Genomic DNA, 281,469 nt, shown 5'->3' with positions numbered 1-281,469 from the left:
CGGCACATGAGGGTCAGTACTGTCAGCCCTGCCCCAGCTGCCCAGCAGGAACCCTGTCCTGCCCCATCATCATGGGTGGGCCATGGAGCATCCCCGTCCCTGCTCTGTGTTCCTGCCCCATAGTCATTACAGCTGCTGGCCGGGGATCCGTGTGCTTGCCCCATGGCAGACGTGCACCGTGGCTCCCCGTGCAGGAACTCGTTGCCCCTGAAGCAATGGCCCCCCAGTGCCTGGTCGGGGCTGCAGACACAGGGGTCCACAGCGGGGCAGCCGGCCCCGTGGCCCCCCCCCCTGCCGCCAGCCCCCATGGCCCAGCTCCCCTGGCTGTGCCCGCAGGTGCTGAGCTGGGCCCAGCAGCAGGGTGAGCGGCTGCAGGCGCAGACCGCCAGCCTTGCGGCCGAGCGGGAGGAGATGGCCCAGCTCATCGACTGGATCACGGCCGCCGAGGAGGCACTCAGCCTGCGGGACCAGGAGCCGCTGCCGGAGGAGGCTGAGCAGCTGGAGGAGCTCAATGCCCAGCACACGGTAAGGGACCCTGCGCCCAGCTCCCCACCTCGGCTTGACCCCACCGAGGACTTTTGGACACACCAGGCTGAGGCCGTGGGTGCAGCTCGTGCATGCAGCAGTGACGCAGCAGCTTCTTTCATGCACGGCAGCAGCCACAGCCCAAGCCCACCGGGTCTGTGGCAAGGGCTGCTGATGCAGGAGGGTCGCCGGGAGGGGGGGCAACAGGGCTGGTCCATGGGTGGCTGTACTCCCGGCTTCAGCCCCCTGCCCCAGCTGTGCCGGTGCTCTGCGGCAGGTGTTCATGGAGGAGCTGAACCGCAAGCAGCCCGATGTGGAGAAGGTCACCAAGAGCTGCAAGCGGAAGCTGGCCGCGGAGCTGGGCCCGCCGGCTGCCCGCCGACTAGCCACACGTAAGACCCCCGTTTGCCCCCTGTGCCGCGCGGTGCCGTGCCCCAGGACCGCTGGCTGTGCCCTCACCGCCCATCTCCACCGGCTGCAGGTCGTCGCAGCACGGGGAAGGCGCAGGGCGCGCCGGCGGTGCCGCTCGGGGGGCTGGAGCCCCAGACGCCCCTCATGGCCCAGCTCCTGCACCGCTGGCAGCAGCTCTGGCTTCTGGCCCTGGACCGGCAATACCGGCTGGAGACGGCCCTGCAGCGCCTGCGAGAGGTAGGGGCAGCGCCGGCGGTGCCACGGCCCCGGTGGGTGCCGGCAGCTGGTCTTGTCTTCTGCTGGCCGGAGCCCCTGGCCCTGGGTCGGATGCGGATGGGGTCGGTCCCCAGGGTTGGTGGGATGGAGCAGACAGCACCCAGGAGCCTTCCCAAACTCCGTTCCTGTAGCCAGGAGTCCCTGCGCATCCTTGCGGGCAGGGGTGGGCGCACCCTCAATGGCCAAGAGCCGGCTGCTTCAGCCTGTGGCTCCCCTTTGCAACCCAGAGTTGGGGGTCCTGGGCAGAGACCCCTTTGCCAGCCTCAGCGGGGTCAGGGCTGGGAGCTGGCTGGCTGCACAGCAGCGGGGTTGAGCCCGAACGTGGGGCAAAGCATGGTCACCCAGGCTGATGTGATGGGGGGGCTCGGGGGGGGGGGGGGCTTTCCTGCCAGTGCATTAATTCCCATCTGTGCCTCTCTGAGCTGGAGGAGTTTGCTCACTTTGACTTCGGGGTCTGGAGAAAACGTTACATGCAGTGGATCAGCCAAATGAAGTCCCGTGTCCTGGATGTTTTCCGAGGCATCGACAGGGACCAGGACGGCCGCATCAGCCAGCGGGAGTTCATCGAGAGCGTCCTCTCCTCCAGTGAGTGCCTCCGGGGCTGGGGTGGGCTGGGGCTGGCTCCTGGGGCTGGTGCACCCCACAGGGATTCCCTCCCCCTGAGAACTCAGGAAAGGGCAGTCCCGGGAGAGGTGGGGCAGTGCTATCAGGGATGGGGAGGGACAGGGTCTGCCAGCTGGGATACCCCTTGGAGGGGGGCCAGGGTTCGGTGCTGGTGCCAGCTGGCCTTGGCACAGGGCACGGCAGGCTGAGGGTCCGCTTCCCTCCCCAGAGTTCCCCACCAACGTCTTGGAGATGAACGCCGTGGCGAGCATCTTCGACATGAATGGCGACGGCTTCATCGACTACTACGAGTTTGTCAGCACCCTGCACCCCAACCGGGACCCGCTGCGCCGGACCGCCGATGCCGACCAGATCCAGGACGAGGTACGGCGGGGAGAGCCGCGGTGCCTGGGGCCGGGCACGGTGGGGGGCCCTGCCGTGGGTCTGAGCTGAGCGTGCCGTCCCCAGGTGAACAGGCAGGTGGCCCAGTGCAACTGTGCCAAGCGCTTCCAGGTGGAGCAGATCAGCGCCAACAGGTACCGGGTAAGTGCCAACCAACACCGTTACTGCCTCCTGCCCTGCTGCCGGGTCCCCAGCGGCCCCCCATGGTTCCCCACCCCGTGGTCCCGGGCTTGCTCCAACACCCGTACGCAGCCTGCACCATGCAGAGGTCCTGCAGCCCCCCGTGTGCTGTGGCTCCCTGCCCCAGATGCTTTGCAACAGCAGGGAGAGGGCACATCCCCATGTCCCGTGGGATCCCTGGCCCCAGATGCTGCATGCTGTGGCATTGCAGGGAGGGCAGCGCTGGCGGGGACAGAGGGACTGTGAGGGACCCGACAGCCCGGTGACAGGCAGCTCTGAGCGCTGGTACCTGCACTGGTGCCCTTCTCTGGCTCCCAGCCCTGCCAAACCGCCCCCCCCCAGCCCCCGCCTTGCCCTGACACCCCTCTCCCCCGCAGTTCGGGGAGTCCCAGCAGCTGCGGATGGTGCGGATCCTGCGTAGCACCCTGATGGTGCGGGTCGGCGGGGGCTGGATCGCGCTGGACGAGTTCCTGGTGAAGAACGACCCCTGCAGAGGTGGGTATGGCTGTCCCACGCCGGGTGCCGGGCACGGGGCACCCACAGCTCTGCGGCCAGGAGGATCTGCAGCCGGCTGAGGCTGGGAGAGCCCCGACATCGGCATGGCAGGCGTCCCTGTTCCCCGGGCAGGGTGCCCACAGGGCCGTGCGGGTTGGTGGTGCCTATATGGGATGCAGCCCACCAGCCTCCCCAGGGGGGTTCGCAGGGACCCCCAGCGCCAGCCCCGCTCACCGCCTCTGTTGTCCCCAGTGAAGGGAAGGACCAACCTGAAGATCAACGAGAAGTACCTGTCCCCAGATGCCTTCGGGGCCGCCGCGGCCAAGTGTGCGGGGAACCAGTCGGCCCCCTCCTCCAAAGTGCTGTCCCCCAGCCGCTCCAACTCCAGCCTCAGCCTCTACAGCAGCGCCTCGGCCCCCAGCAGCCCCCTGGCCAGGAAGGTAAGGGCTGGGGAGCCCCCCCAGAAGTCCCGACCTCCCCAGCCCGACGGCTGCGGGTGCTGACCCTCTCTCCCTCCCCAGTCGGTGCTGCGGAGGACGCGCTCCGGAGACCGGTGCCCCCGCTCCCGCGGCTCCCTGCTGCCCGACGGAGCTGAGCTGCAGTTCACCGCGGCCGAGGAGAGCCTGGCCGTGGCACCCCCAGGTGAGGGCTGTGCTGCTGCAGGTGGGGGGGGGGTCCCCTGCCCACCCCAGGCAGCCTGCTGCAGGCTGCACCCTGCCTGCCCCGCAGGGCAGGGGGCTGGGGAAGCAGAGGGGAGCCAGAGTCGATGGGCTGGTATGGGGCAGGGCAGTGGGGATGGCCCCCCGCCCCAGGAGCACCGGTGCAGGGGAGCACACACCGCTCCAGCCCTTCCTTGCCCTTGCAGAGCCACCCGAAGGGTCCCCCCCCGGAGCGCTGCAGCCCCTGCCGCTGAGCACCCCCAGCCGCCCGCCCTGCGCCCAGCACCCTCGGCCGGCCCCACTCAGGACTCTCCTCCCCGGCGGCCGCCCGCCCCGAGGCTGGAGGATGGCGAAGCCGCGGCCGTGCGCCCCGTGGGTCTCCGGCCCGGCGCTGCGGCCCCCCGAGCGGGCGCCCGCCTGCAAGGGCTGAGCTGTCTGTCCATCACCGATCCCGCTGGATCTGGTCCCAGCGTATATGCAAGCATCCCCTGACACACACCAAACCGCCCTCGGGCTCTGGCTGGCATGGCCCCCTGCCCCACCGCTCCGCCAGGCAGCATGGGGGGGGGGACACCGAGCCCCGATGCCCTGCTCGCTCCGAGCGCCCGGGGCAGCTGCAGGCTGCCGGGAGCATCCCGCGGCTGTAGGGTCAGCCAGGGCTGTGGCAGCCCAGACGCCCCTGGGCTGGGCCCTACCCCTCTCCCCCCAGGCTCCCGTGCCATCATCGGGGTGGCTGCTGGTGCCCCCGGGCATTTGGCATTGCTGGTGGGGGGGTCCCCCCGTCCTGCTGCCCCCACGCCGGTGGGAGGTGGCTGAGCTCAGTACCCGGGCACCAGGGCCCCTCGCCGGACGCAGAGCCCCGTTTCTGGTGCTAACCCTCACCCCTTGGGCTTTCGGTGTGTGTGCACGGGGCCCCAGCTACAGCTGCCCCCCCCCCCCCCCCACCCCGGCAGGGCTGGGGCTGCCACGGGCCGGGGGGGGGTCCCTCGCGCCCGTGCCCCCGTCCCGCCTGCAGCACCCGCGGGCGGTGGGACCCCTGCCCTGCTGACGCATGCTCACGTCACCCCGCTAACCGGACAGCAGTAGAGCTGAATGTAACCTTGGCCGGGCACGGCCCTGCCAGCCACAATAAAGAGTAGGTTTCTTTTTCTATGAGCACCCGGGGCTTGCTGCAGTCTGTCTGTCTGCTCACCCCGCTGTTGGAGTGAGGGGCTGCCGCAGCCGGGCGCTGCGGTGCGGTGCGGTGCAGTGCGGCGGGGGGGTGTAGCATCACCAAAGTTGGTGCGCACACGGCTTGGCATGGTGGCCGGGCATGGCTGGGTGTGCCTCCATCTGGGTGCCACTGGCAGAGATGCCCGGCGCCAGAACCGTGGCTGACAAGCCCCGAGGCGTTGCAGTGGGTGCCAGCAGCCAGCGAGCCCTGTTACCTCCTTTCCGAGGAAAGCATTGCTGGGATTCCTGCTGTGCCCCAGTGCCTCCGCCCCGGGGACAGGAGCCCCCACCCATGGCGGGTGGCACTGGGAGATGCCATGTCCCCATCCCCGTGTGCTGGCTGCTCTTCTGCCACCCCACAGCCGTGAAGGCACCAGGAGTGTCCACGCGGTCCCCGGCCCACGTGGTCTCCTGCAGCAGTGCCTCCATCCCTGTCCCATGCTGGGGCAGCTGGGGATCAGTTGGGATGGGGCATGGCTGCAGGTCGGGGTGGGATGGGGCAGCTGGAGACACTGGCTGTGTCCCCACTCCAGGAGGTGGGGACACCTCCTGTACGGGGACTGTTCCGAAGCATCGCAGCAGCACAGCCCTTGCCCAGCACCTCCCTGCCTTAGGGAAGTCCAAGACCCCCACATACCGGGGGTCCCACATACCCCTCCCCAGCAGGGCTGGGGCTTTGCCTAGCTGCCTCCTCCCTTATCTCGGTCCTGTTGGCTGGCCGGCCATGCCATCATAGATTTCAGCCCCATTTCTGCACTGTTGTCCCCTAAAACTGTCTCCACACTCATTTTTTTTCTGAACAAACACTTCTGCATCGGAGAGCAGCCAAAGGCGGCCAGGTCTGGAAACGCATCAGAGAGCCTGTGGCGGGGCATGTCCCCTGTCCACGCACGGAGGAGCCCTGCAACTGCTCTGCGTGCGGGATGGGGTCCTTTGCTGCTGGCACTGCCAGCAGCCCCCGGAGAGCAGGGCCGAGCCCCACCGCTCTCAACGGAGCAGAGCATCCGCCAACACGTCCCGGGATGGTCCGCACAGTGCTGCCGGCGCAGGCTGGGACCAAGACGAGTTGCGTTGCGCATTCCTCTGCCTATGGAAATCTCATCCACCACTCCCAGCTGGAGCAACACGCCCGGCACCACCAGCCTGTGTCAGCTGCATCCAAAGCCCCTGGCAATGACTCCGATCCGGGAAGCAAAGACAACAGGCGCGGGGTGGCCAGCGTGCACACGCAAACTTTTTGCAAAATGCTTGCACAGCCTGGCAATGCAGCCTCCCCAGGGCTGGAGCCGGGGATGGGGGGGTGACACGATGGAGAGACACACAGACCCAGAGCACGTGAATGGAGACACAGGGTCCAGGTGAGACTGCACCATCCTCAGGCTGATGTGGTGCAGAGAGGGGATGCCCTGGGAGAGCGTCCACGTCTCACAGCCTGTGCCAGGACTGGGAGAGGAGCACCACATGGCTGCAAGCACATTGCTTTGCTGCACGAGCGGCTCCCAGGGCCATGAGCAAGCAGGCGGCAGCGGGAGAGCAGGGCTGGAGGCTCGGCCCCAGATGGGCACCATCACGGCTGGGCGCTTGGACCCAAGCCACCACAGCCATGCCATCCGGTGGAGCCGGGTCGCGTGGGGCTCCGGTGACGTGGCGGAGCAGCCCTCCCACCGGCGGGCACCCCACGGAGCCAGCTGGCCCCCGCTGCAGGGAGCGGGAGGCAGGTGCCACCCTGTTGCCCAACCGCCCCGGTGCTTGCCCCAGCTGTGGGAACCCTGGGTGCTCCACCTGACGGGCCGACCCTGCGTGCCCCAGTCCCAGACTGGAGCCATGCACTGGCAGCAGTTGCTTCATCCCACCTGACAGAGCCCAGCCAGGCTTGGGGGGGGGGGTGAATGGCCATGCCTGGGGGCTGGCAGAGGGGAGCGCTCTCAGATGTGTGTCCCCCTCCCAAGATATCTCCCGTCCCCTCTCTGGGGGCAGAGTGGGGTGTGAACCCCGAGGGTCCCAGCCTGCTGAGTGACCCCCAGCCCATGCCACGGCAGCTCCTGCAGCCCTGGGGTGCGGAGCCCCAGCTCCCGCAGCTCTGCTCCTGGCTTTCCTGCTCCCAGCACAGAGGTGTCCCCAGGCTGCTCTGGCTCCCACCTGCAGGCACGGGGCTCTCCTGCCTGCGGTTTGCACCCACATCCCACGTGAAGCCTTTGCTCAGTGCCCAGGGTATGGTGCTGCTGGGCAAGGGGTGAGACCCCACAGCCCAGAGCTCTCCAGGCCCCCCCATCCTGCCCTGTGCAAAGCCACCATCCAAGCATGGGGTCGGGATGCCTGCGGGGCTGGAGGCAACGGCATGGTGGTGATGGAGGCTGGTGGGGCCGGAGGCTTTGGTGTCGCGCAGGTCAGTGTTGGCATGCCTGCTCTGCTCTTGGGCTGGGGCCAGCATACGTACAAGCACACATACGTGAGCGTGCAGAGCCACTCGCACGGCAAATGTGTGTGCACAGCTGTGCCTGTGTGTGAGCACCTGCATTCACCTGTGCAAGAGCGTTTGTGTATGTTGGCGCAGGTATCGGGCAGCAAAACCCCAGCGGGCATCTCCTGGCGCTGAGCTCAGCGTCTGGCCTGAGCCCCAGCACGGTTCGTCCCAGCCAGCGATGGGCTGCGCTCCCGCACCGCCTCGCCCCTTCCTTGGCGCACGCCTGGAGGGACGAGGAGCACGCCGAATCGCGTCCAAGCCGTCCCGTATCCCGCCAGTGCCACCAGCGGTGCTCGGGGCCCCCCCAGAGCCCTTGGAGCCGTGGGGCTGGCCCAGGGCACAGCCGGGCTGGCTGGGGCAGGGGGATGGACCTCAGGGCATCCCTGGGCCCGGACTGCTGATGGCTGGGACAGATGGACACGGGACAGATGGACACGGCACAGCAGGGAGGACGTGCAGCCTGGTGATGCCAGGCAGCGTGGGCGAGCGCAGTGGGCTGCCCCACGCCGGGGTCTGCGCTGGAGGCGTTGGAAGGGAGCCTGGCCAGCGGCGGCGCGGTTTGCAGCGGGGAGAGCGGCAGCTGCTGGGCCCCATGACGGCAGCACGCAGTGGCGGCAGCGAGCCCCCCTGTCTGGGACCCATGGCAGAGCTCTGCTGCCTCAACCCAAGCCCCCGCCGCGGCCAGTCGGGTGCAGTGCCCTTCCCGCAGCCTCCGCCAGCGGCCGGGCACGGCTGGCTCTGGCAGTGCACCCTGTGACGCCTGGCTCAGTGGGCCATCCTCACCGACCCACCCACGTGGGGTTTCCCACTGCGAGACGACTCCTGCAACACTGAGAAACCGTGTCCCAATGCCTGCGCCTCTGGGCTTTCCCCTTTCCCCGCAGCAAATGGCTGCATGGCCCCGTTGGCTCGGCAGCCGGTGCAGCAGGGGTGTCACCGAGGCTCCCGGGAGCCAGCAGCCACCTCCAGCCCGAGCCGTGGCCGCCCACGGGCAAGGGAGACGTGCCCAGGCCGGTCTGCTCCTTGTCTTTGTACGTAGCTGAGATGCTTTGGTTAAGCCGCATACGGTTAGTTCGAGCGCATACCCAGGAATTGCAACCACACATTACTGCTAATTACTGTAACCAGACCCTTTCCTCTGCCTTTGGGCGTTGTGCCCAAGAAACCAAAAGCAAAACAGCGTCGGAAGGCGTAGCACAGAACAACTCAGCACAGCCTAGTATGGCCCAGCGCAGTGCACTGTTTTCCTGCGTGAGCAGCCACATTGCCTGGAGCGGGGGGGGCCTGACGTCCCCCTCCTGCCTATCCCTGCTGCAAGTCAGGGAGACGATGCCCCGTTGGCCACATGTGCCAGGCTCTCTGGTCACTGGCCGGCCGTGCCCATGCCTGGCCCCGCTGCAGCCCCAGGGCCATCCTTGGTCCCAGTGTGGGCTGGCAGGGTCCCCGGGGAGGCTGCAGGGGGGGACTGCTGGCCCAGACCCCGCCGGAGGGTGAGCAGGTCAGCGCCTCCACAGCCTCGCCAGCGGGAAGCTCTGCGGCGATGGCACCGCTCCAGCATGCCGGTGCCGAGCCCTCTGCGGCGGTGGCGAACACTCATCCCTGTTTGCCTTTGGATTAAGGCTCCTCAGCACCTGCCAGGAGCGACACCTCTGTGACAACCATTGACAATGCCTGTGCAGCCATCATGCTGGTTTCTGGGCCACAACCTCCTCTCCATGTGCCACAGGAACAGGTACAGCTACGGTGGCAGCTGCCAGCCCTGCCGGGGCGGTCGCAGCCCCTGCCCCTCTCACCAGCCCTGCTGATGCTGCCCCTGTTCAGACATCACCCCATGGGTCTGGGGCATCGTCCGGGCCAGCCCCTCTCTCGGCCCCCCAGCTGTGGCTGCCGTGGGGCGACAGCATCCCGAGGGACCCTCTGTCCTCCCAGGCTTAGCGATGCCCAAGCGGCGGGCACAGAAGGGGCTCCTGCCTGGGTGTTCCGCCACGCCGTTTCTGGGGGAATGCCTCTCCACATGGGGTGCACCACCACCGCCGGGGTTAGCGGCACCCACAGCAGGCAGCAGGGCTGTGTGCTCGCTGGACCGCACCGTGCCATGCTGCAGGCTTGCCCAGCCAGCCCTGTGCCTGGATACCGGCAGCTCTCCAGACAACACACTCCCACGCACCGTAAACATCTTGCCCAAAAGTGGTGCGCATCCCTGCCTCAGCACATTGCCCTGCAGGGCTGGCACCGGGAGGGGGCTGCGGCACGACCACCGCAGCGCCTGGTGGCCCCAAAGGCGGTCCCCTTCCCCGTGCACGGTGCCCGCTGCTCTTCTGGGGCTCACCGAGCACCCATGGCACCAGGGAGAGGAGAGGGGGTGCTCAGGGTGGAGCGGGGAACTGGGTGTGGGGCTGGTGATGGAGGCAGGGCAGGGGTGTTTGGGTGACTCGGGTGGCTTAGGCACGTTTTGGGCAATTCAGGCTCCACGTGCACATCCAGGGATGTGGGCAAGGTTGTGGGGAGTGGGGAAGGGTCCCCCCTCTCCACCCCAGCTGCCGTGGTGCTGTGGTCAGGCCTGCAGGTGGAAGCCTGGGGTCTGTCAGCCCTGCAGCTGCAGCCTGGGGTGCGGCCAAATAGACACAGCAGCGCAGCCGATTTGATGGGAAACGGACATGCAGCAGGCATGGGTGGCAAGGGCTGCAGGGGCTGCCGTGGGAGCCACCACCAGGACAAGGTGCAGGGGCATTGCTAAAGCTGCTGACATAGGGGGTGGTTATAGGGCAATGGGGAGAAGGGTGAGAGGCTGCTGGGGACGTGAGCAGCGCAGGCACACTGGCCCTGTGGAGGTCTCTCCTTTGCAGAGGGCACTGCCCAAGCAAACGGCTGCCTGCGGGGACAGGGCCACCTGCCCGCGCTGCAGCCACGTCGGGACTGGCGAACCCCTCTCCTGCAGGGGCACGGTGCAGGGAGGGCAGCGATGGGGCGGCAGGGCCAGAGTGCAGCCGGACCCCCTGCAAGAGGGGGGACCCCGGGCAGCCAGAGGGAGCGGGTGGGGAGGGCTGGCCCGCATGTTTCTGGCAGGGCTGGGCCGGTGTGTCATCCCCAGGGGCGGGGAAGGGCAAGGTTTTAAACGTGCTCTGGTCCCAGGCAGGAAGCAGCGGGACTGCGGGCACCTGCCGGGCGACCCCGTCCTGTGACCATCGTGGGCAGGTAGGAGAGGTCGGATGGAGAGGAGCCTGGCTGGGTCTCGTGGGGCTGTGCCGGGGGGGGGGGGGGGTGGTCACGGCGGACAGAAGCGCTTGCGCAGGTTCTGGGTATGCGAGGAATGCGGCATTGCCAGCGCCCGCCGGTCTGGCTGGGCTGCGGCCAGGTGCCAGGGTGGGACAGTGGGCGTAGGGTAAGAGCCGTACGGTGCCGTGGCGTGCTGGGCACTGCCGGCCCTCGTGGCCGAGCACAACGGGAGAATGGTGGTCCCTGACCCCGGCATGCCCCGGGAGTGGGATGAGGAGGGGGCAGGGGGCTGGAAGCACCATTCCATAGTGCCATTCCGTAGTCCACCATACCCAGTGAGGTGGGTACACGGCGCCGTGGGATTTCCCCCCACAGGCAGGGTGCGACCACCTCCCACAGCTGCAGCGGAGGAGCAGCCCTGCGCCAGGCACTTAACGGGGCAGGTCAGCCGGCAGGACCCCATCCACCACGGGCCATCAGTGGGACCCAGGCACTGCATCCCCTGCTCCGTGGCAGCCGGGCAGGCAGCACTGCCCGGGAAGGCGTGCTGGGCTGCCCCCCCAGCCCCTCTCAGAGCAGGGCCCCCCAAAGTACCCCAGCTACCCTCCCTGTCCCTATCACCCTTCCGTCACAGCCCAAGCCAACTTCTCCACTGCTCTCCCTCCTCCTGAAACACCCCCAGCTTCAGCCTGTCCCACCAGAGACCACCCCACAGACTTCACCCGGCCCCCCCAGGCTCCCACCCGCAGCCCCAGCCCCTCCCAAACGCTCTGCTTCCCTTTCCCCGGCAGACACCTCCTCCGCCACCCTCTCCCTGAAACCAGGTCCCCCACTCTGCCAGTAAAACCTGTCCCTTCTCCCAGTCCCTCCCCACAGCCCCCAGCAGCCTCTCCCTCCCCAGCTGGCGCCGGCCTGTTGGTGCACCCTGCGGGTGCAGACGTGCAGGGTCATCCCATGGGATGTGGGGCAGCCGTAGCTGCAATGGTCTCCCATGCGCTGGGTCTACGAGGAAGACCCTCCCGCCGTGACTCACGCGGGGTCACGGCACCGGTGGGTGCGAAGGGGCTGTGCGTGCAGCGCCGTCCGGAGCCGCGGCTTACGCCAGCACGTTTCCTGACACAGCCAGAAGTGAAAGGCGCGGAGCAGCGATTGCCGCTGCCAGGGAGAGCTGCCCGCGTCGGGGAGAGACCGTGGCCCCGGGGAGGGCTGCAGGTGCCAACGCCTGAACCCCTGCCAGGAATCTCCCTGGCTTTGCAGGCAGAGTCGGTTACTAAAAGTTTCCATGGGGCTGACGCCTTCTGACTAAAGGGAGAAGAGTCCTTTCTCTGCCCGCACGCCCGCTGCCTCCTCCCCTGCCCGTGAAGGGCAGGGGGCTCCACCTCAGCCCTGGGGGGGGGGGGTCCTACCCCTGGTCCCCAGCCCCGATGGGAATCGGGCGTTCAAGCTGCCGCAGTGTTACCGGTGGCAGTGCCCAAATGCCCTCTGCACTCCGGTGCCAGTGACCGGCTTAGGTCTGAGACGTGTGGGGATCTGCCCGGGGCTCTCCGGATACCGCAGCCACACCGACACTGCCCACCCCTGTGCCCATGGCATGGCTGGGCTGAGCCCAGCTTCTCCCAAGCGCAGCACAGCCCGTGCCATCTAACCCAGCACCTAACCCATCTAACTCTGCCAGGAAAGGGCTGCGGGGCCGGGAGTAGCTTTCCCAGCCCTGCAAGGCAGCATGGCCCCAGGACCGGGGTGGGTAGAGCTGGTGGTGAGGTGCTGCCAGCCCCGGCATATGTTTTGCATGTGCGTGGTGCCAGGCACAGGGCTGCCCAGGGCAGGGGACCCCCCCTGCCCCCAGCCCCCAGCCCCCAGCACAGGACAGAGCGATTCCCCCTGCTCTCAGCCAGCAAGATGGGCCCCTTGCGTTCCCCCACAGCAGCTCCCCTACCAGGCAGAGATACACCCCCCCCTCCCCGAGTCCCAGCCCTGCTCTCCTCCCCTCACCCAGTGTGGCTCAGGACAGCCCTTCCCAGAGCCCCATGGCCGTCCCGCCCACCGTCCCCACCTCTTGGCACCAGAGCCAGGTGCAATCCTGAACCTGCAAACACAAACAGCATTGCCTGGGCAGATCCAAGCCCGCACGGCCACGCTCGCACTGACATCACGGGGCGAACGGAGCCACCGCCTGTTGGGACCTTTCCCCTGGGATGGGCAGCAAGCCTAGAGCGTGGCTGGGACAGAGGAGCCCTTGGCAAGGAAAAGGTGCTGGACTGGCCTGGGGGGCACAGGACGAGCTGGAGTGGGCACAGGGGGAGAGAGCTGGGTGCACAAAGCCCCAGCTTTGTGGAGAGGCTGGTCCCATGGCGAGCAGGTCCCCGGCACAGCACCCGCCGGCACCGGCATGCTGCTCTTTGCTCCGTGGTGCATTTACGGTGGCGGCGCAGGGAAGGACGTGGGTCTGTGAGCCCCAAGCAGCGAGACAGGGCTGGTCTGCACCATCCCCACTCAGTGCGACCGTCACGGGAGGGTCAGTGTGGCACCGGCTCTCCATGGGACTGCTCTGCCAGCGCCTTTCCATGTACAGCGGTGCATACCATGGAGTAGCCCTGCTCTGGCTGTGTCCTTGTGGCTGGGTCCAGAGATGCCAGCGGACAGGACCACGACCCAGCTCCGCTGCAGAAGCTCAGGCAAGTAGTCTCCTCGGCCTGCCGCAGCACTTTGTGCTCGGTCCCGTGGCTTCACCTGCCTCCACAGGGCCGGTCCAGCCCTGGCACACCCCACTCTGCACTGGTGCCAGGGGCTGTCCATTAGGGGATGGGGCTCACGAGGGAATAAAGAGCCATCTCTGCTGCCCCAGCATAGCAGGGCCAGCCCCCACGCTCCTCAAACCTGTTCCAACCCTGCAGCCTCCTGCTGCAGGACCAGCTTCCAGCCCAAGGACTGAAGGGTGTTGGGCACGGACACCCCACCGTGCAAGGCTGCAGGCAGTGAAGCTCCTCTGCAGTATCGCGTGCCACAGCCATAGCCCACAGGCTGCGGCTGATGACAGCTCCCAGACCTCTGCACAGCCTGTACTCAGCCACAAGTGCCCTCCAGCCTTCTGGTGTGCACAGCCCAGCGTGCGACAGCCTCGTATTCCCCTCTGGCACCATAATTTGACTGTATAATGGCTGCATTGTGGTTGATCCTAGTGTGCCCAGGAGCTGTTCAAACATGAGTGCAGGGATGCAGGTCTGTGTGCAAATAGTGTGGCCTGCTGCACCCACCCGCTTCTCCTTCGTCTGGCCCCACGCTTTCTGAGCAAGGCAAGGAGGGCAGATACCCTGTCTCAGTGCAGCGGTGTCCACCAGGCAAAGAGCCTCCAGGGATTCTTCTGGGTGCCCGGTGGCTCCAGCCCCTGCTGACTGGTGCTGCTGTGGGGAGTGTGCCAGGGGACCAGGCTGAGCCCCTGTCCCTGGCAGAGGGGAGCAGCCTTTCTGTGCTGGCTCAGGGCTTGCTCATCCCTGTGCTGGTGTCAGCAGCAGCCCGAGCAAGTGCTGGTACTCCCTGGGGGTTGCTGCTTTGCCCCAGGCCCTTGAAGCACTCTACAAGGCTTTTGTGCAGAGATGAGCCCTGCACAAACTGGTGGCCAAATGCATGTGATGGCTCGTGGGGGCTTTAACTCCTCACAGGAGCCAGGCCTGCCTCAGCTAAGTGCTCCATGGGTCCCACCAGTGCTTCTGCTCCAGTCTCTCTGTCACACTGAGATGTCCCAGTGCACCCAGCAAGTCTAGCTCAGGAAGCAGAGGGTGCTTGCCTCTGGCAGATCTGGCTCAGCATGTCATGTTCAGGGGCAAGCACAGTGCCCTGAATATGCTCGGCCTTTGGCTGTTACTTCCTCCTGCCTGTGAAGTATTTCTTTTTCTTTTTTTTCCCAGTATTATTTAGCATGCAAACCATAGAAAAGTTGGTTTCTCACTGAGCTTTCCCATTCTCTCCCCTCTCTTCAAAGAGTCTTGACAGCTGTGAAAGGCGTGCAGCGGGAGGATGGAGAGCAAGCCAGCAGTGAATGGTCATGCTGCCCCCAACTCTCACCAGGAAGACATGCCAGGAGCAAACCACTTGAGCCAGGACATATTGCCTTGCAAACAGAAAAAGGCAGCTGACAGGGATGTGGTGATGATGGATGCTTCTAGTGAGCCCTCGCAGGCAGTTGGCAGCATTGCTGGAGTGTATGTAGAGGCTTCAAAGAAGATAATGAGCTTTTATGATGCCACCAGAGAGCACCTCCTGAGTTTGGATTCAGCATTCTGTCTTCTAGAGGCCCAGGCAGCCATGGGCTTCATCACTGACCCAGTGAAGAACAGGCATGTCTCTGTAGCAGAAGCTGTGGAGCTGGGGCTGGTGGGGCTGGAGCTGAAGGAGAGGCTACTCTCTGCAGAGAAAGCTGCTACTGGCTTCGTGGACCCCTACACGGAAGAGAAAATCTCCCTCTACCAGGCGATCCAGAAGGACCTGATCGGGAGGGAGCAAGGTACCCGGCTGCTAGAGGCCCAGATTGCAGCTGGAGGCATCATTGACCCAGCCACTGGCTGCTGGATCCCAGCAGATGTTGCCTGTGAGAGGGGATATTTAGATGAAGAAATGAGCCAGTTCCTTTCTGACCCCAGCAATGAGGACAGCAAAGGGTTCCTCAACCCCAGTACTATGGAGAGGGCCACTTATATGGAGCTTATAAAGAGGTGTGTTGTTGATCCGGCCTCAGGCTTCCTCCTCTTACCCCTGCAAATAACGTTCCCAGGGCTGGGAGGGAGGGTGACCAGCAGGGATCTGCTGGACTCTGGCATCATCAGCCCTGACATGTTCAGAGGTCTTGAGGAGGGAAGAGTTTCTGCCCAGGAGGTAGCAGAGAATGACTCCGTTCAGCAGTTCCTCCATGGGACAAGGAGCGTGGCTGGTGTTGTCCTGCCTTCCAGTGAGCGGAAAAGCCTTTACCAGGCCCTGAGAGAGCATCTCCTCCTGCCTGGTGCTGCTCTGATGCTCCTGCAAGTCCAGGCCTCCACCGGCAGCCTGACAGACCCCGTAAAGAACAAAACCTACTCAGTTGATGAGGCTGTCAGGGTCGGTCTTATTGGCCCAGAGCTTCATGAGAAATTGTCTTCAGCTGAGAGGACCATCACGGGGTACAGGGACCCCTCCACTGGAGAAATGCTCTCTCTATTCCAAGCCATCAGGAAGGGATTCATCCCCAGGGATCATGGCATTTGCCTTCTGGAGGCTCAGATGGCCACAGGGGGTATAATTGCTCCAGGCAGGCACCTCCGTGTCCCCACAGAGACAGCTTGCAAGTGGGGGTACCTGGACGAGGCCACAAGACAGCTCCTCTCCAGTCCTACTGATGACATGAAAGGATTCTTCGACCCCAGCTCCAAGGAGAAGCTGACCTATGCAGACCTGCTCAGGCGCTGTGTCACTGATCCCAACACAGGGCTCCTTCTGCTGCCACTTGGTGGAGACAGCAGAGAAGGATCTGAGGGAACCCCCCTCTTCTTCGACCATAGGACCCAAACAGCTCTGGAAAACACACAAGTACCCATTGCTTTAAGTAAATTCAAGGGAAAGTCAGTGTCTCTCTGGAAACTCCTCTTCTCAGACTACATCCAGAGTGAGCAAAGAGCTGCTCTCACTCAGCAGTACCTTGCAGGAACGCTCTCTATACAAGAATTGGGTAAGGCAGTCAGCGCCACCATTGAGGACGTGGCTTCCACTGCTAATGTCACCTTCAAAGGACTGAGGGACCAGGTGACAGCTGACCAACTCCTGAGCTCTGAAATTATCAGCAAAGATTTGTTTAAGAAACTGAAGGAGGGAGCAACATCAGCCAAAGAAGTTGTCAGCATGGACACTGTCAAGAAGTACCTACAAGGGACAGGTAGCATTGGTGGGCTGCTGCTTCCCGACTCCCAGGAGAAGATCAGCATCTACCAGGCAAAGCGGAAAGGACTTCTAATGCCAGGAACATCGCTGATCCTCCTGGAGGCACAGGCTGCCACTGGATTTATCATTGACCCAGCTGCCAACAAAAGGTATTCTGTGGATGAGGCTTTAAGAGCGAATGTCATTGGCCCAGATGTTTACGACAAGCTACTGACTGCAGAGAAATCGGTCACCGGCTACAGAGATCCTTATTCAGGGAACAAGATCTCCCTCTTCCAGGCCATGAATAAAGAGTTCATTGTGAAGGAGCACGCTATCCGCCTGCTCGAGGCCCAGATCGCCACTGGTGGCATCATCGACCCTGTCAACAGCCACCGCATCCCCGTGGAGGTGGCCTATAAGCGTGGCTACTTCGACAAGAAGATGAACTTAATCCTTTCTGATCCCAGCGATGACACTAAGGGCTTCTTTGACCCCAACACACATGAGAACCTCACCTACCTGCAGCTCAAGGAGAAGTGCATTACAGAGCCATCCACCGGGCTCTGCCTCCTTCCTCTGAACAGCAGGAAGCGCCAGTTCATTGATGATACCACCAGACGGGTGTTCAGGAGCTCCTGGCTGCTGGTCAGGTTTGGGCGGTTACGGGGGGAGAAGGTCTCCATGTGGGACCTGCTGAACTCCGAGTACTTCAGCGAGGGAAGGCGCCGAGAGATATTCAACCACTACCAGCTGAGGAAGCTCACCCTGGAGCAAATTCGAATCATGTTAGAGGAGGAAATGAAAAAATGGGCCCCCATCAAGTTCCCAGCCATGAGAGGCAGCGTCAGCGCTTACCACCTGATGGAAACAGGTGTCATTGACAAGGCCCTGTTTGAGAAGCTATTGGAGGGATCCGTCACACCAGAGGAAGTCTTGCACATGGACTCTGTCAGAAGGTACCTCTATGGCTCTGGCAGCATTGGGGGGATTGTACTCCAGCCATCAAACCAGAGGATAAGCATTTACAAGGCCATGAAGCAAAACATTGTGGTACCAGGAGTAGCCCTCCCACTGCTAGAGGCCCAGGCTGCCACAGGCTTCATCATTGACCCAGTGAACAACCAGAAACTCTGTGTGGATGATGCCATCAAGGAGGGAGTCATTGGGCCAGAAGTCCATGAGAAACTGCAACATGCAGAAGGGGCTGTAACAGGCTATAAAGATCCTTTCACAGGCAAGAAGATACCCCTGTTCCAGGCCATGAAGAAGGGCCTGGTTGCGGACAAACAGGCCATGCAGTTGATGGAGGTGCAGATGGCTACAGGAGGCATTATTGATCCAACATGTGGCCACTATATCCCCATAGAATCTGCCCAGAAGCGAGGGTGCCTGGATGAGGATACAAGCAAGGCCCTTTCTAAGCCCAATGACAACAACAGAGCCTTCTGCATCCCAGACAGCAAAGAGACCGTGACCTATGCTGAGTTAATCAAGCGCTGCCAGAAGGACGAGATCTCTGGCTTCCACTTGCTGCCTCTGCGACAGACAGCGGCTCCTGCCTACACCGACAAACAAATCCAACAGGTTTTCAAGGAAACTGTGGTGAAGGAAAAAGGGGTCTCCCTCTGGGAGCTGATCCACTCTGGGTATTTCACTGGGGAGCAGAGGAGTGACTTCATGGAGAGGTTCCGGTCTGAGGAAATGTCGCTGCAGCAGCTGGTTGCTCTTGTGCTCAGACTGGTTGGGGAGATGGAAATGAAAGCCCGCACCGAGATCACCTTGGACGGCTTGCGGGGCAGTGTCCCTGCAGTCTGGCTGCTGGATGCTGGCATCATTACTGAGAAGACGTTTGAAGAACTGGCTGAGGGCATAAGAACTCCCAAGGAAGTGGCTGCAATGGAGAGTGTGAAGAGGTACTTGCAGGGCACAGGCAGCATCGCCGGCGTATTCATAGAAGCATCCAAAAAGAAGATGAGCTTTTACGATGCCATGAAAAACAATCTCCTCCTCCCTGGGGCTGCTCTGAGGCTGCTAGAAGCTCAAGCAGCCACAGGATACCTAACTGACCCAGCAACAAACCAGAGACTCAGTGTGACGGATGCTGTGAAAGCAGCTGTTGTTGGCGAAGAGCTCACCGAGAAACTCCTTCTAGCTGAGAGGGCAGTGACTGGCTACACAGACCCCTACACAGGGAGCTCCATCTCACTATGTCAGGCACTCAGGAAAGAGCTGATTCCCCTGGGAGATGCTGTTCCCTTGCTAGAGGCCCAGCTGGCCACAGGAGGGGTCATTGATCCCATTCACCACCATCACCTTCCACTCCAGGCTGCATGCAGATATGGCTTCTGCGATGAGGACCTGATCCAAACCCTCTCTCAGCTGAATGACAGGACCAAAATCTTTTTTGACCCAAACACGAAAGAGAACGTGACCTACCAGCAGCTGAAGGACAGGTGCATTCATGAGGCTGAGTCAGGTCTCTGGCTCCTTCCTCTGTCAGAAAATGCGATGTTCTGTGTGGATGAACAAACCATGGAGGTGTTGAAATCTGTGACTGTTTGTGTCAACATAGGGCGGTTCAAAGGACAGACAGTGTCAGTCTGGGACCTTCTCAACTCTGAATACCTCTCAGACAGTAAGAGAAGAGAGCTAGTGCAAAAGTACAAAGATGAGAATACTGAAGTGCTACATGAAATCATAACAATTGTCACCACAATCATCAAAGAGACTGAGACACAAGGCAAGAAGTTTGCATTCAAGGGACTAAGGAAAAGAGTATCCGCCAGTGACCTCTTCCAGTCTCAACTGATAGACAAAAAAACCCTCGATGAGCTCAACCAAGGGAAGAAAACAGTCAAAGAAGTCACTGAAATGGACTCTGTCCGCAGGTACCTGGAGGGCAGCAATTTCATAGCAGGTGTCCTTATACAGCCAAGCAATGAGAAGATGAGCATCTACCAGGCCATGAGGAAGGGCATCCTGAGGCCAGGGACAGCACTGGTGCTGCTGGAAGCACAGGCTGCCACCGGCTACATCATTGACCCAGAGAAAAACAAGAAGTTTTCAGTGGAGGAAGCATTAACTGCAGGTCTAATTGGAGGGGAGATTTTTGAAAAGCTACTCTGTGCAGAAAGAGCCGTAACAGGCTACACCGAGCCCTACACAAAAGCCCCAATGTCCCTGTTTGAAGCTATGAACCAAGGGCTGATTGTGAAGAGCCACGGCATCCGCCTGCTCGAGGCCCAGATTGCCACTGGTGGCATCATTGACCCTGTACACAGCCACCGTATCCCCGTGGAGGTGGCCTACCGGCGCGGCTACTTCGACCAGGAGATGAACCAGATCCTGTCTGACCCCAGTGATGACACCAAGGGCTTCTTTGACCCCAACACCCATGAGAACCTCACCTACATGCAGCTACTGGAGAGATGTGTCCAAGATTCAGAGACTGGGTTGTACATGCTACAAGTTGTACAGAAAGGAGGAATGTACTTCTACATTGATGAACTTACAAAAAAGGTTTTGTGCTCAAAGACCCTTAAAGTGAAAATTGGAAAGTTTAAGGACCAAACAGTTTCCATCTGGGAAATTCTCTGCTCTCATTACATATCTGAGCAGATAAGGAAAGAACTAGTGATGCAGTACAAATGCAAAACCCTAACACTGGAAGACCTTATAGCCGTCATCTTCAAAATAATTGAGGATACAGAGCAAAGAGCAGAAGCCCTCAAGGTTAAAGGACTCCGGGGGGATGTGTCAATATCAGAATTGTTTAACTCTGAGATAATTGACAAGAAAACTCTAGATCAGCTGCAGGATGGAAGTCTCACGCTTGCCAGCCTCACAAAGAGGGACACCATCAAAAGGTACTTGGATGGCACTGGATGCATTGCTGGGGTTCTACTCCCATCGAAGAAAGAGAAGATGAGCATCTACCAGGCCCTGAAGAAGGGCCTCCTCACAGAGCAATGTGCACTGGGACTGCTGGAGGCACAGGCTGCCACTGGTTTTCTCATTGACCCACTAAAAAATAAGAAGCTCTCCGTGGATGAAGCCGTCACGTCCGGGCTAGTGGGGAGCAACTTGCACAAGAATCTCCTGTTGGCAGAGAAAGCTGTGACGGGATACACAGATCCTCATACAGGAAATAAAATATCCCTCTTCCAGGCCATAAGGCAAAAGATAACAGTCAAGGAGCATGGCACCCACCTGCTCGAGGCCCAGCTCGCCACCGGCGGTGTCATTGACCCCATGCACAGCCACCGCCTCCCTGTGGAGGTGGCCTACCGGCGCGGCTACTTAGATGATGATATGTTTCTTCTGCTTTCTGATCCAGATCATGGTAGCAAAGGTTTTATAGATCCAAACACCCGTGAGAAAATCAGTTACAGTCAGCTCCTGCAGAGATGTTACAAAGACAGAGATACTGGATTGTACCTGCTGCAGGTCATGGAAAAAGAAGATGACTATTTCTACATTGATGAGCAAACTAAAAATGCCCTATTATCTACAAAGGTACAAGTGCCTGTTGGAAAATACAAAGGACAAGTATTATCACTGTGGGAACTTCTCTGTACTGAGTATATCACAGAAGAGAAAAGAAAAGAACTGGTGAAAAAATATAAAGAAAAATCCAATCATATTCTACAAGGAATCATTGATACAATACTAAATATCATTAAAGAAAGAGAAGAGGACAGAAGTGATGTCTGGTTCCAAGGAATCAGACAACAAATAACAGCATCAGAACTTGTAAGTGCACAGATAATTACAGAAGAAACAATGGAAAAACTCCATGAAGGAAAAGAGACGGCACAAGAAATAGCACAAATCGATAGTGTGAGAAGATACCTTGAAGGAACTGGAAGTATTGCCGGCGTGCTAGTACCCTCCAAGGCCGACCCCGCCAAGATGGAGAAGATGACCATCTACCAGGCCATGTGGAAGGGCATCCTGAGGCAGGGCACGGCTCTGGTGCTGCTGGAGGCGCAGGCTGCCACCGGCTTCATCATTGACCCACTCAGCAACAGCAAGCTCTCCGTGGACGAGGCCGTCTCGTCCGGGCTGGTGGGCAGCGAGCTACAAAAAAAACTTCTTTGTGCAGAGAGAGCAGTGACAGGCTACACTGACCCCTACACAGGACAAAAGATGTCTCTCTTCCAGGCCATGAAGAAGGAGCTCATCGTCAAGGAGCACGGCATCCGCCTGCTGGAGGCCCAGATCGCCACCGGCGGCATCATCGACCCCGTGCACAGCCACCGCCTCCCCGTGGAGGTGGCCTACCGGCGCGGCTACTTCGACCAGGAGATGAACCAGATCCTCTCCGACCCCAGCGACGACACCAAGGGCTTCTTCGACCCCAACACCCACGAGAACCTCACCTACATGCAGCTCCTCCGCCGCTGCGTACCCGACCCGGACACGGGGCTGCTCATGCTCCAGCTGATGCACAAGGGCTCCGTGCTCTACCAGCTGACCGAGGACGCCCGGCAAGCCCTGCACGCTGCCCGCACCACCCTCAGCGTGGGGCTCTTCCAGGGCCAGAGCGTCACCGTCTGGGAGCTCCTCTTCTCCCGCTACGTCCCTGACCACCGGCGCCAGGACCTCCTCCAGAGGTACAAGGCGGGGACGGTCACCATCTCGGAGATGATCACCCTCCTCACCGCCATCATCACCGGGGCTGAGGGCCAGGGCCACGGCGCTGCCTTGGCCCGCAAGCCGACGCAGCGGGAGGCCCCGCCGTTGGCCGAGAATGGCGAGGCCGCGGGCTCCCAGAGCGGAGCGGGAGCGGAGAGGAGTTGGAGCGGAAGCGGGAGTTGGAGCGGGAGCAGGAGCGGGAGTTGGAGCGGAAGCGGGAGCGGGAGCGGGAGCGGGAGCGGGAGCGGGAGCTGGAGCTGGAGCGGTCCCTGAAGTCGCGCACCGTCGAGGTCTCGGCGGGTGGCTTCCACGGCAGGAAGGTCTCCCTGTGGGAGCTCCTCTTCTCCACGTACGTCTCCGAGGCAAAGAGGCAGGAGCTGCTGGCGCAGGTCCGGGCGGGGAGTCTGGCGCTGGACGAGCTGGCGAGGCGCCTCACCCTCCTCATCGAGGAGGTGGTGGAGCGGAGCAGCAGCATGAAATTCACGGGGTTCAGGAGGCAGGTGACCGCCTCGGACCTGGTGGACTCGGGCATCATCGACAAGGACACGCTGGCCGACCTCGTCCAGGGCTCCAAGACGGTGGAGGAGGTGACGGAAATGGCCTCCGTCAAGCGCTACCTGGACGGCACGGGCTGCATCGCCGGCGTGCTGGTGCCCTGCAAGGCCGACCCCGCCAAGATGGAGAAGATGACCATCTACCAGGCCATGTGGAAGGGGATCCTGAGGCAGGGCACGGCTCTGGTGCTGCTGGAGGCGCAGGCTGCCACCGGCTTCGTCGTTGACCCCCTCAGCAACAAGAAGCTCTCCGTGGACGAGGCCGTCTCGTCCGGGCTGGTGGGCAGCGAGCTGCACGAGAAGCTCCTGTCGGCCGAGAGGGCCGTGACGGGCTACACCGACCCCTACACCGGCGACCAGATCTCTCTCTTCCAGGCCATGAAGAAGGAGCTCATCGTCAAGGAGCACGGCATCCGCCTGCTGGAGGCCCAGATCGCCACCGGCGGCATCATCGACCCCGTGCACAGCCACCGCCTCCCCGTGGAGGTGGCCTACCGGCGCGGCTACTTCGACCAGGAGATGAACCAGATCCTCTCCGACCCCAGCGACGACACCAAGGGCTTCTTCGACCCCAACACCCACGAGAACCTCACCTACATGCAGCTCCTCCGCCGCTGCGTACCCGACCCGGACACGGGGCTGCTCATGCTCCAGCTGATGCACAAGGGCTCCGTGCTCTACCAGCTGACCGAGGACGCCCGGCAAGCCCTGCACGCTGCCCGCACCACCCTCAGCGTGGGGCTCTTCCAGGGCCAGAGCGTCACCGTCTGGGAGCTCCTCTTCTCCCGCTACGTCCCCGACCACCGGCGCCAGGACCTCCTCCGGAGGTACAAGGCGGGGACGGTCACCATCTCGGAGATGATCACCCTCCTCACCGCCATCATCACCGGGGCTGAGGGCCAGGGCCACGGCGCTGCCTTGGCCCGCAAGCCGACGCAGCGGGAGGCCCCGCCGTTGGCCGAGAATGGCGAGGCCGCGGGCTCCCAGCAGGAGCGGGAGCGGGAGCGGGAGCGGGAGCAGGAGTTGGAGCGGAAGCGGGAGTTGGAGCGGGAGCAGGAGCGGGAGTTGGAGCGGAAGCGGGAGCGGGAGCGGGAGCGGGAGCAGGAGCGGGAGTTGGAGCGGAAGCGGGAGCGGGAGCGGGAGCAGGAGCGGGAGCTGGAGCGGAAGCGGGAGCTGGAGCTGGAGCGGTCCCTGAAGTCGCGCACCGTCGAGGTCTCGGCGGGTGGCTTCCACGGCAGGAAGGTCTCCCTGTGGGAGCTCCTCTTCTCCACGTACGTCTCCGAGGCAAAGAGGCAGGAGCTGCTGGCGCAGGTCCGGGCGGGGAGTCTGGCGCTGGACGAGCTGGCGAGGCGCCTCACCCTCCTCATCGAGGAGGTGGTGGAGCGGCGCAGCATGAAATTCACGGGGTTCAGGAGGCAGGTGACCGCCTCGGACCTGGTGGACTCGGGCATCATCGACAAGGACAACGCTGGCCGACCTCGTCCAGGGCTCCAAGACGGTGGAGGAGGTGACGGAAATGGCCTCCGTCAAGCGCTACCTGGACGGCACGGGCTGCATCGCCGGCGTGCTGGTGCCCTGCAAGGCCGACCCCGCCAAGATGGAGAAGATGACCATCTACCAGGCCATGTGGAAGGGGATCCTGAGGCAGGGCACGGCTCTGGTGCTGCTGGAGGCGCAGGCCCACCGGCTTCGTCGTTGACCCGCTCACAACAAGAAGCTCTCCGTGGACGAGGCCGTCTCGTCCGGGCTGGTGGGCAGCGAGCTGCACGAGAAGCTCCTGTCGGCCGAGAGGGCCGTGACGGGCTACACCGACCCCTACACCGGCGACCAGATCTCTCTCTTCCAGGCCATGAAGAAGGAGCTCATCGTCAAGGAGCACGGCATCCGCCTGCTGGAGGCCCAGATCGCCACCGGCGGCATCATCGACCCCGTGCACAGCCACCGCCTCCCCGTGGAGGTGGCCTACCGGCGGGCTACTTCGACCAGGATGAACCAGATCCTCTCCGACCCCAGCGACGACACCAAGGGCTTCTTCGACCCCAACACCCACGAGAACCTCACCTACATGCAGCTCCTCCGCCGCTGCGTACCCGACCCGGACACGGGGCTGCTCATGCTCCAGCTGATGCACAAGGGCTCCGTGCTCTACCAGCTGACCGAGGACGCCCGGCAAGCCCTGCACGCTGCCCGCACCACCCTCAGCGTGGGGCTCTTCCAGGGCCAGAGCGTCACCGTCTGGGAGCTCCTCTTCTCCCGCTACGTCCCCGACCACCGGCGCCAGGACCTCCTCCGGAGGTACAAGGCGGGGACGGTCACCATCTCGGAGATGATCACCCTCCTCACCGCCATCATCACCGGGGCTGAGGGCCAGGGCCACGGCGCTGCCTTGGCCCGCAAGCCGACGCAGCGGGAGGCCCCGCCGTTGGCCGAGAATGGCGAGGCCGCGGGCTCCCAGCAGGAGCGGGAGCGGGAGCGGGAGCGGGAGCAGGAGTTGGAGCGGAAGCGGGAGTTGGAGCGGGAGCAGGAGCGGGAGTTGGAGCGGAAGCGGGGAGCGGGAGCGGGAGCTGGCGAAGCGGGAGCTGGAGCTGGAGCGGTCCCTGAAGTCGCGCACCGTCGAGGTCTCGGCGGTGGCTTCCACGGCAGGAAGGTCTCCCTGTGGGAGCTCCTCTTCTCCACGTACGTCTCCGAGGCAAAGAGGCAGGAGCTGCTGGCGCAGGTCCGGGCGGGGAGTCTGGCGCTGGACGAGCTGGCGAGGCGCCTCACCCTCCTCATCGAGGAGGTGGTGGAGCGGAGCAGCAGCATGAAATTCACGGGGTTCAGGAGGCAGGTGACCGCCTCGGACCTGGTGGACTCGGGCATCATCGACAAGGACACGCTGGCCGACCTCGTCCAGGGCTCCAAGACGGTGGAGGAGGTGACGGAAATGGCCTCCGTCAAGCGCTACCTTGGAGGCACGGGCTGCATCGCCGGCGTGCTGGTGCCCTGCAAGGCCGACCCCGCCAAGATGGAGAAGATGACCATCTACCAGGCCATGTGGAAGGGGATCCTGAGGCAGGGCACGGCTCTGGTGCTGCTGGAGGCGCAGGCTGCCACCGGCTTCGTCGTTGACCCGCTCAGCAACAAGAAGCTCTCCGTGGACGAGGCCGTCTCGTCCGGGCTGGTGGGCAGCGAGCTGCACGAGAAGCTCCTGTCGGCCGAGAGGGCCGTGACGGGCTACACCGACCCCTACACCGGCGACCAGATCTCTCTCTTCCAGGCCATGAAGAAGGAGCTCATCGTCAAGGAGCACGGCATCCGCCTGCTGGAGGCCCAGATCGCCACCGGCGGCATCATCGACCCCGTGCACAGCCACCGCCTCCCCGTGGAGGTGGCCTACCGGCGCGCGGCTACTTCGACCAGGAGATGAACCAGATCCTCTCCGACCCCAGCGACGACACCAAGGGCTTCTTCGACCCCAACACCCACGAGAACCTCACCTACATGCAGCTCCTCCGCCGCTGCGTACCCGACCCGGACACGGGGCTGCTCATGCTGCAGCTGATGCACAAGGGCTCCATGCTCTACCAGCTGACCGAGGACGCCCGGCAAGCCCTGCACGCTGCCCGCACCACCCTCAGCGTGGGGCTCTTCCAGGGCCAGAGCGTCACCGTCTGGGAGCTCCTCTTCTCCCGCTACGTCCCCGACCACCGGCGCCAGGACCTCCTCCGGAGGTACAAGGCGGGGACGGTCACCATCTCGGAGATGATCACCCTCCTCACCGCCATCATCACCGGGGCTGAGGGCCAGGGCCACGGCGCTGCCTTGGCCCGCAAGCCGACGCAGCGGGAGGCCCCGCCGTTGGCGAATGGCGAGGCCGCGGGCTCCCAGCAGGAGCGGGAGCGGGAGCGGGAGCGGGAGCAGGAGTTGGAGCGGAAGCGGGAGTTGGAGCGGGAGCAGGAGCGGGAGTTGGAGCGGAAGCGGGAGCGGGAGCGGGAGCGGGAGCAGGAGCGGGAGCTGGAGCTGGAGCGGTCCCTGAAGTCGCGCACCGTCGAGGTCTCGGCGGGTGGCTTCCACGGCAGGAAGGTCTCCCTGTGGGGAGCTCCTCTTCTCCACGTACGTCTCCGAGGCAAAGAGGCAGGAGCTGCTGGCGCAGGTCCGGGCGGGGAGTCTGGCGCTGGACGAGCTGGCGAGGCGCCTCACCCTCCTCATCGAGGAGGTGGTGGAGCGGAGCAGCAGCATGAAATTCACGGGGTTCAGGAGGCAGGTGACCGCCTCGGACCTGGTGGACTCGGGCATCATCGACAAGGACACGCTGGCCGACCTCGTCCAGGGCTCCAAGACGGTGGAGGAGGTGACGGAAATGGCCTCCGTCAAGCGCTACCTGGACGGCACGGGCTGCATCGCCGGCGTGCTGGTGCCCTGCAAGGCCGACCCCGCCAAGATGGAGAAGACCATCTACCAGGCCATGTGGAAGGGGATCCTGAGGCAGGGCACGGCTCTGGTGCTGCTGGAGGCGCAGGCTGCCACCGGCTTCGTCGTTGACCCGCTCAGCAACAAGAAGCTCTCCGTGGACGAGGCCGTCTCGTCCGGGCTGGTGGGCAGCGAGCTGCACGAGAAGCTCCTGTCGGCCGAGAGGGCCGTGACGGGCTACACCGACCCCTACACCGGCGACCAGATCTCTCTCTTCCAGGCCATGAAGAAGGAGCTCATCGTCAAGGAGCACGGCATCCGCCTGCTGGAGGCCCAGATCGCCACCGGCGGCATCATCGACCCCGTGCACAGCCACCGCCTCCCCGTGGAGGTGGCCTACCGGCGCGGCTACTTCGACCAGGAGATGAACCAGATCCTCTCCGACCCCAGCGACGACACCAAGGGCTTCTTCGACCCCAACACCCACGAGAACCTCACCTACATGCAGCTCCTCCGCCGCTGCGTACCCGACCCGGACACGGGGCTGCTCATGCTCCAGCTGATGCACAAGGGCTCCGTGCTCTACCAGCTGACCGAGGACGCCTGGCAAGCCCTGCACGCTGCCCGCACCACCCTCAGCGTGGGGCTCTTCCAGGGCCAGAGCGTCACCGTCTGGGAGCTCCTCTTCTCCCGCTACGTCCCCGACCACCGGCGCCAGGACCTCCTCCGGAGGTACAAGGGGGGGACGGTCACCATCTCGGAGATGATCACCCTCCTCACCGCCATCATCACCGGGGCTGAGGGCCAGGGCCACGGCGCTGCCTTGGCCCGCAAGCCGACGCAGCGGGAGGCCCCGCCGTTGGCTGAGAATGGCGAGGCCGCGGGCTCCCAGCAGGAGCGGGAGCGGGAGTTGGAGCGGAAGCGGGAGTTGGAGCGGGAGCAGGAGCGGGAGTTGGAGCGGAAGCGGGAGCGGGAGCGGGAGCGGGAGCGGGAGCGGGAGTTGGAGCGGAAGCGGGAGCGGGAGCGGGAGCGGGAGCAGGAGCGGGAGCTGGAGCGGAAGCGGGAGCTGGAGCTGGAGCGGTCCCTGAAGTCGCGCACCGTCAAGGTCTCGGCGGGTGGCTTCCACGGCAGGAAGGTCTCCCTGTGGGAGCTCCTCTTCTCCACGTACGTCTCCGAGGCAAAGAGGCAGGAGCTGCTGCGCGCAGGTCCGGGCGGGGAGTCTGGCACTGGACGCGCTGGCGAGCGCCTCACCCCCTCATCGAGGAGGTGGTGGAGCAGAGCAGCAGCATGAAATTCACGGGGTTCAGGAGGCAGGTGACCGCCTCGGACCTGGTGGACTCGGGCATCATCGACAAGGACACGCTGGCCGACCTCGTCCAGGGCTCCAAGACGTGGAGGAGGTGACGGAATGGCCTCCGTCAAGCGCTACCTGGACGCACGGGCTGCATCGCCGGCGTGCTGGTGCCCTGCAAGGCCGACCCCGCCAAGATGGAGAAGATGACCATCTACCAGGCCATGTGGAAGGGATCCTGGCAGGGCACGGCTCTGGTGCTGCTGAGGCGCAGGCTGCCACCGGCTTCGTCGTTGACCCGCTCAGCAACAAGAAGCTCTCCGTGGACGAGGCCGTCTCGTCCGGGCTGGTGGGCAGCGAGCTGCACGAGAAGCTCCTGTCGGCCGAGAGGGCCGTGACGGGCTACACACCGACCCCTACACCGGCGACCAGATCTCTCTCTTCCAGGCCAGAAGAAGGAGCTCATCGTCAAGGAGCACGGCATCCGCCTGCTGGAGGCCCAGATCGCCACCGGCGGCATCATCGACCCCGTGCACAGCCACCGCCTCCCCGTGGAGGTGGCCTACCGGCGCGGCTACTTCGACCAGGAGATGAACCAGATCCTCTCCGACCCCAGCGACGACACCAAGGGCTTCTTCGACCCCAACACCCACGAGAACCTCACCTACATGCAGCTCCTCCGCCGCTGCGTACCCGACCCGGACACGGGGCTGCTCATGCTGCAGCTGATGCACAAGGGCTCCGTGCTCTACCAGCTGACCGAGGACGCCCGGCAAGCCCTGCACGCTGCCCGCACCACCCTCAGCGTGGGGCTCTTCCAGGGCCAGAGCGTCACCATCTGGGAGCTCCTCTTCTCCCGCTACGTCCCCGACCACCGGCGCCAGGACCTCCTCCGGAGGTACAAGGGGGGGACGGTCACCATCTCGGAGATGATCACCCTCCTCACCGCCATCATCACCGGGGCTGAGGGCCAGGGCCACGGCGCTGCCTTGGCCCGCAAGCCGACGCAGCGGGAGGCCCCGCCGTTGCCGAGAATGGCGAGGCCGCGGGCTCCCAGCAGGAGCGGGAGCGGGAGTTGAGCGGAAGCGGGAGTTGGAGCGGGACAGAGCGGGAGTTGGAGCGGAGCGAGCGGAGCGGGAGGGAGCGGGAGCAGAGCGGTTGGAGCGGAAGCGGGAGCGGAGCGGGAGCGGGAGCAGCGGGAGCTGGAGCGGAAGCGGGAGCTGGAGCTGGAGCGGTCCCTGAAGTCGCGCACCGTCGAGGTCTCGGCGGGTGGCTTCCACGGCAGGAAGGTCTCCCTGTGGGAGCTCCTCTTCTCCACGTACGTCTCCGAGGCAAAGAGGCAGGAGCTGCTGGCGCAGGTCCGGGCGGGGAGTCTGGCGCTGGACGAGCTGGCGAGGCGCCTCACCCTCCTCATCGAGGAGGTGGTGGAGCGGAGCAGCAGCATGAAATTCACGGGTTCAGGAGGCAGGTGACCGCCTCGGACCTGGTGGACTCGGGCATCATCGACAAGGACACGCTGGCCGACCTCGTCCAGGGCTCCAAGACGGTGGAGGAGGTGACGGAAATGGCCTCCGTCAAGCGCTACCTGGACGGCACGGGCTGCATCGCCGGCGTGCTGGTGCCCTGCAAGGCCGACCCCGCCAAGATGGAGAAGATGACCATCTACCAGCCATGTGGAAGGGATCCTGAGGCAGGGCACGGCTCTGGTGCTGCTGGAGGCGCAGGCTGCCACCGGCTTCGTCGTTGACCCGCTCAGCAACAAGAAGCTCTCCGTGGACGAGGCCGTCTCGTCCGGGCTGGTGGGCAGCGAGCTGCACGGAAGCTCCTGTCGGCCGAGAGGGCCGTGACGGGCTACACCGACCCCTACAACCGGCGACCAGATCTCTCTCTTCCAGGCCATGAAGAAGGAGCTCATCGTCAAGGCACGGCATCCGCCTGCTGGAGGCCCAGATCGCCACCGGCGGCATCATCGACCCCGTGCACAGCCACCGCCTCCCCGTGGAGGTGGCCTACCGGCGCTACCGCTACTTCGACCAGGAGATGAACAGATCCTCTCCGACCCCAGCGACGACACCAAGGGCTTCTTCGACCCCACACCCACGAGAACCTCACCTACATGCAGCTCCTCCGCCGCTGCGTACCCGACCCGGACACGGGGCTGCTCATGCTGCAGCTGATGCACAAGGGCTCCGTGCTCTACCAGCTGACCGAGGACGCCCGGCAAGCCCTGCACGCTGCCCGCACCACCCTCAGCGTGGGGCTCTTCCAGGGCCAGAGCGTCACCGTCTGGGAGCTCCTCTTCTCCCGCTACGTCCCCGACCACCGGCGCCAGGACCTCCTCCGGAGGTACAAGGCGGGGACGGTCACCATCTCGGAGATGCTCACCCTCCTCACCGCCATCATCACCGGGGCTGAGGGCCAGGGCCACGGCGCTGCCTTGGCCCGCAAGCCAACGCAGCGGGAGGCCCCGCCGTTGGCCGAGAATGGCGAGGCCGCGGGCTCCCAGCAGGAGCGGGAGCGGGAGCGGGAGCAGGAGTTGGAGCGGAAGCGGGAGTTGGCGGAGGAGCGGGAGTTGGACGGAGCGGAGCGGGACGGCGGGAGCAGGCGGGAGTTGGAGCGGAAGCGGGAGTTGGAGCGGGAGAGGGGAGTTGGGAGCGGGAGCGGGAGCGGAGCGGGAGGAGCGGGAGTTGGAGCTGGGAGCGGAGGGAGGAGCGGGAGCTGGAGCGACGGAGCTGGAGCTGGAGCGGTCCCTGAAGTCGCGCACCGTCGAGGTCTCGGCGGGTGGCTTCCACGGCAGGAAGGTCTCCCTGTGGGAGCTCCTCTTCTCCACGTACGTCTCCGAGGCAAAGAGGCAGGAGCTGCTGGCGCAGGTCCGGGCGGGGAGTCTGGCGCTGGACGAGCTGGCGAGGCGCCTCACCCTCCTCATCGAGGAGGTGGTGGAGCGGAGCAGCAGCATGAAATTCACGGGGTTCAGGAGGCAGGTGACCGCCTCGGACCTGGTGGACTCGGGCATCATCGACAAGGACACGCTGGCCGACCTCGTCCAGGGCTCCAAGACGGTGGAGGAGGTGACGGAAATGGCCTCCGTCAAGCGCTACCTGGACGGCACGGGCTGCATCGCCGGCGTGCTGGTGCCCTGCAAGGCCGACCCCGCCAAGATGGAGAAGATGACCATCTACCAGGCCATGTGGAAGGGGATCCTGAGGCAGGGCACGGCGCTGGTGCTGCTGGAGGCGCAGGCTGCCACCGGCTTCGTCGTTGACCCGCTCAGCAACAAGAAGCTCTCCGTGGACGAGGCCGTCTCGTCCGGGCTGGTGGGCAGCGAGCTGCACGAGAAGCTCCTGTCGGCCGAGAGGGCCGTGACGGGCTACACCGACCCCTACACCGGCGACCAGATCTCTCTCTTCCAGGCCATGAAGAAGGAGCTCATCGTCAAGGAGCACGGCATCCGCCTGCTGGAGGCCCAGATCGCCACCGGCGGCATCATCGACCCCGTGCACAGCCACCGCCTCCCCGTGGAGGTGGCCTACCGGCGCGGCTACTTCGACCAGGAGATGAACCAGATCCTCTCCGACCCCAGCGACGACACCAAGGGCTTCTTCGACCCCAACACCCACGAGAACCTCACCTACATGCAGCTCCTCCGCCGCTGCGTACCCGACCCGGACACTGGTCTTTATTTCCTTAAGATTTTTAGAAAATAATTGTAAAACCTTTTGCAATTTTTTGTTTATTATTGCATTGATGAAGATATTAGCTATTGTGAATATTTCATTTGCTGCTGGCATTTTTCTTTCTTTTTTTAAATCCTATTTTTTAAAATTCTAATTCCATGCTGAAATTTTCCTTATTGTTCTCTTTCCCTTTCAATAACCTATGCACATCAGGTATCGCTTTTAAATGTCTTCCCTGAGCGCTGTGGTATAGCCTATTAAGCCTTTGTCTTCTGTAGTCTTTCAGGAACGCTGGAGTCAGCCTGGGTTATCTCCATTTCTTTTTGTGAAATATATTGTCCTCATTTTCCTACTGCACATTTGAATGGAAGTATGTCTTTTATGGCATATGAGTTGTAGTTAGAGTGGTATTTTTATTCTCCTTCAAGTTGGTTTTCTTATGCATAAAGAACATTTTTTTTCCAGAAGATTTGCAGGCCATTATTTTAGTTGCAGGTTTTCAAATCTGAATTTTACATGGAGACCAGATTTCCAGGTAGGCACTATGTCAGGCTGGTGTTAGGTGTTTACTGCACTGGGGTATATTACCCGCATTTGCTCTTAATGCCTCAGCCTGTCTAGCTTTTCTGGGGGTGTCTGGACTACATACACTCAGCTTAGAGTGGTCTGGTCTCTCACTGATAGGTACACTCAATTCACTCACATGCTTGCTTTCCCTCCCTCCAATTCCCCAGCTCTCCATGGAGCCTCTATAGAGAGCTGTGCTGTGGGATCCACGCGGGTGTTGAGAGCCCATAGTGTACATTGTCGTGCCATATTTCTAGTCTATCTATCCACGGTCAGGGGAGCCAGCAGCGGAGCATCCATTCCCTCTAGCTGGGGCCTCTGCGCATTTCTCAGCTCCTTTTGCCATCCTGTGTCCTGAGATGACTCAGCCCACGTGCCACACTCCTGGATAGGAGGTAGCCCCAGAACCATGCTGCCGTAGAGTAGAATAATTCCACTACTGTTTAATAGGAGGAAACTTACTCTCCTTAAACACATTACCTTAGGCTATTTGCCTTAATTAACCCAGTAGCGTCCTGGAAAATGGAATTTTTGCCACAGCTTTTACAGCTGATAGCTGTAAACAAGCATAGATTAGTTGTGGAACTCCTTACCATAACCTGCTGTGTAGCCTGGAGATTTGCATGGGCCCAAAAAGTGGTGGGACAAATTAATAGGAGGGAAGTCCACTGAGGGCTGTTAAATGCAAAGACACGCTTCTGTCTCAGGAGGTGCCTCAGTCGCAGGTTGCTAGAAGATGGAAGACAGGGTCAGGGAGGTGTTGGTACGGACTTGCACTGCTAGTACATAGTTAGTGCAGACTCTGATAGACTCCACAGAGCTGGCCACAGCATAGTGGAGACACGGCCCTCTGCTTTGGGCTGGTATAACTGCGACTGTCCTACCACCATCTGCATTAAGAACATGGGGAAGCACCAGAAATGCCACAGTTTACTCAAAGTGTCAGAGCATAACGGGAAAGTTTTACAGCTCTCAGGCCTCACCGCACTTTGTACTGGGGTTAGTTCAGCTTCTTCCCGCACCAGCCTGCAGACACTGTAATGCCATCTCCAGAGGGCCTTGATGATTCAGGCTCCCATGTCAACCAAGAGGCTTCGCATTCATCTTGCAGACTTCTGCTCTTTCCTCGAAACGGATTAGAAAATGCTTTAGCCAGATGCAGGGTGAATGTCCAAGTCATGTCTTTCACACACTCTAGCCTTGTGCCATCTCAAGATCTCGGAGCCCTGTGTGCTGCTACAGCGTAAGAGGGCTCGCTGCCGGCTGCTGCACAAGCGAAAGCACCTGGCTGGATGGACTCTTGCCCTGTTGCATCACAGCCATTCTTACATTCCTGCCCATACCCCTTGCCCTCAGACTGTCTTCTCTTATTCAGTCTTTAGTTCTGCATCTTTCAACCTCCACCACACTTTTCACCTGATCTCCCATTTCCCAGCCTTCTTGTCCATTAGCTTGTGCCTTGCTAGCAAAGCCATGGAGACCCAGCAATCCCTGTGGAGCAGGATGGACGCCTGCAGCCCTCCAGCTGTCGTTTAGCCCTTCCCCTTTCCAGGGTCTCTTTTCTGGTGATAAGGTCTTTCTGACAGCTGTCCCATGTTTGTACTAAACCTAGCTGCTATAAGGCCATTTCTTGATAGGATCTTTGGTCTTACACACCTAGCCAAAAGCCATTTAACTAAACCTAACTGAAAGCTAGTGGCTTATTTTTTATATATCCACTAGGATATACAAGAGAAAAGGAACCAAGAGGAAACCTCATAGTATTCTGAAGTTCTCAGTTTCCCAGCCCTGGGCCAGAGTATCATCTGCCAAGGGTCAGCTCCACAAAGCTTGGCTGTTATCACCTCGTGGCACTGGATACAGAAAAAGCCAGTCTCACACAGAGATCAGGAACTGGAGGAGGACTGCACAGGGTGAAAAGCACGCACTAAGGAAAGGAAGGCAGGGTAGGGTCTCATGAAGCTTGGCTGCCGTCCCCACTGTGCTGCTCTGGACCTCCCAAGGACTGCGCGGGGAGCAGCTCACGGCTCTCCTCGGCAGGTTACTGGCAGGCGGCACTGAAGAGTCATCCTGCGGCTGGAGCAGCCTTCCTGGGCAGCATGTTAGCCTGGCCCTGGAGTGGAGGCTACAGCACAGGTGCAGAAGCAGCCTGGTTAAAGACGGTCAGTTCATCCCCGGGCAGGGGATCAGGGACCTCTCTGGCCATATGGAGCATCACGGCTCACCTCAGGAGTCGTGTTGGACAGCCACACACTTGAACAGCCAGGAGCTAGCAGTATCTCTGTGGGAAATTCCTGTCCCAGAGCAGGCAATGATGCCTAACAGGAACGTTGTGGTGGTGACGGTCCTCCCTGATGAGGGACCCAGAGCTGAGGCAAAACAAAATTTGGGGCTTGTGATCCGGAGTCGCATTGTGACTCACCTGCAGGGCAGAGGTTTCTGGAAAGGCTCATAATAAGTGCTGGGGAGGAGACAGTGACCCTGGGCCCCACACAGAAAAAGATGGAGTAAAGAGGTTCTGGCGTTAAAATGTAGGCTTCAGGCAGGAAGGTGAAAGCCAGGCCCTCTATGACAGCATTCCCTGAAACGGTCCAGGTACCACATGGAGGTCAGATAGTAAAGCAGAGACATGAATTCATAAAATGGGGCTGAGAAGCTGAAAAGATGTTGTCATAAAAGTTTTGCATCTCCAAGCAAAGGAGAGGCCAAACTCGCACCATTCAGATGTGGTGAAAACCAGCATGAAGAAAAGGAAAAGGGAAGTGCAGTTTAAAGAAGCAGAATCTTGTTTAAACACAATACAGAAAAAAGTAGAGAACCAGGTATAAATGTAATATATAGGGCTGAGGAACCGGAATGCCTCATCTTCAATGAAACACTGGCATGCCATGGGCTTCTTGGGAGGAGGCTCACCAGGACGCTGTGATGCCAAAGTATAAAAATGCACAGGAGTGGCAGAGGAGGGTGTGCTGGTGGCAGCGTGAGGCTGGTATCAGTGAGCTTAGAGGTGGGTCAAAGTCACAAATACACCAACTGAGAACTCTGGACCGAAATCCCAGCTCCAGGGAGCAGGACAAGAGGAAGGCAAGCAGACAGACTTAAAGGACAGTGGCTATCTGTGCAGAGACTGAGCTAGGTAGATAGTGTCTTCTGCGGTCAGGAGGAAGGGCAGATCCTGAGCAGGGACATAAAAACATAAATGACATGGGCAAGGCAAGCAGGGAACTAATATTTGCTATTTTCCCTATGAACTAGGTTGTGGGGAAACAGCAGGAAAGATTTCTGCACACAGCAGACAGTTAAACTGTGGCAGTTGCTGCTGGGATGTCATGGAGGCAAAAGCTGCAAAGGCTCAAAGGAGAGAAAAGACAAGAAAAAGTGAGCCTTCTTCTCAGAGAGGGAGTCACCAGCGGGGCCCAGAGGGACCCATGCTGAGAGCTGGGCTGTTTAACACGTGCAGACGCGGTCTGTGAAATGGTGTGAACAGTGAAGGAGCAGATGGTATTAAATTATTCAGCTTAGTAAAGAAAAGTGCCAGCTGCAAAAACTGCAGGAAGACCAAGCAACATAGAGTGACTGGAGTAAAAATAGCAGATTACATTCAAGGTAGGTAAAAAGGCACACAAGGGGAGAAGCAATCCTAGTGTCCACATACCCAGCTCTGAGCTGTTGCTGGTCAGCAGCAAGAATTGTAACACATTATTGGATGCGTGCTCGGCAGCAGTCAGAATAAATCAAATGTTAGGATTAGGCAGGGAACATGCCCATGCCAGGATAACACACACAAGCTGTGTCCATCCAAAGGCACCACATAATACCCTGAGAGGAGACCGGGCTCCTTGGTGGGGCTGCAACCAGGATCTCAGCAGTGGCCCAGCTTTGGTGGTCAGCGGGGCTTCGGTGGTGGAAGGTGGTACAGAAGGAGAACACCTGCTCCTTTGAGGGTATCTAGTTAAAGGAGCCATCAACAAGAACATACAGGGGTAAACCTGATCAATAAATGATACAGGAGGCGGTGATGGGAACAAACCTGGCCAGTTGCACCAGTCGGTCAGGACGTGTGAAGCAAGAGGATGCTTATTTTTTCTGTTGAGATGATAAGGAAATGAAAGGAGGCAAATGCGGAGACATAAAACCTGACCAATTAGTGTTAACGAAGACAATTACCAGAAACAAACCTGGTCAGTGGCACTAATTGATGGGCTATCAGGAAACTGCAGGTACACCAGGACTTTGCAGCTGGTATGGATGTAACCCTGAGGGTCTCAGCATTAGCAGCTGGAGGGGCCTCAGCTCTCTGGATCTGGGGAGGGTCCCACAGATTGTGTCCCGAAAACCAGCTGCTGAGGGGGACTGGTGTGAGTGGGTGTCCCCACACTGGTGGCTGGAGCAGGACCATGGGTCACACAGCCTGTGTGCCTGGTACTGGCTGGGGGGGGGGGTGGTGGTGAGCATCTTCCCCAGTCCTGGTGTGGTGGTGGGTGGGGGGGTCACCAGCAACCTTCTAGCTGTGCCAGACCATGAGGACCCATGGGCGAGGGGTGCCAGGCAGACAGAGGGTCTATGCTGGTACTCGGGGGATCTGCAAGCATGCCTGTGCTTGTGAACCCAGAGAGAGTCATGTCTGTGTCTGAACTAGTGACCTCCTGCCTCTGCCAGCCCCAGAGGAGGAGGGGACATGGCTGCCTGTGCTTGTGCATGAAGTAGGTCCTGTGTGTGGGTGCTACTGGTGGCAGTCTGTCTGACCGGCCGTGTCAGTGTCCTCTGTGTGTGTCTGCGGGACTGTGTCTTTGGGATACATGCGTAGCTTTGTTGCTGGTTGAACCTCCAAATGAGAGGACAGCAGCCATGTCCCTCAGCCTGTGCAGAGACCCTGGGTGGGCTCCAGCAGCTGGGCAGGACCATACTGGGTGGTACTGGTCTGTACTGGGCGGTACTGCGCTCCAGTGGCCAGGCTGGAGGTGACGGCTGCTCCAGTCATCCTGTAGCAGGCACTATCCTGCTCTGCAAACAGGGGTTCCAAGCAGATGCTCAGTGGCTGATGGGGAGTTGGCAGGATGGTGCAGGGACGCTGCCAGGGCTGGTGCTGGCAGCGGTGCTGTTTGCATAGCAGTCCTGGCTCTGCTCCTGCTTGTGCTGGGAGCTGCTGCTGGTGCCTTCGGGTCCGCTGGAGAGTGTAGCTGGCAAGGATATAGCACGAGTCATAGCTGTTGTCATGACAGTGCCCAGTATCTCTGCTGAGGGCTTCTTGAAGACCCAGCAGCGATGTTCTTAATGCATTGCAGGACACGCTCCTGCACGGACTGGTGCTAATCCCCTTGGTGCAACGGAGGCCTCAGCCCAGAGCTCCAGAGGGTGGATGCTGCCATCAAGGTCTGGAGCTGCTGAGAGTGCCTGGGGCATCTGAGCAGGCTGTGCACCATTAGGGAAAATGAGGAGGAGATTTACAGGGTCTTCAAAGAGATGGAAGTGGATCTGGGATGCTGCAGAGAGACTGACAAGATTTGTCCAACCCTCAGACTATTAGTTCTTGCTTCCCTTTCATGTAGGCACCAATGATACTGCCAGGAGTGACCTGGAGGATATCAACAGTGGCTACAGAGCACTCTGGGAGCAAGGACTTTGCATTTCCCTTTGCTGAGCTTCAGAAAGCAACCTCATGCAGTTGAACAAAGGGAAATCCTGAGTCCTCCCCTGGGGAGGAACAGCCCCAGGCACCGGTGACAGGGGACTGGCCTGCTGGAAGGCAGTTTTGCAGAAAAAGACTTGGCCATCCTGGTGGACAAGAAGCTAAACATGAGCCAGCAATGCATTCCTGCAGTAGAGAAGGCTGCCAGCTCTCCTGGGCTGCATTAGGCAAAGTATTGCCAGCAGGTCAAGGGAGGTGATCCTTCCCCTCTACTAGGCACTGGTGAGACCACACCTGGAGTACTGGGTCCAGTTCTGAGCTCCCCAGGACAAGACAGATATGGACATACTGGAGGCAGTCCAGCAAATGGTCACAAAGATGTTGAAGGGACTGGAGCTTCTCTGCTATGAGGAAAGGCTGAGAGCTGGGACTGTTCATCCTGGTGAAGAGAAGGCTTAGGGGGATCTCATCAACATAGATAAATCCCTGAAGGGAGGGAGTAAAGAAGATGGAGGCAGGCTCTTGTTAGTGGTGTGCAGTGACAGGACAAGAGGCAAGACAGGACTGCAGGTTCCCTCTGAATATCGGGAAACACGTTTTTTTACTGTGAAGGTGGCCAAACATTGGCAGAGTTGCCCGAAGAGATTGCAGCATCTCTATCCTTGGTAATACTCAAAACCCAACTGGACATAGTCCTGAGCAACCTCAGCACCTCAGCCTGGTTGTGGCTGACCCTGCTTTGAGCAGAGGGGTGGGATCTCCATAGGTCCCTTCCCTCCCCTTGGAGGTGATCAACACTGACTGAACACAGCCCTGAGCAGAGATCTGTTTGGACCTGCTCTGAGTTGGACCAGACAGCCTCTGAACATCCCTTCCAACTTCAATTATTCTATGATCCTGATTTTCTGCTGGGTTTTTTTTTAAGAGAGTAGAATGGACTGTGTGGCCCCAGCAGCTCCATCCCCTACACCTCACCTGCCCATCACTGAGGTCCATGCCTTCCAGCCCAAGCATGGCAGCATTCTTGTCACGCCAGGACAAGCCACAGCCTCATCTGGCCGTCTTCTCCTCCACCTGTGGACCAGTATGGCCCTGGTCACCATGCTGAACCAGTACCTTGCAAAGGACACTCCAGGAACATGCCCAGACAGTAATTAACACTTATGGTGGATAATTAGACACCAAAGCTGTTAAGATGAGCATCACACCCACCTTCCTGCCACATCCCACTCCAGGCTGGAGGGCCCAAAATGTTTTATTTGCGACCATGATGGAAGGTGGGTGGCCTTTCCTGGGAGGCCAGCTCCCACTGGCCTTTTTTCAGCCACCTGTTCAAAGCCTCTCCTCCCTTTTTGTCCATTTTACTCTTCCTGGAAACCTGACTTCTTCTACGACAGTAAACAGGAATAGCCGGTGTCAGGACCCCAGGCGGCCGGCCGCGTGGCTGGGCGTAACATCCGACTACATTGGCAGCAGCACGGTGCCCCTGTGGCTGCCGCCTGCCCTGGACTGGGAGAGCTGCACTGTGCCGTGGTCCGGCAACACCACGCGCCCAGGGCATGGCCGCAGACACGCAGGAACGGTGCACCAGCTACATTGGGCTCCGGCGGCACCAGGAGCTGGCCCCTGGGACCGAAGGGTGCTGAGCTGTGGCCTCCAGGACACCAAAGCACCTGCGAGCAGCCAGGTATGCCTGTCCCCTACCTGCCTCCGAAGCCCGTGTAACTTGCCCTCTGTGGCATGCTGCCTCCTGCCCTGCCTTCCTCCTCACCTTCCTTCCTGGTCTGTGCAGTCCTCTCCCCCTGAGCTCTCAGCTGCCCTCTCGCCCGCCGTCTCACACGTGGTCAGGTCTCCAGTCCTGCAGCATGCACCTCCCCACACACCGACGTATTGGCCACCACCATCGGGCTCCTGGCCCCAGCCCAGGGCTGCACGATTGCTCCACAGCTTTGTGCCTCCTGGAGCTGTCCTCCTCTTGGCCAGGGCAGATCCAGGGATCCTACCCGCTCAGCCATTCGGCTGCCTCCCAAGCCCCTCTGAGCTGCCCCCAACACCATTACAGCGTGAACCTTGGCCTCTTCTGGTGTCACAGCCCCCTGCATGCTCCACGGCCCCTGCGCATAGGAACTGCCTCCATGCCAGGACTTTTCTGGCTCTGGACACCCACCTTGCAGGACAAGAACTGTGTGAGTCAGCTGGGAGCCATCCTGCCTGGCCAGGAGCCGGGAGCCATCCCGTGCCAGCATCCCAGCACCTCTCGCCCATTAGGGACCAGCCTTCCCCACCCAGCTCAGCCACATGCTTGCCGGTGCTGGACCACCCTTGCTTGGCTGGTCCTGGCCACAGCACCGACTGACAGCTCCCTGTCCCCTGCAGTGAGGGTTTGTAGCCCTGATCACCTACATGGAAGCTGCCCATACTGACCCCATGCCACGGTGTGTGGGGGCTGTGCTCACCCCCTTCCACCCTCCCTAAGTTTGCAGCTCTTGCACCTTCACCAGCCAAAGCCAAAAAAACATCAAGCAGCCCTGGGGCTGTTCTGTAACCTCAGTATACCCAACCCAACCAACAGCCCCGACGGTGCCCCATGACACATTCGAAGATCAGCTGCTGGCAAAGCTGAAAGGGGTAAACATGAGAAGTGAAGGCTCTGCTGACGGCATAGATGGGTAGAGACCCACCTCCCTCCCTGCCCGCAGCCAAAAGCGGACCTGCTGGGGAAGCCCTGGGCACCTTCTGATGCAGGGGTGCAGTCAGATCGCCCCGTGCCCCAGCTCTCCACGTCACAGCAAGCCCCATGTCCCAGAGCACCTCCTGGATTTTCAGGGTCCTGGCAGAGGGACATCTGCTTTTGCTCTGTGCGCAGCCGTGGTGGGCGCGTTTCGGGAGTGCTCGGCCGAGCATCGTGAACTGCAGCAATCAGCACGGCGGCTGCAAATCCCCAGAGGCCCGTGTCTGGTCTGGCGGCAGTGGCCGTGTGTGTGTTGCTGTCTTCCCAAAGGTGTTGGTGGGCAGGCATCCCGCTGTGCCGCACAGGTGGTGGTAGGCTGAGCAGGAGGGAGCACGCACAGGCTCAGCCAGCCCAGAGCCAGAGCAGTCATGGTACGGGGGGCCCATTCATCAAGCAATGATCTCTGGAGCAAGATTTTTCCCTCGCTGCTCTCAGCAGGCTGTTCTGCCAGTGACCACCATCCGTCATCTGTGTCGGATGAGCAGGAGGGGAGGACAGATGCTTGACTCTCAGAGAAGGGCAGCAGAGCTGTGTTTTCTGCCAGCTGGGAGATGGACCGAAGGGCAGACCCCACCAGCTACATTCAGTTCTGCACATCCCAACAGTGCCCCGAGGTCAGCTCTGCGGACATCCTGACAGCCGAGGGTCTGCTTTGCACGGGCTGCGGTGTGTCAAGGGGCCTCGTGGGCCCTGCTGGAGCAGGAGCTGCAGGAGCAGAGAGCTGCGCCTGTGCCATCTCCCGATGTGCCCTCGGGGGAAGACGGGAGTGTGGGTGCGGGGACCTGGGCCAGTTCATAAGCATGCATCCTTCCCCTTGCTGTGCCCAGGAGCTGCAGAGGGAAACTCTTTTGCCGGGAAGCTGGGAAACCAAACAATAAGCAGGTTCCCTGGAAAGGGTGGCAGGAAGCAGTTGCAGACATCATACATCCCTGGCACCATCCCAGCACACCGGCTTATCTTCCTCCCTGCCCCTGCCGCGGGCCAGGTGGCCTGAAGCACCAGCAAAAGTCTTGCTGAACCCCATTTCCCAGTAATCACGTGTCAGGGTAGAAGATGCTTGAGAGTTGCTTTCCCACAGAGATCAGAGTTATGCAATCATGTATCTCCAAGCCAGAATAAAATTGGGTTTTTGTCTTTTCTGTTTGTCCATATTTGCCTGCCTGTGCCCATCCCTTGAGTGCTGGGCTTGGCTGGTTCATTGTGGCTTTTGAAGGAGGACATTTTTGTTATTCTTTCCTTCAAAAGTGCATTGCGTTGCATTTCATTTCTCAGGGCAGCTGAGTGAGAGCAGGCAGAGCAGGCATGACAGCGTGAGGTACCTGCAGTCAAGGTGAAGTTCCCCTTGGGCCCAACACCGCTGGCTCACACAGCTCTGCAGGTCCTGAGCCAGCTCCACACCTGCCAGGAGCACCCACACAGCGCATGGGCAGCTCCACGCCCCAGGACACCTCTGCTGCTGGGAATCCCAGTGCACGAGCTCCACACCGTGGGTCACATCAGGCACAGGGGCACTGGGTGCTGCTGATTTTCTCTGGTTAATGTTGTCCCCTGCTGTGTGCAGGGGCTGCCCATGCATGGATGTCCCTGGAGGGCTGCCGGAGCACAGGGGCTGCCCTCTCCATGTCAGGCATGAGGCTATTGCCTGCTGCATGCTTCACCCTCCGCACTGATCCCTGAACCGCTCCGCACCGGCAGCCATACATCCAGCGGTTCAGCTGCGTGGCTGCAGGGACCGACGCTGCTGGGACCGGCTGGAAGGCAGTTGTGTCAGCACCCGAGGTCTGGCAGAGGAGGCTTCCCAAATCAAACGCTGAAGTAAAACAACACTCCCCAAACAGCCCAGTGCTGAAGCATCCTTGAGAAAGCCATCTCCCAGCTCTCTGATGTGGTTCATGGCTGCTTCAGCCAAGGACACCTACACCTTCCGGCAGGTGAGGCTGAGCCACCCGGCTGCAGATACCCGAGCCCAGGCGTCTCCATTCCAGGCTTCCCGGGAAGCTGCAGGACCAGCTGGTGAGTCACTGAGCACAGCAGAGGACAGGGGCATCCCATGGGTCTGCATCCCTGCTTTGCTCTCCTGAGAGCTGTAGTGAGGGGCAGTTAGGGAGGTGGAGGCAGCGTATACTTGCATTTCAGACACCCCCTGAGACCTGCACACTCGCCTGGTTTTCCTTTAACTCTTTTTAGCGTAAAGGCCATCTGCCCTTTTAATACCCGACAGCTTTGAGGCCAGACAGATACGGCTGGCTGCAGCTGGGTGGCAGCCCCGGCAATCCAGTGCCACGTGTACAGATCCTGACACAACACAAACTCTCCCCAGACCGTGATGCTGTCCTCTCCCTGCCTTCTGCTGAGCGCAGGACGTGCAGTCACTCGAAGACCCGCAGAGCCCACCGTGCACGGTGAGTGCCGCAGCAGCTGACTTGGGGTTCCGCAGGCAGCGTAGCTCCGGCTGCTTGGGGGAGACCCCGGCTGAACCAGCTGCTGCACTTCTGCTGCTCCCGGCCTCTCCCACCACTGACTCGCGTACCTGCCAACCACATCCCCTGCATCTGACCGAAGGGGAAGGGCGGCAGCCGGTTGTCAAGTCACTAAATAAGGAGGTGATGTCTCCAGAGATCCCCTACCAGAGCTCACAGTGTGGCGCGGCCAGAAACGCTGGCTGGACGATGGGTCTGTGGGGTGTAAGTGGCAGCGCTGTGAAGCCCTGGGAGGTCCGTACTGCTGGTCAGGGTGTCTGGGAAGGGGGAAGCCAGGGCAATTGCAGGTCAGTTAACTCCCCAGGCCTGAAGCCAAGTGATAAGTCAAGGTTCCTCCCCGAGACACCCTGAGTGCAGTTTCATTTGTGTTCTCACAAATATCCAGCTCCTGGCACTTCAAGAAAAGAGAAATGTGAGGTCATTGTATTTTGGCTTGTAAACCAAAATAGGAACTGTTGCCCAATTCAAAAACCTCTGATCATATTCAAATCACAAGAGGTACAGTGTCAGCTTACAGTGGCAAATCAGCTGTCTTCCAGAGAAAGAAGGTAAAATGGGTAAACAATGGGCATTGCTCAGCAAGGACATCGGTTTCCAAATTACTTGCAGGTATTCCACTAGCACTCTCACAGACTGTGCAGCTAAAGCAAGCACACAGCGTGCACACCACTAAGACAGTCCATGCCATCCACCTGCCAAGGGACTTGGAGCAGCAAGGCTGGGGGTGACCTGAAAGGTCTCCTCTCCAAGTCCTCTGCACCAGGACTTGGTGCAGACTGGGAGCAGGCCTAAGGATCAGCTTCCCCAAGGGACGGACAACTGACATGCCATCTTCCTTATGCTGTTCTGTTTCCAAGTTTGCAGGTCATTTCCAGTTTTGCAGTCAGGACTCCATGGTCAAGAACAAGCCCCTTGTTTGCTTGTGAGGCCTCGTGGTCAGCTGTACTTGGCTGCAACTGCTAACACCAAGTGTCGGAGTTGGGCTGGTGCCTTCCAGTGCCAGGAGAATGGGGAATGGGCCCCATGACATCAGTGTCACTGGCTGTGGTGGGTTGACCCTGGCTGGATGCCAGGTGTCCACAAAAGCCGCTCTATGACTCCCCCTCCTCAACTGGACAGGGGAGAGAAAATATAATGAAAGGCTCATGGGTTGATACGGACAGGGAGATCACTCACCAATTACCATCATGGGCAAAACAGACTCAACTTGGGGAAAATGAATTTACTTTATTACCAATCAAATCAGAGTAGGATAATGAGAAAATAAAAATTAAATCTTAAAATACCTTCCCCCCACCCCTCCCTTCTTACCGGGCTTAACTTAACTCCCGATTTTCTCTACCTCCTCCCTCCCAGCGGCACAGGGGGACGAGGAATGGGGGTTGCAGTCATTTCACCACACGTTCGCTGCCGCTCCTTACTCCTCAGGGGGAGGACTCCTCACTCTGCCCCTGCTCCAGCATGGGGTCCCTCCCATGGGAGACAGTCCTCCACGAACTGCTCCAGCATGGGTCCCTTCCATGGACTGCAGTCCTTCAGGCACAGACTGCTCCAGCATGGGTCCTCCGTGGGGTCACAAGTCCTGCCAGCAAACCTGCTCCAGCGTGGGCTCCTCTCTCCACGGGGCCACAGGTCCTGCCAGGAGCCTGCTCCAGCGCGGGCTTCCCATGGGGTCACAGCCTCCTTTGGGCATCCACCTGCTCCACCATGGACCTCCATGGGCTGCAGGGGGACAGCCTGCCTCACCATGGTCTTCACCACAGGCTGCAGGGGAATGTCTGCTCCGGCACCTGGAGCACCTCCTCCCCTCCTTCTTCACTGACCTTGGTGTCTGCAGGGTTGTTTCTTGCAGATACTTTCACTCCTCTCTTCTGGCTTCTGTGCAGCAGCAGCAGATTTTTTTCCCACTTCTTAAATATGTTATCCCAGAGGCACTGCCACTGTCACTGATGGGCTCAGCCTTGGCCAGCAGTGGGTCCGTCTTGGAGCCGGCTGGCACTGGCTCTGTTGGACATGGGGGAAGCTTCTAGCAGCTTCTCACAGAAGCCAGCCACGCAGACCCCTGCTACCAAAACCTTACCACGCAAACCTGGTACACCAGGTAAGATGCTGGTGATGCTCCCAGGTGGCAGAGAGAGAGAGACGGGAGCCCTCCTTTAAGTCTCAAGCCTAACGATGAGCCCCAGGAGCAGGGGGAAGGGATGGAGGCAGGTCTGGAGGCAGGGTAGTTGCACACACCCAGGCACCAGCTGAGCGACACTCCAGCTAGGCTCTGCCTAGCTGGGCAGGGTCTAGTGTCCCTCTGCCTTTAACACACCAGTGCACAGCGGCTTTGGGATGGAGCTGAGAGGATTTCAGCCCAAGCCACAGAGACAAAGACAAGGGCCAGGAGGAGATACACATCTTGTGTGTCTGACAGCAGCTGGCCAAAGCAGTGAGTAAGCTAGATGGGACCAAGGTCCGGCACGCAGCACACATGCAATCCTGTCCAGGAGGACCAGGTTTCAGCTCTGCAGCGTAGGGATTGGATTTATGAAGCTGAGAAGCTCAGTGCAGTCTCTGCCACACTCCTTTTCCCTGGGAAAGGCGTGCAGGTGCTGGAGTCACCCACGGGACACAGAAACGGGCACCTGCCTGGAGATGCACTTGTGGGCACCCTTGTCCTTCATCAGCCCTTCTCGGCGAGGTTGCAGAGGAGCAGGTGAGCCCCAGGACTGTGGAGGGCCGGCTTGTCCTGTGCCAGTGGGTGCAGCCCCCTTGGTGGCTCCAGGAGCTGGCAGGCACAGGGGCTCATGCACAGGGCTCACCTGCAGCATTGTCCTAATCCCATGGGGAAATACCTCTTGGATACAGTATTGGATATAGAAGAGCTCAGCTCACTTAATCCATCTCCAGAAAACCTTTGACAGTGCCTTAGAGAAGATAGGGAAAGAACTAAGCTGCTTCAGGGTCAGAAAGAAAAGGGTTTGTCACATCCCAGAAACAGGCTAAGAGCTAGGGAGGGAAGTCTAGGATTAAATACTCAGTCCTCGTCAGGGAAGAGGGAGCCCTGTTCTCCACTAAAGAGGGGACAATCTGGGAGCAGTGTCGAGGTGAGGCACCAGCATTTCCATGTAATACAACTCTGTTTAAGCCATCTGGTCCCTGTGAGGGAGGTGGGGCTGGTCAGACACCTGCACGTTCAGGAGGAGGTGATGTTCAGGGCTGATTTACTGCAGGTGATGTTTGTGTGCAGCTTGGGTCACCCAGCTGCCCCGGGCAGCCAAGGGAGAGCAGGCCCATGTGGCCAGTGGTTGCTTTGTGGACATATCCTACAGCAGACATGCAAGTGGTCAGAGGAGTCATGCTCTGGGCTCCAGCGAGCATCCTGATGTGCTCTCCATGGCTATAAAGGGACCTGGGCTGCAGCTCAGCGGGAGGCATCCACTGTGGGGAGATAAATCACAGCCTCTGTTTTGACAAATGCAAAGTAATGCACCTTCAAGGGAAGCCACCAACTAACAGCATGTCAGAGGTGTCTAAATGAGCTGGGCTGGCTCCAGGTAGTGATCCAGTGTCACTGGTACAGCTCAGAGGAGCGTCCTGCTTGGCCATGGTCAGTGCTGTGCTGTGCCTCAGGAGTGCAGGGGGACCAATGCAAAGCAAATCAGCGCTGCCTCATGGGTGCTCATCTGGCCAGGCCTGCATGCAGGGTCTGTGCTGCACAGAGCAGGCTGCTGAGAGAAGAGAGAGATGGGATCCTCCTGCCTGGCCCAGGCCAGGTACCCTTTGCACCCCCCTGCGCTCTGCTCCTGCCAAGGATGCAGCCCAGAACGAAGCTTTTGCGGTAGCCCAGCCGGAATAGCCAAATCTACAGTGAAGTGCAATTAGTGAAGTTGCAATTATGTTGCAATTATGAAGTGCAAATATAAGGCAGGCTGAAAATAGGTGTCAGGCAAGGAAGGACTTCTGAGGACAGAGCAGAGACAACAGAAACAGGTCCTGTGTCCACCTTCACCCCTGTGAACAGAGGGACCTCCTGCCCAGGTGTGTTCCCCACAGCCAAACCGACCTTAGTGAGTCAGAGGGAAAATGTCTCTGTGTGCTGATCATCCAGTCTGGCAAGCACCTACGCAGGCAGGAATGTGCACCCAAAGCAGGACACCCAGGGAAAGAAGGGCAGGGGCAGGCAGCACCTCCTCTGCACAGGGGCACCGAGTCATGCACACCCACACAGGGCCCGAGCCACACCAGCACACACAGTCACACACACCCGTGTATGTGCAGCTGCACATGCAGGCTCCCCCAAGCATATATACTGTCTCTCCCTTGCACATACACTGTCACATATGCACACACTCGCATGGTCGCCCACGCGCAGAGTCACACAAGAGCGTGTACACTCACGCACACACGCCGAGACACAGACACACGTGCAGGTTGATGGGAGCACATACGCAGTCACAAATGCACTCAGCCACAGACACAATCAACACCCAAGCACATACACAGCTACACAAATGACTGCACACCAGAACAATCCAACCAAAACCACCCTTGTTCTGGAAGCGGGCGCCAGGCAAGCCCGTTCACCAGAGCTGTGGCTGCGGTCTGATGGGATGTGGCCCATCCTACGCCGACACAGAAACGGACCCAAACATGGGACTGAGCTTCAGCCCCGCTCAGCCTGAAGCTGGCCAGAGCCATGAGCCTGCCTCTGCCAGCTGGTCAGCCGGTGCAAGCCCTCTGCAAGCAAGTGGTTGACCGTGTGCCCCAAGCTCCTGGGCAGATGCTGGCCACAGCACGGGGCTGGCCCTCCCTGCTCACCAGGAGTGTGAGAGGTTTCCATCCTGGGGCTGCTTTGGCTGGAAGCACTGACAACCCACTCCATGCACTGCAAACAATGCCAGCAGCCACCACAGCTCTGGCACCAGCATGGTCCCAGGCATGGCCACCGTGAGGGACAGGCTCGGTCTCTGTCCTGGCTGGGCAGCAGGGACAGCTGCAGGAGGGGGGCTGCAGCTCCCCAGCCAAGGGACTCAGCCAGAGCAACAGCAGATTGAACAAGCCCAGATCCGTGGAGACCTCCATGGCAGCCAGGACCGCGGGCAGGGCAGTCCACGAGCAGTCGTGCTGGGCATCCGTCAGAAGAAGGTGGTGGCAGAGAGTCCAGAAGCCACACTGTGCCTCTGCACCCTTCACAGCCATCACTCGCCCAAGGTCCAGTGAAAGACATGCCCCACGTCTCACACCGGAGCCGGTCACTGTGCCCCGGCCCCTGCCACCCCACCTGGGCTCCTGGGGCTGGGGCTGCCGTGACACTGTGCTGCGGTGGTCGGATGTCAGTATTTCAGCTGTGCTCCTGTATTTCAGCACAGGGCAGGGCCACCGTGTCATCCCTAGGGGCAGGGAAGGGAAGGATTTAAATTGGGAGCTTGCCTCAGCTGCTCATCCTGGCTGAGAGGCGGCGGGAGGAGGAGGACCAGAGCCTGCTGAGGAGCCAGCCGCTCTGGATACGTGTCCAGCAGGTAGGACAGAGCCCGTCTGGAGGGGGCACCGGGGCCACCACACAGCCCCGCTTCGGCATGGCACCCTCCGTGCAGATACCAGGGGCCTGCAAGGGATGTGGGGACCTTGCCTCTACCCCAAAACCTAGTGTTCAGAGGGCAGCTGCTGAGGCCCAGGGGACTGGTGAGCAGGAGGTCTCCAGGCAGGACTCGGTCTTTTCCAAGAAGGGACAAAGTGACAGAGTGGCACCAGGGCTGGATGGAGCTGCTGCTCCATACGATGCGCTTTGTGTCCTCAACACTTCAGCTGAGCAGATCAGGACATTGGGATACGGGAAGGAAGCAACCAGAGCTATGGGACCTGCCTGAGCCTGCAGGCACCGGAGACAGCAGGCTGCCGATTCGTGCAGTGGGTCTCGGCTGGGAGCCCGGCGGCAGGAGGCTGTGAGGCGAGTGCCAGGCTGGGGGGGCTGATGTGGTTTCACTCCCCGGGGCGCAGGCAGGGCTTGGGACCACGGCACTGCCAGGCCACCCCTGCTCACTCCGGCTGGAAAACCGCTTCCACTGGGGCTTCTTGGGCTGGGCTGCAGCGACAGCTTGAAAGGACAGCCAGCTCCTGCCCCAGGAGCTGCGTGTACAGCCAAGCCCCGGCATCAGGAGGTCTGATTAGAGACCAGCTAATGATAGCTTGCAGTTGGGCAACGTCTTTCCAGTATAGGGTGTTTACACGACATCCATGTCCTACATAGGTGTCGCCTGCTCCAGGGTGTGACCACAGCACTCCGCTTTGTCCGGGACCCAGCACCACCCGAGCAGGCAGCACAACCAGCCCATCACCTCCTGGGAGGTTTCAGCTGCATCAGTGGAGTCAGGCAGGGGAGGGCAGCGAAGCTGCTCTCTAGGGCTGGAGCCACAAGGTGGGACCAGTGCTGCTGGCTGTAGAGAAGAGCCTGAAGCCATGGGCAGGGTCCCCAAAGAGGCAGGGGTTGGTCTGTGACTGCTGGGATAAACCTCTCCCCCATTGTGATCCATCTACACCAGCATCAATCCAATATTTAAATGGATGAAAAGCCATGACTCAGAGACTTCTAGACCAGTTAGGTAAACAGTTGGAGAATTAAGCTGTGACCCTGATAATGAGTTAAACATATCATTAACATCAGTCACTGTAGTTTATGGGAGATGGGTGTTCCCAAGGAAATGTTTTGGGTTTCATTTTTGCTGTTTTTACAAGTCTGTGGCCTCATCACCACGCAATGTTGTAGATGCTGAAAGTTTACAGGGCTTCCAGAACAGACCGGGTGACAGCATGCGAGACATCCCTCAAGGATTACTACACAGACCCAAAATGCATCCAGCTCATGAAATCCACTGAGCTGAAAATAGTCAGAGGTTGACATAGAAACCAGGGAAATATTACACACCTTGCCCCATTCTTCATCCTTCCCCTGTTGTCCACTTATGGCTCAAGATGGAAACAAGACTCTGGACTACACAGACCCTTGGCCTGACTCTGCATGGCTGTTCTGATGTCTGCTCCAGAGCACGGCTGCCTTCCTCTGAAACACTTCAGGCAGTGCAACTGGCATCTTGGTTTATGGTGCTGCATTTTTATGGGTAAGGGGGTGAGGGTACCCGCTGGATTGACTGTGACTGGTCACACTAATTGCAAGGTACATGCCTGAATGGGAGAGACCACTGCAAGCAGCCACTTACAGCAGGCTCCCTGAGGTACCTGCTTTTAGTCCCTCACTACTGTCTAATCTTTATTTATATACATATATATATCTGTAATTTTATCTACCATTTTACCTACATAACAATTAGCTAATAACAAAGACTGACCATTCATGACTGCCTGCAGCACAGGAGCTAGAAGCTCCCAGTGAAAATACTTTCCCTGCAAAGTGTGATTAAATCACAGGTCTTGTTGCCACAGGATGTTGTAGAGGCTGACGCCAGACCTGGACTCACAGACATGACCACAGAGGTCTGTGGAGGACAGCCTGCGGTGGCTACAGACTGTGGTCCAGAGCAAGCCTGGCGCAGGATGTCCAGAGGGCTGTGTGCCAGAGGGCTCAGCCAGAGCATCTCTCTCTACCATCCTGTTCCTAGAGCAGCTTCCCTAAATATCTGGAGAGAGCACCTTGACCCTGCTGCAGAGAGAGCACTCAGTCAGACAAACCCTCCCATTGACTCTGCCCTTGTCCCCAGTTGCTGGAACTGGTTAGAATGGTCCCCAGGATGGTGTCCGGCACCAGCCAACTAGCCCTCCCATGGACAATGCCCATGCACAGTTCAGAAGTCAGCATGGGTCAGGAGCGGTGCCAGCGCACCTGCGGCTATAGACCCCACTTTTGGAGGACAGGAGAGTGTAACAGGATGGGGGCTGGGGGCTCTGCCAACCCAGTGCCCTTAGAACAATCAGAGACCAAGGCACATCTCAACTGCAGCAGAAGCACAGCCTGAGAGAAGGTGTCTGCCAGCTCATCCCCACTGCTGCATGTGGATCTTACCAGCCACTCATCTAAGACCATTTCCATGTCCTGTGTCATGCCAGGGTGGTGTGGGATCACACAGCAGGAAGAAAGATCTCCACGGACAGCCATGAGCCAGGCTGTGCCTGCCACCCTGCTTGGTGCTGGCAGTGTCCCACCATGCTCATAGCCAGCCCGTGACCAGCACGAAGCCAGGCAGCGTGGTCTAAGTGGACAAGAGCAGAAGATGACTTGCAGCACTAGCCAGCACCTCTCTGCAGCTGGATAGTCGCTGGTGGCACTCATATCAGGAAGTCACTGCTGTTTCTTGGCACAACCTGAGCTTGTCAAATGACCCCCAGGTAAATCTGCCAGCCCCAGGGCAGCACAGGAGCCAGTACTGAGAGAACAGGGAGGTGAGCAGTGGCCATGATTCCTGCTGGCACCCTGTGGCATCAGCCCAAAAGCGAGCAGTGGTTGTGTCAGCCAGGAACAGAAGAGGAAGGTCATAGAGGCCACAGGTTTGAGGCAGTGTCAGGCTCTGGGAGAGCATGCAGCTCCCTGGGGGCCCAGAGTGCGGCCAAGTTATCCATGCTGCTGATATAATGCTTCTTTGCGGAGTGCATGTCTCTCACTCTGTGACATGGCCCTCAAACCTCTCCACCTGCCAGTACCTGAGGTGCTGGTCAGCTCCGCTTCCCTTGCCTGCTCCCCCTCATTGCACTATCTGTTTTCCTGCCCTGAGTGCAGGAGCTCTTTGGCATAGGCATCGAGCCTTCTGGTCATGAGAGTGCTGCATCTCTGCGCCATCTGGTCATGAGAGTGCTGCATCTCTGCACCAAGCCTACCAGCTGCACAGAGATGTGTAGAGCCCACCGCTGCAGCTGGGAGGTGCACAGCATGCTGAACAGGCAAACACACCGGCCGGGCTGTCACTGCTGCTTCCAGAGAGCTCTCATCTGCTGTTCGAGAGGCAGCTGGGCAAGGGGTACTCTTGGCCCCGAGACTGCTGCTGAGAGAGGAGGATGGCAGCAAAGCCCCAGGCCCCACTCCCTGCTTCTCTCTGGGCTCCTGCTACCACATCCAGGGAGATGGCTTTCTTCACACACGCCATGAAAACTGTATAAGAACATATGTCTTACCAAGATGTTTCTTTCTCTCTCCTCAGACAAACACAGTGCCCCACAGTAGCAGGACTGTTCCCCAGAGACAATGCAGAGAATGAGTGGACCCCCTCAGAACAACAAGTCAAGCAACATGGGAAGTAACCTGATTGCAGGTGGACACAAAGAGATGAGTGGGGGTGGAAGTAACTTCATAGCTGGAGTCTTCATCCAGGCTATGAATAAGAAGATAAGTATCTATGATGCCATGATGAGGGGGCTCCTGACACCGGGTACGGCCCTGGTGCTGCTGGAGGCACAGGCTGCTTCAGGGTTCCTCACCGACCCCGTGAGGAACGAGAAACTATCGGTGAAAGAGGCACTGACTGCAGGACTCATAGGCAGAGATTTTTATGAGAAGCTGCTGTCAGCAGAGGGAGCTGTGACAGGGTACACAGAGCCGTACACAGGACACAAGATCTCCCTCTTCCAGGCGATGAAGAAAGAGTTCATCGTAAGGGAGCACGCTATCCGCCTGCTCGAGGCCCAGATTGCCACCGGTGGCATCATCGACCCCGTCAACAGCCACCGCCTCCCCGTGGAGGTGGCCTACCAGCGCGGCTACTTTGACCAGGAGATGTGCCAGTTTCTTTCTAACCCCGAGAATCAAACGAGAAGTTGCTTCGACCCCAACACGCATGAAAACCTCACTTATACACAGCTCCTCCGCCGCTGCGTACCTGACCCGGACACAGGGCTGCTTATGCTCCATGTGATGGACAAGGGCTCTGTGCTCTACCAGCTGAACAAGGATGCCCGGAAAGCCCTGCAGGCTGCCCGCACCACCATCAACGTGGGGCTCTTCCAGGGCCAGAGCGTCACCGTCTGGGAGCTCCTCTTCTCCCGCTACATCCCTGATCACCAGAGAGAGGAGCTGCTGAAGAAATACAAGGCAGGGATGGTGACCATCCCAGAGATGATCACCATCCTCACCACCATCATCACCAAGGCAGAAATGGAAAACGGGGATCTGGTCTCATCCACAGTTATACCCAACAATGAGGTGGAAGCATCACAACCAGTTCAGGATATACACTCCCAGGAGCAACAGTTGAGAAAGTCCTTAAAATCTGCAACCATCTATGTCACTGCTGGTGAGTTCCAGGGGCAAAACATTTCCTTGTTGGATCTGCTTTTTTCCAAATACATCCCTCAAGGGAAGCGGCAGGAGCTGCTGGAGCTGTACAGAGCAGGGATACTGACCACAGAGCAGGTGGCTACTGTGGTCACCACCATCATAAACAGAAGAGAAGCTGCAAATGCCGTGCTCATGGCAAATGCCAGAAGTCCACACAAGGCAGTGACAAGGGCAGAGGAAAATGGAGATGATTTTTCAACCCAAGATGCACAACTAGATAACATCTTGAAGTCTACCACCATTGATGTGCCAGCTGGTGAGTTGCAGGGCAGGCAGGTCTCTGTGTGGGACCTGCTCTTCTCTGACTACATCCCTGAGGAGAAAAGACAGGAGCTTCTGGAGCTGTACCGTGAAAGGGTATTAACTCTGGAGCAGATGATAACTGTTGTCACCACTGTCATCAAGAAAAAAGAATCTACAAGCAGGAAATTCCTAATTGCAGTCAAGACTGCTGACAAAGACACTGTGTCAGAAGCAGGAGAGAAGGATGACGACTCCCCCAAGGAAGAACCATGGGAAACAGCCTTGAAAACCACAGCCGTCGACATGGAGGTTGGGGAGTTTCAGGGCCACAAGGTCTCTGTGTGGGACCTGCTCCACTCCAAGTATATCCCAGAGGAGAACAGAAAGGAGCTCCTGGAGCTGTACCAGGCAGGAGAGCTAACCCTTGAGCAGGTGAAAACCGTTGTCAGCACTATCGTAACCAAGACAGAAGCAGCAAAGGCAGAGCAATTGGCAAATGCGAGCAGTCCAAGAGCAGAGTCGACAGTTGCAGAAGCTGAGCACACCTACCTGCAGGAGGACAGGACCTGGGAAGAGACCCTGAAGTCCACCACAGTCGAGATGTCAATGGATGAGTTCCAGGGGAGGCAGGTCTCTGTGTGGGACCTGCTCTTCTCTGACTACATCCCTGAGGAGAAAAGACAGGAGCTCCTGGCGCTGTACTGTGCAGGGACACTGGCCTTGGAGCAGTTAATAATTGTTGTCACCACTCTCATTAAGAAAAAAGAATCTACAAGCAGGAAATTCCTAATTGCAGTCAAGACTGCTGACAAAGACACTGTGTCAGAAGCAGGAGAGAAGGATGACGACTCCCCCAAGGAAGAACCATGGGAAACAGCCTTGAAAACCACAGCCGTCGACATGGAGGTTGGGGAGTTTCAGGGCCACAAGGTCTCTGTGTGGGACCTGCTCCACTCCAAGTATATCCCAGAGGAGAACAGAAAGGAGCTCCTGGAGCTATACCAGGCAGGAGAGTTAACCCTTGAGGAGGTGAAAACCGTTGTCAGCACTATCGTAACCAAGGCAGAAGCAGCAAAGGCAGAGCAATTGGCAAATGCGAGCAGTCCAAGAGCAGAGTCGACAGTTGCAGAAGCTGAGCACACCTACCTGCAGGAGGACAGGACCTGGGAAGAGACCCTGAAGTCCACCACAGTCGAGATGTCAATGGATGAGTTCCAGGGGAGGCAGGTCTCTGTGTGGGACCTGCTCTTCTCTGACTACATCCCTGAGGAGAAAAGGCAGGAGCTCCTGGAGCTGTATCGTGCAGGGACACTCACCGTTGAGGAACTGGTCAGCACCACCAGCAGCATTGTGACAGACAGCAAAGAAAGGCATCTTGCAAGCCTTCCCCAGCAGACAGTGGATCTCCTCCAGTCCGAGGGCTCCTACATTACTTTTGGCCAGTTCCAGGAGCAGAGGGTGTCAGTGTGGGAGCTCCTCTCCACCAAGCAAGTCTCCGAGTACAAACGAGAAGCACATCTTGACACTTACGGCACAGGAGGGCTGACCGTGAACAAGATCACCATCACCACCACCGTCATCACAGGCCCACAGCGTAAGAAGAGACACCACCAGGACCACTAGCACCACCAGAAGAGGAACGAGCTCTGCCTTCTGGGGCAGGCATGGCCTGGGCACTTGTGAGAGTTCGCTCTCCACATAACTCAGTTATGGGCAGGAAAGAGTGGTGACAAACCTGTGTACAGAACAGTGCGGGTGCGTGGTTAAACTCCTTGCTGTCTCAACTACTACTTTGCTGAGATTTCTTTTGCCCAGTGGAGCTTTCCCGGAGGGCTTCTGGGGGAAGGCCCAGGAAGGCTTGTGGCTGCGGCTTTCTGCCGTGCACACACAGGCAGTGACAAAGAACAGGGAAATGGGGAGCCAGCACCCAAGTCAGATGGGTTGGAGACTGCCACGAATGGGAGCAGGCAGAAACCCCAGTGCAGGAGCTGTGGGCAGCACAACTGGCAGCCCCAGAAGAGCCACAGAGGGACAGACAACCTCTGCTCAGGATAGCTGGGACCCTGGCCCTGCTGAACAGCAAGCAGCGGGGACAGCACATGTGGCTGTGGTCGCCCATGGGACATTTAGCCTTGACCTGCCCTTTGGCTCTGCTGCTGCAGGCTGGGGTCATGGGGGTCTGCTGGGCTGCCAGAGCTTGCTGCATGTGAGCATTGTGGGGAGAGGGGTGCTGGTGCCAGGGCTCTGACACCTGCAACGGTGAGAGGCTGCTGGGTGCGCACGCAGGAGCGGCAGTGCTTCCGTGGGGCGAGATGACGCTGCACCCAGGGCGGGAGTGCTCCCATGTATGACCAGGAAACCTCAGGTTCCTGTGCGCATGGAAGTCACTGCCTGTCACGGAGGGAGAAGCACCAACAGGAGCACCCCCACGCCGCTCAGTGCAGTGGGGGGGCCAGGCATGGCTCCCTGTCCCATACCCCTGCGTGCACGCGCAGACCCACGTGCGCAGAGGTGTGCGCCACGGAGCTGTGCACGCGTGCGCTTGCAGAGCCGTGTGCTGCGGAGCCACGTTCTGCGCCCGTGCACGTGTGCCACACAGGTGTGTACTGCAGAGCCGTGCACGCGTGTGCCACAGAGCGTGTGCCCCAGGCTGTGCGCGCCGGTACGGCAGAGCCATGTGCTGCAGTCAGGCACACGCGTGTGTGCAGAGCCACGAGCGGGGCTGGCCGTGCCATGCCGTGGGGAGTCCTGTGCTGCGTGGGGGTGCCAGGGGGTTGGACAGACACATGGCGCAGCCCGCGGTGTGCGTGTCTGTGTCCCTGTTACCGGGCTCTGTGTGCATGTAACACAAGGCTCTCTGGCTGTGACACCCCCGTGTGACACAGCTGCTGTCCTCTGCCAGCATGGTGGGGCCCTCAGGCCGTGGACTCGTGGCCACCCCTTGCCCCTCTCCTGGGCAAAGCTGCCCTCCACCTCTGCACCCCATCCCACCCGGCTTGGCCATGTCGGTCCCGCGTTGGCGGGGGCCTGGCCATCTCACAGCTCGCCCGCAGCCTTGGTCAGGGAAATGGCTCTGCCCAGCCGCCCGCCGGCCAGACCCGCACACCTGCGCCACTCGCTAGCTGCCCCCAGTCTGGGTCCCAGGGCAGGGACCCCCAGCACGGCCCCCCGCAGCTCGGATACCCCTAGTCCAGGCCCCTACAGTGGATCCCCCCAGCCCAGGCACCCCCAGACAGCCCCCCACCCAGTCCAGCCGCCCCAGCCTGGACCCCCCAGCATGGGTTCCCCCCCACCCCGAGGCACCCCAAAGCCCATCAGGGTCCCACAGACAGACTCCCCTGCAGCATGGGGCCTTCAGGACCGCCACAGTCCAAGCTCCAGCCCTGACCAGGGCACCCGGCCTTGGCCTGCCATCCTGTGGGGTCTCATCAAGCCACCCAGCAGGTCCCCATAGTCCCCCTCCTGAGGCACCCCCCAACCAGGGGCTTGGTGCTGGGCATGACATGGCCTCCCTGCTGTGCACCCCAGTGCCAGGGCCTGTCGGGTCTCCCCAAACCCCCTGCCATCCACACAGGGCCATGGTGCTGGGACCAAGGGGCTCCACGGGTCTGTGGTACACGCAGGTATGTGTGCCCCAGCCCTGCCAGCCCTGACTGCAGATGGGGAGCAGCACCCCGCCGCGCGGCAGGGCCCCACTCTGCTCTGGATCTCACGCACCACGCCATGCCCGCCGCCTCCCTCATCAGCTCTCCACTCACAAGGGGACAAGGAAGATGCAAGCCAGTCCTTTAGCCAGGGACAGACTTCCCAGGGATGAGCCCCACCGCCAGGTCGCACCGCCCCAGGGAATGGTGGCACATTTTTTGGGGGGGCCTGCTCAGATCCTGAGAGCTGCAAGGGCTGCGACCTCCCCCAGAGCTGCGGGCAGGTTCAGCCATCCTGCTGGGGACGCTGCCTGTGGCGTGGGTGGCACATGGCCAAAGCCACAGTGAGTATCACCCACAGGGAGAGGCTAAGCAGGGAGCCCTGGATGTGCCCACCACAGCTGTGGGTGCCTATGGGGAGGGTTCCCCACGCACAGTGCTCTGGAGCCACACAAGAAGGGCTGTCCCCGGGGCTGGCTGGACGCTTTCATCCCAGCCACCCTCACGTTACACACATGGACAGTCGTAGGAGCCCTGTGTGCCACACAGAGCCCACCGCCCTGGGGCACGGCCTGCAGCAGAAGCACCCATCCTTGCTGGGGAGGTGTAGGAAGGTGCTGGCAGAGGTTCCCAAGAGACCTGACGCTTCAGTCCCAGGGGCAGCAGAGCCAGTCCATCAGTGGAAGCTTACTAACAAAAGGACTAACACGGGGCTAATTTGGGCATGCAGCAGCACAGGGACTTCCCAGGCTTATCGGCGCCACTGCACAGAGGGAATGGAGTTGCTGGAAATTACTAGGAAGGGAGCAGAATACCATCCCCTGAGGTGTTCGTTGTCCCATCTCATTGTCCCATCTTGTGAGGACTCAGAGAAGCATAAGAATGATGAAACATAGGGAAGGAAAGAGGAAGGACTGAGTAGACTCCACAGATGGAGAGGTGACCAAGGTGGACGGCATAGTAGTTAACAGTGGGGCGATTTGTTCACTGCCTTTTCCAACTCAAGGATTGAGGGTTATTGCAGAATCCAGCATGAGGCCAGTTCAGGTCAAAAGAAGTAATTCTGCATACTCTGGGTAGCTGAGCTGAGCAACTCCCTGCTGTGGGATGTTCTGGGTGCTAAAAGTTTCTATGGATTCAAAAAGTGTTTGGAGTAAGCCATGGAGGAAAATCCATCAAGGGCTACTAAATAACAAAGAGAGAGATCATCGTTTCAGTAGCTCCCAGAGACACAAAGCCCTGGGGCCTGTGAGGACATACCAGAGAAGTGCTGGCATACGCTTGCCTTGTTCTCACACTGCTGCCTACACACTTGCTGTTGGCTGGTGCCAGGTTACAGAGTTGGACAGGCCATGCAGATGCAGCCCCCCCTCTGCGCTCTTGCTTCTTGCAGGCAATTGGCACCAGCTTGTGCCACTGGCTCTGAGGTGGACCGAGGGGCCTGGATTGTGTAGGCAAGTAGAGGACGGTGGGCAGCAGGACTCGAGCAGCCAGGGTGGTGAGGCTTCTGAAAGGAGCCTGTGCCAGCGCCAGCCTGCCCGGGGATCCAAGGCTGGGAGGGTTCCAGATGGCTCCCCGGGACTCAGATTGCACTCCCACAGGAAGTGCTGAATTTCCAAAAAAGAAGCTGAAAGAAAACAGGACATTGTGTAAGGGAAAAGCTGCATACATTTGCATAGTTATAAGCTGGTTGCATAACTGAATGCATCTGAATAGTATCTGAATACTCTTTGGAGGCATGGGGGCAATAGGGGAAAAGAAAGGGCCAGGCAATCTGAGTGTCTGCTGCCCAGTCCCTGCGGGAACATCGCACCACAGTGGATGTGCTGGGTAACTTCTCAGTTTCATGGGAGAAGACGGGTTGAGAGCAAAAGCCCCGGGACCTGACCTGCTGGAAAAGGAATGGGAAACCAGCAAACCCATCGCTGTGCCCACAGGCCAGGCGAAGTCACAGTCATGAGTGGTGAAGCAGGTAGGGTGCCCACAGCACAGCAGCTTTCCCTGCTGAGTGATGGTGTTCCCCACTCATGGGGGCTGTAGACCTCCATGGCAGTGCCCTCAAGCGTAGGGGGACAGAGCCAGCCAGGCCCATTACCCCAGCTCGAGCACACCAACCCAGCCAAACAAAGCAAACGTGGCTGGCAGGGCTCTCCTGGGTCAGCATGCCTGCTCCCTGCTGGGCAGCAGCTTCCCATAGAAATCTTTCTGCAAAATGGGCAGGCTCCCGATACCTCTGCTCCGGGAGCTCGTTCCAGTCTGCCTCCTCCAGCAGCTAGAAACGCCCTCCTAGTTTTCAGCCAGCTCAGACCAATTTCCTCTTATGCAAACCCCATCCATAAGTTTAAGCAGATCTCCTCCTGCTCCAGTGTTTTTCACTGATAAAGCTACTCTGGGCAATCTTATCTCCCCTCAACGGCTGTTTTGACAAGCTATCAAGCTGGGCTGCTCTCATCCCCTCTCTGCATTCCCTCAGTCATCTCGGTTGCTCTTCTCTGCACCTTTTCCACAATGAATTCATGTTTTTTAGCATGGCTGGTGCATGGTCTGTAAATAATGCTCTGTACAACAACACTGGCACTATCTGCCTTTTCTGGAAATACATCCCAATAGAGTTAAGAATGCACCATGTCTTCATGGCTGCATTATGTGGCAGCCTACATTCATCCTGAGGTTGCTGAATGCATGCAGGCCTTTTCCTCTTTAATCACTTCCAAATCGGGGGCGTAATTTATGGCATAAATGTTTGTTCAGTGACTCCAGGGCATGACTTTGCATTCTGTACCATTCAATTTCCTCCCATGACTATTAGTTCAGCCTTCAATGTCACCTGTTACCCCTGAATGCTGTTCCAGCCCTCTGCTCTACCATTTCACTCCCTCACCTGTTAGCTAAGCTGACTGACCCTGTTATTTTATGACCAAGTCATTGATAAAAATATTAATTTGGCTCTTAGAGCCCATTTTCTTGCTTATAATTCCCCTCTCAGCACAATTCAGTCTCCTAGGGGCAGATAGGACATGGGATGTGTCTACATCTATGCAGCAGCAACGCTGCTGCAGGAGACAGAAGTTACTTTTTTGGCTTCACTACTGTTGTGATCTGCCATTGTGTGCAGTTGTCTTGGTTTTGCCTTAGCAGCACAAAGAGGGGGTTTTAGCAACAGACATCTAGGGTGTCTCCACCAAGTTTTTTTCCCAAACCCCAAAGATGACAGCTAACATCATCTTTATGCTCAGCTGAAAGTCTGTTAGGTCCTCCTAACAAAAGTTTTTACCTCAAAGATAAAAAGGAACAAAAGATATTGTTATGATGAAAGCTTTGCTTAATTTCCCACTTAACTGGTTCTACTTCTTTTTCTCAATAAAAGGTCAAAAAAGTGTTAAAGGCTTTTGGAACGGGGAACTCCCCAGCTATAATATGATAGCCCAAGCTACACTTTGCTCCTTGCTGCTGTAGGAGCAAAGATAGGGTTATTTACCTCAAAGCCCTCCAGGCTGGGGCCACCCTTCCTCCTCACCCTGCACAGGCTGCAGGGCTGCATGTAGGCAGGGTGGGGAGAGATTCAAACTGGCTACAGGGCCCCAACAGCTGAAGCTGTTGCTGCATTGCGCTGTTCCCCTACACACCTCGCTGCTGCACAGCCACAGGAGCTGCCTATCCCTGCTCCCCTGCATCCGCCAGCATCCTCCAGGGCCAGGGCCAGCATCCGAAAGCAGGGGCAGGAGAAGAGCCTGGAGCCGGCCAGCTCTGCCCAGGGACAAGGGGCTCCTTCAGGAGGTTCTGGGGAGGCCATGTGTCCTGTGGAGCAGCAGGGCTGCAGAGGGAGGCAAAGCGGGAAGGCACCTAAAGGAACTGGCTGAGATTAACAAAAGGAAACCGTGGCCTGAAGAGCAGGAAATACCCTGGCAGCCAAACACAGGAGGCCAGGACGTGGAAACACCGGGGTTGGGGGCCACCTCAGCCACACACAGCACAGGGTGTGCTGCTGCACCGAACACGCCGTCCTCCGCCGTGAGCACTACCTGTAGCCAGGCTTCCCTCTTGGCAAAAGAGGCCAGGAGTCAGGAAACTCTAATCCGAGTCCCCTGCCAGGGCTGCGGAGCAGCACTGAGCCCTTCCAGCTGCCTGCAGGAGCCTGCCAAGAAAGGGAGAGCAGGCAATGAGGTCTGACATAAACCAGGCGCCCTTTGTGCATGACCAGCTACAAGCAACGAACAAAATAAAATCAGCCTTCTCTGGTGGGAGTACCCGTCAGAGCAGCAGCCTCACCCGCTCTGACAGCTGGCTCTTGCAGGGCAATTACTGATAGTGCTCCCAGGACTTTGACCCCCACCTCCCTCTGTCATCCCTGCCCTTGACCCTGCTCCCCTTCACCTCTGGCTGCCACAGCTCCAGGCTCCCTCCCTCCACCCCTCTGGTCAGACAGGGATGCCTTCCTCCCTCCCAGCGATGCCCCTCTCCCTCTGACCACCGGGTCCAGCTCCTCCATCACCCAGAGCCTGTCCTGCAGCCCATGGCTGTGCTCTCACATCTGCAGATGGTCACACAGCCACTGCCCCCATCCACTGCAAGCAGCCTCTCCCTCTGCTTAGCCCCACACATCGGCCTGGCTGCTGTCCCCTGGGTCGCCCTGCTCCCTCGCAGACGGATGAGCCTTCCCAAGCAGATTCAAACCATCCCATTTTTAGCACTGAGCTGTGACCAGTTACAGCAAATGCCCTCATCCCAGCACACACCCACACACTGCGCCCTGTTCCTGTGGTCAGCTTCACCTCTGTTTATGTGGTGCACTGTTACATACGCTGGCTTTCTTTCCACTTATGGAAGCACTTACGGAAGAGCTGGATACGTGTTTCCTGCACTGTGTGGGAGCTGCCAGTGGGAACACAGGCAGAGCTCAAATGAGCAGGGCTTAGACATTATAAAAGTCTGCAGCCCCTCACCAAGCTCTCTGGCCCGACCTTTGCTCTGAGATGTTTGCAGAAGTATGTGCCATCCCAGGGGTGACAGTGGAGATGCTTTCAACAGTAATAGCTGTAAGAAGTAGTTTCAGGAAACTGCTCTGCATTATTCCCAGGAGAGCCCTGATCCTGCAGCATTAAAGGCATGCTGGCCTGCCCTCCTGTGAATTCACACATCTGAATTACATGCTGACACCAGCAGGTTACACACTTGTGTAGGTCATGCGTTTCTGAAGGACTTATGTGGGGAGCTACAGAACAGGGGAGGTTAGAGCCTGATGCATTAACTCAGTAAACACAAATAGATTCCTGAGAAGCTATGTGCTGGCCACATGTTTGCCCTGCAGAAACCACTAACAAATGTGCTGAAAGAAGACAAAGCAGCAGGGAAGATGTTTTGTCAGCTCCACAGAGTCAGTCTGGCACCTAGACTGAACCTTAAACCGTAACAAAGTGCAAGTTGTACAAAAACATGTGATGTCATTACATCCCAGCTCTATCCATCAAATGCGGATAAAAATAGACGGCAAGCCAAGAGGGGCCTCCTAGCAGGGAGGGGAGGAATCCCAGCCCAGACCTCCATACCATAAACACCAGCACCCTGCAGGAGCCAGCGCTCCCCTGGCTGGAGCACAGGCTTGCTGGGCAGCACAATGTGGGTGCCCTGCTCCTGCAGGGAGGGATGGTCCCAGCTGCACGGCGTCACCTGGGCTTCCCTGCAAAACCCAGATCCTGCAGAGCATTCTGGAATGGAATAAAAGCAAACTAACCCTGAAAGGGGTTCAAAAATCCCCTCAGACTCGGGCAATTTAAAGTCAGAGCACACTCAAAATGATACATAACTGCGACCCGCATTAAATAAAACAAGGAGCTCCTGGCTAGCTGCACGTCACTGCAAGACAAACCCCTCAGGACTGCCACGCTGTAAAGCGGCTTTCAGATCCTCTGCACTCTTCCACTCATACTGTGGCTAAAAGCATAGCAGTGCAGTTCAAGCCACGGTCCTTGAGGTAGCAGTGCCCAGGTCAGCTGGTGAAACTGGGTGAGACCAGAAAGGAGCCCCAGTTCCACATCTCCGAGTGCCCCCTTGCTCAGGGACTGCTGAGCAGAACCGGTCTGTTTGCCCTTCCATGGAAGTGGAAAAAGAGAACTTTACCCGAGCAGTAAATCCTTCCTGCCTCAGCTCCTGCATGCAAGAATCCTGAATGGAAACCAAAGCCTGTACCTTTAGACCCATTAATCTCACTGCCCGAGATCCCTGACCTCCTTAGCCAAGAGCCCCAACGCAAATGGAGGCACTGCAGAGGTGCTCCTTTCCTCAGGACAACCAAAGAGGAGTTTAAGGAAAGAGGGGTTAAAGGCAGCAGCAAGCCACACCAGCCATCCTGCCAGCAGCACTGTGCCGCAGGATGCACACAGACCTTCTTCCCCAGGGTCCGTGACTGCAAACTGGTGGTCGGATGAGGTGAGACAAAGCAGAGGACCAACCTGAGAGAGGCCTGGCAGACAGACAGGACAAAGACTGTGACAAAAGGTCTCTGCAGCATGCCATACACCAGGGGATCCCCAATGGAAACGGCCCCTAAGAGGCCGGTGAAGGAAATGGCAGCCAGCTCTTGGGGCAGGAGAAGGGCCGGGTTATGCTGCAGAGCACCTGGCTCCAGGCAGGCAGAAACCCGGGCTCCAAATGCACGCACAGAGCAGAGCCCTGCCTGCTCTGGTGGAGACAAGGGCCTGTGCGTTACACTTCAACAGCATCCCAGGGGCAGTGTTCGGCAGCAGAAACCCGGGGCTGGGCCACTGCTTTACCACAGCCTGCTTGTCTGAGCCCGAGCGGGACAGCAGAGCTCTGTTCTCACTGCAGAAAAGATGAATTATGGGCACAAGCCTGCAGTTTCCTGGGCACAGGCGGGCTGGGAGGTGCAGCAGCCTGTCTTGCTGAATCTCCCCAGGACAACTGCCTCGGGGAAGGGGTCCGGGCGCAATGCAGGGTGTCTGCGCTGCCCGGCCCATTGGTGAGTGTCGGACTTCACAGCTAAACGGCTAACAGCTTGAACCCCGGAACACAGCCGAGGGCGGACAACTGTTTCAGGTCACATTCAGTACAAAAGCGTGGAGGCCACCAGGAGGGACCAGGTTTTTACTGCTTGTTGGTTATGTGACAGTCAGGACAACCAGCGAATGAAAGACCATACGACTTATGCCTGAAAATGAACAGGCAAGACATATATGCTCTACTATGTATTATCCAGTAAAGAAAAAGGAAGTCATAGAAGGAAGATAAAGAAGTTTACGCTGATAGGACAAGAGGAAACGGCCTCAAGTTGCGCCAGAGGAGGTTTAGGTTGGATACTAGGAAAAATTTCTTCACCGAAACGATTGTCAAGCCCTGGAACAGGCTGCCCAGGGAAGTGGTGGAGTCACCATCCCGGGAGATATTTAAAAGACGTGTAGACATGGTGCTTAGGGATATGGTTTAGTGGTGGACTTGGCAATGCTGGGTTAACAGTTGGACGCAATGATCTTAAAGGTCTTTTCCAACCTCCACGATTCTGTGATTCTATGTGGATGAGGCATTGAGGATGAGGGGGTGAGGAAAGAGGTAGTGGGATACAGGGGCATTGTCCGGATGGGGATGAGGGGGCAGTGCTGATACAGAGGACGATCACTGCTGTGGGACCATCTGCTGATGCTGAATCACCTCTGCCTCCTGTCATTCCTGTAACGTGTCCAAAGAAGTCAAGGGTATCACACACTAAGAACACTGCACTCAAATCGACTGAGTTTGAACAGAGAGCTCTAGGACCTAGCCAATTCATGCTGCTGGATGCAATTTATATACCTCAAAGTACCTTAAAGATTTGTGTATGAGCTGCCTATGCACGGAGTGTGGCCAGTCCAGGGACACAGCAACATCCAGCTAAGAACGTGTCCAGCACATGTGAAATGAAAACAGCAGAGGTCTGCAAAGAACATGTGAAACCCAAAAGTGTTTCCTCCCCAGAAAGCATGGAGCAGCAGACAGTGTGAGAGCAACTCCCCTGGGTCAGATCCAAGCCCTGCATATCCCTGCATCCTATTTTTGCGAGTTGCTAATAGTGGATCCCAAGAGGAAGAGCACAGGAACCAGAGCAGGGACGGAGCAATATTTCATCTGTTGCAGATTCACAGCTTCTGACAATCCGCAGTTTAGAGCCCTCTTGAGCCAGAGGCTACATCTGCGTCTCTGTGTTTAATAGCCCTCAATCAATTTTTCTCCCACAAATTTGCCTAATGGCTTTTAAAATCCTTTTCTACTTTGGCCGCTGTAAACACCCTATGGCAATGAATTCCACAATGTGTCACCCACGAACATTTTAGCCCAAGAAACAATCAGTAAAAAATTACTCCCGTTCATGTGTTTTACAGCTCTTGCCTAGCCTTTTCATTGGGCATCCCAACCACTGCTTTGCGTGAAATGGTGAATAACCATTCCTACGTGCTCTCTCCAAGCCGTTCATGGTGCTCTTAGTCTGCATATCCCCGGCTCAGCTGTTGCTCTCAAAGCTGAGGAGTTAGTTTCATGCGAAAGCTCGTCTGCACTTTTGACGCCCCTTCCTGTGTCACAAGAGTCTCTGCAGCTCTTCACAGCCAGCTTTAGAGCTGACTGTCCTGAATAGTTTGGTGTCATCAGCAAACTCTGCCAACTCATTGTTCATCCCTTTTCTGGATTGTTTATGAATGTGTTGAAAAGCAGTGCCTGGTACTGAGCCTGCCTTAGGTACCACAGAACATACTCTGGCCATTCAACATGTGCATTCCTCCAAACCTCTGGGGCAAATATTTCAGCCTGGCAATTTGTCACCATTCATATTATTGATTTGTTATATAATCTGTTCTTTTGTCACCTCATTTTGAGGCAATTCCTCTGACTGTCCTCCTGTAAAGAAAGGCTTCCTACGGAGTAAATGCTACAGCAGAGAACGAACTTTGCTTTTTTTACTATAGTCCTGTCTCTCCAGTGACCCCATTTAGACCCTCATCATCCTTGTGCTCTACATATCTTCTGCTCAGGTTCTTGCCTTCAGTGTTTCTGAGCACTGCTTTTTACCTTTTGGCCAGTTATTTGTCAAAATCTCTTTTGGGGTACATTTGCCCTGTCTTCCTTGTTTGGACAGAGCTTTTACTTGCAGAGGATGTCTGTTAGAACTGGCAGATCACCCCCAGTACAGGCTATCCCCCCCTCAGGTGCAGCTAAACTGGCAGACAATTGGCAGAGCTGCAAGAGGGAACCAGAGTCTGCAGAAGATGGGCGGCTGTCACAGGAGTGCCACGGGGGGCCTGTGGAGACACAGGCAGATAGGAAAGGTGCCCAGGATGTATTTTATGTTTGGTTCCAGCCTTTTTATTCCTTGTCCTTGTTCCCAGCTGAACTTTAGCCTTCCACTGTGGTAAGACCCAGTGGTTTACTTTCCTGCAAGTCCTGTCTGGTAGGCACAGGAAAAGATCATCGTGGGAGCTTGTGGCACCTGGCTTACAGACTGGCAGCAGGGTGGTGTCACAGGAATGTGCGCCTGGAGGTGGCCGTGGCCAAGGACATGCTTTTGCAGTCCAGGAGGTCGTGACAGGGTCTGCCAGGGTCAGCACGGGGCTCGCACTGACAGCCAGCAGCCTTCCAGCAGGGATTTACCCAGGCGGGCTCAGGCAAGGGTATGCCATGGGGAGGTGGTGGCTGCAGTTCAGGCCCTGTCAGAGGGCCCACGGCAGTGCCACTGGGCTGTAGCTGGTGGCACCAGTTACCCCGGTGCCACGGTCAGAGCAGCACAGTCGGCTGCCAGGCAGGACCTGGTGGTGGCCCACACAAGGGAACGCCTCCCTTTCATTTGTACTGCCTTTCAGGGAACGGGATTTTGTGTACGATACCTGATGTGCACCATCAGTGCCTCCTCCTCGTCCAATAGCCACCCTCACCGTGGTCCCTCTCGGTTAACCACACCAGCTAGCAGGAGTTACGGTCTGGAGGGAGAGAGTGTCTCCCAAAACAGCGAGGAGGCACTGGTGCTTATACGGAAGCAGGGTGGAACAAATAACGAACGTGCTAAAAGAAACCGGAGATGGCCAGAAAGAGAAGAAAAACATCAAACGAGCCAGAAACTTTCCAGAGCAATGAAAACATCTGCGAGACTTCTTGCTCGGAGCTGGCGAAGCAGTTTCTGGGTGCGCAGTGCCTGGGTGAGCCCAGGAGCCCAGCTCACTGCTCCCCCCTGGGGTGCAGCCCCCAGGCACCCAGGATGGAGCAGCGGCTGTTGGGGGAAGATGGCGAGGTGGCAGCGTCCAGGCACCCACCACAGGAATAGAAAGGGCAGGGCTGCTGCCAGGACCGGGGGAACACGGAGACCCCCCCGAGAGGGGACTGGCAAGGGTGGCAGATGCCTGGAGGGAGGCTGGGGCAAGGAGAGGGCCAGCCGGCGGGCGGCCGGCCGGGATGGGACAGGCTCCGAGACGGGTGGCTCGGGCCTGGGAACCGGCGCTCCGAGGCGGGTGGGACAAACCCCGGGAGCCTCCGCCGGGCAGGGGTACGTGCGGGGAGCCACCGGAGGCGGCGGGGCGGGGCGGGGGGTCCCGGGGGTGTGCGGGGCCCCTCCCGGTGGGGCGGGGCGGGGCGGGGCCGTGCGCGGCCGCACGTCCGGAGCGGGGCGGGCTGAGACGGGGACGGCCCCGCGCGGCGCTGTCAGCCCGCGGCTCGGAGCGGATCGGCTCGGCTCGGCTCGGCTCGGCGCGGGGATGGCGGTACCGGAGCCGGACGCGCGGCTGGCGCAGGAGAAGGAGGAGGAGAGCGAGGAGGAGAGCGAGATCCTGGAGGAGAGCCCCTGCGGGCGCTGGCAGAAGCGCCGTGAGCAGGTGGGCGCGGGGCGCTGCGGGACGGATGCTGCTGCCGCCGCCGCCGCCGCCGCCGCTGCCGCCGCCGCTGCTGCCGCCGCCACGGCCGGGCCCTGCGGGGCCCCGGGCTGTGCGGGGCACCGAGCGCTGCCCCGCGCCCGCGGGAGCCCGCTCGGGGGCCGGCGGCGCGGCCAGACCGTGGTCCCGCCGGCCCGGGCAGGGGCTGGGGCTGGGGCTGGGGCTGGGACCGGGGCCGGGGCCGGGGCGGCCGCATACCCCGGGCACGGGCAGCCCGGCCGAGATCCGGTCGGCTCCCCGCAGTTGCCCAGGTTAAGGGCGATGGCCGCGGCCGGAGGGCGATGCGGAGAGCTGCTCCGGGGTGGGGAGCGAGCCGCCCGGGGGGCGGCCGGAGACGCGGGGTGCCCCGGTGCGGGGTGCCCCGGTGCGGGGAACCGGGCTCGCCGTGCCCCGGTGCGGGGAGCCGGGCCGTGCCCCGAGGGAGCGGGACAGTCCCGGGCGTGCATCCCGTAGCGGAGGGCACCGATGCCCGAGGGACCAGCCGTGGGGGGGGCCGCCCGCTCGCAGCCGGCCCGCGGGCCCTGTGGGAGGGAGACCGGGCGCTGCCGGAGCCCGGTCCTGGAGGGTTTTTGCTGGGCTCGGTCTTTGAGCCGTGCCTGGTGGCAGCGGTGCGGGTGGCAGGCCGGTAACCACGGGTCGCCGGCCGGGCAGCTCCTGCGGGAATGAGGACTTGCCGGGTAAATCGTGACGGGCGGCTGGCCCCTGCACCCCTGCCTCCCGGGCTGGAGAACCCAGTTCCTCCTCTCCAGACCGGGGGTTGGGACCATTTCAGCTTATCTTGCCAGGCCAGGGGCTCAGCACAGCCCTCCTGCGACGCATCCGTCACGGTTTTGCAGTGTTACCATCGTCACCCCCTGCCCTCTTTCTTCCAGACGTGTCCCCCATATCAGTGTAATGACCATCTCCCCTGAAAGTGGAGCCTGAGTCTCCCTGCCTCTGTCAGGGCAGCCAGGAACAGGGACCAAAGTCAGTGGGTGAATCCTGACCCCACGCAGGGGTGGGACAGCACTGAGAGACAGCCATCACAGGCAGTCAGCTCCTGGAGGGTAAAAGGGCCCATCCGAGGCCAATCCTGTTCTTTATCTTCCCACCATAACCTGTTAATGACCTGTCTGTAGTCCATAGTGCTCTAGTCTGGCTATATGCTGCCCATGTTTTAGGCTGTTTTCCCTGTCTGGGCTTTGCTGAGATCTTAATAACCTGCTAATGTCAGTGCCATCAGCACCTGCCTTTCTTGTGTCCCTCTCTCTGCTTTCTGGTCCTTCCACACCCACACATCATCCTTCAGTATCTGTTCCTACTACCTTACCACCTCTGCCACACATCTCCTCTACATCAGGGCCTTGCATCAGGGTGTACATGCCGCCTGGCTGGTGCCTAAGCCTTGTCCCATGGTGTGCATGCAGCGGTGTGCATGCCACGTGGTGAGTGCTAGGACCCAACACCACATTCGGAATCCCGTGGCTCCTTCCCCTGCTCATCCTTGGTGCTCTCAAAATATCAAGGTGGCACATCCAAGGTGTCAGAGCCAGCTGTATCTTTGTCTTGTGTGGTTTCCTCTATCTTTTTTGGGACGGGCTTTCCTGGCGCCCATCATCAGCCGTCCCTCTGTCTGTGCCCTGCACCTGACCGAGCTTCAGCTGCTTGTGCAGGCATTGCAGTGCACCCTCCGTGCTGCAGGTGAGGTGTGGGGTAACAGTACAGGCACAGCTGACAGATGGACCCCTGCCTCTCCCGTGGTCCCTCTGCCAGGGTGGCTCTGCAGGACAGCTGAAGAGGTGAGGAAAGCTGTGTGGAAACCAGTTTTTTGGCTGAGGATACCCTGATGCTCCTGTAATTAGACCTACAGACTTAAAATGACCTCCACTGTGTGTTGGAAACAAGCATCAGGGTGGAAATATTTGGTGTAGGTACTGGATAAGGCCCTGTAATTTAATTGCATCTGACCTGTAGTTGCATTATGTTTTTTCACGCATTTCTTGGATGATGTGTGTTAATCTGTGACCCACCAAAACAGCCTGAAACCCCTAGCTGTCCTTGGCAAAGAAATGACTTGGAGGTCATTTCTCATTTGAACAATCTCCATCTATTTTGACCTAATGGTGACATTTAATGATGTGTATTTTAACATTTAATTTTGACGAGGGAGCTTTCTGGAGCAGTGTTGCAGTGGCTGGAACTGGCCCCTGGAGGTTTGTCCCCCGGTGCAGTGCATGGGAGAAGTGGAAATGTGGAGCGCAGCCCTGTCAGTGACAATTCCATGCATACGTTTTGGTAGTTAGTCGCTGTGCCATGCTATCCATCTGCAGGGAGTTTTTCTTGCCAGAGAGGTAGGGAGGGTGGATTGGCCCTTCCAGAGTGTTGCAGGACAGCAGGCAGTGGCAGGAAGGCTCCTGAGTCTTGGTGGTTTGCGATACGGTCGCACATCACAGCGATGAGTTACAGCGCTGCAAGCGCATCATTGGCAACACAAGAAGCCTGCGGGCTGCTCACCAGGCCCGTGTTGCTGTGCCGAGGCAGGGCTGCATGCCCCTCGGCAAGTGACCGTTCGGGTGATGGACCCAAAGGAGAGCGGCCTGTTAAACAAGTGCAGGTTTCAGGATCCAGGATCTGTAAAGCTGCCATGACAAAATGCATGTGAACTAGAACAGGGAAGTGGTAGCACTGCCTAAATTGCAAAGTGAAGGAAGTTTTGTGTAAGAGACTAGTTTATTGCAAATTCATAGATGTTTAGTTACGTACCAGGAAGAAAAAAGTTTGCTGTCTGTAAGCTGTCGACGTGGTATCTTCTAACATCGATGAACAGCCATTCTGTTTAACATACATTGTGATTGCCATAAGCACTTCAAGTATTTTTACCAATATGGATTTTCCCTCACTATCCTGTTGATTCATTGTAATTATTTATTCTTCTTAATTTGCTTTTGCCGGAACAGTCGAGTCTTGTGTGGGATCCACACTGCTGTGCTTGAACTAAGGTCTCGCTGTTTTGAGAATGGGTCCAGAGAGGTGGGAGAGCTGCCTGTGACCTGCCGTCTCTGCGGCAGGCAGGGAGCCCAGGCACCTGGCTTGGAGCAGTGTCTGGAGCCTGGAGAGCTGAAGTGGGCAGAGGCAAGCACCCCATATGGTGTTTTAACGCTTAAACTGTGATGCTCAGTAGTATAGGCTGAGAAGCAGTTACGATAAATTGGTAATGTGTATGTATTAATTACATGTACACAAGGATTAAACCTTTGTTTTTACATGTGGCTGTTGTAGCTGTACTCCACCGGGAGAATGCAGAGCAGAAGCTCACGACCCCACTGTGCATCCTTGCACCACGGTTCAGGTACAGATGCAACAGCTAAAATGTAGCCATGATCTTAATTCTGTGCTGGGTCTGTCCATGCCCACCAAAGAAGAAAACGTTTCCCTTCACAACTTCCTTTGCCTATTTATGATGCATATATTCATGATGGATATGAAGTCACAGATTTCCACCCGCAGTTCAGGAAATAAAAGCACTTACAGTATCTCTGCAACGTATGTGGAGAAACAGTCATGTGAATCCTTCGGTGACTTCATGTTCAGTGTCAGCACAACCCGTGTTAAGAAGCCTCTTTCATTTCTCTCCCTCCTATTAGTGTGAAAGTGCAGCAAAGGAATGCTGCTGTTGTAGACTTTTCCATGTAGGAAGATGCATTTTTTTTCAGCGTTGGTATGATGACTTCATTTACTTTTTCCACCCACCCTGTGGAGTAAGAGTAGTAAGGAAGAAGAAACTTGGTTTACTGCTTATGTTAAGAGTTTTGCAACTTTCCTTGTCTGAATACAGCTTCCTGAATGAACCCTAGCACCTTGTTACTATGATCAAACTGTTTCTACCCATGTTGCTTTGCTTTTGCAAATCCTTTATCCATTTGGAAAGGGGACTGTTATGTCCAGCTGGTATTTGTTGACTCTGCTGTTCACGAGTGCTGGTACCACCACATTAATCTGTAACATAGAGTGGGTTCGGGCCACTATTTCAACAACCTCTCCAGCATCTCTCCCATCCATCTCTGGGTATCCCCACCTGTCGGTTCTGCCTGTTGTGCTCCCTGCAGGAATGTCCTGGACCGAGCGTGCTCTGGGTTGCCTTTGGTCTTCCTCAGGGCCTTTTCTCTTCGGATGAGAGTACATTTGCTGTGGCAAAGCTCAGCTGTGGTTCACGGGACCAAATTTTAGAGTTGCTTCTCTGCTTGTAACTCTGCCATTGCTTCTGACACGGCGTTCTGCTTCGCAGTGCTGGCAGCTCCAGCATAGCTGCTGATGGCTAGGACAGGGCTGGTTGCATTTTCACTTGAAATAGTCCATTGCTCTCCTTTTGGTTGCCTTGTTTAGTAAAAGGGTTAAGAACTGAATGTGTAGTGATTCCTTGAACTATGAGCTTTAAGTTCTAAAACCAGCAAGATGAAAGAAAGGAAAAAGGGAAACAGTTAATAGAAAGAAAGCGAAGAAATGCTGAAGCGGAATTTAAAGAAAATAAAGTGATATTAAAAAACTCTGCAAGAGGGGGAGATTTTGAAGTGTTGCTGTAGGTTCCCACAGATCAGAAAATGAGAACAAAATACCGAAAAAATAATGAGGTGCAAGCGGCTTCCCTTTTTTAACATATTAATTATGTTTGCAGTTTGTAGTGAGGATAACCGGTTCTGTGATAGATTATTTGGAAAGCATCCAACTATTTAATATTTGCCACCAGAGTTATTTTTAAAAGCTGCTTTGTTGCCAGCCCTCCCAGGAGACTGGGACTCGAAGTTGAGTTTTGTTGTGCTTTTCCAGAGCAGAGGGGATCAGCTGAAGGACGTAGCTCTTTATTTTTGTGCCATCTATTTTTTTCTACCCCTTACTGGTTTTACGGCTTTTGTTTGCTGTTGTTTAACTTTCCAGGACGAGTTTACTTGTGAACCTGCTGACCTCAGCTGATCAGACAGGTGAATATCATAAGGCTTTGCTCTGTGCTCCAAATAGGAGGGGGCACCCCAGGTGGTTTTGATTGAGGATATTTGTGAAAGCAAGATGAAGTTGTTTGAACTAAGGTAGCATAACTCACAGATAGATAAACTTTGCTGGAAGCAGACAGTGAAGTCCTATTCTCAGCACGTATTCTGTGGGTCTGGCAACAAACAAGACTTTGCATGCTAGATTTAGTGTCCTCCTCGTTACCCTTCTCGTTTGTGTGGGTGATGTGCGGGGACTGTTTTGCCTTTTGCTTCAAATCTGCTTTCCCTGAGCTACTTTCTCCGTTTCAAGGATCCTTTAATCCTTCATGATCTTACCCGGTCATAACAATCCTCTGCCTTGTTCTCACTGCTGGGAGGGAGGTGACGTCAGCCAAGTGGTAAAGGTTAGTGCAGAAACTTGTCCTTTTTCATGCAGTAACATGCTCTTTTATTTCCATTCATAGTCTCCACAAGAATGCCTTTCTGTTTGCAGCTTATTGCTCCTGGGCTGCTTGGTGTGCTTCTAAGGCACCACCTGTCTGCTCTAGCTTCTCCACCATGTCCCGAACAGATGCAGCCCAGCAGTTCCCAGGATGTTCCTCCTGTGCTCCCTCCAAACTAGACACGAAAGAGAAGTATTACAATTACCGGCATTCTCCATGTTTTGTTCCCTTTCCTGTTCTTACCAAGCTTTTTTTGTCCTTTCATTGGTTTTCCCATGCAGGTATTTTTGTTCACAGTGGCCAGACATTGTATGTGAGTCTTGCAGGCTTGTACACCTTTTATGTCCCTTGTCTCCTTTCTCCTTTCTCTCTGATGTAACCAGAGAACACACACAGTCCCAGAGGCTTTTATATTTTACTTCTGGGAGGTGTCCCATGGTCATGTTACAAAATAGATTAAAGGATGATCAAATGCTCATTGGTTGGCTCTTCCATTTGACAAGTTAGCATTTGACAGTAAACACATGAAAGGCAGTGTTTTAGCATTCCCCCGTAGCAATCAGATACTGGTCAGCAAGGTGTTTTTGTTAGCTTTCATTGAAACTGCACTGCTGACAGCTTAGCTGTTAAGCTTGGGTTCGCTCTGTGCCAACGCAGCAGGAGGGCAAATCCCCCTCCCAGTGCAGTCAACAGGGTAAATCACACCAAATTCCCGTTAAGTGGGCTAATTCGTACTGGTCACTGGTCTCCCGACTGACTCAAAAAGGGTTGCTTGCTGTTTGTTGTTTTCCAGCTGGGCTTGGATGACCAGCCAATGCAGCCCATTGCTTTCTGGATGAGCGCTGCAAAGCCCGACCGTCCCTGGGCATTTGTCTCCAGTTCAGACTGGTGGGTACTGGAGGCCTGCAGCAGTGGGATGGGGTACTGCACACCCAGCCTGTCCTTGGGCACCTCCTGCTCCCACCTCCCACCCCAACCCATCCGGGCTCTGCTCGCCTGCCTGGTGCCCAGGTTTAGGCTGGTGGTGGGGATTCTTTCCCTTTCCTACTGTATTCTGCAGAGCCTTCTCTAACCCCCGCTGCAAACCTGCTGGGCTGCTGGCTGCGTGTCCCCAGTTTCGGCGACGCTGCCAGTGAATTTCCAAGGTGCGGTTTAGCCAGGGAGCAAAGCTGCCTGGGCTGGGCAGTGCTCAGCTTTGGCTGACCACAGACTCGCTGACCCAGGGGCGTGCAGTGTCCTGGGGGTAAAGCAAACAGCTCCCTGCGGTCCGGTGTCCTGCCATGCCGGTTCCTGAGCAGCCCCGTCCATCCGCGGGCCAGGCGTGTGTGCAATGGTACGTCTTCTGCCCAGGAAATAACAACACTCGTCTTGCCTTCAGCACGCAGGATCTCTCCTGGCTCTTATCTGGGCAGTGGAAAAATACTCTTCTGTCCCTTTTTCTCGGCAGTGGAAGGAGAACAGGGATCATAGTGTTTGCTCCAGCAGCTGCTGGGCAAGAGGGAAGGGCAGCCAGGGGTGTGGAGAGAATGGAAAGACTTCCAGCCCTCCCTCCCACAGGCAGAGGGGACAGGCTGGCCGGTGACTGCGTTTCTGAGGAGGCCTGCTCCAGGTCCTGCTGGGAGAGGCTTCCTCTCCCTGGCTACAGGTATTAAACAATGACTTCCCTGCTGTTGCTCACAGGCAGGGGATCTCCTGGGGATGGATAGGGAGAGTTCATGGAGACGGGCTGGATGAAGTGGGTGCCCCTCATGCCCCAGGATGGGAGAGCTCTGCCACTGCACATCCTGCTGTGTTGGCCACGAATCTGTTTCCCTCCCTCCGTCTCCTCTGCCTGCAGTGCAGCGGAGCACCTGGTTATTTTCACTGGTTGATTGGCTGAGTACCACTTCTGCTTTCTGCCCATAGCTCTGCTCCTTCTCTCCTCTTTGAGGTTCACCGCTCCTCCAGCGTTGTCCAGGATGAGTGCCGTTCACCTGCACCTGCCTCACTTCTCTCCATGATTGCACTGACATTAAACCACAGCAGAGCTCACCCTCACCCGTACCATTGCCTCCCAGCTCTGTAAGTGGCACGCCACCATCCCTGCTCGGCTAGAGCTCTCCAGCTGGTAGCGTATTAGCCCTGTATCCACGCTGGTCTGAATTAGTGCTGAGAATATGTTTTTGTGAGAGGTAGGATCAAATGCTTCACTGGAATCAAAATATTTTCCATCTCATCTGTTCCCTTCACCTGCTAATTGTGTAACACGATCACACAGAGAGAACAGGTTTATCTGGCACCGCAGATCCCTCATCCTGCTCCTGCAGAGTCACAGGACGTTGTAGGCTTGATCTGTTGTTCTGCTGTGGGCTGCAGATAGCAGTATGGGTGGATGTCACCCAGCTAGCTCTTCTGTCACAGCCTTTGGCATACCTGCCACAAGGTGAAATCCAGCTAGCAGTCCAGCCAGGCTCAGGAGCAGATTGCTCCATAATTGCTCGGGGCTGCTGCTGGTCCCAGCCTCCTCCCTGGGGACAAAGTGGCTATTAGTGGCAGGTCTCCTGCTTGAAACCAGGCCCTGGAAGCAGAGAGCTCGGAGCCGTGCCACTGAGTCTTGGCTCCTGGGCAGAGTGCTCCCAGCTCAGGAGAGCATCGGCGCTTCACTCAGAGAATCACACGTGCATGGCAGGACTGTGGATGAGCCACCCTTGCCCCCTGGGTGCCCGCTGCCTGCACAGCGCTGCTCCTGTGGGACCTGCTCCAGCTTCTGCTCCTCTCCACAGCGGTGATCACACAGGCTCTGCCTGCCACTGCTGTTTGTTGTCCCTGTCCCTTGGTAAGCTAAAGGAGGCAGCACAGGTGTCAGAGTGGGGCCTCAGCTCTCTCAGCTCTTTTTTTTTGCTTTTACACGTTTTAAAAAATTATTTCTGTGTTCCAACAGTCACCCCTGCCCTGCACATTGCATAGCATGGGGTGGTGGAGAGAGGAGTGCAGCCTCTGTCAGAGCCAGGGAACTCGTCATTTGGAGAAGGCAAGGGGAGCCCAGCTTCAGGCAGCTGGCTGGAAAGGGAGTCCCTGCAGAGACACAGTCCTCCGTCTCTGCTGCTTGCACACACTGCTCTGAGAGGACAGTCTGTGCCACCTAAGGTGCGTCCCCATGCCTTGGCAGCACCTCCTTACTAACTGTAACCTGAACAGAAGTCCCTTGAGAAGCCCAGACACAGCCTCTACTGTCGCCCAGGCTTATGAGATCCTGGAGCGGAGGGCCGGGTTGGGATTTACGCTGCAAAAGTGCTCTTCCAGGCACATTGTGTTCCCTACTCAGCCTTGTGGCCCTAGCAAATCCTGCCAGTTCCCAGCGCCAAAAGGGATAACGTCGCGGTGTCATGAGGAGTCAGGTAAACTGTGCGTGCAATGAGCACTACCTTCTTCGTGTCCTGCTAGCCCTCCTCTCGTTACCAGCAACCAGGGGTTTCTGCTCTGTGGCAGAGCAGTACTGGCACTGCTCCCCTGACAGAGGTGCATGGGGGTTGTGACCTGTAGCATCAACACGTGTCTGCTGTCACTGTATGACCAGGTGGATCCTGGTGCTCTTGCCAGCATGGCACGGCTGGTCTCGGTGAGCCTGGAGAGCCCAGGGCCCTGTAATCCAGGTAGCCGCTCCTCGTTCTTGCTTGGCTCTCCCTTTGGGTGTCTCTTTGGCTTTGCCCTGTGTCCTCCAGACGGTGCCATTTCTTACGTCCTGGCCTTCTGTCCCCAGGGCCGTCCGCAGCACCCGGAGGGGTGGCCGCTGCACCGGGGACGACTCTGCAGCCCACGGGCAGGCGGTGGGACCACGGGTGCTCGCCGGGCTGCTGCCAGCCTGCGGTGGGTGGGGAAGGGCTCCGTCCCGCATGGGCTGTGTGCTGCAGGCAGGCGGGAGCCGGGCAGAAGCTCAGCAAGCGAACTTGTCTCGGCTCTGGTATGGACAGGGCAAGCGTACAGAGTGCAGGCAGCTGCCTTGCTCTCGTGCCCGTTCATGGGCCTTTGGTTCCCAAAACTTCATCTTTCCCCTGGTCTCTGGCTCAGCAGCAGTCCAGAAAATCCCTGAAGAGGTTTGGTCCTCTTCCTTCCAGCCTCAGGATGCACAGGGGCTGTGGGTCAGCCTCGTGGTGTATCCTCCAGCTTGGCTGGGTGTCTCCTGGTGGCCTCTTTAATGGCCCCTCTGTGTTTCTGTTGGTAGTCTTTTTCAGGATGGTTATGTGATGGCGATGCCTAGGCTCAGGGTGTGAGAAGAAAACATGCCGTTTCCCTCCCCTTCCCCACTGCTGCTTTGCATCTCACCCCCTGCCCCGGCACCGACAGCCCTGTGGGGGCAAAGTGACCCTGCAGGAATGGGGGGGTGAGGGTCGCCGTCCCACTGCTCGCCCCTGCAGCCTCCTGCCTGGCACCCCCTTCCCAGCCTGCCTGCTGCCTGCCCCTTTGCTCTGGCCCTCCAGCACATCTCTCCCACAGTGCCTCGGGCAGCCGTCCTCCCTCCCGGCATTCGCCCCAGCCGATGGCACAGCCTGGGCTTGCCTTTCCCCAGCAGCCCCTGCCAAGCCAGGCAAAGGGAGCTTTTTCAGTGCCTTTGCCTCCTTTCTGAGCGACCTCCAGATTATCCTTCCCCTGCACAATAAGGCGCCCGATCCAAACCCAGGTTTTCCAGGCAGGATCTGTGTGTGTTCTGCAGTGGCAAACGGTCCCAGGGGGCCAGGGCTGGTAACGTGACCCTGCCACTGCTCGGCATTAATCGGGGCTGAGGGCTGAGGCTTTGGCTGTTGGGCTGCCTTGGAGACAAAGCGGTAAACTTAACGCCAAACTTTGGAAATTATTTGGGTAAAGTACCTGCAGGCAGGAACCGGCCTCCCTTGCAGAGGGGCTGCCCGTTGGGTTGGAGCCCCACTGGGTGCTTCTCCTGCCTGTGACAGGCAGGATGGCAGAGGGGAGAGCGGGTGCAGGAGAAACACATCTGTGCCAGGGGATGAGGATGCAGGACGGCTGCTCAGGCACGGGCGAGTGCCTGGGTCCGGTGGTCAGTCCCCACGGCTGTGCTGGGGGCTGGACCGCTTCCCTTGCCCAGAAGCTGTCTGACCTGATCCTGCTCCTGTGGCGAGGTCCTGGGAGCGGGGCCACCATGGGAGGAGGCCTCTGGGACTGCTCTGTCTTCAGTGTCCCACAGGCAGCAGGGGTGTGCTGGTCCAGATGGCGTGGAGGGGTGCTCTGGGGTGCAACGGAGGGCAGCAGGATGTCCCTGCCGAGAGATGGGGCCCGAAAGTGCTTGTCCTGAGGATGTGAGTGCAGTGTCTGGGGAGAAGCAGAGGACTGGCACAGTGCCCTCTCCTTCAGGCGCCGTGGCCCTGCCTTTTCCCCAATCTCCTAGAGTGACTCGAGAAAGGTAACAACCCACCTTGTCCTTATTTGCTTCTCCAAATCTGGTCTAAATGCCAGTGGCAGCAGAAATGCCTGTCCATTGCTCTCCAGCCCCATGCCTACCTTGTTTAACAGCTGCCCTCCCAAGGCCCCAGAACTGTATCCCTAAGCCTTTTTCTGTGGACTCTTTCAGTCCTTGTTGACGTGAAAAGCTCAAAAGGGAGTGATTTATTGTAAAATGCAATCTGATCTTTTGTAAACCTTCACTTACTTGTCCCCAGCGATCTCTCCAGGCTGGCCTCAGCCTCTGCCAAAGGCTTTCTGGAAGCAGCCTGAGCAGGGAATTTGCCCAGTCCGGCTCTGGAGTTTTGCCTGTTCCACGTGGTGTCCACCATTAGCAGCACCCGGAGCTGCCGGGAACCCCTGAGAGGCATGGCGTGAGATAATCAAGGTGACCTGTGGCCGGTTCTTTTTGTCCCCAGTCACCTCTGTGATTATAATGCAGCATTTATTTACTTATGCAGTCTCAGAGCTCGATGCGCAAGGCAGCTGTTCAGTATCAGTTTTATTGTCCTTCAGCACAAGACTGAGCACGTTCACGTCTGCACGGAACAGGGAATGTTTCCTCCCCTGTAGGCCAGTCTGATGTTCCTCGCCACGTACCAGAGCCTCCCAGATACCAACAGATCCACTGTCCAGAGCCTTAAGCACCAGGACACCACTTTGGGCTCAGAGAGGAGGTTGTCGAGAGCTGGGAGGCTGTGGCAGAGGGACGACCCTGGGCTTCTGCTGTGGGTCAGTCTCAGACAGGCGGCTGGTCCGATTCAGCCTGGCTGTTCTTATGTCAAGCTCTGAGCAAGCGGGAGGTGGCATTGCCTGCCCAGGGATGGGAGGGGGCTGGCAGCCACCCAGTTCATCCAGGTGTGGGGACGGGAGGCATGGGGTGCAGTGGCCTTGCAGGTTGGGTCTCGCTGTAGGCTCAGTATCTGCCCGCAGGCACATTGTGGCCCCGCAACGAGGCAGATGAGGACGTGGCACCTGAGGTTTTCAGACTTGGCTGTGCCTTCAAGCTGGGCATCAGTAACCTCCATGCAGAGCTCTGTTGCTCCTGCATGTCCTTGTGGCAACCAAAAGGTTGTTCAGGTCTGTGCTCTCCGTTTGACTCCTTGTTCTTGGCCTTGTGGCCACTCACTGGTTTCAGGACAGGATTTTTCTCAAGACCATGACCTGATTTTTCAGTGGCATTTTTGGGGAGAGGCGGAGAGGCAGCTTCACAGAGTGCTCTGTGACCAGCAGACCCTCGTGCTGCGTAAGCACTTGCCCCCAGCCGCCCTCCCTCCCTCCTGGCACAGCCTCCACTGAAACCTGCCCATCCTGGCGCTGGGTGCCGAGAGCTCCTGCTGAGGCTCTTTGATCCCCCTTGGCCAGGCAGTCCCTCCTGTGGCAGCCCACCCTTGCTTTCCACCAGTAGCATCGGCCTCTCCAGAAGGACCACGGCTTGGGGTTCACAGTGGCTGGCGTGACAGCCCCGCTGTGGGGGAAGCCGGGTAAGGGCTGAGCTGTCTCCCCACCACCCCCCGGCCGCGGGTCCCCCAGCAGTGCCCTTGCTGGGCACTCCTGTGCTGGCTGTGTTTGCACCGGGACCCCCGGGGAGGCTGCTGGGACTTGCTGGGAAAGCTGTGGTCAGCGAGGCCAGCTGGCCGCATCGCTGGCTGTCCGTGCTGGGCTTTGTGCGAAGCACGTGGAGCCTGTAAGCGGAGAGAACAAGTAACAGAGGTGCTTTGTGTGTCCGCAGCAGGAACTGGGCCACGAGCTGCCCGTCTGTCCCTTGCTAATGAGCCGGGGGTGCTGCGTGCCTGCGCCTGTGCCCACAGCTGCCCCGTGCTGCAGCGGTCCGAGCCCCGGCGGTGGGATGCTGCGTACCTGCCCCTGGAAGCAGCAGAACAATCCCCCTTTTCATCTGGCTGTCGGCAGCTCCTTGCTGCTCCTGCCGCATGGCAGACGGGAGCAGGCAGCGCTGCCTCTGCCCAAGCTGCCAGGGCTGAAGCGGGGGACGGCCGCGGTCCCAGCCCCGGCCCCAGGCTTCCCCCCGGGTCCGCTGGAGGAGGCGAGGGGCAGGTCGGGGGCTGCAGGCCTGCTCCCATGCAGTGATGCTTTTGTAAGGGGAGAGTGAGAGCAGCAACCGCGCAGAGCCTGGCGCAGAGGGCCTTTTGGGATGCAGCAGGCACTGCTGCTGGGAGGCAGGACCCCCTGGTCCTGGGGCGGGGGTGTCTCTGTGCTGTTGAGCCCCTATCAGAACCAGGTACCTTTTAAGCAGGTTTTACCCGGGCTGGAGCCGGGACCCTGTTGGTCCTGGCTGGCCTGGGGACCAGCGATCTGGTGCTGCCCTCCAGCAGGATCGGCAGAGACCCAACGTTGGGATGGGGCTGCCACGGCTGTGGCATCAGTCTGTAGAGCTGCTCGCCACGGGGTGGGTCCTGGGACGCAGCTCTGTCACCTCTGGGGATGGGAACTCATCACACAGACCCTGGGGCATGGGGAATTGCCCCCAGTCTCCTCTTTATGGCTTTGGTTTGTCTAGACCTTCTAATTTGCCCTGTCCATCATGAGTGTGACCGTGAGCCGTGGGTGTGGGTGGCTCCCCCACAGCTGCTAGGAAGTGGGGTCCACATGGGGGTCCCTGTCTGCATGCGGGAGTGGGGCCAGCAGGTGACCATCACCACCAGCTTCTCACTGGGCTAGAATTGTCGAGAGGGGCTGGCACAGGAACTGCTCCAAATTGCTGGCTCTTTCCTGTCCCCTCATGTCCTGGAGAAACGGTGCCGGCTGCTGTGATGCCTCAGCTCCCAAGCAGACAGGTCCCAAGGGCAGGGCAGAACAGGCAGCGGGCTGGGGGTTTGCTCTGCTCACAGTTTCCTGGCCAGAGCCTCCTGTGGGCTGGAGTCCTCCGCAGGAGCGGTAGCAGAGACCACCCACGTCCACGCAGCATGTTCCTCCGGTGGGGCCAGGAGCCGTGGGGCAGGGCTGCAGCTGGGCTGTCTCACACCTTCCCGTGCCTCGCAGGTGAATCAGGGGAACATGCCGGGCATCCAGAGCACCTTCCTTGCCATGGACACAGAGGAGGGCGTGGAGGTGGTGTGGAACGAGCTGCTCTTCACTGACAAGAAGGCCTTTAAAGCACATGAGGTGAGCCATCCCTCCCCAGCGGGGACTGTGCCCACCTCCCCCGAGACTGCCCGCTGCACCTTCCCGGGCCGCAGTGCCGGTCCCTGCTGTTCGTGGGCACACGTCAGTCAGCAGTGCTAATTGCAGCCTGTCATGCCATGCTCCTGTCTTCGTGGCATTGTGCCTTCCCTTGGCTTCTCTCTCAGAGAGCTCCATGTGTCCCCTGTACCCCAAAACCAGCTTTCCCTGTGACCGGGGGCACAGCCTCCTCTCTAGCCCCAGGTTCCCTTGCTCTCGGAGGTGTCCTGCCACGTCCCAGGACCTGCCACCTCACCTGTCCTCTCTCTGCCTGCAGGAGAAGATCAAGACCATGTTCGAGCAGCTGGTGCTTGTGGATCACCCCAACATCGTAAAGCTTCACAAATACTGGCTGGATGTGAAAGACTTGAAGGCGCGGGTAGGGAGGTCTCAGGGAGGCAAAGTCTCCAGGGGATCCCCGGGTTGCGGGAGGGATGCCAGTGGGAGCCAGGTGGGGATCCCAGTTCTGCTCCTCACCCCGCTCCCCGGGACTCCCCTTCCTTCTCCGTGACTCTGCTGCCGGCAGCCCGCTCTCACCCATGTGCGGGGCCAGCACAGGCTGCGTGCTGCTGGCTGGTGCAGCCCATGGGCTGTGCACAGCACTGGCTGTGCAGGGAGGCTGGGAAGCTGACGCCTCTCTTCCCTGCCAGGTCATCTTCATCACAGAATACGTGTCCTCAGGGAGCCTGAAACAGTTCCTGAAGAAAACTAAGAAAAACCACAAGGCCATGAATGCCAGGGTAGGTTTCCTGGGAGCAAGCACGGGGTGTCCCAGGTGAAGCGGGTAGCTCTGTGTCTGCTGGCACAGAGAGGGTCTCTGGTCTCTGGTCTCTGATAAGGCAGAGCAAGTGTGTATCGTTGCTCCCTGAGTTACCCAGGGACTCCCCGCTGCAGGGAAATGGCATCTTGGTAAGGGCCGGAGCAAGAGCAGAACTTCCCCAGGACAGCCCAGAAACAGATCCCGCTGTCACGATCTGACCCGGAGAGTGGGGAACGTGGTGGAAGCTGCTGCAGTGAGGTTCGGCTGCATCATGCTTCAGGAGGGCTGCGTCTCCATCACCCTCAATGAGGGACAGCGGGCTTGTGGCTAGGTTACTACTTGGGTTGAAGGGACCAGTTTCACCAGCAAACCCACTCAGGATGGGTCTGACCTATGGTTTTGCAGGCAGGTCTCAGCTGGCTGTGACTGAGGAGCTGGGTGACCGTTCTAGGGGCCCCGTGCTTGACCTTGCAAGCCCTGCCATGAAGTTTGAGCTCAGTATCACACCAATGCAGTTAGGTACTCCTAGAGCTGAGACTCACTGTTGGTGTATACAGAGAAAACCATACACATGGACCCCACAACCATAGCTAGCTTTGCCTCCTCTGTGATGTGTCTGTCCATGCTCCCACTGGGGTTTGGGGGCTCAGGGGAGCTCTGTCTGCCCATAAGGATGAGTTCTCAGCTTTGATGGTGTTCTTTGAACAGGGGTTGGAAAGGAGACTGTTGTTGCTGGGACAGCGTGCGGCCCATCTTTGAGTAACAGTCTCAGGCTAGTGGAGGGCAGATTTCCCCAGTCACTGGGTAATAGGTAGGAATGACCTGATCCAGCTGCTGGGCTCTGACGGGTGTCTTGTCTGACGGAGAGCTCTGGTCTCTGCTCTAGGCCTGGAAGCGCTGGTGCACTCAGATCCTGTCTGCTCTCAGGTAAGCTTGCCATCACTTGCACCGTCAGCCGTCCTGCTCCTCGTTGGGCTGGGCACAGGTAACGTGCTCAGGGCAGCCTGGTGCTTCCCCAGCTTCCTGCACTCCTGTGAGCCTCCCATCATCCACGGCAACCTCACCAGCGATACCATCTTCATCCAGCACAACGGGCTCATAAAGATTGGTTCAGGTAGGAAGCTGCTGCCCTCGCTGGCCCGTGGCTCCAAGCGCTGCTGAGAAGAGTCAGCAGGAGTAAGCTGCCTGCCGAGGGGCTGGGGGGGGTCGTGCAGGGTGGTGTGCCGAGGGGGTTCTGGCTGGGCAGAAGGGGCGAGAGCTGCAGGGTCCCTCAGAGGATCACCCATGCAAAGCTTGGAGTTACCTTCTCTTCTGTTTGTGTCCTCTGCTCCATGCCTTCTTACTCATCCGCTTCTGGATCGGCGCTGACCGGCAGTCTGGCACAGGGTGTTTGCAAATGGTGAGTGTCCCTCTGGCACCTCTCCCACCACATCAGTCCCATTACTGGGTCGACCTTTCTCCCCTGTGGGCCCAAGGCATTGTGGCAGAGGAGCAGTCATGGTCTTTGCAGGCAGGGGGGACCTTTGTCCCTCAGGGAATTGCTGTTCCTATCATGGGAGCAGAGAGCTCTCCTGGGGGAGTGAGTGCCCCACGGCTGGTCCACATGGGCAGGACTGCCCACAGAAATCCCAGCTACCTCGGAGCACCCGTCTGTGCTTGCAACCCTAGGGAAACAGCTTAGAAGAGCTGTGATGCAGAACGTTTCTTGTTCCCCAACACAGCCCTCCCGGACGACCTGCGAAGCCCCATCAGGATTGAGAGGGAAGAGCTACGCAACTTGCATTTCTTCCCCCCGGAGTACGGCCGTGAGTGTGGGGTCTGTCTGTTGGGGGGTGTGGGCAGCATGGGTGCCCGGAGGGATTTGGAGGGGGGTTCTGTGTGAGGCGTGGGCTCGGTACGTTTGCAGCAATACAGAATTATTCAGTGCATTCATAACTAAAGCTGTTGGCCATGAGTCACAGAAAATCATGTGATAATAATGACTGTGATAACATTGTAGGTAAAATTTAGTGTTGATCAGTGCAGAGCTATGCAAGTGGGAAAAACACCTGTGCCTACATGGGCATGGGCTGTGCATTAGCAATTACTGGTTAGGAACAAGATCTCAGCATGTCCACAGATAGCTCTGAAAAGGTCAGCTTATGGCTCAGGAACACTCAAAAGCATGTAAAATGTTACAACTATTAGGGAGAAAGGAGTAAAGAATCTTTGTGTCCTGTGGAAACTCATGACGTGATCCCCGCCCTGAGTATTTTGGGGGGCAAATTTGAGGGGAATAAATGGGAAAGCTTTGTGCAGGGAACTGTGAGAAAATGCGTGCTGGGGTGGGGGAAGCAGGCATGAGCAGTGGTGTGGGCAGAGGAAGGTCAGGCTTAGTCGGGGTGAGGGCAGGGGTGTGCGGGGAGACATGCCTGTAGGGATGAGGCAGGGTGCAGGGGGCTGTTCCCAGAGTTAGTGGGTGGTGGCCTGTACCTCTGGCCTGATGTGGTTCTGTCTTGGTTTTGCAGAAAAGGCTGACGGGACTGCTGTGGACATCTTCTCCTTTGGGATGTGTGCACTGGAGGTACGGAGCAGGATGGCTGCAGTGCCTGGGAACCTGCAGTGACCCCTGGTTACAGGGCAGGATTGTTCTTGCTGAGCCTGCTGGGGATCGCAGTGGTCTGGGGAGCTTCCCAAGGAGTCTCCTTGCCCTTTTCCAAATCTCACTGTGAGCTGGGGATCCCTTGCAACAATGGAGGCATCACTGCTGGAGTCAGCAGCACACTTTCTGCTGCTCTGGCCTACCCTGCCCTGGGTGCAGCAATAGGCTTATTAGCTCACCTCTTTTGTGCTCGGCTGGTGCCTCTTGGCCGTCTCTACTGGTGCCTCCTCTTCCTCCTCGGGCTGTGACAGCCCTGGGAGGGGAGGACACGGGGTAGGGACAGACTGTGCTGCTCCAGGAGGACGTGCACTGCCAAGCACAGCTTGCCCGGGCAGACTGTGGGGCTGTTGGTGCTGTCTGCATGGTGCCCAGGGAGCAGCCTCCCATGTCTACCCTGCCGGGAACCTGTGAGCAGCCTGGAGAGCTGCAGTAGGTGAGAAATGGGCCCCGAGGGCAGGGACGCAGTGGCTGGGGAGCACTGGGGAGCCCAGGAGATCCCGAGCCTGGCTGGGCTGTGTGCCCTGGTGAGGAGCTCCACAGCTGCCACCCTGCCGTGGGGTGTCCCTTTGGGAAGCCTTCAAGGACTGACCCAAGGCTTGGCCACGTGCAGACATGGCTGCACTCCTTCTTCCCCAGATGGCAGTGCTGGAGATCCAGACTAATGGGGACACACGGGTCTCGGAGGAGGCAATCATGCGGGCACGACATTCTCTGGACGATCCCAACATGCGGGTGAGTGTACCTGGCTGAGCCTCGGGGACCCATCTGTGGGTCAGGCATCCCTCCTGGGGTGTACATCTCCCCGTGAGCGTCCTTCCCCTCAGCTGGTATCTGGAACATCAGGTAGCCTGGCATTGCTGCGTGCTCCAGGTTACACCAGTGCTGGGAAAAGGGAACAGGGATGACGACCTACTGCAAACCTAAGGGCAGCCAGATCTGGTGGGCTGAAGGACACAGGGATTCCCTCCTTCCTGGGCTGGTTAAGATGAGAGGCTGATCCTCACCTCTCTTTCCCAGTCCTACCAGTGGTAAGGCTGAGTGCGAATTCCCAATAGGTGCATGTGCTCACGCATGTGCACGCACACACGCTCCATACAGACGTGGCCAACCATGAATAGTTCAGCACAGACAGAGGAGTGCTGTGTTCACGAGCACAGACAGCATGAACAGCCAGGTCCTGCTTCTAAGTATCGATGCTCAGGGCAATCCCTTTCACAGGTCACTGGTATCTGGCCCCATCCCACAAGTCTCCGTGTTACTGGTCAGACCCATGGTCTGTCTGGTATCTACACCCCCTCACTTAACAGCTAGTCCAGCTTGACGTTCGCCAGAGGATCACACACACTCACAGGGAATAGAGAACAAACTTACACTGTAAATACTTAGGAATAGAGTTGTATAAGAAGACGGGATAGACTGAGGTGATCAGATGCAGGGCTCAGCAAGACAAGAATACTGACCAGCAGAGTGCTTACAGGCAGCTGGCCCCTTTTGTCGCCCTCCATTTTCCTCCCTGACCCACCTCAACCCCTCTCTTCCTCTTCCTTTGGCCAATCTCCAAAACATCCCATAATAAGTTTGTACAGTCCCCAAATTCTCTTGTTTGATCTCAGAATTCCCCCATGCATCCCATAGTAAATTCCACCCCCTTTGATGCAACAGTCCCCTTGTTTGCACGGTGTCGTAGAGAGAGTTTCTTCCATTGAGCCTTCAGCACCAGGGGGAAACGGTGTCACTGTTCACCTCTGATGGTCTTTGGGGCAGCTGATTTGGAGGGGTTAGGTTGTGTAGGTGCCCACCCTGTCATCCTTGTGATCATTTTTTGGTCTTTGCATCTATTCTGAATAGCCCTGGATACCTGTACAGAAACTGCACAGAGCAGTTCAGGAGGACAGGCCCCAGACTGGAGCATGCAGAAGAGGGAGAGGTTCTTGCTTTTTACTGCGTCAGTGAGCAGAAACAGGCAGATGCATCCCTCCTATCCTGCCGCTGTCAGGAATCCCTCCCACTGGCTCAGTCTATCCTTTCTCCAGCCCTACCACCATCTTTCCTGGTGGATTGCTGCTCTCAGAGCTGATCCTGGCTGGCTGCCGGGATACACCCCTGCCTGTTCTCCTTACAGGCTTTTGCTGGGCTTGCACTGCAGCCTCCTCCCTGGATGAGAGCAAGCAGGGAGCAGAGGTCCTGTGGCCAGGCTGTTGGTGGGTAGCCAGCAGCACGCTGCCTGCCCGGAGCACTGCTGCCTCCCTCAGCTCGGGTGCTCTGTACACTGCCTGCCCTGCCCTGGGGCTGCCTGCTGGCAGAAACAGCCACTCAAATCTGCTTCCTGGGAAATGCAAGTGTGAGAGGGAGCCGGAGCTGGCAGTGGTGGGGATGAAGCAGGGGAATGTCCCGCTTTGCCTCCAGTTTATGCCTTTGCTTTGACCCTCAGGAGTTCATTCTGTCGTGCTTGACCCTCAACCCAGACAAGCGACCAACAGCTAATAATCTGCTCTTCCACCGGGTGCTCTTTGAGGTCCATTCTCTCAAGCTGCTGGCAGCACACTGCTTCATCAACAACCAGTGTGAGTAACCATGAGACCACCCTGCCCCGTTTGAGCTTGTCTTGCTGCCCTAGCAGAGCTGGGGCTGTGGAAGAGCCTGGGGGGAAAGGCAGTGACTCATAGACCTTCCCTGGGGTCTGTGCTGCAGAGTCTACGATACAGGACCTCCCAGCTGACAGCCCCTTTCTGCCTTTGCCCTAGATCTGATGCCAGAGAACGTGGTGGAAGAGAAGATAAAGGAGCTGGACCTGAACATGGTGATGGCAGAGATCCGGAGAGAGGGTCGGCCTGGAGCACAGTGGAGGTGGGGATGAGTGGGGGAGATTTCAGAGCAGCCACAGCTGTGAGCCCAGGGCTTGCATACAGCCTGGTGATCCTGGTGTCAAGGCACAGTAGTCCTTCACATCGCTCTTCTCTCCTGCCTCCTCCAGTAATCTTCCTGTCCCGTTTCTCTCCCAGGTACTCAGAGGTCTCCTTCCTTGAGCTCGACAAATTCTTAGAAGACGTCAGGTAGGTTGAAGGTGGTGCTGGCTGACCTGTAATGTGTCTAGTGTCTCTTTGCCCTCAGTTCCCTGGGCAGCATGGAGCCAGGGGCAGGGGACTGTGCTGCAGCACATGCAGAGCATCCCATTTGCACAGCAGTACTTGGTCATGTGTGATCCCCTCTACGGTTCCCCCCGGGGTGAGCAGACCTGGGCTGCAATGCCAGGGCAAGGGGAGCTCTGTGGCTTGCCACCTCCTCACTGTGCTGCCTGCCTGACTACCAGCACTGCCATTCCATGGGTGCAGGTCCCTGGTCCGGGCCACGGCCTTCCACAGCTGACCTTTGCCAGGGCTGTAAGGGGACAGGGCTTAGCTGTTTGTCCTCCCTCTGTGTCTGTACCAGGAATGGGATTTATCCCCTGATGAACTTCGCTGTTTCCCGACCCCATGCCCTCCCACGTGCACTCTCCCAGCCCCAAGAGGACCCTCAGAAAGCCAAGACTCCCACCCCAGAGCCCTTTGATGTGGAGACCAGGAAGGTAAGGTCCGATCCAGGTGGGGACAGATTCTCTACCGGGAGTAGGTGGATGGTCTCCATTCCCGACACCCTACTGCAGGAACACCTCTCCCTTTAGCCATGCACTGAACTCCAGCCTGGGTGAGAGCTGTTCTCGTTGCATTGGCTGCCCCGGGACTGCAGCAGTCCCTCTGGCTGGAGCTAAGTGAGGTCCATTTCACCTGAGACCTTCTCAAGCAGCCCCACTGCCTCCGATTCTTTGGCTCTGCCTTCCCTTCTCGCATGTCCACCAGCAGCTCTGTGGCATGGCATATTCTGTGCCTCATTGCTGGGGTGTAGGTTTGAAATCCCATCATTGTTTGATACTGACACTGCAGTGGCATGCTGAGATGCCAGCTGAGCTCAGGCACTGTTCTGCCTGGCACTGCACAGGCAAGACTGCACAGGCAAGACTGCACACCCTGACACTGCAGTCATGGGCAGGAAGGTCATTGCAAGTGGATTTATGGACCCCCAAGGGGAGTGGAAGGGGTGCCAGGCAGGGATGGCAGGGAAGGACCAACACAATGCAAGGCTGTTTGAGCAGAAGTGAAGCCTTCCAAAGCCATGGTGTAATCCGTCACTGAACAGAGCAGTTCAATGCTGCAGTGTAACCCCCTCATGGGCTTCGGCAGACTGCCGGTACATCCCTCAAAAGCCTTCCCTTCTCCAGGCTGAACAAGCCCCATTCCCTCAGCCTCTTGGAGAGCAAGCACTCCAGCCCAGGATCATTTTGATGGCCCTCCACTGAGCTTGCTCCAGTTTATCAATGTCTTTCTTGTTTCGGGGGCCCAAAATTAGATGCAGTACTTGGACGTAGTTTAACAAGTGCTAAGTAGAGGGGAATAATTATTTCCCTCAATTTCCTGGCTGTGCCCCAGGACGCTGTTGGCCTTCCTTGCTGCCAGGGCACGTTGCAGCTCATGTCCTGCCTGCTGCCCACCATGACCCCAGAGTCTTTCCAGCAGACCCAGTAAAGCTTTCCTGCCAGCCAGGCCATCCCAGCCTGTGTCCTTGCCAGGGATTATTCCTTCCCAGGGGCAGGACTTGGCATTTGTCCTTTGCTGACATGCATATGGGGAGACAAGGTTGTTGGCCACCGTCATCAGGGCATAGCTCAGGCACAGCACTTCTTACAATGGCTTGTGTCTCCTGAACTGCTGGCCATCGTTGGGAGCAGTCAGAGGAACTCATTGGTCTGTGTGCACCTCTCTCTCTTAAAAACCCATTTGGTACCTGTTACTTCCCTGTGCAGGTATTTCCCTATAATGACACTTCTAGTCATTCATCATTAATCACCTATAGCACTGTCTTTTGTTACCATGGATGATACGAATGCAATTTCATACTTGCATTGAATTAATGTTGAAAATACTATGTAGGACTAAACCTAATTCTTATTCCTGAAAGATCCCGTGAAATGCCTCACTTCAAAAAGTTCATCAGCAGTGGTTTCTTCATATCTGTCTGGCAATCAGCTTTTGGTGCATTTATGCTTTATTCATACTGCTCAGTGCTTATTTTTAGTGAGAGTGCTGTGATGATCAATCAGAAATGTTAGAGAAATGTAAATGTAAACCTATGCAGTTACGTCTTTTCCCCTCTTTGCATTTGTTACATGCTGCTTTTTTACCTAGTGCCCCAATGAAAGTTCTGCAAGTGCATTGTCTGTCTGACGAATGTGTTCAACTAGTTTTTACCCAATTTGACAAAGGACTAGTAATCTCAGAAGCATTGAGTTTCTACAGATTTCATGAAAACTTGCAGCTGGACAAACCTGCAAGTCCCAAATAAGTGTAACTACAATGCAGATTATTTGTCTGTTCTGGGAGGCACTGGAATATGGATGCTGGATGGATCCAAGGTATTTTTTTTCATGGTTAGGGTGGTTAAACAATGGACCAGGGGCTAAAAGAGGTTATGGGATCTCCTTGGATGTTTTCAAAGCCCAATTGGGCACAGCTCTAAACAGCCTGGTCTGAATTCACTGTTTGTCTTGTTTTGAGCAGAGACTTGAACTAGAGACCTCCTGATGTCCCTTCCCATCTAGATGATTCTTTGATCACAGTCATCAGGCAGAGAGAGGCGGGGAGCAGGTGGCAATGATGCACTCAAATGTCATCAGCCTTCTCTCTGATGACGTCTGCAAGATGCTGCACAGTTCAATGTAATTCAGTATATAAAGGAGCATGTAGCCAGACAGTGCGGTGGTGTCACTCGGTGTAAGGAAAGGGCACCCACCTTGGGCATAGAGTCACACTGGTCAGCTCTTCCTGGAGAAATGGATGGCCTGGAGATGATAAAGGTCAGAGGACAGCCAGTTTCCCAGCTGAGCGCGCTAAATGCCCAGGGATGTTTGTCATAGGGAGGAGCTGTAGTAGAGGGGTACTGGGTCAGAGGAAGGAACAAGCATATAACTCACCTCTGAGCATAAGCTTGAAATTGAGGAATATAAATGAAACCCTGTTAAACTCTGCGTAGAACAGGGATATTGATTCCTCACTTGGTTTCCTGTCTTTTGGGCTGACCAATTGCACGGTCTCTCTGGCTTTCCTTTGCCCAGACAACATGACTTCTGGTGTGAACCATTTTCATGGGAACTTGAAGCTGACATATTGAAGCTTGAAGCTGACCCAGTTTCTTCCTAAGAACTCGAAGCTGACATGTTAATAAAATGCCATGTTTATCTAACACATTTGAATATTCTGCGATGCGATGTGGAGTTTCCAAAAGAAAATCCATAAAATATTCAAGATTTCAGTTATGCTCTTCTGTCTCATTTAAGGATTGTTCGCCCCATAAGTACATGAACAAGTACGATATTATAACCAAGAGTTTGAGCAGAGCTTTAGGGGGAAGCCTACCTGTGGCAAATGGAGCAGAAGAATTCATCCTGGTTGTAAAGTTTTCCCAGAACTGCGCCTTGCACAGCGCTCCCTTACCCACCTCTCAGTCAGCTGATGATGGCCATGGTTTGTAGCTGGATACTGGACTAAATTAACCCTCAGTTGTTCCACCTGCACAATTCCTAGAAATGTGGGAAGAAGTGGAAGGTCAGGCTGGCAGTTGGAATCAAGGGGTTTAAGCAGGAATTTGGAAGTCATGCTTGGAGACCAGAAGTAAAGCGGGCCTGGGGGAGTCAGGGGGACTGTGTCCAAGCTGATGTTGATTTTGGCCTCTTCTAGGTGGTGCAAATGCAATGTAACATGGAGCTGAATGAAGACAAGACCCAGTGGCACGTAAGTATTCAGCTCCTATTCTACATGAGGCACTGGGGCAAGATCTGCTCTCTGTACCCATCTCTGGCATCTGACTGGAAAAAAGTTTGGTCTCAGCTAGTTTGCTGCAGTACCCAAAGGACTTACTCTTGTCCCTTTATAATAAAAGAAGCCTGAAGAAGAATGAAGCCACGCCACCAGCCCCTTCTGGCTGCAGAACAGAAAGACCTTGATATCTTTTAACTCTACTTCTTTCTAGTTTAACAGTTGCAGGTGAGCTGTAACTGTTGAGAGAACATTCCTCTAAGACACTCAAACTACCCTGCCAAAGACATCCAACATCTCAGCAGTTACCAACATCTGCCCTGCTCACCACTGCCAGCAATTTCTAGTGCTGATGGAAGAGTCAGCACCTTTCTCTCTTATGGAGAAACTGGTGTTTATAAAGAGCACTCTCTTCTTTCTGCAGCTTACTCTTCTGCTGATCCTGGAAGACAAATTGCATCGACAGTTGAGCTACGACTTGCTGCCCAGTAGGTTTACTTGCAAGCAGATTTTTGTGCATGAATGCAGAAGTATTGCCCAGTGGCCCTGGTCAGGTTTAGGCTCAGATTATGTTAGACACAGATTGTGTTTACAGCCAGCTTTTCTTTCCTTCTTGTGCTGGAAGAGCAGACTAAACCCTAATATCTGTGTGTGGTATCAGTTCCTGTCTAGTTAGACCCTGACCCACAGCCTCTGGCATGTGGTAGTAACCTGCACTCTAAAGTGAATGTTGGGAGTCCAGTGAGTGGCCATCAAGACCTTGCATTTCACCCTGGGACATATGATGTGCAATTCTTGGGGTAACACTAGTGAATTCTTCCCTCATTCCCAACACTGGTGCGGTCTCCCCAATATCTTTCAAAGGAGAAGGTGGACTCTCCTCTGAGGGAGCCCCGTGGCTCTGGGGAAGGGTGCTTCTCCTCAGAGTAGGTCCAGCACAGCAGGCTGCTTCCTAAAACATGCAGGAGCCTTCTGGAGGCCATGCAGCTGGAGTCCCTTGACCGCCTTACTGCCAAAACTAAAGCATAAAGCTTGGAAATTAATGCTTGGGAGTTGCTGCTTCACCAGCTCCTTGTGTTTTTCTGCCTACAGGTAGTGGCCTGCCTGCTTTTCATGCTGAGCCAAAACAAGCAAAAAAAATCTCAAAGAAGTGACACATTGCCAAGACTATTGTGCTTTGTGTGATTTGGGACTGGAACTCATTCCTGCCCAGTACCTTGTTTAACTCCAACTCACTGCCCACCTCTGTGCTCTGCTTGCCCCGGGGTTACTTAGCAGTCACTTAGCCAACCAAAAGTATACAGCATGTGCCCCTAAAGCATAATGAAGCGTAATGCAGGTGTGCTGCCGGTTGGGATAGGGGCACTTTGCTGGTAGAGGAGGAACTAAGAGATGCATCAACTTTCATGTTCTCACTGTTCCTTGTCTCTGCAGCTGATAACTCCAAGGACTTGGCCACAGAGCTGGTGCATTATGGATTCATCCACGAGGTAAGCCTCCTCACCACTCCTTCTCATCTCAGTCATGCATGCACCGTGCTACTGCGGTCCCCAAATCCATGTGACACCTCGTGCCTCAGAGGAGTAAGAGCTCCTCCGTTCCCCATCTGGCAGCCAGAGAGCGGTCACAGGGGCCAGGCCCTTGCAGTGACTGACGCTTCCCTTTTTTGTTTCTTTTGGGTTTTTTTTCTCCATACTTTGCTCATGCCTAACTCCAGGTTGCTGTTTTGAGGGGACAGTCATATTGTGATGGCAGGGTTAATTACATCAACCTTGCAGTGATTCTGAATGTGAGAACCAGAGGAGTGCCAAGGGAAGGAAGCTGAGGCCACCTCCCATCTCCCAGAGGCATTGTCCCGGTGTTGCCTGGACAGCTGCTCTTAATTCACTTTGCAGATTTCTGCCTGCCAGAAGAGATGGCCTACCCCAACATTGAACTTCCAGCCTCTCCCTTAGAGAGTTTGCAGACAGTCCCAAGAAAGAATTCAAAGCATCCCAGTCATTCAGACTACTCAACAGCATAGCCTCAAGGAAAGGTAGCATGGAGAGAATTAAAAATATATTTGTTATTATTTCATACAAGTTAGGAATTATGGGGCTGTAGGCGAAGTTTTGGAGAATTCCTCATTCTGGATGCTGAAATTAGACAAGGAAGGGGTCAGCTTCACTGAATGAAAAATTTATGTGGGTACACCTGGAAAAAAAGTACATTTAGACTTTCTTCCTTTCTTCATCTGAGCGTGGTGACTGTGCAGCTCCGCACTGACACACTGCGGTGCTTTCTCCCATGCTCTGGAAAATACGTGGCATTTGACGCAACCTAGTACTGTAGAATATACCTCACACAGGTCTGTGTACCACGGACTGTAAATTACCTTTCTCTTTCTTTGGCCTAGGAGATAATCTCCTTTTAACACGTCTTCCCCTCTCTAACATCTTTCCTACTCCACCGGTACCAACTACCTTTTCTCTCGGATGGTATAGCTGATTTATACCTTGTTAAACTCCGAGCCTGTATTTAGCTTGGAAGTATGCTGCTTGTTTCTGACCTGACAGACCTGTGTACCCAAATGCTCATCTGGTTTTCCAACTGTAGTGGCTGGTCTAACAAAAGATACCACCTATGCCTTACAAATCTTGTCTTCAAAATCCAAGGTTTTTCTTAAAAGAAAAGTAGTAATTTAGCAGCAGTAGTGACAAAGGGGTGCCTCTAAGCAGCAAGAAAACAACTGATTCTGCATTTTTCATTTGAGTGAGGATTTTGAGTTTGTTTCTGGCAATTCCAAAACCCCTCTATGATACAAGGTGGGGGTGTTTTGCATCCTTTACATATCATTGTGTATTTCAGTAATTTCTTTCTTAAGGAATAAACATTCTAATTGTATTAGAAACCACCTACTCCTGAATGTGTCAGAAAAGAGATTTCTGCACAAAACAGTTGCCAGACCAACAAAAAGTGACATTAATTTTTATTTTTGTTAGCAGTGAGGATATTATAAAAAAGATGGCCAGCAGTTAATTAAATTGAAATGAAACTAAACAAAAGAAGCTGGACTCATTATGTTCCTTCAGATTGGAAGCTCCAAAGAACTGTCTGCTCTTTTGCCTTTATATTGCACCTGACACAAAAAGGCTCTGTTCTTGATGGGTCATTTGACATTATTCAGTAAATATGATAATTATTAGTAGTATGTTCCAGATGTGCTTATGAGTTGTTCTCTTCCCATATCAAAACTTAGATGTGAAATCGGTGGCTTGGGATGGAATCATGTAAGGAAGGAGATGTCCAAGGTAGCCAAGCCAAATTGATCTGTTGGCATGTTTTTTCTTCTATTTTAGGACGACTGTGAAAAGCTGGCTAACTTCCTGGAAAATGCCTTCCACAAATACCGGTCTCCTCCCTTGTGAGTCACCTCACTGCAGTCTGGGACAGAGTGGTCCCCCTGTACCGCAGGGGACGGGAAGTGTACCAGACTGGAAGAAACTGCGGGGCTCCTGACCGAACTTCCTCCAGCAGGACTGACCGGGCCACTCGATCCTGACTGAACCTTTGCAGTCCATGAGAGGTGTGTGCCTGAGCTGCGGTGTGAAAAGGCAACAGCAAGTGGAGGAGTAATCAGCAAACACGAGAAATTACATGTGCATCATGAGAGGTCAGGACCAAGCAGGAGTACATGTTCTGGTCCCCACTCCTGAAGCAGCAAGCCAAAGGGAGTTGTGAGGAGTGGGGTAGCACTCCCTGCAGCCCCTTCCCGATGGTGTCTGTGAAGATGCAAAGCTGCTGCAAGAATCCCCCAAACTGATAAATTTCCCTCTGGGAATGATAAGCTTTTTTCACTGCAGGTCCCAAAGCTATTTTTTGATTCTTTCCCAGCTGGTAATACTTGCAGAAGGGAGGAGAGGAGCAGGCTTGGAAGGCTCTGGCACAGCTTCTGGTCTGCCACATTCCATTCTTTATACCCAGTTTTCTCCTGTTTTGTTAAGCTTTCCCCAGCACAGATGAACCACTGTGATGCCTTGTAATTAGAATTGCACACCTTGGTGTAAGCTGAAGAGAGGACTTTGTGAGCTGGACTTGACATGGCAGGAGAAGAAATTCCAGAAATCCAAACTCACCAGCTGGATCCAAACATGTGGATCAGCAGAAACTTCATTGGTGCTGAACAGAACCTTTGTCATTCCCCAGTCTGTGTTATGGCCTTCCAAAATCTCACGGCATCTTAAGGGGAAAAACCCTGATGTCTCTTCCTTCCATGTTTCTCCTGTGGTGTTTGGAACTTCAGTCATTAGCCTGGAGAAAGGGGCAATCATCTTAACTGCTGCGCATGTCGGGTTCAGTTGGTGAAAAGTGCAAATAGGAATTACTTGTGTCGCAAAAGCCATGCAGTGCTGCTCCATGCTGTTCACATTGTGCCGTGTGGAACCAGCTGTATCATGCTGCGCTGTGCTGGTGTTCTGCGCTGTGCTGGGTCTTCCATGTGGTACTGCCTGCATTACGTTGCCCGCGCTTTGCGGTGTTGCACCAATTGTATCATGCCGGGCTGGGTTTGCCATGCTAGGATGCTATGCTGAGCTGCCAACTTGTGCTGTATTTCCCAGTTGTGCTATGCTGTGCCAACTTTACAAACTGACAAATCAATAAAGCCACTGAAAGTAGCTTATCTCATCAGAGCACTCCACTCAGCAAACCGCTTGATAATTTCTTAGTCAATCTTACAGTTAAACTAAGATGTGAAATAGCTTCCCTGAGTTCAACAGACTTATCCACAAAGTCAGGCAAATTGGGTAGAGAAGGAGTTCAGTGGAGGAACATCATACAGCTGCTTGATTCAGAAATCACTCTTTCTCCAGAACAAGTTTGCACTTGCCTCTGCAAACTGAGAAACTCCTTCATATGCCAACTGCTTCATTTCCCTGATGAGCTAGTTAGCTCTTCTTTAACACATTTCATCCCACTGAATTCATTGTTTGATTTGTCTCAGCTCAGTTTGACCAATGGATTTCCCTGCTACTGGCTGTGCTGCATTCAGCAAGGATGAGTTCATTAACCAGCTACTGCAGGGCGTTTCCAGTACATGACAGGCTGCTCTCAGAATCACAGAACAGTTGAGGTTGGACAGGACCACTGGAGATTTCAAGAGGTCCCTTCCAGTCTCTGCAATCCTCTAGTCCAACACCCCTGCTCAAGCAGGGTCAGCTAAAGCTGACCGTGTCCAGTCAGGTTTGAGTATCTCCACAGATGGGGGTCTCTCTGGGCACAACCTGTTTCCATGTTCAATGACTCTTCACAGAAAAAAAAAAAAAAAGTGTTTTCCTACGTTCAAATGGAATCTCCCATTTTTCAGTTTGTGCCCATTGCCTTTTGTCACTGGGCACCACTGAGGAGAGCCTGGCTCCATCTTCTTTACCCTCTCACCAGATATTTGTACACACTGATGAGATGCCCCCTGAGACTTCTCTTCTCCAGGCTGAACAGCCCCAGCTGTCTCAGCCTCTCCTACAACAGGTGCTCCAATCCCTTCAGCATCTTGGAAGCCCTTCCCTGGCCTCGCTCCAGTAACTCCATGTCTGTCTCATCCTGGGGAGCCCAGCACTGGATCCAGCACTCCAGATGTGGCCTCGCCAGTGCTGAGCAGAGGAAGGATTAGTCCCCTCAAGCAGATGGCAAGGTTTTCCCAGATGTTGACCTTCTCTGCCGCAAGGGCATATTGCTGGCTAACGGTCAGCTTGATGTCCAGCAGGATGCTTATCCTTCTTTGCAAAACTGACACCAGCACAAGAATGGAAATCCTGCCCTCACACTTGCAAGTCAGACATGACTCTCTGGAGTCCTGTCCTACAGGAAAGGGGATGTGTCCTCAGACACCGATAGTCAAGTCTGATCAGCTGCTTAGGATTTTAATTCCTGCCCGTATATTATAGTTGTGGTATGCACACCTTTTAGTAGAGATTGCATAATGTAGGAATCCACTATGTCTCAATAATAATGTTTTCCAGTGGTTAACTGCTGTCACTTAAATTTAGGCTAAAAATAAGGCACACTTGTTTCACATTCCAATTCAGGTATCATACCTTTATCTCCTAGGTGAAAAGAATTTTTGCAGTGCAAGGCTTTGTCATCCTAACGGTAACTAGATGTTGTCTTTTAACTGCTTTTGATAAGCTTTATTGGCCTGAACTTTTGACATATGTTATAAAACAGGCTTTCAGAATCTGTAAACTTATCATAGATTTTCCCTAGTCTTGCATCTCTTCTGTAGCAGGGCCAAGAGGCCACAACATTCTCATGCCAGTTTAACTAATTAAGTGCAAGGTGTGACAGCACGTATCTCTGTCCCTTACTAATGGCATTTTCCCTTTAAAGCAGAACCGCCACCTTGGGAAGTGATGTCTTTTTTGGGGCCCTATTTCAGAGCAGCACTTCCATCCCCTGTGACAGAGATCACCTGTGCCAGGCTGTTTGACCTTGCCCTTCCATTTAAATTTGGATGCAAGAGGTTGGACCCATTTGCAAAGTAAATAAAGAGTAAAAGGGACAGGGTGGGGACAGTCAAGACACCAGGGCGATGTTTCGCTTAAGTTCTCAGCAGACGGGCCCTGGAGCTGCTCTCAAATTGCCTATTCGGCAACTACAGATCTCCGCAACAGGTAACCGGGGCTCTTAGCTCCGGATGCCCACCTAACGACCAAGGACCACCCTGTAACAGTCAGGGCCCTCCGTTTTGAGCGCTTCTAGCGCATCACGGCACGGCCTTTGCCCGCAGGATGGGTCAGCCTTGCAGCTGGCAGCAGCAACAGCTTCTGGAACCCCCGAGAAGCTTCTGCCGGCGGCAGCAGCAGCGCTGCAGGCCCCAACTCCCCAGTCCTCGCTCTTTGCCGCAGCCGGAGGCGACGACCGCGCCGTACAGGCCTGTACGACCCTGGCGCGGCCACGGAACCCCGCCCGGCGCTCACGCCGCGCCCCGGGGCTGGGGCAGACAGACCCACGGGGCACTCGCAGATAGGGAGCCGAGGTCCTCCGCCCCCGACCCCCCCGTCTGGGCCCCGCCGACCGGCGCCATCCCGGCGCGGCGAGGCGAGCGCCAACCAGACCGCCCGACCCTCCGTCACGTGACGCCCCACGGCGTTCTCGCGAGACGTTCTCTCCGCCGCCGCCGCCGGAGGGCTCGCGAGAGTTTCCCGTGTCGCGCGCGCCACCGAGCTCTCGCGAGAGTCCCGCGCCGACAGCCGACGGGGTGGACAAGATGGCGGCTACAACCACCATCTCCCTGGTGAGCAGGGCGGCCGCCGCCCTCCCGCGGGCGAGCTGGGGCGGCGGGTCCAGGCAGACCCGCTCTGCGCAGCGCCGGCCGGGCTGGAGGAGGTGGCGGGGGAGGCGGCGGCGGCGGCTCGCCGCGGCTGCGGGGCGTCGTGCACGTTCGGCCCCGCCGGGCCCGCCTGCGGCCCCGCCGGCGACCGGTGCGGCGGGCTCGGGGTCCCGTCGGGGCCTCCGCTCCGCTGGGCGAGGGCGGGGGGCGGCTGCCGCGGGGTGGCTGCGGGCCCTCCGCCGCCTTCGGGCGGCCTTTCCGCCTGCGCCGCCCCCGTTCCCGGGGCCCGCCGGTAAGGGGGATCGCGGCTTTCCGCCCGCGGCGGAAGGTCCCGCGGGTGCAGCGGACGGGGTTTCTGCCCCGCCTTCGCGGCGGCTTCCCTGCCGGGAAGGCGGCCCGTTCCCCCTCCGCGCCGCCGGCGGTGACGGGCTGGAACCGGGGGCCCCGGGAGGGGGGATCCTCGGGGCGGCCGCTGGCGCTTAACCGTCGTCGGGGTCGCGTTTTCCAGGCGCCGTCGGTAACTAGTGTGTGCTTTATCCCGGCTCTGGTGTTTAGGAAATAGGTGTTCACTGAGCTGGGGTACACGGGTGTTACTTCCTTTGGTCTTGTTTGCTGCTTTCAGAAATTTGCTTCTTTAAAAAGATCTGGGTAGGTGCTAGGGCCATTTAAAAAAAGTATTTAGCAGAGGCTTTTCTCTCCCAGAGCCTTGTAGCCTGAGGTGGAAATGTGAGCTGCTGGTCACCTTTCCTGACAAAACGGGTTAGGTGCCCAGTGGGGGGTGGTTATTTTTATATTTCCTATTGTTCCTTTTGTGCATTCGTGAAAGGATCCCAACAGTATTGATTTTTATGAGTTCTTTGTGTTTTCAGGAACATTCTTTAGAGCTTTCCTGAACGGACTGCTAATGTTGTAAAAAAGTAGAACACTCTAATTTCAGAGGCTTGTTTGTTTTCTTTGTGAGTTAGCCTTAAATAGAAGAAATTGAAGTGCTTCCCTGGGGCACTATTCAGCCTTCCTTGGACCAGTCCTTTTATTTTTGGCTAACTATGGAATTGTGTAAAATGGAAATACAAAACCTCTTAGGTGTCAAGCCTCTAGAGAAGGTAGCCTGTAATACAGTTGTGGATGCTGGGGAACTACGAGGGGGGTGGCCAGGCTCTTGAGCATCTGATGGTATTTGGAGGGAGCACATAGAATCACAGAATCATTTAGGTTGGAAAAGACCGCTAAGATCGAGTCCAACCGTCAACCCAACACCACCATGCCACTAAACTAAACCATGTCCTGAAGTGCCTTGCCTACATGTTTTTTGAATACTTCTGGGGATGGTGACACCACCACTTCCCTGGGCAGCCTCTTCCAATGCCTGACAATCCTTTTGGTGAAGAAATTTTTCCTAATATCCAATCTAAACCTCTCCTGGCACAGCTTGAGGCCATTTCCTCTCGTCCTATCACTAGTTACTTGATAGAAGAGTACCCACCTCACCACAGCCTTCTTTCAGGTAGTTGTAGAAAGCGATAAGGTCTCCCCTCAGCCTTCTTTTCTCCAGACTAAACAACCCCAGTTCCCTCAGCTGCTCCTCATCAGACTTGTGCTCCAGGCCCTTCACCAGCTTCATTGCCCTTCTCTGGACAAGCTCCAGCACCTCAGTGTCTTTCCTGTAGTGAGGGGCCCAAAACTGAACACAGTGTTTGAGGTGCGACCTCACCAGTGCTGAGTACAGGGGAACAATCACTTCCCTGCTCCTGCTGGCTACACTGTTTCTGATACAGGCCAGGATGCCCTTGGCCTTGTTGGCCACTTGGGCACACTGCTGGCTCATACTCAGCTGGCTGCCAACCAGCACCCCCAGGTCTTTTTCTGCCAGGCATCTTTCCAGCCACGCTTCCCCAAGCCTGTAACATTCCATGGGGTTGTTGTGACCAAAGTGCAGGACCAGGCACTTGTCCTTGTTGAACCTCATACAATTGGCCTTGGCCCATTGATCCAGCCTGTCCAGATCCCTCTGTAGACCCTTCCTAGCCTCGAGCAGATCAACACTCCTGCCCAGCTTGGTGTCATCCGCAAACTTACTGAGGGTGCACTCGATCCCCTTGTCCAGATCATTGATAAAGATATTAAAGAGAACTGGCCCCAATACTGAGTGCTGGGGAACACCACTTGTGACCGACCGCCAACTGGATTTAACTCATTTACCACAACCCTCTGGGCTTGTCCATTCAGCCAGTTTTTTACCCAGTGAAGGGTACGCTTGTCTAAGCCATGAGCTGCCAGCTTCTCAAGGAGTATGCTGTGAGAGCCAGTGTCAAAGGCCTTACTGAAGTCCAGGTAGACTGGAGTCTTACATGGACTACTGGGTTGGATAGACCATTGGTGTGACACAGTAGGATATTTCTTAATGGTTTTGTGTTTTCTGCTTTGCTTTTTTTTTTTTCCCCCATCATTGTTTTCATAGGAAATACTGGATTTCTCTCATGAATAGGTCTAATTCTAAAGCTGCTCTGTTTTTCTTTAAGGGTCTGCCTTTGAACCCTGAAGGAGTTGTCGTTCATGGTTTTCCCCTTTTGGATTCACAATATTGGTGCTCATAATTGGGAGCAAATGTGAACAGCTCTCACTTTGTTTCCCATCTCATCTTTGCTTAATTAAGACTTCATTAGGTTAGGAGGTTTGCCAGGTTAACGCTGGGAATGAGTGTTCAAGTCTTGAGCATGTGAGGTTAAATACAATTCCAAAGATGATCAAAACCCAAGGAATGTTATATTGCTTAGGATGTGTGAGGACATTGGATTTTGTTTTTCCTCAAAGCTAAGGTAGTGACTGTCCTTTATTTCACAGCGCACAGCTTCAGCTGGTTCGTTGGGTGTCACTGTATAGTTTGGTGTATGCATATTTTAAAATGACAATACATATGTTTCAAAGGCAAAATAATTAGCCAACTCTATAACTCTCAGCCACTGCATGGTTTTGCTGCATGGAAGTGAAATGATGTGGTGGCTAGTCAAACAGAAGACTGTCAGAGTTGCAAGTCTGTTTACAGCAAATTGTCAGGGCCTTGCAACATAAACAGAAAAATAAAGACCTTGCTTCAGAGTTTCTATTTATCTATGTACATTAGCTATTACAAACTAGTTTAATCAGTGCTGTAAAGGAAACCGTTGTGTTACTTTTCTACAAGTCTGGCATTCAGATTGAGTATTAAGAGCTGAGCGGAGTACAGTAAGTGTAAGGAGCTTGATTGTTTTTGTTTAATTGACTTCAAACACCAAGCATTCAAGCTTCAACCCTGTTACCTTACGCTATCAGGTTAAAATGGACATTTGCATTCAGAGAGTTATAATCCTGTTACAGATGAAGCATTGCGTGGAGTCCAGGCAAGTCTTGATGAACATGTGATTATTCTTGTGGCTAGAAGCAAGAGTGTTACAGGCCCCAGGAACTTAAAATTTAGTTTCAGAGCTGGTGCTGCTGTAGTGGGTGGCTGTATCAGCAGGAGCAAGGAGGTAACAATGGCCTGTAGATGAGTGCAAGAAATTGGCAGCAGCAGTCCTATGACTGAAAGAAGTGCGCAAGTACTGTGACAGATGTGGGAGGTGAAGAACAAGATGCATGTTTTGAATATGCTGATATTGTTCAGCAGTTTGGCTACAGAACAATTCAGAGTAGCCGATGTAAACTATGTCTCTGCTGGTACATGTGTCACTTCCAGCGTGTTTTGACAAGAGGCAGTAGTTATCAGGGGTGAAGAAAATGAAAAGGATTAGTTAGACAAAAGATCGTGTGGCATACAAGCCTTGAGATGGAAGGAAGTGTGGTTTTGGGGGGTTTTGTTTGTTTGTTTTGCTTGCTCTCTGACTAGATGGTATCTCTGTGTTTAAATGACATGGTGTAAGAGACAGCCTTCCAGGAACAAGAATTCCAGCTTGACTGACTATTGCATGCTTTTATTCAGTATGGGCTTTTGTAGTATGACTGGAAGATATTTATTTTAAACTTCAGGACTGTTAAACATCTTAAGTAGAGCATTCATTCTGACCAGCTTCACACAGTGAGTTAAAACCCCTTTTTTAGAGTAGGCTCTTTCATAAACTCTGTGTTCGTTATGTGAGTTTAGTTCTCATCTTGCTGGAAATGAGGTGAATCTGACCATTCAATATCACGTGTTAATTCATCAGCATTTTTGCCACTATGTGTTTTACCTTGCTGTGCTTGAAAAACTGACACATGGTCTTGGTGTTAATGGTCCTTAAAATGAAGACCCAATTCAGATGTCCCCACAAGCACCTTTTGCGTGATCCCTGGCTTCTTTCTTTTCAAGTCCAACACAAGTGCCTCTATCTGTTTTAAAACTCCTTTCCATGCTGGAAGGAAAATTAGCTGCTCTATGATGTGACCAGGAAGTTGGTCTAAATAAAGTCCAGTGCTTCTGCAGTCTTATCAGAACTGCTGCAACATTTACTTTGTTCTGGGACAATTTAAATCATGAAGGCTGGCTAGAAAAGCTTGAGAATTAAGGACAAAGTAACATCAGTTAAGAGGAGCTCAGTTCTGGAATTTGGTAGACTTCGGTTTTGCTTTCAGCTAACTTTCTGAAAGTAGATTTGCAGTACAGGCTCTGCTGTTTTACTGGGAACAGTTAAATGGGAAAAATAACTAAAATAGAAAGCAGAGGGCTTTTGTCAAAAGGAATGCATCTTGTAAGGAGGCTGTGTTGGGTCTTATGAATTATAACTTAAAATTTCCAAAATGTTTGATGCTTTTCAAGTGCAGTGTATGCTTATCAGATGTCATAAATCTACCTTACATTGAGCCCATCAGTAAACATTTATTGAATGTATCTTATATGAAAGCCATGCAGTTTGGTTAGAATGTAAGATGGGAATCACCACTTCTTTACCTGTCCTGTCCTTTTTCTAGTCCTTCTGCTACTGAGGAAAAAGTGTCCCTATTTCTCATTTGAATTTTAGGTAGAATTATACTGAAGTAGTTTTGCAACTATCATTTTACTTGGTGCCAAATGCTATTGATTACAATAACAGGTCTGTACTACTGTGTTTTGTTACCCAGAATATTACTGTTGTGACACACTCTATTGCTGTCCTGGATTAGCTCTACTGGCTGTATCTGTTCTTTCACCTGCATATTTTTTTCAACACTTGCTTTTGAATCCATTATCCCTGCACTGTTGCCATAGGCTGTGCCCCTCAGCTTGCAATACAGGCAGATTTCCCGTATGGCAAGCTCTCTTCCTCCTGATGTCAGAGCCGTAACAGTTTTTTTCCTCTCTTCATGTGGTCTGCATGTTTGCCCAGTCAGTCAGCCTAAGCAGTATATATGCATGTAAAGTGAAGAAGGTGTGCAATGCCCAATACCTTCCATCCCCCTCCCAGGTATTCTTTAAAACCTGGACAACTTCAGGTGCATCTGATGCAGTGTTCAGTGGTTTGGTTTACTTAAAAGAAGGATAGGAGGAAGAGAAGCAAGTTGCTGAGCTGTTTCATAATACTGGCTCCCTCCTGGACCTACAGCTACCTCATGAAAAATCTATGGGATGTGCTGCTGCCTGTTGGTACCCTGTGCCCCTAGCATCCAAGTAATCGTCAACCATGGGTGTATTTGGGGAGGGTGCCAGGCTGTGCAGAGGTAGGGCTGGGAAGCTGGAGTGGCACTCTCCACAACCTTTTTTCCCAGCACAATCCTGAAGTGGCACTTAAACTGTGATCATGATGATAAAGTTTACCTCTTGGGGACACACACACACAAATTCAATAATTCCAAGGGGTCTTTTTCTTTGTTTTGTTTAATGGAGTATTTTTTTGTTTTTAATTTACAGCCACTCACTCAGGACTGCCCAATTGTCAGTGGGAGTATGTGGGTTAATTCACAGAGCAAAAGAAGTACCTTCCCATGAGGGATGTAGTTAAAGACTGCCATATGCTACTCCTGGTACAAACTTTTATCTTCCCAACAAATAAGCATTTTATCTGGTTCTCATCAGAAACTGTGGGAGTCAGTTAAAATGGTATTGTACTTCTAGGACAAACCTAGCAGACGTTTAATTTAGCTGCTGAAGGAAGCTTTAAGATAGAGGGTGTCTGGGAAAAGATTTGACTGGGGTAGAGTTAAGGTTCAACTTTTTTTCCTTCCCCTAACATTACTGAAATTACTTCACCTTTGCATTGTTAGATTGCTCTTGCTGCTGCCTTTGGTATAAGGAACATGTAGTCTGCAGGCAACACAAGTAATTTTTTGAAACATCTGCAGGAATGTCTGCTGTAGTAAGTCTACTGTATTGAGAGCAGTCAGAATCACTGCAGGGCAATCCTGCACAGATATTTCCAGCACTTAACATTTTGTGGATTAACATACCTGCAGTTTACTAATTGTATGTGAATTTGGAGGTTTTTTGAAGAACACCAACATTGCACATGTGCATTGCTCAGCAGGAGGGCAATTAGCAGCAGCAAGCAGCTCCAACAAAGATGTTAGTAGCAATAGGTCCTCCTCAAATACTTTTAACTGTAGAAGGTAAACTAACCATTCTTAATTTTGACTGTAAGGCCATGTGTTACAGGAAGTAGCTGTGTATCTGCATGTGAGATCTAAAATTCAGCTAGGGTATTGCCGTGGTTTAATCCCAGCCAGCAACCAAGCACCACGCAGGCGCTCACTGACTCCCCCCCCCACACCCAGTGGGATGGGGGAGAGAATCAGGGAAAAAAAGTAAAACTCATGGGTTGAGATAAGAACAGTTCAACAGAACAGAAAGGAAGAACCTAATAATGATAACAATAATAAAATTACAATAATAATAATAAAAGAGTTGGAATATACAAGTGGCACACAATGCAATTGCTCACCACCCGCTGACCGATGCCCGGTTAGTTCCTAAGTGGTGGCTTCCCCCAGTTTATATGCTAGGCATGATGTCACCTGCTGTGGAATATCCCTTTGGCCAGTTTGGGTCAGCTGCCCTGGCTGTGTCCCCTCCCAACTTCTTGTGCCCCTCCAGCCTTCTTGCTGGCTGGGCGTGAGAAGCTGAAAAATCCTTGACTTTAGACTAAATGCTACTGAGCAACAACTGAAAACACCAGTGTTATCAACATTGTTCTCATACTGAACCCAAAACATAGCACTATACCAGCTACTAGGAAGACAATTAACTCTTATCCCAGCCAAAACCAGGACAGTATTTATGGGATAAATTTTCTTAGCCTGGAAGAGTTAATTAAGTTCCCCATGAAGCTTATGAGGACCAGTACAAGTTACTTGGAAGACTGCATATATTTCTTCTTTTCTTTTGACCCGAAGTAGTTCTTAAATCTCTTTTGCATGTTTGAAATAGTTCATAGTTTCTGTAGTACTGCCACAAGCAAGATCTGTTTGTAATGTGCAGTGGACTATTTATGTATGCTGCTTGTTGTGACAGAGTGGGCAACAGTACAAAATTCTTATAGTTAATTATTGATGTAATTTTGATGAAAATTCTCACTAAGATGGTTGGTACCTTTTAGTGTTAGAAATTAAATCATCTATTATAACTGATCAAATCGTTAAAGTCTTGCTAAAGAAACTTAAATAGTCGGAGACATTTGGTGCCACTGCTTTTGATACCAGTACTGTGAAAGTGGTGTATGTCACAGCTTAAGGCACTGGTCCTTGATATACTTCCATTGTAAATGCTCCTTTAATGCGCCGTAGCCTCCTCACCCTCAGTGACAGTACTTCAGAATGATGTGCGGTGCTTCTCCTGTAGGTATTTACCTGTTTTCATGGTCTTGTGCATTTTTTTGCATCACTTCTGTGTTTTTCCTAAGCTCTTTCCAGACTCTTAACATTCTTTAAAATATATCTCTGTACACCAAAAACGGATACAGTATGTCTCTATTTGTCTCACCAGTTCCATTTATAAGGAGACAGTTATTTCTGTGCATTCAGTAATACTATTAACCCTTTTTGCCATACGTAATATACTCATGTGCAATTGCTTGCCTGTCTTTCTTTTTGCATTCTTAAAATCACAGCTGAGTTAGATCATTTGTCCTTTCCTGCAGGGGGGATGCATGTTCTCTGTTGGTGCCTTCAGTGACAGCAAGTTTTGTCAAACAAAATTAAGTTCACTTAGCTGTTAAGTGCAGTTCTGGAGCACTGATGTAACTGCAGGATTCCCTTAACTGATTTGGGAAGAGTGATCTGTCAACTGAATGTGTTTGTATTTTAATGAGGCTAAGGTGAAATTGCTGTGAATATTCCTTGTCAGGATAGTTAATTTTTAAACAGAGCTGAGAAGTAATTGAGGGGGGGGTGAATTTTGTAGGTGTGAAGTGCTTGCTGGCTCAGCTTGGTGTTACAGATGGCTGGAGCTTTCACTGGAGGGTGAGGGGGAGCGGGGAGCAGCCTGCAGTCAGTCTGCCCCAGGAGTTTCTCCCTTTGCGTGTTCAGGCCTTCTCCTTGCCCTCACCTCCCGGGGGTTCTGCCCTTGCTTGTGGTGGGTTCTGGACCAGCTGTTTGTGAGGCTTTAACTTAGCACCGTTTACAAGGTTCTCATCCGAAAAGGATTAATTGTGGAAATGGTTACTGGATACTGCTTAATGGGCTTTTTGCATACAGCATCACCGGTACTGTGGCAATCCCAAGTGTTTTTAAACAATCCAGTTCCCTCAGCCTCTCCTTACAGGGCAGGTGCTTCAGCCCCTCCACACTCTTGGTGGACCTTTGCTGGACTTGCTCCAGTGGATCAGTATTTTGTGTTGGGGGGGGTCCAGAAGTGATGCAGTGTCCAGATGTGGTCTAAGGAATGCTGAGTGGAGGGGGGATCACTGCTCTACCTGTGGGCTCCATTCCTGTTGGTGCAGCTCAGGGTGCTGCTGTTAGTGCACTCTGGCAGCAAGGAAGGTTGGCTCATGTTCAGCCTACTGACCACTGGGACCCCTATTTCCTTCTCCACAGGCTACTCCGTGGCCTGGACCATTGCAGGGGGTTAGTCCGTCCCAGGTGTGGGATGTAGCATTTATCCTCCTTGGATTTCATTAGCATTTTATTGGCAGTAAACTTTTTTGTTTAACATAAGCTGTGTTGGGAATCTCAAGAGTTTCAGTCATGTTTCACGTTGGCAAAAGTAATTCTGGAGCCTGCTAGTGTCAAATAAGAGCAAGAGAGCCGTCTTCTGCTAAGAGCAAGTGGTGGAGAGAACCTGCAGTTTAGAGGAACCCAGCATGGACATTGCAATTATTTGGAAGCGCTCTCACTGCACTTACTGTGTTGTCTGTAGCTGCATCACATGCAGAAGGGTTAGCTGAAGGATTTGTCAATAAGAAGGTGAGATGATGGTCAGGGAAAGCGGTGATTTCTTTTGAGAGGGAGGAATATGTTTCTGTGTGTCTTACTTTCTTGTTTGTAATCAAGAGAAAGAGGATCGTATGCATATTGATTTATTTTAGCACTGTATTGTAGCTTGTCAGGAACAGTAGTTTTTTTGGGAGCTGAAATTTGAGATGCGGGTGATTTCTGGGTTCTGTGATAGATAAATGATAATGCAGAGCATGCCGCTTATAAAGGTAACATCTAGAAGATTTTTTGTTTGTTTGTTTCTCGGTGCTGATCCAGCGGGGAGGAGTTCTATCAAATGCAGTGAAAATGTATCAGGGAATTGTTTCAAGGGTACATAGATCACTTGTGTGCATGTATTTAAGACTTTACATGTTTTCAGATGTTGGATTTGCATAGAATTTGGTGCTCTGGAAGAACGCTGTTATGCTACTGACAACATTAGTGAAATTTGTCATAGAAACTCTCCTTGTTCATCTAAATGGAAGAGATGTTACTGGCCAAATACACAGTCATATAAACAGTTTGGTCATGAGATGCTAGAAAAATGACACATTTTGAAAGGTTTTAATCCCTGCCTATTCTCTGTAGAACACATCTGGTAGGATGGTGGAAAAAACTTGGACATGCCCCATGCTCCAGATTTTTTTGGCAGTACATTAGTGGCACATGCTAGCAGTAACAGAAGAAATAACTCACTAGTGCTGCTGTTCCCATTTGAAAAAAAAAGTATTCTATAGGGGGTGGAAAAGAGTAGTTACTAAAGAAATTCAGGAACAGTAAAAGGTCATCATGCACAGAAAGGCTTGCAGAGTTACAGTGATTACAGCTGAATCCACCAAGATTTGGATAGTAAATAGGGGCAAAATACTTAAATGTATTTATATATGCAAAGAAGGACCTTTTCTGAAAAATAACCTGTTGTGCATGTAAAAACATGGCCTCTGACCAGGCATTTGGGTGGTGCTTCTTCCAGCTTCACCACTGGTGTGGGGTGTTGTAGTATGAAAATATTCAGATGAATGCAGGTTCCCAAGCACTGATGCAGGTGGTAGAGCAAGGATTAAACTGAGTATATACTGGGCAGGTACTTCATCAGTCCTTTTTCCACCTCTGTCTTATTTAATCTTCGTGTTGTTTGCTTGTTATGGTTCCTAAAATAAATAAGATTCTGTGTTTTTCTTTCTCTTGTGTGTGTTTATACTTCAGAGAAATTCTCAACCATGTAATAAATTTCCAACGAATGTGCCTGAACTCTTGGAGTTCAAACCACCTTAAAAGGCCAAGCAACGCTCAGAAGCAATGTTCATAGCAACAGGTATAGAGTTTCTATTTATTTCTCTTTTAAAAGAAGCTCCTATTTTCCTGCTTCTGTTGTCAACTTCTCTCCCATTTTTCTTGTTCCCTCCTAACTGTTAATAGTGTGTTTAAATAAGGCTGTTTTCAAGGTGGCCAGCCTTAGTATAAAGCACCAACTGCTTTTCAACAGGTACTGTTACATTACTGTCTGGCAGACTCAAATTAATTGTGCTGAGCCTTTTCTTGGTAGTGGTATTATCCTAAGGTGCCAGGAAAGAGAGAAGCAATAGTCTCGGTTCTCTGTGAATGGTGATAGAGATGGGGATCTGTTGCTTTTCAGGTAGACTGGAGTAACGGAGGGTGGTAGTCTTCCTTGAAGAAACTCTCAGTGTTAAAGGGTACACGATGATAAATTTTTGTTACAGCAGTACTGCTGATCAGGAAAGGCACGTGTCTTCGTTTCTTTCTGGAGGGATGTGTAGTGGCAAAGAGCTTGGTTGGAACCAGTAGTGCCTAGGTTGGGCTTCTTGGATACTCTTTGTCGCTTCTAGATCACTTCATCATCCTTAGTTTTGATTGTACCCTCCATGCTGGAGATTGGATGTTGTCAACCAGTTTTTGGAAGCTATGACATTTAATGAGCTCAAATGTCTAGATTACCTTAAATGTAGATATGCAATAGTCTTTATTTTTAAGAATCATAACAGATTACAATCAATGGAGTAGCTTTTTTATTGTGAATGGTTAAATTTGGTAGCCCTTCCACTATGTTTTTCTTCTCCCAAGTCTTATAGCTCCTAAATTGCAATAGTTCAATTTTTAAAAGCTGAGAGGAAATGGAAACAGCAATAGAAGAATGTGTGGGCTTTTAAAATTGTCTGCAGAAAACTAAGGAAGTCTCTGGACTTGCCTGTATGATAGCATATACATAAGATGTAAAGAAATGGGAAGGGGAGCCAGGAGAGCTGGGTGAAAAATATTTTTCTAGCCAGTTGATTAAGAACAAGAATGATTTTTTTTTTTTTTTTTTTTTTTTTTTTAATGTTCCATGATCAAAATCAATCTTGGAGATGATGTAGCCTTCTGGTACCAAACAGATCACCATTACTATATCATGTATATATACATGTAGATGTGGTGCTTAGGGATTTGGTTTAGTGGTGGACTTGGCAGTGCTAGGTTAACGGTTGGACTTGATCTTAAAGGTCTTTTCCAACCTAAACGATTCTATGATTCTATATCGCTTTGCTGATACTTGTTTTTAATTTGCATGTGGACTATGCAATAGTGTCTTTTGATCAGTAGCGTGCACTTGAGTTTCCCAATCTGCAGCCATGAAACGGTTCCAACTACCTCTGTTCTTATTCATGTGTCAGCTTTCTTTTGTTGTACTTCTGGTCCCCTTAGGTCCTGGTGTGTTATTCAGTGTAGCTATGAACTTTGATCTGAAGGGACCAGTGAAGTAACTGCAACTCTAGAACATTGTATTCAGATACTTGTAGAGTACGTTTTTATGTTAGGAGGGTTTATTTTGCATCTGCTTTATGTTCATAGAATCATAGAATCATTTAGGTTGGAAAAGACCTTCAAGATCATCGAGTCCAACCATTAACCATGCCCACTAAACCATGTCCTTAAGTACCCTGTCCACTCGCTTTTTGAATATCTCCAGGGATGGTGACTCAACCACTTCCCTGGGTAGCCCATTCCAATGTTTAACAACCCTCTCAGTAAAGAAATTTTTCCTAATATCTAACCTAAATCTCCCTTGCCTCAACTTGAGGCCATTTCCTCTTGTCCTATCTCCAGCCATCTGACAGAAGAGACCAGCACCCACCTCACTACAACGCCCTTTCAGGTAGTTGTAGAGAGTGATAAGGTCTCCCCTCAGCCTCCTCTTTTCTAGACTGAACAGCCCCAGTTCCCTCAGCCGCTCCTCATGAGACTTGTGCTCCAGGCCCCTCACCAACTTGGTTGCCCTCCTCTGAACACGCTCCAGCAACTCAATGTCTTTCCTGGAGTGAGGGGCCCAAAACTGAACACAGTACTCGAGGTGCGGCCTCACCAGTGCTGAGTACAGGGGAACAACCACCTCCCTGCTCCTGCTGGCCACACGATTTCTGATACAGGCTAGGATGTTCATTGATCCTATAAAATGCTCACAAACCCCTTACAGTGAACTTGAGACTGAATGCACAAAAACAGAAGTCTCAACTGTTGCTATAAAATAGAGTAAGAATGATCTAGGGCATACCTCTCTGAACATCAGCAAACTTGTCCTGCAGCTTTCTTTACTTTCAAGGTAGGTGAGCTCCACTCCTTGCCCTTAGTAGTCTGACTAAAGAACAAAGGAAGCGTTGCAGCCTGGTAGAAGGCAGCACGCAGATTGCAGTTTCTGGTAGACTAAGGCAAGTGGGCTAATCTGGGAGAAACTTTGCAGTTGGTAAAGGAAGTACTTAAAATCTTGTTTTCTGCTATTAACTTAGGTTTTTCCCACGATAATTTTTATACTGAAACCAGTAGCGTTCACAGACACGAGTCTCTTCAGCCTAGTATGTGTCTACTACTGAACAGATTAGCATATTTGTACATTTTGGTATTTTAACTAGTTGATGGTGAACACTGAGTTGAGAAATTAGTTCTGCTTTTGATGGATGATGCAAGCAGAACTTACATGAACAACAGAGGCAGGTCCGCATCCTGCTGCTCTAAGCCGAGAAGGCAGTGAGGTTGTGAGATGGATGGTTCCAGCAATGGGACCATCATGCTGTAGTCACACTCTCACTTCTTCCTCTGTTGCATTGATTCAGTAGGAAAATAGAGTTCCCTCATGATGCAGTGTGTGAATCAGACCGGTCCTGCTCTGCATCCTCACAAGAAATGGACAAGGTTCTGTTGGGAAGATGAACATAGCTTACCTCATGAGGAGAAGTTTCTAGTCCCAATAGTCACTGTCATTTAGGTAAATAAATTGCCAGAGGATCTCAAGATAAAGAATGACTGGGCAACGTGATGGCCAATGTTGTGTTTAATGTGTTAGAACATATAAAGTAATGTGTGTGTGGTGGGGAAAATAAACTGATTATGTGTGCACTGTGACAGGTTGTAAAAATAGCCTTTTCCTTCCTGCATGCACTAATTAAAGTTTATCTGCTTAAAAAGAATGTGATCCCACTTTATACCCAGTGAGTAAAATAAGAAATTTGGTTAATGAGCTGACTAAGCAGCATTTAGCATCAATTCCACCCCCCTCATCAGCTGGGGGAGAGGTTTTGTGGCAGCCCTGCCTCGAGGGAAAAGTAGGTGCAGAGTCCCTCTGTAACAGCTTGGAGGGGTGTCAGCTGGGGAGATTTATTGTGCAGAACTCCGTAATGTCACAGTCCTGTGTCTGTTGTATGGGCAACAAGAGCAAACGGGCCAGCAGATATGTTGTCCCTCAAACGGGGTTCGTTTACCCAGTGTGCAAGCCAATAACACACACAGTTGAGGTATTTTCAAATTAATTTCATTGATGCGCATGAATGGGTGCCTGTCTCAAGACAGCACACCCTTGTCTTAAAAATTTCCACATTTATATACTTAAGTAATACTTATTCATTATTATTTTCATTAGTGCTTGGTTCCTTTTTCTTCACGCAGATTCTGTCTTCTTTCATTGTCTTCTTTTGAGTAGGTGGCATCATTTGAGTAGGTGGTCAATGAGTCGGTGGTCGTGATTTCCCCCGTAGGAATTACCTTTTACCTTCTTTTTACTCTGTCTTGGCAGTTCCAAGCTGTTCTTCAAGGTTTGTTGATCAGACCACAATCTATTACCTTTTCTGACATAAACATAAAGCCCCATTGTCTAATAGTTAGTTCCTAAACCCTAAATCATGTCTAGTTATTGTTTCCCTATTTTAAATATTAACAGATGTGGGCTGTACCCAGGACTTTAGCAGCTCCCTGGTTATTTCAATTGTATTATACATATTAATTGGTAACAGATACAGTTGGGGATTGCAGCCTTCATGGTAGGTCCTTAATGGTATTGAAAGGCTGTCACATTGAAGCTTCTGTTCTTACAGCTAGAATGTGCAATTACTATAGATGAAGCAGACACTTAGGAGGCCTTGAGGTTTGGGGCTCTTGTGCTCTACATTCCACTCCTTTTTAGTTGGGAGGACTTGAGGGTTGTTACCTTGTGCCTAGGCCTGTGCCAAGGTGCCTTCTGAGAAGCTGCTGCTTGTCTCCTCTCTGCTGTTGTTTTCTTCTTGAACTTGGCAATTTCTGTTACTTCCATAGCAATTTTTAAAATCTAAATTATTACCCTAAATTGAGAATAGCATGTGAAAGTGTTTGAGCTTCATTTATACTTAGGTGGTATCTGCCATTTACTGTGGAAAGAATTCATGTAGTTAAAGTATCTTGACTATTTTGCACTTTTCCTCCCTGTCACAAACAGAACATTCTACATACCAATATATAGAAAAAAATAGGAAAATACCGTAAGTGAAAAATTGGGCTGTCGGGGAGCTTGTGATTCTGGAGGAAATGGGTGACTGGTCTGTTGTCTACTGAGTATTATTGCAGTAGACACAGTGCAGGAACTGGGCTGGTGTTCCCTTAAGCAGTCTGATGTACAGTGTATTACTCTGCTGGAAATGTGTGTGTACTTTTACCTGAATCACTCTGCTATCACTAAGTGTATCTGACAGTTCCGTTATGTCTTGTTGAGAGTTGTTGCAGCAGCTCGTCTCTTTATCAGTCTGTGTTCCCCTTTGCCTTGTGGTAGGATAAAGAGGATGCAATGAAACATGCAGTTTGTGTGCAGCCATGATGCAGGATCTTTTGCTCCTGAAAGACGTGTTTTTCTCTCTGAGGCTTCAGATGTAGCCAAAAAATAGCTCTTTGCTGTTCTGCGTTTTGGTATGATGTTCGTAAGATCTTGAGGTACCTGTAAGATTCTTCTTTTTCTGGAGGAGGAGATCACTGGTCTTTCAGAGACATTTGTGCCCACAGGAAATGTCTAAGTTGTTAGCCAGTACCACAAGTGCCATGAGCAAGTGATTGTTTTGAATAAATGGGAACCAAATTAGCGGGAATACTCGCTGTTCCTTCTGCTAAAATGCCAATGACTTTGATATTGTATCTTTTCCAAGTGACAGCTTTGTTCCTATGCCAGGAGAGCTGGTTTTGTTTTGCCATCTGAATGGGTCTGTTCTTTTTTCCTATACTGTGCTTGTTACCTTGTTACGGAGTGCTTACATACATGTTTTTTTTCTTTTTTTTTTAATGAAGAACTGAGACATCCGTTAATAGGTTTTTAATGATGAACCCTATTTTGACTGGAAATTATGTGACACTTTTGGGATGCCAAAGAATAATACCCTGAGGATAAAAGTTGGTGGATGCTTACCAGAAAGATATAAGCTGCTGAATCACTTTAATCAAAACCAGGTTGATAGGTATACCTTAGAGAAACCTACTGTTACTTAACATGGTAGGAATAATTGACCAGTTGTTTCACAGGAAGGGACTTCAGTGTAAAACATGAGCATGAGGTAGAGAAGTCAGTAGAATAACTAAAACACAAAGAGAGCTAACATTTGTTAGCTATATGTATATCTGAAGTCATGACAAGTCAGTTCAGTGGCCCAGGAGTTTCTTTCTAGACCTATTCTGATGTTGGGTTTGGGAATCTGCATGGGCGGGTACTGTGCAACTCTTACTAAGTTGAGAATAGTGCTTCTTTATTACTCAGTACCTAGAACAGTATGTGAGATTTGGAAAAGTTTCAGAGATTTTAAAAAGAGAACTTGAGAAACCAAGGGTGACAAACCAGTATAGGAAGAGATGGAAGGAGAAAATAGATGGGTACATTTGACAGTTTAACTGTTGAGAGGTAGGATGGAGATGATGTGAGTGAAGACTGGGGATTATTTAATTTTCTTTGAAAATCTGGTGGTTAGGGAACTCTTTAAGTATCTAACATGTTCATCAGTTTGTACAATTGATGGCATAGCTCTCCCATAGGGAGTGGCTGGAACATTAAGAGGTTTTCATGAATTACTAGTAGGTTTGGGAAGATGTTTTACCCAGCTGTGTCATTCTGACATTAAGTGCTTTGGGTTTCTGGGAATGAAGAAATTGGTCACTTTTGTGAGAACAGTTTTTTCAGGAGTATTTTCTATTTTCTCAGGGTACAGAGTCCATTAAGATGGAAAATGGACAAAGCACGGCAGCTAAGCTGGGGCTTCCTCCCCTCACACCAGAACAGCAGGAAGCTCTCCAGAAAGTGAGTAAACTTGATGTGAATTTGCTTCTTAGCATTCTTGCTTGTTTGCGTTTTTTTGGTTTGTTGTTTTTTTTTAAATGAGCATCTGATACTTATGTTATAAAAGGGAACTCGCCTACCAGGAATATGTGTGGGATAATGGCCATGCTTTGTGTGGATTCACACTTTCAAATTTGTGCCCAGGATTATTTGGTTTGATTTAGAGTTTATAGATGCTTTTTGGGGAGCATGATGTGGAATTTGCTGTTGGGGTGGGGAGAGTGTTTTTAATTTAAAAAAGAAAATCATAATCATAAGTAAATAACACCTTAAGATCACATTGTAATTCCAAGACAATATGCAACTGCCACAAAGTTACTGCGAGGAGCAGCCTGTACTCCACAAGTAATAGGTTTCTGATATGCTCCAGCTGGTCTTTTATTCTATGCACCCAAGAACACATCACAAAATACCTCTGTTTTGTCCTTATGCTCTTTCCTGTCTTGTAAAGAGACCCAGTAGCAAGTATTTTCAACCCATTTGAGCCAGTGTATTTTAATCTAGATAAAATTTCAGTCCAGCTCTGATTTCTGGTTGTTGGTCCTGTTTTATACAGCTGGTGGGGAGGTTACTGCTGACTTCTTGCCCACTTTCCTGATGGGAGTGAGTGATGCCTGGCTTACTGAGAGGAGAGCAGAGTTGGGAAAAGAGGGGAAAGAAAACAAAACCAGGGAATGTGGGAGCTGTGGGCTAGGTGTCTTCTGTACTCTGGTGAGGCAAGTAAAGTTACTGTTCTAGGTAGGCTTCGTGTGAATGTTCCCATAATGTTGAAGCTGCTTCTGTGTGTGTTGTTTGGCTCACAGTGTGAAACGGCCTCGTTTCCTCTGGCTTTTCCGTAGCTGACAGATGTAAATCCCCTTGTCCGTTTCCAGGTTTCCGAAGCACACGTCTCAAATCCACGGTTTAGAGCCTACCGTTCCCTGGCACCTCCCAAACACGTACAGCCATGGAAAGCAGGTGCCTGAGGGGTTGGCTGAATGTGTTTGTACCGTCCCCTGGGAATAGGCACACATGTGGGTATTAGGTTTCCCTTGACAAAGAGCCTCCATGCCAACACCACTGGGTGTAAAGCTCAGGCTTTGTCAAATTTGTAGAAGAATGAAAGAAAAAGACAAATCAGTCTTGTGTCTGCAGGCTAGGAACCAGAGAAGGAGTGCTGGAGCATTTTAGTGAGCAAGAGCAGTGGGTCCTCCAAACTAGAATAGGCCAGATGTGATAAGAAAAGAGAGGAGGAGTGTCCAGTCAAGAGACTGGACATGGGGATTTGGAGGCCCTTCCCTTTTGTAGAAACTCTTTGTCCAGATGTTCTCTGAGTGGAAAGGACTTGAAGGAGGCTATCTGTCCTGCCCTCATCCCAGCAGGTAAGGTGCTATGGTGGGATCTAAGGGGCAGAGGGCGGAAGAGGGGAAATGCTAAGTGTCTAGTGCATGCTGCTTTCCTAACATTGCGCCTGCCGCAGATTGAGTCCATCCAATCCTCTGCTCAAGCATTATGCTGTATTTCAGGGCTCACGACTCCAAGATGCAGACCAAGATGTTAGTAAGCTGTTGGCCGCTGGCTCATGTACAGTGCCTTAGTGCTTAGGGCTGGAGTGCCGAAAAGTTCCACTGGCAGCCAGTTGTGTGGTTCTGGGCAGCTGTGGTGTAAAATCAAACATCGTTCCCTGCTCTGTGGTTTTGTCCTGTGACTACAGAGTCTGTATTTCTTTCTAGGCAAAGAAGTATGCGATGGAGCAGAGTATCAAGAGTGTGCTGGTGAAGCAAACCATCGCCCACCAGCAACAGCAGCTCACCAACCTTCAGGTGAGAGACCCTCTGAGATGCTCCTTCTGTGTCTTCCTCTCCCCCACAAGGTGGAGTTCTTTTTGCACTTAGAACCAGAGCACAGCCCTGAGGCCTGCCTGGAGCCAGGTACATGTGCTTGTTTTTCCACAGTGAAATTGAAATATACTGTCTTCAACTCACTAAAGAAACCCCCTTTACTCACCTGCACAAATTGCCCCCAGATTTCACTCATTCAAAGAGTAAATTTTTAAGACTTTCTCTCCTGTTGACTGGCCAAATGCTTCTTGAAATGCCAGAAGCCAAAGAATTTGCTGTGGGTTTCACTTTCAACCTATATTTAAGGTGGTGTCTCGGGTTACTGGGAACAGTATCCTTTCACCATCTCTTCTGCTTTGAGGGGAGGGTACCTGTCTGTCCTATGTTACTGACAGTGCTACCCCATTTCCCTCCCCTTCACCCAGGTCCTCTCTCAATTTCAGAGAAGTTCCATTGGCTATTCCTGCTAATGCTGGAATGCTTATGTACTGGGAGAACCCTTAACTGGTATTTAAATCTCCCTTCCTTCAGAGGTTTCTTGAACACATCTCACTGCCTTCTACTCAAAGTTAGGAAGCCCAAAATAATGGCTTTGGGATGTTGGATTTTTTTAATGAAGAATCACTGTGGATGTGCTTGCCACATTAGGCAGCTCTGGCCTTTCAGGGCTGTGCATGTTTCTGAGTGTCTGATCTAGTTGAGGGGGCTCCTTTTTAAATGCTGGGGGTGAATCAACGACAGTGGTTGCAGAGGTTACTATTGCCTTGAGTCCCCCCTGGGAGAAGACCCTGCTTCCTGAGGCAGTGGCAGCAGCACAACTCCACCCTGACCTGGTGGGACTGGAATCTGCAGGGTCCCAGCGCTGGACAGTCCTTGGGACCAGGCAGTGAGGGGCAAGGAAGGAGAGGCCTCTCTCGCAGGTTCCCTGTGCCGCCGCTCTGCTTGAGTTTTTACAAACAGCCGTAGTATGCTCAGCTCCAACAGACTGAACTCTGTCTTTACTGTCTTTCAGATGGCAGCAGTGACAATGGGCTTTGGAGATCCTCTCTCACCTTTACAATCGGTCAATAGACATATTCACTTCTTCTTGGGCACTTTGTCTTAGTCAGGGCCTAGAGTGGGGAAGTATGTAGTGGTAATACAATGCTCTTAATTCAACCCAGCACAACCCTCCCACATACCCACCTGTTATGGACAAGCACAACAAGCAGAGGCAAAGTGTAAACTCCCCAGAGGAAGACCCTAGGCTGGGTGCAGTCTGCTGTGACACTGGCAGTCGGGGTCCTGGAGTCAGTTGGCAAAGAAAGCTTTAGATTTCGAACAGTTCTGAACACACCTGTGAAATTGTGGGAGCTGCATTTCTAGGGATGCTACAGTTCTGAGGTCCTGACCTAAAACTAACTGCCAAGGTAACTCACAAATGGGCAATTTCTTATGAAACAAACGCACAGCACTGGAGACCTGGCAGCTAAGGTGCTGGGGAGGACTGGGGCACTATAGGTTTGCAGAACATGTTGTAGCCCAGGTGTAAGACTGCTCTTTACTGTGCATGTTTCCAGACTAGGTGAATATGGCATGTTTCAAGTAAAGTAAAAGCAGGATGGAAGTAACAAAACTGCAGGACTATTCAGAGAATCTGTGCAGTCCTTTAGTGCTGGAATTTCTAATCAGATGCCACAAAGAGCTTAATTACCTGGGACTATCCATCCCCTCCTTTTTCCTAGACATGTTGCACAATGGCCACTGCAGAAAGTGTCCTGTAAGCTCCACTCTGCCCGCAAAGGTTCATTTATAAATTCATTTGTAAATTTGTAAATATTTTTCCATCTTGCTGGAATATAATATTTCTGCTTGGTGTAGAGTGCAACCGGAGGCTTGTACTCCAAAATGAAAGATGCGCTAAAACTAAAATCACTTGTTTTCCCTCCTTTAACACTGCCACAGTAGGTAGTGTGTCAGCCGGGGAGCCAAAAAAAAAATTCATGGGGGTATGTAAGTTTGGAATGGAATAGAAGCATACATCTCGATGTGAATTTGAAATAACTGGTTTCTGAACGCTTATGCCCAAGAAACTTCTATCAATTAATGTAGATACTTACTTGATGTCATAACTTCATCAATTTTGCCTAAAAAAAATTTTTGGCTCATTATTCACAGCTGGGCAACAGATGAAAAGTGTGTACTGATAATGTCACAGGAAACGTTTAATTTCTCATTAGCCTTAGGGGCATAGTCAGCATTGTGAATCCTTTTCCTAAGACATTGCTCCCTCTCTAGGGAGTCAGAGACTACTGCTGATGGGACAGAATTTAGAAGCAGGAGTCTGTGCTGAATCATTTGGCTGTGGTACAGTTCAATGTAGTTAGGATACCCTGTCCTCAGCAAATGCTTTATCCCAAAGCTCATCAGGAATGCCGAAAATGCAAACAGACCTCTGTCCAACACTTTTTCCTGTTGACAAGATTCGTCAGTCCCTACGTGAAGGAAGTGCAGCCTAAACTTCCTATTGTGGTATCTTAGTGCCTGAGATTAAAGCTTCCTGTCTACTTGATCCTCCAAGTATTACAGCGCAAGATTTCCATGTCACTTCAGCAAGATGAGCACAATTTCCTGGCGTTCTATTGAAATTGAAGCTAGTGGTGATGTTTTTGCATCACCTCCTTTGTTTAAAGGAGCACTCCAAGATGATGTTTTGGCTTGTCCTTAAAATAACCTTCATAAGCACTTAACAACATTACATAGATACAGCTATTAGCTGGTGCCTTTATGAGGGTTGCAGATACTTCAAACTCCATTTTATAGGTGGAGAAAGAGGGCCATTGGCCAGTAAAATCTACTTAGTATAGCTAGTGAAAACAATGAGATTTCTAGTCATGAGTTTCTGACGCTGTCATGCACTTAGTTCACAGGTGTACATTGCATCATTCCCCTGACTTGACACTACCAATTCCTGTTAGTGATCCACATATGCCTGTAGTCATCATGGTCCACCTCAGTTCTGCCTTTTGTAGGTCCCAATTTCTAATATGTTGCTGATGTAACAGAGAGTCCTCCTAACTCCACCCCAGCTATTTTGTTAGGATCTCTGCAGCAGAGTAAGATGTGGATTTCCTCCTGTAAAGGTTGCTGCCATGGGAGAGGACAAATGCTGTTTTTCTTGCACCTGTTGCATTGATAACTGAAAAGAAGAGCATGTCCTCTTTGTATATATAGACCCTTCAGAAGGTGAAGAATCCCTCTGCCTGGTGCAAGGCTGCAGTGTCTTGTCAAGAAGCACTCCTAGTAAAACACTAAATTTTTATCACAGTCTGTGGCACCATGGGTGAGGCACTTCACTTAGACACTTGGCATTAGAATGGTGATGGCTCTGAACCCGTAAATGGACACACTACACAGACTGAGGGCCTACTGATCACTGGCTTTCCTGCACCAAAGCTGGGAATGTGTTGGAGAACCTGGGAGACAACACATCAGCTGTCCTGCGTGTACACGTGCCATAGTCCTCCTAGTCACAGCATTGCAGAGTAAATTGAAAAACAGCTTATTTTTAACTGTGAAATACTTAAACCCAGTCAAGAGGCAAGCTTAATATCACTTCAGGAGCAGCAGTATGGGGTGAGAACCATTCCTATTTATAGTATCCCTGCTGTATTGAATAATAGGAGTTGAACCTTTACAGTTTGTTTCCTCCTATGGTCAATGTCAATCACATACGGGTACGATGAGGGAGAAGGATTTCTCAGGTACAGTTTGTGTCCGTGCTTCTGTGACTATCACAGATAAAATGCTGTCCCTCCTATTTTGCCATTTGAGTTGGAGCATCCCCAGACACGTCAGAGCTCATTGTGCTCATGCTTGTTATGGCATTCTGAAAGTAGGCCTCTCGTAAAGGCCTTGATTAAAGACCCTCTTAAACAGTGGTGGTGGGGAAGAGGTGGTTGTTCAGAGCTCCCTGCTTTGGTGCCAAGCACTGTGGTGCTGGGAAGGGAGAGAGGCATCAAGCTTAATGCTGCATTTGCCTACTCTGCAACAGTGTGTAGCCCTTACTGCTTTACATTTGTTCCATCTGTTCCACACAGAACAAGAATGAAGCCCTGTGCATATCTCCAACGCACTGTAATTCAGTCTTGCTGATCATAGGGAGCTGCCTCTACAGAGACCTAATTTCCGCCTTGGTCCCAAGACGTGCTGCTAGGATATGCTGGCCAAACCTGTGATTTTTTGTAGGCAGCATCTTCCTAGAATAATGTTCATTAGTAGTAGCAATTCTAGAATTGCAATAAGGGTGAAAAATAATTGAAGGATATACTGCTTTTTTGGATACCTGCTGTAAGAAATTTCTGGATTTGTCTTGCAAACAGGTTTTCAGGCATACTTAGGAGAAAATAGCACAGAGACCTTCTCTGCACCGAAACTGATAAGGGCGGAGTCTTTGGGGGCTGCACCACTATCTGAGCCAGTAACAACAGGCAGTGATAAGTACTAGCACCACACACTTAACTCAGAAGTTTCATTTAACCATTTAATTTTTTTTGCTTTGCTTTTGAACTGTGCGGTGGAAGTGGTGCCTAGTACTGGATCTCGTACTGCCTGGGGTGGGGCGGGGGGAGGAGGTGGTGTGTGATGCTTGAGGGAGTGGGGAGGAGGTACCCAATTCCAGATCCTTTGCTGCCTGGGAGGATGGGGCGGTGGGAGGGAGTGACTAGGTGGTGCCCAGTATTGGATCTCTTGCTGTCCCTTGCGGGAGGGAATGGGAGGGATTGCTAATAGTGTCTAGAATTGAGACCTTTGCTGCCTGGAGGGGGAAGGTGTCCTAGAATGAAGTTATTTCCTCCTCCTGCAAGCGTTGCTGGAGATGTGATCAGGCTGGGGAGGGTTAGACCTTATCAGTGGGGTTGGAGTTAAGGCTCCTGAGGTGGCAGACCCCATCAAAGATTTGACTGCCCCTGGGAGTGAGCTGTAGTGCTTATCCGCTCCAGCAGTCTGTGCATTGAGCAGGAAAATACTTCTTTATTACTACGTGTGCCAGGCTGTGCTGCAGCCCAGTGAGGAGCTACCTGCTGTTGGGTCATAGCTCCTGGGAGGGAAGGAGGAAGGGAAAGAGGTCCTGACATCCATGACCACCCCCTGATCTAACCAGCCAGTTCTTCTTTCCAATACAGATGGCAGCTCAGAGGCAGCGCGCCCTGGCCATCATGTGTCGTGTGTATGTGGGCTCCATATACTATGAACTGGGAGAAGATACCATTCGCCAGGCCTTTGCCCCATTTGGACCTATAAAAAGCATTGATATGTCTTGGGACTCTGTTACAATGAAACACAAGGTTGGTTAACAGCCCTTGAGTGATGTGTTTTTTCTTCTCTCCAAGGCCTTCCTGAATATATCCAGGAGAGGAAGGACCTTTTATCCTTGTAGAGAGCAGGCTGCTTTTAGCACTTTAAGATAAATGTTTGTAGCTGCCTGCTCTACTTAGCTTTGCAGGATTCTGTAGTGGGAACCAGATGTGCGTGGGGGTGGTGCACATGAAAGATGCCAAACAGCTAGCAGTCCTGTGTGCAGTGGCCTTTTGCTATTAAACCTCTAAGTATGAGAGTCTCTGGAAGCAGGTAGCCTTCTGTCAGTACTTCTGCATGCAATTTTCTGCTTTAATAAAAAGCTTCCTTAAGGAAACATCTTCTCAGGCCATGATAGTAGGAATCTGTTACATGGGAAGTCTTGACTGCATTAGTTTGGCACTAGATTCGAGACAAGATACAGCTGGTATGATTCAACAAGCACATCCTTCTGTCCTAGGGTTTTGCTTTTGTGGAATATGAGGTACCTGAAGCTGCTCAGCTGGCCTTGGAGCAGATGAATTCTGTCATGCTCGGGGGAAGAAATATAAAGGTGAGTAGCAGGCATGCTCTGAAAATTCTTAGCTCTCTCTACTGTGAGTAATGGTTTTATGCCTAGAAATGCTTCCCACAGCACTATAATGTGGAAGATAACCTAAAGTCTGTTCCCTGATAGACCTTGATATTCAACCCATTGAGTACCTAGTGGCTCTGGGTCCCTTTCTCTCTGAGGAGAAATCCGCAGCATGCTAATAAAACCTAGAATCTTGTTCTTGCAAGCTAGCTCAGTTTTTTCCACCCACACATACAATAGAAGCCTCTTGAGGACAAAATAAAGGTGATTCTTGATATTTTAATGCCACCATCTTATATTGTACCTGTGTGGATGGTAGATAAGTAGCATCAGACTTTTGTTGTGCCTGTCGATAGTGTGAGGGGCTTCAAGTAGAGGTCCACGCTTGCCATACAAAAAGGAGGCATTCAGCACAAACAGAAAGGGGCAAAGGTTTGTAGCTGTCTTTTTTCAGGCAGTAAGAGGGGATCTTGCAAAGGTGAAACTTTGGGGATTGAAATTGGGGGGGAAACTAGCATTTTCTGCAGTGTTTTATATCTTGCATTTATATCTCGCATTTATATCTCTGATACACTCTGCATATCTGCAGTGTCTGATTTCTAAGGGGGTTTTAGGAGCCTTCAGAAGGATATAGAAGCATTGTGTTTTGCTTTCAGAATTGTTTTCAATTCCTGGAAGTTGGTCTTCGGCAGGTCAGGGAGCATAAATGGGGGAGATATGGTGGAGGAGAGGGCAGAGTCTGTCCAGGCTCTCAGTACTTCTAGAATTCCCTGTAGTGCAGGTTGTATCCCGCAGCTGAGTCAACTGTTGCCCTTTGCTAATTATGGCCTTATGAGGTGTTACTTGGTTTGAAAAGGCAGTCAGCTGGCTGAGGGCTTGTCTGCTGTAACTCTTGGTGAGTCATGCTGCTGCTCTTCAGAATGCTTAATGGACTGTTTGCTGTGTTCTCTGCAGGTTGGGAGACCTAGTAATATAGGTCAGGCACAACCAATTATAGACCAGCTAGCAGAAGAGGCACGGGCTTTCAACCGCATCTATGTGGCATCTGTTCATCAGGACCTTTCAGATGATGACATCAAGAGTGTGTTTGAGGCCTTTGGGAAGATCAAATCCTGCACACTAGCCAGGGATCCCACGACAGGAAAACACAAAGGCTATGGTTTCATTGGTAAAATGGCTGTCTGGTATTTGATGTGGGTTAGGGAGAGTGGTTGGGAGCATCTTCTTTTTGGTTGCGTGTTTTGTTTTTGTTTTTTTTTTTAACTCTAGTGGAAGAATTGCATTAAGCAATGGGATAGAAATAAATTTGGAGCAGATCTATGCCTGAACTTAGAAATATAATTAATAGCCAGATATTTTTACTCACTGTTATGTAGGTTGAGACATCTTGCTGTGCTGACTCTTCTCAACAATGCTTGTGTGATCAGAGGCGCAAGATGAGTGAGCTAAGCCCTGAGGGCCTTTTCACTGGAACTCTTAGCAGTTGTTTTTTGCAAATACAAGTCACAGCTGTGTGATGAGAGAGTGGTTGAGTTTAGGAGTAAAAAGGATCATTTGTAAATATTTCTCTTTCTCACTGCAGAATATGAGAAAGCACAGTCCTCTCAAGATGCTGTTTCCTCTATGAACCTCTTTGATCTTGGGGGTCAGTATCTCCGAGTTGGTAAAGCTGTGACTCCTCCAATGCCTCTCCTGACACCTGCTACGCCAGGAGGACTACCTCCAGCAGCAGCTGTCGCTGCAGCAGCTGCTACAGCAAAGATCACAGCACAGGTAAGGCACAAGCTGGCATGACTCAGCCAAGTGGATGATTGTTGTGACCCTGCTAGAAACAAGCATGCAAACTGTTCCAGCCAGCTGTATTCACTAGTTTGAACGAAAGCCCTTGGCCTAGATCATACTCTGCTGCCAGGACTTCACATCTAGAAGCTTGCCCCTGACACTTGTGAGGATCTCATACACCAGCATTTTGGAATGGAGTCTGGCACAGCTGATCAGAACTTTATTTAAAGAAGTGGTGGGGGAAGGTTGGAGGGGATTCCATGTCTGGATAGGCAAACTAATGATGAGGGAAATGGTTATAGTAGAGGCTAAAAGAATGCATGAAAGTACATGAAAGGGAGCAGACTAATGAGGGCAGTAATAATCGCATGAGCAACACTTTGTTGTTGAAAAGACTGCCTGTGTAGTAAGGTGGAAGACGACTGTAATGGCTTTAGGCTGTTCAGAAACAAGGAAATGTAGTGATGGAGCAGAATTGGATGTTGATGCAGGAGTCTAGGGTTTCTCAAATTTAGTTTGCTTGAAGTAACAGAAGCTCCTGGCTATGACCAATAGGCACTGATGGAGGAGGATTGCCTTTCAAAGCAAACCCCCAACTCTGTGTCCGTTGTCCTCGCCCTTGGCAGCAGAATCTCCCCCTGCGTCACCATAGCCCATGAAAGAAACAAGTTCTAGCACTATTGGGTTCATGGATTCTCTCAAGCCAAAAAAATTGCAGAGGTGTGCAGCCTATATGTGCTGCTAATCAGCTGACTGGACTTAATTTTGTAAACAGCTCTTTTGAAAATATTTCTCTGAATCACAAGGTAAAGGCAGAAGTGGGAGGAGTTGCCACTAATGTGAAACTCACAGGTGGTTTGCATGTCCCCAGTAAAAAGTCCACAAGTCTGGGAACCTCTGCAGTTGACTAAGGAAGGAAGTTGAGGCATGGCTAGAAGAATTATTTGGATCAAAATCACTTTGAGAGAGAACAATTAACTCTTCTCATAAGTGAAATGGTAGACAACTCTTACAGGCATGGATAAATCTTAACTTTTTTTTTCTGCAAAATACTGCAGGATTTGTTACTGTGAGGAAAATGTAAAATTCCATATATAGAAAAAAGGCTCTGAAAGACCTCAGAGATACTTGGCAGTCTTGTTGCCTTTACTTAGACATGGTACGGATGTAGGTAACGTGTCTGATTTGCCATGTAGGTAGTTGTAGATGACATGGGAAAAGGGTAAGAACAGTTACAGAAGGCAATATCTCTTATTTTTGCTCCTAGCATAGTTCTTGTATGGAACAGCTTATTTTAAATAAGAGCATATGTAGTCATGGTCTGTAAGAGCTTTAATTTCACAGGTTTTGTTTTTTTAAATGCAAGCTAATCGGTAAACTCAGCGGAGCTAAAGAAATCATGGACATGAGAGAGAAACTTAAGTCAGAGATATAACTTTGGATCTGCAGTCAGAACTGCAACTTTAGTCTGGAATTAGCATGGCTGCCAAGGAAGGAGGAAGTGTCTCTGCACTCAAATGAAACTATGAAGAGAGAGAGGTATTGAGTAGCAGAGAGAGTTAATATCTTGACAATGACAGTAAAAAAGTCAGTCTTGCAAAAGAAGTTAAGGAATGAAAGCTATTAGGAAAAGTTTCTTTAGCCATTTAAGTAAAAAACGGGGGCAGCTAATGACCAGTGTAGTCAAAAATTATGATGGTCTTGTTACAGCACTGAATGCTTACATAAGCATTTTTCCCCTTCATTAGAAGCATAAGGCAGACTGGCTAATGATGCACATGGGATTACTGCATCCTAGGTGGGTGCAAAGCTCAGAGTTTGTCATGTGCAGATGTACACTTAGTAGTTTGGAGGTTTTTTTATAAGTCTGTCATGTCAGGGCTATTGCCGTATGGTTGAAGCATAGCAAACACGATACTTTCATTTAAGGTAGCATGGAAAACTGGTACCTGCAGACTTTGTTCTCACCCCAGTGGTAGGGAAAGATTGAAAACAAGCTGCCCTGGTTTTGGCTGGCATAGAGGTAATTTTCTTTCTAGTAGCTGGTATAGTGTTATGTCTTGGATTCAGTATGAGAAGAATGTGGATAACACACCAATGTTTTCAGTTGTTGCTGAGTAGTGTTTGTACTAACTCAAGGGTTTTTCAGCTTCTCATGCCCAGCCAGCAAGAAGGCTGGAGGGGCACAAGAAGTTGGGAGGGAACACAGCCAGGACAGCTGACCCAAACTGGCCAAAGGGGTATTCCATACCATGTGATGTCATGCCTAGTATATAAACTGGGGGCAGTTGGCCTGGGGCGGGGGCAGATCGCCGCTTGGGAACTAACTGGGCATCGGTCAGCGAGTGGTGAGCAATTGCATTGTGCATCACTTGTTTTGCATATTCCAATCCTTTTATTATTATTGCCGTTTTATTATTGTTATTATTATCATTATTAGTTTCTTCCTTTCTGTCCTATTAAACTGTTCTTATCTCAACCCACGAGTTTTACCTTTTTCCTTGCGATTCTCTCCCCCATCCCACTGCATGTGGGGGGAGTGAGTGAGCGGCTGCGTGGTGCTTAGTTGCTGGCTGGGGTTAAACCATGACACAAGCTTTGAAGGAAGGATAACATTTTCAGAAGAAACAGATAATGCAAAATGTTTGGGTGTTTTAGGGAAATACCCCTGCTAGATGAACATAACTTTCTTTGATAAGACTACTTTTATGCTTTGTTAGGAAAAAGAAACTAACGCATATCCTATCAACAATTCAGGAGTTGGTGGAAACCCCTACGAAAAGCTATTAGACAAGACCAACACTATTACAATGAATTTTGAGATGTGTAGGCAAGTGAGAAGAAGAGGTGGAAATGAGCTGTGCTAGAAATTGCTGACCCTTCACTCTGCTGGTGAAATTACTTACAGATAGGTCTCACTTCATCTCCAGTAAAAATATTAGTGGCCTTATTCTAGGCATTAGGAGAAGAGCTCTAATGGAATTAGTTGGCAACACAGAGATGAGATGCATTATTAATGTAGAGTAGAATTGGAATATCGCAGCAGATTGGACTAAGAAATACATGCAGCCTGTAGTAGTAGAGTACAAGATACTGCATTTAAGGAACGAAACCTCAGAATTTTTTGCTCTATGGTGTCAGGGCTTATAGGACCCCCATGAAAACAAGGAGGAGAAGGATCTGTGTAACTAAATCATGAGAAAAATAGCCTGGAAAGCAACAACAACAAAAACCCAGATCCTAGGGTGTATTTTAGGCATGTTGTTTTCAGTAGTTTTATGGAAGTGTTTTATCATTTAACTAGGTGTTCATCTCAAATGTTTGAATTCTGGTCATCTAGAGACAGGATGTTTATTTGGATTATAGAAGGTATAGAGAAGTACTTAAATTATTGGGAGAATTGGAAAACCTGATATGCGGGAAGAAACTAGAACAGTTTGGCTTAGTATAAATAGAAAAATGCTGAAAGGTGCATCAGATTTTTGCTCAAGTACAATTTATGGAGGCAGGTAGGTAACGGGATGGGAGAAGAGGTGCTGACAACACAAACAAGAGGAAGTGGTTATAAAATGTTTCAGTTATTGAGGCTGGAAGTTTGAAGAAAGCTTCCAGTTATCGAAATCAGTAAAGTTCAGTAGGGTCTTACCAGTAAAAATGGTAGTGGCAAAAGTTAGTTATATGATTATCTCATTGAGAAATTTACTAATGTGGTAATTGTTTGCAGTTGCTATGATCATGAAGGCCAATTTCAGTGCTGTGTTGCTGTCTGCACCTAAAGGATGAAGACTAGAGGGATAAGATTTTTGGTTTAAACTGATCCAGAAGTGTGCAGCTTTTGAAAATAGCAGTATTGTGCTCTCCCTTGCCCTGTCCTTTGTGCTTGCAGTAGTGTTTTTGACTACAGCATTCCTTGAATCAGACAAGGATTAACCTTCTGCCAGATCCCTTAGGAAAAACTTAAGCTGTAAGAGTTCCCTCACCTGGTTTGTCACGTGGTTGCAGGGTCCTGGTGCTGTCATCAGAGGGGGTGGGATGGGAGCTCCCATCCATCTTTTTAAATGGATCACATTCCTTGGCATCAGTAAAAAGCTTTATTTGTGTAGAAGGTGGAAACAAGTAAAGATTCCTCTTGCTCTGGAATTGCCTGCATCTTTCAAACCGTGTATTGAATCCCTTGGTGTCTTTCATTTAGTAACCGACCTAGCAGCTTGAGAGGGTGGGTGAAATTTGAGTTGCAAGAGAACATTTTTCTTCCAAAGCTTTGTGTCTCGTAGTTTCTACATCTCTCTGGTGGGCTGGGTGGCATACTTATTTCTTTTACAGTAGCACTGGAGAGCTGTCATCCTCAGAATCTATATATCTGTTATTTCTTAGGTGTGAAAAAAGCTGAGCCTCAGCTGAATGCAGCCGTAGTATGACTTCTTGATGCAGAATTAACACTTGGGGTTTTTTGGTTTGTTTTTTTTTGTCTTGCAGGAAGCTGTGGCAGGAGCTGCGGTTCTTGGCACATTAGCAACCCCTGGGTTGGTATCTCCAGCACTGACTCTGGCCCAGCCGTTAGGGGCGTTGCCACAGGCTGTAATGGCAGCACAAGCACCAGGAGTCATTACAGGTATGTTTACTCTTCATTTTGTCACTTGTGTACCTGTTACAAAGCATGGTTCTCTATAGCTGGGGTCACAACTAAGGAGAATTTGAAGCTGAAATCTTCTTCCCTACCCTCCTTTGTCAAGAATTTTTTTTTTTATTTTATTTGTGCAGCATAGCAGGAATTTATTTTGGTATATAATAGATACGACAGGGACATGAACTTCACAGCAGGAGTGCATGGCACTCTTGAGTGAAAATCTGGATAATTGTTACTCCATGCAAAATCCTGCACTCTGTCTCCCTTCTGGGCAAGTATATGATGCATGTATTGAGTGCTTATGTCCTGTATGCTGACTAAGCTGCTGCTTATGTCTCCCTGGTCGTTGTTGGTGCAGAGCAAATAAAACCATCTAGATTCTGTGGTCCTCTTTAACACTGGCTGGTGTGTGCCCAAATGTTGCAGAATGTCAGTTATTTTCTTTATGCTACAGAGTTTGTACTCTTACAGGTGTAACCCCTGCCCGACCTCCCATTCCTGTCACTATTCCGCAAGTGGGAGTTGTGAATCCTATCCTGGCTAGTCCCCCAGCATTGGGCCTGATGGAGGTGAAAAAGGAGAAGGAAGAAGAGGAGGTATTCCAGGAGTCAGAGAGGCCAGAGATGCTGAGTGAACAGGAACACATGAGCATATCTGGCAGCAGCGCCCGTCATATGGTGATGCAGAAATTGCTTCGTAAACAGGAGGTGAGTGCAGTGTGACTGCCCTGAGCTGGTTCCAGTTGTCAGCAAATGAGACTACTATGTGTAGATCTGTCTTAATGTGGTATAGCTATGCGGTTTTGTATGTGGTACAGGCTTCCTGCAGCACGCATTGTAGGTACCCCACAGAGCTCATGGGGGACTACAAAGGCTACCTGCTTGTGTGCTGCTTGTGATGGTTCTTATTCTGCCTTTAGGATCTTCTCAGAGTTTCTCTGAGGGTTCAGACCCATCACTAGGCCAGAAGAGGCTCGGCTAGGAGGTGTCTGATTAAACTGTGTGTTTACTTAGCATCATTAAAGCAAACTATGATGGCCTTTTGGCTTATAATTAAAGAAGTGAGGCTGGCACATAGTCAGGGGCAATCTGTTCCAAACTATTGAGTCCACCTTTTCCCCACAACCTTTTACTGTAGGATGAAACTCAGGTGTTTATAAAACAAAATTTCACAAAAGTTACAGTGAGAAAGAGGACAAGAATGAATGATAGAAAAAGTCAGAACATTAAACAGAACAATAGATTGCTAGTTTTTTGGTTTTGTTTTTTTTATTTTTTTTTTTTGGAGGGGGTCTTGGAAGGGGCTGTATTGATAATTTCATCAGGCTTCTTGTTTGGGCATGACCAGAGCTTTGATTGAGTTTCCTATCTGACACGCAGATTTCCTGAGCTTTGACACTGAATCGACAATTTGTTTGCTAAATAGGGATAATAGTGATGTGCATTTCATAAGGGAGAACACAAATGAGTTAGCTAGTGAGTGTTCTCCTTTACTTTCAAAGGGTATGTAATTTTAAGTACATCTTTGAGCTTCTGACTTAGCAGCCAATTTTCCTCTGTCACAAGTACCTTTCCCAAGGAATCCAATTCATTTGGTATGCTTGCTTGAAAAAAGTTTAGCAGTGTTGAAAAAGTCTTAAACTACACCATTCGCAAAGCTGCTTACCATTCTCAACCTGTAAGTACCCTTCTGGTTTTGCTGCTCTTTTAATAGGCTCTTAAAGGCAGTTATACAAACATGTGAATAAGAACTGGAACAAGTATTTTAAAATTATCCTGAGCCTGAAATGCCAAGTCTGCTAGCCTATGATGTTGGGCGGGCCAGAGCTGGGAGGAAGGGATGTGGTAGAGCTGGGTGTAATGCACAAAACCAGAGGCTGTCCGGAGAGGTTCTGGAGTCTCTATCCTTGGAGATACTCAGAAGTCATCTGGACATGGTCCTGGGCAACTCTAGGTGGCCCTGCTTGAGCAGGGGAACTTGGACCAGGTGACCTCCAGAGGTCCCTTCCAACCTCAACCGTTCTGTGATATGGAGAGGTGCTCAGTCAGAAAAGGGCTTGATGGTGGGATACATAGGAGATGTATGTTGCAGGTGCTCTGACTGGCTCATGTGTCATTATCCCCTGTAATGAAAGTAGCTGGTCAACCATCAGTTGTCAGAGGTATGAAAGACCTAGTTAATCCTTCTACTTTATTTAGAGATGAGGAAAAATTAAAAAACAAACAAACAAACAAAAAAAACCAAAACGACAACAGTGGTGTTGAAGATAACAAAGCAAAAAATAACTGGATGGCAACAGCACAAGAAAAATTATAGATGTCTCCAGGTGACTTCTGCTTCAAAGATGTGTCTAAGAAAAGCCCAAGAGGTGGCACAGAGCTTTCCTGACTGAGGCCAGCCACAACATAGCTGGCAGTGAATGAGATTTGTTCATGCTTTGGATGCCTGGAAAGAAAATTTACTTATTTATCCCTGAGAACCTGGGACATTATTGGTTTCATGGAATATGCTTGTAATGGCATAGCACTAGAATATCTGGCTATGCTCAGGCATGCTGTGTAGTCTGATGTGGCTTTGCAGATTTAATCTCAATGTCTCTTAGGTGTATTAATTCACTTGTCCCTTCTCTCTGCAGTCCACTGTGATGGTGCTTCGCAACATGGTGGATCCAAAGGACATTGATGACGACCTAGAGGGAGAAGTGACAGAAGAATGTGGCAAATTTGGGGCTGTAAACAGGGTCATCATCTACCAGGAGAAGCAAGGAGAAGAGGAGGATGCTGAGATCATTGTCAAGATCTTTGTGGAGTTCTCCATGGCCTCAGAGACTCACAAAGCCATTCAGGCTCTGAATGGGCGCTGGTTTGCAGGAAGAAAGGTGGTAGCAGAGGTGTATGACCAGGAGAGATTTGATAACAGTGACCTGTCAGCATGAACTCTACTTGAAAGACTTCGCCCCTGCCCCCTCTGCCTGTCTGGGTTTTTTTAGCCATGTGTAAAGAACGCTCCAGGGTGGGCACAGATCTCTGTGATGTACTTGTAGTTTGGATAAAAGCGCAAAGAAAGCTAGTGTGCATCTGTGTGTGTGTTAAAGGGGCTGACGTCTCGTCAGCTGAGTCTGACATGGGTCTGGCCTCATCTGCCTAGAAGAGTGGGGCCAGAGCCTGAAGAAGGGTTGCTGCTTGTGCTCCTGCCTTACACTGTGGTCACTTCAGGAACACTCAGGTCAAGATCCCACTGCACCTTTAGGGGCTGGAATAGCAGTTTTCTTCAGAGATGGGCCATAAATGGTTGGAATGGAGGAGGGAGTCTCTTCATAAGGTATTTCAGCAGCACCCTTGAGTGCTCCTGTATTAACAAGGAGGATAGCTTGGGTGGTGCTGGGAGGGAGCCTTCCTACTGAGGATCTGCATGTTGAGCTTGGACTCAGGAGCCCAGACGTGAGCCAGAGCCCAGAATTGAACCACCTGGGCCTTTTTAGAGTGTTCACATCGTGTTTGTCCTGATACCATAGTTTGGACCTCACAATTTTATTGATGGGTCAGAGTTACCCTTACTGATCCTTCCTTAATGTGCCAAAATATGAATAGCAAGTCAGGCTGCAGGTATCACAGCTGGGTTCAGAGTGTGAGTAGCGTTGATCTGTAGGACCTAAAGTGCATTTATGAAATAGACATCTAGCCCTTGTACTGTGGACGGTGATACGGAACACATGCCTTTGCCGGAAAGGAAAGTTTGGGGGTTTTTTTGTTGAGGACTCAAAGCTTTAGTAATATTTACAAAGCTTAAATGCATTTATTTTAGTAATCTTTCTGTCTAGCTAATGAGTAGGAACAGAATTAGCTCATGTTAATTATTTTAAATATTTTAAGTATGTAAGGGGCTACTGTATTGCTTGTTATGCATAACTGGTACACAGCACAGATCTGAAGAAAATAATCATTTTAGTTTAGAAATTCAAATAAAGGAAGAAAGATCTCAAAGGAACTTCAGTAGGGAATTCTGAGTTAAGCCTGCAGCTGTGGGTTGCTTCTAAGCTTGGAGATATTCTTAAAATTAAATTTTTGTATTTTTTTCAAACACTCAAAAGAACCCTTCTATTGTAGCTTAGAAATTTGTATTTACAGTTTAACTTTATTTATGATTAATCTGTTTCCTTCTTTTTGTACTAATATTGACTGTTAGCTTAAATAACCTTTCTTCTTCCGTTTTTACACCCATTCCAAGTTAATAGAAAGCTTGTTGTTTTCAACTTGTGTTTTGATAGCTGAAGTCTTTTGGGATCAGCTTGCTCTTTCCCTGGTCATCTGCCCTAGCAGGGCTTCTTTGCATTTGTTAACTTGAATTTCCTTTTCTTGAAAGTAGTTGATTAGACCTGCTGAATATATTGTATAAGTGGCACTAATCTTTTCTTATCTGTGCTGGAAATGCATCATCCCATGCCACCTGTGATCCCACTGACCTCTCACAGCCACAGCATACTGGTAGCTCACAGTGGCCCCTGTTTCGCAGTGCAGCACAGCGTCTTTGCTGCTTTTGTTTGTGATGCAGGAGAAAATTAACTGTTTTTAATTGTTCCAGGGTTTTATTATTCCTACTGAAGAAAACCAAAGTACCTCTCCCATGACTTAGTTGGTCTGTCTAGCTTTCATTTTCTGCTGTTTGCTCCTGTTCTGTTTGCTGGATTTAGGAGTATGAAGACTGCACTGTAAATTTCCTTGTGGTATTGATGGTTTAGAAAACCAAAGTGGATAAAATTGATGCAAGGGGAGAGCATAGATTAAAGAATGACAGCCTAAGTGTTACCCAGCAAGTTTTTGTGCAGTCGGTCTTGGCTGACAAGATGATATGTTAAAAAAGTGATGTCATAAATGTCTTGACAAGTCAAATGTCTGACAAAATGTCACCTATCTTGACTTCTGTGTGGCCTTTGACACAGTCCTCCACGACATCCTTGTAACTAAATCGGAGAGATACGGGGTTCAATGGATGAACTATTAGATTGCTAAGGAATTGGCTGGATGGCCGCATCCAAAGAGTTGCAGTCAACAGCCCCATGTCAAAATGGAGTTCAGTAATGAGTGGTGTCCCTCAGGGGTTCATACTGGGACTGATACTGTACAAATATTTTTATTAATGACATAGCAGGATTGAGTGCACCCTCAGCAAGTTTGCAGATCGCACCAAGCTGAGTGGTGCAGTTGATACACTAGAAGGGATGCCATCCAGAGGGACCTTGACGGGCTTGAAGAGTGGGCCCATGTGAACCTCATGAAGTTCAACAAGGCCAAGTGCAATGTCCTGCAGATGGGTTGGGGCAATCCCTACTATCAGCACAGGCTGTGGGACGAATGGTTTGAGAGCAGCCCTGCAGAGAAGGACTTGGTACCAGTGGATGAAAAGCTGGACATGAGCTGGCAGTGGGCACTCACGGCCCAGAAAGCCAACCGTATCCCGGGCTGCATCTAGAGCAGCGTGGCCAGCAGGTCGAGGGAGGGGATTCTGCCCCTCGGCTCCACTCTGATGAGACCCCCCTGGAGCACTGCGTCCAGCTCTGGGGTCCCCAGCACGAGACGGACACGGACCTGTTGGAGCGGGTCCAGAGGAGGGACACGGGAATGGTCCGAGGGCTGGAACACCTCTGCTGTGAGGAAAGGCTGAGAGAGTTGGGGTTGTTCAGCCTGGAGAAGAGAAGGCTGCGGGGAGACCTTATTGTGGCCTTTCTATACTTAATAGGGGGCTTATAAGAAAGATGGGGACAGACTTTTTACCAAGGCCTGTAGTGACAGAACAAGGGGCAATAGTTTTAAACTGAAGGAGGGTGGGTTTAGATTGGACATAAGGAAGAAATTTTTATGATGAAGGTGGTAATACACAGGCCCAGGTTGCCCAGAGAGGTTGTGGATGCCCCATCACTGGAAAGTGTTGAAGGCCAGGTTGGATGCGGCTTTGAGCAACCTGGCCTAGTGGAAGGTTGGGGGGGAACTAGATGATCTTTCAGGTCCGTTCCAACCCAAACTGTTCTGTGAATCTAAGATCAGGTGTTCTACAACATTGTAATGAAAATGCTATAGCGTGAGCTAAACACAAATTGATTAGGAATAGCTGACAAACTATAATCCTAAATAGAAAAGAAAAAAAAAAACCTGAATGAGGAAGGGCTTTTTTCCCTGGGTTCACAGAATCATAGAATAGTTTGGGTTGGAAGGGACCTTTAAAGGTCATCTAGTCCAACCCCCAAATATCTAAGTAGATCTTAATAGAAAACTGATTTAGGCCAAATGTACACATATCTAATGATTGAGGATTTTGAAGCACGTATAGAAATAAGCATTTAACAGGCTAGCATGGCAGGTCAGTAGCATGTTAGGCTTGGCATAAGTGGATATAGTCTGCTTTGTTTTGTGTTTAAAATGGTTTATTCAGCAGTGGGGGATTCTGACTTTTCGAAAGCTGTAACTCAGAAGAGGGTGAGAAGGTTATGGGGATAATCAGTGGGTGTGCTATGTGGTATTGGATGTTGTGGTGTTCCTCTCTTGGGGCAAGTTCGGGGGGGGGGGGGGGGGGTTCACCATCCCTATAGTTAGCCTTCTAGGTGACTGTACAAGCCTGAAGCTATTGGTGACTAAAAGGATGACACATGTGACCAGAGGAGCACAAAGTTGCACCATGACAGCCTCCCTTTGGAGAAACTGGCAGACTGTTGGTCCCTGAGAACACTGGTTGTATTGGACCCTTCCCTGTTCCCTCTTACGTGATGTCTGTGCAATCACCAACTCCCATTTAATCCTGTATTCTGATTTTCAAATTTCATGTCATGCTTTCTCAGCAAACTGGAAAAAGTTGTAGATGTCTTCAGGTGCAGCGTGGATCTGGTAGGAGTACAGACAAAAGAATGGGTACCTCTGCATTAGCCTGTTAGTCAGGCTTCAATCTTTCTTGATATTCTTTCTCTTAAATGGTTGTAGTCTGAACAGTTTTCTGACAAGGTAACAAGGTGTCCAAGTTACTTCACCTTCAGACTTTTCCTATCGGCAGAATGCACCACATTGCAGAGTAACAGTTTTCAGCTAGTTTTATCTGCCTAGGGCTTTCTCAATTGATCCTCTGACAGCATCAGTCTTCAGAGTGAATTATGTGAAAAATGTGGGCAATTCAGAGTGGGCTTTTTGCAGAAGCAACCTCAACATCTGGAAACCTGGTCTAGTGGAAGGTGTCCCTGCCAATGCAGAGGGGTTGGAACTAGATGATCTTTAAGGTCCCTTCCAATCCAACCCATTCTATGATTCTCTGAAACCTTGCCACATAACTCCCCACCAATGGACTTTCCTAGATTGGCAACCCTAAGTTAGGACAGAGAATTGTGCTGATCTCATTAAGATTCTGGCACAGGTCTGCAGTAATTGCCTGAAAAACTCAAGGAAGTCTAAACCTGTCTGAATTTGTCTTCCTGTAGTTCCTCGAGTCTGTATGTTGAGTTATGCTGATAATGATAATCATACTGGTAGCTGTTAGTGTGTCACAGAGGTCCTTATACATCTTGAAGCTGAGTGTGTGTAACTTACCTAGTACCAGAACTGATTGAACAGAAACAGAACTGAGCAGCTGGGATGCCTTGTTGCCTTATTTATGGCAGCAAGCTGTTTGGGTGCAGCTGCACAAACTATGGAATAGCTCTGGTGGCAACTGTTGGAGGAGGCTCTAGGTTTTAATGAAAACATCCCAGAAATATTTGGGGTAAGGATGAAACCTTTTTGCCTGAGTGCTGGAGCTTATGGACTGGGCCTGATAGTAAAGGGTTCAACTTTTCTAATCCCTAAAGGAAACAGCATTGGTGGAAAGTAGAGGCCAACAGGCTGCTCCAGATGGGCCTTCATGTCTTGATTCTGCATCACTGGTTCCTTATCAGCAGATGGATCAGAAACTTTAGCTCTCATAAGACTGTGGGCCTTCCCTGTGCACTGTTCTAAAGAGGATACAACTTAAGTGGAGGTGAGAAAAATACAGCACCACAAAAGCCTGGTAGCAGCGGTGCAGGATGGGTTCTCAAGTTTTTGAATTGGAGCATTTCAGAGTAAGAGGGAAAAGAGAGCTTGTGAGCTCCTGCACCTATGCTCTCTGCTGAGAGACCTCTCCTGCCTCTAACAGGATTGCTTCCCTAAAAAACAAGGCTTGAGGTCTCACCCCCAATGGAAACGGGTGCTTGAGTAAGCTCAGTCAGGTATTTCATGGTTCCAGGAGACTTTTATCTGAATTCATCTTAAACTGGTTCCAGTCCATTCCTGTATCTGTTGCTCCTGTTTGTCCCCACCCTACCTACCCCAGCTTTGAAACACTTTTTCCTGAGTCCCTTGCCTTAGATTTGAATGCTTGGGCAAAAGGGATAACTAATCGCCAGCTTAAATCCTGCATATATACACCTAATTATAGAGCTGCATGACACTGGTGTTTTCTTTGGCCCAGGACCTTACATTGCAGGGCCTTAACCCATGGAACACTGTTCTCTGTCTAGTTCCTGCTGTTGACTTGTGTACAATTTTAAATTCTGTAAATCCTGTGGATTGCTGGTGTATTCCTGCATAGTAGATGAGCAGGAAGAGACCAAATAATTTGGCAAGGAGCAGTCTGAAGCAAAATAAATAAATAAGAAGGTTTTTCAGTATCTGATTGGTACTTGGACAGACTATCTGTCCATGCTGTCTTCATTCCAGGTAAATGGTTCAACTTTCAGTATGAATAAGGTAAAATCCTGATTTGTCAGCGTTTTCCTGTATGTGCTGCCTCTTGTGTAGATCTTCATTGTTATGGCTATTTATGGGGCTCTCAGAGAGACAGCCAGAATGATGGGACTGTATATGGCTAACACAGGCATGAGTGCCCCATCCTTCTAAAAAAGCATGCCTAACAGGAAAAGAGGACTTACTGTAGAAGGCTAGTTAGTTAGTATTCATGCTTCTAAGACAATAGTCCTTTAGCTAAACACAAGGGTAGTTGAAATAACCTGAATTTACAGGCAAGGATTTTTGGTTTGGTTTGTATGAGCTAATGACCAGACTTTTCACTAGCAAGTCTGTGGAGAGTTACTACCAAAGCAGTCTGTCAGTCTTTCTTGACAGTCCACGCCTGGATCTCTGACTCACAGATCCTGAAGCAGAGCTTCTTTATCCCTTCTGTTTCCATTGACATTAGACCTCTCGGCGATGATACTTCTTTCCTGCGAAGACCTGGTGCAGCTGCTGCTGGCAAAGATCTCTCTCGCACGTACATTTTGCACTGGGGATACCCTTATTTCCTCTTGCATCTAACCTGTAATGCCTGGGGACTGGTGTGGAAGAGCTTAAGCCTTGAAACTGTGGGTCTTCCTATTCTCTTTGACCCAGCTTCTTTCACCTTAGCAGTCTTTTCCCCACTGCTTATAAAACTGCCTTGGCAAGTGGCTAGTTTTCCATAAATGGGACTGTATGACCTGAGGTTTTCATCTGTTCTTTCAATGCCCAGTCCTTGCTTTCTACAGAATAAACCGAGTGGACTTGCACGCAGTGACAGCTCTACTGTTCGAGACAAAGGGCCCATCCTGCCCGAGGCAGTGGCCTGGGCAGGTTCCTACACAAAAGCGTAGAATAGGGCAAGCATGGAATAAATATGCTTCAGACGCCAACAACTTAGAGGTAAGGGTTTTCCTAAATTAGAGGCTGTGTCAATTCATGCACCACTAGCTAAATACTTGTTCTGGGGCATCAATGCAGTACTGGACTTGGTGAATTTCTCATCGTAGAATCCATGCAAGTTCTGCTGAAGTAGCCAAGAGTGGCTGTGGTCAGAGCCCTTTGTACACAGCTCTGCTTCTCCCACTGTCTTTGACCCTCCTTCAGCTGGCCAGGAAGCTGAAGTACTTGGGGCTTCTGGAAAAGAGTTTTTTCCTTTGGGCCTGTTTCAGTGAAGTTTGCACTGAAGCTGTTCTCAGTGCCTCCATGAGTGACAGATCGAGCAACATTCTAGGGGGGTTCTGAGGCCGAAGGAAGAGAGGACTGGCAAAACCAGCTGATCCAGGGCAGCAGCATGCAACAGAAGGAGCTGTTTGGCTATTTTTCAGGACACGTTCTAGGTCCAAGCTTCCCGATGAACCTGTCGTTTAATGGAACTGCATGGTGAATAGGGTTCAGTTTTCCAGTGAAAACAGAAAACAGTGGCTTGAATTTTCAAGCACTGCAGGGCAGAGGAATGGTATTCTTACACACAGTGTCTGCTCTGCAGCAGCTAAGCATTCAAGTATAATGAAGTCTGGTCACAGAAGACTGGTTGTTTCAGAAACCTAGTCCCACAAATTAAAACAGCACCACGCAGAGATGGGAACAAGGCTGTGGTGGGGCTTTTCCAGTAATCTTTGATAAACTTTATCCTCAGTTTGGTTTGCAAGTCAGTGTATGTGTTAGCACTGATTCAGCATCAGATCCTGCCTGTGGTGGGGTGATAAAAACCTGACAGCAGTTCAGCATGTGGGAGGCAGAGCTGGCTTACTGCTGCACCTCTGACAGCTGGATGGAGCAAGAGAAACTTGAACAGAAAGTAAGTACAGTTTCCTTCTTTACCAATTAGGGAAGACAGGGTTCCAGAGAAAAGCACATCAAATCCCTGATTTCTTGAGAATCAGTCAGGTTCAGTGGCATCTCCCAGTGGTTTGCAAGATGAGTTAGGTGCCTTCAGAGCTTCTGTAACTATGGGCTTATAAACGCTATCCTGTTGGGGTAGCTGCTGTTAAAGGGTTTGCATTGCTTAAAGGCATTACAGAATTTTTGTTCTACCTTGAAGATTTGAACTCTTTAGTAAAACCATTTTCTTCCCACTTACAGAGCCCTTGAGAATAGTATCAAAATGAGGTTAGCACTGGGAAGATGTGCAGAGTTCACGATTGTAAATGTTGAGATTTACAGATAGATTTTTCCAACTTGCTGAAGTTGGAAACCTAACATTAGCAACCAGTTTCATACCTGCTCTTGTATTAACATCTTCATTTAGCTTCGATGGGTCTTTTTTTGTTTTTACCCTTATTCATGTACTTTCCTAGAATATGATTTCTTGCTATTATTACTGTTTTAGTAGGCTAGATGAATCAAATTTATAAAATCTTAAGTTTTGAGTTATTCAGGTGGTTCTAGTAGCTAGTCTGAACAGGGACACAATTTGTAAGCGTCATGGTTTAACCCCAGCTGGCAACTAAGCCCCACACAGCCGCTCGCTCACCTCCCTCACAGTGGGATGGGGGAGAGAATCGGAAGGGTGAAAGAAAACTTCGTGGGCTGAGATAAAGACAGTTTAATAGGTAAAGCAAAAGCTGTGCACACAAGCAAAGCAAAACCAGGAATTCATTCCCCACTTCCCATCAGCAGGCGGGTGTTCAGCCATCTCCAGGAAAGCAGGGCTCCATCATGTGTAATGGTGACTTGGGAAGACAAATGCCATCGCTCTGAATGTCCCCCCCTTCCTTCTTCCCCCAGCTTTACATACTGAGTGACATCATATGGTCTGGAATATCCCTTGGGTCAGTTGGGGTCAGCTGTCCCAGCTGTGTCCCCTCCCAACTCCTTGTGCCCCCCCAGCCTCCTCGCTTGACTCTGTGCAAGCACTGCTCAGCAGTGAGGAAAACATCTCAGCGTTATCAACACTGTTCTCAGCACAAATCCAAAACATAGCCCCGTACTAGCTACTGTGAAGAAAACTAACTCTATCCCAGCCAAAACCAGCACAGTAAGCTCTTTTTTTTTTTTCTTGAACTGTAAGCGACCAGAACCTAGGCTTTTTGGATGTCTACAAGTACTGATGTGATCAGTTGCTCACCAGTCTACTATACTAATTGGATACATCCAAATACTCCTCGTAGTTTTGGCTCCCTCGCAGGCACCCTTTTTGGCTTGCTTTCTATTCGGGGTGAATTGTTACTGTTTCTCCTACATCATGTCTAACCCATGAGCGTTATGCATAACTGAAATTCTTGTTCTTTGTCTCTGACATAACCTTGCACTTGTGCTGAAATTTAGGCAGACCTATTAATGAAACCATCTTCAAAACAGCACAGTTTTCACTTTGTTGTGCTGCCCTTCCATTTCCTGGGGAACATAGCTGGGACATTCCTACATTTTGGTACAAACGCTTGGAGCTGCTCTTAAAATTTAAATCTCATCTTTTATTTCCTGATGGCTGACTTCATCATCTATCTTACAGTTTCTGTAGTCACCCCCATTTTTTTCCTAGCTACCTTTGTGATTTCAGGTGGGCTACTACAACTGATGCATTACACGAGTTAGTACTTTTGCCCAGAAAAAAATTAATTTGTGTTAAGTCATAGGTTAATGTGGTATGATTTCTCTATTATAGACTACACTGCAATGGAGGCAAATGAAATATTAATAAACCCAAATGTTTAAAAATTCCTTCCTTCAGAATTTCACAGCCATTGCCTGTTACTAACAGTGAAGCTGAAAGGCCCTGCAGTTGCTTGTATAACTCTCACCACCTTCTGCTTTTCACAAGCATCAGTGCCTCCCTCCTTAACGTCACTCATTTATTAGTCACTTTTCTATTTGTTGCAGAAATATTTCTGACTTTTTGCAGTATGAGGAAAGCAGATTATATAGAAGGAGCTTGTGTACTGCCTTGGGTTGGTTGGTGTCCGAGGCTGTTCCTGGGGTGCTGGGCTCTGCCCAGCATCGCACAAGTGCATGTGTGATGAGATGCCACATTCAAACAGTGAGGAATGAACAATTTATCTCTGAAAGTTTTATCTGTGAGAAGAATGTCCACTCTAAGAACTGGTGTGGAGCTGGAGACCTGTGTGCAAGGTAGAAAACAGCAGGGACCCAGAATCTTGTTTGGAGAGGAGATGAGCATAATGACTGGGTGACGCAGCTGGGCTGGAGGTGGGAAATGAAGAGGTGGTAAACTTAAATGTGCAAAAATAACTGTGCAAGAAAGATAAAGAGTGATAAAGAGACCAGGAAACCATGAAAGCAATATGAGATGATAACAAGGAGGGTGGTGCATTGTCCTGCGGGCAACTTGGAGGTAACGACTCACTTTGGAATTCACACTTTTGTCGCAAAGCAACATCCTCGGCAGCGTGTCCCAGAACTGAATGCACGTGTAGATTTTAAACCTAGTCTGTCATGATTGTGCCTTGCTGTGTGTGTGTGGGAGATGGAGATGGTAGTTAATTGTTCTCCATTTCTCCTCACGCAGCACTTGTTTTACAAGCCTCCGCTGTGCCCCCTTGACTCGTGTTCTGCTGCGTGTGGGCATTGTTCAAGCTCTCTTCCTAGCGAAGCTCTTTTGTACTTCCGATTGCCTTCGTGTACCGTCTTGAGCCTAACTACTCTTTTGAAAGAGAAACGTTGATGCCTCCCGCAACTTTACACAGCGGCACAGGCTTTTTTCAGTGTTTTCCTAACGCCGTCTCGCACTCCGAACGCGATGTCCAGCCGCCGCCAGCTGAGAGAGCGCGTGCAGGTAAACGACGACGGAAACCATCACAGCTCTCGCCCTGCAAATAAAGTTGGGGTTGCTTTTCCCTTGGGACGTTACTTCTCCCGGCTGAACCCGAAGCACTGTCGGGGCGGAGGCTGACCGCACCGACCCGGCCGCAGCCGCGACGCCGCCATCAGCCGTAGAACCATAGAATGCCGCCCACAGCTCCCGGAGCCGCCTCCGCTCCGCTCCCCCGGTACCCAGGGCTGCCGGCCGGGGCTGCCCGGGCCTGACGGGGCCGCCCCGCTCCGCCTCAGCGGCGGGCGGACCCCTCGTCCGCCGTCCCCCACGCCCGGCTCCGCGCTCCGGCCTGAGGGGGGGCGCGGGCGGGGCCGGGGCGGGCGCGGGGCAGGGCGGGAGCGGACTCTGTTTCCCAGGGACGCTCGCGGGGGGGGCGGTGCGGCCCCAGGAACCGACCGGGCCCGGGCGGTGGAGCCCGAGCGGCGGCGGCGGCCAGGCCCGAGGGGTCGGCGCGGAGCCGGGGCGCCAGGCGGAGAGCGGAACCGGGACCGCGGCCCGGCCCCGGCCCGGCCCGACCCTGCCCTGCCCTGCCGCAGCGCCCGCCCGCCCCGCACATCCGGGCCCTCCCTCGGGCCAGGCCCCTTCCCGGCGCGGCGGCGGCGGCGGCTGCCCGCCCGGGTCCGCCCCTGCGCGGCCGCAGCCGATCGCGGCCGATCCCCGGCGCGATGCTGCGGTGCATGCCGCCGCTCTGGCGCTGCAACCGGCACGTGGAGGCGCTGGACCGGCGGCACTGCTCGCTGCAGGCCGTGCCCGAGGAGATCTACCGCTACAGCCGTTCGCTGGAGGAGCTGCTGCTGGACGCCAACCAGCTCCGGGAGCTGCCCAAGGTGAGGCCGCGGCCCGCCGCGGGCCTCGCCCGGCCGCGGGTCCCCGGTAGAGGTCTCGGTCCGCTGCGGCCCAGGGAATGCCGCCGCCGCCCGGCGCCGCGGTCCCGGCCCGGCCTGGCGGGGCTGGAGGCCGGCGGAGCCCGGCCCGGCCCGGCCCGGCCTGGCGGGAGGCCGCCCCTTTCCGCCGTCCTGCCGGGGCCGCCCGAGGCCGCCGGCGCCTTCTCCCCTCGGCCGCCTCTCGCCGGCCCCTGAGCGGAGCGGGCGGGCGCTGCCCCGGCCTACCCGGCCCCGCTCCCGGGAGCGGCCTCCTACCGGCCGCGCCGCTTTCTTTCTCCCCGCCCCGGCCCGTGCCCCCGGTGGGGAGCGCGGCTTCGGTCTGTCCGAGCCCCGGCCGGCTTCCCCGTGCTTCTTGCCGAGACTGGGGGCGGGCAGCGGAGCAGCCGGAACCGGCGGGGCTCGATCACCTCCGGTGCGGGAGCGGGACTCCCGGGTGGGTTTCGTGCTCCCCACGGAGCCGCAGGCTCGTTGCGGCTTGCCGCGGGAAAGGGAGCTCCTCTGCCCGGTAAAGGGGTCTCCTGCCCGCGGAGGAGACACGGTTTGCCCGAACCAGCGGTCCTGTGCGCCGCGCTTACTGGGCAGCAATGCGTAACGGGAACTTAAAAACTCCGGTTTAATCCGTAAACCGCGGAAGGTATCAAATGTGCTTATTAAAAGCGATAGAGGTGCTTTATGCTTATTGTCCGGGGCTTCAGCCTGCACTTGCAACTTCTTCCGCAGTTCTGCTTAGCCACAGAGCTCCCTGCTCAGGTAACGCTGGTGATAAATCCTTAGCATGCTGCCACACACCGTGCCGACGTGACTTCTCTGTAGAAGCAGAGGGCTGGAGATCTGCTCCGCAGACAGCTGCCAGCTCGACCCAGACGTCTCCGACTCCCAAAGGTTTTGCTTTTGCAAGGCAGGAGTCTTGGGTACGGGCCGAGCTCTCGTGTTCAGGCCCTAATGTACCATTCAGCAGGAACTGAAACGATGATGTTCCTATTCTGCTGGGTAATCTGGAGCGTAGGACACTGCAAACGAGAACTGGAATTTGAACCTGCCACTCGGGGAGGAGGAGGTCTTAAGACATTACTGGGCTATAGGATGTTCTGGAGGAAGCTTTACCATATAGCCCCTGTGGAAATTGTACCATTTTTAAAAAGTTAGCGAAGTATTACTTGTGCCAGAGAGACAAAGCATTTGACTGTAGCTTGTTTGGATAGGTGCTCGTCAGTGAGTATAGATTAAGTCACCTTTTTATTTAAAAATTGAGAAACAGGTCATTATTTTTTTGTTTTAAAGTTTCTTGTTGTATTACTGACATGTTATGAAATTTGCTGTGAAATCTGGAAAGAAAACCAAAAACCAGCATGCAAACCAAAAACTTGTCTTTGATTCAGGCCAAAATAACTTGGTTTGGTTTTGTTAAACTGTACAATTTACGCATCCCTACCTAAACAGATTCTTGTGTATACAAATGGCAGATTCTTGCTCTCTTGATGTCTCTAATATTTTTGCATTCTCTTTGTCTTTCCTGCTTGTCTTCCTTTGAATTACTGTGAGCCAGGCTGCCTGTGGGGTTCAGTTGTGACGGTGCGTTGTTCAGGTATGGAGACACTAGTGTGACACTTTTATCGGCTCTCTTCCATCGTGTAGCTTGGGATTTTATTATACTTTAGGTGGGGATATTTCTCAACCTACTGGAAAATGTGTGTTACAGGCAGGTTAGGACTTATGAATGAGTGGAAGTCTTTTCTGCAGAGGAGGCTAATTGTGACCGATCTGCGGTGAACTTGCCGATCCTTGCGCTGCTCGTACTCCTTCGTACCCTGCTGAATAGTCACGGTCCTACCTTGCGTTTACATGGAACCCATTTGGACTGAGATATTACTGGGTTTTGGTTAGCTTTTGAAGAGCATCTTTTGGATGCGCAAATTTTATATGGATGCAAATACAAATTTAAATGCAAATTTTATATGGATGTTTTATTTAGTCTGTGATCAGATAGCTACTATCCTGCCCCTGAAAGCAGGTACTGTGTAGCTGTCCTAAGCACTGCGTCTCCTTCCTGTTGTCACCCAAAGAGCTTGTATTTGTGAATGCTGTAGTTTAACTCCAGCTGTTATGTCAGTTTGGCTTGGGAGCATCAGACCTTTTGCCATGACCTATCCTGGGATCATGGGTTCCTCTCTGGTGTTCAAGTTCCCCCAAATTTTTAGACTCTGCTGGCAAAGAATTATTAGAAAAACAATAGAGAACAGGCAGATGAGATTCTGGTCCTTTAGTCTCAAAAGAGATGTAGTAAAGTCAGAAGAGGTACAGAGAGCGGGGAGCAGAAAATGGCGTGATCGGACTCAATACGCAACTGCTTTTGCACAAGGAAGATAAACCTTTAGAAGATTTCTTCAGTCCGTCTGAAAATGATAGTGCTGTTCCTCTATAAGATGATAGAGGTATGGAGTATCACAAATGGCCTGGAGGGAATGAACAGGGAGCAACTGACCACTGTTTCTTCCTGCGTGAGGACTGGAGGACATTAAGTGAAACCAAAAAGGGCTCTTTTCAGAACAAACGAAATAATTTTTCATGCAAAATGTACTTAAGTTGAAGTGTGGAACTACTTGCCATATGACGTAATGGATGCTCAAAGTTTACATGAGCTCAGGAAAGAAGTGGACGGGTTTATGGAAGAGAAAATGACCCAAAATGAGTATGTGCAAAGATACCATCTTGGTTGTGCTGCATATCCCAGGAGAGACTTAGAGGAAGTATTGTTTTGGACTTGCTGTGCTCGCACTCTTCCGTATCAAGTGCTGTCTGCAGCTGCTACAGGCTTTCTCCAGTCGTGACAGGTATCAGCCCATCCCTAGCAAAACCTAAATGCCCTCTCCCTCACAAGCAAGGTGAGCGTCAAATACGTACAGCTGGGGAACGGAAGGAAAAGCAAGCGGAGCACCCCTGAGTGCTAACTGCTCCTGAAAAAAGCCAAGGAGCTGGTGGATGCTGCCTAGAGATGCTGTGCCCTGGAGACACATCAGGAAGAGTGAGCAGAAGTAGGCCCCACGGTCTTCCCCCTTTCCAGCCCCCCACCAAGTTTCCTCCAGCTGGTGCCACAGGTGGCCCGCAGTCAGTTGATAAGGAGGTCTGCATTTTGGTGGAACGAGGGTGTGGGGTTAGGTTCACCTAAGTAAGGTTTGACCCAGTATGTGTTCTAATGGCTTGTGCTAATACAACTTGAGCAGTGAAGAGGTGCACTTTTTAGTCCCAGGCACACAAATCACGTGCAGGAAGGGCATTATTTAAGGATATTTCTGTTGGGGGCCATGTGGGTAGGGACAGATACCTAACATAGGGGTAAGAATCTGCATGTTATACCAGGTGGATATGGGATGAAAATTGGAAAATAAATTGCCCTTCCACCAGGGAAAGACAGGACAGCAATACTCGATTTGGGCATGCGTTTTCCCTGAGGGAGGGCAATGGGAGAGGTCTTTGGTTCGGGTTGGGGGGACACTTTCCAGTTGAGGAGTGCTTTATGGAAACATGCCTTTTGTGTGAGAGACAGACTGGGAGGAGGATTTGTGTGTACCACCAACGAAGATGGGGGGAAAGGGAAGTGTGCTTGTTTCACAGAATAGGGCTGCGTGTGCCCATTCCTTGGGAGAATAGTTTAAAGGACTACGGAGATGTGCACGTCGGGCAGAAGAGGAGAGCAGCAAACAGAGATCAGTTAGAAAAATGTGAGTGAGCGAGTATATACAGTCTTTGGTAGCAAGTTTGACCACAGCAAGTTTGTTTTTCAGGGCTCGAGCAGGATTTTTGGGGAAGGCTTCCATGTGGAGGTGATTTTTGAAGCAAAGGAATGGAGGGGTGGCTGGCTTTTGGAAAGGTCATCTTGTTTTACAGTTAGAAAACAACTTCCTTTGAAAATGTTTGAATTTATCTGACTCCTCTTCTGTGGGTTTTCTTACATGGAGCCCACTACCAGGCCACCTCCATCTGACATGCTTTTTTTCATCTTTATTCAGCTTGTTCCAGAGTCCAGAAACCCTGGCAATCTCTTGCTCTTTCTGTGGCACCATTTTCTTCTGTACCAGAACTTCCCATGTCCCCTTCCTGCTGCTGCTTTGCTCTTGATCTGATTAGATGATCTGCCTGCCTCCTGGCATTTCTGAATGACAGACACCACCACGCTTTCCTGAACTCTCTCTTCCAAGCTGTAGAAGTGAACACTTGTTTCTCTCTGTCCTACAGTGCCGAATACTCTTCAGTCTGCTCTTGCTTCTTTTTTATTTGGCCCATGTGGAATCTTGCTGGTCTTGAGTCCAGATTTTTCGTTGTGGTGGCTATACTCTGGTTGTTTGAAGTGATAGATTAAATCTGTGTTAGGAGCATCTGCTGCCTTGTTGCAGGGATTTGCTGCCAGGGTGATACAGCATGATTTAATGGAAAATGATAAATTCCATTTGATACATTCCCTGTGCTCTTCACGAGGGTGTCTGAATTCCAGAGGAGGAAACATCTTGCTGTGTGCTGACTTCTGCTCTACCTGGCTTGCATGAAGTGATTTCTGCAGGACTGTGAGCGTGTAGCACACTACAGCAGCAGGATAAATAGCAGGTCCTTCAGCTAGGGGTATAGGTTTCAAGGATACAGCCTGCTAAATCATTACATTAGAGCTTCAAAAACCACCTGACTCATTTAGTCCACTCTCTGTGAGCACTTCAGAGGTGCAGCTCTCACCAGAAAGGAATGAACACAGTCTGGAATTTGGAGGAGGAATTTGGAGGTGGCGGATGTCGCCGGTCACAGCTCAGCAGCGGAGCGTGATCAACAGGGATCCAGAGGCTCTTGGTGTGCTTTCAGGGGAGCGCTCCGGTTTGGAGTATGGGAAGGCAAAAGGGAGAGGTCGGAAGAAACCTGGGTGGAGCAGGGCCCGTAGGACCTGGTGTAGGAGGAAGGGAGGGTGGAGCTGAGTAGGGAATGAAAATTATGAACAAGTCAATGTGGAGGAGGGAGGAGACCTCTGTGTCAGCAGGAGTGTGCAGGGGGGCAGGCTGCTGGAGACCTTCTGCTGGAAGGATACCTGGGCAGGAAAGTGAGGTTGGGGGAGCAGGCAGAGGGATCGTGCAGAGAGAGCGGGGGAAAGGAGGAAATTAAAGAGCTAGCTTTGATTCCCAGTTTTTGAATAGTGGTGGTGCTGAAGAGGCAAGCCCTAGGGATGTCTAATGGAAGGTTTGCTGTTTCTCTGCTTTGCTTTTTCCTTACTAAAGCTCCCGTGACAGATTGGGCCCAGTGCAGAAAACTCTTTTTTTTTTTTTTTTCCTACTGCCCGGTATGCTGTTAGTAGCTTGTACTGAAAATTATGAGAGAGGGACACCTGGCTAGAGCACCAGGGAGAGGAGGCCTTTTGGGTCCAGTGCAGATTCCTTCCTGTTCTTGCTTGTTGCTGTTTGCATCTTGGCAGGGCCATTTCTAGGCTGGTAGAAGCAGTCTGGGCTTCAGCAGTTCCTCCTGTTTGGCTGCCCTTGGCCTGGGGCAAGAGCATCGGTGTCCTTTGTCCAGAGCCTGGGATCCTGCTGCATCGAGCAGGGTGAAACCTGAGAGCGGTGTTTGTCACTTTCCCAAGGCAAGGTGGGGCCTTGCAAAGCTAATTAAGAGCAGCTTTTAATTTCCTGGCATCTGGGGCCTGCAAGGAGGATCTTGGGTTTTATTTACTTCCATGGAGGAGTAAAGCTGCTCCTTTTAATCTCTCCATGCTAATAGCCCTTCCCTGAGAAAGTCAGGGAACCACAAATCATCAGTGACTGGACTCCTCGGTGTTTCACTGTGCTGTAATGAGACTGAGCTTTGGTGCCCATTAAGGCTTGAGTGTGTGGTGGGCACCTTCTCCTCTGCATGTGAATTGTTTGCATCACAGGCTTTGTCAAAACTGCAAGCTGCATTTGTTTAACAAAACCAGTCAAGAAACTGGTTTCACTTGATTGTTATGAGACCTGTGCACAGAGTTGGCATGCCTCTCTATTCCTTCCAGGAGTTCAGAAGCCGTATGAGTTAATGTGTACAAATGGATGTGGTCTTGTTTCTCCAAAAGCCAGGTATTCTGGATGTGCTGCTGCCCAGAAGTTGAAATAAGTGCAGGCCATTTCACCCTCATAGTTTTCTCTCTGTGCAGGAACTGTCTGTCTTATAAATCCTGGCGTGGTGACTAGAGGGATTTAGGATTTCTGCTGGAGTGGTAATAGCTGGGTATAGGCTCAGTTGTGGAAAAAAGAGCTAGTAGAACTCTTGGACATACAATCCTTGGACATACAAACAAGGGAAGAGGAAGGAGGAGCACGGGAGTGATTTAATGCTTTAAGGTCTGCAAATAAGAACTGACTTAATATTCACTTCTCTTGTGAGCTCCAAGGTGTGTAGTCAGCTTTGTTGTTGGACAGCGTGTGGGTGTGCTGCCCTGTGTGGATCTCAGAAGGAGCTCAGGTCTTGGAGAAAGTTCAAATGAGTGTAGCAGTGAGGTAAAAAGGCATACTGGGTGGCAAAGAAGTTCAGTGAAGCAAAGAGTTAATGAAGACTTAGGTGACTATGGCCTAAATGCTGCTGCCTCTCACCAAATCTGCCTGCACTGTTTTTGTACAATGTAGGGATGTCATCAGTGAAAGCACCCACTCAGTCTTTCCCCTGGGTTCAGCTGACCCAGTTAATGTAAACCTCTAGATATGTCTCTTGGCATGTAGTTAGTAACATCTTCCATGTCTTTGGGTGCATCAGCTGCTAAGTTGGCTGCTTGGAACGAGTTTGCACCTTTGGGATTCCTCGTGTTCCTCAGTGACAATTACTGGCATAGGTTCACCTTCCCTTGCTCGTGTTCCAGGATGCTGTCTCTAAAGCATAAACGTGATTATTACAGTGGCACTACGGAGCATTTGCTCATTACCTGATCTGCTTGGACCTCTAAGATTTCTCCTTATTCCCTTTGGCTATTGTCTGAGTATCTGCCAGGAATGATTTAGGTGGTGTTTCACTGATGGTTAGAGGTAAAGGCAAGACTAGGTTAACCTCTTTAGGTGTCCTCTGACCTGTTACGTATGTTACCCTGAATATTCCTGGATTTCCTAACCTTGTTTCACTGTCTCCCTGATAGAAACTTGGATGAGGCAGGGAACAGTGGTGAAAGAGAGTTGTGGATGGCAAGATGTGCAGTGTGCTAAGGCAGAGGGATGTGACGGCCCACAGAGCTCTTGCATTGCAAGGTTCTCTGCGGTTTCTGACTCCTCCTTTTTTCATTTCTAGTTCAGGGTATTTAATGGTGTATGTCTGAGCTGTTCTCCTGAGAGCTGCTTTGGCACCTTCCTATTCTTTGTACTCTTCCTGTTCAGAGGAGTTGTTTGTGTCTTTTGTGTCTGAGAATCTCCTGCTGTCTCCTTCCACGCAGGGACACTTAACTCTTCTTTAAGACTTTTCCAGTCACCCAAATGTGCTTCCATGAACTCCCCAGTGTACAGTCTGCTGTAGTCTGAGTATTCTGCTCTGTACAGATTAATAAACTTGATCTCGTCTGCCTTGTCTTGGTTTCCCAGTTTCAGGGTTAGAGCTTATTTGTTGGGGTTTTTTTATTTGTTTTATAGTGCCTCTTGGTGCTGGAGATGCATCTGTTGTATAAACTTACAGGGTGATATGATTTCTGCCTCAAGAAAATACAATTCCATTTGAAACAATTGGAACAGGTTATTGTATAATTCTTGGCATTTTTCCCTGTTGCTAATATTTGTGGCATTACGGATAAGTAAATTACTTTTTTGTAATTGCTAGTTGACCCTTCTTTGGTCAGAAGATGGTTTAGAAGAAAACTAGATTGGTAGATTGGGTCCCTTTATTGCACTGGAGACCATTCCTGAGGTGCTGGTATGCCAGGGAGGGGGTTGAGTGGGAAGAGATAAATCATAGAATAGATAAGAAAGGGGGAGAGGTCTTTGGATAGTACTTGGAGTATATTAGGTTTTGCTTCTTCACCCGTAGCCAGAACACCGTCCCGTTCAACAATCTCAACAGGTCTCTGCAGATGAGTGCTTTTGCCGTATTTCAATGGAAAATGCCACTGGATGCTCCGTGTCTGCCGCAGGGAGTGCCGATGTGTAAGTGGCACTCGTCCTTTGGACTCCTGCCAGCCCACTGTACAGGAGTGAGGTGGAGGTCCCTTGTGCTCTGGTTTCAGTAGGGGGGCCCTCTGTTTATGCAGTTGTATGCTGCTGCTTTCGTGTTTAAGATGCAGTCTGAGACCATGAATTGGTCCCATCAGTAAACCCCCCTCCTCCGCCCAGCTCTATGCAAGCGCTAGAGAGGTGTGTTAATTGTGGTGTCGTGATGTGATCTAATTCTGGCTTGGGGATTTCCTTTCCGTGGCCCTGAATTGGTTTGTCATTTCATTTGGACCAGAGATTCCACTCTGCTCCCGCGTGCTGTCCTCGGGCAGCAGCGTGCTGTCTGCAGGGGAACAGTTGCTGCGTCCGCCCCCAGAGGGGACTGCATTCCTCAGTCCCCGCTTAAATGCCTGGGAAGAAGCAGCTGGTGAGCCTTTGGCTTGGAGACAGCTTGCTTTGTCTTAGCTGGAATGTAGTCCCGATGCTTAAGTACTTTTATATATTTGAAACACATTCCTCAGGGCCTGATCCGTGGGGTTAAATAGTCGGAAATCCGGCCAGCCTGCGCTGGGGAGGGCTGCGTCCCGCAGCCAGGGAGCAGCCTGTGTGTGTGTAGGGTTCGTCTCCTCACCGGCTCTGAGCTCCTGTGTGTGTGGGGGAGCATGCGTAGCCGCCCGTGTTCAGCGTGCTCCTGCCCTGCCTTGCCAGGCCTGCCCGTGCGTCTCCTCCTTGTCGTGGGTCTTCCTGGGGTGGGCAGGCGAGGAGCGTCCCCTTCTCCTGTGCTGGGTGGGGGCCGGCGGGGAGGAGAGCCCCCCTTTGCCATCCCTGCCGCAGCACGGGGAAGGTGGCCTGCCCTGGCCGGTCTGGCTGCAAACCTGAGCTTGGCTGAAGGCCGCTGTGCCTGCTGTTTGGCCGCTGCAGTTCGGCTGAGTCCTCTTTGGGACTCTGCTGAGTTGCCGCCTTCCAGGTGTTTGTGATTACGTGCTTGTGGCCAGAAAAGGCTGAAGCCAGTTTCGTATCCGTGGTAAATGCTGCGAGGAGTGGAGAATGAAACACCGCTATAGTTGCAGTCAGTTATTTGGGAAGATCCCTTGTTTGGGCTGGCAAGCGGTCTGTGTCCACTGCCCATGGTCTTGTCCCATGCCTGCTCAGGTGGGTCAGACTGAGTCTCTGGGTAACTGGCAGGAGGCTGTCTGAGGAACGCCCTGGTGCGAGGGTCTACCTGGATGGAGGTAGTGGTGTCCTCTCCGTGGCACCAGGGCTGCCTGATGGGGGCTGAGATGCGGCCTCTCTGCTGGAGCTCCAAACTGATGGTCTCATCTCTCAGCAGCGCTGATCACGTTTTTGACCGCTGCTACCATTAACTCCGTTATGCTCCCTAGATTTCAGGTGGAGTGATTCTTCTTCATGAATCTAGCTATCCTGGGAAGATATATTTCTCTCAATATAGGGAAAAGTGTGTCTTAGGTTCACTGCTCTGGTGATGCAACCTGGTGCTAGCTGGAGGTGCTTGGCTCTGCTGGAAGTGGACTGACTCCTGCTCTGCTAAGGGAGCTGGGCAGCCTCTGGGACTGGCGTTGGCGTCTTGCCCAAGCTGCCCAGCTGTGGGATAGAAGACTTTCTGGTTCTGTGGCCTCACCTGTAAGGTGTTGGCTTTGAGCACAGTGACTTGGAAGGACTGAGTTTAACCTTAGAGAGCTGATCAACTCCCAGGTGTTTTCCTTTGCAGTTTTGGCTTCCAGCTCCACTTGAATCTCTCTCATACAGCTGGCTTTCCCCAAAGGCAATCCCACTGGCACAGTCGTCAAAGGTCAGCTCTTTCTTTCATCACAGATGTAAAAGGAGGGACCTCAGTTCTGTTCACACTTCTCCTACCTGTAGGTCTCTGAGACTGGAAAGGCAGACATGCGTGCTCCTGCGTCCTGATGCCTTGGCTGCAGAGCACACAGCAGAGTCTCCGCTTCCTCTGTGGGCAATTGTTAAGATGTCAAGCCCGTGTTTAATCAGAAAAACGTGAATGAAACACAAGGCTCAAATATGTGATCTGGTTTTGCTGCGAGCGTTTTGAGGAGCTGCCCGAGCTGCTGCATTTCACTGCTGACAGACACCTCCTGCCCACGGTGGCAGAGTCGTGTGCATTCGTTCTGGTTGGGGACCCACACACGGAGCTCTGCTGCATGCTGCTGCGAGCCCAGCCCATGGTGGCATGGGAAACCAGGCCCTCTTCTTGCTCGTGAATCACCAGGAGAATTGTCATTATTTTCCTACTACACAGTCTGATCCTGCCTTTAATTAAACATGTGCTATCCTGCTGAAGGCAGCGGGACTGTACCAGCAGGGTTTGACAGTTGGACTTGAAATTCTCTTAAGAGTAATGAGATGTAAGGAGGACCTCTCCTTATCACTGGCACCTCCAGGATCGGAAAGGTTAGCAAAACCTCTGCCTTGGGTCCCCTTAGCCTGTGTTGGAGGAGAAGTAACGCGGCAGGCACTGTTGGTATGCCCGGTCCCTGCAGCAAAATCACCTGGTCCAAACACCTCTGGCCCTGGGCCTTTGTCTCGGAGGCAGCCTGGACTGTCATAGGTTGTTTTTGAGGAAAAGGAGATGTCTGAGACCCGCTGTTTGGCTAGCAGAGCTTGGGAATGCCTTCATAGTTTCGGCTGCAGAAGGAAAAAGGTTTTGTGCAATTCCAGTGTAAAGACTGTGTTTACAGCGTAGACCCAGTTCCTGGTCTCCATATAAATTGTCACCGCCTTATTTCAAAGACGTTGGCCTATGTGTAAGATCATTATGACTCTATGGTTGTGCAAGTTGGGTGTCTGATGACTCTTCCCCTGGCACACGTCCTGCTCCCCTTCAGCAGTGCTGCAGCCATCTCACCTTGAGAAATGCCCCATCTTTATGAGGTGTTTCAGTGAAGCCTGCTTAAAGCATGCTTGGTTGAGGGGAGAAACGTCCCTACAGCCCGATGGCCCTTGACAGCCGCTCCCATTCTGCCTGCTATTTGCAGCAGGGGTCCTGGCACCAAGGCAGCCCCTGCCAGCTGTCTGTGCTGCAGAACCGCATGGCTTCTCCTCTGGAGAAACTGGTAGAGGAGCCCGGGCATCTGTTTGCCCTCCTCTGTCCCTCTTGGCCACTGTGGAGATGGCTTTTGTCCAGGTACAGGTGGGAGCGTGGGGGCTGGCCGTTGGAGGAGAGCAGCAAGGTGATGCTGGGGAGCAAAGACCCCCGTGTCCTAGTCCCCTTCCCCTGGGATTAGGCATGGTGCCTTTGGCAGGACTGATGTTTGGGGTGTGGAACGGGACAAATGCCGCTGCTCAGATGCATGGGACTGCTTCATGTATCTCTTGGTGTTGTGCCTTAAGTGCGGCGAGTGCGGAGGGGATTTCCTTGCTGAAGCAGTGGTGGGTGAGGGGAGGGCTGGCGTTCAGCCTTGGGTAGGCCAGAAGCCCTTTTGTTGCTATGGCCTCGAAAAAACAAAGATTCAGAAAAGTCATGAAGCTAACCTGGGCCTGGGGCTGACCTGGAAGGGGGGAGCAGTCTGCATGCAGAAGCAGTCAAAGTTTTCCAAGTCCCAGGCTTCAGCACCCAAACAGCTTTCTTTGCTTGCTTGGCTGTGAAGATGCGTCTTTCTGCAGATGGGATGGGAGCTGTAGGACATACAGGCTTGTGCTGCCATCATGCAAATCGTGGATGGGTGCAGGGCTCTGGCCTTGTTGCAGGGACACTGTGGCCGTGGTTGCTGCAGGCTGGATGCAGGTGTCGTGGGCACCGGCGGTCTGTGTGGGAAGCTCGGCAGGCCCGGTAGATCTGCATCCCTGACCCTGCCGTGTATCATCAGACTGCTTGGGTTGTTCCAGGACCGAAGCCTTTTCCCTCCCTCCTGCCAGAGCAGCTGGGCCAGCTCCACCGTGCCTCTTCCGAGCAGCCAGCAGTGGGGGCGTGGGGGTGGCTGGGGTTACCCGGTGCTGTCTGCCCCACTGAGCCGTGCTGGCTCCTTGGTTGTTGATCCCATTTGGGGAATGGTTGGCTTTCCAGGCCTGCCCTCAGGATTTTGTTGTTTCTGGAAAATGGCATAGTTGAGTGGTAGCTCAGAGGGTTTGTTCTGATCCTTTTATCCATTGTCCTTTTTCCTTTTTTCGTTTTCTACCTCTTGATCTGAGTAAGTGAGCAGGGGGAGGAGGCAAGGCTCTGCTAAGCATTATTCTGCAGCAGAAAGGAAGCCCTTGGGGGTGGTGCCCAAATTCCCAGCATCACTATCTGAATACTGTGGTTCTCTAGGCTAACCTAATAGCTCCATTAACCTTTTTTTCATGTCCTGGGGCTTTGCTGCAGCCTCAGTACTAATGCTGGGAGCTTCACAGATACGAACATTGACAGTCAAAGAGGCAGGATTGAGGTTTGGAGAAAGTACCTCTCGTCAGCAAGCTGAATAAACACAACTTAGTTGGAGGCATGCTAATTGCAGAGGGGAGGATGGAACCTCCTTCAGATGTTTTCTAGGGCCTCTGACAGGCAAGAGACTGGGCTTACAAGGGCCTTTTATGACTTTGCTGTGTGTATACTTGCAGTGTGCGACTTTGCATCTACCAGATTGTTGTGCTGCTGTTCAGAGGGAACTTTACAGTCTGGAAAAACGGACCAATGGGAGTTTCATGGAGTCCAACAAAGGGAAATGCCAATTTCTGCACCTGGGGAGGAATAACCTCATGTAGCAGTACAAGCAAGGGACTGACAACCCGAAAAGCAGCTTTGCAGAAACTCTGGGGGTCCTGGTAGACCACAGGTTGACCAGCAGTTAGGAAGAGTATTGCCAGTTGGTCAAGGGAGGTGATTCTTCCCCTCTGTTCTGCTCTGGAGGACTGTGTCCAGTGCTGGGCTCCACAGTGCAGGGGAGACATGGACATACAGGAGTGTGTCCAGTGAAGGGCCACAAAAATGATTAAGAGACTGGGGCATCTGTAATATGGGGAGAGGCTGAGAGTGTTGGGAGTGTTCAGCCTGGAGAAGAGAAGGCTTAGAGGGATTTTAGCAATGTATATATGATGTCAGGGAGCAAAGGAGACGGAGCCAGACTCTTGTCCCTGCCATTGGACACTACTGACAAGAGGTAATAGGCACAGAGTGAAATAGAGGAAATCCTGTTTAAACATGAGGAAACACTTTTTTTTGTTTGTTTGTTTTTTGTTTTTGTTATGCTGGAGGGGTGGTCGAACACTGGAACATGTTGCCTGGTGAGGTTGCAGAATGTTCATCCTTAGAGATATTCAAAACCCTTGTGGACACAGCCCTGGATAACCTGCTGTAGCTGACCCTGCTTTGAGCAGAGGTTGGACTAGCTGATCTTGAGAGATCCCTTCCAACCTCAAACTTTCTGTGTTTCTGCTGGACCTGCCTCCATGATGCAAATTGCCTTTTTGAGTGAACTGCTGTATTTGGAAATCTGCATCCCTCACTCACTGTCCTGCTACCTACTCTTTTGCAGTTTTGCAGACATTGGCTTTCTAGAAACTTATCCTGCTCTCTTAGTTTAGCTGGAAATTCTGTGCTAGTGTTCCTAGGCAGTGAGATGCCTACCTCATCCTGATCGAGGCCGTGTGTGAAGGCAGTGGTGGCTGGCTCCATTCACTCTTGCAGAACAGGAGGCGGCTGATGCAGCCAGTTCTGGAGTTGGACAGTCGGAGTTCCTCACATGATGAATGAGGAAGGGGTACAGGGGACTGTCAGACTTTTCTCTCTACTCATGAGTTAGGCATCCCCCTCTCTTAATTTTGGCCAGCGCCACCTCTAGTGCCACCCATCTGCATTGCTGGGAAGCAGTCATGACATGTTGAGGCTATAAGGCCAGAAGCTCATTTCTAAATCAGGTGGGTATTTCCTCCTTCCTGGGTTCACTCTGCTTTCCCATGTAAGAGCGACCAAAGCTGGAGCCGTGGGCTAACCTGGCTTGTAAATTAAGTGCAGGCAAAACACTTCATGTATGTATACTGAACTCCATGGGATTGGGGACTTTTGTGCTTTTGCGTCTCACTCGGTGAGAAGCTCTGCAAAGTAGGGTGTCGGGCACCCTTGCATTATCAGTAAGAAATGTGTCCTAGATCAGTGGGCCTTGGCATCAGTACGTGAGGCTGAGGACTTTCTCAATACACGGGTATTTCAGTTCCTCAGCAGAAGCCAAAGGTGAGTCTGCCAAATGGAGCCTGTATGTGCTGCTACCAGTGTTTCTTGTTTTCATAAACTGGCTGAGCCTGTTATTGTTTCTCTGGATAACCTCAAATAAAACCACAGTGTGCTGTTTGGAAATGTTCCTTGAGTAGGACTGACCTAACCATTGAAGATGAGTGCTGTGTGGTCAGGATGGCTCTCTGCTTGACTGGTTGTAATATTTCAATTCGAAGCTGACATTTCTTTCCCTTTGCAATGACAATAGTTTTGACTGTCATAGCAGTGATTCTGCTCTATTAGCCTAATATTTTTCTTTTATAAAATTACACCCAAGGCAGTGGTCTGAATCAAGAGGTTCATTAATAATTGCACTGGGGTTTCATCCTTTCTCATTTCTGCATATAACATCATATTTCAGTATTGAAGTAGGTCTTCCAAAGTTGCTGAGGCATCAGTCGTCGTTAAGGCAGAAGTAAAGTCTTTCCAGTTTAATTGTGGGTAGCTGGACCTAGCTGAAAAGCAAGTGTCGTGTACTCTCACAGGAGTAGAATAAATAGCTCAGGGTGGTCCATTAGCTTACCTGGAGTTTCTTGGGAACCCAACCATTTATAGTGGCTAGCTGTGTAACTCACATAAGCGTAGCTTCCAAGTGACTGGTGTGGTTTGATTGTGAAAGGTTTGTCACAGTCAGGGGTCTCCTAAAGTTTTGATGGTTCTCTTCCTTTGTTTATATTGGTTGCACACTTCAATGTTTGCCTGGCAACAGCAAAAAGGGACATTTGAGGCTTTTTATTTGGTTATGCAAACAGGCCTGTGAGTCTGACTTCATGTTGCAGGTACTATTGTTGGCAACATTCTTTGCGTATCGTACGTGGCCACCTCCTCTCTGCTCTTCCCGTCGGACAATGTGCTAAAGGTGCTCGGCTTCCATCCTTGCTCCGTGTATTCAGAGTTCAGCTCCTCGCAGGGTCCAGCAGGGTGCCCTGGCATCGTGGAGGGCCAACAGCATACTGGACGTGCTGACAGGAGCGCACCCAGAGACTGGGGGAGTGATTATTCCCCTCTAATCAGCACTCCACAGACCACACCTCGATACCGCATCCATTGTGGGGCCCGCAGTACGAGAACGGCGTTGCTAAACTGGTGTGAGTTCAGGAGAGAGTCCGTAGGGTGGCTGGGGAATGAAGCGCTTGCCCTGAGAGGACAGGCCGCAGGAACGGGACTTCTTCAGCCTGGAGAAGACATGGCTTCGGAGTGACTTCATAGCAGCGTGCCGGTGTGTGCAGGAAGGTTATCAAGGAGACGAGGGCCGGCGGTGCATGGGGGAGGATGAGAAGCACAGGGCGGTGTTGAACGAGGTGGTTCCCTCTGGGTACAAGGAAACTTTTTTCACTGTGAGGATAAGTAATCGGCGGGCCCAGGGGCCCAGAGGATTTTTGGATCCTCCATTGCTGGAGGTTTTGAAAGACTTGACTAGACAAAGGCCTGAGCAACCTGGTCTGACTTCATGGCTGACCCTGCTTTGAGCAAGAGGTGGGACTAGAGATCTTCCGAGGCTCCTTCCAACCTGAATTATTTCATGACTCTGTGATGAAGGTCTGTGATATACAAAGGATTAGAAGGATATTATTTCATTGTCCCTTTTGACTGAAAAATCCATGGATCTAGGTGGCTTTTTTTTTTTTTTTAAAGAGATTGAAGTAATTGAATTTTGGTTTAGAAATTATAGATAGCTCTTGAATGACTTCTCATACATTTGCTTTCGTCTTTGGCGGGGCTGTGGAATGAGGATGTTGCATCTGAAAACATGCTGCAGAGCCTGTATTCCACATTTTTTTGTCTTTTTTGCAATGTTATAATTTTGTGGAGTATTTCTTATCTTTTGGCTTGTAGTGCTTTACAGGCTCTTTATACCTTTCACTAATTTTCAGCCAATCAGTACATTAATGAGAACAGTGGCCTATGTATTTCCAATCTGTTATGTTGCAGTTGCTTTGCTCTGGATATTGTAAGAGTTTATGCCCCCTGAATCTTATTTGCAAGACAATTTTGTAGTTGTTTTCCGTCTTAGCCATCCCATAACAGTTCACACACTTCAACAGTAGAATATGGTTGTAGTATATTCTAATTTACAAAGGTTTTCTTGCCCCTAGTTACCCAATGATGCTGTTAATATATTAATACACCCCCCGATCTTTGTCTTGAGCCTTTTTTTTTAATTTGTGATAACTTCCATCATACTCTGAGCTGGCCAAATTCCTGTGCACTGGAGTCCTTTTGTACTAATCCATGTTTGGTCTGTGTGGTCTTTAGGCTTCTGGTATGCCAGGAAACAGTGAAAAACTGCTGCTTGTTTTTTTCTTCAAACTTCTATTTTTGATCTTGTATCAGTCTAGTTTGGACACTGAAAGATCTAGGTCATGCAGATTTGGTGTTTTGTTGTTTTTTTTTTTTAATATTCAGAAAATCTTGAAGTTGTGTATGTTTCATCTTCATAGAGACATTTGGTATAGTGCTAAATTTGTGATTTTTTTTTTTTTGCCAGCTGTATGAAACAGGGTTAACATTGATTAGAAAAAGGGATAATTGCCAGACTCCAAAGAAACATTTGCTTAAGTTTTCACTCTTAGTTCCAGTAACAATTTTAAAATTAATTTGTTCTCCATTTCCAGTGTCACAAATTAATCTCTTGTACAGTCTTGCTTTGTAAATTTGACTGTTGGATTTAAAAGTTGAAGTACCCAGTTCACAAAATACTGAGCTGAAAATTATATGTCGTGCGTGTTAGATACAGTGTTTGCAGTCTTATCAGTTCTTGATTACATCATATTGCCATATTTTACATCATATTAGCTGTAGTTCCAGTAGACATAAGAGCAAAGTTTGACTGCTTGCTAGTTTTCTAAAAGGTTTGCTAGCATAATTGGGAAGCACATCTGTTCTGTGCTTTTAAGTGCTAACTCCTGAAGACGGTCACACCTCTGAACAGCAGCTGAACAACCAGCATCTGTTTATTTGCTTCAGCAGTGCTGGTCTACCTTTGCATTTCTGTGATGCAATGGTGGTTAAGTCTACTAGACTGGTTATGGAAACATCAGTATGCTCTGTTGGCAAAACTGTTTGTGCGATTATAGTAAAGACATTCATGAGCAAAGCAGTCTGTTAAGGGAAAATACAGACTTGCTGGTGTATCTGTGCTTCAGCTAGCAGTATTTCATTGACACAATGCTGTTGGTAAGGGGTTAATGACGAGTGAGTGGCTGGTACCTAACAATTAACAAGAAGGTTTTGCTAGTCAAAGTAGACGTGGTGGCTTACTTGGATTCTGCTTAACTTTCTCTTTTTTTTTTTTTTTTTTCCCAAATATAAAATCTTAATTCTTGCATGGGAGTACTGTAGTTCTGCATTTGTTTTCTGTGAGGTCCACTGATGACTTTTTACTAGTTTGAATTTTTGTCACATCAAAATATTTTATTAAAGTCCAGCTTAACTGAATCTTAAGAAGTGGGATGTACTACTCTTGCTGTCTTGCGGTTTGCTGAATGGAAAATTGTGTACAGATCTGATAATAGTCTGTCAGCACTGTGAGGTTTTGGTTTTGGAGCTTTTGTTTTACTTTTTTTTTTTTTTTTTTTTTTTTTTTTTTTTTTTAAGAAAAAGCTGGGGGAGAAAAAAATGCTGTTTAACTGATATAAAAAAGTAGCACACAAAGCAAGGTATTTTGGAACGTTCTATTTAGTAGATGTCTCCGTGAAGCAAAGTTAATTGGATGGGAAGCATTGTGAAATTGTCATGACAGCCTAATTCTGAGGCTTGGTCTGCACTTGGCTTCACAGGCATGTCTGTGTGCATGTAGATTCTGATTATTTTCAGTAAGGTAGTTACGCTTGTAAAAGGCCTGTTACACAGTTTGTTCTGTTAAATTGCAATAAACTGTATGGATATAACTGCTGTGCCAAAGAAGTGTTATGTTATTTTGATTTTGATGACCTAGCTAAGAAAGTAAAACTTAACTGTAGGTAAAACCGAAGTCAATGTTCACAGCTACCAGTTTGCCCCACAGATAGTTAGCTCCTATATCTCTATTGTGTCAATAAATGCTTCCCATATATGTTGCACTGCAACATATAGCGTGATTTTATTCTAGTTTATTCTAGTTTGTTTTTTTTTTTAAGTGTGCACGTCTATTTTGAGAGTGCCTGAAATCTGTGGGCAGAAGTGCTAAAAGTTTGGACTTTAGATGTTCTGTTCCCTTTGTTATTTTCCAGCTTGTAGACTCTAGCAGGTCAACACAATGTCTTGCCTGGAATTTCCTTGCATTCTAAAATTAGGAGAAGGATCTAGGAAACAATAGCAAATCAAGTCTCTAAACCTCCTGCTCTGGCTTGAACCTTTGTTGTCATTTAGACTTTCACCTACTTCCTTTCTTACTACACTGATTTGCATTAGATAAACTGAATTAAAAAGAACTTATGCTGTTCAGTGTCAAGAGGATTTTTTTTTTTTCCTTCTTTTTTTACTTACTATGGTCTCCTGTACTACTTTAGGACCTCAGGAGTATGAATTTCATATCACTGCTGTTCGTCCCAGAGCACTTCTCGCTTTCAGTATGGGGAGTGATGTGGAAGCACGACAACCTCCATGTAGCAAAGGCCGTGTTGTGTTTTGCAGTCCCTCAAACATGCACTTGCACCTAGCAGCACTTCCTGACTGAGACATCTCTATGGGAAACTGCAGAGGTTTTGATCTACAGCAGAGAAACTTCTCAAGTTACATTATTAGACCTCATCTTCATCCCTTCTAGTGGGGCAAGCAGCTCTTTTTATGGTCTGTGTATCTTTTCACGGTTATGTTGTGTATCACCTTTTCTTTCCCTACCCCTCCCTTGTCTGGTCTGTATTATCGTTCTTTGCGATGTTATGGGTGATAGTTGTGGGTGTCCCACGACTCTGAACCTGAACAAATCTCAATAACCCCACAACCATGCCTGGGGAGGTACATTTCAGCAACCTTTTATGCAGATGGATTACCAGAAAAGCAACTGAGAAAGAAGGTTCAGACCTCAAATTCTTGTTTGGTCCTTCTCAGTGTGGTCTGTGTAAGCATCCCTGACTCTCTGGACACGTTTTCTGATCTGTAAGTAATCCTGCGATTACATCTTCTGTTGCTTACTGTAACTCCCTCTCTGCCTCTGGCATAGGACAGACAGGATGATTACATGGATTAGAAGTGGCTTCTGTGTGTCACTTTGTAGACCTGAGCTTGTTCCTAGCTTCATCGCTACTTTCTTTTGCATCACGGGTTGAGTTATTAGCTGCTTAAGGTTTGGCCATCTAAAACTCATAAAGTGTTAGAGGTGACTTAGAGCGCTTGTCTGTGCTGTGGCAGAACCCAAGCACACAATCGGAGACACAGTGTTACTATGTGTGTGTGCAACAGTCTCTGCCTTTATCTATTTGTGGATTATGGGTAAACTTCTTAAAACTGTCTCATTTTCTGCAGTGGCCAAGTATTGTCTGTTTGTTATTCCCAGGCACCCTGAAATGATCCAGGAAATGCAGCAAACACCACAGCCTTGGTTTCCATCCTGTCTAGTATCCTATGTCTGACAATACTTAGAAGCATCTGCAAGATTTGTTCAGTTGATAATTATAGTATGTTGTGTTTAGTAAACTTACTGAGAGGATGTTGGTGTCTAGAAAGAGTATGATTGATGAATCTTGTAATTTACCATTTATACCTAATATAATTGACTTCTGAGAATAAGGATAGGTGTGAAGAAAAGTTGGATGTTGTTAGACTACGAGACCTCTAGAGGTCCCTTCCAGTCAATATTTCTATGACTGTGGTGTTTCTAGAAAGGAATTTTCTTTCCTTCTCTAATTCTTTGTTACTTGGGCCCTACAGATAGTTTGCTTGCTCCTTTTCTTTTCTGGTACAAGTGACACAAACACTTTCCCTGTTGGTGTAGGCACCTGTCACTGATGTTCTGACAAAATGTACTGTATGACAGATGTGTATGATAGCAGGGACAGGACTTTGGTCTGGAAGTCCCCTTATGTTTCTCCTTTGTTGGCTTCTGTGGACCAGACTCATAAACACTGTAGTGTCTGTGGGCAAGCTGCTTTATAGTGACTTCCTCATGATGATAGTATTTGAATGGCTAAGATGAACTGTTATCTTAGAAAACAAGGAACATCCATTTTGTATCCTACAAGGGAGGGAGAAGAGCAGTGGGATAATAGAGAAGTTAAATGAATCGTCAAGGTAAACTCATTAAATGTCTTTCTTCTTTCACCCTCGTCTCTTGTAGACCTTAATCGGGGTTCTAATCTGTGCAGCAACTGCAGTCTGAGGACCTCACCAGGACAGAGGTTATGAGAGAAGGCAGTTGTCTTCTCCAGGGATAGATGCTCAGGTTTGCCCTGAGGTGAGAAGACAGGTTTCCCACAGAACTTCTGCTGACCCAGTTTTGTTCTCTCCTGTCATAGCCATTCTTTAGGCTTCTGAACCTGCGCAAGCTGGGTCTGAGTGACAATGAAATCCAGAGACTTCCCCCTGAGGTTGCCAACTTCATGCAACTGGTGGAACTGGACATCTCCCGTAACGGTAAGGTCAAAGCTCAATGGGGAGTGGGTGCCCCACAGCCCTGCTTTTCTCAGTGTAGCAGTACTACCTTATGCACTCATGTTCTAGAAGAGGCAGTACCCTTTCACAGTCCCACAGAGTGCTCTCATGGGTCCGGAGCTAAGAAAATATGTTTGTCTTACTGTGTCTTCGGCTGGCACCAGTACCTGGTGTCCCATTTTCCACATGATAGGCTCTTCTCAAGCCTCTTTTTTTCTTTCATGTATTTTTTCCAGACATTCCAGAAATTCCTGAAAGCATCAAATTCTGCAAATCCTTGGAAATCGCAGACTTCAGTGGGAATCCTCTCTCCAGGTAGGAAGGCATATGCAACCCTTTTGTCCAGCTGAGTATGAGAGTTGAAGTTCCTCATTCTCCCTAGCTTTCTCTGGTCTTCACCTTGTAATTGTCTTCCCTTGAAGTCAAGGCCTAGGATCACCCTGCCTTTGCCAAGATGTCTGCTCTCCTGGCAGGTGGAACACTCAGCATAGGGAAGAGCTGGTGTGTGCTCCCTCTTCTGCAGAGCCTATGGCTTGGGTTGATGAGCCTTTAGTCATACTGTTGCCACTGGTGTGAATGGTGAGGACTTTTGTGCTCTTGGAATAAGTTTGTTACTCCTTCCCCAGCCCTTCACCCTGGTACACAAACCAGAATGGATGTGGACTCATTGTACTACAGAGGAATAGAGAAAGGCCTGCATGCTATCTTCTGCTCTCTGTCAGTCAGTCCTTTTTGCTCTCTGTCAGTCAGTCCTTTTTGCTCTCTGTCAGTCAGTCCTTTTTGCTCTCTTTCTTATTTATAACTTAGGATGGCCGTCCTTTGAACTCTGTGTTTGGTCAGTTTCCCTGGTATCCCAGTGCTCAGAGCTATGTCCAAGAACAGGGCACTCTGCCTTGTCTCTTCAGTCTTCTGTCTCTACAGCTCTTAATCCCTAATGTTTTGGGAATTTAAGTGTGGCTCCTCTGCCTTGGTGAACCGTGCTTTCAGGCAGTGGTGTCTTGATGCAGTGTCTGCCAGGGTCCCTGTAGATGCCAGTCTGACTCCAGATGCCTGCTGCCCTTTGTGCTTCTGGGCAAGCACTACGCAAGTCACACTTTAAATAGATTTAACTCTCTGCTTCCCTCTTGTGGTGCTAGACACTGCCAGAATGGGGCAAGCTTTCCAGTCGGTGACAATCCCTGTACCGCAGGAATGACCACCACTTCTACACTAGAAGTTATTTGTCAGAGTCTTTTTGTGTCCCAGAGTTGTAAGATGTGTGTTGTGAGCAACGGGGCAGGGAAGCTCCAGGAACTGCCTGTGAACAGCAAAGGATTTCTCGTTTTCACAGTCCTTCCCTGTTCTATTGCACCTTGGAGCTGTTATGATGATACTACTTGGTCCTGGGGAATGCTGCCGTGTCATCTGCAGAAATATCCTTAGATGGGCATTTGGATTACTTGGTAGCCTTCCCTGCTTGCAAGCTTGAATGATCACATGGCATAATTTAGTCTGGGATTCATATTTGAATACTGCAGAGCCAACTTTGCACACTTGGACACGTAGTGACTTCGGTGCAAGGGGGTATTGTTGTCTTGGAAATGGGGCATATCCTGGATCAGGATCCAGGGTCAGAGTTGGTTGCTGCTCTTCTACTTTCCACATGTTGATACCAATTGGGATAAGACTGGCTTTTGGGGGTTTTAAGTGAGGAATTTAGGGCTTGTTTTGTGCACAGAATTAATGGTGTTTTGTTCTGTCATGTTTTCACAGGCTTCCAGAGGGCTTCACACAGCTTCGGAGCCTGGGCCATTTGGCCCTGAATGATGTGTCCCTGCAGAGCCTCCCCAATGACATTGGCAAGTGAGTATGCCCCCATTCCTCATAATGGGGAGGAGGGGTGGGGTGGGGACACCATGCTGTTTGGGTGGTGACACTAGCAGGACTTGGAGGGAAAGAACATGCCATCCCAGTTATAGCTTGCCACTGTACTGAACATACTGTGTAAGCACCTCTAAGCATTATTCTTGTTAAAAGACAACTTTTCTAAAAAGGTTCCTTTCCTGGTCTCAGCTGCTTCTCCTCCTCTGTGGTCTGTGGCACAGGCAAGGAGTGCATCTGGGCTTCCCAAATTGTCTATCTTTCCTTATTTTATGAGTGCGCATTTGCCCCTTTCCAAACAGGTGTGGTCTGTCCAATGATGTTGAAATGATTTATGCTGCTAGCAAATGGCCAAGGCAAAGCCCGTGGGCTGCAGTGTCCCCGCTATGGGATTTGGCTTTCTACACATGAGGGATTTTATCTTTTTGGACAAAGAGTCCTGTATGTGATACCATGTTTCCTTGTCCTGAGTTTGGGCACAGTGTTGTTTCCCCATGATATTGCAATAAGCAGTCACCTTCATAAGAAGTCATTTAAGATCCACTTTGTTTTTTGTTTTCCCCTGTCATCTCCATTCATGTGTACACACATACTCATGTATATGCATTTGAGCAGGTCATGAGGGCTGGTTCCATGGGAAGGGATATGAGCATCTCCTTGTATCCCTGAAGCCCCATCCAGTGAATCTGTCTTTCTTGCTCCCTTTTCTCTTGCAGTTTAGCAAACCTGGTGACTTTGGAGCTACGTGAGAACCTTCTAAAGTCTCTCCCCACGTGAGTGTCTGTTTGTTGGCTTCAAGGAGTCTTCTGCCTGATCAGTCTTACTGATTCCTCAGGGACTTGCTGTTTCTGTAGTACAGGCTCTAGCACTTTGCTTGGGAGGGCTCAAGGCTTTGCATAAATTAGCTGCATTTTGCTGGATTTCTGTAAATTGGGGTGAGGAGGGAGAGAGATGATACAGGGCTTAGAAGGATGTTCAGTCTGCACTCAGCCTCTGTGTCAGGATTGATTTGGCATAGACAGGGTTCCACAAGAAAGCTGCTGGAAATGGTGAGAACCATTTTTCCTGGAGAGGTGGAGCAGATGACAGATTCCTCTGGAAAAAGAGAGAAAAATGTACTGATGTGGGTATAGGAAGAACTCTGTATACAGAGACGTTCATAATTTGAAGAGCAGCAGAATACGGCTGAAGATACATTTTGCTTCTGACATCTCTGTTTTCTTGGGTACCCCTTCTGGTTGTTCTGCTTGAGCTGTTTGTGGGAATGGGTGGGATAACTGGCTGTCCTGCAGCAAACAAAAAATAAGCCAGCAAGAGAGAAGAGGTAAGTCTTGTTAAAAGTTTCAGAGAGTTAGGGACAGAGATGAATTCCTGGTAGAGGATCTGGTTGGTACAGCTGATGCTATCAGGTAGATAGGATGTGGAGAACTAATGAGTCTGTACATTAATCTCTGGTTTGAAGCCCATAAGAGTTGTTTATTGAGTTTTCTAACCTACGTTAGTGCTGTCAGCTTTTTTTCTCCCTGCTTATCAATCCAATTGATGATTTCCCCGGTCTTCCTTGAATATGTGTTGGAAGGGATTCTACCTGACTTCTTTTTGAATAGCAGTGTGTTTTGGGGCCACACAAACTCCTCAGTGAATGTGTGAAGCATGCAACTATCGTCACCTTCCCCAGTGCCCTCTTTACTATTCATGGCAAGTATTCAATTTGGCTACCTGTACTTACCCGCGTTGCTCCTGTGCTTTATTTAAAAAAGAGGGCAAAGGAGCATCTGATGATACAGTGTTCAAGCAAGGCTTTGAGACTCTAAGCAGCTAGGGCTTTAGTCTTGCTTCTTCTGTGATGGCCATGCCTCCCTCACTGTGAGATGTTGCTTTGACTCAGGCATATGCTCTTCCTGCTGGTTATTTTCCTCTGGGACCTGCAAGTCCAGGCTTTATATGACATCAGTTATATCTGCTTGTAGAATTTGTGTGTCAGCTTTGACCCAGAAGACAAGACACTTCCAAAAAGGAGCTGAAAGAGTCTGCACTGCTCAGTTCCCAGGCTTCACATCTGGTGATCACACAATGTAGAAGCATAGTTCAAATTAACACTGTCATCTTGTCTCTGATGCCAAAGTCACTGGATCTTTTCTGCACAGAATTTGTCAGCATTAACACCCTGAGGCGATATTAAAGAGACCAGCTGAGGTGGCCCCACATGGAATATAGCCACAAGGGAGAACCTGAGAGCCAAAGCTTCTTATGCCAGGTTGAGAACAGGCAAGCAGGAGAAGTTTGGGTCCTGGTGTTGGGACCCACTGCTGTCTGTTCCATGTGTTCTTTGTGTTCATACAGACAGGTACCACCACTGTGATACACCATATAAACGAAGAGGTGCAATAGCTACATCCAATGTTGGGCTTTCAAACTGCAATGAAGAATTGTCCCAATGGCTTTTCACCACCTAGGAACCAGCAAGTATCTGGAGTTTGAGAATTCAGTCTGTGACCAAACCCATATGGTTTCTGGGCAGATCTCTCATGCCTAGTGCTCTCTTGTTTCCCTATGTTAGATTTGTATGCCATCCAGCAAGATACTTGTAGCATGCTATGAATTTGGGTTTTTTTCCTCTGAAAGATAAGTCCAGGCTTGATAATCATTCTGCAGTACAATTCCAGCTTCTTTTCATCTTTCCCTAATTCCCCAAATTCTACTTTTGGATGATTTCCAAAAGTAGAAGAGGATCGTGAAGGCCGAGGCAATTTCACCAGATATGCCAGTCAAATACGAGATTGAAATCAATGGCTAAAGAAATTTCAGTGGTACTGTCAGGTACTTTACCCAGGTCTGAAGCTCTTGTACTTAGTCTGGTTGCAAATTGTGCCCAAGAATGGCTCTAAACAAGTCCAAGTAATCTTGTCAAAGAGTAGCATGACTTATCAAAATGGATAATGCTTTCATTTTTCAAGGTTACTGAGCCCAGTAGGTAGATGGGCTTCAATACTGTGAATTTGTGACTGCATAATACATCAGTGTCCTTTTGATTTTTGTTGTTGTTGAGTTCCTTAAAAGATCCAGCTTGCAATGACCTTTACTTGTCATAATTTAATTTAATTGGTTAGTCTTCTGTTGTCAACTGAGTTCTGAAACAGGTCATCTTGTACAGCTGATTATCACTCCTCGTCTCTCCCATGCAGATGGGATGCAGCTTGCCAATAATTTGGGAAGGCTAGCTCTTGTTGATGTATTCTCACGGAATAGCGGAGGGTGATCTATACTGAGGCATTTTGCAAGACCTCATATATCAACATGGATTCCACAGCTCACTTGTCCCTATTTTGGGAATTCAAACCATGAAGGTGTGAAGGGACAGTCAAGGCTGCTTCATCCTTCAGAGAAGTCAAAGAGCAAATGTACACTCATAATGAGAGACTGCTATACAACAGAATCCTTTTAATGATCCTGTTGATAAACCTTTGCTTGAGTTAATACAGTATCTCAAAATCCACCACTGCATAAGGTAAAAACTTGGTTTTCCTGTGTAGCCCAAATATTTTTATAGCCTGGCCCAGTTAAGACAGATCTCTTTTGTTGCTTTCTCACAGATTCGCAGCTCCCAACTTCCTTAGTTTGGGTGGCGTTGAGATGTATAGCTCTATTTCCAGAGAAATATAGTGATTTCGATATTAGGACAATTTCTTATGAAGAGAATAAAAGAACTGAAGACCCTCCCTACTGGGAGAGTGGTCAGGGCTGAGATGGCAGTTCTGCCCTAGTGTAAAGTGAGAGACAGCAACCCCTGTTCGGGGTAGTGGGAGTTGGAGTTGATGGAGTAGGACTGAGAGCTGAGGACACATGAACACCTGGGCTATGTCAGAAGAACTGAATCCTGGTTTTGTGGGGCTGTAGACTGCAGGCTTTTATATCACCAGGTCATAATGTGTTTGGATACTCGGGGCACATCCTTGGACCACCAGTGTTGACAGGCTTTGGTTCCCATGAAAGCTTCTTGCAGTATCTTGCCCAGTGAGCTTCTTGTCCGTATGTCTTGACCTCTTCTGAGACGTCAAGCCAGTGTTGTCTTTCCCTTTCTCTTAAGCAGCATGGGCATCCCATTCAGGGAAACTGAGGCTGCTGGATTTGTCATTCCTGCCTCTCCCTGCAGCTATGCTTCCCTTGCCCCCCAAATATGTATTGTCCTCTGCTGACTCTCTTCTGTTATCTGTTAGTCTGTGCCCAGGTCCCCATCCTTGCTACAAAAATGGGCAGCAATGTTAAGGTGTGGCTTGTCATCTGTCATGTTTTTGCTCAAAGAGTGTTTTACGGTGGGAGGGGGAGAAGGCAAATCGGTGACAGCGTGGAAACTGGCCACTTTGGGAGTGCTGGTGCTACTGAACCCAATTCCCCAGTGCAGGTGGTCTGGCTTGGGGAAAGGTACCTGCTCCCCTAAACTGCTTGGCTCAGAGGGACTACGAAAAAGGGCAGGATTGCCCCACCTGTTTCAGGAGTTATTAAAAATTATGTAATTTGTGAGATGTGTGTCCCAGATGCTAACCTTCTGTTCTTTCTTTCTTTTTTTTTTTTCCTCTCTTCCCCTCTCTACTCCTTGTATCTTGCAGTTCACTGTCCTTCCTTGTCAAGTTAGAACAGTTGGATCTTGGTGGCAATGACCTGGAAGTACTGGTAGGTGAGGGATGGTGGGGAGGGAATATGGGTGGTTGGTAGGGGCAGAACCCTGTACCTCTGTGGAAGCAAGTCGGTTTTCATCTGAAATGCAAAGAAATAGACCCGCAGGTTGTTTGGGAAGATTCTGATCTGCCCACCATGGCCTAGTCATTGTTCCCAGAATAATGTTCTCTTCATGTGTTGGCTCTTGTCTTGCTTCCTGCTGTCCTCATGCACAGCTTCCTCTGCTCTTTCCAAGAACTTTTGCTCTGGGATGTTAATTCTTGCTATCTAGCTCCCTAAGGATCTTCCCTTTCCAGTGAGACTCTCCGGTACTTCCTTTCTCTTCTGTGTTGCACTGCCCCCAGCTGTTGTTTTTCACTTCTGCTAGGCCAACTTTCTGCCTTTCTCCTTTGTGATTTGATTTGTCTACTGCAAAGTGCAGGACCGTTCCATGTTGTTCCTGGCAGAACTCAGCCAAACATGGGGTGTGTGCCCTCTGGACTGGGGTGCCTCCATGGAGGGCTCTGAGTGTAAGTATGCTGAGAGCCAGTGCACAGTCTCAAAATCCAGCTTGTCTTGACATTCAGGGACCTCTGGTGATATTCTTTGATTTTGCAGCTATGGATTAAGCTGTTACTGAATCCTGCTCTTACTGTTCTGGAATGCTTTTTGGCAGAAACCCATCTAAACTGGGAGGCAAAGGAGTTCATGCAGCTTGCCACGCACAAGGCTGCGGCTTACTTGTGAGAACAGTTGTCTGACACGTGAACCACACTCCAGTGGTGCATTAACTCCAAACCCAAATGCTAGTCAGTGTGCGTGGTGTTTGTGGAGTGACACTATGAATGTATGTATACCATTGCTGATGGTGCTGCTATATCATGTTGAGTTGGCCAGTGTTATCCAAATGTTTGTTTTCATGTCTGAGAGGAGGAAGAGGAGAAAGACTCATTTCTTCTGTAAGGCCAGAATTTCCAAAACCCTGTTTAGTTCTTGTCTTGCCTGCTACCAGACAGTCCTTGCTGTTGTCTTCCATATTTCCTGTTGGGACCTTCTGCAGCCAGTATGCCACCCCAGACATTTCCAAACATATGTGCTGCTATATTGTGGCACACCAACACGTTAGCTTCATAAACCATTTGGTGAATGGTTCTAGGAGGTGTGAAAGCAATAACAATGTCTAGCTTTGCAGAGGTGTGGTGTGATTTCTAGCATCCTAGAGCGGCTTCTTCCCTGTGGAAGGGAGTGATGCTATTACTGTCCTGCTCTGTTACAGCCAGATACTCTGGGAGCGCTACCAAACCTGCGTGAGCTTTGGTTAGACCGGAACCAGCTCTCAGCCCTGCCTCCAGTGAGTACCTGTTCAGGGCCATTGATTCACCACTTTGCTCCCTTCCTCAGCTGCTCCCTCGAGCCATAGCATCTCCTTTCTGATCCTAGGAGCTGGGCAATCTCCGCCGCTTGGTCTGTCTGGATGTGTCAGAGAACAAACTGGAGCAGTTGCCCAATGAGGTCAGTGGGCTAGTAGCACTGACAGACTTGCTCCTGTCACAGAACCTGTTGGAATACATTCCGGATGGGATTGGTGAGTATTGCAGGATGGGGAGCAGTGCAGGACTTCACTGCCTTGGCAGTGCTCCTGGCAGGGGGGCTTCAGGCAAGAGTGTATGTAACAAGGTATTAGGGCTTGATGGACATAGTCACAATAGTTGAGTGCAGAAGTAGTAGATGATACTGGTGAGCAGAACTCTACGGGACGAGTTCAGGTTCTTGATCTGCATAATGCCCAGGTGAAACCTGTGAACAAGCCTGGTGGGGAAGAAGGGTAGTGCCTGTATTGTTAGGTTACATAATCCCTGATGGGAGGCCAGATGAACATACACCAGCATCATTTTCTCTGCGGCATAGTTCACACCTAGCTTGTTGCCCTGGCCAGGTCAGCTGAAGCAGCTCTCCATCCTCAAGGTGGACCAGAATCGGCTGACAGAGGTGACAGAGTCAATTGGGGACTGTGAAAATCTGTCAGAACTCATCTTGACAGAGAACATGCTGACAGTAAGTACACCAGCAGCCATGCTGCCTCTCCTGTGCTGTTCAGTTTAGCCACATGCTAGGGATCTTTTCCCATCTTCTGGCCTCTGAGCCATATTCCTGAGCGTGCTCCAGCTGCTCTCCCTTCAGCTGCTTTGATGCACAGGGTTTCACCTAGCTCACAGGCTCTTGAGAAGACCCTGGTGGAAGCTGCTTTCTCTTACTGTTTTTTTTCCTCTGAAAAATTCTCTAGGATAGCTAGGATGCTGGCTCTAAGATAGTCAGTCCTGAAGCCCATCCAATCTGATGGGAGCAGGACTACATCAAAAGCTGTGTTTGGCGAGGGGCCATGGAGTAGTGTAATTTAAAATGGCCCTGCTCCAAACTGCTCATGATTTGATTGTTAAAACCCAAGCATTGGGAATGCACAGAAGAACAGGAAAAAACCTGACCAGTGGTGTTCTGCGTGTGCTGTGCTGAGGTGAGGAGTTGGTGTGTAGCAGTCTGTAAACCTGAGGGAAAAATCTGTCCCAAAGTTGTAGTGAGAACTTTATTAACAATGTGTCTGTTAGGACAGAATGCAGCTTTTTTTCCCCAGATAGAGGGGTTTATGCCTTTATACCTTTATTCTACTGCTCTGCTCTTTTGCAACTGCTGATTCATCTGCTTCCTAGGCCTTACCAAAGTCCCTTGGCAAGCTGGCCAAGTTGACGAACCTGAACGTGGATCGGAACCGGCTAACATCCCTTCCAGCTGAGATTGGAGGCTGTGCCAATCTGAACGTGCTGTCCTTGCGAGACAATCGCCTGGCCCTCCTGCCACCAGAGCTTGCCAACACCACTGAGCTTCACGTCCTGGATGTGGCCGGGAACAGGTCAGCAGCAGGAAGGGTAAACAGGCTTGTAGGCATGTTCCGAAGGAGGCTGCTCTGAAGGAGCAGCATGGGCTGGGCCCTGGTGTGTTTTGGGAGACACTGGATCTGTGCTCATCCCAGGATCTGCTGTTTGGAAAAGCCCAGACTGGCTGCTTAGGGCTGTGGAAAGAGGGCATGTCTCTATCAAGCTTTGCCCGTTAAGCCCTTCTGTGTGTTTCTTGAATACAGGGTAGAACTAGTGCAGAAGCAGGGGGGCATTTTGCCATTTGTGGAATAAAGATCAGGGGAAATCCCTGGTCCACTGTCTTCCTTGCTGCAGATTTTGTAGTTTGTGTCATCAGTCCTCAGGTGATTGGTGCCAAAGCCTTGTTTATGATGTGCACAACCCCACAGTGTGCAAATATCTGTGATGTGTTCTGAAAGATTCTGCACATTTTAGCTGCAGTTCTGTTAGCTGAGGCTAGTATTTTTGTAGCAGTTGGAAGCTGACCAGAGCTTCTGTTTGGAACACTCCCTGTATACTGGTCCATGAAAGCATAATTTTTCTGTCTTCAAAGTTCACCATTTTCACATAGTTGATGGGAGTTGTCCTCTGCTAAAAACTGGTGAGGATGGATTACTGGAGTCCAGTCTGTGGCTGTAGCAGAGCCATATGCAGCATGAGCCAGCTGCTTCAGTGTAAGAGTGAGGGGTCCTACAGTGGCTTGGCTCTGTCCTTCTCCAGTGCAGGTGAGGCTGCAGCTGAGTTGAAGTTCCTTTGTTACCAAGTAAGTTTAACCAGCAGTTCTTCTTTTCTTTTGCAGACTGCAGAACTTGCCATTTGCTTTGACAAATCTTAACCTGAAAGCCCTGTGGCTGGCAGAAAATCAGTCCCAGCCCATGCTGAAATTCCAAACAGAGGATGATGAAAAGACAGGAGAAAAAGTTCTCACTTGTTACCTGCTTCCCCAGCAGCCCTCTCCTAGCCTAGGTAAGAGACTGCATTATGAATGCTGTTTGCAGTACTGTGTACTCTGGAGAGTGCTGTAGGGAAGAGGCCCTGAACCTTCTTGTCTGCTTGGTTGGACTGTTCTTCTTTACTGTGATACCTGTAGCAGACCTAGGCTCCTGAATGGCTGGTGGCAACTTTCCAAGGCAGAGATTGTTAAAACTGAGAAATTGCTTCTCTGCCAAGTGGTAAAGAAGCTGCAGCCTAGTCTTCAAGTCTTCTGCTTTGATCTTTTGACCGAGTAGTTCATTCATTGTCTGTGAAGTTTTCTTTCTGTCATGATGATATTCTTGTGTCAATACTTCTGATTCATGCCTTAATCCTTTTTTCTTAGCTCTTGGGTAAGGAGTGCTAGAGCTGAACCATTCAGGTCCTTTTGTAGAGGCTGCTATAGAAAAGGTGGGAGACGTACAAGAGGGGACAAGATCTGGAAGCTACGTCCTTTGTCCTCAAGGCCTCTATGGTTTGATGCCATGGGCAGATATAACAGAAGTGCCCTAGTGGGTTGAGAACTGTCTTTCATCCAACCCTAAAACTCTGCTTGTTCAGAAAGTAGCTCCCACTGTGTTATCTTTCTCCGCAGAGAATCTTTTGCAGAACAGTGTGGATGAGAGCTGGACGGACACCAATTTAAACAGAGTCAGTGTGATTCAGTTCCTGGATGAACCGAAAGTAGATGATGAAGAGGAGTCTGGAGCTGAGAGACGGGTAAGAAGAGTTTCTGGAGGCTTGTTATCTCCCTATGGAAACATAGGCACAATCTAAACTTTTTCTCCTAAGATGGGGAGCCATTCGTGTTTCACCTTGTAATATAGCTGCAGACATGTACAATACTTTTGCAGTCCAGAGGGCATTTGGTGCCCTGAGGAGACAAGCAGGTATGAAAGATAATTCCCTGAGAGCCTTTGTGCAGATTCTCATTTTGACTGCTGTCCTGTGGGAGTTGAGCTGTACCTGCTAACCTGTCCATGGAGCGTTTGGGTGGTCCGGAGATACTAATAGTCAGAGCACTGTCAAGACTGGATTTTAGTTGACCCCCCTCATGAGGAAGAGCTGCACAGCCAAACTTGAGCCAGGCAATCTCCACCCCTCCAAGCATGGAGCCAGGTGCAAGCCCATGTTGTGGAGTATCGTATTAGTAAAGTAGCTAAACACTGTAGACAGCCAGCCTCAAAAACTATGGAAGATCATTTTGCTTTAATTGCAGATGCAAAGGGTAGGATAAAAGTTTCAGTTTTCAGCAAGTACTCTATTGGTTTAGATCTCCTGCAGGACTTTCTCCCCTTTTTAAGTTGTGGAGAGAGATTCTCTGGAGATCTGAATCTTTCTAATAAATTGTATTTGCATCTGTCCTTGCAGCACGTGTATGCTGCTGGTGTTTGGAGCTTTTGTGAGGGTTTTTTTTTTATTGTTTTTAACATTTTAATTAATTTTAGAATACTGTTTTTCTTGACTCTTAGCTGGGCTGAAACTAGGTAAGCATCACAAATTCTGGTAGCATACGGGCTTGTCAGACATGTTAAGAAACACCAGAGGGATTAAGATGATGTTCCACCCTTGTGTTCCTTTAGGGGTTTCTGTGTTGACAGTTTCATGTTTACTAAGCCTGAAGCACAATTTAAAACTTCCCATCTCTATAATTCCTCCCAATCCCTCTATCAGATGGAGAGCAGGATAATATCTGAGAGAGAACTCTGATAAGTGTTCTCTGCCTCCATTTCTTCCCTCTTCCCAGTTGCAGGCTATAGTAGTGGAGATGCCCAAACCAGATCCTGCAATGTGACATTTAGGTCATGTCCAGCTGGGGCTCTAGCACTCTGATAAAACGTTATTTGAAGTGGCTCAGTCTTGAGGCATGGCACGTGCTGCTCTGACTGTTGAATCTCCTGCTCTGAGTGTTTTTCTTTGGTAGGGCTTACAGCGCAGAGCAACTCCTCATCCCAGTGAACTGAAGGTTATGAAGAAAGTGATTGAAGTTCGGCGCAATGAGGTGTATGCTGCAAAGCCTGACGCAGACCTGAATTCTCCTAACTCGGAAGTGAGTGCTGTTCACTAAGTGGATAACCATAGAGAACATGTAGTGGACTTGGGGAATGGGGAGGCAGTGTGTGTAAGCTGGGCAGAAAGAACTTACTTTTGGGAAAGATTGGAAGGGACTGAGCATGGATTGCCTGGATTCCAAGGGTTGGAATCTGCGCTGTGGTGTCAGCTGGGACCACTGAGATAGAGCAGGAGATGTAGCCAGGAGACAGAGAACAGCGTAAGGGGAATTGTGTGCATTGGTACCACTTTTGTCATAACACAGGGAGAGGAAAAGAAGGCTCTGATATTCCCAGTAAAGCATGATGGGAACGGAGTGCTCAGAGGAGGCATCTTGCTGCCTAGGTGTGTGATACTAAGAATAAATGCGTACACAGATGGTGGAACAGGGGTGGACCTAGGTGAGATGCAGCAGGCTTGTCAGGGAAAACAGCAGGCAGCCTGAAGAAAAAGCTGGTTCTGTTGGTACTGGTTCACCTCGCACCAGTCACTCTACATTGCTCCATCTGCTGCTTTGGTTTCCATCTTGACTTTTACAATCATCTTCTCAGGAGAAGAGGCTGAGTGCCATGTCAAATCGCAGTGAGGACTCCCACGTTTCCAACAGCACTGCCTCTGCTGACTTTAGGGGAGAGGAGCAGGGAGAGGAGGGAGAGAGGAGCTGGCCAAATGGGCAGGTGCCTGAGATGCAGGAGCTGGAGAAGGAGGCAAAGCCCAGAGCTGAAGAGGAGCATAAGGAAGCTGCTGACCAAGAGGAGGAAGATGTGGAAGTGGAATACAATGAGGTAGGAGCCTAGAAACTGCGGCAGGGTCATGATAAAAAGCAGAAGGACTTGAAAGTTTCAGAGAAAATGGTAAATGGATGTACAGAGTGTGATTTGGGCATCACTGGATGCAAATACAGGCTGTGGAAGCCAAGTGCAAGTAGAGATCCAGGCAGCCTGTGGGAGCTGGGTCCATGGGAGACTAGGAAGGACAGTGTGGGAGCCAGACAGGGACTATGGGAATATCAGGGTTACAGGTTTGAGTGCCCTAAATCCCTGGAGCTGACAGAAGATGTGTCTGGGTAAAGGAGTGAATATGGAAAAAGGCAAGTATGGTGAATTTTAACATGTATTCCTGCATCTTCTTTAGCATAAAAGCAGCAACACTGGCTTTGCCTGTGTTGGTAGTGGGGGAACAGCAGGTTCTGCACTACCTGAGGTTCACAACCTTTCTGGGGCTTTGCCATTGTAGCCCACTGTGCACTTTGCTGAGGACACACTAATACGGAGTGAGGATGAGGATGAAGATGAAGAGCGACCATTCCCAGTGGAGAAACAGAGGCTTATCCGCAAGGACACACCCCATTATAAGAAACACTTTAAGATAACTAAACTGCCCAAGCCAGAGGCAGTGGTGGCACTCCTGCAGGGACTGAACAGTGATGGAGTCCCCAAAGAGGAAGAGGAGTTAGGAGGCTGCAATAACAACACAGAGCCTGAGGATCAGGAGGAAGCGTGGGATGAGGATGACAGAAAGAATGGAGCTTTATCTGCTCAGCCATCAGTGAAGGTAAGGTCTTGTGGGGAGGGGGGAAGGTCAGAGGGGTGCCAGACCTCCCTTCTGCTAATTTGAACTACCGACCAGGTTGATGTGGTACCAACAAAAACGTTGGCAGGAGGCTCCAGCACTTCAGGAGAGATATGCTGAGGGTGGGAGAGCTGAAGTTCATTCTGGGGCTCATATGATTGTCCACGAGCTGTGCTATGTTGCTTATGTCTGACTCCTTGCGCTGTATCCAGATTCTTGCACCCTCCCCATTATGTGTGATGTTGTGTTCTGTGCTGCAGGAACAGTTCTTTTGTCCCATCACTGACAGGTTCTTCCATTCCTTTCAGTCGCCTCCTTGCTTGCTGGTTGTTGCACCTCATTTGCAACAGGATGAGCTTTATCCCTGGATGGATCTAATCTCAGGCTTATGTTCAGGCTGCTTATGCTTGTTTTTCTGCCACAGTGCTTCCTGAAGAGGAGTGGATAGTGAGAGCAGACAGGAGCATGCCCTTCCCGTTGGTTCCACCCTCTGCCTGCCCCAGCGCAGATGCAGTCTGATGAAGTGTGCATTGGGATTTAGGGGAACGTGTGCTCTGGAGTTTTGCCATTGCCATGGGGCCATGATGGGCCTTTCTGGTTATGCTGGGGGCTGATGAGATACGAAGTCCTTGGCTCTACTCAGCTGAATCACCATGTTTGGTTAGGGACACACAGAGATTCTTGCTTGAGGAAGATCCTCTCAGTGGAATAAGAAAATACTGATGAGGGACACTGCATGATGTTAGACCAGTTCTTACTGAAGTCGGTGTGATGATTTTGTGAGGTGTATTTGCCAGGCAGGGATTAGGATGTAGCTGAATCTTCATCATAGTCTGACACTGACAGATCTCATCAGTGAGATGTGAGTCTCTGAACTGGTGGAAGATGCTGGAGTCAAATCTGTTCTTGCTGTTACCGCATACACTCCAGACTGTTGGGATCGTTTCCACCCCACACTGGAGTTCAGATTGCTTAGGGGAAGGTTCTTGCACTGAAGTTAGCTTTGGAGCCTTTCTCTCAGTGGATGCTTGCCTTGCTGTATCTAAGCTGATAAAGCTTGTCCCTTGCTCCCTAGGGATGAGGCATGTAGTTTCCTTACTGTTTGTGAAGTTCTTCAGAATGAAAAGGAGTTGCTGCTGCTTGTAAGAATGTGTGAAGCCATCTTGAGTCCCCTTCATCCAAGACCTGCCATACTTGGGAAATGCCCTCACCCAAAAAGCTTATTTTAGTCAGGGACTCAAAGCTGTGGATGCACTGACCCATTGGTAAAACCTGTAAAGTCTACATAGATGTTGAGACCACAGGTTTGGTGTTATCTATCAGAAAGTTACCGTTGTTATCGGCTAAGCCTTCTGCGTGGAAATCACAGTTTTCCTTTTGTGGGGCTGGGTTGGATGCCTGCTCCATGAAGGGAGATTTATTAGCTTGCCTCCTGAGCTGTCTTCGAGAAGTGGGAATGTGGGGAGCAGTGTCCCTGTGCAGTGGAGATTCAAGTAAGAGGTGCTGCATACATTCATTGAAGAAGAAGGTAGGTCAGGGTGTGCAGGAGGCTGAATCCTCAAACCAGAGGGTTTTTTTGCAAAGACAGTTGGTCTTCAAGAAAAATTCTAAGGTTTCCTTCATTTGGGAGCAGGATCCCTGGGTGTCTGGCAGGATGCACTGTTCCACCGGAGGCTCTTCCCTTTGCAGGAAGGACCAATGCAGTTTGATTTGGGATTGCTTCATTCCTGTGCAGCAGCTGGGTGGCACCAGAGGTCCCTTTGTGCTTTTCTCCTGTGTTGTTTAATCCTTCTTCACTGAATGTCTTGGTACAGAGAGGATAAAATCAGTTAATAGTGTTCAGCTTGTGAGCTTGGTGGTCACAGCCTCAGAGTGCCAACACAGACAAAATATGGCCTTAAAGATGCAGTTTCCAGTTAGCTGGGCCACAGAGCGCTGACACTCTGCATGTTGTGAGCCCTGGGAGCAGCCCTGTCGCTGGTACTTGCTGGTAGGTGGTAATCAGGAGTGGCGTGAGTGGGGTCTGCTCTGGTGCTGTGTGGCAGACCTATCAGAGTGGTGTGCATTTGTGTGTTGGGTGGTGGTGGTAGTGGTGGCGGGTTTGGTTTATGCTCCACTAATCCGCATGCCTCTTTGCTGGTTCCTGTCCTAACAGGGGGTGTCGTTTGATCAAGCCAATAATCTGCTGATTGAACCTGCTCGCATTGAGGAGGAAGAGGTCTGTACCACTCCTACTGTTCTCTCTCTGCCAAAAATCATTCAGTCTGCTTGATTTGCTTCCCAGGCTCACCCATTGTTGTAGGGGAAACTCTGATCTCTCTGGGTCAAGTGGCTTCTGGACCTGACTGATCACAAACACACAATGATTGTTTCTTCCCCTGCTTTCACCTCCTTTCCCTACTTTTCCATACCTGAGGTGAGAATGGCTGCTGCAGATCAGGAGTGAGATGGAAGAAATTTAAAAAAACCAAAGTGGGCTGAGGTGGAAAGTTCAGTTCCTATTTGCTGTGCACTGAGGAAAAAGAAGGTGGAAGAAAATAAATGCATATTTCTGGGAGTGGTGGGTAACCCTGAAGGAGTAGAGGCCTCAGGAACCTGCGGAGTGCTGTGTATGACCCTTTGGGAGAGGGAGGAGGATCTAACTCAGGATGCTGTGCCATTGCATGAGAAAGGTGGACTGGAGCTAATGATTTGTGCATTTCACGCAGCCCCCCTGTAGAATCCCCTCAAGTCTTCAGATGCAGCACTTTGGGATGTCAGAAGGGGGCAGGTAGCACTAGAGGGTCCATAAAGCCCCTGGCACATGTATGGTGTTCTATGCCAAAGTTTAAAGTCCCATGTCTTGCTGCCTTAGCTCATCCTCTGACTATGATTAACTTCCTGAATTTGTTTCCAAGTTTTCAGTAGGCTTGCCTGATTCTGTGGGTCAGTGGGCTTTCTGCAGGCAGTGTTTCCGAGGAACGGTTGGAAGCAGAGTGCTACTGCCACTGGCAAGAGGCAGAAACTGTTGTCAGTACTAACGGCTTGCATGAAGGTTTCTTCCCTCAGGACAGTACAATGGTACCAGTGCTGGCCTAGTTGTGTCTGTGAACTTGGCTCTTTGCTACTCCTTCAGATGTAAAATGGAGGCTTTTCTTTCTTGGTTTTGGAGTAAGACTTTCTGGGAGGGAGGTGACAAATACTTTCCACTTCAAGCGAAACCTGTTAGTGTTCCCTGAAGATTTCTCCATCTTAGCTCTAGATCACTGAAAAACATATTAATATTTCTTGCGTTTCTCTTTTGCATAGCTCTTCTGTCACTCAGAGGCAAAACTGAGTATAGCCAGGTGCTTCCTGGTCCCTCATTTGGGAAATCGCTGCTCTTGGTCGTCTTTCCAGCTGTTAGACATCATGTTCCATTTGCAGAATTTTCTTGCTCCTTGAGGTGCAGTGGCCCAGGAAACCTCAGTCTTGTAGTCTTGTCTTGGGAAACAGTCTGCCTGCCTCTTCATCAGCTCCTTCCCGTGCTCCACCTGCATCTGATGGAAGTGCCTAGAACTTCTCCGTGATGGCTGGAGAGGGTAGCTGGTTAGAGGCCCCAGGTTTGCTCTGGTGTCCCTGCAGTGCAGTCTCCTTTGTGCAGGTCTGTTCCCTCACTGTAAAGAGCAACGTGGTAGTGCAGCTCCCAAGGACAAGCATACTAGAGATCCACCAGAAGGGTGGTGATAGCTGAAGTCGCCTCAGAGAAGACCGGCTTTGGGAAGCAGTTGATGGTCCTACAGCTCTGGGGGAATGCTCAGCTCAGTGGATGGTTGCTGACCTCTCCAGTCAGTGATACTCTGTCATTTTAGTGGAATCATGCCAGGCACCTACCAGGACTGCAGCTCATGTGGAAGATTCAGTCTCCAGAAACATCAGTGACAACAAACTGTGGGATTCAGGCTGAGAGTGCTGTAAGTGAGAGCTGAACTTGGGCACTGCGCAGTTGGGACCCCTCACTCACACAGAGAGGGGTGCCCTTGCCATCTTTTCTAGCATGTCGGCTGTGAAAAGCACATGCTTTCTCAGTGAATAGGTGGAGGAAAACAGGAGAAATATTCAGGGCCTTAAAGACTACTTAGCATCTGAGTAGAGAATTAGCTTGGGAAGTGACTGATCCCAGAAATGGCATCTAACTGCTGTTTCCAGGGATGATTTCATGTCCCTGAGAAGAGCCTATTATAGCTAAACCAGTGGCTGATGAAACTGAGCAAGACCATTGCAGAGTGGAGAGCCTGGTGCCCCTTGAGCAACACAGTTTAAGTTCATAATACTGCTGTTGCATTCCTTGTATAATTTTATACAGCTCTTAGAGAGCTGATTGTATACTGATTGTGTGTTCTTTAAGCCTAAACCATAATCCTGAGCCAGAGTAACATTGCCAGAGTAGAGCTGGAGACATCTGCCTAACTTCTGTCAGCAGCCCAGCGTCAGGGTGTAGGTGCTATGTATGCAGCTGGTACTTCTAGAGCTCCTTTAGTTGTTACTGCCAATAGGACTCTACTACAGTGAGAGAAATAATTCTGTTAAAGCACATGATATCTGATAGTGGATATCTGGGTTCCACTGCTGACTCTGTTCCCAATGTTTTAGTCTCCATCTGCACTGCAGAAATGGCTGTATCCGGATTGTAGGGAGGCTTTTGGAGGATAAAAGAAGCGTATCAAGCTGCTATTTGAAGGCATGAGGTTGCACCTGAAGTCTGTTTGTTTTCAGATGATTTTTGAAGAAATAGTCCAGAAAAAGCTGCTGTGCAGATTGAAGATAAGTGGAAAGAGGGTCCCAAAATCTGTTTAAGTGACTGATGCTTCTTTGCAATAATGGCTGATGTCATCTTTCTGTGTTTGCCCAGGCTTAACCCATCTTATGCAGAGCACCTGAAAATATAGGAGTCATGAAGGGCTCTGCACTGGCAAAACTTGTGCTGATTGAGGAGCTTTATAGGTTTTTTTTTCTCCCATGATGCTCTCTCCCAGCTGCACAAGGCTACCTAGAAAGTATATGCCACTAATTTCCCTCCCTAGGAAAAAGATAGGCTGATGTTAGATGTTCAAAACACCTTGACTTCCTTGCTGGAGGGTGGAAAAGATCCTGTCAGGTGCTTCTGCTTAGGTGTCATATCCTGTCGCTCTGGAGTCAGAAGTGAGTCAAGTCTTCTCCTTAAAGGAGTCTTGTCCTGTAGAAATTGCTCAGAAGTATTACTATTTGTGTTTGAATGCAGGCTTCATGTTTGGCTCCACAGTCATTGTTTGGTGGAGGCAGATGGTGACAGCACAGCTTGGTCCTGAAGCATCCAGTGTTAAGGAGGTTCAACTTTGAAAAGGTTGGCCCGCTTAGTGCATAGCATCGGCGTGCCTTGCCGTCACGAGCAGTCCTGTTCATCTTGGGGGTGCTGCTGCAATGCTCCCTTTACACTTGAACCTCTGTGCCTTGGTCTGTTTTTATTGTTTACTGGGTGAGACGGCATACTTATTGGGATATTGTCAGACTTAGAATTCTTATGTAGCAAATTGGTTTCCCTGCAATGTGACCTGTAAATTTTAAACCCTGAAAAGATTAATAAACCTCTCTTGTATAATGCAAGAAAGATCAAGTCACTTGTATTTGCTCAGCTGGCTTGACTAGAATACACTTTCTGACAGAGCAGAGTCCTCTTGAAGTTGTGAAAAAATACAGAGCTCTTCTTTCTCTCATTTTTTAAATGACTAAAGTTCTCATTGAGCAAGGAAAAATATGCCATATTTTCTGCCTGAATTTGGCTTTTAATTTATTGCCAGAGGAAAATTTTATCACCTTCTCCTACTGGGTCAAAGGGCCCTTGGTATTCTTTCTTATGCTGTGACCCTCCAACAGTTTGGAGCTAGGGATTGTAATCTTTTCTTGTAGATGTACAACTTCGCATTCAGGTCTATTAAGGCACAGTTTGAATACGATTCACCTATGAAGTGACAGAGATGACTTGTGTGATTGCTGCTTTCATCATCATATATCACTCTGTGTCAATTGCAAATTTTATCTGATCTGGAGCTTTCTTAAGGACCAAGTAGCAAACTGTGGAATGATTTCTCACACAAATGCAGAACTATCTGCAGAGTTTCCTTTTCCTGCTCTAAGAGTATGGCACAATTATCTGATTTGCTTTCTCAAATAGAAAGAACAGAAAGCAATAGAGGAGTGTTTTTAACAGAGAGAGAGAAGATACCAGTTTTAAACAAAACACTCCACTGCGAATCTGATTTTTGGTTTTGAAATAGGAAAACGCAGTGTATGTAACAGATATGGGTCTTGCTGCTTAGGACAAGGATTATACAAAAAATTTAGGCATTAAAATAACCCCTGTAGAAATTAATGGGGCTTAAGCATTTGCATGCCTCTAAAAACTGGTCCCTATTTGCAAGCTCAGTAGTATTTTCTGGCTGTGTCAATAGAGGAGAAAGGTAACTCCTGGAATAGTTTCGAGACTTTGTGATGGAAGACAGTCACCAGCTTGGATCCAGGCACTGAAATGAGGCAAGATTGGGATAGGTTTCCATTTCTGAAAGATAACGCTTTAGCCAAATAAGCACTGTGCTCAATTCAGGAGCAAGAACCTAAATTTACAACGAAGATAACATAGATTATTTGGAAGAAATCATGACGTCAAGTCTCCTGCCACCACTAGCAACCAGATACTATACTGTATTTCCTAAGTCAGTCAAACTTTTTATTAAATATAGGTTGTTTCCTCCTGTTACTCAACATGTGTCCGCACACACTCAGGTTCCTCCTACTGGGAGAAACCAAAAACTTCCCCAGATTTCTACTTCTTGAATGATTAGAAAACTTACTTTCAATCTGAACTTGCATTTGTTAATTGTTTTTGTTATATTTTATCTTGAAAAATCTCTTTCCTGCTCCCTGACCCTTTGCTTGTTCTTGGTATATTTTTATGGACATCAGTAACAACTCCTTCTAGCCTTCATTTTGCTAGATTGAAGAAACCAAATTCTTATAGTGTTCTCTTTGTAAGATAGATTTCCATTCCTTGTCTTTCTTGCTGCCTTTTCATTCACCTGTTCTACTTGAATGCAGGTTTGTTGACTGTGGGTAACATGACAGAATTTATTCAGACTTTAGTTCACTGAATTCCACAGTTTTTCTTCCACTTCAAATGTGGTAGTTTCTGTTCATGTATGGGAGTTCTCTTTATCTACCTAGCTTTTGTCCCTCCGTTCAACATCAAGGTCCTCAGTGAGTTTGTCCTCCAGACTGTTGGTGTACTTAAAGATGTCTCTGCTTGTATGTTTTAAAATGAGTGATGCCGGGATTAGTGCAAGGATTTTCCATTTATCTCACTGTCACGTTGGACAAATGCTCTCCTACTGTGCTGTCTGCCCTTAGCAGCATAAAGTTGAAACAGATTTTAGAAGAGAGTCCTTTCAGTCTTTTAATAGTATATTACATGATGGGCTAAAATGGACCTTTAGAACAGTAAGAAATTATTGGGCTGAGAAGAGTTTCTTAGTGAAATTTTGTAGTCAGAATGCTGCAGAATGAATGACTATACCAGTGATTTTACCACACAAAAAGAAACAATAGGATAAAAACTCTTTACTGCTGAAGAGAGGAAGAAACATACCATGTTTCAGTGCACTCATTGCAGCTGAATCCACAGGACTTCCATGTCTAGGTTTTTGCCCTGTTTCCAGTTCTGGGAATGGTTCAAGGCTCAGTAGCTTTGTCCAATTCTCATTTTGTTTCTCTTCATCTAAGAATTTGAATGTTTTCATTTCCAGGGAGACTCTGTCCTGTTGCATTCCATAGTTTAGCCAGCCCAGTTCCTTTCAGGATCCCCTCTTTTGCTGTTGGTGTTTCCATGCCTGTGGCAAAGCTGGGCACGCATCATGATGAGGAGGAAGTAATACCTTCTTAAATCCCTATTTCTGGAATTCATTAATGAAAGAACTAATCATTGAATCATAAAACAGCCCAGGTTGGAAGGGACCTCAAAAGATCCAACTTTTTGTGGGAAAGGGAGCCCAGATGAAATTATCTAGCACCCTGACTGATTGCATCTTGAAAACCTCCACTGATGGGGACTCTACCATGTCCCTGGGGAGTTTGTTCCAGTGAATGATTGTTCTCACTGTAAACATTTTTTTTCTTATATCAAGATGAAATCGTATCTCTATATAGACACTCATATATAGATACAAATTATCATATATATCTCATGATATATGATTCATAGGTATAGGATAGCTAGTATTCATATCTATATATATTCATATCAAGACTAATCATATCTGTATGAACCTAGTTTTTTATGTATGGTTCAAAAGTCATCATATTTAATATTTTAAAAAATGCATCCTGTGCATCCTTTCTTCATCTTCACTTAATGAAATGCTGTTCACTGTCTTGGAATCTCTTTGGGGAAGGAGTACACCAGCATTTAGCATAGCAAGTCACCTGTCCTGTCTGCTTTTAATGCTGCTGTCAATCACTGGGGCTTGCAAACTTCTCTTATTTGGCACTCTCTCTGGTTAGTACTAAACTGGGTGGAGAGATGTTTAGTAAGAAGGCTGTAAAGTTCTTGACTCTTGATATGTACCCTACCATCTCTGCCTTGCAAGTATCCATTCCCCTGGTAACTAAAAAACCATCTGAATGGAGGAAGAAATAACATCAGAGCCAGAAAATCTTCAGCTCATACCCAGCAGGCTGCTCCTCTGCCAGGGCAGGATCTTGCTGTCATGTTCCTTTTTCCATCATTTGTTTTTAATTTAGTTCTCAACAGCTCATGCAGTAATCTCCCACCTTCCATTTGGTCACTGATATTTTCAGCCTATCCCCTTGTCCTCGTGAGTTATTGCTTACTGAAGCCAGACAGATTTAGCTCTTCTAATCTTTCCTGGTGAGTCAGTGCCTCTGACTCCTGAACTCCTATGTCTCTCACATTTATGTGCTCTTTTAACCTCTCTTTTGTTAAGGTGTTCCTGGAAAAAGGAGACAGAGTTGAATGTGTAAAGATGTCTCTAATGGTGGGTGTAAGGGGCTTTCTTTGGGGATTAGGAAGCACAGACCTTAGTGAGACATGGTGGTGCTTTCACTGGTATTTTCCCAGGTCCTTGCAATCTGTAGGTCAGGATTTCTGGACCGTTCATACTGTTGTACTAGACACAGTGGAGCTGCTGTCTATGAAATTGTCTGATCTCTCCAATGCCTTTTATTTGTTTTAGTTCCACAGTATTCAGTGGTAATAAATTATGTAATTTACTTGTGCTTTATATTAAAAAGCACTTTTTTAAGCCTGCTGTTGGAATTTCATTGGGTATCCCCAATTTGTTTGTTGTTACAAACATGGAATAATCATTTCCTGTAAAGATATTAATGGCATGAAAAGATAAAAAGATGTCTATCCCTGCCCCTCCTGTATTTGAAGGCTCCTAGCCTCCCCTTATAGGGAACTGTTAACGTTTTTACTGTCAGTGATTTGGAATAAGATCAGGCCTGATGCAGGTCTCGGCAGAACCCTACTTCCTGGTTCTTCACCGATAAGTAGTATTTGACCTCTGCTAGTTCTTAGGTTTTATAATATAGACCTAAAACCAGCATCATATGATGTCAGTAAGAATGTCTTGTGATAACAAGTTTCATGTTTTACGAAAGTCTGCTTATTGAATCTTTACTATTACTTTATCAGCCAAGTTTGGAGTCTTGTCAAAGAATGAGAGAGAGATGTGTTTGTTTTTTGAGAGACCTAATTTTCATAAAATTCAGCTGTTTGGCATGAGTGCTATTTCTGTGTGCCTGGTAAGAGGCATGCATGTTCTTCAGTTACTTTTCTGGAATTGGTGCTGGGAAGAGGAGCTGATAGTTACAGGCATCATCATGGGTAACGTTAGTCTAACAGGACAATGTAAATAGTATTTCAGGGTATCAAGATTCCAGAATTTTATAAATGCTCTGTAAGCATATCAGAGATCTCAGCCAGTTGTTAGAACTCTTGGGTATAAGTTATCCAGTCCTTTTGACTTTTAAAATGGTTATTCCTTATTGATGATACTAAATGGATTCTTCAGCTGCAATTGGAGTGAAGTGTGATTCATCACCTTCATGTGATGCATGTACATCATCATGCTTCTGTCCAAATACAAATCAGAAGTATTTATCGCATATTTGCGTTTTCTGTGACATTGTTGACAAACCAGTCTCATTTGAAGTTTCAAGTGATGTAAATGCAGGGATTAGACACTATTTGCCTTCAGATGTATAACAAGTTATAAAAAGATGCCTGTGCATGCAGGAAATTGCTGCCTTCTGGAAATAAAGCCCTTAAACCCCCACTCCCCTGAGTATGTCTGGCGGAACAACTTGGTCTTTCAGCAGGTTCTGAAGTACAACAGCTCCATGCTTTGGCAGTTGAATCCTATGAATGTCTAGTTTGCTACCTCTGTGTCTGCTGTGCCCCTACCAAGAGCAGGTTGCAAAAATCCTCAGCTAGCCATTGGAAGGCACAGCATTGAATACTGTTTCCAGTCAGTTGGGCAATACTCAGCCAGATATCCCTGGCTGCAACTGAAAAGTAAGCCTGTCCACGTGTGCAACATTTCTTGTTTCTCCAAAATGGTATACGTTTACTCACCACAAGTCAGAAAATCTCACAGGATCAAGTGAATCTGTTCAAAGGTAGCTATATTAAAAATGTATGAAAAAATAGGTTGAGATGGAATCAGTCCTTGTTTGAGAGTGTTCCCTGGAGACTTAGAGGCAGAAACACAAATGGGACTGAGGGGGATAGAGGAGAGGGGAGGGAGGTATAACTGCTTCCTTGGCTTGTGCTTTGGTGCCATCGATGATAAATGGGTTTCCCCCTAGTCTCCAGTTGGAGTTCAGGGAGATGACAAGTTTAGGCTGAAGTGGCAGCTTTTTCAATTTTCCCCACTTTTCTCCCTCCCCAGTAGCACTTTTCTATGGAGGGCATGGATGCTTGTCTGTCTGGGAGGAATTAGGAAGAAACTCTGGATATGTTGCCCACTTGATGAAGGTTTGCCCTTTCTGCAAAGGAAGGAGCCAGAATCAGTTGAGCAGCATGTTTCTAGGTGGGGAATATCACAGATCAGTTGTTAGGTCTGAGATGAGCTATTGCTGGGCAGTGGGTGGATCCCTGCTTCTAGGTGAAAAAAATGCAAGAAGAGGAAAATACCCAGGAAAGTCACTGGCAAGAGCGATTGCAGGTGTGGAAGCTGTGCTGTCGCTGCTGTTAGGGCAGCTGTTTGCTGTGCTTCCAGAGTATCAGTCTAGACATCATGGAAGTTAAGGCAGGTCTGAAGCAGCCTTAGGACAAGTATCCTTTTGGGAAGAAATAACTTACTGGTTTAGTGTGAAAAGCAGTGTCGGAGCTGTAATGTGAAATATTGAATATGAAACTGAAAGGCCATTATAGGCTACTGGATCCAGTTCCTTCTTTCTCAGGTTCATATTCATGTCAATTATTCTTTTCACAGACTTCACACAAACTTTCTTACCACACTGTTTTTATGGGACAACTAATATGCTTTGGGAGTTTGAAATCTTCTTTCAAGCCTAAATGTATTTCTGTCCCATTCAAGCCCATTTGCTGTTGTTCCAGCAGTGTCTTTAAGTTTAATTAGGTCTGGTTCCTCCTTGGTGTTTTGGTTTTTCAGTGTATGTTGATAGACATAAGGTTCTTAACCCTCAGTCCAGTTGACTTTTCTGGCAGATTTCCCCATATTTTCAGTCTGGTTTCTATGAATTTGTGAAATACATGGGTTTCGTTGTTTATCTTTCAGTTAGTTTACACAATGAACTTACTGTGCAACTGAAAGTGACTTTCTGTAACCAGTGACGTTGTACATTCCTCGTTCATTGTCAAAAATAGCAATCCGGCCCTGTTGATTCAGACACTGAGCAAAACCATCAGCTATCTTACTTGGAAATACCTGGATCCTGTTACTAGAATACTCTCTAGTCCTTGTCTGGAGACCTAGTTTCCATTGCCTTTAGAAGTTTTTGTGTTGAATATAGATATAAGTCTTTAGAGCATTACTAAAATCCAGTGAAGCTGGAAGAAAAAAAAGTGGTATTTGTAGTTAGATCCTAACAGACTTCTTCATGCAACAAGCATTAGTCTAATCTATAACTGGTTTTAAAGTGTGCTATCAATGACATGCAATCCTATCTCATCAATACCACATTTCTCTGTCTCACCTGAATAATCCTTGTCTTTCAATACTTGGATTTTACTCAGTCTCTAGGTCTTGCACCAGAGACGATGTACCTATGGTCTGTCTAGAATCAGGGATTTCCTTGTGAAGATGCCAGCAGCTTTTGCTATGCTGTTGTCTGGGCACCAAAGGAAATGGCAAGGAACCTCATTTTAGTTCTGCATTTCCTGTGGTGTTTTTTTGGTTTTGTTTTAAACTTAGCAGAATGTGAACCCCCATAGGCTGTTGCTTCTGTTATTGTAGAAAGGGAAGGGAGGGGTTAAGGAAAGCGAGTCTCCTGCTTCTCCTGCTGCCCACACTGTGGCCCGACCTAGGCCAAGCGGACCTGATGTTGAAGCTAGACACCTCTGCAGCAGCCGCTCTCTGTTCGGGACTTTGTTTCCAGATAAGTGATATCTGGAGGACAGCAAATTTGGTTCTCTCCAGGAGTCTATGTACATTTCTGTCACTTACCTCTCCAGCTCCTTGGTCCTTGGCCCTGACAGATCCCCGAGAGAGTCCTATCTATCCCATTCCTTTCCCTATATCCTACCACATGCTCCCTGTCTTCCTTCTCATGACTGGGGCAACGTGAACAGTTTATGCTGGTGTCCTGAATATAAGCAGTTTCAGTTCAAGTTTGATCAAGTTTTGCTATTGGAAGTGGGCATAATTTCATATGTAGAGGTGGGAGATAGGAAGGAGAGATGAGGCTTCTGGATTGCACAACTACAGTCCTGAGCCTGCCTGTGCAGAGGGGAGAAGAGGAAGGAGCCAGCTGGACAAAGCAGATGGCTTTTCTGGAATCACGCATTGATTTCCATCAATAGAGCAAAGTCAAGTACCTGTCCAGAGTATTCTGGAAGAGGTGCCATTCTTGTTAGTGCACGCTATGTTGGGGTGACTCTTAATCTCCCACTAGTTGTACGGAATTACACCCCAAAGGGAGCCATGTGGTAGAGCTGGGCTGTGATGTGAACACTACCCCTGCTTCTTTGTCCAGTTCCATCCCACTGCTGTTCAGTTTCCTTTGTGGTGGACATCTCGTTCCGATGTGCTCATTACAGGCAAACTGACTCTTGGTCTTGAGATATGGTTCAGGACTCAACTGTGAAAAATTATTTGTTTGTTTAAATATATTGTGACTTTGGTGCCTTTGAGGCACGGATACCACAGCTTACACAAATACGTGAGCAGATGCATGCAGATGAAGTTTATACTCTTGTGCTTATTCTTTAAGTTGTTGTCGCTTTCTCTTCAAGATGCTTTGGGCATTCTCCCGGTCTGCACTGACCTGTAACCTGTGTCCATTCTACTTCCAGTTGACACTGACTATCGTGCGGCAGACGGGGGGGCTGGGCATCAGCATCGCAGGGGGCAAGGGCTCCACCCCCTATAAGGGTGATGACGAGGTAAGACCCTGGACTGTATAATTATTGAAGCACCCACTTTCAGGGACTAGTTCTCCGTAGGTGGAGGTTGGATGTCCATATGTATCGGCTTTGTGGCTGGGCTGGGCTTGGCTTTCAGAGCAAGGTAGGAGCAGCCCTCGGCCCACCCCGAAGCAGGAGGCTGGCGGGGGCTGAGCAGGCTCTTGCCTCTGGAGCACTTGTTGTACCTTCCTGCTACTGACCGCAGAGAGCAGCAATGAGAACGGCTGTTCCTTTCCCATCTGTGTCCTGATGTACAGGACTTGCAAGGCAAAGAGTATGAGATTGTCTTCCACACCTGTGGTGGCATCAGCTGTCACGTTCTTGTCCCACTGGAAAATGATTAAAGTGTTCCCTCTTGTCACCTGCAATGGTATTTCATTCCCCTTTCTACCAACTCCTGAATGGGGTGATGTGGCTGTCCTGTCCCCACATCCAGGGTACGGGCCTGGCGAGGGATTTCCCCTTTCCCTTAAGTTGAACAGGGTGGAGTGGTCTCTCCATACTTTAGGGGGTTGAGGAATGGGCTCCACCTCTTCTAACAAGTAGTTTTGTTTCCAGGGCATCTTTATTTCCCGCGTGTCAGAAGAGGGTCCTGCAGCTCGTGCAGGGGTTCGTGTTGGGGACAAGCTTCTGGAGGTAAGAACCTAAATACTGTGAAGAAGTAAATGCTTCTAATGAGAGTGGAGGGAGAAGTATGGTTTGGTATTGATTTGCATTGTGCTAGTTTGTTTGCCAAATTAAGCATCAGGAGCTGTGCAAGAGCAAAGCAAAATTCCCCTGACTCAAAGAGTTAGTTGTTTAATTAACATTACTGCTAATTTTCTGCTGCTTTATAAGGACAGAAATTGCTCCTGCATTCACTCTCCCCCAACTCTGAAGTGTTGTGTAAACCAGGTGGGAAGAAGTACTCAGCAGTGTGTGCCCACATCCCCAACAGGCTGACCAGCCGGCCTCTACACAGCTGCTTTCCTGTGTGGGGCAAAAGCAGACCTTGTAGGATAACTTCTTAACCAGGGAGCCAGCCATATGCCATACTTGCCTGTCTTCAAATGATTTAAAAGCATTATTAATCATACAGGATTGAGATGCGCTTGAGGAAGGATTGATGCATTAGGGAGGGAATAGATGTCACTATAGTGCTGGACAGAGATCAGAGGAATAAGTGCTCTGTATTTGGGGCACTGGCCTGTGTTTTTGCCATCTGGTGTGGTATCTCTAGGTATCTCATGCACTCCTACTCACTGCAGCCTACATATTAGCAGTAGAGGCCTGGGCATTTGCCTGAGTAGATGTTCCAGTCTTTCCCACCACCTACATGGCAATGACCATGGTAGAAGTCAAAGTGCTATGTGGTTCTGTAATTAGAAGTTTTTATATTGCTTCATGAGAAAAGCTTGATTCTGGAATTGCAGAAGTTACCATGTTCACTTCTGCAGTTATCATACGTTTGTCTTGATAATTCCATGAAGTTCAAGTCCAAAAAGAAATAAGCACTTCATCTAGCCTGATCTCTTGTATGTTTTAGGGCCTTAAGTGCCACCAAGCATACTTGTGCTGCGTGCATCATACTGCATTTTGCTGCAGAATGACTTCCAAAAGGGAGTGAGATCCTGAAGATTTTGAGATGAATGATTATTCCCTTTCCCAACAGTTAAATTCATGGCACCCTACCATTTAATTTAGAGTAGATCCCTCTTCAGTTACAGCTTTGGGAATAGACTATTTTTTTTCACTTCTGATTGACTTCCCATGATTCCCATTCATCTATGCCTCCTGCAAAAGTGGATGTACCCTCACAATATAACTCGGAGATTTGTCATATTCTTTCTAAAAGACTGTTACATGGCTGAGGCACATCAGACTTGGGTTCTGTTCTCATTGGCTATGAACTGTAAGGAATACCTCTTTACGCCTAGACTAGGGATACAGAGCGTTGCTCAGTAACGAATGCTATGATGGGAAGAAAGCCTAAATGCCATGAACTGGAGGAAATAGGTTTGAACATCTAGTTTTCAGGCTGAGTGCCAGACAATCTTTCCTGTAAGTGTGTGTTAATATGAAGTGAGGTAGCTGCTATGAAAAGAAGATTCTTCAGCTTCACGGGCCCCTGCTTTGCATTTCCTCAGTCTTGTGATGTGGTAGGACTTTTTTTTTCTGAAATCAGGGAAGCAAGAGCGTCAGGAATCAGGTTGCTTCCCTGAGAGCTGCAGAACCTGCAAGTACTTTACTAGTTTTGAATGGAGGGGAAGGAAATGGGTGTTTCAGGGTACGAGGAGGTAGATGTCCTTCTTAAAGGTGAACAAGAGGTTGTGTCCACCTGAGTTGTACTGAGATTTATTGGGGGAGATAGTTCTGTGTGAGTGGTTATCTGTCTGGGAGTTTGTTGCCTGCAGGGATGATACAGGTGATATGGAGGCTGGAGCTCCCTGTGCGGGGAGAGTTCCTCTGAAAGGGCCTTTACTGTTCTTGGCAAGGGCTGCCCTGGTCTCAGACAGGCGGCACGTGTTGTGGGAGCCTCCTGTGCTGCTGTGCGAGTGCAGAGAAACTCCCTTGCGGGCAGCAGGTGAGGTCTGGGTACCCCTGCGGGAACAAGGTGTCGACCCAGCTCTGCAAGGGATGAGCTGTGCTTCTGCTGGGCAGCAGTTGCTAAGGCTGGAGTTGTCTGTGCAGCTGTTGGAAGAACTCCCCACGGAGGTAAGGGTTGTGCCTGGCTCTGTCTGTCCCCAGGTGAACGGTGTGTCCCTGCACTGTGCTGAGCATCACGTGGCGGTGGAAGCTCTGCGTGGATCAGGAAGCTCCGTCTCCATGACAGTTCTGCGGGAGCGGATGGTGGAGCCGGAGAACGCCATCACCGTCACACCGCTGCGCCCTGAGGATGACTACAGCCCTCGTGAGAGGCGAGGTGGTCTACGCTTCCCAGAGCGACCCGAGGGGGCACCTCCCACAGAGAGATATTCCACCTGCCTCATGCGCAATGAGAAGGGCCTGGGCTTCAGCATTGCTGGTGGCAAAGGCTCCACACCCTACCGGGCTGGTGACACGGTCAGTAATGATTCCCTGGGAAGGAAGGTGCTTGATTCCTGAGTCTCGGCACTACTTGTGGGAGCAGCGCAGGGTCTTCCTCACCCATAGGCACACAGCAGGGCAGCATGGCCCTGGGCTGGTGGGCCAGGCGGGCTCTGAGAGCCAGAATCTACTCTTAAGTCAGGGAAGGAGAGAAGTTTATAAGGAGGTGGGGCTGGGGCTTACAGTCCCTGTCAGTGACATTTAATCTTGCTGCTGTCCTCTTGACATGTATTCTGGGCTCTTGGCCACATGGAGGCTTTGCGGCAGCTGGAGGTTTTGCTAGTGACTCTAGAAGCAGAAGAGGGTTTGTGCGGAGTGAGGAACAAGTGGGAAGTGCCAGGGCAGGGGAGGGGTCTGCAAAGGGTAAAGGGCTGAGACCAGGCCTGGTGTCCAGGAACGATTTCGGAAAGCCAAGCCCTGGCGAGGGGAAGCACAGGCTGCTCTGACCCTTCTGACTGTGTTTCAGGGGATCTTTATCTCACGGATTGCAGAGGGTGGTGCAGCCCATCGGGACGGGATCCTGCATGTAGGAGATCGGGTCATCTCGGTGAGTGTGGGCGTGCAGGAAGGGGTCTGACTCAGCTCCCTGCCCTTCCTCATACAGGGGCTGTTTTTCTGTCACTGAAGCTGGATTTTGGGGGTCCTTTTATCAGCTCCTGAGCCTTCTGGGAGAGCATTTAGTCTTGGTGGTTCTACCCCTGCCTCTGACTGGTGGTGGGTGCAGTTAATGCCTCCCCTTTCCCCAAGCATTGTGTGTGAGCGCTTCCCCTCAGGAACAGCACGTGGCAGTCCAGGCTGTACTGGAGAGAGATGACAAAACAGCACTGCCCTAGCCTGGTGTCCCTCCAGAGCCTTGTAGCACAGCCTCGGAGGGCTCTGCCGCAGCATGGCATGTGGGGAGGGAAGCCCTCTGGGGCACAGCTGACTGGCTCCCCGCAGAGAGCTGGGTGGCAGGGATCAGTGTGTGCTGAAGCGGAGGGAGGCTACCTGAGGGTGGTGTGGAGCGGGGCACGGTGTACTGCAGTGCTTCCCCCTGCTTTCATTTGAAACTCCAGCCCCAGTTTCCCTTCCTGTTTATGCCAGTAGTATGGATCTCACTGCTGCCTCTAACCTCAAGTCTCTCTGCCTAATGTGTCACTTGCTTCCCCTCCTGTGGGGAGAGTCTGCTGAGTCTCCTGACCCTCTTCCTAAGCTCGCATGCTGCCTCCGAGTGAAAGCTCCTGCATCCTGGTGCTGGTGGTGGGTTTCTGATCCAGCTGTTGTGGTAAGAGCACGTGTTACCACAGAGCTGGTGTGAGTAAACACTGATACAGCCTTGTCAGTGCTGGCTTCTGTCTGCTCTATCCCTAGGCTGGGGGCTGTGTTGTATTTGCTCTGGCACAAAATTTTAGTGGAGCTCTGGCCCAGGTCTGACATTCGTGTCTTGGCAGGAGACTTGAACTGGTACAGCATCTCTCCTTGCTAATGCTCCCCCCTCCTCCCAAAATCAAGCCCTTACCCTGATTGTTGCTAGATAGCCTAAATTATTTTGGTTTTGCTCATCTTTTGATGCTCCACTGGTACAGAGGCATGACTGAGAGGTGCAATTGCAGGCACACAGCCTATCATGTGGTGTTGATTTGCTCTACCTGTGGCAAGAAGGAAACACAAGATCTCAGAATAGAGTCAAAAGTCAAACCTGTCTCCATCCCCCATTAGCAGCTCTATTTATATCTGTGGGCAGCTTCATAGGAAAATCAGATCTAATTCCCTAGTAGTAGCTTGCAGTGTCTTCAGACTGCAGTGTATGGGCTCAGGGCTTACAGAACTCAGAGCCTTTGTTAGGTTTTAATGTGGATGAAGGCTGTGCTGTCATTAGTCCTCTGACACACCCCGCTGCAATGATGAGTGCAGTATTATTGCACAGGTAGGAAATATGTCTATGCTTGAGACCATCGTCCTCTGCTCTCAAGGATGTTACCTGTGCTGAAGTGTGTAGTCATAAAAGGTTTGGTGCTGAGCATCAGCTGCAGCTCAAATCTTGTGCTCAGTTATGATGAAAACAGGAACAAATTATTATCTCCTGGGAGAACACTTACCTAGTCTGGACTATTCACATAACTTCCGTGCCTTCCAGCAAGTGTCTGACTGTCGCTTCTCCAGCAGCCATGCCTCCTGGCAGCAGTTGCCATTTTGCCTTTCCTACTTGTGGGGTTCACTGCTAAGTGTGATATCCACATAGTGGTAGCGTTACGTCCTGAGGCCTCTCATATTTTCTCGAGAATATCTGCTTGCTGTAAGAGCAGCTGTGTGAGTTTCACTCTGTCTCTGGTGAAATCTGGTGCCAGCTTAGAGCTGTGGGGCTGCCCTGGTCCAAAGATACTGGACGTTGGGAGAGTATCTGTTCACTTCAAAGCAATGCCCGCATAGCATCCTGTAAATTTCCTCTTTACTATGACTCTCTTGAAGCAGTGATTGCCCATTTTTATTGGAAAGCTTTTCAGGATGTGGTGACTCCTGGGATGTGCAGTGCCGGTTGCCTGTGTTCCCCTGTATCTGCATGGGGAAAGCAGGAGGGCCCTCGTTAGGATACAGGTGGTTTCATAGGTCCAGCAGGCAGAGGCCCATTTCCAAAGCCATAGTCATGCCTCAGTTCTCACTTCGCCAAAGAATTTTTGTTTTCTTAGGAAAAGAAATACAGCACAGCTTCATACTCTTCCCCTGTGCTCTAAATTGTCCTGGACTTCTCTGCAGGGGAAGGACTGGGATAGCTCCTTTTACTTTCTTAAGGGAGCTTTGAGTACATGGATTGAAGAGCCCAGCCTAGATCTCTCTCCAAAGTTAACACCCCACAAAACTCACCAGCGATTGACTACTAACTCTTCAGCTTTCCCCATATTCTAGTGTCTTGAGAGTCATTTTAGTAGTGGAAGACATGGGGCAGGGAGCTCCAAGGGGGGAATGTTGGAGAGTTTGAATCGTGGGATGGGAACCTAGCAGGGAGGGTGCAGGATTGTGAGCAGTGGTTAAGGGCAGCTAGTTTTTTGGGGTGGGACTGGGAGTAGACTGAAGGAAACTGATTCTGTGGGAGATTTAGGACAGTAGTAGCACCAGGCGACACATGGGGGTCCTACTGAGAGCAGTCTGATCACTAAGAAATTTGCCAGAGTAATGTAACTCCCTGGCACACAGAAAAATGTGTGGAGCTGGGAAAGGACAGATGACACTCTTTCCCCTCCTCTGGGCACTTAGTCAAACTGCACTGGCTGGCCTTGTTCTCTTGCTAAGCAGAGACATAGCAATAAAGGCAACTGAAAGCTAGCTGTCCAAAAGCTGGGAAGGCATCATGATTGCCAGGTAATGGAGAAGTTAATGAGTAAAATGCCATCACGGGCTGTTATACGTGATATACTTCTGACTCGGGGAGTTCCTGTGTCCCTGTTCACTAGTCCATGGAAGTGCCGCTATATACTTTTGGTCTGACGAAGTCTGACCATTCTCATCTTCTTGGCAGTGGCAGAAAAATAACAGAGGGGAATGCATGAAGTCAAGAGTGCATGCTGCTACAGCAGGTCTGTCTGTGGAGTATGTTGGGCCTTGATCTGGTGATAAGAACCTAAGGGCCAAGTCTCTTCTGCATGTCATCTTTGTTAAAAATTGGTGTATCTGGCAGATGGGAGGACCCAAAGGCATGCTCCCTTCCCAGTCCACTGGACACAAGGCTGCTGCTTTTCCCCATTCCCAGGTCCAGTCATTAGGAAGGCTAAGTGCAGATTCCAAAGACAAACACATAGCAGACATGGCTGGCCACAGATTCACACAGACAAGAAGGGGGGCAGTACCTTTACAGGTGCACACATAAACACAAACAGTCCTCATAGGGCATGAACAACACAGACAACTTAATCCTGTTTCTCCCTTCTGGCTAATCAGGTTTAAGGTTTGCTAGTAGAATGTGCGCTCAAATCACATAAATGTTCATGTTTGCAGGTCTCTTCAGTCTGTAGCCCAAGCATCAAGTTCTTCAAGGCTCTTTGGTCAGACCCTGAGCCTTTTATCCAGTTTCTAGGCCAGCTGTTGGGTCTTTCCACATTTTGCATTCCTACTTGCTGGCTAGTCCAACTTGAATTTTACTAGTAGATCTAGCACACATACCCAGAATAGAGAGCAAACTCATACAGTAAATACAAACAGAGTTTGATAAAAAGATAGAGCAGGCTATGGTGATCAGGTACAGGGCTTGGCCAGACAAGCATACTGACCAGCAACCTGCTTGTGTGTGATCAGCCTCTTTTATTTTCCATCCTCTCCATTTTCCCATGCTTGTTCCTCCCCTCTCCTCCTTGGCCACTCACCTTTCCCACCTGTGATCCTTCTGCTAAAAATCCCATAATACGTTTTGCACATTCCCACAATCCCCCATAAAACTTCCCGTAGCAAGTTTGCTCTTTCCTGTGAGAACTGTTCTGGTAACCCATGGTAATCTTGATTTCCTCCACATATTGATTACCAAGTTTTTGGTCACACTTCTTTAACATTACCATTTGAGTGATTCCTTTCGTGATCCATCCATAAGCGTCTGGAGCCTTGTCTCTGTTATCTGTTATTAAGGTTTGGACACCTGTGTGTTTAATTTATTATCTTTCCTGCTTATTGCCTTGTCTCATGCTCAGCAGCCATTACCCAGGTACCTTTATATCCTTCCTCTTCCTGCATGCATGTGCAGGCTGGCATGCCTTCGCATCCTTCTGTTTGTCCTCTATAGTCGGTGCTAAAGGTGTCCCTTTGGGGACAACCCTCTGAGTAGAGGAGATGCTGCGGGGCTGAGTTTTCTGTTTGTGTCCAATGCAGCGTAGGGCTGTCTTGCCTATCTTCTTCCATGTTGTAAGGGGAGTAGCACACTTGACTGTGGATGGGATGGGGGAGGTCGGGTGAGGGTGGTGGTGGTGTTTATGGAGGTTCTGGACAAAGCCTTGTCAGACTGTATGCAGTCAGCTTTGTCCAGAAACTGCTTTCTTGGAAGGAGCTGGGGAGTAACTACAATACTTCTAGGAATCAGACAGTGAGGAATCGGGCTACAAAATCCAGTTGCTGTGGCTGTTACAAAGTCACGTTATTATTTTGTAAGCTGATCAAACTCCATCTTGACAGCTGTTATTTTCGCATCCTCATTGTTCGTTTTGGAAAGCTTTTCCAGAACCTAAGGACTAGAAACCTTTTAATTTTCAGCTTCAACTTTTTCATGGCAAGTTTTGTCCTTTTGGCAGTGTTCTTCTAGCTTAGCTCTCCTCTCGATAGTTTGTCCCTCATACATTCATGGAGAATAGTCACATCCTTTCTGGTCCTTTGAGTTTCTAGGCAAGCTGTTTAAAATCTTAATTTTGTAGTAAAGGCTCTCTGTTCCCCTGCCTGTTGTAGCAGCTTTTCTCTGCACATCTTGTTAACTTATGTTAGATAATTTTTGTGTGTGTGAAGGATGAGAATAGTATACAGTTTTTCAGATGAGTTCTCTTTGATGCCTTGTATGAATGACATTGCTGCTTCCCTGTATGTACTAGAAGTACCTCTTTGTCTGAAGTGTTATATCTTTCACTGATATCACAAAACAACTGTAGTTGTATTCTTCAAATTATTTGGTGTAGCATATTGCATAAAATTCTCTTGTCCAAAAGAATTCTAGTTTTCCTTTTGTGTCAGCCAGTCAGTCACTGTGGACTAGCAGAGTCTCTTTCTCAGTGCTTCCAAGTCTTTTTGTACCTGGGGTACAATTCTTAGGGCTTAAAACTGACATCTTCCCCAGACTGCCATGACCTTGCCCAGCATGGGCGGACAGCAGCCCAATGGCCAGTGACAGGTCCTGTCGCACATCAGATCGTGCTCTTCAGTGCCCGTGTCTGGACTTTGAGAGTGACTGATAAGGGCAAATGGCCTAGTTCAAAGGCCGCTGATGCTGTGGCACATTAGTGTGTTGTGGCATCGCTTCTGGGAGTCACTGTTTTGTCGTCTTCCCACACTAAGATCTTTGGACCCATTCCTTTAATGCAACCTCTTGGGCTTCTTTTGTTGTGACCCGGTAGGAAAGCTGAAATGCCAAGCCAAGAAGGAGTGACAGGTACTCTCCTGGTAACAAGTGAGCCACGGCATAGTCCGGGCAATAGCTAGGTTTGTAGTGCTCCAGGAGGTGGAGCATTGTACTTGATCTTCATGGTCCTCTGGAGCATCACTGATGCTGTTAGGGCTTGGAGGTGTACAGGGAAGGTGGGAAATGGCTGGTAAGCTGTCTAGAAAGAGGATTGTGGTCAGGTAGGAATGAGCAGGTGCCTGTGTCCCTTTACCAGATAGGAAGGAGTGGGGTAAGTTACAAAGTGCTTTGGGGAACAGGCTTTTGAGAAGGGGCAGTGTTCCAGCAGAATGGGGTCCCTTGGCAAAGTGCTTAAAATGACAGGGTGTACTTGGGTGATGGTCTGACACTGAGTTTGCGGGTTGTTCTAGATCAATGGGGTAGACATGACAGAAGCCAGGCATGATCAGGCAGTAGCGCTGCTTACCGCATCCTCCCCCACCATCGTGCTGCTGGTAGAGAGAGAGGGTGCAGAGCAGCTCAGCGAGGGAGACTCGCCAGGCGTGCCACGAGTGCGCATGCACTCCCCACCACCGCCTCCCAGCCATGGGGAGAGCCCACCGGAGGAGACGCCTTCGCTGCAAAGGAACCATCTGTCTAAAGGCCTGGAGGATCAATATCCCATTGAGGTGAGTCTGTCTGTTGCAATATGGGATAGTGTAATCTTGGGCGGTTTTCATTTGAAAAATTGGTAGTCTGATGAGGGCTGGCTCACTGTGTTATCGGGGCATTGAGAAGTAATGGGGATCCCCATTGTCCTGTGGGTGCTTATCTTGTGCTCACTCATGCAAAACATCCCTGACTCCATGTTTTTAAGTGTTTGTGGTTCTTTTGTGATATCCCTTATTCCCTTTGACTTTGCTTCTTCTTCCCTCAAGGAAATTCACCTTGTAAAAGCAGGTGGTCCCCTGGGACTCAGCATCGTAGGAGGCAGTGACCATTCAAGCCATCCGTTTGGGATTCACGAACCAGGTGTCTTCATTTCAAAGGTAGAGTCCCGTGTGAGCAGTGTAACAGTGGACTTTCCTGAGCTGTTTAATTATTGGGGTTAAGATGAAGGATTTTGATGCAAGAGTCTGAGAAGTACAGTATAAATTTAAAAAAAAAAAGGGGGGGGGGGTGGGAGAGGGATGTGTGCGTATGTAAAGAGTTAGCTTATACTAGACATAACTGCTGCTGTTGTAGAAATCTAAATGGCATGTAAAAGCCTGCAAACCTGTATAATTCATGCTGAACTGTTTGGGGAGAGTTAGCTTTTGAAACTGCTGAGCTTATGTTAGATTTTAATGAATCCTGGAAAGATGCAGGCGTTTCAGAAAACCAGTCATTACTCAAAGTGTTAGCAGGATGAATGTGTAACTGCACAGAAAAACAGAAGTGCTCTTCTGCATTCAGGCCAGTGTCCTTTGACCCCACATTCTCTTTCCAGTGGTGGCATTAGCTGATGCTATTTAGAGACAGCACACAAGCTGGCCGCTTGCTGCAGCTCATTCCCTTTGCAGTCCCACACATCCACACTCGTTGGATTAGGGATGTTAGAGAGGACATCCCTGCCCAGCCCCTTCTGCATCCATACGTCTCTTGTCCCTTGAACATGCTGAATCTGTCTCCTCTAAACCCATGGCTGCAAGTCCCAGAACATCATTACCTGTCACCTGAAGAAGCACTCCTTGATCTGCTCTGAACCAATGCCCCACTGGTTACACTGAGCGCTCCTGCGTTCTTGTATTGCCCATTAGGTAAACAGAAGTCCTGTATTCAGTTTATTCACCACCTTCAGTGTTGTAAACCTCATTCATTCTCCTTCCTTGGGTTTCTCTCCAAACTTAAGAGTTGTGGCCTTCATTTCTCCTTGCGAGGTGCTGCTCCATCTCCTCATTATTTTAGTTGCCTTTCTCTCTGGACCTTCTCTAACCCCACTATGTCCTTCTCAAGATGTGACATCACAGGATCATTCATGTTGGAAGGGACCTGCGGAGGTGGTTTGACCTCACTGAAAGCACAGGGCCAGCCTAGATCAGCTTGTTGAGGGTCTTGTCTAGTCAAGTGCTGAGTATCATCAGAGACGGAGATCTCACAGCCTCTCTGGGCTCCTCTTCCAATGTTTAACTACTATTATGGTGAACATTTTCTTCCAAATATCTAGTCAGAATTTTCCTTGCTCTGACTTGGATCCCGTGCCTCTTTCCCTATACTGCTGTGTACCTTTGAGAAGAGCCTGGCCTCTGTTTTCTCTGTACCGTTGTGTTAGGTAGTTGAAGACAGCAGCAACATCGCCTTTAGCTTTCTGTTCTCAAGAATGAAAAACCCCAGGTCTCCCTGCCTCTCTTTGTACAATGTATTCTCTACACCCCTGTTCATCTTCTTGGCCCTCCGCTGCACTCGTTCCGGTTTATCAGTGTCTGTCTTGTACTCCAGATGTAACGTCACAAGCACTGATTAATGGGGAATGATCACTTCCCTAAACTCACTGGTTACACCCTCCACTGTTGCAAGGGCACACTGCTGACTTAGCTGTCTTTCGCAGTACACAGGATCCAAGCCTCTGGCCAGCAACAAGCCTACTGAAACAGCAAGTTTGTTTGACAGATGTGTGCCTCTGTCCCTTGCAGTAGTGGTTTCCAGTAGGTTTTACCTGACACTTCTGTTGGCGCTGACATGTTGTTGTGGTTTAACCCCAGCCAGCAACTAAGCACCATGCAGCCGCTTGCTCACTACCCTCCCACCCAGTGGGATGGGGGAGAGAATTGGGGGAAAAAAAAAAAAAGTAAAACTCGTGGGTTGAGGTAAGAGCAGTTTAATAGGACAGAAAGGAAAAAAAAAATAATAATGATAATAATAATAATATGACGATAATAATAATAAAATAATTGGAATATACAAAACAAGTGATGCACAATGCAATTGCTCACCACCTGCCAACCGATGCCCAGTTAGTCCCCGAGCAGCGATCCCCCCAGGCCAACTCCCCCCAGCTTATATACTGGGCATGACATCACATGGTGTGGAATACCCCTTTGGCCAGTTTGGGTCAGCTGCCCTGGCTGTGTCCCCTCCCAACTTCTTGTGTTCCTCCAGCCTTCTTGCTGGCTGCGCACAAGAAGCTGAAAAATCCTTGACTTAATATAAACACTACTTAGCGACAACTGAAAACATCAGTGTATTATCCACATTATTCTCATACTAAATCCAAAACACAGCCCCACACTAGGTTCTATGAAGAAAATTAACTCTATCCCAGCTGAAACCAGGACACATGTGGCTCATTCTGGGATGGCTCCAGTGCCTCCTTTTGTGTAGTTTGTCCTCATGTGCTACAAGGCACTATACCTATTTTTAGATGCATGTCAGTAGACAGAAAGGCTCTTTGCTCTGTTGCCAGCAATCTCAAGCTCCCAGCCTTTCCCAGCTTGGGATCCTCTGCCATTTGTTTAAGCATAGCTCCTAGCTGACCCTTCTGTACAACGTGGGATTTGGACTCTCCTCTCTGCAGGGTTTCTGCAAAGAGCCTGTTGCTGTCCTGTTCATTTTCACTGACACTATGCAGTATGCTCATCTCATCCTGTAGCTTCTTCACCGGCCAGCTCGGCACCTTGAGCGGAGCACACCTTCCACTGGTGAGGCCACCACCAGCCTCAGGGAGAGGTCCCAGACACTCCCTGTAGCCCAAGACCCTGAAAGCTGCATCCTTCCTCTAAAGCGCATGGGATACTCCGGCTGGTGCTGGGGACCTTACCCTGTGGCATATCACCATCATCCTTGCGCGGTCCTCGGCACAGTTTCTGGGTCCCCTTCTGCTCTGCCTTTTTGTGAGCAGAGAGCTGAACAGTCCTGGAGATGTGGGTGATTCTGTCTGCCTTGGTCTCAGTACCCTTTCTGATGATGCCCAAAATTTTGTTGGCTTTTTTTTGCCTCTTCTGCATGGGGAGCCCATGATTTCAGAGAACATGTGACAAAGTCTCTAGGACCTTTCCTGAGTTACTGTTTCTGAGTTCAGTGTTGTGTGTGCATGGTTTTAGGTGTTCTTCCGTAGACTCGTTGTCTGTTCTGAAGCTCATGTCATGTCCTTTTGTCCAGTTTTCTTGACCCCTTTTGAAGTTCACCACCACCAGGGTGGTATTTGGCTGCTTAGAACAGCACAGTATCATCTGCAGACCTGGAGATTTCACTATTCACTACCTTTTCCAGGTTACAGATGGACATGCTGAATAACACCAGTCCTGCACCAATCCCTCAGGAACCCCACCAGTGAATCTTTTGTGTCCTGAGCAGCAGCTGTCGAGGCCCGCCCTTTGTTTCCTCTCCTTTAACCAGCTTTCAGTGCATTAAGATGGCCTTTCCTCCCATCCAGTGGATATGGCTTCTCTAATAGCCTTTAGGTTCAGACCTTGTCAAGGGCCATTTGGAAGTCTAGAAGTTATGCCTACCAGACTCCTTCCTTCGTGTGTTCATTGTTTTTCTCAGTGCTTCAGCAGGCCAGTGAGGCAGGATTTGCTTTTACCAAAGCCAGACTAACTCATTCCCAACAAACCCTGCTTATCCACATGCTCACAGATCTTACTCTTTCTTTGTTGACTCTATTGTTTTACCAGGAATAGAAGTTAGGTTTCTTGGTTAGTAACTCTGTAGTTCTCAAGATCCCCTCTAGAGCAATTCTTGACGACTGGAGTTGTACTGACACTGTCAGTCCTGGTACAGTGGCCATTTGTAATGGTAGATGATGCACTTCTGACAATGGCTCTGCAGTTTAACATTTGAGTTCCTTCAGAGTTCTTGTGAGAAAGCTGTTTTCTGGTTACAGTCACGGGCAAAATAATGGAAAAGCTGACGAAGGATTGTTACAGATGAAAATGATAATATGAGAATATAAGAACATATCGAATGACACTTTAAAGCAAATCTTACTTCATTCTTTGTCACTGTTCACAGATATGTTACCTCTTGGAGAACTTTGGTTGCAGAGAGAGAAGTCAAAACAGGCCTCAGAGGATGTTGGAGGATAGCCTAGGGACGCAATCAGTGTCTCTCCAAGGACAAATGGAATTTCCTTCTCTAGTTGTAACTTTAATGATTCTTTGTAGGTCATTCCCCGTGGACTGGCATCTCGCAGCGGTCTCCGTGTAGGGGATAGGATCCTGGAGGTAAATAGCATTGACCTGCGCCATGCTACCCACCAGGAAGCAGTGAATGCCCTGCTCTCCAACACTCAGGAGCTGACTATGTTAGTAAGGCGAGATCCGCCACCACCTGGTATGCAGGTAGGTTCTGAGTAAGAGAACTGGGGGGAATTGCACCCTTCTTTATAAAAGGATCACTTTTGCAGGCAATTTCTTATCTAGCTGGACATCTGGGACTAGGGTACAACCAAACTTCTGGTTGAAATTTCCTTCTCTTTTGGTAGAATCCAGTCTCTTGTAAGTATATATCCAGTTGAGGACTGTGGAGGGTCTCTTGCCATGCCCATGGTGATAACTGTGATCAGAGAATGATCAGATTTCATGAAGACCAGACCTGAACAGGAGACAAATACAGAAAAGGGCAGAGCCTCATCAGAAGGAATAAACTGTGCCAAATGAGTGAAAGGTCTAATTCAGGTCCTTTTCAGGGTATTTAGAATATGGCCAGCTACTAGGAGTGTTTCCCTAACAATTCCAGTCTGAACTTGACCCAGAAACAAGGATACCTTTTCTGTGTTTACAGGAAATATGCATTGAAAAGGCTCCAGGAGAAAAGCTGGGCATCAGTATCCGCGGTGGAGCAAAAGGTCATGCTGGAAATCCATTTGATCCCACTGATGAAGGCATCTTCATTTCTAAGGTACCAGACCACTAACTCTGCAACTTGGTTGCATGCAAGGACTGCTAGGGAAAAGGGTGATCCCTGTGGAATTTGTTCGATATACTCTCTCCACTTTTCACTGTGTACATCAATTCTCCCGGAGTATTCTCCATCCACCGAAGGAGGCGCATCTGTTTCGTATTTCCTCCTCTAGAACAGCTACAAAATTTCTTCTTTCATTTTCTATGTTTGCTTTTATTTTGCTTTGCATTTCTTCTCTTGCCTTTTTTTCTGTGATATAAACCCATACATCTTTCCTTTTCCCCTCTGCTCCTATTGCTTCACCAAGTGCTTGTGGCCTTCCCACCCACCCAAACATGCATGCTCTTTCCTCCTTTCATTGAAAGCATTATGAATTGCTTACCTTTCCTCCTGTGCCACACACCGTGTCTGTAATTTTGTTCCCTTTCCTTTGTAAATGACTGCTTGTGTGTGTATTTATTTGTCATGTCACTTTTCCCCAAGAAGTAACACATGTTTTCTTTTCAACAATATACTGTGTATAAGCTTATGCTCCTCCTGACCCTTACCAAAAAGTATTGCCACCTCTTTCTTGTTAGCAACAGAGCATAGTGATAAGTGGTGTAATTTTTGGTCTTACTGCTGACCAAAGGGGAATTCTGGATGTTCATGTTAGTGTCACTGGTTCCCTCTTTAGCTGGTATGGTAGGGTAGAAACTCGGCTCTAGCTCTAGAGGTCTTAATCCTTGCTTGATGGTGGCTACTTTCAAAGAAAGGGAATACTCAATATTTGTTACTACTTGGACATAACTTCTTTATCTGAGTTCTAAAGTTAAAAGAGTAAATTCACTCTATCAAAGTAGTAGTTGCACATTCAACTGCAACATTTGTAATAGCTGTAAAACAAAACCTAAGATTATTGTAACCTACAATTATTTTTAATGATTAAGTTTGGTTTTATCTCCTTCAGTGTTACAGCATTTAGGGGTTTGGAAGGCTTACATTTTAGTCCCATTGCAGGGTTAGTTTACCCCCCCCCCCTTTTTTTTTTTTTTTTAAATAGTATTTGTTTTGGCCTGTGGAGAACCAAAGTACTGAACTTGTCTGCTCTCCCTTCAACTGTGTTACTTCAGCTTGATTATCTCTTCTCGGTCCTAACCAGAGTGTTCTTCCTGCTTCTCTTATTTTGTCTATGTATTTCCAGTAACTGAGAGACAAAGTAGTGCTTTTTCTTCTTTATCCTCTTTGGACGTCTGATTACTACCTTCTTTCTCATTAGTTTTTCTTAATTTGCATTTCCATTGAGTCCCTTAATTGTAATTTTTTTAAAACTTGTAATCTGGTTCTTCCTTTTTAAAACCTTCTTGATGAAGTGTTACAAGTTGAATACCATGAGAAGTATAAATTATATCTACAATTTGAAATTCATGATCTGTCTCAGTGGGGATAACTCAGTGTCCCTCAGTGACATATCAATAATACAGATGACGGTTGGCATTAAGGACATTTTTCTACGTTAACTTCACCTCCTCCCATTATTTCTGGGTGTTCTACTGTCACACTTATGCACTTGCTCTCCCTGGAAAAGAAATTGTGAGTATTTGGTCTTTTTCCATTCAGCTGCATGTGACCACTTTTGTGCATGCACACGCACTCACACACACTTAAATGTTTTCCTTTACAGCCCTGAAGAAATTATGTGTAGGCATGCATGGCTGCTTTCCCTCCCTCCAAACCTTTAAAAAAAAAAAAAAAAAAAGCATGCAGCATTTTTTCTCCTCTTTTTACAGGTACTTTATTAAACATACATCTGTCATTTTTTCTCCAGAACAGCTCTCATAAATCAAATAAACACCCATACAGTTGGTTTGTTTGGGTTTTTTTTCACTCTCTGATCCCAGTAATATGTGGTGTGCAGTAGTTTTTTCTTTCTTTCCTTCCTCTGATGTTACTTGTGCCTCCATCCTACCTTGACAACCAGTCATGCATGTCCTTGCATTTGCCCCACGCAGCAACCAACTTTGTGTGCCCTTGTGCTCTTCTTATGTTCGTCATCCATCTACAGGCTTTGCTTGAGATCCCTGACATTGATGTATTCTTTCTGCGAAGTCCTTGTGTAGCACTGGTCACAATTCTCTTCGTAAAGTGTAGTCATGTTGGTTCTTTTGCTTTGAGACTAGGCCTTTGAATTGAAGCTGTTTGTTTGTCTCTGGTGTTCCCAGTGAGGTCTGTCTGTATACCAAATGTACCAAGGTCTTCATTTGATCTAGGTTGACTGTGTGTACATCCCATTTTGTTCCAGGCCTTTTGGTTTCTTAGAAAAAAGCAATGCCCATTTGGTGATTCTGTTCCTTTCCCTAAGGCACTTTAAGTTGTATCCTTTATTTCTGTCTGGTTCCTGATAGTAGCTTCTCCTATTGCCATTGTTCAATTTTTTCTCACTTCCCCAGCTTGCATATTTCTCCTGAGCCTCATGTTTGCATGTGTTTGGGTTGTTTTTTTTTTTTTGGGGGGGGGGGTGTCTTTTCTTTCACTTTGTACCCACAGCAAGTCCTGCAGTCTCTTTTCCCTGTTCTGAAGGGGAAAAAAAGGAATAAAACTCTTTGCTTTTACTGCCTTTGTTCTCATGGCAAAGCATGCACATTCATTCTCTCCTCAAACATATATGGGTGCTTGCACTGTTTAAGACAAACTCTGGCTTTCATGTGTCTTATCAATATGCTGCATGCAGTTGTTTCCCCTGGTGACTGCTTGTGTACATGAGGCAAGTATGAGTTCTTGTGACATGCTGAGGAAAGAAAATAGGAGTTACACATTATTTCTCTGAAAGAGAGGATGGAAAATGACAGACATGCGTAACTTGTTACGCCTGTTTACCACAAAGACAGTGAAAAGTCTTTATGCCTCATTTATCTTTATCCACAAAAATTATCCTTATGCTTGCATTTTCTGTCTCTCTCCACCAACAAAAAACTATTACACTTTCCTTTCTGTGAAGATAAATCGTAGATGCGAGAGCTTTCTTTCTCACCTGCTTCATTGACAAAACAAAAGTAGTTTGTTTCCTTGGGACAACACATTTCAAATACAGATTCTTTTTATCTCCCATAAGAGGTTTTTTTCACACCTGTTTCCTCTACCAAACTGTACATGTTCTTCCTTTTCTACCCTCTCCATAAGTATATATGAGTACTTCCAGACACTTTCCCTGACATGTAGCCGCAGCCTTTTCTCCCTGTTTCCTCTATGCTGTCCTCTCTCATTCCTTCTTCCTGATGCTCCCCATGCTCTATAATCTTCTCTTACCTCCTTACATGATATCTTGATTCACCCCATTTGTTATAGGTGAGCTCCTCTGGGGCTGCAGCCCGGGATGGCCGTCTGAAGGTGGGAATGCGGATCCTGGAGGTGAATCATCAGAGTTTGCTGGGAATGACGCATACAGAAGCAGTGCAGATACTCCGAAGTGTGGGTGACGCGCTCCTTGTGCTAGTGTGTGATGGCTTTGATCCCAAGGCTGCAGCTGCTATTGAGGTGAGAACTGAAGTGCAGGGTGCCCTTGTACTGACCAGTACCACAAGAGGATCCCACCTCTTTCTTCATAGAAGATTGCTGCATTTTTCCAACCTTTTGCTGTAGTTGTTTTTTTTGTTGTGGGGTTTGTTTTTTTTTGTTGGTTTCGTTTTTGAAGTCCTAGATTTCAAAGTCTGGTCTCCTGCTATATGAACTGCAGGTGGTTGGCAGTTCATAAAAGCAATAGTCTCTAAAGACTGTCTCTCTCCTGCTGATTGCAGAACTGTTTCACAATATCACTGCACTGGTTAGAAATGTCGTTTTCAAGCTAATTTTCTCCAGGCTATTTATGCCTATTTTTTCTTGTGCCAATGTTATATTTAAAGTAAATTGCCTGTCTGTTTATTGGTGTTTGCCTTTCCCCACAGGGTAACACTTACCCATAGCGATCCTGTGCTTTCTCAGCTTTCTTTTTTCAAGGCTTACTAAGTAAGCTTTTTTATTCTTCACTAGAATATGTACCTAATCCCTGGTCACCTTATCCCCTTTCTGTACCTGTTTCAATTTAAATTCATCTTTCTTATACCTGAAGTTCCTTGAGTAATTGACAGCTGAAATAATGTTTCAAGTTGTGAAAGAGTTCTGACTTAATTAGGATCCTCTTGGTACTCTGTATTTGTGAGCCCAGGATATGGAATTTTTTGTATGGCATGCTGAGGGCTTCCATCATGTTTTTTGCCTTTTTGCTTTGTAGATGTCCCCAGGAATTATTGCAAACCCTTTTGCTGCTGGTATCGGACGCAAGAATAGCCTGGAAAGTATCTCTTCCATTGATCGGGATTTAAGCCCTGAAGAACTGGAGATCCTACAGAAGGTGGGTATTCTGGCTACAACTGGGAGAATGTTAGGCAGTGGAAAAAATTTATGAAAAACTCTAGTGTCTCCCTTGGTGCATGGAATCTGCAACATAATGGGTAGTGGACTTCCTTTTTATGGGATGAGCAGGTCCCAGCACTTTCATCAGGAACGCACTAGGACGGGACTCTGAAATCTTCATGAGGTTACAGGTGCTCCGAGTGAGGAGAGAGCACTGCGTGAAGCAGCTCTAACTTTGGTCTCTCCTAGGAGATGGAAATGGTGAGAGAAGCAACTCAGTGGGAGAGAGAAGAAATGGAGAAAGTGGTGAGAGATTTTTCACATAGCAGAATCTGTTCTGACAGTGGTTCTGCCAAGCCTGTGAGCCCTAAGGAAAATGCCACAGATTATCTCTATCCTATTGTTAATGCCATGGGGGGCTTTGGGCCGTCTCTCTTCATAGTGCACCACTCAGTTATTCTAGCTGCTTTTTGGCTTTGCCATATCTTCCAATGTACCTCTTTGGTGGTACTCTTCTGTTATTTGCAGAGTTCATCTTTGTTACTTGCTGGTACATTCTGGCCAAGCTGCAACATTGAGAAAAATGGCCTATTAGCTTGGAAGTCCCACAGTTCTCTCGGTGCAGCACTCCATGACTTGACAGAGCTTTTGTGAGCAAAGATGAGAACACACAGCTCAAAATTGCCCCGAATTGAAGAAGTGGCACTGTTAATCAATCATGAGTTTGTGCTCTTGGGTTTACATGATAATTTTTCTGATTCATTATGAGAATTTTGTATTTCTGCCCACTGTTTCAGCCTTTCACAGAAATAGATTAGCAGAGTCAAGCCCCTCGAGGACTTGGGTTTTCTAGTTATCCCACTTAAAACCGTAATTTATTCAGTCAGATTCTTTTGGAAGATGAGGGAAAATTTAATTTTTCAGTATTGTCACAATCTGCTCTCCTGGCAGATCAGTATGTGTACGTTTTGCAGGTGTTTCTTCAGGCTTCCAATTTAGATATACCTAATATTTCTCTAGGTTCTTTCTGTAGTTGTAATCACTCAGGTTTTTTTACATTTGCTACCCCACAAGGTTGTAGTTATGTTGGCAATTGTGGATGGAAGTGAGCTTTATAATTTAGTTAACACTTGAGATTTTGCTTGTTTTGGAAAAAACAGTCAAGGTTTTGAATAGACAATGGCACAGACTACAGTCCATGAACAGGAAAATGAACAAGAAAATGGCCGTATGACCTTCCAGGTGTGCGATATGTATAATCATTAAATACACACATATATTTCATATTTATATAATCCCACTCTGCATTCTGTCAGTGACTGCAATGGGCTACGCAGGGTACAATTTTACAAAAGACTGGGGTAGAGAGACAAAAGGGGTTCAGTGTGTTGCAGACTCCCTTTGGAAGCTTTGATTTATCTTTGCTGGCCTACAGCTTAGGTCGGTGTCAGCATGTGCAAGAATAAGACAAGGGATTTCTGTCCTAAGTATCTGCAAGGTGTTCTGATGGTGTTTGAGTTCTATACTTAGATGGGAATTCTTCCAGTGGAATGACCTTCTAGAATAATCTTCAACCTGATTAGTTGAAGATGTCCCTGCTCATTGCAGGGGGGTTGGACTAGATGACCTTTAAAGGTCTCTTCCAACCCAAACTATTCTGTGATTCTATGAATAATTTGGGTAGGAAGGGACCTCTACAGGTCAGGTCACTTGGTTCAGCTCAGAGCAGAACCAATTTAGATCAGATTTAGGTTTTTCCTATAAAATATCTTGTTCCTTGCCTAGGAAGGAACTGAGGGTGATTTGTTGTGGTTTCAGAAAAACTGATTTTGTAGTGTTACTGTTACAGCAAAGGGTATTCCTACCAGTTTTATGTTGGTAGCATGTGGATTTGAATATTCTCTAGGAGACTTCAGGTACTATGAGTCATTATCAGCATTTGTAACACCTCTGGATAAACCAAGAAGAGCAAGTCTGGCTCCAAAACCATGCTGCTCTGTCTGAGCAGGTTGCATTAGCTCAGTCTTAGGTAGATAAGGCTTTTCCAAAATTTATGCTGAGATTACTTAAAAACACTCCAGAGACTTTGTCAAGAAAACAGAAAAACCTTTACGATTGGTGATGCAGCCTTGGCCATATCTCATTTCAAAAAGTGCTGATGGTATTATGATAGCTTTTTATGGAAAACTTGGAACTTGAAATTTTATTTAAATGGTTAATGTAAAAGAAAAAAAACTTAGCAATAGCTAGTCATTCAGCTGTCAGCAATATTTCAAAACAACAGGGGGCATCTCATAACAAATATCATTATTCTTCCTGGAGGCTGAACAATACACAGTAATCATGGCTCATCTTTCTTGGATGTTTTATTTTTGATAGATTTTTAAAGTAATATTTTGAGGTTGCAGTGACGTGTATTTAGGGACTTCTAAGGTCTGTATTCCTCTATACTGCCTTTTCTCTCACTATAGTGTGGCTTAGTATAATTACAATGTTGTCTATCCCAACCTCTGAAGAGCTGAGAAGTAGGCCTGTAGCCTGGTGATCAGCAGAGACCAAGAGTCTCCTCCAGAATTGCCTGTGCCTTTAAAGGATTTCATATTTTTTGGTGCCCCTTCCATTAGGGTACTAGGAGGAGGTAGCAATGAATGCTCCAGACTTGTCTGACGTCTTGGGATCCATGGCCTGAGACCCATGGGCAAAGGCACGTTTTTCTGCTGTTGCCTTTTAGTGTGACCTTGAAACTGGGATTCTGTCTCTAATACTGGTTTTGATGATTAAATTTGTACCAGTGATGGAGCCAGCACTGTATGGTAGCCATTGTAATGCTGTAGGAAGTTCCCACCTCAGTGCCAGATGCTCAGTAATACTATTCATGTCACCATTTTTGGACCGTCCTCTAATATTTCAGTGTTTCATGTTTGGTTTTGCACAAGAGTGACAGAGATCAAATGTGCCTCCTTACAGTAAGCTTGTGAATGGAAGAAATGGGAAGAATTTTGGCTTTGCTATACTCACAGTTAGTCCTGTGGAGGTTTTCAGATACCACTGTTGCCCTCACTCCATACATCTCTCAAGTTCAGTACTTTGATAATTCAGTTTCTAATAGCAGTATTAGTAACTCCAAATCACCATGGACTGATTCACAGTGCTTTTCTCTATCCCAACTCTAGAGCTGTACTTATTTTTCTAATCTTAATCCAGACCTTCTCCAGGCTCCCCAGATGTTGTCAGAGATGAACTTTGAACATTCTGTAGCTCCATCTGGGCTGGCTGGTGCTCTTGTCTCTTTTCAACTTAAGACCTCAGAGGAGGATCACATACAAGATTAATGTCAGCTTGAACACTGACCTTACAGATAACACTTGTCCAAAATAAGCATAACCAGATTCAGAACAGACTTTAGCTTAAATATCCGTAAATAGCCCTTTGGGTCTTGTGATCCTCCAGAGCATTAGTTTTTTCTCATGATGCTCATTATTGTTTGGAGATCCGAGGGTGTGATGTGGGACACTGATTATTTACTAGTGGTAATGCACAGAAGCTTTTGAAGAGAAGGGCCTAGGTGCTTAGCAGAATTTTCAGTTAACTCCCTCTGTATTTCTCAGATGCCTTTCACCTCCCATCCTTCCAGCCTTAGGACTTCTGGACCATCTGGTTGCTACTGTTTGGGAGGACCAGTCAGGAGGGTTGCAATGCACGATAGAATGCAAGAATGATGCTGCTTTTGTCCACAGCCCTCGCTCTGCAGCATAGGTGCTGGGCAAAAAGTCACAAAAGTATAAATGCACAGAAATCATTCTTTAAGACAAGTAACATATTACTACCTTCCTCTTGCAGCTTGGAAGCAAGCCCATAGCTGGGGCTTGTGAGATTAGTCACTGGTCACTCTTATAATATTCCTGTGCTGAGCTGAATGACTGAGAGCTGACCAGCTGATTTTAAGCCCTGCCTTATACTGATACAATTTCTGTCTCTATATATAGTCTTTTGGCTGTGATGCTATAAACAAGCACGTGATTTTTTTAGGTCTTTTTCCTTAGTGACAACTAGGCCTGTGCTCTGTAGATTTGTTTTTCCATTCCCTTCCAGCCTCTCCAGTCTGTGCTCTGTCAAGATGCCTCTTCTCACAATAAGCAATCTTCTCCTTTCCCTTGGTGATGGCGTACCTTGTGCTTGGGGCGGGGGGGGGGGGCTTTAGCGCCTTTCGCTTTTCCCCAGGATTGACCCTGCTGAGGATCTTAGAGATGTCTGCTCTCTTCCCCTGCTCTGGTGACACCCTGGCCTGTGTTGTACGGGGTGTCCGTTCCTGTCTGTTTTGCTGGTGATTGCTGGTGATAACTGAGCTCATGCAGAATTCCAGCTCCTCTGTCCCTGGGCCCAACCTATGCACTGGGTTTCTGCTTGCCCTCTCCTGCCGCCAGTGCTGTTCCTGCTCCTTTGTCCCCGCTTTGGAGTTGCTGCACAGCATGGTGCTGATGTCTTCCCCTCTCTCTTTGCCTGTGCTGCTTGGATGCTGCTCTGACTCTGTCCTGTCTCATGGAAGGAGTGGATGCGTAGGGAGCGGGAGGCAGCCACACAGCAACTTGAGGAGGAGGCAGAGGTGAGGAGCATGGTGGGAGGGTTGGAGAGTGGCAGAAAAGGGCTGAGCTGGACTTGAAGGCTGGCGATACCTCTAAAAGTGCTCATTCCCTGTAACTTCTGTTCTCCACTCCCCCACCCCCAAAGACTTGACTTTTGGGTGTAAGAAGATACCAGAAGTGAAGAAATCTGTAATGTGATTGAGGAAGGAGTGGTTAAAAACAACGGCTTGAATTAGAAAGGCAGACATGCAAATGGGAAGCAAGATCAAATTAAATTATACAATGAGTGTGAGTTAAGGTTGAGAAAAGATCCTGTACAGGAATTGTAGATTTGCACTCTCAAATGTCTCCAAATCCAGACTGGAAGCCTTTCTGGATGCTATTCGGAGAAAACTGGTACGTATGTCACATTCTCCTCTCCCCCTATAAGGGAGTGGACACGTGCCCATGGGGGCAGGAGGAATGGTGGGGATCTGTGCACCAGTGGGTGACCAAGGGCCCAGAGTGACCTGTTCTCTGCAGTATTTCTCAAGCCTGGCCTCTGTCATGGGTCCCCGTGGTTGTGTTTGGAACAATTCCAGGTTCGTTTCCAGGCAATGGGAATTTCCTGCAGAGTTTGGAGATAAGGCCTTGGTTATTACTAGGGGTGGTTTCCTTTTAATTGCTCTTTCTAGTTGATTTAGTTGACTTCTGGCCTGATCTCTTCCTGGTGTTTGTGTTTTTCTTGCTCCCCCCCTTGCCCCTCTCCAGAATATCACCAGTGAACCTTTGAGACTGGACTATCGGACCCTGGCTGCTTTGCCCAGCAGTGGCTTACAGAGAGTCAATCGCACTGTAAGTGAGGGGCTGTTGAGATGTGGGTCATTGCGTGGGGGAAGCCGTGGTCGTTCTGTTACCTGCCCTCTCCTTATGCCCTGATGTGACAGATGACAGTGCTCTCTGCAGGGGAAAACTGGGAAGCAAAACTGTGGTAGACTGACACTGTCTGAAACAGAAGGCAGCTACAAAAGAAAGATTAGAATAAGAAAATGAGGAGAGCAGAGAGCCAGGTCACTTTCCATTTTGGAAAGGGAAGTGGCCTGTGTAATTGCCAAGACGCAAAAGGAAGCATCTCGAACAAGGCAGAAAGAACAGCCCAAGAGGAGAGAGGGATACATGTGAATGGGAGAGTGCAGGGGATTTATCATGGAAGGAAGCCCCTACTGAAGGCTGCAGAGGAGGGAGGGGAGGATTCTTCCTGACAATGTTTGCATAGCTTAGGTGTAAATTTATTGTGGGATGGTGTTTATAAAGGAGGAGGGATGCAGGGTGCTGATACCAAAAGTATTAAAAGAAAGTCAAGATCCATCTAGGACTGCAAAAGGCAAAGTGACAGTGATTGCATATCATGACTTAGCCCTGATATGGCCTTGGATACTCCTGCCCACGACCAGCATTTCAGTCCTTGATATGTAGTGGTGGCTCAGCCAAGAGAAAATACAGATTTCAGACACTTCACAGATTACAAAGTCATCCGTCTCTCCTGTGTTGTTTAAAATCTCGCCTCACCTCTCCATCTTTGCTTCCTTTGGTCATGTTTTATCTTCCCTGCATCGTACCTATTTCACTGGGTTTCTGCCTGCTCCTTCACAAACATCCGCAGTCTTCACGTCCATTTCTTTCCTCCTATTGCAGCAAGACCACCCATTGCTGTCATCATCAGATTCTTCATTCCCATTCTGTTGTTTCAGGATCATCTCTTTTACCATTACTGTCTCCATCTCATTCTATCCAGACAGGTCTCCTCTCCTATTCATCTGTCCTCTCACTGGCTTCAGGCCCTCTTGCTCTTCTGCTTTCACACTGATTAGAGCCCAGCTTTGTCTCATTTTGTTCCTTCCCATACTCCCCAGCTTTTGGCTTTTCTCTCCTGGCTATTCACACAGAAAAGTATTGTCGGGAAAAGGTTTAATGTATTTTTAGCATCTCTTAGTGTAACTTAGTAGCTGGAAACAAGGAGAGAGCCAGCCCCACGCAAGCAGCTGCCTCTTTGCTGGACAGCCCTAGTGTTGTTCAGAGCAGAGCAGCATTTGGGAACTTGTGCCTGAGCAGTCCATGTCAGCCCAGGAACACCTGGCACTGGAATGTGGGGCTGAACATGCTGGAATGCCGGGCTGTATGGGCGGCATCTATAAATGTCCCATTTCAGGGGAAGAGCCAATTGGTGCCCATGTTTATCTTTTTCCAGCTGTCATTTGCCCAGCCCTGTCTTTGCTCTGTTTGAATAAATTTGTCTGCCTAGATCATGACTACAGGGAGATATGGGCTTTGAGGACAGCAAGGTTCTGGCGTTCCTTCAGGAGCCTGCTTGGTGACTGCCTGGAAGACTCAGACACCGATCAGTCCGGCCAGCAGTAAAGCACGCAGTTCAATTGACAGGTTGTCTATCTCCAGACAGTCTGACTGAATTAAGATGACTAATGCTATTTCCCAGTTCCCATAGTATTTTTCCTTCTCTTCCTGTCTCTAGGCCAACTTTCTCACCACGTACATTCTCCTCTAAACAGTGCCTACATATCTTTTGTTGCAGTATAGCTCCTGCAAGGGAGTTGCAGGGCCTTGCTGTTCTTCATACTGTCGAACAGGAGGAGGTGCAGACCTCTGTCATGACTGCTGTAGATTGTGGGTAGAATTTGTCATGAGGATTCCCCAAGAATTGCCCCTAAAGAAGGGGTCAGATGGTTGTGTATCTTGGATTAATCAGTATTGCTGTGTATTGGTCCTTTTGTGAGCAAGATTTAACAAAGGCTTAATGAGATGCAAGCCTGTTTTGTTTGTATACTTTTAAAACCCGAACTGAAAAATTCCAGTTGAAACCTGCATGAGAATGCTCGTCTCAGTGATGCCCTCCGGCTGTGCCAGCTTGTCAGTAACTTGATGTCTGCAGAGTACCCAGTGCACTACAGTGTCTGAATACTGCCATCACAGCAATAAAAGAGCTATTATAGTCTCTGTCTCCTGCATAGTACAGGCTTGGAAACCATACCCATGGATGACTGCATCTAGCCACAACAAAACATTTAAAGTCTAGTTTTACTTTCTGGACTATAAGAAATGGAGAAGATTTTACATCTCTCAGTAGTGTGTCACCATGGTTAGTTAATTAACAATCTGCACTTTCTAGTCTGAATTTATTTCTCTTCAATTTCTAGCCATTGATTCTTTCTCTGTACTTGTTCATTAGATTTAAAATTAGATTTCTTTCCGTGTCTGGGGCAAAGTGATGGATCAGAACTGCAAATGCATTTCTTCTGTATTTGCCTTGGAGGATGCAGGGTAAAACACAATTGTCCTGTCTGCTAGACTGGGGAGTGACAGAGGCAAGGCTGGGAAAAGCACACAGCACTGCCAAAATCTTTGCTTACCCAAAATAGAAATTGTTGCTTGTCTGATAAAAATAGCCCGCTGTGAAGTAGAGGGAGGGAGGCATCCTGCACTGGAATACACTGCTGCAGCAGAAGCGCTGGAGATTAAAGCGAGGGGTAGATGAAGCTCAGTTCCAGTCATGTCCATGAACGAAATAGGGATTGAGGCTCCCTGTGGACTATCAGACTTCACGCAGTCTTGGTGAGATGCCCATCGCCACAGTGCCATAGAAGTGTTGTTTACTTTTTCCCTTCATGCAAAGCAAAGTAGGCCTTGGTGGTGGGATTCACCTGGAACCCAGGTTGGTCAGTGTTTGCGTTCTTCTGCTTGGCAAGGCAAAGCGGCAGTGGTGTCAGACGGGCCTGGCTGTAGGACCAACAAACCCACTTGGCGGTGGTGGATTGCTGGCAGTGTTTTCATTACAGCATCCCCAATGAACAGATAAAGTTCCTGACAGTACTTTTTGCCTGGCATAACTTTGTGTGCACTAGAGCTCTTGCTAGTGTAGTTTATGGCACTCTGGGAAAAGAAGGTTGGAATTCGGGGGTTTTTTGTTAGGGTTTTTTTACGTTGGAAAGTCACATAGCTACAATAGCAAAATTTTTAAGGGTAGCACAGGCTTCACTGTCTGAAGAAATATGATATGAGCCAGGGCTCTGCCAGCCACTGCTTTGGGTTGGGTTGGGGTTGAGGGGCTAGGGGAGGGCCTCAGAAATTCCTGAGCCTCTCAGCTGCCATTGTAGTCACCAGCCCACCCAGCCCTTGAGAGCTATTTTTGTGAATGCTGCCATGACACAGGAGTTGGAGAATGTGCTCTGAGCAGAAGAGGTCTTTCTGCTCCCCGGCAGGCACTTGGGTAGAAGAAGATTTGATCATTGCTCTCTGATTATCTTTGCTTCCCTGAAGAAGGCTTTGGCTGGGGTAACAAACTCTCTTTTATAGTATTAAAAGAGGAAAGGTCAGTGCTTCATCTTGGATAGGCACAGTTGAGCCTAGGCAGAACTGAAGCTCTGTTTCAGTCCTGCCTTCAGTAAGAGCGCTCAAAGGGATCTGTGCTCTGTTAGCTGTTACTTAGCTCTCTGTTACTTGTTGGTGTGTATTTTGATGAAGTGGGGCCATAAAAGTGTGTTTGGCCATGCAGGTGTGATGGAGATGCATGGGGTAGATGATATGGTGATAACTGTGTATCTGTATGGAAATGCACTGGAGTGAGGTTAGAGGTGTTATTCTGCGTGAAAGTGCTGGAACTGCTTGAAAGTATGCTGGGGTCAGACAGTTGATGTTTGTCTATGTGATGGTAGAGTTGAATTGAGGATGTGCTGCAATGAGATGGGAGAGGATGTGTGGTTGTGCAGGTTTTGGCAATCAGTTTTGCTAGAGAGCAGCAGTGTTACGGGTGAGCTGCTGAAGTGCAGACTGGATGTGTATGAGAGCTGGAAAAGTGCAGGGAGCGTGCCTGTGCCTGTCAACTATTTGGTGTATGTATTGTGTGCTGACAGCAAGGTCCTCTCTTGGAAGTAGCATTCGGGATCGCAAGTTTGGTGGTAGAGTAGAAGAGAGGGAAGGGATAGTTGTGTGGGCATTAGTATTGGAATTCTCTCCCCTGTCCTTCAGCATCCACAGCTGCTCTGTATTTTCTCCCTCCTCTCCTTTACTCTCTTCTCCTTATTTCTTTCTGATCCTTTTGTTTTCCTCTCAGCTTGTTCAGTATAATAAGGCCAGCTCCAGAATGGAGGGCGACTGCGCTATGCTGTCTCTGCCAGTGGCGCAGGACGGCCGGGATTCATACACAGAAACAGCTGCAGGCCCGATCATCGGAAGCGCGGCTGGCCTTCCTCAGGACCATGCATCACCTGACAAGCGCACGAGCGGGGCAGAAAAGCCCCAGCTAGACAAGCAGGACCCCACGGGTTGCCCCTTGTCCCAGGACCAGATGCCAAAGACGCCAGAGCAAGAGTGTATGATCGACTCTCAGCCGATCCTCTTCAGTGAGAACCCCTTTGTGGTGGCTAACCGCAGGGGGAAAGCAGCAGGCAAGGCTTGCCTGGGGGGCCCGCCCCTGGGCTATGGCAGGGAGGGAGTGCTGAAGACCAACCTTTACTCCAAGGCAAGCAGTCCCACCGCATGCTGTGTGTGGCATGCAGTCATGCAGTTAAGGCCACCTGCATTCTACTAAACCCCTGCGCATGCCCTGGACCCCAGATGCCAGGCAGCACGAGGCCTGTGCGGGGGCTCGTCCCACCTAACACATGTGCTTCTCCAGTGTTGCGTGCGGAGGCTGTCAGTCGCTGACGGTCAGTGAGTTGTCTTCCAGCCACTAATATACCCCAGTTATTGCCAAGTGTGCATGCTGCTGAGCCCCTCTTCGAGGGGAGGCAGTGATGTCAGGCGACTTCCCCAACGTCTCTCTGGGTGGGCAAGGGTCAGGCTAGGAGCAGCAGTGTTCCCTGTCTGCTGTGGTTGTGAGTGGGGAGTTGGCAGGGCTTGCAGAAGAATGGCGGTGGTGCCACACTTATGTATCTGGGCCTGAACGAACACAGCCGTTTTTAGACCTCTGAAAACTAAGAGGCAGTGCAGCTGACAGTTAATCTACAGCCCAGGGGCGTGCTGTTCCTTGAAGTGGCACGTTACAGTATATCTAGACTTTCAGATTTCAAGGGAGAACTTTGCTTTCTGCTCTGGGAAATCTGTATTTAACTTTCTCACTGCTGCACAGGAAACCTGTGGCAGAGCAAGGACTAGACCCAAACGTACTATGTTCTAGATCAGGGCCACACCACTCTCCCCTTCTTCCTTACTCTGCCTTTTGGGAAGCCTGAAAAGCAAGAGAAGCAAAACAACCTCAAACAAACAGCCCACGCGCAGAGAAGAAAAAGCAAACAAACAAAACAACACTCAGCTGTAGTTCTCTTAGGTGTTTTTTAGCCTAGTCCTTGGTAAGAATTTGTTTTTCACAGACGTGTAGGCAGATAAGCAATAGAGCAAGGCATGTAGTTGAATATCTGTAACCTCTCGGTATATTGAAAGTCAAAGGCTGTGGTTTGGACATTATAGACATCCAGCTTGAGAGTTCAAAAAAGATCAAAAAAGCAGTGGTCACAAAGCACTGACCCTTTTTGAAGGTAGACTTTATGGCAGATCAGCTATTATCAGTCTGGAGGTGAGTGTCACAGTTAGCTGGAGCTAATGTAATTCCACGTTGCTGTCAGAAGGGATCAGTTCCCCCTGCCTGCATGTTCTCGTCCTGTGTGCTGACACCAGAACTGGAGCAGTCGTGTGTCAGCTGGGTTAGGGAGATGAAGTCCCTGAAAAACAGTATTGTAGAACAGCTCCTTCCCTGGGGATTGGTAAGCTGCATGTGCTGGCACACAGGAAGACTTGGATGGCAGTAGCCAGAAGCAGGGTGAGCAAGAACACTCTGCAGTGGAGGCATGGAAGTAGATTGGTTGCTACTGCTGCATTGTCTGTCATTACAGTGCTAAGAAGGGTCAGATGTTTTCTGTGCTCCAATATAAACTTCAGATCCCATCTCCTGGCTTGGTCAGTAGAAATACCATTGCCCAAGGCTTTTTAAATCGTGCTCCTTAGTCCTGTGGACAGACTGCAGGTAATTATTGGGACTGTGCTCTGTTGTAGCTGTTGGGGCTGGCTGTAGGCTGGCTCGTCCTGAGTGTTGGTGATCGTGGATTCCTGTGGAAGGGGCGAGAGCCCTGTCGTTCCTATGCTCTGGACTACTCGTAAAGGTCTTACTAGTAGGCCAACAGCAATGGATGTGGCTGGCTGGGAATGAATCTTGTCCCCTTTCAGTTGGCAGTGGCTTCTTTTTTGCTCAGTGTCTATACAACAGGAGGTTTGCCTAGACTGTAGCCCAGTCTGTTGAGGGCTAAAGAGAAGTTAGGGGGAGAGGATTCCTGGGGATGTCTTACAAGGCAGAAGGCTTGTAAGTTGGCCTTGCAGGGTGTTTGGATATGATCTCAGTTCCAATGTTTAATGTCATTCCCTTGCTGTTTCTAGTGCTTTTTGCAAGTTTCTACCATGTGGCAGCTGCTGTTGGGCCCAATGCTAACTCTGCTCTCTCCCAGTGAGGTGGCCCATAGTTGGCCCCGGGCTGAATGTCAGTGGTCTCCTTTGACTCCTGGTCTCACTGCTAAGGGAGAGGCATGGAAGTTGCTGCTGTACAGTAACTATCTAGCTTTGTCTTCTCTCTTTCAGGCTCCTGCAGGCGAGTCTGGGACAGGAAATTCCAGGCGTGAAGCCCCCTATTCTCCTAGTAATCAGCAGGTGAGACTGCTCCCAGGACAGGCAATATGGGGAAGGGTAGGGAGGCATGCTTTCAGGGCAAGATGGCACCAGGGCAGAAGGGCAGAGGAAGCTGTGTATGATTTCTATCCTTGAGAGTGATACTTTTGAGGTAGAGGGGTATCCATCACAGGAGGCAGTTAGAGAACTAGGGCAGGAACTCCTCTCTTTCAAAATATCTCAGAGACCCAGGAGTATAATTAGCTAGTCATAAACTAAGTGGAAAATAATTGCTCTGAGGGGTGACTTAATTTGCAGAGTAATGATCAGGGGAGTACCTAGAGTGACTACAAAATGGTAGTTGTCTTTTTTGAGAATGGCCTCACCAATGCCTTATACAGAGACTATTTAATTCTGGCAATTGGTACGTCAGAAGAAGTGGAGAAGTCAGGATTTGGAGAATCATCTCAGGTCTGTAAACCAGTGCTACTCAGTCTCCCAGACAGATCCTGAGTTCTGTTTGTGACACTGCTGGCAACCCACATCAGCTGTTTGAAGAAAATTGGAGGATCCTGCAGCAGACAATTATAGGTTAGCCTACCCTTAGGCAATGATTTTCTAAAACTCTAAGGTTAGAGGCCAGCTTTCACTTTGAAATGGAGTTTCTTTATTTCTTGTAACTTTTTTTTTTTTTTTTTTTTGGTAAGCATTACCTATTCGCACTAGCAGTTCTTATTTCTCATATCAACTCTGATCTTTTCTTTTAAATCTTGCCAAGTCTTTGATTTCACTTTTCATCCTGTGGTAGTAGGTTTCACAAGTTAGTTGAGCCTTTTGAAGTTAAATTCTTGTAAATGGATTTTTTACATTTTTTTCTTCACAGTCATTACATGTTATTGGTTTTTATATTAAGGGGCTGGAATGAAGTGAAAATTGTACTTTGTACTCTATCCTTAGTCATTTCGTGTCTGTTGCATTCCTTCTGGAGTGCAACTGCTCTCCAACTATTTGGTCCCACTAGCTCTGGCACTTACCTAATCTTTAGCTGAGTCATTTCAGTTCACTAAGCTGGACAAAAACTGTCTGCTTTTTTGCTAGGTTAGTTCACCTTAGTGAGATGAATTGCATCATCTTGGGGTGAGGTGACAATTAACACTGATGCAGGAGAAGGGTCAGGACCATGTGGCTGGGAGCAGCAAATAGGACAGTGGAGCTGTAGTAAACAACAGTTCAGTCCATCTTCTATTGCTTCCTTGGCCTATCTTGCATCTCCGTTATTTCTTAGACCCTTTGAAATGGAGTGACCACCAGGGGCACAATAAGATTTAGAAGAAGATACTATTCCTTACAGTAATACTATTTCAATGCTTTCTGTTCCAGCTGCCTATGTTTACTTACTTGCTTTTCTGACAGCAATTGCATACTGATTGGTGGTTTATTTTGGGCTGTTTTTAAGTTTTCCGTTTACCACAAGTGCAAATTTTATTTTAAATTTGATTCTTTCTGTCTAGAAGGAATGGGATGGGGCTGATAGTCCTCATTCTACAATAGAAAGAGATCTAGATATTAATTTGCTCTGTCTTTAAAGATCCTCAGCTCTCAGTTGAAAAAGAAGCCCACATCCCGAAGGGTGGCCATGTAGCTGCTCATAGAATGATTTAGGATGGAAGGTCTGGTTTAAGACCACACTCACAGCAGGTCCAATTAGATCAGGTTACTCAAGGCCATGTCCAGTTAAATTTTGAACACGTCTAGAGATGGAAAGTCTACATCTTTCTAGATGCCAGCTCCAATACTTGACTACTCTCATTGTGCTGGGGTTTTTTGTTTGGTTTTTTGTTTGTTTGTTTTTGGTTTTTTTTAAACTTGTGTTTGAATGGAATGTCCCTTGTTCCAATTTGTCATAGGCAACTTTCGTACTACCCCTGATGGTTTTATCAGTGTTTTGGCATTGGAGGGTCAGTGCCAATGTCCTTGCCACTACCAACCCTCTGGCTATAATGTCACCTGCTCTTCTATACAGAGTCTAATGGTTTGTCATTAACCAATTCCCGTGGCAGTGACTGCTCTGACAGGGGAAGCTTTCCCGGTGAAACTGTTCACTCTCTCCTCTGTGGGCTCCGAGAAGAATAAACAGGGTCTCACTAATGCATTCTATGGAGTTAAGAGCACCCTAGCAGCATTTTTTGCAGATGCAGGCATTTGCCTTTCCAATTATAAGTTGGATGTCTTAAAATTCCCTGTTATGTAGCACTTGCTGTAATTTGTATTCTATTGCTTCGGGGTTTTTGTATCATGAATTCTCTGTAACTTGAGCAACATACTGAATAATCTATACAACTTTTTTCTTGTTTTTCTCTTTTATCTCTCTGTTCAGAGGTGTGTATGCCATGAGAGATTCTATTAATTTCTTAAAGCATTTATAGCCAATTTCATGATTTTGTTCTTTATTTTAGCCTTTCAAGGTCCTCAGCAGGTTTGCTCACTGCTTTAATTTCTGAGAGCTAGTCTGTGTGTCATTTTGGTAGCCTTCTTTCCTTACTCGGTCTATGGCTGTTATGAATTAGTGACTCTGGCAGTTGTTCTTGAAGATGCCTTGGTGTCACAATGCTGAGCCATTAGTCTTGCTAGTGGCATTCTCAACCCTGCATATTCCGTACATGAGCTTTCTGTCACATTTACATGATTTAATACTTTTTGGACCAGAGCCTTCCGCAGCAGTCTCCTGCATGTCAGGTAAGGCTGTATCTGGTAGATTTAGTTCCCTCTGGACAATGAAGGTTATACAGAATGGAACAGGTCCAACAGATAATACCGAAGGACACAGGGCAATCACTAGCCTTGTGGCTTGTACATTTTCTGGGGATTCAGGAGACTTGATCTTCAGGTTGTTGCTCTGGAGTAGAAGTTCCAAAGAATTGCATCTCTAATTCTCTGCCACCATCCATTTTTAATGTAAATTCTTTGGTTTTGACATCTTGTAGTCCAGCCAGAATTTATTGGCTTATTTCAGAGCTCTCACAGAATTACTGAGGGAAGTTGAATCCTTTGTCCTGAGGCTGGCATCATGATTGTCTTGCCTGGCCTTGAGTTCTGCAAGCTTCTGGTGGGGGAGGAAGCAGGTGGGGGGATGAAGGAGGTGTTTGTGGTGGGTTGGTGTGTGCGTGGCAAGGAGGGCAGAGGGGCTTTCTCTGTGACAGGCAGCAAGGAGCTGCATGGGGACATCGACAGCTCTGGGTAACTGCAGTCTCTGTGCTGGGAAACCTGCTTGTCTCAGCCTCTCACGCAGAAAACCCGGTCTCTTCGTTTTCTCTCCCGTTCTGTCCCCCGATGATCCTCCCTGGCATTGCCCCTCTCCAGACGCCTGCAGCCCCTCGGCCTGCTCACCTGTCAGGCAGGGAGACCCGCTTTGTAAGTGCCTGTTGGTGTGCAGTGTGTGCTGCTGCTCTGTGCTGCTCTCACCCGGCACCGCTGCTCTTCGCCCCTTCCTCCAGCTCTGTGTTCCCCAGCTCTTGGGCTTGGTGCACACCGAGGGCTTGCTGCAGAGAGCAGCGCCCAGGGCGGCAGGCCAAGGCACCAGAGGCTGTTCCCTGCTAGCCACTGCTGAGATGCATCTGTGAACGCTTCCTGGCAGAGAAGCTGTGATGGCTTTGCTCAAGCTCAGTAGCGAGTGCAAGGGGCAGGGTTGTAAACAAGGGCCAGGGCCAGCTGAGCTGGAGCAGAGACGGGGAGTGTGGGGGTCAGTGCCCGGAGATGTGCAGAGAGAGTTGTGAGTGCCCCCTCGCATAGCGGAGGAACTGGGAGAAACTCTTGTGGGTGGACTCTGGAATGCTCCCCACGTGAAGAAGAAGGTATGGCAGGGGTTAGTTCGGAACGTGGGGGCTTTTCCCTGTACGGCGGGGGGGCGGCGGGGCAGGGGAGGGGTTGGGGTTGGGATTTTATTATTTCTTTTTGTATGGAGCAGGGTAAACTAAAGGCTTCCTGTGTGGACTCCAAATTTACACCTGTATTTCTGTTTTCAGGCTTCCATTAACTTCATTACATCGCAGGATGAGAGTAAATCAGTAAGTACATCTGCCATGAGACCTCATTGTAGTGTCCCCGTGCATTCTCCAGCACATAGAGCTTGCCTCTTCCTTCTGTGTGTGCTCACTTCCATCCCTGCAAGTCTCATGGTTAGCTCTTAACTCTGTCTTCTCCAGTCCTCCACTATACCTCAATTTTGTACAAATGCACTCAGTCTTAAACATTGTCAATTTGGAAACTTGATGCAAGTGGTTTTGGAGCTTTTATTCCTGTTTACCCATGCAGCTTTCACTCATGTGCTTTTTGCTGGCTTACTCGATTCCTGCTTCTACTCTCTTTAGTATTAGATGTTTTGTTCACTTCCACACAGCCTCCAACAGTGATGACATCTAGGTCAAATCTCAGACTCTTGTCTCTGCTCTTATGTCTGTATTTCTAATTGGAGCCCTAGCTGGGTCTCAGTTCATTTTCATCCCTAGCTTTTGCCAGTACCCATTCCTGGCTCATGTTTCTGTCCTGCATCTTCCATTCATGATGCTTACATTCTCCAAGCTTTGATGCACTCATGCCATACCCCTCTGACCCTTGCAGCTACTACTTGTATGGCAGATTCTTCCTTGTGTCCTGGCCTTCTCTGTAACCCATTGGTCCTGCCGTGACCCTGACTTGTCTGAATCTCTTTGACTGTTCAAAATACTTGCATCAGAGGCATTGTTTGGTGTTTGCTTCAGTAGCTCTCCCTCCTGGTCTGGTAGCTGGAGTCAGCAGCACAGCTGAGGAATTGCGCTCAGGTGCATGGATTTGTCTTATTCACTTGCATGGCAGAGACTTCTTGCTGCCCTAACCGCTCATTTTTCTTCTCTCCCTCCCCCCCCCCCTCCTCCCCCCCCCCCCTCCCTCCCCCTCCTGCCCCTTCCTCTGCCTTTCCCCCTGTTGTGTGGTATTGACACAAGCAGACCAAGCCAGGCGTCATTCAGCCTCTTTCCCGAGTGCGACAAAATGCTGCCTTGCATAATTCGGAGGACGGGGACAGCCCCAATCCCTTCCAGCAACCTGAGCTATGCTTCAATATCCAGAACTCTGTAAGTGGCCTGCAGTTCCTTCTTGCTAAGCTATGTCTATCTGCCCTAGATTGCTATAGTGCCACTTTTTCTGGTGGGTAGGCTGAACACACCCTCCCAGTGGTGATTTTGTAGTTTAAAGATGACATGCCTTAGCTAAGGCTGGCCTTGTTTCTGCATCAGTCTGGATGCCCTGGGTAAGAACCCATACTCTTCACAAGTAGTGTGACAGTCAACACATCCCATTCATTTTTCCAACATAGATGAGCCTCACCAGCCTGCCTTGTGTCTTCGCCTACCCATTCAAGAAGTTAGCATTGTTGAAACTGTATTGTGGCTGAAATCCCCAGAGCAGTTACGGTTTTAGATCCTTATTTATGAGGTGTTGCATTCTGTTGAGGCCTAAATCTTTCAGAACCTTTGTCTATCAATGTCTTGTATCTTGGAGCAAGAGCCAATACCATCTTGCTGATAATAAGTTTTATGATTTGCAAAATGATTGTTTTTGAAAGATTCATATTTCCTGGGCTGTATGTTGATGGGAAGGAAAGATTCAGGTATTTTGGTCTTTGTCATGACAGAAGACTTGTATACCTGCAATATAGCCCTTCTCTTTATTGAAGTTTGTATGACATGATATCAAATTAGAGACCTGATTTGCAGACAAACAGCTATATAAAATCCATGTAATTGGCCAAGATTCGCATATTTTAGTCTCTTCTGATACTGATGTGCTGTTCTTTAGCCTATGCAGAAGGAAACATCATCAAACAACAAAATTTATCCTCAGTCCAGGACAAAGAAAAACCACAAACACCTGAAACTGAGTTAGTGCAGCTAGAGGGATTGAAGGAATGAAGCAGCTAAAGGGGATTTGCTTTCTGGTACGAAGGAAGGTGGTGGTGTCATTTCTACCCTGCTCCCATTCATTTCTGTGATGCTTTGAGCAGGTCATCCCAACTCTCCTTCCTCCTTGAATGTGATAGGAGGGGTCACGGGGAAGATAGGCGAGGAAAAGACCAGCAAAGACAAGTGACAAGCAGTAGGAGGGTCCTCTTGGACCTTATCAGATGTTTCTGAGTAAGTGGCATTCTGTGAAGGGAAAATTTGAGATCAAAGGCAGGTCTTCTCCAGATTATAGATCCCTGAGTGGGTTGCCACTTTGAATTAGGAGACTGTGACCGTTAGCCTTGAAGTATGTAGAAGAACACACTGGTCACTTTAAAAACAGAAGTACAATAGCCACTGGAAAAAACAAATGAGACTAATAGATCCCTTCCCGTGAAGAAGGCCCCTTTAGTCAGAAATGCCTGATAAGGCCAGGGCTTATCTTTAATTTTCTAATAAACTAAATGTGGCTTGTTCAGTCCTAAGTAGGAGTCAGAGTCAACTGTATAGCTGTCCTATTCCAGCCCCAAAAGCCCACTGGTAGTAGGCATGTGCTAGTTGAACTGGGTGGAAATCCTCAAGGAGTGTGACAGCAGTATGGCCCCTTGGCCAAGAGATCAGTCACAAAATTCTGGTCAAGTCAGTGAGAATCTGTATCACCAGAAGTATCATTCCTCCACCATCCAAGAAATAAAATGGGGCTGTGATACGTGTGCTGCTGTATATAGCACATATACAATATGCTGCTCGTGCCTCTGCCCAAGACTGCAGGAGCTGTCCCTTACATATTCCACTCTTCAGGCTTTGCAGGCTGAGAGTTGTGCTGTGTTTCCCCTGTTTGGTTTTTTATAACATCTGTGGTTATCTTTACCTTCTGTTTTTGACCCTGTAGCAAAAGCCGCCTTCACCACCTTCTCCTGACGAGATCCCCATCAATGTCAAGCAAGCATACAAGACCTTTGCAGCAGTGCCCTTGTCACACCCTCTGCTTGAGACACAGGTAACTAGTGCTGGCTGGGAGGGATGCTACAGAAACAGTGGTACAAACAGAAGATTGAGCACTGTAGGTGAGCAAGGGAAGTGTGAGAACAGGAAGGAGGTAGTGACTTGTTTCCTCCAAAGAAAGCTGTTGTGAAGGAGGGACATGTTGAGGTCGCCTTGAAAGTTGGAGTCTGTTCATGTTGCGGACGGTCACCCTGCGGAGTCCTGTCCATAAACATACCGAATCCTGAAAGCTCATTGAATTTCATGTCACTGTTATTCTCCCTGGACATTAGGATGCTGTTGTATAACTGTGCTGTTCTGATATAAAGAAACTCTCTGAACTTCCAGAGTCTAGGGCCAGGCTAAATCTGTTCTGAGGAACTTTTTATTAGATTTTGATCTTTAACTTAATTGGAACTACTCCTTCTTCCCTCCATGTATTTGAATCATGGAACCATTCAGGCTAGATGAGGCCTCTGGAGGCCATCTGCCTTGGTCCTCCATGCAACACAGGGCAACCTTTGAAGTTATATGAGGTTGTTCAGGCCCAGCCCACTTGAGTTCTGAATTTCCAAAAATGGAGATTTTGAGGTCACTCTGGGCAGTCTCTTCCAGTGTATGACCATCTCTGCTGTGAAGAGTTTTTTCTCCTATATGTTTTATGAGAATTTCTTTTAGTGCAATTTGTGTCTGTTGCCTCTCATCCTTTTGCTGTGCACCTCTGAGAAGTCTGACCTTGTGCTCTGTAACCCCCGTCTAGGAAGTTGAGTACAGGAATTAGATCCCACTCTCCTGAGCCTTCTCTTTTCCAGGCTGAACAAGCACAGCCTTCTGAGCCTCTTTTCAAATGTCATGTCCTGCAGCCCCCTAAATCATTCTGATGGTCTTCCACTTGACATGCTGCAGTTTGTTAGTGGCATTCTTGTACCGGGGAGCCCCAGACTGGGCCCTCTGCTCTTGTGAGTGCTGAATAGAGAGGAAGGATTGCTTCCCCGGACCTGCTGGCTGCACTCCAGCAGCCCAGTGTGTGGCCAGCCCTTACCCTGCAAAGGCATTGTCCTGACCTATGTTCAGCGTGCTGTTGAGGCATCACCCATGCTGTCTTCCCTGCCTGTCCTTACTGAAGAGCTTGTATCCATGCATGGCAGTGCTCCAGTTACATGAGATCTCGTGGAGCTGTCTGTTTATAGACAATCATACTGTCACTTCATTTACTAAACTAAAGAAGGAAGACACTGTCCCCTTGGACACCTCATGTTTGGAAGGACCCACTGTTCTCTTAATTATCTTACTGCTTTCCTTTTCACCTGTTCCTATCTGAATTCTTGCTAGCACATCTTTGATGCAAAGGAGATATCCTGTTTCACAGATTTCTTTCTACTGCGGTATTGTTTGTTTGTTTGTTTGTTTGTTTCTTTCTTTCTTTCTTTCTTTCTTTCTTTCTTCCTGAATCTTAATTGTCAATTACCTTTCCTTACATGTCCATAGATCACACTCACCTTTTTCGTAATCATGCTGTACTGGGACCTATGGCTATTCTGCAGTGACTTGTGACAGCAACTTTGTGTTATCTAAGCTAATCCTGTCCTCCCACTATCTACCTTGTCCTGCATTAGTGCTCATCTGGCCTCATATTGATCTGGTTTGGTAAATTAATACGGGTCACAGGTCGTTCTTTACCGTGTGTAGGGTTGATTTTTGGCCATTTTAGCTTTATAGACTGATCTACTCAGAGTTAGATGACTGTCAGTAGAAACCCAGGGAAGTTGTTAGCTAAGTCCAGGATAAAAAGGAAGTGGAACTTGTCTCTGGCATCTGCAACCCACCAGATGACCTAAGTTCATGAGTCAGCTTGTATCTTGTACACAGATGGTTTCTCCAGCTTTGTAGTCTCTAACCGATGTATCGTGGTTTAAGAAACAGTTACTGATCTGCAGTAGATCACCTTGTATTCTGCGCTATTAAATTAAATTCTTTTCATCCTCCTCAAATCAACCTGTCATGCCAGGATGATATTCCAAACTATTTTGAATTTTGACAATGCTTGTCCCCATTCAGTGGAGTGGGATGAATGAAATAAATTGCAGAGGTCTCGGACAACTGCATTTCTGTGAATCTGTGTTCTGGTCTTTGCTGTTCAGAAATTCTATTCACACCTTCCTGGTTTCTGAGTCAAATTTGGCAATGAAAATGTTAAGCAAGGTTGGTCACAAAACTGATCTTTGAAGTCTCAGATAAATCTATGCAGTTCCTTTGTTTCAAAAATTATTTATATTGTCAAAGGACGATATTAGATTAATCTTCTTTGCACCTGTTCCATTTTAATCTTTTCTATTTATTTTTGTTTTAATTATATTCATCCATGAATATTTGTCCTGTTGAAATTGGACAGACTGATAGCTCTGCTGCTCAAATTATTTTTGCCTGCTTCTTGACTTTTAAGAATATATTAGCTATTTTTTAGACATGAACTGCCACCCAATTAAGCAAGTCAATTAAAAATCCATGCTTGTCAGACTTGAAGTTTCACAAGTCATTTCATTCAGAATTGTTGAACAGTGATTATCTTGTCCCTGCAGATGAGTGTATTGAGCTCTTAGGTTTTCTTCTATGTTAGCAGCAATAATTTCTATTTCTGGACATTTGCTTCTTAGATAGAAGCTGCTTTTTTTCTTTTCTTTTTTTTTTTTTCCCTTCTTCCCTTCTCTGTTATTGTTCTCCTTACTTTTATAAAATTAAAACTTTCTGTTAGTTTTTGGAGTGCATTTGAATAAATTGAAGTTGAAGACAGTCTATTTGCTCTCTTCTTGTGGTTCCTTTTCATTTGTATAATTAAAAAACTTTCATATTTTTAATAACTTTTTGGCAGTTCTCACTTTACCCTTACTGATTGCTAGTTCATAGACGGATTTTGTGGATCAGTTTCTTTTTCTGTCCCCTGTAGTTCTACTAATCCAATATTCTGTTATTTATTCTGGTAAATATAGATTTCTTCCTTTCCTGATGGTGTTTCTACTTCTTAGAAGTAAATTTTCAATAGTTATGTCTGATTTAAAGAAAGTCCAAGCCTTCTCCATCTTAAGCTAAGCCCTCTGCTCCTGTTCTTCACCTATTTCCCCATGTTTTTCAGTTTCTGCCCTTTTAAAAGTTGTCACCATCTGTTTCTGTTTTGCCCTCAATTTAATGTAAATCCTTATTACTCATGATTGCTAAGCCTAAAGTGGCATCGTCTTGTGTTAATTCTGGGACTGCTTTGTGAACCGGTCCATCAGCTTTTGTCCGGGACTGCTGCTGTTTATGTGGCATTGGTGACACTTGGCTGGAGGGCAGGAGTGGTGGTAGAAAACATTCTTTTTAGAACATGCCCATTTCTCTGTATTCTTAGGAATTGCCTGGTCAGACCAGCACAGAGAATTCCAAAACTACCCTGGAGGTGAGTTCTGGTGGCTGGAGCTAGAAGTAGGATGGGGACTCACAGAGGATTCAGGCTTTTGGGGCTGTGGATGTGGAGACAGGATCACAGTGTGGGCACACAGGGGAGGGGTGGGGAGGAGGAGAAGGGTGAGGAGCATCTGGCTGGGGTGGGCAGGTGTGGGGCACGCACTGGGGGTGATGTGGGGAGGGAGGTTTGGCTCGGTCGATTTGTGGGCAGTGCCGGTGTGGCTCTCGCAGGTGGCCACGCACAGCCCCAGTGGACTGCACAGCCCTGAGCAGAGATCCTTCCGCGAGAGGCAGAAGTATTTCGAAATTGAGGTGAAGCAACAGCAGATGGATAAGCCTCCCAAGCGTGTCTCCTTGGTAGGAGAGGATGATCTGAAGAAAATGAAAGAAGAGGAAGGTATGTTGGAATCTGTGCAAGGAAATTCGGCCTGTTGAGCGAATTCTTTCTCCATGGGAGGCATAAGAGAGCACACACAGCAGAAATCCAGCACTTCCAAAAGCCCATGGGTGGTTATTCATAAGGCCTGGTAACAGCTCGAAATAATTGAATGTTAAGGAGTTTTGTGGATGCTCTACTGTTACTATGTGGACTGCTGGAAGTGCTGTGGTGTCAGGGTTTCCTTTAGTTGGTAAACACTTAATAAAATTTTAAAAAGCTACTACAAATGATGATGTTTCTTTGTAAACTGGCCAGGCTGATATGCAGCAACATGGGGTTGCCCATGGCATCCTTACATAGTATCTGACAGTAGAGCTTTTATTGCTCACTATGCGCTCTGATTTTGCACAGGGCTTGCAACAGGAGGGAAAATTACTGCTATAGTTTTTGATGTAATTTCCTCCTGCTTGAGAGTTGGTTTAAAAGGTGATGAGGAATGATGTTAAGTGGAAAAAAGGGCTTCTACTGAAATCCTGTCCTGTTCCATAAGAAAATACAGCTGGAATTGGACTCCTGGGTTTGGGAGCTGTGACTCTGTTGCTTGCAAAGATTATCATAGAATTTCTTTTGTAAATTGTTGGGTTTTGGGGTTTTTGTTTTGTGGTGGGGGTTTTTGGGGTTGTTTTTTTTGTTTGTTTGTTTGTTTCATTTTATAAATAGCCAGTCTTCTCTTTCCCACCTTATCTCCTATACTCTTCTTCAGAGGCTGTTTGTGAATTTGTCCAGAGCATTAGAAGCCTTCTCATTTTCACTTAGTAGTTCAGGAACATGAATACATTTTAAGACAAGAGTAAGCTCATAAAAGATAGAAAGGAAGGTAAGAAAAAGAAATTGCAACTTGTCATTTGGGGTTTCTTCAATGCAATGTGGCCAAAAGAATCACAGGTCCAACATAAGAAGTTATCTGGGTACATCAGACTCTAACTATTGGCTAAGAGAGAGATGTAGGAGACGCAAAGATCAAGGTACAAAGTATGGAAGGAGAAACTGTAGAGTAATAACAAGTTTCAGGCTTGCATTTCAGCTTTTTTTGAGATTTCTTAAGTGGGGTAGATGAAGAGGAACATCACCTCTAACCAGGATATCTCCAGGTACTAGAATTTAAAAAAAAAAAAAAAAAAAAAAAAAATCCCTCTGGGAAAGAGAGATCCCATAGTGAAGATTGTCCAGACAATAAATTAAGTTTTAGCTCACTCAGGATGAAACATCCCAATCAAATATCTCAAAGTGATAAGTTACATCCTCTGGATCTTTGTAATTCCAGCACTTACACAAAGGTTTCTGCTGCTTTGAGCTCCCACTGCTAGCAAACTGCAGCATTAGAAATTTCAGCATATAGGCAAACCTACTTGCACAAATGTTCTGTTTGCATGTTTTAATTTTAAAAATATTTAATAAAAGAGGCCAAGCAGCATTATTACTTTGCAGTTATGGTAGGCAGGTCAGAATAGAATAGAATATTTCAGTTGGAAGGGACCTACAACAATCACCTAGTCCAACTGCCTGTGCAATTCAGGGCCGACCAAAAGTTAAAGCATGAAGTTCAGCAAGGCCAAGTGCAAGGTCCTACACATGGGTCAGGGCAATCCCAAGCACAAATACAGGCTGGGCAGTGAGTGGATTGAGAGCAGCCCTGAGGAAGAGGACTTGGGGGTGTCGGTTGACAAGAAGCTCAATGTGACCCAGCAATGTGCATTTGCAACCCAGAAAGCCAAGCGTACCCTGGGCTGCATCAAAAGAAGCGTGGCCATCAGGTCAAGGGAGGTAATTCTCCCCCTCTGCTCTGCTCTGGTGAGACCCCACCTGGAGCACTGCATCCAGCTCTGGGGTCCCCAACATAAGATGGACATGGACCTGTTGAGGTGAGTCCAGAGGAGGGACACGAAGATGATCCAAGGGCTGGAGCACCTCTCCTATGGAGACAGGCTGAGAGAGTTGGGGTTGTTCAGCATGGAGAAGAGAAGGCTCAGGGGAGACCTTTGAGCAGCCTTCCAGTACTTAAAGGGGGTCTACAAGAAAGCCAGAGAGGGACTTTTTACAAGGGCAGGTGGTGATAGGACAAGGGGTAATGGCTTTAAACTGAAAGAGGGCAGATTTAGATTAGATGTAAGGAAGTTCTTCACTGTGAGGGTGGGGAGGCGCTGGACCGGGTTGCCCAGAGAGGTTGTGGATGCCCCATCCCTGGAAGTGTTCAAGGCCAGGTTGGATGGGGCTTTGAGCAACCTGGTCTAGTGGAAGGTGTCCCTGCCCATGGCAAGGGGGGTTGGAACTAGATGATGTTTAAGGTCCCTTCCAACCCGACCCATTCTATAATTCTGTGTTATTAAGGGCATTGTCCAAATGCCTCTTAAACACTGACAGACATGAGGGATTCACCACCTCTCTAGGAAGCCTGTGCCACTGTTTGACCACTCTCTCAGTAAAGAAATGCTTCCAAATGTCAAGTGTGAACCTCACCTGATGCAACTTTGAACCATTCCCACATGTCCTGTCCCTGGATCCCAGGGAGAAGAGATCAGCACCTCCTTCTTTACTCCCCCTGCTCAGGAAGCTGCAGAGAGCAATGAGGTTGCCCTCCCTCAGCCCCCTTTTCTCCAAACTAGGCAAACCCAGAGTTCTTAGCCACTTTTCATAGGACATGCCTTCCAGCCCTGTCACCAGCTTTGTTGCCCTCCTCTGGATGCATTCAAGTACCTTCACACCCTTCCTAAATGGTGGGGCCCAGAACTGCACACAGTATTCAAGGTGACTGCTGCTCATGCTGTGTTTGATGCCCCCCAGGATGCTGTTTGCTCTCTTGGTGCCAGGGCACACTGCTGAATCCTATTGAGCCTGCTGCCGACCAGCACCCCCAGATCCCTTTCTGCAGGGCTGCTCTCCAGCCACTCATCTCCTAAATTACACTTGTGCCTGGCATTACTCTGTCCCAGGTGCAGAATCTGGCATTTGTGGTAGTTAAATGTCATGCCATTGATGATTGCCCAATCCCTCTGCAAGGCTTCATGTCCCTTGAGAGAGTCAACAGCACCTCCCAGCTTAGTATCATCAGCAAACTTGCTAATGGTGCATTCAACTCCTGCACCCAGATTGCTGATAAAAATATTGAACAGAAATGGCCCTAGAATTGAACCCTGAGGAACGCCACTGGTGACTGGTCACCTGCAGAATACCTGCCTGCAGAGAGCAGCCTGCTTTCTGGCCCCTTTTGTCCCTGATACCCTTGTGACCTGTATGTCTGCCTGCCTAATGGTTCCCCCACTCCACTGCCATGTGTGGAGGCCTGTCACCAGCACTTCAGGCTTTGGTCCCTCCAGGAGGCAAGTGGGAAGATCAGACTCCGAACATGTATGCAGATTCCTAGGGCTGTCCGCTCTGGGGAATGGGGCAGAAGAGTTTGCGAGTCTGCACACAACTTCCAGTTGGAGGATGAGTACACTCAGCATGATGAACTGTCAGACATCTGTTCTACAGAGTGTCCAGGGGTGGAAGTTTAGTGAATAAGGAAGGAGGGACTGGGGGAATGGTGTAGAGTTTGTTACATCTGAAGCATTAGTGGAGTGGAGGAGAAACAAAGGCATCCATGGAGAGGAACTTAAAACAGCACAAATTTGCAGGGATGATGAGCGTAAGGACCTGCCCAGAGGCTGCATCCTTGTGGGGGTTTAGCAAGTGCTTTGTGGTGTAAGATGAGCCTGTCTTATTTTGGCAGCTCGAAAACTGCAGCAGAAACGTACCCTTCTGTTGGAGGAAGAGACAGAAGAGGATGAGATGGTAAAACAGGTGCCTGAGATGAGCATGCAGTCCAGTGTCATCATTGAAGGAGTTGAGTACAAGATTGAGAGACTAAATGGAAGGAGCATCCAGGCTCCAGCAACTCGGTAAGACAAGACTGGTAGCTCAGTACCACCTACGTGTGTCAGAAGTGTCCCAGTATCAATAATTTTCAGGGAAGAGGGCTGGGCAGAATTTCTTCTTCAGCATAGAAATGGGCAGGTTTTTCCAGCTCTTTCTTTTCAGAATAGCTGCTTCAGCTGTGTACTTGGGTATGTAGAGATGTTGATTTTTAGAGGTAGCTAATTCAAGATAAGCCCTGATGCTGAATCTAGTTTTGGGGTTTTTTTAGGCTTTTGTTTCCTGGTTCTCCTGGACTCGTCCTCCAGGTTGCCTTGATGTTGTTCTTCTAATTCTTGGGCATAGAACTGGGAAATGAGAAAAGGCTTCTCATAAGACTTCCGGTAAAAATAAGGCTGCACTAGAATAAAGCTGAAGCTGTCCTTACCTGACTCTGTCTTCTGAGTCTTTGGTACAGACGTTCTTCTCTTCACAAACACTTCTATTGTCAGTCTTACAGAGGCTGAAAACACTTATCCTGTCACTTTGAATCTCATTTCTCTCCCTTGTTTCTGTCCAGTCTTTGTTGAGGAACTTCTCACATAATGAATGCACTGAGACGTTCCACCTCCTGTGCTGACAGGGCAACTCTAAGGAAGGACAGCAGCCAAATGCAAACCAGCTTCTTGGTTTCATGTGAAAGCCTACTTATCCCTTCTGTTTTCATATTGAAATGTAGGACAACAGTAAGGCTGGATCGATCCATCAGATGACTTTCAGTTGCTTATTATTTATGCTTGAACAAAGGCGAGGCAGTGGAATAGACTGAATTTGTGTTTCTTGAAATATTTTTTTTGTCATGCTAGAATAGAAACTGAAATTTCATCAAAATAAACTTGAGCCATAAAAATAAGGGCTCAGAGTCATGATAAACTTTCTCACTGCCAACTGAGCCACAGTAACTGTGTGCATGTTCTTAACCTGTGGAAAACAGGCTTGCGTGACCTCCTCTCATTACAGATTAAACTGAGTGGTATCTGCATGTGCACAACTTAAGAGTGCAGATGGTAACTACAGCTCAGCTGATCTGATCTTTGCTGATCTTTGCAGTAGTTTGGTTATGAGCATAAAGCCTCAATGTGTCAAGCAGTTGTGCATAGAGTGGCTACATTGAGAATCACTGTTCTGAGATCACTCAGGATTCGTCCCTAGCCCAGATGTGCATTCACTTACAGCCCAGGAGGGTCATCCTTTGTTAACATTCATGCATATCTGACATCAGCAAAGGAAAAAGCTGGAAGCAGCCACACTACCCATCATGTAATGGTAGCTGGAAAGAGCCAGGCTAGAACTGTGCAAGAACTTGTCAGCAAAGACGATGCCTTACATTTGAAGAGTGTGTGCGTGTGTTAGTGGATGGTTGATCTCCAAATGAAGAAAATGAGTTCTGATGTTAGAGAGTGTGAACTTTTATGAAATCAACAAGGAAATGTTTGCAGCAATGGAGAAGGTGCTGTTGAGCAAAATCATTAAGGGTTGTGTCTTCAAATGGAACTAGTTGTTGCTGTCCTGGTTTCGGCAACAATAGAGTTAATTTTCTTTCTAGTAGCAGGTACAGCATTATGTTTTGGATTTAGTATGAGAAGAATGTTGGTAACACACTGATGTTTTCAGTTGTTGCTAAGTGGTGTTCATATTAAGTCAAGGATTTTTCAGCTTCTCATGCCCAGCCAGCAAGAAGGCTGGAGGGGCACAAGAAGTTGGGAGGGGACACAGCCAGGACAGCTGACCCAAACTGGCCAAAGGGATATTCCATACCATGTGACATCATGCCCAGTATATAAACTGGGGGGAGTTGGCTGGGGGAAGCGTATCGCTGCTCGGGGAACTAACTGGGCATTGGTCAGCGATGGTGAGCATCACTTTTGGTATATTCCAATTCTTTTATTATTACTGTCATTTTATTATTGTTATTATTATCATTATTATTTTTTTCCTTTCTTATTTCAACCCATGAGTTTGTCATGGTTTAACCCCAGCCAGCAACTAAGCACCATGTAGACGCTCACTCACTCCGGGCCCCCCCCCACAGTGGGATGGGGGAGAGAATCAGGAAAAAATATGTAAAACTCATGGGTTGAGATAAGAACAGTTTAATAGGACAGAAAGGAAGAAACTAATAATGATAATAATAACAATAATAAAATGACAATAATAATAATAATAAATACTGTTATTATTATTTTTAAAAAAGGATTGGAATATACAAGTGATGCACAATGCAGTTGCCCACCACCCGGTGACTGATGCCCAGTTAGTTCCTGAGCGGCAATTCCTCCGAGCCCCACTCCCCCCAGTTTATATACTAGGCATGACATCACATGGTGTGGAATACCCCTTTGGCCAGTTTGGGTCAGCTGTCCTGGCTGTGTCCCCTCCCAACTTCTTGTGCCCCTCCAGCCTTCTTGCTGGCTGGGCATGAGAAGCTGAAAAATCCTTGACTTAATATGAACACTACTTAGCAACAACTGAAAACTTCAGTGTGTTACCAACATTCTTCTCATACTGAACCCAAAACATAGCACTATACCAGCTACTAGGAAGACAATTAACTCTATCCCAGCCAAAACCAGGACAGAGTTTTACCTTTTTCCTTCCAATTCTCTCCCCCATCCCACTGGGTGAGGGGGGAAGTGAGTGAGCGGCTGCGTGGTGCTTAGTTGCTGGCTGGGGTTAAACCACCACAGTTGCTTTCTGGGGCTTGGATCTGTTCCTAACCTTTCTTGGGTGTGCCAGCCTGTGGTACTGTTAGCTGATGTGCTTGTTTTGCTTTAGGCCCTCTGAGGTCAATGAGAACAGCAGCTCACAGAGGAATTCACTGGAAGAGGGAATCAAGCCTGAACAGAGAACCAACTCTATGTCTGGGTAAGTGGATCAGCAGTGTCCTTTGCCTAGGAGCTGCCAGATGATGGAGCAGGTGGCTCCTCCTTTTTGGTAGACGTAAGGTGTAAAAGGAAGGATTTAGCAGAGAAAGGGAAACTGTGATCGGAACCAACTTCTTAAGAGAAACTCACCTCTGTTATGTGTCCTTCCATCTCCCAAGGTGATGTCCTTGGATGTGGTACTGAACAGTTGATTGGGGGTGTTGGTCATCACCTTTTATCTTGAAAACAGGCAGGTAAGAGTTGTGGTGGACCAGGCCAGCCTACCTCTCACTGTTCTTTCTCTGCCCAGGTTGAGTCCATTATATCTTGGAGCAGGCGATCCAGTGGCACCTGTGCGGACAGCCAAAGCTGAACGGCGGCACCAGGAGCGATTGCGAATGCAGAGTCCTGAGCTTCTGAGTGGTCAAGAGAAGGAGCTTTCTCCAGCAGAACGACGTGCTCTGGAGGCAGAGAAACGAGCAATGTGGAGGGCAGCACGGTGAGACAGAAGAACCTTCACTGTTCTCTTTACTAGGCTAGTTCAGGAAAAGGGGACTTGCTGCATGTCTTTTGGATTACATGTTATTAAAAACAGGGAATAAACAAGCCTTCCCAAGTCAGATGTTAGGGGAGATTATATAGTATCTGTTCAAACAGTGCAAAGCATCTGCCGCTTGGCTGAGCTCATCTGCTTCTGACAGCTACATGGGTGAGATGTCTCTTACATGTAACAGTGCTTGCACAATCATGAAGGCAGTGGAGTTTTATAAAAAACATAAACACCTTTACGTGATGATGAATGTATTATTTCCCTCTCAGCACACAGCTTCCCACCTTCTTTGTAACACATGAAAAAGATATTTATTGAAGCTGCAAGGTGACATATTCAAAATGAAAAAAGGAAAGAGCATTTCACATATTCAGTGTTGCTAGACTGGAAAACTTGCTGAAGCCAAAGAATTAGCAAGATGAGGTCATTCTTATCCACACAAGCTGTTTCATCAGCTATGAAAGAGTGACTAAAAATTGTTTTGGAAGAAAGAGAACTTCCTAGCTCAGAACTTAAGACTTGAAGCTAGTCCAGGCATTTACCGTGTCATATAATTCCTTTCAAAAATTAGTCCAGCTGCTCCCATAACTAGTTACAGTTTTCCCGTAATGTTCCTCTAGGAGGCATTCAAAGGACAATCTGAAACAGTCTCTTTTGGGATTTGAATGAGAGCTTTTAGAGCAACAGGGCTGCTAGCGACTCATCCTTGCCAGCCTGCTAGATAAGACGCTGGAGGGATTTACCATGAGTCGTGATACCACTTGGCAATTCCAGTGTTTGTGCTTAGACATGGATGATAATGGTGCTGTCATCTTCTGGGGAGGCTCTGATGATGAAGAAATATATAGTGGAATCCTCAATGAGAGCTGGCTAATTGTCTAGGGCTTTGAGGGTACAAAGCCTCCCATTGTTACTTGATTACGTAACAGATCTGCTTGTGGTTTATTCAGAGCTGGACTAATGTTCCTAGTACAAGGGCTTTTGCCCTTCAAGAAAAACTTTCTTGGTATGCTCCAACTCTTTGCCTTGGATGAGTCCTTTGCCTGGTCTTCTCAGCTGGAAATTTTTTTCTGAAGCACTGCCTTAGTTTCACTGAACTTCCCTGTAATGTCAGAAAGCTGAACAGGTCACTGGAAAGCCTGTTTGTTATATGGAACCTTGGTTTGGAAGAGATTGATTTCTGTCATCTTGTAGCATGTTTGTTAGACCTTTGATGCTGGCCCTGCTTTGAGCAGGTTTTGGATCAGATGACCTCCAGAGGTCCCTTCCAACATGAATTACTCTGTGAGTCTATACTTTGTAATCTCTTCTTCCCCAGCTCCCCCCTAATGAGGATGCCTGCATACAGGCACAGTGGTGACCAGGATGTCAACAGAGTATGCTCTGGCAGGATTGTTTCCACCCTGTGCTGTTGTTTCATGCTCCAAATACTGTGGGATTCTGTCTGCTGCTCTGATTCACTGAATGTTCTGCTGTACATGGCATCTCATGCCTGTTCTAGTTGATGCTGTTCCCATGGTTTCTGTGTCACAACTTTTCAGGTGGCATCATTTGCAAGTGGAAGTTCTGTATTTTCACATTAAGCCAGTAACAACGCTTTTACAAAAATACAAGTGGAAGAGAATTTGTTAACAATGCCTGCCAAAACAGACACCTTGCCCTTGTGTTATAGGGCTAGAAGCTGCCTAGGTGTTGTGGAGCCAAGTGTGTGCTTACAGAACCATCACTTAGAAGAGGCTGGCTGGGACTGAGATGACCAGATCCAAATTCTTGCTCTGGCATATAATTCTTTATGACATTGGACAGATCACCGAGTCCCTCTGTGCTGCAGATGCATGGAGAGAGGACTGTAATAGCACTTGTCTGTCTCACAGGAAGGCTATGAGCGTGGAATACATTAAAAACTGACTGTCAGTATGATGCTGTGTAAGCACCACAGTGTTGTCAGGAGTAGACATCTTGCACAGAATTGCTGCTCAGTCTTCACATGTAAAAAAAAAAAAAAAAAGCTCCACTGTTGTATTTGATCCAACAAAACAGAAGTTGTCTGTCGGGCTTCTCCTCCTGAAAATCAACATCACTGTGCTTGGAGAGGTGGTAGGGACTGATCTGTCATCTCTTCCCTATTAGATATGCAGGATTTTCTTTCCCTCATGCCTCCACTTCCCATGCATATTTCTTCATACAATGGGGCAGGCTTTATGAGGTAATGTCAGCTCTGATTCCTCCTAAGCTTAAGCATTAACATATCCAAGGAATGCTATAATAAAAGCTTTGTTTAAGATGGGTGTAGAGAGGAGAAACATGACATTGCCTGCACAAACCTTTGAAAGCAAAACCCTTATGAGGACATTGCTCACGTCACAGAATGTACGCCACTTGCCTCGGGACTCTATTCTTCTGTGAACTTGTTGCTGTTGCCATCAGATAAAGAAATCTGAAAAATGCTGGGGCGGAGTGGGGGCAGGATTTTTTTAGGCGACCACATGATTTGCTTCTGTAACATTACTGTACATCTGACTAAGTTTTGGGTTAGCTAGGATTTTGCTGAAATTGCTTAGGGCACAGTAAAAGTTCTACATTACGCTGTAGAAGGATTAGTGATTGTTGAGTACAGTGGTTTTGTCCACTATGGGCAGGAGACAGTTCCCTGCATTCCAAACCTTCAGTCTCTTCTCTTCTAAGCATGTTTTGTTCATGGAAAATGAAGTAGTGAAGGGAGAGCCTTTTAGAGGTAAGAATACTTGACAAGAAGCTTCTTGCAACTTCTTGCTTTTTAGTTATCAGATCCAGTGTACTGGTTTTAAGTTCTGCAGACCAGGTCCTCGGCTCTACTTCACTTCTGATACCAAGGTGTAGCTTTTTATTCAGTTCTTGGAGAAGTGCCTGGCTGATTCCTTGGGTAGGGTTAAGGCCATGCTTATTTTGTCATTGGCAGGAATCAGTCAGTCACCATAAAATGTGCTTCTTTTTGTAAGACAAGGATGGACTCTTCCCTGCTACTGCAGATCTCCCGTGATGACCTGGTCTTCTTAGGATCTCTCTTCTATAACTGCTAGAGCAGGCACAGTGACATGATGGCAGCCAGGGCTCAGGTCTTATTTCCAGAGGCCTCCAGGCAGCACTACATGTGCTGTGTGTGAGGGAGGACTGTATTGCCCTGCACGTGGTGCTGCAGCCTCACTAACCTGTATTTTCTTTAAGTGCATGCCACTGATTTTATTACTTTCTTTCTAATCTTCTATCTTCTGCTTCTTTCCAGTTCTCTTGTCTGTGTGCTGTCACTCGTGACCCCATCAGTTTGCACCTTCTTGGGCTTTCCTTTTTCTCCCTGTGTCATCAGTGCTCTGCCAGGACATGTGATGCGCCCCCCCCTTCCCCTGCCCACCGCCCACCCCCCACCCCCCAGCACACACCCCTGTGCTCTGTTGGGACAAACACACTGGGACCCACGCTACATAAGTGTTCTGGGCACACACAGCTGCTGGCATTCATGCCGTAGGAAGAGTGTGATTAAGAAGGTACAGGCACATATCGAGGGGAGCAGGTGTCCAGCAAGTGCTATATGCATCTTGGCAGTTTTCCTACCATGCCACACGCTATTTTACAGATGCACTCACCTCTCCAATTGCATGTGTTCAGGGCTGGTGGCAAACAGACCTTTCGTAATGTGCTTGTCCATTTTGCTTCCCCTTTTCTCGTGGTCAAAGAAAGGTGCATGCTAACAGGTGGTTAGATATATGTATGCAAATGTACACTAAGAGACTTATCAAATGCGTGCACGCACACTCACTCATGCCCTGTACTCCCTCAGTCTGCTTCACACATACACACTTCTTTGTAACTACCTCCCGGGCCTTATCCATTGGTCTGCTGGGTATTTCTAGTCCTCTCCTCCTAGCCTATGAGGAGGGCACTCTCTAGATGCTGAGGCTCTGAAAGCTAATGCTTCTGGGCACATCATCCCAGTTTGCCCTCTGAAGGTTCCTGCTTCTTCTGCAACAGTTGGTGTTGGACAGGATCAGATATAGGAGCCTGTTTTAATCGAGGCTACCCCTATATCAGACCCACATTTCTCCTTGCCAGGGTATGTTCCTGTATCTGTTTCTTTCTTTCCCTGCGCTTGTCCGCTGCGATGTTCATCACCATCATCTCCTCTTCCTCTTCCTCCTCCTCTTCCTCCTCCTCCTCCTCCTCCTCAGATCCTCAGCTCTTGAAGACAGTATTAAACAGTACGAGCAGGATCTGGCCAGGAAGCTGTACCAGTCCCGACAGTGGGCACCTGCTCCCGGGGCCAGGCCAGCTCAGATGTCTAGTCCAATGCAGAGTCACGCCTCAAGAATCCCTGGGTCAGGAAGCCAATCCAGGTGTGCACAGCCCCCTCCCTGCCAGCTGCATGCTCAACAGCCCTGTCTGTATCCCTACATCCTAATGCAGTGCTCCCAGCTGTGGCCTGCTAGGGGTAGGGAGGCAATTTTAGTGGTTGCTGGTGTTCATTTCCCTGAGGTCCCACAGACTACCGGCAGTTGTCTCAATGAGAATGAGGGGGGATGCTGGGTCTGTTTGATTGGGAGAAGGGAGCAGACATTTCTGAGGGCTGAGCCCGCTTTTTCTTAGCTATTTCATAATCTCCTGATGACTGAAGAGGGTTAAGATGCAACACACTGAGAGCACAGAGGAGAGTAAAGCCCTGAGAACTGATCCTATTTATTTGAGCCCCTGCAGTTCCTTTCCCAGCTTGGGTTGCTCTCCCATCGTATATGGTACCTCTGGAAAGGCCTGCAGCTTCTCAGTGCGTTGATGCTTAGCTCTAGGCTCTGTCTGTTCAACGCATATGATGGCATGTGTGTTTCGGGATGACAGCAAACCAAGCTGTTCTCCTCTCCTGCTTTGAAAGTCTGTCTGCCTCAGGGAACCACGGGTGCTTAATTTTGCCTTTCTGCACTCAGCCTGTTGACTGTGGTCTAGCTGCTGGGCACAGAAGGTGGCATTATCTCTTATCAAGAAGGCAATGTCTGATGTCTTTTTTCTCCCTCCCCCATTTCTGAGGCAGGATGAAATCGCTTGAACAGGATGCTCTTAAAGCCCAAATGGTTATTGCCAAGTCCAAGGAGGGGAAAAAACGCAGCACACTGGAGCAGCTGGCAGAGTCACCTTCACCTGTTCCTACCCCATCACCAACACCACTGGAAGGTACTGTATAGCTATCTCTGAGGAAAAAAGTTAATGCTTCTCTAGCTTAACTTGCTTGAAAGGAGACCTGTTGAAAGCAATTTCCTCCTTCAGCCTAGACTGGAAGGTCCTTTGGGGCATATGACATCTCTCAGCATAGGGCATGGGCCTGATCTATAGCAAATGTGAGAGAACATCTGAGGTATGGTTCCAGGGAACCAGAGCAGAAATAAAACCAGCATCATGACTTTTTAAAAAAACAGGAAAGAGGCATTTGTTCTGAGAAGGCAGTGTCTTTCCTGAGCAGAAAAAATGCTGCTAAATGGAAGGGGCAGATTCAGGGAAGTGTTGCATATAATACAGCCATTCACTAAATAGTGCTTTTCTGTCATCTTTTGCAGATTGCAGTCCCAGAAACGTCACTTCACCGGGAAGGCTGGTATGACATACTTCTGCTTGCTTTTGTTATCTTGCCTATAATCCTGGGATTTCTTGGTTACTCAGCTTGGGTGTGGACTGTGCATCTGGGCCATGGGATCCCTACTTAAATACTTAAGCCAGGTCTGGCTGCATGATACACAGAATTGTGAAGAGGGCACAGTGGATGGAACTCTACTGTGCCCATTGCTAGAGGCATCCCCCCTTTTTTGCCACTATGATGTAACATCTGTCTTCTGTTTCCCTGTTTTATTATTTCATCCTTTTCTTGGTTCTTCTTCTCTGTCTTCAGAAAGCCTTTCACTTCAGAGACTTTGGCCCCTTGTTTCCTCAACAGCATAAAACTGAGAACTTCAGCTGAAATCCTATTTTCCTTTTTCTGAGTACTGTATAAATGCAGCAGGACATTGTTGCAGAGAACTGTCAAAATTAGCAAGACAGACAAACAGAAGAGTGGGAGCAGCTGCACAGAGAGGGGACCTGGTTTTGCCCAAGGTCACACAATACAGCCAGCTCTGGATTGAAATCCTGACTGTGCTACAGCCATCAGGAATCTTGCCATGAATTTTCCCATGAAAATAGGTTTCCTACCTAACTTGGTGTGCATGTGCATTTTAGTGGAGCACATCATGTTTTCTCTGCAACTTGGAACCCCTGTCCTGACACCAAAACAACTAAGACAACAATGTCCCAGAGATGCCTCATTTTCAGAGGCTATATTCAGGCAGTCTTGGCACTAACTGAGAATGATGCTCTGCTTCTGCTTTTATCTCTGCATAGGTTGCTTAGCTTCCTGCTGGTTTTCCATCCACTTCTCTCCCCTTACTCTCTCTTCTCTGTTTCTTCTCTTTTGCTGTCCCTTCTAGTCCATGTCTGAAAAGAAGTTTGACTACCGGGAATTTGCTGCTATTCCTTCCTCCAAACCTGTTTACGAAATCCAGGTATAAACTGCATGCTGAACCATCTATTAGATTGGTTAGGGCTTGATTTGCTGGAAGTGCCTGCACATGAAGTGATGACCTTCAGAGCAGAAGGTGAATGACTTGAAGAAGTCCTCTTCCAAGGCCTTGTCTGTGTGGGAGGCAATGACAACCAGCCATGCTGTATAACTGAGGGTTTATTGGAGACTTCAGTCAAGTGGAATTGTGAAAAAGTTGGTCCAGATGGTTTTAAAATTAATGACAAAAGCTTTGCAAATATAAAGCAGCTACATCTTCACCTTAATTGGTCCTGAAATATTTTGAAGTAAAAGATGAGAACTAAAAGGGAAGAAAAGCCTATAGAAATGATTGCCAACAAATTGCACACTGGAGCAAATGTTAACTTCAAACTGGAATGTATCTAGCATCCTGCCCAAGAAGCAGCTGTGGTGACAATTCTCATATGTTGTAACTGGTGTAGATGAACTGTGAAGTAATCACGTGGTAAGAGAACACCAAGTTTTGAGGGTGAGCGCCATGGCAAGGTTCTTCTCCTTCCTGAAAGAACCTCATTTCATTTAAGCTGCTTTGTCATAGAATCAAAGAATGTTTGAGGTTGGAAGGGACCTCTGGGGGTCATCTTGTCTGACCCCCCTGCTCAAGCAGGGCCACCTAGAACCAGTTGCCCAGGAATGTGAACTGCCTTTCTCATATCGTCTGGATTAGTCATTAACTGATTGCATTTGTGACAGCTGATTTGACCAGATACTGTATGTCTGTAATTTTTTTTTTTTTTTTTTAGGTATTTTTTTACTTTTATATAAAGACAATGAAGCAGATACCTGCAGTTACATTTGTGCTGTGTATGGAGAGCTAGCAAGTACTGACATGTTGGGCTTTAACGTGCTGTCATGACACAAAGATCCCAGGTCCAAGGTGTAATCCCCAAAGCCAGGCTGACTTTAGCAGAGTTGCAGTTTGAGGATTCTCAGGCAGTTATACATGATTTGGTGCATATTCTTGGCTGACTCCTTTCACTGGTGGTATTGCTCAGCTGTTGGTAGTCACTCATCTTTTTCGCTAAGAATCCCTTCCCTTTTGGGGTGTGCAGCTGTCCAGATTCTGTACCAAGTGAGTTAGAGGGCTGGCCACTCAAGCTCCAGGGACAGCTCTGGACTACCCAAGTTTCCCCAAGCCTCTGCTGAGGCCACAGTGCAGCACTGGGTCTTCATGCAGCAGAGAAAGTGCCTCCAAAGGAGGCTACACCTCCAAATCATCAGGCAGTTCCTCTGGACCTCTCTCAGCAGTGCAGTAATTAAGAGACTGTATTTCCTCCTGGCCATAGTCACAACTACATCGCTCACTTTGGATCAGTGCAGTGCTGTTTGGCTGGGCTGTGTTCCTCAGCAGTGCATGCCAAAGTCATCACAGCCCCCTGTGCTTTGCTCTCTACTCTTCATGAAGAGCATGACTTCTACCATACATTTGCTTTATTTCTAAAGCACTAAATAGGCTGAGATCATCTCCCCCTCTTTCCTGCCTCCTCCAATTTTGCTGCTTCCACAAAATAGGCCAGATTATATGGAAATGTGGGTTTCTTGCACTCACAGCTGTGAAACTTCCCTAATGCTTTCCATGTAAGTGTATAGAGCTGCGATCCTTTATCCTATAACTAAAGAAAAATTAAGCTACTCCTCACTTGTGCTCTTGAGCTGAGCAAGAAGATCCCTAAAAGATAGATTTGGATCAGTAGTGGCCAGAACTTTCAGATGGGTTTGGCATTATTAAACTTGCTGAATACTGAGCTCTTCTGAAACCCTATCCTTACATTTGTATAGCTCAGAGAAGCGTTGAGCTCAGTGTAAGTATTCTGTACAAACCTAGAAAGAATAGTAGAAGTAACACATGCAGCCACTTTTGAAGTAAACAGAATACCTCAACAGAATACTTTGACCGTTCTGTCCTTGAAGCACTATATACAGCTAGATCAAATTCTCTATTTCAGCAAAATATGTAGGGCTTGGGACATCTATGCCTGTCCCCAGAGTAGTGCAGATTTTCAAGCCACCTCAAGTTCATGACCATGAACAAAGTTGTTTTCTCATGGTGTTGTCACTCTGGTCTGATGAGCTGCAGACAGCTCTGGTTGTTGGAATGGTCTTCATTTTGTGAAGGCTTTACAATTAGGAGGAACTGGTGGACTTTCATGATTATCACTTAGCCATTTCTCCAAAGCTGTCTTTGCCACCTGTAGGGATGTAACTGCTTCCTATCCCACATCAGTTCTCTATACATACCTGAATATAAAGAAGAAAGTTGATTTTGCGTAAGAAGCTAGGCCTGGGAACAGTGCAGATGCAGAATTAGGATCCAGGACTCTCAAGGAAACATAGCTCACGTCTTTGCTGTCCTCCCATGTTTCTACTCATTTTCTGTAGTCTTTACGCTTTCTGCCTTTCATGTCACTTCCTATCCTCTCATCCCTACACACACAAAGTAAAAGGAGGAGAGCTCTGATGGGCAGACACACACCTCATCCTGCAGTTCAGGCAATGGGGCTGCTTGACTTTAGCACAAAGGATTGATGTTGTAATCATGCATTCACTGAGGGTCATGCCCCAGCTGCTGTATGATCAGTGCCTTTGAGGGCAAAAGGTTCTCTGTAGTGTGTTGGAAGGCTGGAGGTGGGGAATTACCTGGCACTAGTGTTACAGAGGTGGATGCTCATGTCTTCTGTTCTCTTCCAGTCACCTGATGCAGCTGATGACCTCAGATACATAGATGACAGAAATAACTCAGGTAAGCTCATAGCCAAAGGGGTTCTCTTTGTACTACTTGCTTCCCCACCACAGTTCTAGAGGGTTCCCCTTTGCCTGCTTGTGGAATCAACCCGGAGGACTTCAACTTCTTGCTGCTTGAAGCATTGTCCTATTTTGTCCTTTCTAGAATGAAACCTCCAAACTCGCCACGTTCAGTTTTGGGTAGGATATTTGCATTGTGCTTTAGTGATGGCTAATTTGCTGAGAATGGTGTGTAACAAGCATGCCTAGTTTTCTTCTGGTTTTATGTTCTGGAGTAAAGAGTAGTAGTAAAATGTGGGTGGGAAGTTTTGGCCTCTGTCACCTGCTGTAAGTGGATAACATCCATTGTCCAGGGTCTGCTTTGTGCCCCTTTTGCTAGAGCAAAGAATCTTGCTGCCTGCAGCAGGCAGCTGCAGATAAATTCATCCTGGTTTAAGACTTGAGAGTGTTTGGGTGCTTGAGTAACCAGGTGACTCTCCAAGTCTATGCTTGTGGATCTGTGTGCACAGTCACTTAACTACTTAACTAAAGAGTAATTAAAGCTTTGACTGCTGTATCTCTTCCAGCTGTCCTAGCTATGGTATGTCTTTCTGTCCCCAACTGTAATGGACAGACTATCTCCCACTTCATTCTAGGTGGCTGTAGTAATAGTGTGGAGCTCAGCAGGGCCTGCCTGCTCCTTAGTAGTACTTCTGTTTCCTTCAACAGTTGATGCTGGTTTTCTTCTAGCTGTTCTGCAGCTTCCCCCCGCCCCCCCCCCTTTATGTTACACAAGGAACAGTTTGTCTCTCAATTTTATCTTGGCAAATCTCTCTGAGTAAAGGCTGCACTCCAGACAGCTGATCCGTGTATGGGTCATTTCCAGAAGGAGATTCTGCTGCAGAGATACTCAAGAAAAGCTTACTTTCCTGAGAACAACATCTGTTCTTCATCCCTTGGAGTAAACCTCTCAACCCTGGGTTATTCTCTTGAGGTAGTCCCTTCAGTCAGTGTACATAACTAGGAGGTCACTGAAGGGTCGGGAAATAATCAGTTGCTTAGGGGCTTCAGGCCTCACCATTGCCTGTCATTGGTCTCTTAGGCCCTCAAACAAAATAAAAGCCATAAAGAAAAGTGTATGGTGCTCTATCAAGAGTTTTTTAACCCAGTCCTTAGTCTTTAAGTAATCCTTCAGTCACCACTGTATGAGGCAGTGATGTGTGTGAGGCACCAAAAAAATGCAGGTTTTCCAAAATCCTCAGCAGATGAAGATGCAACTAAGCTCTTTTGGCATGAGACAAAGCTCAAGGGTTTTTTTAGATTTCCCCCTCCCCCCATCTCATTCTGCCAGGCAGTGTAGCATTCTAGCCAACATATAGATTTTTATTTTTATGTAGATTTTGGCAAGTTATAACATCTGTATGAGGAATTTTAAAAATCATCCTTTTCTGCATCAGTTCCAGCCTCCTGCTAGGCCTGCTTTTGTTTCTTTTCAGATATCCTTCTCAGAACATGTAGAGTAAATATCTGCAAAGAAATAGTTCTCTGGGAAAATACTTGAGAATTGGAGTGATTTTCACTTCATTTTTCTTTACCATAAAATGAAAAGGAAGGGAAACCAGTCACCAAAGATCAAAGGAGTATACGCTGAACTAGTTCAAAACAACACTATGTGTGTGCATTCTTCTACTGCCCCCCCCCCCCCCTTCATTTGCAACTCCCAGCATTTCAGGCACCAATTTGACATATCCTATCAGGCCTTTCACTTCTGTGTGTATTTAATACACCTTTAAAAAGATCTAATTGCTACATTTAGTGACACCTTTTCTCTGTACACCTCTACACACACTGGGATTTTAATCAGAATTATCCTTGATCATGAAATTATGGCTTTTTGATCATACGGTAAACTCATAAGCAATTCCTAAACTTTATGCTAGAAAAGCATCATAACAGAAACTCCAAGGATATCTTACTGCTGACTGCAGGAAAGCATTAGCATGTCTCTTCTGAACGTCTTTCAAAGCACACCATTGTTTTTTTCTTGTCCATTGCAGATGGGCTCTAAGAAATACTTCTTGCCTTTCTCAGGTCTGACTTCATGGTTATCATCTTTTAAATGTGTTTCAGAATGTTTATTCCAAGGTTTTCAAGAGGCCAGGAAGTTATTGAACTACATAATAGCATTTTTAGGGTGGAACCATCCTATGTGTGTGCTTTATGACATAACTTTTCCAGATCACATAGAGCCAGCGTCTTTTGCCTTCCAATCTTACAACCATCAGGTTTCAGAAATACACCCTTGATAACTTTGTATTGCACTTATTACTGGATACCTACTTATGGTGTGTAAGAAACTACTTTTGTCCTCACAGTCTTTGTCCACTTGGGATGTCTAGTGTCTACAGCAACTTATACAGGAAAGGTATCTTTCCATCCTACACTGGACTAATCACTACTCTATTATTAGTTTTGTCTAGAACTCAGCTCAGCAGCTCATATACACATAGGAATGAAAGATGATCTCTTCACCTTCTTGTATTGTTAATTTATCCCCGTTCAGCCTTTTTAGCCATATCTCTACTCCACAGACTTGCATCAACCCTTTTGTTTTCCAGACTTCCATTTTACAGATTCTTTCCCACCAAAATGTCACAAAACTAGAATCTCTGGATTCATACTAGTTGCAATGCCTGTGCTCTCTTCCAGTATTTTCTGATTTCTCTCATGGGATAGGAAGCAAGTAAGGGAGGCTTGTACTGGTTCAGAATATACCAGTATCCTGTTTGGCTGGAAGTGAGTTCTTGAAGAAAGACTGTAAGAAACAGAGAAAATGAGCTTGCATAGATGAATATTCTCGGTTTTCTGTAATCACCTGTTAAGTAGGAATGTCTTGAGCCAGGTATTGTATCTAGATCATGAATGGAATGATCCTCTATAAAATCGTCTAGATTTTTTTTTTTAATCTTTCATGATGCTTTGTGGCATTGAGTTTCATAATGAGGCATTTTGTTTACTTTAATTCTGTTTCTTGATAATGTCCTTGGGTCTTCTGGGACGCAGTGAATAACTATGTCTTATTCACTCTTTCTGTACCATTCATGTAGACCAGTATTGTATCAGTTATCTTTCTTCCAGGCTGAAGAATCCTAGTTCTTCTTTGTGGGAATTGTTCCCACACCCCTCTGGACCTTTTTTATTTCATCTATGCCATTTTTAAGGCAGAGAAGGAGAACAGGGCTGCATGCAGTATTGCAAATGTAGGCATATGATGAGTTTATGCAGTGGCAGAAGGTGTTTTGTATGTTTTCTCATCTTTTCCAATACCTAATCCTTGAAAGTTAAATGGTATTGCTGAGAAGTGTGCCAGTGTTTTCAGAAAGCTCCCCCTAATGACTACAGAATCATAATCTCATTTTAAGGATGTTGCATTTTATATGCAATTGGGATTATATTACTTTTATTGAGTTTAAGCATCATCCAATAGTGTAAAAATAAATTTACTAAGTCAGCACGAGGTTCTGGCTAGTCCAATATTGTGTCTGATGCGAGCCACTGGGAATGCCAAGAAAAGAGCATAAAAGAAGAAAAGCATAAAGTGATTCCTTCCAGAATACTACTCTAGGCTACAACAATCTGTGTTTTAGCACTTTCTAAGCCAGAGGCCTTTAATTTTAGAGTTTTTTATTTCTTTCTTGAATCTATTCACATTTGCAGTAAATTTCACCTTCCGTGTCATTGCCCAGTCAACTTGGTAAAATCCTAATACCTTTTTTGTAGTTGAGTTTCATTTCACTACCCTGAGATACAGCTTGGTATCATCAGCAGTTTCTCTCAAGACAGTCTTTATCACTTCTACTCCTTCTCATTAGTTACCAAATACTGACCCTAATATGGATAGCTGCTTTATGTTGTGATAGCAGGTAATATCCTCCTGCACTTTTTCTGTGTTTTAACTACTTACTTACCCACTACAGGATGTGCTGCCTTATCCCATGGCAGCTTGTTTTCATTAATAGCTTTGGCTGAGGAACAATCAAAAGATTTTTTACAAGTTCAGTATGTTGTGTTGAGATGACTTAACTTGCATGTTTGATGGTTCCTTTGGCTAATTTTAGTCTTAAGAGGGTCTAAAAGGAATGACTTCCTTCTAAGCCACACTGATTTCCTTCCCCATCCCACCCCCCATCTGGATTTTTATCTGCATGTGCCCATGCCTTTCTTTTATACCTATTTGCCTTGTTTGGAAGTCAGTCATCTGCTTGCCAATCCCAGTATCCTTTCAAGATGTCAGATTTGTCACCTACGTTAATTTGGTTCTGAGGCCTTTTCAAACAACAGGTTAATGCTATGGTTAATAGTTCAGGAAGGATTCTGAATTATAACAACTACTCATACTTCGGTACTGTAACAAGGGGAATATTGCATCTTGGAGTCTGGTTCCAGAGCAGAGGGTGGGCCACTGGGTACAGCTCAGCAGACTGTGCACCTTTGACCTGATAGATCTTCATAGATTTCTGTATTTGAGGTTCTCTGCTATGTTCAAAGACTTTAGAGAGGCTTCCCAGGAGCCAGTTTGCACTTGAAGGGAAAAATCTGTGGTTTTGTGGAACTTTTTCTTTTTTTTTTTTTTTTTACACAAGTATCTCACAGTAGTTGCTCAAGCCAAATTATCACAAAGGGCAGATGTTCCAGGTGTATGTCAAAGCACAGCAGATAAGCTCTACTAGGTCCTTTCAGGAGGGTAAGGAGCCACTGTAACAGCAAGTGTACTTTAGGTGCAGAACACATCCTAAAAGGCCTAAGACCAAGTTAACTGAGAGTCTGCCCTGCCAGAGTATCTTTCCTGGTGAGTTCCTTTGGTGACGGAGCCAAGTCACAGACTAAATTTACAGAAAGGACTTAGTCGTGTAACTTCAACGTTAAGCAAGGCCAAAACGCTCACCTCTCGTTAGCTACAGCATACCATGCTGGTGGTCACACTGCTTGCTAGTGCGTGCTACTCTGTTGAAACAAAGATCACTTAAAAGTCCTGGGCACAGGATTGCTGTAAATCACTAAGACTTCAGTGCCGTCTCAAATTCAGCACCTGGGTATACCCTTGTGTCTACGTTAACTGTATCAGCTATATACTTAACCTAGCACTTTCTCTTTAAAACTATGTTTCTTGTCTACACAGTTCCCCAGGAGCAGGATGGGCAGCCAGAGGAAGAGGAAATGTTAGTAACACGTGATTCATCAACACCTACTTCATCAGCACTTGAAGAAATGGCCCTGTACAGCAGCAAACGCAAACTCCGACACAGCAGGCGCAGTTTGGAGGCTGCTGTCCCTACGTAGAAGATCTGGTGCACCTGGGCAATGGAATAGCCCAGCACAGGGCTTTTGAGCTTCCTGTGCTCCAGGGACAGCACTGGACTGCCCACACTGCAGCCTCCTGGACTCTGGATGGGAACTGAGCACCCCAGGGAGCATTGTGGCCAACTAACTTCCTTTAAGGCTGTGAACCGCCCTCGTTTCTCACCCAATAATGCACTGGGGCATGTCCTAAACAAAATGGGACGAACACTAGACTTATTGATGGCAATTGAGAGGAGGTGTGGGTGTGACAGTGGGCAGCTGCAGCTTGTTAGCCTGTAAATATTGTGTGTGGGGGAAGGGTAGGACAGGGAGAACATATGAGTGTGAGAGTGTGTTGGGCTCCAGCTGTTATTTCCTCAACTTGGATTTGTTTAGTGGTTAATATGGGAGCTTCTACTCCGGTATGAATTAGAAGGAAGGTCCAGCCTGCCTTTGCTCCTATTTAATTTCCAGTCTTTTGCCAAGAAGCATCTCCTTCCACTCTCCTGCACTGTGTCACCTCACTTTCTTTTGGGAGTATGTGGAAATGGGTAGCTTGGAGGCAAAAAAAAAAAAAAAAAAAAAAAAAAAAGAAAAAGAAAAAAAAAAAAGGAATTTCAGTGAAGTGCCTCCCTCTGACACTGACACCTATGTGCTCAAGCAAAGACAACTGAATAAGCAGGAGCCTGTGCCAGCTCTGTGCCGCTTGCCTCTGGTGGTGAGCGCAGCAATCTATCCCACATAGGAAACTGCTCCTGCTAGTATTTTGTGCTGTTCTGGGAGACAGGTACCTACCTAGATGTACACATAACTGTGTGTATCTCGTGCGTGCAGTGTGAACCACTCTACAAGCACACTGTACTGTACTGAGTGTCAGAGGAGGCCAGGTATCTGTCTTCTGTCAGCACCATGACTGAATTGGTGACCTGGGGCAGAAATGAGAAAGGAGCTGAGCAGCTGTAGCAAGAGTGTAGCAGTGTGCATGTGTGACAGCAATAGAGAGCAGAATAGTTGGGGATTAGGATACGGTGGCAGAGATAGGAGGTGTAAACAGCAGATAAGATAGTGCGTTAGGATTCAGGAAATGGGGAAGGGTAGGAAGTGGCGTTGCTGGGGTCAGGTTAGGAGTAACGGGGTCTTACAGGTAGGAGGATACTAGTGGGTGAGGCCACGATGTTGCCCACTAGTGGTGAAATGAAACGTGACATTACCGGGGTGCCCAGCGTGGGGCTTTCAAAGAGTGCCTGCTAGGCAGGGAGCACAATGAAGTAGGATGGGTCTGGCCTATGCCTTGCAATAACTACACAATTCTACTTTCTGCCAACTTGTTGGCTTCAGGCCCCTCTCCATGTAGAACAAGGAAAATACATGCTTGCCCATGCAAGAGGAAAAAAATGGAAAAGGAGCAGGGGTGTGATTCATGGTTTCCATGAGTGGAACAAGGGCTGTGAACAGATTCTGTATCAAGTGAGCTCTGCAGATGTGGAGGAGACAGATGCTGCCTATAGCTCTGACATCAGTCTCTGCTGCCGACTACTGAAATAAACCATCCCTTTTCCTTTTTTTTTTCTTCTTTTTTTTTTTTTTTTTTAAATGTCTCTAATAGGGAGAAAGGCATCTGAGCTTGGCAGTAATCTGATCTGTCTACCCTGATACATTGGTGCTCTCTGCTGAACCCCTCCAGCAGTAAGACCAGAGTTGGACCTTAAGCCTTTCAGTGACTCAAAGTGGCTTGGGAGCGACAGGCACTTCTGCTTGTATATTTGCTGAATGAAAGAACTGGATGCAGTTTCTTTTAGTTGAGAATCTCCCTTCATGCCAAAATCCAGTGGATCATTTTAACTGACTTCATATGGTTTAATTTTACAGAGCTTTGAAGGGGGAACTCTGATAATCTCACACTGCAGCTATGGCTGCTTCCATCATCAGCAATTTGAGCTTTTCCTTTTTAAATCTAATTTTAGCATTTGCTTTTTAACAACAGCAATTTCGGAAACAATCCTGGATTGGTTTTGGTGACTAACTTGTGATTCTTTTTTTCTTTCCCTTTGCGGTACCTGGTGCCAGGCTCTGGGTTCTCTCCCATTCTCTCCCAAGAGACTCTGAGGGAAAATTAGCGCATCAAGACTGTAACTAGTGAAATTTGTACAACCAAAGAAATCTATTTTGTGGTTCAAGGATAATAAAGTTTACTTTACATTTTAGAAACTTTAGTTAATGTGGTTTGCCCTGTGTGAAGTCTGCAATTTCTATATCAACACTTTGGTTCTTATCACCCTATAGTGTAGCAAACATACTAGTGATTTTCCTGCTTTTGGATGCAGAAATTAATGATCACCTAAATCAAGGCCAGCTGCAGGAATATCAAGATGAGCACGTGCTACTTGTGTAAATTTCATAGAAAACTGGCATCTATGCTGAAAGGGGAGGAAGAGCAGATTCACTCTTGAGGGGCAGGGAGGAGAGTAGAGGTTTCGGCTCCAGAGAAGTTGTAGTGGTCGGGAAGGGAAATGAGGACAAACAGGTGAGATGAATACATGTTCGATACAGTGGTTTAGTTATCACGTTCATCGCTGACATCTATTTAAAAAACAACATCCTGCTTAATGGCATACAAACGAGGGAGGTGAATTCAGAAATGAGAAAATGAGCTGTAACGTGCTGTTCAGTGTTACAGCCTTTAAGACAAGTACTGATGCTAGCTGCAGGGGGACTCTTAATTCCATCCATACAGTGGGCTGATGAGGCACGAAATGTCCCTGTGTGCTGTGGTGCCCGTGCGTTTCGTGGCTGGGCTCTGTCAGTAAAGGCTGCCTGACGTGATGCTGTCGTCTGTGGCAGTGAGGACTGGTTCCTTCTGCTGCTGCTGAGCTCTGCAGTGCCTGCTGCTCTGGCCCATTGCTTCACAGGTGTGGGTGAGCTCATGGAACACCAACCCTAAGGGTTTGGCTCCATTTGACCACCTGCCAGGAGTGTGTGGGGGAGCACGTGTGTGTCTGTGTGTGTGTGGATGATGGAACACCTGGACACATGAGTCAGTAGGTGGCTGTTACAGGAGTAGCCTGGAAGCGATGCACAGCCTGAGCCCCCCTCACCAGCTGATGTAATATGAAACAGTGACACCAGCAAGATCTTAAGCCTCTTGGCTTTCTTTACTTGGCCCTGCTTAAAAAAAAAATAATGCTATTTTGTTTACATGATTAAAGCTTTTAAAAACATAGTTTAAATATTAAAAAACTAACACATATCATGTAGCCCAAACAAGTTTTCCTTAGTCTGGATCAATGGATGGCCACCAAGAGGTGCCAGCACAGTGAAAGAAAAGCAGCCCCAGTGGGAAGAGGGCAGAATTCCTTTTTCTGGAGACAGTGTCATGCTAGACCGTGGCCTTATTCTCCATCCTTTGCAACTGTTGACTTGCAGGGACAGGTGGAAAAAGGACCTTGGCATGTCACATGGTACCACAGGAACAGTCTTGTCTTAGTTCAGCTTGGAGAGTTCAAGAGTCTAAAGTGTAGACTTACACAGACTCAGTATATTGCACAGGTTTTCTCCTATAAAATGGAATTTTTAAAAATCTTGTTTCAATGTATCTTTTTTCTCCCCACTTAGACTGTAGTTTTCTTGGGCCACGTTTATTACTTTATGCATATGTATCGCCTAACACAACTGAGCCATGATTAGGACATACGCAATAGTTATCACTTTAGAGGAAAGTAAACATCATCAGGGTCCTTGTAAGAATTGAAGCAGGTCATTAGCATAATTATTCTCAGACAAAAGCACACCTCATAAAAATGCAAGCCTGAAAGCCTCATATAAGGTACCCATCCATTGCATATGCACTGGAGGGGGCAGGGGCAGGATGGGAATCCACACCCATTTATCTGCAATTGAGATTTCCCCGAAGGGTCCATGTTACAGGCCCTATTTCCAGTTAGGGTATGGACAGGAGGATAGAGATGATTGCTGTGATGGAAGGTGGCCCAGAAGTCTTAACAGCAAGCATATTCAGAAGAGTTTCAGAATTAGAAAATCTGTCCAGCTGCTTTGCTGCTTCCGTGATGAACCTGTTGATGAGAAGCAAGGGAGTAGGGCCTAATTCCAAATGCTCTACTAGATGAAGGTCCAGAAAAGCTGTTCATGCAAGAGTATCTGATTTACGATAGCTACTCAAATTATCCACAGGGCTAGCATGCAATTATCTCTGGTAAGATGTTGCTATTGGAGTAAAGACAGAGAAAGACAACCAAAAAATATTTTTCAGAACTTTATAGCTTCCCTGGGTTTTGAGGTATGCTGGAAGGATGCTCTTACGTCTTCATTAACTTAACTTAGGAAATTTATTTAGGGTGGATATTTTACTATAAATAGGAACAACAAAAAATGAGTTCAGCTGTATAGGGACAATGCAAAGATCTTCAAGGCTGCACAAATACAGAATAGAGTACAACTGGTTAGGTAGAAGGTTTGCAAGCAATAATCTTGCAGCTAAATGCATCGTATAGCAACAGTGAATCGACATGCTACTGGGACTGTGGAGGCAAAGTTAATGTCATGTTGGAACATAGCTCTAGATGCAACTTGCAACATATGAAGTAAAACATGCTCTACATAACACTGATTTTTGAGCATTGTAGTTTTACTGGAGACTACCACATAGCTGACCACCATATCTGGTTAAAAGCAAATGGAAGGGAGCAAATGATATTGAAATATGGAAGACAGCAATGGGAAAGAACTCCACCAAGCTAAATAAAAAACACAGTAATGCATATAAAAAAGAATCTAAAAAGCAACTTGTTAATGTGACACACGTATGTAGACCGGGATGCTGTCTGGTTTGTGACACTATCTGGTTAAGGGCATGTTTCAGCATGAAAGACTAGGACAAGAAGTAGGATAAGTAATAAACACCCAGATACACAGAAGAAGGAGGAGGAGGAGATTGTTTATGGTGATGATACTTGAGGAGCATTGTGGATTATGTAAAATTTACCATGGACTCTCTAGGGGAAGGAGCTCCTATCTGTAGGATCTTTCACTACTTCATCTACAATGTATGTCACTAATGTAATCTGTAAACATAGAGTCAACTAAAAATACAAGTAGCAGCAGCAAAAGTGGTACTGAGCTAAAACTACAGATTCATCTAGTCCAGCACGTTGTCTCCAGGTATGCAGCATTTCCATTATGCTATAGCTGGGACTGCCACTCCATCGCTATAGTTCGGCTTGCGCACCTCAGGTCCATGCTTTTTGAATACAGTGTGTTCTGGTAAATCATGTCTTGACACCACAGGAAAGCTGCAGTTTCTCCAAAGGATAATAATCAGTGGCCAACTGCATGTGGATAAAAGCAGATACTGTCTGTCTACAAAAAAAATCAACTACCCACCTAAACCAGAAATAAAGTGTCCCATACCAAAGTCTGTGACAGGCCCCAAACAGCCTTCCTGACTAATGGAGATCTGGCATCACAAAGGTGCATCCCTTTCTGGTAAGAGCAAGTATATATCCCCCTCTCTGCTATAAAGGGCCAATTCCTTATTTTCTGCAGTCAGACAACACCTGCCTTCACCCCAACCTCATTCTCCTTCTTTTGAGTTTTCCTCTTCTTTTTAGCCAGCATGGTAACCAAAGCACAAACTAATTTTGCACCTTGTATGAAAACCACGCAAGTGTATAAGAAGGTTATAATTAAAGTATTAGTTCAAATCAACCTATTTCACTTTGAACTGAAAGCAGTCTATAAATAAGTGTTCATGTAATTTAGTACCTGTATCTTATCTGAGATAGCACTAGCAAAACATCAGACTGTGATAACATACTGCTATAGGAAGGAGCCTCCAAAACAGCCTATAGATCTTTCATACATGAACATATATCTTTCAAATTTCATACATACAAGAAATCACTAATAGAACAATAGAACAATTACTGTTATAAATGATTGATCTTTTCCCCCACCTCTTCTACTATGGTACACAAAAAGTCTTCCTTATTGGGATTGCTTGGAAGGTAGGCTGTCAGAGATTTTTTTTTTTTTTTTTTTTTTTTTTTTTGGTCCGTCTCAGAGGTCTCTTCTCTATATTAGTAGTATTATTGCAACCTTTCTGCCTGATGCAAGCTTGATGGGAGTGCTCACCATATACTGATACAATGACTTCAATCTCACTGTCCACTCAAATGGCTTTTGTCTCCAACACCTTCAGTACCACATCATCTATCTCCTGATTACATCTCTCTATGCAGAAACTAGAATTCTGTATTCCATACAAAACCATAAAAAAGAGGCTAAATTACGAACCTTATTGCACTCCTGCTCTTTCAGCTGCCCCTCTCTTCACACCAGGATGTGGCAGAAGGCACACAGTAATTTTAGTGCTGCCTTTTTTGGGCAGATGAATTCTGCAGGCAACATGGCTTGAAGAACTATGGACTATAACCCAATATGAGTATGAAATAGCATGCTGGCAGACAGAATTTTACAAATATAAATGCAAGATAATGCTCACCAAAAGAAACAATTTAAGTTTTCACTGGGTTTATTCAGGAAAACTCAGACAAAAAAAGCAGAAGGAATCATTATGCTCAATGAAAACATCTGTTAAAGTCTGGCATGGGTAGCTATCACTGGTATTTACGATACCAAGCACTACACTTCAGTGACAGAATAGTTTTGGAAATACTATTTCTATGATATGTCATCCTAGTGAGATTTTTTTCTAAGGAAGTTAGGAAGATGTTAATGTCAACAACAGGCCTGGAATGGGCACAGACATGGTGGTACCAGAATGCTTGAGCCAGCCATCCATCCCAAGTATTCCGTTGCTAGCCAAGTTATGCACTCCCTACTCTCCCTCAGTCTTCCTGATTGCAAAAGCAGGTTTGACACACATTGTGGTCAGAAAAACAGATTTGGTCTATTGTCCTGCTCCAGGCTGCAGTGACCAGGCAGGGCTGCCTGATGGGTACCCCTGAATGGCCTTGATTACATTATTTGCATATCTTATGATCCTCTTTACCATGTCTTTACCATTCCTTTTTCTGCCTAGCCCTCCTTTTCTTCATTTTGGTCTCCTTCCAGAAAAACAACCAGCCTTGAATTACTTCTTCCCCTTTGGTCTCAGTTTTGTTACATTCATCCCTAAATCTGGTACTTCTGGTAAGGTTACCTACTTACCATATGTTTATATGGTATAACTGATACGGTGACCTAAGGACTTTCAGCCTAGCAAGATTCTACTCCAGAAGGTCCCCAGTACTCCCGTTATCTGCAGCATTCCTCTGTTCCTCACATAATTTTCCCTTAACTGCCTGTGAAATCCAGCCACCCTCCCAGCGCTATTTGCAACTTTTGTCAGCTTCTCACATTGTTATCTGTTAGATCCAGCAATTTCTCACATCATGTCCAGTACTGTCTCATGTCCTGTTCAAGTTAGCTTAGTCTCTGGCCAGTGGCCTAGTCAGCTGTTTGCAGATCAAACAGTTCCCATCAGAGGCAGTTTAAATACTATCTTGTATTCTTTTAGTTTATTGCACCCCTATATGAGAGACAGGTGTTTGATTAATTGCTGCATTTTCTTCTGTCACAGATATTTGTCTATATAATTTATCTCAGTTTGCAATGAAATTCTACTTCCAGGTCTATGTCAAAGTGGTTTTTTGTTTGGTTGGTTGTTTTTAAAGTAGAATGTGTCCTATGGTACTGTGACAGCATGTATTGTGTATGTCAATTACAGTGCAAAAAGGACTGTGGCTAAAATGTGAACTTGCTGGTAAACACAGAGTGCTTGAATTGCATATGTGTCTTCTAGGAGACTGGTCTGTCTTTGCAGTATTTTTTCACCATACAGTGTCCCTGAAAATAGCACTCGCATCACAAAATAGTGATCAAGCCAAAAGATAATACTAATAAAAACCCATGAAAGTTAGTATCATGAGAAACAAATTCAGAAATAGTGTAAAGCCTGGTGAACTGTGCAATGGCAACAGTCCTTGGTCATGTTTAATGTGAAAGAATGTAACATAAGTTCAATATAACATAACAACAAATCATATTAAGAAACATAAGTGTAAAATCCAAATGATCTATCCCTGAAGATAACTGGCCACATATGGAACCCTTTGACTGAAAAATGCTCTCAGAGAGCACAAAAAACTGAATTCCATGCATTAAGTTCCAGTCCTACCTGGCAAAAAAACCCCAATGAAAAATTATAAATATCCATTTCAAGAATAAGGTGAATATTCAACAGTCAAAGCTTTTGAAACCAATCAAGGATGGCTATGAAAATTAAAAACCAAAACCCAAATCTCTTTATAATGGAGTTTAGGAAGGAATGAGTAAGTGTTGATTGCAAGGCTGCAGATGCTTTTCCAAGTAGGTGAAAGAGGTATCAGAGGCTATTCTTTGCAACATGTTCAGAATGGAAGACACACAACTCAGAAACACATACCATCAAAAGCTTTTACTGCTCTGGAGAAGCAAGCTCCTGAATCTGAGGTCATGAAAAAAAAACACCCCACTTTAATATTATGTGGTAATTTATGTGGCAATTTCAAATGTAAACCCCTACTAGTTTACCACTCAAGAAACCTGGGGGTGCTGAAACATTTAACCCTACTTACGTTACCTGGTCACCACTGTTCAGATAAGAAGGCATGAGAAACATCCATGATTGGATGTTATAGAAGATTGGTTAGTGAATTGCTCTAGTCACCCAGATAATCTAGCACTTATTACCTGGCTGATTCTCAGCAAACAGCCAACCAGCTCCCCTCTGTGATTTGCCTCTGAACATTTAAGTTGTGCTACCTCAGTTTTAGAGCCACTCAAGAGTGCTAATTTCAAAATGTTTTATTTATGACAAACACATTATTTGAAAGAAATGACAAATCAAACAATTAGTGTGCAAATTTTTGAAAAGTTGCAACTTGCCTTGAAAAACATTCTTGTTTCATGAGACTTGGTAGCAAGACAATGAATGAGTCTTGCAAGGCACTATGGAAGGACTATACTCATGATTTTTAAAGGTTTGAGAAATGAGAGGATGATGTAGTTCAAACAGCAAATGTTGCAGAAAATGTTGAGTTTGATGAAAGAGACAGATATTCAAGAACTTAGAGAACTGAATGAAGAAGAGTTACCGGAAAATTAATTAGACCAATTTGCTAAAGAGCAGTAAATATAAAAATAGAAGACTTTAAAGTATCAGTAATGGAAACATGGACAAAAGTATGTATGGGAGCAGTAGGAAGCTTGAAAACATACTCAGTTTCCATTCAAATAATTAGTTCCCAAATTTAATTTATGTGAATTTACAAACTTGCTTAAGAACACATCTGTCAGTTGTAAAGGGAAACTACTGCAGTAACATTTTAATAATAAGGGTTAAATGATCATGAATGGAAATATTCAGAAGGTTTTTCTCTCCTGTTTGGTAGGCATAATGGTAATCTTTCCACAGGACTTACTTAAAAAATGTACATTAAAAAAAAATATGGCTCAGCGTGACCTCTACTGACAGAAAGATGAACTGCCACGTACAGTTTGATGGCTGGAATTCAGCAGAGACTGAGTTAAGGAAAGCTATAGAGCTTTTACCAGATTTAAAAATGGTACCTTGGCCAAGGCCGGCTCCAGCTGTCAAGATTTAGTTTAGCATAGACATATAGCTTGGACAGACTCACGGTTTAATCTAAACATTTTCAGATGAAAGGCTGATACTAGTTCAGAAAGGTTTTACACAGCACATCATACAAAACTTCAATTACTAGGAAAAAAATTTCTTTAGGGAAGAATCCTCTTGTCATGAACACTTGAAAAAAACCACACCTGAGGAAAAGCATATGTAAATAGAAAGAGAGAAAGGTAATGGTGAGTTGTTTAGAATAATTTATTTGATGCCTTAAAATGTATTAGGAAAAAAACTACTGGATTAGTATCACACCAGATCAAAACAAAAATAAAACCGGCTTGAGAGAAGACATGGAAGATATCACAAAAATCTGTATACCCATGTAAAATGGTAGGTATTACTAGCTAGCATCGTCAGGAGGCGGGAAACGAATAACTGATATAAAGCAATAATGAAAATTTACAAATCAGCAGTCTTCCCCCCCCCCCCAAAAAAAAGCTAAATCTAAAAAAAAAAAAAAATCAGGAGCAGGAAGCTCTCTCGGCCTTTCCTCACGTGTGAGGCGCTCCAGTCCCGTTATTATCCCTGTGGCCCTTACCTGCACTCTCTCCAGCATGTCCCTGTCCTTCCCATACTGAGGGGCCCAGAACCGGCCGCAGCGCTCCGGCCAGTGCCGAGCTCACATCCCTCCGACGGCCGGCAGCACTCCTCCTAAGGGAGCCAAGGGTACCACTGGCCTTGGCAGCAAGGGCACATTGCTGCCTCGTGTTCAACTGGGTGTCCACCAGTAGCCCTAGGCCCTTGTTGGCACAGCAGCTTTCCAGCTGGTGGTTCTCCAGCACAAACTGCTGCAGGAGACTATTCCTTCCCAGGCGCAGGACTTCACACTCCCCTTGTTGAACTGCAAGAAGTTCCTGCTGGCCCATTTCTTCAGCCTGTGGAGGGCCCTCTGATGGCAGCACAACCCTCTGGTGTATCAGCCGCTCCTCTCAGTTTGGTGTTGTCGCAGGTCGTTAACGAAGCTGTTAAACAGGACTGGGCCCAGTATTGACCCCTGGGGTAGACTGCTAGTCACTGGCTTCCAAGTGGACTTGGTTCCACTGATCACCACCCTCCGGGCCCAGACATTCAGCCAGTTTTCAACCCGCCTCACTCTACAGTCACCCAGCCTATGCCTCATCAGCTTTGCTACAAGGATCTTACAGGAGACCGTGTCAAAGGCCTTAATGAAGTCCAGGTAGACAATAAAGTACACATGTCCAAAGACAGTTAACTAAGTCATCATATTCATTAAAGCAACTGGCTAAAGAAAAGTAAAAATGGAGGACAAGCATGCTAGGCCATATTAATAGAAGTAACAAAAGTCCAAGCATGATTCAGCTAAATATTTTGACACTGAAAATTGATCTCTGATCCACTGACTGTACGTTGCTCTAGAGTATAGCAGTAGTCACCCATCTCACATGGTGATACCTGAATTTGTGTGTCTTAAGCTGAAACCATTTACACATCTTACAGCCTCAAGAAAAAAAGGTATGTAAGTTCAAAAAGGAAGGCAGAAGGGTAGTACATTGCCCAAAGTCAGTGGACACTGTAACAGCAACAAATACTACCAATTACTGACGCAGGCACATGGACAGTCCCAGGGCTTCTGTCAGAAGAAATTTCTTAAGCTTTATTAACAAAGTGGTCTCTCACTATCACCACCATCAGTGGTAATCTAAATAGGTTAGATATACAGGCTCCTTTCATATTGTAGCCAAGTCTCTCCCCTTGAGGTTTCTTAGACCAATGCTGTAATATAGCAGATGATCTACATTTTATTTTTTTAAAAAACTTGGTAACAAATCCCCTCCTTAGCACACACACTAGAGCAACAGTTCTGGATCTTAAAGACTCTCAGCTGCTTTATCCCCTTAATTTTTCTTTATGAGCAATTCTTGCACTCCATGATATCCAGCTGAGAATGATTTATTCGTTGGTATAGCAAAAGTGATTTTCAGAGTCCCTGCATGAGGCCAGCACAAACAAGTGTGGTCTGGCACAACTTTGCATTCTTTTTTCATATTAACCATTTTTCCACTCTCTGAGAGGACAGGCAGAAGCAAGCAAACATGCCTGTGGCCATTTCCCAGAGAAGAAACAACATTTACAAGAGTCAAAGTTATTTAATTTCACTTGTTTTGGAAGAAAAAAATCCCCAAAACCAACAACCAACCACAAACAAGAGTTTTAGAAGGTCTTTAGTGGATACCGATATTCCCAGGGCACTAGCAAGGTAAACAATAGACTTTCCTACATAGATGCTTGCCTATATTGGCTTCCTCATCTTAGCAACCCTCAAGTATTATGAATTCATCCACATCATAACCATGGGAAAGTAACACCATCTCAGTAATTTTGCAGAAACTGAAATAAATGATGGGGTAATCGTTATCTGGCCAAAGCAGTCCAAGAACTACAGAACCTTCTTTTGGGAGAAATGGGACAGGAGAGGATGATATTCCCCTTGCCCTGCTCCTTCCAATACCTCTCAGAAGGAGACTGTACAAGAGAGTGTTCAGAGAAACAGGGGTTAGGAAATTGCAGCAGGCTCTCATAAAGATATGAGGAAGACAAAAAAACAGAGGTAAAAGTAATACTTTAAGGAACACTAATTTCATTCTTTCAGTCATATTTCTTCCAACACTTTGTTTAATTTTGTCTTAAACATGCCTCAACAAAGGATCAAATGAAGTGTCACGTTTTTCTAGCAAAGCCTCCAAGCCTTTGTCTGGGTTAGCTCCACTCTGATTTAGCAAATTTTTCTTTTTAACTTCCCAGTGACGCTAAATCAGAAACCACAGCAATAAACAAAGAGAAACAGGATAGAAAGAGGTGGGGGCAGGGAGAACAGGAGATTTGCAACTCAACTTTGTGGAAAAAAGTTTCCTCTCTCTGCTAGATCTACACAGTCAAGCAGGCATTAAGTTTTGACTAAACACAAAAAGAATCTCAAGGACAAAGGTCTGAGTTCACTCATCCTAATTTAGGGTGGGAAGCTACAAATATAGTAAATATTTCAAAGCTCCTCAAGTTAACTTTTCTATTAATTTGTCTAATAAATGGTAGGACCTCTACCTACAAACCTGTATCATTTCTAATATGCAAATTCTAGTTATTATAAATCAAATTACTCAATATAAATTAAATGAAAGAATAAATTTTTTAAAATCTATAAATAAGACTTTCAGGAAATGAGTTAGGCACTTTGTCTCTGAGTTCTTCAGTCTGGCTGACTTGAATATCAAAGAAGCTCTTCTTCAAAACAGAAATGCTAAAACTACCTCAAATCTGTACCCCAATCAAACAAGAAAAACGTACAAAGTTAATTTTGAAATGTAACTGTATGAATATTTCTCAAGAGAGCTATTGGGAAATAGCAGAATTTACAAGAAATTAAAAAGAAACTGCTCAAATCAAGCTATGCATATAGAAGATCAAAAAGAACAAACACAAAGCGAAAACTTCCCCCCAAATCAAACTTACTATACATTGCAAAGTGTAACTCAAGAAATAAGCTCCTTGCCTCAGCTTTTCAAAAGGTGGGGGAAAAAAAGACAAGCCAGCTAATGGGAATGAATAATAGGAAATTGAATTACCTTGCTGGATGTATAGAAAAATTCAAGAATCCTATTATCCCCAATAAGCTTCTGCATAATTTTACCACAGAATTTGGAAGGGATGGGACACTAAATCACAAATCCAAATATAAAAAAATATTTTAAGAAACCTTTCCAGCGTAGTGTTACAACATAAGTTATCTAAAAATGCTTGCTCACCCCTAGTCCTCTTCCGAATATCATGGGTTTTTTTCCCCTTACAGTTCTGGAATTTTATCATAGTACCTCTTGAGTGGCACAATAATCACTTGACCCTGGCCCCAGTTTAAGTCATATGGCACCATTCCCACACTCTGGAGAACTCCCCTCTTCCCCAGAGCAGTTTCCTGCTTTTCCTTCAAGCAACCCAATAAATTCCTTCCTCCCCCCTCATCACGTGGTTATCACCCTTCAGTATCTTGCTGCACTGTGCTACTCAATACCAGTCCTATCAGTTCCAAGAAAGAAACAGGCACTAGGCTGAGCGCCAAGCAGCCTGGCTTATATTACCAGTTTTCACTGTATTCCTTTGTGATTATCTCATCATCTCTTTATCCAACAATTTTATCTGAAGCACTCACTGCAATATTTAATTACTGCAGAGCGCTGATCTCATTTTACTCTTTTATTTCACCTTGCATACAAAGTTCAGTTAAAGTGAAGGAAAAGAAAGTACAGAAACTGAGAGAAGGGCTCATCCCCTGCCTTTCCTCCTCTAACTGTAAGACACCCAATGCTTCATTTGCCAGTTAGTTAAACAATCAGTTTTTCTTTTTGACTGTTATTGCTTTCAGGAGGGATGCTAAACAAGGCCACCTGACCTGGTTTATATAAAGAAAACAACTGTAGTGCAGAAAACTGTCTGATGGAGCACTACCAAAGTAGGAACAGAGTTGCTAAAATTCCATACTAGCTTCTGTATCTATTCTTCTTTCATTTAAATTTATAATATCCCTTTTTATTCTCCATCACGTGCTGAATTTTCTGTGCTAGAAAAAAATTAAATAGAGCTTCTATTCAAAATACAATGCATCTTTTAGAAGTTTTCCTGAGTAACAATTTAGCAGCCTGCTGACACAACCAGAAATGTCACAGTTTTCAGACATGACTGTCTCCAAACTGAAAATGTATAAAAGCCTAGAATTCTAAAAGTATTTGAGGATTTCTATTCTATGCCTGATGCGTTCTGCCCCTCACATTATAGTCCAAGTCATACTTCTGTTCCCACAGAATCCAGTCAAAGTCTATGAAATTGTGAAAACGTGGTCTCACACTCTGTATTTCACTTCCCCTTGTTAACTGTATTTGGGACCAAATGACCTGCAAGCTTTTGCGTTCTCCAGATATTACACCACCAGGTGCCTCAAGCAGAGAACAAGACCCATGTGTTGTCAACAGAAGAGAATGAATTAGGTGAAACACATTCACAGACTCCTAGGGAGAAAGACATACTCCAGCCTAGGGAGGAAAATAAAAGGCTACCAAGGTCCCCACTCTAAGGAAAACCCCTTTCAAGTCCCAAATCTAGTGATCAGTTTAAGAGTGAGCATTTTACTAAAATGTACTATCCAAGCCTCTGAGAATATGGCTTTCCTACAGCACTTCAGAGGTGTATGTTCATATATGACCTATCTTTGAGGTATGGAAATGCAAAAGCAAAACAACCCAAGGCAAGACCTATCTCATCGTGCAAGGAAAAAATGGTCTGAAAGACTTCCAGCAGTTTAAGTAACTTAAATACATCAGGTAAGAATCCATAGCTTTAATTTACCTGGTACACCACCTGAGCAAAGAGACAAAAAAAAAAAAAAAAAAGCCCCTTCCCAGTGTAAGTGGGACCTTGAGCATGGAGCCAGAAAGAAAGATCAGGGGACAAGAGGTCACAGTACAGACTGCTGAGTCATGTGAAAAGGGATAGCATACATATTTAATCACATTCATACATTTTTAAGAAGTTGCAACGTATTTGCATTCTTAGCACTGTCTGTCATATTAACTGAACATCATTTTATTTTCTCTAAGCAGTCTACAGCTCAGAAGAGAAGGTCACCTGCTCTGTTATTCTGGCAGTACAGTGTTCCTACATTCCCCTCCCAAAGGAATGCGGCCTAATACTACATTAAAACAGAGCCTGCAGTTTTATACCAGCCACACAGCTAATCGTCTCTAGTAGTTTGGGGTTTGCTTCCCTTTATTCATAGGACTTTAAGAATGGAATGGAGTCATTTGGAGTGCTTTTACTTCAACTTTCTTAGAGATGGAGGAATAGTTAAAGTAAGGGCCTATAACTAAGGAATCTTGTGTTCAAGTTTCTGCTCCATTGCAGATTTACTGGGCAAAACTTCAGACAAATCATTTCTTTTCATTAGCAAGTTTTCTAAGACATGTAAAAATTCCCTTTTTTTTAGTGAGATGTTCTGGCAGAATTCTATTCTATTACGAAGTACTCAGCTATGCTGCTAATATTGCCCTACTAAATCCACTGACAATCCTTTTGCCTATGGAATCATTGACAATTCCTGTTTTTTCACAGGAAAGCTGAAAAGTCTGTTTTGTATGCCTTACTAATACACACATTCATGTTTTCATGTACTTTCTTTGCAATTACCTCACTGAATAGTACAAAAGGATTCAGTACTTCCATGATGCTCAGTACATCTTAGTTCTCTTTTCCCTAATAAGCAGAAATTACTAATTCTTTTTAGCTTCTGCTGTTACTTGTCAGCACCAATACTCTTGTGACATTTGTTCCAATGAATTTTAAAACTGTTTTCACAAACATTTTTCATTGTTCCTGATGATAACCAACATTGGCATTCAGAACACAAATCTCCAAGACAGCTACAAAATTGCACCACTTGCACATACATATTCTTTCTCTTTAGGAAAAAAAAAAAAAGGAAACAACTGGTGCATACTGCCAAAGCTAAAATGACTGGTTACTGACCTTATCTGCTGTAGCACCATTCCCGAAGAAAGAAAATCCATTCTCCAACTTACTCCCAAAGCAGGCCAACATGTAGGAGCAAGTCATTGAAAAACATTCTCTACCAATACATCTTCCAGCTATCCCACCTCAGCACCATCTATTTTAGTGATTTTTCAGCTGGGTTGGGTTTTTTTCCCAGATTTTTTTTTTTTTTTTTCATTATTAAAGCTAGTTTTCAGCTTTATGAGTAGCAGCTTTTCTGATGCTTTCCTGACATTCATTTTCCTGAAAGTAAATACAGGTCAACAGCTTTATTACTCTTTTCCTTGTAAGCCACATGTAACACCTGCCTTAAAGACCTCATGGTCCAATGGCACAGCTCTGCAAATGTGTGCAGTCACAGTGAGGACAGTAACTGTATTAATGTACGCTTCTCAATAAGGCCTTAAATGAGCACTTCAAGAAAGACTACATTATCCAGAGGTAAGACTGAGAACAAAAATTAGAGACAAATTTAAAGGAACATCACAAAAAGGAAGGAAGCATAGGTAAAATGTCACAATTTTAATTCAGAACTTAAAATCAGGTACTAATCTGCATAGGGGCACACACTAAGGGGTTTAACTTAAGAGCGCAGGAACAGGCAATTCCAAAGTGTTGGAAGTCAAGGAAGTGGGGCAGAAGGCCGGCCTGGCTGAGCAGGGATCTTCTTCCAGAACTCAGGCAGAAAAGGAAAGCGTATGAACATTGGAAGCAAGGACGGGTGACATGGGCAGACTACAGAGATGCTGTTCGCCACTGCAGGGAGAAAATCTGTGCGGCCAAAGCTTGACTAGAATTCAAGGTGGCAAGTACTGTAAAGGACAAGAAAAAGGGTTTTTAAAATACGTTAACAGCAAAAGGAGGATCAGAGGTAACATTGGTCTGTTACTTGATGAGGTCGGTCACCTCACAAACAGGGATGCAAACAAAGCAGAGATGTTCAATGGCTTCTTCGCCTCCATCTTCAACACTGATGATGGGCCCTGGGACCCCCGGAGCCTTGTGTTGGAAGACAGTGACTGGAGGAACGATAAACTCCCAGCCGACCCTGAACTTGTTTGCAACTTGCTGCTCCAGCTGCACATGCATGTCTATGGGGCCCAATGGGATTCCTCCCAGGGTACTGAAAGAGCAGGCTGATGTTATCGTGGGACCCCGCTCCATTATTTTTCAACGGTCTTGGGAGTCTGGAGACAAAATTGTCCCAATTTTCACGAAGGGTAAGAAGGAAGACCCCAGTAATTACAAGCCTGTGAGTCTCACTTCAGTGCCTGGTAAAATTATGGAGGTGGTCATTCTGGGAGTTATTGAAAAACACTTGAGAGGCAATGCAGTCATAGCCAACATGTGTTCATGAGGGGAATGTCCTGTTTAACTAACTTAATTTCCTTTCATGACAAGGTCACCCAACTAGTTGACCAAGGGAAGCCAGTAGATGTGGGTTTTTTTGGATTTTAGCAAAGCTTTTGCTATTGGTTCTCACAGCATCCTTCTGGACAACATGTCCCGCATACAGCTAGATAAGTCCGTAATACGTTGGGTGAGCAATTGGCTGATGGGTTGGGCTCAAAGAGTTACAGTAAATGGAGTTACATCAGGCTGGCGGCCAGTCACCAGTGCGGTTCCCCAGGGCTCAATTTTAGGGCCAGTGCTCTTTAATGTCTTTATGATTTGGATGCAGGAATCAAATGTACATTAAAGGTTTGCCAATGATAACTAAATTAGGAGGAGCTGTGGACTCCCTCAAGGGTAAAGAAGCCTTACGGAGATATCTGGATAGACTAGAGAGCTAGGCAATCACCAGCCATATGTAATTTAACAAGAGCAAGTGCTGGATTCTGCACCTGGGACTGGGTAATCCTGGTTATGCATAGAAACTGGGGGACAACAGGCTGGAGAGCAGCCCAGCGGAAAGAGATCTGAGGATGTGGGTTGATGGCAAGGTGACTGTGAGTCAACCGTGTGCCCTGGCAGCCAGAAGGGCCGTGTCCTGGGGTGCATCAAGCACAGCATCGCTAGCTGGTCAAGGGAGGTGCTTGTCCCACTCTAGACTGCACTGGTGTGGCCCCACCTCGAGCACTGTGTGCAGTTTTGGGCACCTCAATATAAGAAGGACATCAAACTACTGGACTGTGTCCAGAGGAGGGCGACCAAGATGATGAAAGGCCTCGAGGGCAGGACTTACCAGGGGCAGCTGTCACTTGGCTTGTTTTTGAGACGGTTGAGGGGGGACCTCATCGAAGTCTACACCTCCCTCAAGGGGGGCAGCGGAGGGGGAGGTGCTGATCTCCTCTCCCTGGCAACCAGTGATAGGACACGAGGGAATGGCATGAAGCCACGTCAGGGGAAGTTCAAATCGGACGCCAGGTAAAGGTTCTTCACCGAGAGGGTGGTCGGTTACTGAACAGGCTCCCCAGGGAAGTGGTCACCGCACCAAGCCTGCCAGAGTTCAAGGAGTGTCCGGATGATGCTCTTAGTCGTATGGATTAGTTTTAGGTAGTCCTGCGAGGAGCAGGGAGTTGGACTTGATGATCCTGAATGGGTCCCTTCCAACTCGACATGTTCTATGATTCCGTGAACTGACTGCCCTCTGATACAGCGAGTACCGTACTGCTGATTCAGCTTTTTCAAAAGATCCAAGTCCTTGGCTCCAGAAGGGCACGAAGCTATTCGTATGCTGACGCCATCAAGTCTTCGAGTGGAGGCTCAAACTGCCCGCACGCAGCATCCCACCTCTCCACTAACGCCGAACGGGGAGGGGGGCGGGCAGGGGCACAGGGCGGCTTCATGTCCCCCGCCCGGCCGGGCACCGCCGTTGCGTCGCGGGTCATCGGCTCCGCACCACGAACCCGCTCCCGGCCGCCACAGCCAGGCTGGGACACGTGGACCGCGGACTCGAGAGCGGGCAGGAGACGCCGGAGCCGGACCGTGACCGGCCCCAGCGGCGAGGGTCGGGTCGGGTCGGAGCCGCCCCGCAACGCAACCACAGCCCGGAGGCGCCCGCCGCTCTTACGGGGAACGGGGAACGGCTTCCGGCTGCGGCGCGACGCCGTCAGGTGATGCCGTCAGGTGACGCCGTCAGGTGACACGACAGGGCCGCCCCGCCCGCCGCGTCCCCGCGTCCTCGGCTGCGCTCCGCTCCGCTCCCCTCCGCTCCCCTGCCCGTCCCGCCAGCGGGGCCTGGGGTCCTTGCCGCGCAGGGACAGCGTTTGCTTTCAGCGAGGTTGGACTTGGTGCTGGCAGTTCCGAAGGGAGCAGAACCGAGGGGCGAGGAAGGGCTGCGAGCGTGGCACGTTCGTGCTCAGCCGCCGAGTCCCGGTAGCGTCGGCGTGTCGGAACTCAGTGCAAGTTACGTCTCTGTGAAGGACAAAGGCACATCTGCAATAAAGGTACGGTATTCCTCGAAGCTTACTGAAAAATCTGAGGGGAGTGTTCACGGGAAAAAAGGGAGCTTGAGTTAATAAGCTCGCGGGGTGGAGAACTGAGTGTTGGTATGCACCGAGACTCCTAGGAACAGGTCTGCAACAGACCCGATGAGATACACAATTGGAAACTGGACAATTTCAGACAATAAAAAGGTGCAGTTCTTGAACTACAGAAACTATTTACGTGCGGTTTTGCTGACTTTTCACTTATTTAATTACTTTAAACCAACATTCTTTTAAAATGGGCATCCACTGCTAAGTGATGCTGTTTCTCTCATCTTTTCAGGGACGACAGAAGAGACGCTCAGTACACCTCCTGACTTTAAAATCTGTTCGTCTTCTCTACATGCTACAATATTGGTTTGTATAAATAACGGCTAGATTAGAAATTTAAATGCAACTTTTGAAACTGAAGATAGAGACTCTGCCAAATGGAGTGATGAGCTCTGGGCAGCAGAGATCTGTTCCTCCTGCCTTTTTCGTGTGGGGAGAGAGACTTTTAACTGGCCAGGTCAAGCAGATATGTGTTTTCTCTTAATCAGATCATACTGGATGTTCAGCCACACTGAACTTGAATGCCTCCTTCTCTGCACTTGGGATTTACCAGTCTAGTCACGGGTTAAGGCCAAGTTATCTGATCACAGGAACCTTCATTCCTTAGGTCACCTCCTGCATTTTTCCCCAGAAGGAAAGGATGGCAGTAGTAGCTGAACACTCTGGTAAGGGAAAAAAAACCAAAAAACACCACAATAAAAAAACACCCATGCTGGTACCCAAAAGTGTTGCTATACAAAAGATACTGACAATAGCGATTTTTCCTCTTTTATTCCCCATCTAGCCCATTAATTTAAGGCAGTTTTCATTAAAAAAACCAAACTATTTATAAGCATAATAATGAAACTATGCAAGACTACATTTATGTTCCCACTCCCATAATTCTCTTCAGATGTCAGTCCTGCTTGTTATAATAATTTTGGACTTCTGCACAGTCACACTTGGGGGGGGGGGGAAACGTTCTTTACAATAAAAAATTGCTATGAAGAACTGGGCGGGGAATGAAACAGGCAAGCTTCTGAAGAGACTTCTTCAATATCTGTCAGCAAAGCAAGGTTGAGAAATCAAAGACTGGAGACTTAGGAATTCTTCAGTGATACACGGAGCATGCATTCACTGCGTGATAAATAATTTCAGTGCTGAGTGCCAGTTAGTACCTGTCACTTCTTGATACTGAGTTGGAATAAAAACAGGAAGATCTTGTTAAACAACTTCAGCCTAGATAGATAGAAGGGAGAAAGCGAAGCTGCACTTAACCCAGAGGCTCTAATATATACAAATTAAGTGTCCGGAACAGATCAAAACCGCAAGTGGCAGACATGATTAGTCACAGATGTTAAGTCAAAAGGAGCATTCACCATCTTCTGTGCCATTATAACAGAGTCCAGGGGCTCTGCAACGCTAATGTAAGCGACTCAAAGAACAAGATGAGTTATTCTTCTCCAGGTCTCAGGTCACCTTGGCTTGTCTCTGTTTATGGTGTCTTTGAGGCAGATACTGTATCTGTTCCTTCTATACTGTTGGTGATCACAGAGGGCGCACTGCTCTTTCACGGACGGACAGCCAAGGGGCCAAGTGTGATTGTACGGTCTGACCAGCTGCGATCAGGGTGTCACCAGCCGGGGCTCCGTCCCACAATGCCCGGGCAACTGGAGCAGGGCAGGCCCAGTGACGATGGCAGGCAGGGTCAGCTGAGAGTCCAGACCACTAGACAAGCTTGCGGTGACAGGGCAGGTCTGAGGGCAAACTGGGAAGTCAATCCACTGGTCAGGGTCAGGTCCAGTGAAGGTGACCAGGGTCAGACACAGGTGATATCCAGGCAGGTCCATAACAACAAGGGAAGTGTGAGATCAAGCTGGGTAGTCAGCCATGGGTTGGGGCCCAGATCTGTGGGGGCCATACCCAGGCACAGGCATGGCTGTTGCTGGGCTGGACACCAGTACTCCTATGATGTCGCTCAAGCAGGACAGAAGGCCCAGGTTCGAGCTGGAAGGGAGATCCTGAGCCCATGGGCAGAAGGTATGGGTAAAGGCCATAGGAGAAACTGGTGGAGGCCATTAAGGCCTACCTGTATACTCAGGGCCCTGATGGTTACACTGGATGTTCATGATTAGTCTTCTCTCTTCCTGCGTTTCTCCTCTGGATATTGCATGAAAATGTCCCTCCCATCTGAGAATTACCCCATTGTCACTGCTCTCCATTTATAAAATGATGAAATTTGTAAGGTTCAGATTCTAACTCAGATATGGATATGGTTAAGTAGTTTTAGGGAAATGAAAAAGATAGGAAGGAAGGCAGCCAAGCATGATGCAACATGTAGAGCAGGACTGTCCTAGTTTTGGCTGGGATAGAGTTAATCTTCTTTCTAGTAGCTGGTATAGTGTTATGTTTTGGATTTAGTATGAGAAGACTGTTGGTAACACACTGATGTTTTCAGTTATTGCTAAGTAGTGTTTAGACTAAGTCAATTTATACTAACTTTATACATAAAGTCAAGGATTTTTCAGCTTCTCATGCCCAGCCAGCAAGAAGGCTGGAGGGGCACAAGAAGTTGGGAGGGGACACAGCCAGGGTAGCTGACCCAAACTGGCCAAAGTGGTATTCCGTACCATGTGATGTCATGCCCAGTATATTAACTGGGGGGAGTGGGGCTGGTGGGGGCGGATCGCTGCTCGGGGACTAACTGGGCATCAGTCAGCGAGTGGTGAGCAGTGGCATTGTGTGTCACTTGTTTTGTATATTCCAATTCTTTTATTATTATTATTATCATCATCATCATTTTATTACTATTATGATTATTTTCTTCCTTTCTTTCCTATTAAACTGCCTTTTTCTCAACCCACGAGTTTTCCTTTTTTTCGATTCTTTCCCCATCCCACTGGCTGGGGGGGGGAGTGAGCGAGTGGCTGCGTGGTGCTTGGTTGCTGGCTGGGGTTAAACCATGACAGGGATCGCACACCATCTAGAAATACGAACTAATGAATGCACTTTGTTCAGGGCAAAACACAAGTCCCTTCTGCAGGTCACCTTTAGTCAGTGTTTCGGAAAACAAAACCAGATCTTCTCGGCTAGTCCAAAATAAGAAAACTGTAGGGCCTATTCCATCCTACCCTCTAAAACACTGACAATCTCCACACTTTCCTTCTCTCCAGTTTCTCCTCTAGGAAAACTGTTAATTCCCCACAGCTAGAAACATCCTACTAGCCAGCATATTGCTGTAGAAGACCAGTGGCAACTGTCCTTTCTAAAGAACAAACACTAACCTCTCAGCTGCTCTGAGCAATGGCACAGATAATCCCTTCAAACAAGAACAAAGACCATTCAATTACAAAGAAAAAGACAAATGAAGTGATTGATAAGTT

General features: G+C 49.3%; 6 protein-coding genes and 2 long non-coding RNA genes across 67 annotated transcripts in view; 7 read left to right on the top strand and 1 right to left on the bottom strand.

The window, feature by feature from the left end:
- LOC115340260 (dystonin-like) overlaps positions 1-4,706 on the top strand; it is a 25,118-nt gene extending 20,412 nt beyond the window's left edge. For both annotated transcript variants that reach the window (XM_030011583.2, XM_030011584.2), the window contains exons 30-39: positions 337-525; positions 800-917; positions 1,007-1,173; positions 1,635-1,797; positions 2,045-2,199; positions 2,284-2,358; positions 2,775-2,892; positions 3,145-3,332; positions 3,414-3,534; positions 3,758-4,706. In XM_030011583.2, coding sequence (XP_029867443.1) covers positions 337-525; positions 800-917; positions 1,007-1,173; positions 1,635-1,797; positions 2,045-2,199; positions 2,284-2,358; positions 2,775-2,892; positions 3,145-3,332; positions 3,414-3,534; positions 3,758-3,981 — 1,518 coding nt within the window. In that variant the 3' untranslated portion in view covers positions 3,982-4,706. The remainder of the gene's footprint in view (positions 1-336; positions 526-799; positions 918-1,006; positions 1,174-1,634; positions 1,798-2,044; positions 2,200-2,283; positions 2,359-2,774; positions 2,893-3,144; positions 3,333-3,413; positions 3,535-3,757) is intronic.
- A 9,565-nt stretch (positions 4,707-14,271) lies between these two features.
- On the top strand, positions 14,272-32,327 carry EPPK1 (epiplakin 1). The gene is given in 21 exon segments (XM_041123129.1): positions 14,272-22,110; positions 22,161-23,522; positions 23,625-23,984; positions 23,986-25,899; positions 25,902-26,402; positions 26,457-26,594; positions 26,596-28,114; positions 28,153-28,461; positions 28,464-28,606; positions 28,609-28,648; positions 28,651-29,175; positions 29,341-29,649; positions 29,652-29,865; positions 29,867-30,015; positions 30,018-30,061; positions 30,063-30,121; positions 30,123-30,244; positions 30,247-30,291; positions 30,294-30,581; positions 30,623-30,753; positions 30,906-32,327. Coding segments are annotated over 21 exon segments (16,824 nt in total). The 5' UTR covers positions 14,272-14,457; the 3' UTR covers positions 31,905-32,327.
- Positions 32,328-48,710: 16,383 nt separating this feature from the next.
- On the top strand, positions 48,711-56,715 carry LOC115340261 (epiplakin-like). The gene is made up of 2 exons (XM_030011585.1): positions 48,711-48,788; positions 52,413-56,715. Exon 2 carries the CDS (start codon positions 52,457-52,459, stop codon positions 55,409-55,411), a length of 2,955 nt encoding a protein of 984 aa, XP_029867445.1. The 5' UTR covers positions 48,711-48,788; positions 52,413-52,456; the 3' UTR covers positions 55,412-56,715.
- Positions 56,716-68,079: 11,364 nt separating this feature from the next.
- On the top strand, positions 68,080-97,251 carry NRBP2 (nuclear receptor binding protein 2). 2 transcript variants are annotated; one of them, XM_030012753.2, is made up of 19 exons: positions 68,080-68,273; positions 82,171-82,293; positions 82,628-82,729; positions 83,001-83,090; positions 83,997-84,037; positions 84,130-84,224; positions 84,486-84,509; positions 84,832-84,915; positions 85,618-85,673; positions 86,388-86,483; positions 88,183-88,315; positions 88,496-88,598; positions 88,754-88,804; positions 89,181-89,316; positions 92,519-92,572; positions 93,021-93,084; positions 94,031-94,086; positions 95,935-95,999; positions 96,113-97,251. In XM_030012753.2, exons 1-19 carry the CDS (start codon positions 68,157-68,159, stop codon positions 96,135-96,137), a joined length of 1,515 nt encoding a protein of 504 aa, XP_029868613.1. In that variant the 5' UTR covers positions 68,080-68,156; the 3' UTR covers positions 96,138-97,251. The 2 variants fall into 2 exon arrangements, with proteins under 2 accessions (XP_029868613.1, XP_040979165.1); XM_041123231.1 differs by lacking the exons at positions 94,031-94,086; positions 95,935-95,999; positions 96,113-97,251 and adding an exon at positions 93,689-94,001.
- A 2,491-nt stretch (positions 97,252-99,742) lies between these two features.
- Positions 99,743-134,050, top strand: PUF60 (poly(U) binding splicing factor 60). 9 transcript variants are annotated; one of them, XM_030012743.2, is made up of 13 exons: positions 99,827-99,866; positions 116,710-116,805; positions 117,401-117,560; positions 117,717-117,801; positions 118,557-118,646; positions 119,677-119,727; positions 123,827-123,988; positions 124,459-124,551; positions 125,527-125,740; positions 126,155-126,345; positions 130,831-130,966; positions 131,453-131,688; positions 133,617-134,050. In XM_030012743.2, the coding sequence occupies exons 3-13, from the start codon at positions 117,442-117,444 to the stop codon at positions 133,914-133,916; spliced, it is 1,677 nt and encodes a 558-aa protein (XP_029868603.1). In that variant the 5' UTR covers positions 99,827-99,866; positions 116,710-116,805; positions 117,401-117,441; the 3' UTR covers positions 133,917-134,050. The 9 variants fall into 9 exon arrangements, with proteins under 9 accessions (XP_040979164.1, XP_029868606.1, XP_029868611.1 ...); XM_030012744.2 differs by lacking the exon at positions 117,401-117,560 and adding an exon at positions 110,442-110,550 and having other exon boundaries at positions 99,828-99,866; XM_041123230.1 differs by lacking the exon at positions 117,401-117,560 and having other exon boundaries at positions 99,743-99,866.
- An 11,000-nt stretch (positions 134,051-145,050) lies between these two features.
- Positions 145,051-260,577, top strand: SCRIB (scribble planar cell polarity protein). Of its 50 annotated transcripts, XM_041122854.1 has the most exons (47): positions 145,051-145,347; positions 166,182-166,299; positions 166,554-166,632; positions 168,070-168,159; positions 168,894-168,950; positions 172,785-172,848; positions 174,110-174,184; positions 174,274-174,418; positions 174,770-174,888; positions 175,539-175,738; positions 176,542-176,708; positions 177,310-177,434; positions 178,639-178,764; positions 179,318-179,551; positions 180,003-180,320; positions 182,494-182,556; positions 193,888-193,977; positions 194,557-194,634; positions 196,726-197,040; positions 197,531-197,611; positions 203,536-203,793; positions 204,043-204,153; positions 208,246-208,422; positions 208,865-208,981; positions 212,309-212,497; positions 213,231-213,350; positions 213,602-213,658; positions 217,899-217,955; positions 218,686-218,769; positions 223,040-223,447; positions 225,553-225,621; positions 228,940-228,990; positions 229,602-229,643; positions 230,559-230,687; positions 232,447-232,554; positions 235,924-235,971; positions 236,211-236,376; positions 240,128-240,296; positions 243,085-243,174; positions 243,484-243,672; positions 247,926-248,090; positions 248,777-248,916; positions 249,297-249,334; positions 250,200-250,274; positions 253,001-253,052; positions 253,200-253,234; positions 258,213-260,577. In XM_041122854.1, the coding sequence occupies exons 1-46, from the start codon at positions 145,186-145,188 to the stop codon at positions 253,202-253,204; spliced, it is 5,820 nt and encodes a 1,939-aa protein (XP_040978788.1). In that variant the 5' UTR covers positions 145,051-145,185; the 3' UTR covers positions 253,205-253,234; positions 258,213-260,577. The 50 variants fall into 50 exon arrangements, with proteins under 50 accessions (XP_040978788.1, XP_029866812.1, XP_040978793.1 ...); XM_030010952.2 differs by lacking the exon at positions 253,200-253,234 and having other exon boundaries at positions 230,562-230,687; XM_041122859.1 differs by lacking the exon at positions 250,200-250,274.
- A 14,305-nt stretch (positions 260,578-274,882) lies between these two features.
- On the bottom strand, positions 274,883-277,651 carry LOC115340645. The gene is made up of 2 exons (XR_003923118.2): positions 276,814-277,651; positions 274,883-275,440 (listed from the first exon to the last, which is right to left on the bottom strand). It is a non-coding gene; the product is annotated as an uncharacterized LOC115340645 (long non-coding RNA).
- Positions 277,652-277,743: 92 nt separating this feature from the next.
- On the top strand, positions 277,744-278,776 carry LOC115340644. Its single transcript, XR_003923117.2, has 2 exons — positions 277,744-278,017; positions 278,340-278,776. It is a non-coding gene; the product is annotated as an uncharacterized LOC115340644 (long non-coding RNA).
- The last annotated feature ends 2,693 nt before the right edge of the window (positions 278,777-281,469 follow it).

Source organism: Aquila chrysaetos, chromosome 4 (genome assembly GCF_900496995.4).
Source record: "Aquila chrysaetos chrysaetos chromosome 4, bAquChr1.4, whole genome shotgun sequence".
NCBI lineage: Eukaryota > Metazoa > Chordata > Aves > Accipitriformes > Accipitridae > Aquila > Aquila chrysaetos.
Note: the sequence above shows the minus strand (reverse complement) of the source record. Positions and strands in the feature narration are given on the sequence as shown.

What these genes read in the sequence shown, in the direction of transcription:
- LOC115340261 (XM_030011585.1), top strand. Translation starts at nt 52,457, where the DNA reads ATGCAGAGAATGAGTGGACCCCCTCAGAACAACAAGTCAAGCAACATG.
- NRBP2 (XM_030012753.2), top strand. Translation starts at nt 68,157, where the DNA reads ATGGCGGTACCGGAGCCGGACGCGCGGCTGGCGCAGGAGAAGGAGGAG. An exon ending in TTGGGATGTGTGCACTGGAG is followed by an intron (nt 85,674 to 86,387) that starts GTACGGAGCAGG and finishes CTTCTTCCCCAG; the next exon opens with ATGGCAGTGCTGGAGATCCA. An exon ending in AAATTCTTAGAAGACGTCAG is followed by an intron (nt 88,805 to 89,180) that starts GTAGGTTGAAGG and finishes TGTCTGTACCAG; the next exon opens with GAATGGGATTTATCCCCTGA.
- PUF60 (XM_030012743.2), top strand. Translation starts at nt 117,442, where the DNA reads ATGGGAGTGAGTGATGCCTGGCTTACTGAGAGGAGAGCAGAGTTGGGA. An exon ending in CTGTTACAATGAAACACAAG is followed by an intron (nt 123,989 to 124,458) that starts GTTGGTTAACAG and finishes CTTCTGTCCTAG; the next exon opens with GGTTTTGCTTTTGTGGAATA. An exon ending in TCGGGGGAAGAAATATAAAG is followed by an intron (nt 124,552 to 125,526) that starts GTGAGTAGCAGG and finishes TGTTCTCTGCAG; the next exon opens with GTTGGGAGACCTAGTAATAT.
- SCRIB (XM_030010911.2), top strand. Translation starts at nt 145,186, where the DNA reads ATGCTGCGGTGCATGCCGCCGCTCTGGCGCTGCAACCGGCACGTGGAG. An exon ending in GCAATGACCTGGAAGTACTG is followed by an intron (nt 172,849 to 174,109) that starts GTAGGTGAGGGA and finishes GCTCTGTTACAG; the next exon opens with CCAGATACTCTGGGAGCGCT. An exon ending in TTGGGGACAAGCTTCTGGAG is followed by an intron (nt 194,635 to 196,725) that starts GTAAGAACCTAA and finishes GTCTGTCCCCAG; the next exon opens with GTGAACGGTGTGTCCCTGCA.